This window comes from Xiphophorus couchianus, chromosome 23 (genome assembly GCF_001444195.1).
Source record: "Xiphophorus couchianus chromosome 23, X_couchianus-1.0, whole genome shotgun sequence".
NCBI classification, from domain to species: Eukaryota; Metazoa; Chordata; class Actinopteri; order Cyprinodontiformes; family Poeciliidae; genus Xiphophorus; species Xiphophorus couchianus.
The window spans coordinates 22123802-22412159 of record NC_040250.1 but is presented as its reverse complement, the minus strand read 5'-3'; the positions used below and the strand labels follow the sequence as shown (position 1 = coordinate 22412159).

Sequence of the window (288358 nt, the reverse complement as noted above, 5' to 3'; positions counted from 1 at the left end):
AATTCATTTATCCAAACTTAAAAACTGGTTTGCTTAATTACCACCAGTTTTCCCACTTTCCACCCAGTGGAATTTACAGACTGCATGTCATAGGCTAAACATTAAAGGGGCTAACAGTGAAGGCTGCTGCATCTGCCTCAAAGAACTACAAGAAGGATTTTATCAGGGAAAAGAAAGAAGCAATGTGATATTAAACGACGTACTGCAAAAACGGTTTCAAATTGGGTCTCAAAAAATGACAAAACCGCTTCAAGCCTTAACAGGCAATCTGTATGCAACTTGGAAGGTCAAAACCCAAATAAAATGCAATTCAGCCTATCATTTTACAGACAGCGTGCCCTGTGTCACATAAAAATGAGCTTTAAATTAATTTATTTGGCAGAAATAGAACCTCAAATCTGCTTCATAGCTTAATAAAGTTAGTGTTGGTATATCAAAGTAAACACAGCAATCAGGCCGTTCACGCCTCTTTTTATACAACATTTTTGCGAGTCGATTAATGAGTTACACATTTTTTTTGCATGCAAAATCAAAGGCTGTTTTTTTTCTCACAATGTTGTCTTTGTTTGTTTACTTCTCAAACAATTTAGAAGCTTATCTCGCATCTCACGTGTTCTCTGCCAAGTGTCAGCAGATGCTTGATGCTTCCACATACAAATAAACATATGGCTGATCCGGAAAAGTGCACTCTTATGAATAATAGCATAGCTTTACCACAGAACAAGGGCCTGTAAAAAGGTCTTGGCTAAGATGAGCAAGTGTTTGACATAAAGCATTGAAATTATTATTCCCCTTCACCCCCCTCCACAGCCTCAGATGTGAAAGGAGTGAAATGACAGATAAACATTGATACAGACTCATAATTAATTCATCCACTTTTAGGGGCAACACTCTGCAGAGCATTTTTTCTTGTCTATTCTATTGACTTTGTAATTAAGTTCTAAAACATAACTAAATATACCTTTAACTTTTCCACATTTTTCATGTTACATCCCTGAACTTAAACATATTTTATAGGGATTTTGTTCTTATAGAATGATTTAATGAAACTGTAACAAAAAAAAAGGTTCTTAATTAAAATAAATGCCACAGTTTTCAGATTACTCCTTCAGGAAACAAATGATATCCATAAACAACAACAACAACAAAAGATAAAATGCAAACAATGTGATATTCTTCAGGCGTCTATTTGTTAGAATGATTAAAGGAAGTTCTAATGTAAAATCGACATTGTTAAGCTTTATATCATGTGGTAATGTTATTTTCTCATCAAAATCATACCGAGAGTGTTGCTTTGATTTTCTCATGCATGTTTGAGAAAGCCTTGAATTTCCCCTGGCAGCCATTTGGGGGTAACCTGAACAATCTCTCATACAAAGCTCTGCTTATTTCCACAAACTCCTTCTTAGAGCTGCAATCTTCAGCCGAGCTGAAGAGGGTAGAAATGTAGATTTGGACCAAAACGGATCCCTTCCACACCTTGGCACAACCAAGACAAAACCAAAACAGCCTTGCTGTTCCTCCTGAATTGCTTATTTGTGCACTTTTTTTTTCAATACACATTTCCCTGTCACTCAGCTGTCCATTAATATGCTTTCAAGCTTCTTTAGCAGTTGCTTTTCATGGCTCGTCCTCATTGTGATGTCTCATGTCAGCAGACTTCTCTGTGACTTAACTAACATGACACTTCTGTAGTAAAATTCACTTTTTTTTATTGTTGCAATGCATGGGTTAAATTTTCCAAGAAACTGAATTTTGATGTTTTCATTAGCTCTAAGTCATTATCTTTCAAATGAACATTACTAAACACCTGCCATACATGGCTGTGTCTGCGGTGAATTTGAATAAGAAGCGAGTTTCACTTTTCGAATTGAAAGTGCATCCCAAAAATGAAATTCTGCTTGAGGCTTTCTACAGTCTTGATCTGGATTAGATAGTTATACAAAGGTACTGTATTTTCATCTGCAATCATTTCTGGTAACACATTTTTACTCACCTGGTCTAATTTTCTTGCAACTCTATATATTTTATAAAAAACAATTCTTTTATTCTTATTCTCAAACGCCAAGGCAGAATTTTAGCTTTGCTGAAAGCAAGTAGGTTTCTCTACAAATGAAATCTCACAAGTGGCCATTAATCAAATACTTTGGGAGAGGTGTCTGACATTGTTGCACTTATCATGTTGATCACATACACATGATGAATCTCTGTGGATAGCTTTGCAGTCATGGTGGCCAAGGATAGGATTCTCTCTTAGCTCCAGGCAACCCATCTGTGAGATCTACCAGAAACATGCATGGAGGTAGCCAAACTGAGCCCATGTTGCTGAAACTATCCACCCCGCACGTTCTCACATGCAACAATCAAGGCAAAGCAGAAAATCATTATTTAGCTTGCTCTGACATCAGCTTCTTTAGATCATTTAGTAACAATGTTTTTGCGTTTTCGTCGAATTAAACGTCAGATTTGAGGTATGAGGGCAGTGAGAACAAAACTGAGGCGGGGTCGGCTAAAAACTGGCGCAGCTCTAATTTTGCTGTGGAGAAACCTTAGAAAGTATGTGCCCTGGCAAAGGGACATCTGTTTTCACTGCACAAAGAGCATGACCTTTACTAACCTTTAAATGTGTGTGCAGCAAGGGATCAGAGCTGTGGGCTGGCCTGTGCAGAACTACCGATTTTATTACGTGGAGGACATCTACACTGCCATGCTTACCTTCTAATAAGAATCATTTGGGCTAGATTATAAAAAGAAGTTAATCATTACAGTGTTCTAAAAGTGTGTTTTAGTTTGCTGGCACTAAGACATCCAGGAAGAAAATCTTGTCAGAGGATGGAGAAGTGGGATTCTCCTACAGCAAGACAGAGACCAAACATACAGCCAGGGCTTCAAAGCAATGCAATGCAAGACAGCCTAATCAATACAGGTCTGAAACCTAATGACAATTGGATTTAGGTACATTTTGCACAGTATAGTTTTATCAGAGAAAAGATGCATTTTCCACAATGTTATGCTGGCCTGTTACAGCAATATTCCATTTAAATATATTCTGTGTAAATATAATATGACACAATGTGGGGGAAAAAGTTCAAAGGGTATGAATAATTTTGCAAGGCGCTGTGTACGCGTGGCCTTTGGGCATTTATTAACATCCCAGGGCCTGGTTGGCAGCTTGTGAGAAGGTCTGTACATGAAAGCAAAGGTCGAAGCTTCCCTCAAACCAAAAATCATGACCAGAGAATACTAAAAAAACCCACTCCAACATTCAATTATTCAACCGGATTTTCTAGCTTCTGTACATTTAGAGAGTCATGGTCAGATGAAAAGAAGAAAAAATGCTGAAGGATAAACGTGTTCTAGTTTTAAACAACACTGTGCCTCTGTTTCTTACTAACCATGCAGAAATATACCAAAAGTGAGAGAGACAGAGAAAGAGTGGGTTCGCTTGACGTAGCTGAGCTATAAATACAGTATTCCAAAGGCCATATTGACATTTAGGTGCTGATTTATCTGAGAGCCCCACTCTGGTTTATGAGTTCTTCACCACTATTCAAAAGGCAGACGCGATGCTATTGAACCCTCCTTCAGCTGGAGTTGTGAGAAAGTGCGCTTTAATTGGCACAGGCTGCTTTTGTCTTGTTATTTCGCTTTTGGGTAAGAAGAACTAAATGACGTCTCTTAAAAAGAGCACATTAGCAGTGATGCTAGCCAAAGGTGCTGTTTGAACTTCTGAGTCCTAAAACCTATTTTTGTGAGCTATTTTAAATGTTTTGAAAATGTGGGGAAAGTTAAAAATGAGTTTGTCCAACAGTTTTGCATATTTGTATTCTCAACAATGAAATTGCCAATCAGGTAAGCCTCCCGTTTTACATCCCTGCTCCTTTTTTAGAGAACTGTTTTGTTGTATGTAGGAACTGAAAATTAATAATTATGACATCTTAAACATTTACTTGTTATAAAAATTATGTTGTTTATCTGGTGACCTTGCTGTCAAAATGCTTTCGACTTGATTTTGACATATTGTCTTCCCTGCATGTCTGCACACCCCCACACACACGCCCACCCCCCCACACACACACCCACACAAAAAAAAACCCCAGACCGCTGAAGTCATTGTCAGCAAGGTCACGTATTTCTTTACAGAGAGAAGTTTGCATCTACAGCCTCCAGCCATAACCGCAGCGGCTGATTCAGTGTTTGCGCTCTTTCTTTCTTTCCTCTTCCGCTAGCTTGTCTTCATTATGCTGCCACGGAGCATATGGCTCTGTGGTGACATAGTAATTATACACACTTCCACCCCATCTTTTATTTTCTCTTGGAGCTTTTTTTTGTTTTTGCGTGTGTGTGTGTGTGTTGGCTTGTGTGTAATCCGACACGAAAAGTATTCATGTTTCAAGCCCGTGTCAAAAACAATCGGACTACACGAGAATAAAATGGCCTCAGGAGCAGCAGCATAAAAAAACTTGGCTTCTGGTTTTAACTGAGCAAAATGTTCTGGTTTCTTTTTTTAAACTATTTAAAGTAAATCACGAAGACAATAAATCACCAAACTTAGTGTACATGAAATAATGTTTTTTAAACCATTTAGCAGAATTCATATTCGTTATATAAAGTTACTGTTGTTACTTTTATACACAGTAACTGGGCTTACAGTTATGATTGATACCAGGTGAAATAAAAACTCATCATCGTATCCATTAGCGTTGATAATGACGTACGCACAGTTTCATATTTTCTTTTATAGTAATCAGTCTAGCAATTAAATTTTATTTCTAGAGCACTTTTGTACAGGGAAGTGTAACACAAAGTGCTTTATAGAGTATATAGACATAAAACCACCAGAAAAATGATGAAATGAAGTAAACAGGCAAAACAATTGATCAAAAGTTGAGATTTTCATTTGAAAGTGCTGAATCCTTTTTTCTTTCGTAAAACCGTTGCCTACAGTTTCCCAACAATGCCACATACACATCCCCTCCCAAGGATAAGAGACGTGTCGCTCTGATGCCTGAATAATGTGCCGACGTCTTCGTTGATGGCTGATGATGAGCATTAGTCCCATATCCGATATATGACGACATCATGTAAATGTTCACATCCGTCTCTGCCGTGATTTTTTATAACGTATAGTGTGTACAGACCCATTCACACACAAATTACATTTCTTACTTAATAGGAACACAGCAAATTCGAAAAAGTTTTCTTGACTTTGACAGAATATTGATAAAAGAAATGCGCACATTTGTGACAGTGCAGTTCATGTTGGGTTTAGGTTTTGCTCATATTAGCTCACAACACCAATAAAAAAATATCAGTAGTAAATTCAGAAATCAAGATTGGAAGGAAACTAATAGAATTTGGGGCAAGAGCATCTCTTCACAACGTTCTACTGTATATGGAAATACCACTCTGAAAAAGCGGAAACTCTAACAGTGGATCCGTCCAGAAGGTGGTGAATTATTCACTCTTGGGTTGGCAGGAGGCCTTGATGATGATGATGAAAGTCTTGGCTTCCACCCTGGGAGGGAAACAGCTTCAGGGATGCTGCTCTCCACCCCTCCATGCAGCAAAAAAAAAAAAAAAAACCTGAGTGGTTTGCGGTCAACAGCAGTTTGTTCATTAGCAGACCCTTGCTGGGCGATAACATCCAGTCAGTGTCAATTAGATGGTGGCTGTAGAGCAGGTGGGACTGTTACTGCTGGAACTAGATAAATCATTAGGTTGAGACACGACTGCCAGAAAGTACAGCAGTTCCTTCAGGAGCTAGATGCTGACAATAGGAGCAGCTACGGTCTTCAGCCAATGCTCGTTCCTGACATTTTGACTGGCAACTTTAGGGAGTGGCATAAGGTGTCGGTAATTGCAAAGGTAATTGTGAAAAACTAAGCAATTTCTTTTCTGGTTTGACGCTTGACTCTGTGAATTGAGATTCTCTTTATTGAATTTAGTTTTATTTTGTCCATGCCATCAGTCATGTCACAGAGTCGTTGACGTAGCATCGTTCTACGTTGACTACAAGTGAGCTTGAAACATGGAAATTTCAACATTTGCATTAATTTTGTGCAATGATTGAACAGAGTGGGGGTGAGATTCTGCATCCTTTTTTTCAATTCTGATGAATTTGAACAAAATACAAATAGTCATCCATGTCTTCAATATTTTGTAAAAGACCTATGTGGTGCAATTTGATCAAAGGTATTTGGCATCATTTTAGGAAAGCAAAAAATCGTTGACAGTTGATGGTTTTAGAAAAGTCCTTTATTTTAGATTTTTTTAAAAGTCATATTGCAGAAACATGTTGTGTTGTTACATATTTCATCCATTCTCTAGACCGGTATTGCAGACTTTAGCAGGTCAGCACAAACAGCGGTGGTGAGTTCAAGATCTCATACACACTCATAAACATAGAGTTATTTTTTTAATGTGCAGTTTGTTGTCTTCAGTGTGGATGTTACCTTCATGGACGAGGCTTTTGTTCGTTTTAACACTGCATCCTCCAACTTACTCAGTAGACTCTAGCCCTTCACTCACAATGTCTATAGACAAAACCTAAGTGAATTAATATTTAAACCTAAACTTGTGTGTATTTTTAGGGAATCTGCAACAGCTGGATGAACACACACTCCCTTGACACTGACAGCTGTTTCCTGCAAATTGGAGCATATCTTGCAGTTTAGTATCACACCACCTCTCTTGATGTATACACAGTGAATTTCACATCTGTGTTTGTGACTTTGCATAGAGATCCCTTGAAAGTGGAACTGGCTAAAAGGGAAAGTTGCTTTCAACTTGCAGGTAGAAGCATCTCCATAACTTTAGTTTCTGTTATTTTCTTCTTTTTGTTTACCTTATGTAAAAGAAATACAGTTTATTCTAATTTTTTGAATGTATCATTTAAGCCTCGGCAAATATTTTTGTTAGTCGAGGAGAAATGTTGTCTCTGTTAATTGTCTCAGTTTAGAGTAACTGCTTTTAATTTCTGCTCCAGTTCGGGCCAACATTGTTAGCCGGATGCATTCGTAATCTGATTTCTCTCAGCAGTATGCAGACTTTATCAAGACGTGCCACGGTTGTGTCATTAGTGGATGGAAGCAGCTAAAAGTCTTCATTTTCTACATTTAAGTGGCCATTAATTCGCAATGGTTCAACCGCGCTACATTAGCTTTAAAAATATTTTCTAGAGACTTATCCAAGTAACTTTGTGCTAACAAAACATGTAATGATTGGAAGGAAAGTCAAAATTGATTCAATATATTATTTTGCTTGAGTTCTTTTGATAAAAATAGTTAAATGCAGGTAATTATTGAAGTAACCTGCATGAAGAATGTTTGGAGAGACAGTGTGATGAATTACTTAATTTAAATGAATTGTAGATGTCAGCAAAAGCTTTGCACAACCAGAGGAAACAAAAACAGTGAAAGTCATAAAACAGCAGGTTTACATACCTGAAAAACGTCAGGTTCAACAAACACATGCAGTCATCTCAATGGTCTGGCTGCTGGATCTGGTACAGCACCTGTGGCATGAAATGCATTGTTTACTCCTCCACCAGTCCTGGGTTGGCTCTTTCCTGGAGGCTAAAACACCAATTGTCTGGTATTACTTCTCAATAATTCCCTATGATATTTGGGTCAAAAGAGAATGGGGTGAAAATGAGGTTTTGGTGGGTATGGAGAAATCCACAATCCTGACTTTCACAAATTAAGATGTTTCTTACTCTGAAATAGTATGTTGTTCTTCAGTTAAACATCATGTAGGCTTGAAAACCTAAATAGTATAATTGTTTTTTTTTTGATGAAGGCCTAAATTGTCAGTAGTATTTTAGCAGTAGTGTTTTAACTGTGTTGGACCAAAAGTGGTAAAATGGAGACAGTTTCCATCAACTACTGCAGCTTAATCCAATTGCACACTTCCTGTCCTTATGCTTGGTGTAAAATTCAAGGCTTTTGCTTGAATATGTTTAACTACACTACATCTGCGTCATGCTACTGCAATCCAAGAAGCTCTGAGGAATTTTGGCAAGTTTTTCGAACATACTGAGCATATGGACGGATAGGGGGAAGGAGATTAAGAGACAGAAGGCGTTTGAGAAGTTCTGACTTTCTTTTTGTTTCTGTAATGCTTGTCACCATGGATATTCATAGTGCAGGAGTACAACTTGCAGTTTACACCAGTACATATTCTTGTGCTACTCTATCTATAAACCTGCACAGAAAAACAAATGTTTCTTCCTAGACAGTATCATTCATTAAATTTATCCTAGATTGTATACTTGCCCACGTATTGATACGCACTGATCCACAAATATCGCTTAGGATGTAGTCATCACCAGACATGCAGTTCAGCGTGGCTGACGAAAGAGAAGACCGCCCTAAACAAGAACGCCCCCGTAATGAGATTTTTCTGATGGATCCTCATTGTTGGGCTCGACCTTGCTCGTCACCTTACCCTCATTTACACCACAAATCCATCTCCCCGGTCCGACTGGATGATTTTTAATTAAACGTGTGCGTGAAAAATTGGAATTCTTATCATGCTATTTTCATTTTTCTCATTTAGCCTGATTTCATTATCTTTGTTTCAGGGATGGCCTGTACATCAAGATCTCGCCTAATGCCACGGCGATTAACACCTTCCTGAAAGCAACTGGATGCTTCAAAAATGGGGAGGAATCGAAATGCTCAGAGCATCTTGCTGTAATCCCCAAAGTGTAGCCAGAGTTAAACAAACTGAGCCCTTTTGCCCTTGCGGGAGAACTTTTTTAAATCACCGAACCAGAAGAAAGTATGAGTATGACATTTTCTACATTGTTAACATACCATCGCCTTCAGCAAGATTTGTCCTTTGTTTCTACAAGGCCTCTGAACTGGACATCAGCTTCTGCTATGACCCTTAATTCAGAACTATACTGGAGAAATGTTACTGATGTTTGCATGAAACTTAATGTAATATTCAGATTATAAAGTCGGCGGTTTGTTTCTCTGTCCTAGCTACCGCTATTTCTGTATGACCTTTGTAAATGTATTTACAATTGTTTTGATATTCGCTAGCAGATTAACAATAATCAACACCACACTGCAGAGAGGTTAGGCAAATTACGCTCTTGTGGGAGTAATCTGACTGTTTTATTTTAGCAGGGGATAATCCAAGAGAGACAGTTTTAATTTCCAAATGCCCCGAGGCTGTGACCCAAATTTAATTGTTCCTTTCGTAACAAAGGGAGTCCCCTTGAGACAGAAACAGGAACACATGAAAAAAAATATAATAAAAATCGGGGTAATTAAACAAGTGTGCAGCCCTTCTCAATGGTTCGAGACTGTTTGCGGGGATAGATTATGTAAGTCTATTGGACAGGAGCGCTGACCAGAGGCTACGCACAAGAGAATTAGAGCGCTGATACACAGGAGTGCAGCTGATGCCAAGGATGCTTTTTCAAAACAGAGGAGATATCAACTCCAGAGAAGCAAATTTGTGCATTTCAGGAAACCTGCCCACTGTTCGGTATTGTGTGAAGTTATAGATTGATCAAGATAGATGCAAATCTAAGTGCGCGTAATTCAACAATGCGAAGAACAACAAGCGCTTGTAACATATTTATCTTTTGAGATAGCATTTGCTAGGAAAAGAAAAGAAAACTATTTTACAGACGACTGATTAGGCAAAGGACAGTAGGTTTAATCTAAAAACACAGTCATGTTAACTTCTACTGTCAGCCAAAACAAAAGCTTACCAGAGAAACTCCCCCGGGGACGTAGGAACCATATTTTGCACTTCATGAAAAAAAAAAAGAAGAAAGAAACAAAAACAGATTGCAGTTACTTTGAAGACAGGTGCTTTGAAATGTATCATCTCTCTCTCTCTTACTCTTCTCACCTCTCAGTGTGTCGCTTTTGGATTCACTAATTACATTCCCTCAACATCATACCGTAGCAGATAGTAAACAAAACCAAGTTTTGACTGCATTGTTGATTCGCTGCTCTGCTTTTTTATTTCAGTATGCCTAATTTCTGTCATTCCTAAGGTGGTGGAAAAACAAACAAGCAGTGACAAAAGTGACTTTTACTTCAAATCTTTTGGAAAAACCTTCAATTATCCTGTGCAAGAAAGGAAATGGATGTTCGGAGATCTAATTATCAGCAAACGGGGACCAGTAAAATAAAGTAGCAAGTCCTAAACTGTCACACAAGTCATCCAAACTACATCACAAATATCTTCATTTCATTTATCATGAAGAACTCATAAGATTCCAATTGCCTAATAAAAGATGGTCTGTCTGTCTGTCTGTCTTTTTTTCTTTTTTTTTGCCTTGCCTGGGCACTGAGGATTTTTGATACCCTCACAATAATAGCAGATGAACAGGATAATTTATAACAGAATGTGAAAGCTGTTGAGAGGACAAAAATAGCTGCATTCACTTGCAATTTGTTTATTTAATTCAAGCACACAAGGTGAGTGTATTTGTCCTGGACTCAGATGTGAAATTAAACCTTCATGTCTCACTCCACAGCCCACTCGACTGCGAATGGTCTGTGAAGTCAATTCTGTGATTTTTACCTGCTGCATGGTCGTCCTCAGCTATTGCCAGACATCTGCTTACAGCCCAGTTTTTGTAATATTTTAAATGTGCATACAGTAAAACTCTACGTCAAGGGTTAGAAAAAAATCCCATAGCACTTGGTGTCTGAAGTTAGTTTCCATCCCCAAATAGTGTTGACCAAAAATGTCTGGTTTTGTCTCGTCTGACCCAAACGTCTTCAGTGGTTTTTGCCGTTTCTCCCACACGCAAGTGACAAACTTTAAAATGGGCCAGACCTTGTGGAGTGTATTAATAACGGTTGTCCTGTCTACAGGTTTTCTGTATTGAGCTGAAATCCTCCAGATTTACCAAGCGTGGCTGCTTCTCTGATTAATGCTTTTCTTGCCTGAGGTTAACGGCCATGCCTTAGTAGGTCTGCAGTCGTGCCATGCTGTTTCCATTCTTCAGATCATTAATTCAACAGTGCTGTGTGAGATAATCAGAACTCCAGCTATTGTTTCAAAACTCAGCCTTGGTTTAAACATCTCTCCAACTTTGTCTGCTCTCTCTTTAGGTCTTCTAGCAAACCTCAGAGGCCTTCACAAAACATCTGATTTAGATTAAACAGTGGACTCCATTTTCTAATTAGGTTGTTTCTGAAAGTGATGGACGAGTTGAATTTTTGTTTAAGGGCAGAATATTAAATGGGGATGAATAAAAAATATGCAACCCCATTTCTTCCACTTCATAAGTACTGCTACTGTCTGTCTTTGACAAACCAAGCCAATAAAATACACTGAGCTGAGGTTCAGGCTTGAGTAGCCCCTTGAGAAAAATAATTCAAGGAATATGAATATTTCCAAGGTACTATACATCAAAGGGGAAAAAACCCCTTTCTACCTCAAGAGTTATGGAAAAGAGAGGAGCCATGACACAATTTACATCACCAGGTACAATCTGTTTCAGCCAGAGCTTTGAGTAGAACAAAATAAGTGCAGGTCCTCCCCTTGATGTCATACGAATGTGGGGCAGAAACGTGTGATGTTTTTATAAATAATAAGTAGACATTATGAGCTCAACAACAAATGCATTTATTGATTTTAATCGGTTATTCAAGTCATTCAACCATCGGATTGGTGCAAAGTGAAATTATACCTATTCAGTGTTCAGGAACCTCTGATCATCCATGTAACTTCTTTAAACAAAAAAAAAGTATTTCTCTGGAAATGTGGATGCTGGCGTTAGAATTGGGGACATCTGTGCTCATGCCGCTACGTGAGATGGTATTTCAAGCCAACTTCCATTCGCATCCATTGTACACAACAATAATTGTTCCCAGCGTCCCATTAGATCATTGTTTTGTAGCAAAAAGGAATCCCCCATGGAGCAAGAGTAGCAATTTTGTTGTCCATCGTCAATGTTAGCGGATGTCACTTGTGCATCAGATTATCGGGTTTACATGAATTACTCGAATACAAAGTTTTGGCCAAAATATATGCAAAAAAAAGTGACAATTTTATTTTTGGTTAAAATCTATTCTTTTTTCATCACAATTAACACCTGTAAGCTGATCTATAAATCAATAATTTATCACACAGAAATGACAAAGGACGAAAGAACTAAGCCAGTTCTAAATCAAATCCACATTAAACTAATTCAATGTGTCATGGAGCTAAAATTATAACTATAAAACTATAAAAAGAAGTGATTCCAATAAGCTTATTACTGCTGAAGTTTTCTTCTGGAAAACACTTTTTTTTTCTCTTACTGTTATGCCTGGCCTCATCAACCAATGCCACTTAAGCAATATAACCATACCTTTCATTTGAAAATCTATATATCGCTCTATAGACATATATAAGCTGATAACTTAAGGACAACAGCAGCGGATTAACTTTGCTGAAACAGGATGTTTGAGCTTTCACAACTTCTGTAGTCCCAATGTGTGCGAGCAAATCACGCCGTTATGGGCCAGAAGCGAGCTTGCAATGAGCCGGTTCTGTGCCACCTGGTGATGCAGAGCTTGGGGGGGAAAAAAGCACATATTGATGGGGAAGCACACACGGACAAAACACCTAAAAAAGTCCTAGTACATGCAGTACACTCAACAGGGGGATTAATAAGTGCTGGTGTTTGCAAAATGTAGGATGTGAAAGAACAACTAAAATATTTAAACCGTCTGCATATTGAATTCAATTCGGTTTAAAAACACTTTATTTATCCCAGAGAAAAATTAACGCATTTCATCCAAACTTCCTCATTTCGTCCTTTTTCCTATACGGTTTGGCCCTGAAGCCTCCTTTTTCAATTTCTCTTGTGTTAGGTATTATTTGAGCTTTTGAAATGCCAATCAACTGCTACCAGTTGTATCAAACAAAAACAAAACAAGAAAAGACAAGCATGTCTGAAAGTAAAAGCAACATTCAACATCCAAATCCAGAGGGAATAATTTTCCAAAAAGGCAATGCCTCAGCCAAAAAAAAAGAAAAAATAACACAAACCAATGTGTTACTTTGGCAGCACATTGTTTTGTTACCAAAGTAACAAAACAATGTGCTGCCACTATGGGCTGTGCATTTCTAGAACAATCTTAGAAACATAACAAAGCTTAACAATGAAACAAACTAAAGAAAAAAAAGCATGCATACACACACTCTGCTTTCTTTATGTTTGCCATAATCAGTTCACATGTTGCTTTTCTTTCACTCAAGAAAAAAAAATCTACAAAGACATCCAGTTCAATAAAAAGATGCTCTTGCTATAAACTGGCTTAACGAAAGCAGAGAAGATTAGTACAAACATACTGTTGAATTATTCAATGACAAAAAGCCACGAAAATGTTAATCATAATTGTCAGATATAGAAAAACAATTTCATGGGGGAAAAAAAGTCAAAAGCAATCAGAGTGTAGCTAAATCAGCCAGTGTTTTTTGTTAAGAAAATAAAGTGATTGAGGTTGTGTGGCTAAAACAGGCAGCTTATCCAATCAGCTTTCTGCAGCACACAACAACACACAGCGACACTGGCTACACATGGTCTGAGATGTAATAATAATTTTAATCATCAGCTGTCTGAATGGAAATCAGGGAGCTTTTGCTGTTGTTTCAAACACAGCCCTGTTGTTTCCTCTCATTTCTCTGAAAGGAGCTTTCTAGAAACTAACCTACTACATCTCAGTAGTCATATCCTCCCCTTCGTATTGCTCCTGTAATAACATTTTACCATTGTTGAGAAAACAAATCTCCCCTATTCCACACATGCACACCCACACACACACACCCCGGCGCACCCCCACTCACACACACATACGTTTCATCAGATTTACCACACCAGTAGTTTCCACATGACAACTACAGTGGGGCAATTTTCCGCCTTGTGTGCTTGTGTGAGTGCCGAGGGACTCTTATTGCCTCTGCATATTGCTCCTTTTTAGGATCTCTCATGGAGGCTGTAATGCACTATTGATTTGTTTAGCTAATACATTTCTTTGACCTCAATCTTCATTCTTATCCAAAAATGCTGCAGCAGGCTATCACATCTTGCATTGAAGCCACACCTCGGCGGTCCAAAAACCTCTCTGACGCAGCAGGTGAAAATGAAACTGCTTGAAGAGATTTACCGGAAATAAAATAAAATTTAAAAAAATGCTTTTTGGTTTTGATGTTTGCTGTAAAAGAAATCATTTTTAAAGTTGTCAGCTTGCACAATCGTTTTACGTGTTTGCTTAAAAAGATGTAAAATACTAAGGAGCGTCTCTTATTATCACGGCTTGTGCAGCTGGGGATAGTTTGAAAAAATCCTGTAATAACAATACGGAGCAATATTCAGACATACCTTCAACCCTCTAAAGCTGAACTGCTGTCATTTAAAAAGTCAAACACACATTAAGAGGACAATCATCTTTTCCTCAAACCTCTAGTGAAACTGTTTGGGGGAAATCGTTGTAAATGTGCCAGGATTTCCTTTATGATCTTCTATTGCTTTACAAAGTCGGTAAAGAGAAACAATGTGGACAACCCTGGCTTAAACTATAATCTTCAGATAATGACTAGTGATAGTGACACACACTTAATCACTTGAAAACTCATTACTACTCATATCTTCATATACATCTGAATTATAACAATTAGGAGAACAAAGGAAATCTAGACCATTCAAAGCCCTACGAATTAATTAACATGGTCTGATTACAATGAGGCAGATGAAACCTTTATATATATATATATATATATATTTATTGTCAAGGCCAAAACAAAACACCTTTGTTATACTAATATTTTCATTATGAACCTTATGAACTGCATTCCTGATTTTTCTGATTATTGATTTGTGTACAATTTACAGTTTAATGTTATATTTTATTGAATATAACAGGTTGCCCTACCCTGAAACAAAATAGTTTGAGAGTACATTAAAAATCATATTACTTTAAGGGGATGTATGATGTATTTTCCACACATAGTACTATTTTATAGCACAGTAAAGTAGCTTTTTCCTTCAGTTGGTGTAAAAATGATGTATGTAGCAAGCATGACTTAAATGAAAACTGACTTTGTTAATCACCTTAAAATCGGACCTATGTCTCTTTAAGAAGCCCATGCTGTGTTCGATGCTCTGCCGATGCGTCATCACAACAATGCTTCTTATTATGCCATCAACAACCGTTCTTAGCACCGTTGGACTGAGAAATAGTTCGTACGATGAGCTCAGTAGACTTGCAGTTTCACCAGTGAGCTAATTGCTAACTGCTGCCACTAGTCTGGTGGGTTAAATGGGGGAGATGTGTGGGAAGGGAGGAAGCTCGACTTGAGGATTGCAGCTCCAAGGAAGAATTTGTGGAAATGGGCAGCGCTTTGTGAGAGCAAATGTTCAGGCACCTCTTAATGGTTGCCAGTAACTTCACTGGTGTACCGAAGCCATTCTGATTTACACAACATTAATGTTTTTCCATCCATCGCTCCCTTACTTTGTGTGTCTTGACCAACATAGTGGGACCCTCTTTAATGCTTTTAAAGCCAAGTGTTGCTGGTCAGTCTGACAACCAGTGAACTAGTTTTGAGCAAAATACAGTTGAGGCCCAAATTATTTATCCCCCTGGTTGATTTATGGTAGGTTTAGGGCAATATTTTAACTTCACCAGAGTGCTGACTCAAATTTGACAGAAAATCCATGGGGGAAAGGTAAAGATTAGGGTGACGGCATCCATCCATTATCCAACATGCTTATTCCTCTTGGGGTTATGAGGGATGGTGGTGCGTATCTCCAGCGGCTAATGGGCGAGAGGCGGGGTGAACCCCGGACAGTCACAGAGATGGAGAGGACAAATAACCATGCTTGCATACACCTACGCCTAAGGAGAATTTAGATAGACCAATTAACCTGGCAGTCATGTTTTAGTACTGTGGGAAGAAGTACCCAGAGGACCCACACATAAACAAGGAGGACATAGAAACTCCATGTAGAAAGACCTGCAGCCGGGAATTGAACCCAATCAAACCTTCATACTGCAAGGCAACAGTTCCACCAACTGCATCACTGTGCAGGCCTAGGGTTACGGTAAAAAAGACGAATTGTCACAGTACAACTGAAGACATGAAGAAATACTGGTCAGCTATTACATGTATATAATGACAATGAATAGTTTTTTTCTGAATTGTTGTGGAGGAGTAGAAACCATTCAAATCATGAAATTGACTAAAAATTATGTAAAATAACAGGTAAATAATTTATTTTCTCCAAAAGTGATACTCATTTTACATTGGCTCATTATCTTTCGGGAGATGCTTAACTATACATGTCACTCAAGTTTACACACAGGGCTCGTAATAGCAGCTTACACTTAGTTCACCAGACAAAGTCACACACTGACAGCAACTGCATAGTGATTGATGAGACACTTTGATGAGAAATACCAAGGCGCCTTATTATTACGAGATCTCGTGACATGAGATCTTGCAACACCCCTTCAATAAACTTCATATGCCATTGTCTGGTCTGACGAAGGGGACCGTAGTACCTGACAAAAACTTTTATTTGCATGGACATGCAAACAAGGCCCATGGTGTAACGAAACGGCAATAACCTTCATATCAGCTCTGTGAAAAGAGTGACCATTGAGAAGAAATGAGGCGGTAATAAGCTCAGAAATCTACTGCAGGTATTCAGCCGGGTTAAAGTCTGGGTCAATTTCACATCAATTCAAGTCGGTTTTAAAATCAAGAATCAATTCAGTCACACAAATTGATCTCTTGGAATGAAGCGTTCGTACTAGAACGAATAATATAATGAACTGAATGATATCTGGAATTAGATTTAACTTGAAAGCACAGTGTAGATTTGAAACAAAAACATACTCAGTTTAAACATAAGGTTTTCTTCATATCTGACATTTTAGATTCATTTAGTTTCAGCCTAACTCTAAAGCAGCTTTCAGACTTTTAATGCTATTGGAAGTTATGTTGAAAAATGCGTCCAAATGTCAGGAAATAATGTGTATTTTGTGAAACAACATGATTGTTCCTAATTTTATGTATTGGTATAAAGGAGGAACAAATCATAATCTTGTGGTGTCAAAAAAGGGAAACGCTGAACCATGAACCTTGACTTTGGTCAGTTCCAAGGATAACTCTCTTTATGAAAAATCAATAAATCCATTCTGTACTCTATAACTTTAACTTTCTTATGGCTTTGCCAGTTGTATAGAGGAGGCTGTATCAATTCAACCACCTATTTATTTCCCATCCATCCGTTATCTTCACTTATCCGGGGTCGGGTCGCGGGGGTCAGCAGGCTAAGCAGAGAGGCTCAGACTTTCCTCTGCTCCAGCTAGCTGAGCCAGTCACCACCCAAAGCATTGGGATCTATTTACTTTAACAAATGCATTTATTTTCCATAGTATAAAATTGGAAAAAAAATGTTCAAATGAAACTTTAACAACTGTTAAAGTGCCAGTTTGGGAACTCGGTTAAATTCTGCTGCTCCTGCTGCTTATATTGACATTATCTGATTGGATAATAAAGTAAACAAGGACCTTCAAGGAGGCCTATGTGACGGTTGAGGAGCACTGAAGAGACTAACAGGTGAGTGCAGGGATGCACTGAGTGGCCCGCTGACCTTTATTAGCGAGCCTTTGTGAGTCATGAAAGTGGGACGTCGTGTTAAGGCTCCTCCACGGCGTGAAGTGAGGGAGCTGGGAAGACTGGGCAGAGGACAAAGGGGATAAGGTTGGGTAGATCGCCTTTATCGAGGCTGATGTGCACAAGTGGCTTTAATGAAAAATAAGAGTCTTCATTAACTTGGCTTTGACAGAAGGCTGTGATTAACAAAAACGGGTGCACGTGTGAATGTGTTGATCCTTCAGTATAAATCCAAGAAAGTTAATCGATTTAGCATTAATTCCTGGTATGTGCCAAACATACCAGGACATGCCAAACATGATCAACAAGTTTTTGTTTTTCTCTAAATGTCTGCCTTAATAAGGCTGCAAGGCACATTTTTATCTAAAGGACTGGATTGGAGTTTAAAGTGAGTTGTTTTAATTTTCTAATTGGTGACAGTTTCATTAGCACTGGCAGAAAAATATATCACCATGAAATTGTTGAAACTGTAGATCAATTATTAGTCATTCAGTTGTTTTCATTGGTTTAAAACATGTTTAAACCAATGCATGGGACAATCTTTAAGTCAATATTAGCACAATATTTAGCACTTAATTTCATTTTTAATTCTTTTAGATTGTTTCATGTTGTCAGACAACTTCCGAAGCAGTGATTTCTAAAATTAACGGGACTGGCAGTTATTAGTTTATAAGTGACTGGTGAAATTGAACCAGTATATTGTGATTCATGGTAATTCATGATCTATCTTTTGGGGCCAAATTGATTTCAAGAGCTTTTGTCCTCTAATAAATGAATTCTTGATTTTAGAAATAACTTTGTCTGATGTCACAAAATGTTTAATAATCTGAAAATTGGGTGTGAAAAAGAAAATGTGTTGGGGGGCAATACTTTTTCACAGTGTTGAAAAACAACCCTTTGCTTCATTCACTTTTAAATACGTGGCACATGTAGGGCAACATCTGCGAAACAGCTGAATAAAACCCCACCAACATATGATACATGTTTGAAAAGAAAAACAAACCTCAGAATCCAAAGTATAAACGTCTGGTTCAAGAACACCAAAAGCCTGAAACTATCTTAACATCATACGTAAGAGAATGTTCCTGACTTCAGAGAGGATAAAAAAGAAATACTAGTTTTCTGGGCATGCATGTCCCTGTAAAAATATTACACACACACACACGCACCCCCCCACCCACCCTCACACACGGCACTGCTGAAAAAAAAAATCAAAGAAACCCCACATCAAACTGTGCCAAAGCACCCGCTGTCGCTGGATATCTGATGGAGGCCGGCCCACAGCCTTGGCTTCCCCACAGCCTCTTTGCCAACTGACAGAACCCTGATCAGAGCCTTTGAGCCGAGAAACAAAGAGATGTCTTCCACTGATTATGGGTACTACATTTTTTAAAGCCAATTTTCATCAAGCACATTGCGATTCCTTTGGGTATCAACCCCGACAAAGCAATGAGGTTTTTTTTTTCGTTTAAAAAAAAAAAAAAAAAAAAACTCTCTTTACTGTGAAAGAAACTCTAAATTAAATGCTTTAGAAACAATTAAAAATATACATTTAAATAAAGAACAACTAAATGATTGGGATCTTGACAAACAGTCCTAATCGGAAAACAATACGCACATGCAGAGCGATGCATGACTTTCACCTTCTGCCCGACTGTCAAACCACAACCCGTCTCATGCTTATAGTCTTAATTTCCATTAAGAAATCATGAACCATCTGCCTGCTAGGCTGAAACTGCGCATGATGTGAGGAATGCCTCCAATGTTATGTTTAATTAATGAAGCACTGTATTCCAGCCAAGGAATCCCACAAACACAAACCTATGGCATGATGCAAATGTTCCCTGTTTCTGTGAAACGGGATGCTTGGGACTGTAACTAAGTGTTAATTTTTCATGGACGGAGAGCCTGGTTTGTTTTCAATCTGAGTTTTTGAATTTGCAGAGGAGCTGAGATGTTCCACGGCTGTGAATGTTTTATTTAGACATTTCCCATGAAAGGCTTTTTGACTGATGACATCGTGGTATACAACAGTGAGTGACACGACAATTTCAACAATACAAATGTTGTGAAAGGAGGAGATTGACTCGATCGCTGCACCACAAATTTAACTTTTCAAAACAGAAACTGGCCACGTAGGGTCGAGTTAGTTTGGGTAGGTTTTTAAAAGCTTTCGTTTGCGTTAACTCTGGTTTCCATCTGATTAATTTTACAATTTCTTGCTATTAAAGAAATAATTACTTTAAATCTGTTATACAAAATTTACGTAAGAGCCACATACTAGCATGCAAATTATTATTTTTTAACATATTAGCAGTAGACATGCAGCAGCCAAATGTAGATTGTATCGGTCATATAAATCTAACACACAGAGCCCTGATTGATCAGGAAAAGTCAAATGAGTAGAAATTGTATGGTTTGCAGAGATGAAGTAATTTAAAAACACATTTCTGGAAAAGAAAAGAGGGAGGTTGCCTCAGAATTAACAAAATACTGGAGAATAAAAAAGGACACTTTAATGACATCTGAATTATCATCTCAATACAAGAGTATGTTTTGTATTATTCATTTCATTTGTCGATTTTTTTTTGTTGCATAATTGCAGCTAATTATAATAAGGTTTCAGTCTGAAGGATTATGTATTTTTTTCTTGTCATTGTACTATTAGGTAATGATTGTGTGATGCTGACATTCTTTTTCCAGCCTGACTGAGCTCCTACCATTTTGCAAAGAATGAACAAAAGGTTTTTTTTGTTTTTTTTAAATGAGTTGCTGCTGTAATTGGGTCAAAGAATGGTCCTACAAGTTAGCGGCTTAGTGGTCTGAGTGAAACAGAATGCCACACTTTGATTTGTGAAAGAAATAGAAATAAAAACCATATATCCTTGTCCTTCCACTTCACAATTTTGTTCCATTTTTGTGCTGGTCCAAAACATAACATCCAAGTTGTTGCCTTACATCTTGTGAGGCAACAAGATGCAAAATGGTTCAAGGTGTTTATGAATATTTTTACAAGGTACTGTAAAATATTTAAGAATATGATAAATAATTTCTATGATTATATAAACTGAATCTATCTTTAATAATCCTAGTACCCTGGTAAACAACAGACCAGCAGGCTCTTTGGCAGTCTAAGCTGTGTGACATCATACCTGTCAGTGTACCTGTACTGGACTGACAGAGGATGGGATACCTCAAGGAGGTAAACATCGAAATTTCTTCCTTCAAAATGTCATAATGGCTTTATTTAAAAAGCGTATGGAATTTGGCTCAGAGAAAAGAGAGAAAAATAGCTCAAAGGCTGACTGTTTCCGATAAGTCGACGAAGTTGCTTATTAAAATGTGAAAGGAATACATTTTGGCGGCATTTGTAATAAACCCGTTTGAGGAGACATCTTCCGTCTCCTTTGTGCCCTCAGTGTAAAAACCGAACACTCTCGGAGACAATCAGATTTCCTCCCACACACCGTACACACACATCCGTGGAAACATACATCGAGTTACCCCCTTTCTGCAATGAGCCTCTCAGGAAAGAAATAGTCAGTTTGGCGAAAAGCGATTAGAGCTCCCTTTGGTCGCCGTAGAGTTACTGATGATTGATGTGATTAATAAAGTTGTTGTCATGGCGCCCTCTATGCCTCCGACTGCCGGCCGAAACACAGGGAGGAAGAGAGGAAGAGGAATCATCAGATAGGGAGAGACAGTGACTATGACATTTATTCTGGTTTATTCTTTTAAAGCTTTTATCCCTTATAATATGACTGAAATGTTGCTTTTTTCTTACAACTATCTCCATTGGTTTTTGATGTTGTGCAGCCTGAGTTATTTTTGCAGATACTTTACTTTTGAACAGTTGTTTTGACACAGCCACAGCAACAATATCGTTTTGTACAACAACAAGCAGCTCATTAATGTCTCAAAAGCTAAAATAACACTTGCGCTACAGTTTCAAAGAACACATAGGTTGGAAAGGAGGCATTGTGGATGCTGAGCAACAACAAAAGCCACAATTCAAGTTGCATTAAATGGAAACTATGCTACAATAGAAGTTATGTGACAATGGATGTTTTGCTTACACAATAATGGTGCCAAACACCACAGTAAAGGCTCTAAATCTGAAATTCTTCCTGGTTTCTGAACGATATCACTTCCTGTTAGTGCGTGTAAAGAAGAAACTTCAAGAGCAGTGGAAAGAAGAGAGGAGGATGTGAAGAAGTGAAATGTTTAGTAATTGTGGTAATTCCATTAAAATATGAGCAATGATTTCACAATGCTGAAGTTTGGGGATCCCACAGGGATAATACTGGACTTTTATTTTTTAGCTCATTTTTACACCACTTTAGTTTTATATTCAGCATTTACTCTGCCAGGAAACTCATTATGTGTTTTGTTCTCTTTAGGTGCTTCACAAACTGCAATGGTATTTTTTTTGTTGTTTTTTTTAAACCACCATTGCACGTTCGTTTTTGCCCCTCTGGGTCCAGCTTTTAGCTTCACCCTTTTATAAACAGCAAATCCAAAATGTCCCTTTAAAAGAATAGTTTTGATTATGTTAAGTGAGGTTCTGACAGGCTTTTTTTTTTTGGTTTTAATTAATTCAAGTGTACTAGAAAGATGTCATATTGTTATGAATTTGCATAAAACTGAATAAATTCTCCAAGCCGCTGAAACTGCTGATCTGGTGGATTAATGCAACAAGCAGTTTTGGCAAGTGCAAAGTTAGCATAACACACATGTTGCTTGGCAAACACAACAATAGTCTCCTGTGACATTATAGCTATCCACTTATGTGGCATTATCTCACATGAATATAAAAAGTTTTAGTTTGAATAACTAAAAAGAGCCAAAACTTTGTCAGTCTAAATAAATTTTCTGATTAAATTTGTGCCTTTTTTTCAAGCTTTCAATTCAAAACATCCAATTTATCCCAGTATTTTGCCTTGCTTTTTTTTCTTCTTGCTTTTTGCTGGATTCATTTGAAGGTGTTATGAATCCACTGAGAAATAACTTACATTTTATTCTGATTTTATCTTGTGACTTGTTGGCCAGCAAATTAACAAAGGTGTACATTTTGTAGACTGTGGGTGCATGTAACACCCCTTAAAATGACAATTAGCACACCGTCTGCGCTAAAGTGACAAAATGCAAGGATGTAGAAATAAAACCAAAGACTTTGTTCAACTGCAACCCGAAAAAAATAAAAATAAATCCTCACATGTTCCATTTGAGCTCAGATGGCTTTGATGATAGCTTTTCTGTGACTGCATTTGATACCAGAGGCTTTTTTTAGTATTACCATGGTAACAATAACTCTGCGGAGCTCAAGGAGAAGAAAAGATTCATAGCAAATGTGACACAAACCAAATAAGACGTGGCCCTCGGGGTGGGATTGCGAGGCCAGAGGTCCACCTGTCTGTGAATGTAGGCCACTGGGTGAGAAATAGGGATGCTCTCTAAGCACCCTCATCTCCCCCATGCTCGGAAGTAGTCCTAACCGTCGGCGGTTATTGCATGATAGGCTCTGCTCCTCTGCTCTGGCATGTTAATATTACATGAAACTGTTAGGGATGACAATGAGCCTGAGGCTAAAGCCAGACATTCAGGTTTTCTTTTCTCTCTCTCTCTCTGCTAGATTATTTTTTGCGTTGCCTCACCCCCCGAATCCCTCCCAGTGACTTTAAATAACTCATGGCCTCATTATCCAAATGGGCAGCGGGAAGCACACAGTAGCATTTAATTAATTTGGTCAGTTTGGTTCATATTCTGTTTACACAGATTTCTACCTCTTTCCAATGTTTTTAGGAAAATGTGTAGTTCTCTGTTAGAGTTTATGTGCAGGTGTGTGTGGATTAGATTATGGAACGTACACAGACCTGTAGAGAACCCTCGGACACAAAAGCTTTCTGCATTATTCTCCAACAACATTAAACATGCCAAAGATCGGGGCTAGACTTAAGGCTCCACTCTAGTGGAGCTTACTTTACACCGGTTCCCTAAAGCTTCAGAGAGTAGAACTGCTGTTGTTGTATCAGCCTTCTAGACCTCTCAGGTCTTCTGGTTCTGGTTCTGCTCTGCATCCTCAGAACCAGAACCAAACGTGGCGCATTCAGCTTCTATGCACCACAAATCTGGAACAAACTTCCAGAAAATGTCAAAACAGCTAAAACAGAGTGCCTTTAAATCTAGGCTAAAAACCCACCTGTTTAAAGCTGATTTTGAAACATAATCAATGAAACATTGATCAACAATCTGATGTGTAATGACAAAATTTAATGCTTTAATTGTTGACTGTGTGTTGTATGGCTTTGTATTTTTATAATGTAAAGCACTTTGAAATGCCTTGGCGCTGAAACGTATACAAATAAAATTTGATAGCTTGATCGATTGATATTCAATCGTACTTCACTCCTTTGAAGAGGACTCCATGTGGACATCCTCCACACACATTCGTCCAGTGTACATTTTTATGACCATGTACACATACTCGGTGTTTAAACTGCTGGGAAGGAAACAAGTGTTCATGTTTAACTGTTTTGGTTGAGAGTCGGCGCAACCAGTTACAAGAACGTGCAGAGTGACTTTCACTCCTCTCTGTGCCGCACGGACATTTACACTCTATTCCCCTTTTAGAGGATACATCTGATTCATTAACCAGGGTGTTCTTGGACCTTTGACTACGAATGGTTTTTAACACGTTGGTATTTGTCGTAACATCATCTTACCTTCAACGTCTTATTTTCTTGCTGTCAATTTGACATTAGTAAAAAGTCACTATCAGCTATTTGAAATAAAAGTGTTTTCCTGAGCCACTTATTTAAAAACACAGTTGGATAATTCACTGCATTTTGTGCATCACTCTTTAACTTTACAATTTACTGAGAACCTTGGAAAATTGTCAGTTTCTGTTTAATGGCGACAACAAAGCTTGTAAGTTAGTAGATGGGATCCTGGGATCAATGTCAGGAGAAGGGAAGTCTCTGAACACTGTGTAATGCATACTGAAGTAAAGAAATAAAAAAGTTGAACTGAAAGATCAACAGATTGTAACCTCATCCCTTCAGAGACGTAAACAAATCCTCCAAAATAAATGCACTTCCTGTATGAAATTATACATTACAGAAATTGAAATTGGCTCTAAAAACTTGCGACTAGACTGAATGACATAAATTACCTGTTAATGTTTTTGCGAATTTTTGATTACTCACTATCGAGGCTTGTATTGGTTTTTAAGAAGTTTGCACACAAATTAAAATTTGGCTTGTCTTTTTCAGATATCGACAATCTTTTTCTTTAACATGTTAGATCTCGTAATCGGAATCTATATGCTCCCCCGCTTCCTACAACAATCAGCGTGTCACACTTTCAAAGCACTTTTATTTCCTCCTGCTGCTTTATGTGCTGTATATTCTGCATAATCTCCCCCATTTCTTCCCCCTCCTCCCCACCTTTCCTCTTTTTCTCTTGAAATCTCTTCATTCCTCCAAGGACACATTCACCGAGTCATTATCTTCTTCCTGCTGGCATAAATTTGGACCATGTATAAACAGAAGACTTTACGACGCAAATGCGCAAAGGCGATTATATTTGGCCAAGGGCAACTGTTGTGGTGAAGTCAAGTGAAGATTAACTGATGGTCATTTTTGTGTGTGTGTGTGTCTTATAAAAGAAGCAGGCCTGTTTAATGGAAATGGGACGATAATTCAAATGTGCCGTTTCCACCACTCTGTCCACCTGATGCGCCCTGTAAAGAGGCGTCTGGAAAGGGGCGGGGGAGCTGAGCACAGTGGGTTAGAGTGGGGGCCTGTGACAGTGACACAGATACACTGCACACCAGTGGAGAGGGCTGTATCGCACGTTAGGCTGCTGCTGCTGCTGCTGCATTGGCTCGCTGCTGAGCGGAGGTTGCCATGGCAACAGGCTGCTGGGAGACAGAGGAGTGAAAGTCAGGAGGACGGAGTTGGTAGGCCTTCAGCTTTTGATCGGCACGAGAGATTAGCTCGGCGCTAAAACCCCTACAAATCCTGTAGAGATGCGTTTGGTTAAAGAAAGCAAAGTGTAAAAGCTGGCATAGCTAAACTAAGTTTTTCATGCGATCATTGGCATCTCGACTCAAAAGCAAGAAGCTGATGCTTTTAACCTTCCTGTTATGTTGCGGGTCAAATTGACCCGTTTTAAAGTAAAAAAAAAAATTTAAATAGTTGGAATCATTTTTTTTTTGCATGAAACTTTTTCTATTTGTCTTAATAGGTGCACTCTACATATAAATTGAAAATTTATCCATTTAACACATTTGGAACCCCCCCTGCATCTACATATTATATAGATACTGTTCGAGTCAAAGGGTAAAAAAGATTTAAAAAAAATTCTAATTCTATATGTTTCCTTGCAGCTATGAACCATATTTCACCCCACAGACACACACACACGCGCACGCCCTCACACACACGCAAGCCCACTTTCTCACTATTCTCTTTACTTGACTAGGAAACTGCGAGAAAGCAGGTGTTCATACAACTTTTGACGGGAATCTTTTTTGCATGTTCTTTAAATGCTCCACATATTTGACAAGAAATCTCTGCTTCCTGCTCTCCATAGCGACCGCAGACATTTTTGAGTGCCAGTTTGCTCCTCCTTTCCAAACGTGCTAAATTTAGACACAAAACCAGAATTCGCAATCTGGTTCGGGTTTGATAAATCGAATCGTGGGTGGTAAGTCATTACATTTGCATATCCTCCCCCCAGTATTTTGCACTTTCTGATGATCCCCATATGTTTTGCATATTTATGATGGCAGACAAGCTAGATGTATTGATCCTGCTTTTCCCCACACTTTGCTGATGCAATCCTGGTTGCCTGCTGATTGTAGCTCAGTTTGGCACGTGCTATCAAGTTTGCGTCTGTTTTTATACACGCTAACCTTTTGAAGATCAGGCCCTAGTGGAGGGCATGCATTGTGCACCCATTAATATAAAAGATATGAATGGTTATCAGTTGTGGTAGATTTAATCAACTTTTCGTAGCCAACTGAACTGCAGTTAATTTAATAGTTAAAAGATCAGAAGATTGTTGCTAGGATGTTAGCATCTGATAAATGATATGGTGGAAAAAAAAAATAAAATAAACGAACAAAGGGATAAAAGAAGCAATGTGTCGCTTACGCAACAAGGGCGAGATGAGAGCAGGCTCAGAGAGCTGCAGGAAGAACAGGCACCAGAGTGAGAAATAAGTAGAAATAAATCAATAAAGGGAAATCTAGACAAGAGGTGGGAAAAAGAGAGATGAAGACTGATATAGGAAATATACTGTGCAAAAAACAAGCTGGGGACCATTAGTTATCTAATCTTTCAGAGTGCTTTTAGCCTAATTTCAGGGGTGAATAGCAGTAAAATATGAGATCACCATGAGAAAAAAAACAAAACAACTGAACTCTACATGGACAGAGTGTTCTGGTAAATACCAAAGGGGGAATTAATCACTTACTCAGCGTTGTGAAACGGACATGAGGACTCATAAGAGGGATTGTTTCAACTCCCTCTTAATCCACCTACTCCAGTAGGACATGACACTGTCTGCCTGTCTCCCAGATCCATCTCCATCTTTATGCAATCTCTACAGGGACCAGACCAAGGCCACACAAATGAGCCTTATACTTATGTTTATGCCGTCCATATTAAACATATACCAGGATGACAGGCTGTGTTACATCTGTAAGTCAGAGGGCTTTTGTCAGTCCCCAAGTACGCAAGACGATTCTTGCGCACTTGGCAAGTTTGTACTTAGCAAATCAAATTGAAAGTATGTTCTTGCAGAGAATGCAAGGATGCTGCATTGTAGTTGATAATGCCACAAGTTAGGTAAGATCTTTCTCTGGTTTTTAATAAATGGTCCAGTTTTACTCAGGAATGGGGTTAATTTTCACATTTAAAAAAGGATAGTAAAATAAGAAAACAATTTAATCAGTTATGCATAAATGATTAGAAAGAACTGTCAATCCTCGGTAGAAAACATTCAAAAAAATGGCCTAAAGCTTTTATTATTGATTATAAAAAGCTTTACTAAGTAAATATTGGTGGTTTACCGTCTTGTATTTCTTTTTCAGATTTTGGTTACCTATGAAGCATGAAGTGTAACCCACGGTAATATGAAAACATTTGCTCCCATCATAAGACTTTTTGCTTATAAATTAATAAATGATCTCAACTGACAAACAGTGATCCCGTTACAAGATTGCATCTGATTGAAGTATTTTTTTTTACCTTAAGTGCTGCTGACAAATAATACAATTCTGCACCTCTAGCGACATTCGGCATCACTCTCTGTCCATGCGACTCTTACCTTTAAACAAGTCAGCGTGGGAACATTTATTAATCCGGTATGAAACCTTGTCCCACATGTGCTTTCCTGAGTTAACACTTCAAACGCTCCGCGAGCTCCAGGTGATTGGATCTCTTGCTAGATGTTGAGGTAACAGATGCAACGCAGCATGAGCACACTTCTTAAAGTGGTCTAAGCTTTTATCAACACGGACTAGAAATTCTCAGAGAAATAAGCTTATTTTCAGTTTGACCAGCTCTGATTGCCGATCAGCTGACAAGAGCGGAAGAAATTGTGACCTTTCTGCAATCAAAGAAAGCGCCAAGCCTAAAATGCAGCTCTAGTAGTTGTTAAGGAAATGTATGCAAATTTCTGAAGTAGAAGAAAGTAAAAAATATATGCAACTATTTAATTAGTCTGGCATTTAGTAAACAGAAACAAATTAGACAAACCCTAACAACACACATGTAAATTATGGGCCTCATCCAAAATCTCACTTCAGGTTGGGTAGAATTTCCACATTTCTAAAGCGTCTGTGTTTGTGTGTTTATACAGTTACATGCAAGTATCACAAATATACCATTCAGGCTCGGGTTTCCAGATGTGAAGCAGTTTGGGAACAAAATATTAAACCCAGAACAAAACCCAACAAACCTTATGCAGAGTTTGACTGGAACTAGTAAAGAAGTGTCAATATCCAGAGTGAAATGAGTCTTTTAGCTTTGTGAGTTAAAAGGCCATAACTTCACTAACAAAATAAAAGTGAGATTTCAGTTTGTAAATGCACTGACAAAGGACTTTTTTTTGAGACATGCCCTGTGGTATAATAAAATTAAGTGTATGTGTTTCACAATGTTGACCATTGTTGCATTTGTAGAAAAAGGTTTAAGCTTGGAATTCACTTGGATTTTATTAGATATACATGAGGTAATCCTAACTGAGCAAACACAGGAAATGTTTACTGCAATCTCAGAAAGTTCTTTTAATCTTATTTAAACTTTAAATATCCTTGATCTTTGGCATAGCGAAGAATAAAGTATTATGCTAACATAACAAGACATATAAAGTCTTTCTTCCACAGCAGCACAAAATCATCTGAGATTTTACTTGAGCGATGATGATGATGGTGGTGTGGCATTTTAACAAAGAGAAAAAAAAGAGACAACGAGATGCTTTGTTGTGGTTAACCTGATGTGCAATCACTCAGCATATGAACAATGGCTATGATTGCATGTGCTGTGTGAGCCCGTACACACGCACATACCCGCCAACTACACCTTTGAACATTTCTCCACTGGGGATGCCAGAGGCCCTACCTACAGGCAGGAGAACTAAAGCAGGTCTCTGGCTCTGTAGCCTGGAGGTAGAACTGTTTCCAGCATTTCAAAACACGGATTTCACTTACCCTACCTGGAAACTTCAAGCAAACGCTGTATGTAAAGACGTTTTATGTAAAATGCGGCAAAAATCCCCGAGCAGAAAAACAAGAGCGATCCGGCTGAGACCAAGCGAACAACTAGTACTATTTTTTACCATTCAACAATTAGCAACATGTTACACAAACACATAAAGCAATGCGTAAATATCTGTCAACCCCTGTAATTACTTATGCTAATTTCTAAATGCTTTCCTAAGCATTGATTTGGTAATTTAAAACTGCCTTCACTAATGGCTCCACTTCTTCTTCTCCTTCCCCTTTCTCTGTTTCAAATCTAGCAGAGACATTTTTTAATTGCCAGGTTTTCTGCTAACTCCAGAGCCGTCCAGCCCCTGAGGAGCTGCACTTTCTTTTCTCCAAATATCAATCACTAGAATAAGATTGTCCCATTAAAAGAGCTTTAATAAGCCTAATCACTGAGGCGGGAGATGAATAGCGAATCAATTAAACAGATTTGTGTAAGACGAGACGCTGATGTAACCTCACAGTCCATTCAGGAAGATTTCTAAAAATGATTGACAGTCCTTTGTTCTTCCTAAAGGTTTGCTGTTATAATTCCCCACAGGCTAATGAAAATTCCTTGCTATTAAAAAAAAAAAAAAGGAAAAAAGTGGCCATGTTGTAAGTCCATAATGCTGCCTGGAAGCTTTACTGACAGAACAAGAGTTAACCATCTGTTTCAAAACATATCTCTGTATTTATATTTCAGTGGAGGCACAAAACGGTTAATGAAAATTATCACAAAACAACCAATAAAACAGAAGAAAAAGAAGAATATAAGCATGACGACAAGCAGCACAGGAAGAACGTAAGAAGTTTGTAAGGAGAGTTTGAACACTGAAGAACAACGTGGGTACAAAATAGATTTGACAGATGGATAAATTTGATTTACTGTCATTGTGAAGTGAACTGTACAACGAAATTAGTAGTTTGCCCTAAGAGGTAATGAGTTCTTAGGGCATTTATGAACAAACAGTCAAAACAGATAAAACTGGTGTAATCTGGGAGAAAATCAAAAATAAAAATGAGTTGACATTTATGAAGATAAATCGCTTGCTTACAATATTATGCGAAAATGATCAGAACTTCTGATTTTTTTTTTCACCTTTTGTAACTTTACAACCACAAACATAATTGTATTTTGGAGGAAATTGAAGTAACTCGCCAAATAAAATAAGGAAGGGTTTGAGCAGCATGTACATAAGGTGATTTACAATGCTAAGACCCTCCCCTTGGTTCTGATTGGTTGTTTCTGACCAAGAGGTGTATTTCTGCAGATGGCTGATGACTTTTTCCACAAATGATCTCTCTCATACTGCAACAACATGACTACCTTGGAAGTGCCACGGGTTTCAGACTAAGAGCACATGAACGTGGCTTATTCTAAAATGGAAAACAAAGCCTGTTGTGCTGGGTAAACAAACTCTGTTAGGGATAGCACTCGTGGCATGACAACAGCCAAAACAGTATTGGATTCTGAATCTTGTTGCTCAGTGGGGTTCTACAATTGCCTGTTAGCAAAACTGACTTTACGAACCCATTCGACTCACAACATGCTGCTGGTTGAACCAGAAATGACTCAGGAGGAGATATACTTTGTTATGATCGGAGGACTAGTTTATGTTAAACAGATTCTGGCCAGCACTGCACTCTGACCAGGCCCGCTCCTCAGAGAAAACTCCGCCCCCTTTTCGGTATGTGAAAACATGAAATTAAAAGAGCCTGAAGTGGCGTTACAAAATAAGTATCACTACATAAGACACCATTGGGAGGAAAAAAGATAATGAAATAAATACATCCTAATGTTACATAACAACTTTAGATCATATAAAGTTTTCAAATTGCAAATTTTCCGATTCACTCAGGACAGAGCTTAGACACCGTCATGCCTTTTTTTCTTTTTTAGTTCTATTTCCAAAATAATGGAAAGTCAGGCCTTTGTGTGGTCAGAAATCCCTGCTGAACATTGCACAGCTACCTGTCTCAGCTGACAACTTCACCTGCCTGGCTTTGGTATAGTTTTCTGCTTAGCCATGAGTGGAAGGGGGAGGACAGAAAAGCAGGGAGCAGAGGCAGCTGATGCATATTTCATCAAGGCATTGTGGACACTGCAGATAGCCTGTGGAGCAATCCGAGGTGAAGGGGGGTGGACAGCACTCACAACCACATGTGGGTGCTCCCCCAGCCATCTCTTATTTGGGGGGTAACTAAAATGTATTTTTCCTTTTTCTAGTTTCGGTACACGTTTATCATGGATGCAGTAATTGAAAAGGAATTTGCTGTCGGGTCCAACCATCATTTTGCCACGACTGTGCAGAGATTGTTTGTAAATGTCAAAAACCTCCCTCCAAAACATGACTTGGACATCAGTTATCGAGTTGCCAGAGGAGGAGAGAGTTTACAGGGGTGTTTTTTTTTTCTACATACAAACATAACACAGTAGCATAAGTGTTAGGCATAATTATTATTTTTTTCTTCAGCAACATAAAAAAGAACCTTTTTTAAAAAAAGAACCTCATGAGAACACTTCAAAGATGTCAATATGGTGGGGTTGTTTGGATTTACGCGTCCAACAGAATTTGTACAAGTCCAGGTTATTTCTTTATGTTTGCTCGTTGTCTAAAATCCTCTGAAACTCATCATCAACAAGAAACAAATCGGCATACCTAAATCTGCTCAAGGTTGTTGCTTTCCAAGTAAACCTGCCTCTTTAAAGAAAAAACATTTACACAATTTTCATCCAAAAAGATTCCAGAGACGTAGACCTTCCCTAACGTACACCAGGAAGGCATCACACTCCATTCTCGACCTGATATTTAAAGTTATACATAATAACGTCAAATATCATTTTACCTACTGATACCTGTGCATGCTAGCCTGGCTTAATGGACACACTGCTACTGTCTTATTTTAAAGCTTTGCCCCCAAACCACAGCTTTGGGGAAAGAACCACCATTATACTTTATGATCGGGTCCTCAGAGGCTTCACATGTTGTCCTGTCCACCACATATAAACTCAGTCAAGTTGAGACTAGTGCAGGCAGCCACAGCTCAAATGGCTGAATGATAGCGCCAAGATATTCAAACACACAGTCAAGCCTTAAAGCATCCCTAAGAAACTTCCTTAAGTGCTCCTGATACAGCATTTCTGTTTCCCTCAGTGGACAAAGTGGTCACAATGTGTTTTTATTTACTGCTTGCATGCCTCTTTGTACGTGCTGTTCAAAGCTCTCTATCTGTATGTGAACCTCTGGCATTTCTCAGCGCAGGATAAGGGCAGCTGCATCTCTGTGCCACCGAGCGGCCGAGAGCCTGTGTGCCGGTCCGCAGACTCTGTCCACTGCTCCCCGGTGGGATTAGGATCGCTTTGTGAGATGTCGACAGGAGTTAATGAATATCTTCTTTCACAAAGCCCGGGTAATCCTCCCTACAAAATGCTCCCCTCATTGATAAGATCTACCGTCATACAAGGAGGAAGACCACTGGCGTCCAGCTCTCAACTAAAGTGGGGATTTTTCACGCCTTGAAGCCTGAGCTGCTCTTTTATTTTTCTTCTTTTGAAACACTGATGAAATTGGGTGCACTTATTATTGGGGGATTTGTTACTGGTGGTGGCAATGAAACTGTCTACCTCCTGTCTAATCTACCCTCCAGCCTGTTTGCCCTGCTTTTGTCTTTTTATCACTGTTGCTCTCTCACAAGGTCTCCTTTGTTATCCCGCTGTACATTTTTGCTCTCCTCCTTTCTTCTCCGCTGCTCATCTCTGCCAAAGGATTGAACAAGTAATTTTCTATCAAATAATCTCTTTGTGGCATGAAAATTAGATTTTATTTTATGAAATTATATATATATATATATATATATATATATATATATATATATATATATATATATATATATATATATATAGACTTTCATTTGCATTTTAAAACACTTTGCATGTTTTGATTTTTGTTCAGATTTGTACACAATTACTAAACAGCTTGTTTCTCAAAGATTTGGACCCCAACTCTGTTGGACAGCAGCCGTGCACAGCGTCGGCCCCCACCTGGAGACTAATTATAGATGTTCAAACAGAAACAATGTTGGGTGTCGAAGGGATTCAAAAGAAGTGACATGCCTGCAGGATTGTGATCAGAGTTGCTGGACACAAAGCTGTTTTTAGACGATGAAAGCCGATAATTGGGCACATTGTGTGGAAACTGCATGTTTGAGAAGATGAACAGCAGCAGACAAAAAAAAAAAGAGAGAAATGCACATATGTTGGAGATAAGAGTTGAATTGGCAATTAAAACATAAAAGAAAACATAGAACAACACTATTATTAATAATAAACACATTATGTTGCGTATCCATAGTAGTGGTAAAAAAAAAAAAAAGAGAAAAAGGTTCAATGATTTAAATGTATAAATGACCCGATCATTACTAGGTTTTAGAATGGTAACAAAGATAAACAACACTTATTCCACCATATTAAACAAAGATGAAGCAAACATGAAACAATGTAGCCAATAAGGATCACATATTTCATCTTAGTACTTAAGGAGTTGATTATTATTTAAATTGTGACTGTGTCACTGTTATCTTCATCTCTTGTGCTCTATTTATTGTTCATTTCAGCTGTATGCTATGTTTAAGATTTGTATACCGGATTATATATGTGTTGTATCATTGTTTTGATAAATGTAGCCTTTTTTGTTTTTGAATACAATTTTTCTTTCCATTTTGCACTTACACATGGCTTTGTATTGGTGTGGTACCAAAAATCCCAATTAATATACTCAAATATTTATGGTTTATTAAGTGGCAACATGTAAAAAGCTTTTACCTAGCAGTAAATTATTTTGCTAACATCTTTATATGATTGAACAATGTCAAAAATCCACTTTGTCTATTCCTGCTCAGATCAGCCATTAGCTCAGTCTTCAGGACATCTCATTTACATTTTTACCAAACGTTCAAGAGTTACCTACTGCTTGTAAGATGCTAGCTGCTGCTAGTACCTTAACAGAACATAAAAAATCACAAACCGTTCCTTTAACCTTGTGAACTCAAGACACAATTTGGCATCAAAGTAGACCGGAGATGTTGATGGAATAGGAACCTGTGTTCGTATGATCTTCAACAGATTGTATGTGTGTGTGAGAGCACACACCTGGAGGTGGAGAGCTGGTATCGCTGTAAGAAGGGTAGATGTGTGGAAAACTCGGAGCTCAAGAATAGCAAAAGTCACGTAACCTTGGTTCCCGAAGGCTGCAGCAGCCGAAGATAGACGGACGGACACCAGACACCTTCTCAGAGAAGCCATAGGTCCGTTCACTAAAGACATTTCATTTTGAATTTTAAACTCATCGCCTAGACCTTTTTATGTTCCACGTGAAATTATATACATATAAATATATATATTTACATAATTCAATAATGCTTCCACAATAAATGTAATAAATGCAAAGTATGCTATTTTCTACCAATTCCTATTTTCTACAAATTACCAGAAAAGTAAAATTGTGATGTCCTTGCATGTAAATTTACTTTGTGCTTACTGTTTCTTCATAAACACTCAACACAACAAAGTTGGGTGGTGACAAACTCTATTTATAGGTGCATCTTTACAATTGTCATGTCTTACCAAAACCTTGGGCATGTTTTTTTTTTTTGTTTTTATATATATATATATATATATATATATATATATATATATATATATATATATATATATATATATATATATATATATATATGTATTAGTTTTTCAGAATATAACATACATAAATCATACATGAGAGTATGAAGCATATATATATACATATACACATATTCACGGAGACTTACATACACACGCATGTATGCAACAAAATCCTGTATGAAAGCAGTACACTCTTATCAATCCAGTAATAAAAATAAAGACGTACAATAACCAAAAGAAAGAAAGAAAGAAAAATGTATAATAACAAGTCAGAAAAATTATACAAAGAGTTGATTACACTGCATTGAGTACAATTTCTGCTTAAGGATGGTATTATCTGTCCGTAAGGGCATAGGTGGCATACTATGAAACTGGGCGAGTGTCGGGATCGACCTTGGATCGAGAAAGATAGTCCAAAACCAGCTGCCAGATACTACAGAACTTATTAGAGAGACCCACAACATCATATCGTAGCTTCTCCAAATGGAGAATCTCAGTAAAGTCGCTCAACCACATTTTACACTGAGGAACCTTGTCAGTTTTCCAAAGTCTCAATATTACTTTTTTGGCTATTACCATTCCATACACCACCGTCGTAACCTTGGGCATGTTTTAAAAGAGCATCCTGTCAGATTCAGGGTGAGCTCCAGTAGATCGTTAAGCCCTGCCCATCTTTCATTTCACTTTATGGCTAATGTAAGAAGCAGACAATCAGCACTCCAGCACATTGATCCCAGGACTACACTCTGTCTTCTAAGCTTCATTTTGTCTGGGAATTTGCAGGCCTAGCAGATATGAATGATCATAGCATCGACTAAATTGTAGTCATTGAGATTCTGTATCCTAAGTCTTTAGATAATGCAATTGGGCACCTTTTGGACTCCTTAAAGTCAATATAATGTTTCGTAGACATTCAGACTTGTCGGGTTAAACTCATCTAAAAGGTTGTGCAGGATGTGATTTTTTTTATGCTCTAATCAAGAGGGCAAACATCTTTTTTTCCACAGTAGTAGCAGGCATTTGGATTGTTTTTGTCCATAATTCCCCTGATGTATAATTTGATAGTGTCTCCAGATTGAATAATGTGTTTTATTGAACATAAATTCAGTTCCATTGTTTTGACAAAGAAAGATGCATGACCACTCACCGTTTTTTAGCACATAATCAGTAATGTGTAATTAGCGTAATCAATATTAGTGAAATAAATCCTCCCTGCGCGGGGCCCGTGGGCTCCCCAAGCAATAACAAGGTTAGGAAAACAACACAGCACTTAGCGGTTTCCCCACTGACACAGATAGGGAAAAAAACCAAAAAAACATTTTCATCTGTGCTGAACTTCAAAAGACTCCAGCATTAATCCTGCTTTAGTTTTCTGTGAGAAAAAGCGCTGTCTTTCTCAATAATTTCTGCACTATTTACACTGCGCTGCAGTGAACGCTTTCATCTCATCCGAAGTAGGACAAAACCTACTGGTTTTGTCATATTTAAAACCAGTTGTCATCACTGTGTGCTTCCTGTCATTGCTGAAAACAGTGGGAGTGATCTGACTTGAGGATTGTCTGATCTGGCGTGGGCTGGTTTCCATCTGTCAGCGACTGCGAGTCAGAAAAAAAATAATAAATTCAGACCTCTCGCCTGTTGCATCCAGCGACAATTCATTGGCAATTTGATTCCAAACACCTCGGCTCAAATTGTCTGCTGGCTTGTCGTTTCTCCTTCTGAATTCTGGCTTTTGCGACAGACTGGCGACCTGTCCAGGGTGTACCCCGCCTCTCGCCCGGAACGTAGCTGGAGATGGGCACCAGCAACCCTCCCGACCCCATTAGGGACAAGGGTGAACAGAAAATGGATGGATGGATGGAATTCTGGCTTTTAAGATCCTGCAGGAATCTGCTTGGTTATAAAAGTAATTAGTTCCAATCCTTCTTGTTTCACTCTTGCTTGTCTTGTTCACTCTGTTTGCTTCTAACGCAGAATACTTAGACAAAAGAACGCTGAAAAAGTTAAGGCAGCAACTTTGGGAATTTATCTGTCGAATCCGTAGCAAGCGCTGGAAATATCCTGTTGAATTCACGTACGAAACCTAAGAGGAAAGACAAAACTCTGCATGCAGTTGACAGAACAGGATTAAGGAATGAGTTGCTCATACTTACACTGTCTGTCTTAGGAATGCCATATGTCTATAAAATTATGTTTTTGTTATGCTACAGTCTAATTTAATAGCATCTACATTACTTGTGGAAAAAATCGTTTTCAACTTGGAACCATAAGGTATCCCATCCACCGTTAAAAAATTAAGTTCATTTATGAAAAATGTAAGATTACTCGCGTCGCTCACTTGGCATCTTTCAGTTTAAGTTAAAGTGTAGTTTTCATACCTGCAAGGTTTTCATACCTCATGTCTTCAGTTTTACTTAAATCACTAAAAAGTAGTAAATATAGTGCACTACATATTTACCATTACATTAACAATTGGACGAGTGTAAAATTGCAGCAGTAAGCCACGCCAAAACTGTTCCCAAAGTAATGTACGACTTTCCCGCATTGGCGCTGGATCACATTGGTACTTAGCACTCTGACGAAGACTTGCAAATTTGTCTCATTTATACATGTCTTATGTAACAAAAAGTGTTGCTGTTCTTGGAGTAGTCTCAGCCAAGAGCTGCTAAGGCATTCCGGAAAAAGACGTGTTATACCTTTATCTGGCAGCATGAGCCATAGACAGGTCACACTTCCTTCACACAAAACTGAGTGTAAAACATAAAAAAAAACTCTATCAGGCACCAAACGTACCATTTAGACTTAAAAATATCTGCTCAGCAGCCTGAGGAGAAAGTAGGAATATTTCTTTCAGGCATTGTTAAGAAAGGGATAAAGTTTAAGAAATGTAGGCAAAAAATTTATGCACCTTCAAGATTTTTTGAGAAATCGTTTAGCCAGTTTAAAAATATTTGGAGTGGAGCATGTTAAATCTTCACCAAGGGATTACAAACTCCTAATGTGCTTTGAATGTAAACCTGAATATCACTGTATGACTTGATTAAATACAAAGAAAATTCCAATCCAAGATGGAAAAATGTCTTCTTGTTTCTAATTATATGTTATTTAGTATTTCATTTCAAAGCATTTCAACCGTCTTACTACATCCGAAACTTGCAAACCCCTTTCAATATGTGGTTCAGCAAGGTGCTTTACTGTAATTATTGTTTATAATGGAATTACACATGAAGTAAAACATCTTTATCGCAGAAGAGACTATCAGGTCTGATCCCAGCTGAGTTGCTGCCTGTGTGCTTGTTGGAGCTGAAGTAATAACACAAATACTATTTCAGTGCCCACCTACACATAATGCACAAATTCAATTAGAAACACAGTAGAAAGCTCCTTCGGCCCCACATGAAAAGAGATTAGTTTTATTAATTTTAGTTATGCTTTTGTTTTTGTAACAAGCCCAAAAATGGCTTTTGTCTGAAACAAAATTCAATTTTGGGAAGACATGTGTAATATTAAATGAACAAGATAGGTATTTAGTTCAAATTAAAAGTACATTTTAATGGTTGAAAATGTGTGCAGAAATTTATGAATGCTGCTTCTAAAATTGGTTTTGAATTTAAAGCTTATTTGCTGTTGTAATAAATTAAAGAGGAAGTCGAATTAGTTTTTCCTTTGATATAATTTAGCGCCACAGTCTGCATTGGCTCCTGAAGGCAAATAATTATATTCAGATACTTAGCATCTGACACAGACAAGAACACAAACACACACAATATAGAGAACAATCAATATCAAACGAAAAGGTCAAAACTGAGGGGGAGAGTATGCTAATTTAGTGTGCTTTTTTGGGGGGGGATGTGTGTGTGGACAGAATTTGTTTTCCTTGCTAAAAATGAGAAGCGTCGACTCACCAACAAAATCTTTGGACACTTTTTCACCCAATTTCATTAGTAGCTGCTTGTGTTTGTATAACCCTCTAGCTAAATTTAACTATAGGAGTCCAAAGTGAAAACAAAACTAACACCGCACAGATGGCCGAGACCGAAAGAAGAGAAATAGCTTTCAGCAGGTTGTCGACAGAGCCGTCATGATTCATTAACACGAACACAACCGAATGTACATATTCTCCAGCCATTTTCAATTTGTGAGTTGCTCTGGCCGGGGTGCAGTAGCAAAGGAGAAACACGGTTTTCTGCATTAAGGTCAGTCAGTTTAAACGATGCAGCACACAGGAGAACAGACTGCTGCAGTGACAGCTTAAAATCACGCTTGGCTTTTGTCTGTAAGTCAATGAAAAATGGGACATTTTGCAAAAATAAAATTACACACCACAATAAAATATAGGTAGGATGACTTGGGGAAGTTTAAATGAAGCTCTAATCCAGCGGCAGCCAGCAAGACGTCTTTCAGTGAACTAAGCAATGAAGATGCAAAGATACTCCAACTACTTAAAAGTCTTTCTTCTGGGAGTATTTTTGGTACCTGGTAGGAGGAAAAAACACTATACCATATTGATGGAAAAGATATAAACAACTTAGAAGCATCGCATTACACTGCTGTACAGACTGACTTGATGATGCTGCTTGTATTTGGCAAGATAATGAGTGCTGCTCACACACTAGACATTAAATTTTAAAACAAAGTGCTAAGTTTATGGAGGAGGATAACATATTTCTTTTTGTAATTTAGCACGCATGCGGCAGGAGTCACAAAGACAACATGATACGAGCCAAATTATTATCAAGTCATATAAAAAAAGACCCGAAGCTAGCCTCCCAACTCCTGAACATGAAAATATTGTCAGCAGGAGTAAGATGTGAGTTTTTTATAGCCGGTAGCTGCATGTGTGAAGACAATTTTTTTTTAACATTAAGGTGATATATTGTGGATGGATGCCATGGCAACGCTTTCTAAAACTCAAAAGGGAGAAAAAGCATGGGAATGAATAAATATGCTCACATTCTAGACATGTGATGGATGGATGGATGGATGGATGGATGGATGGATGGATGGATGGATGGATGGATGGATCTCCTCAGAAATTGTTGAAAATTATTTTCAATGATAGAGTATACATATTGAGCCGAAACACCAATTCTAATCTATACATAGATTTCTTTTTTATATATTCTAGGGTTATGACAATAATGGCTTTCATGCCAAAAAACTATTCTTTTGAATAAGTTTATCTGGACTCTTTTAATTTGTTTTATCTCACATGTGGCATAAATAAATCCTTGGAAGACCAGAGGGAATGCTGGTTAATTTGGTTATTCTGCCACAAATACTAAACTAAACTTTCTTAACTTTGCACTTTCCGCAGTCACGCACACTGCACTATTTTATATTCCCCAATCACTAATTTATTATTCAAGAAACTGAGCTTTTCTTACTACACAAAAGCTTGCCTTCACACTACTAAGTCTATCCTTTCGGCTGCGCCACCAAAACCATCCTCTGTTCCACCTCTGCTCTCCAACTCTTTCACTTTTCCATCACTCCATCTCACTCCCCACCTCTATCTGTATGAAGCTGTTCCAGCGCGTGATCAAAGGCACAGTGTGCTTGAGTTCTTTCCTCCCTCTGTCAGAAGCACAGAGATGAGGGAAACAAAGGCCCCACAGTAGTCTGCCACAAATAACCTCTTCACAGCACAACGTTCACTCGCAGACACACAAAGCGTGCACGTACCGACAGAGCCCCTGGCGCTGGTAGGGAAAGTGAGGGTGACAGATCTGTCTGACGGCGCTGAGTCTATCCTGCCACTTGTTGGGTCTCTATAGTGATCCCCGGCATAAAAGGATGCAGCTTCTAATTATCTCCCATTCACAACCAACTGACACGACACTCGGAGAATGACTTGACTGAGAGGGGAGTTGACTGCCTGCTTTGTGGTGCAGAACGGCAGTTTAAAAATGTTTTGCAGCGCTAAATGACAGCACGCACTGCTGAGAATATATGGCTGCGTTCAGACCGGGAAGCAGTCCTGTCCTGTCTCCTGTCCTGACAGCAGCTATTGTCGTCTGCTCACTACTTCCGTGTTATCAAGTGACCATTAAAGGTCACCGTGAATCACATTTTACTCTCCTGTCAGACAGGTTCTGCAGACGCCTTTTGTGTGAGGCGTTTAAAGCAGACGCACTTTGCTGAGTAAATGCAAAACAGGCAGGACGTTCTTCTGCACGTATTGGTCGTCGAGCAATTTTCTGTCTGTCTCTAACGCAAACACCCACCTGCGCTCCACTTGCTCTTGACAAAATTGCCTAAAGTCCACTTTCTACTACAAATGGCCAATGCTCTGCACTATGCAGTAGTTTTGCATTCATCTGCAGCCAAATTCAAGCTTTCAGATCAGAGACCTGTATCCAGCTGAAACCTCTGAAAAGGGAATGTGTGTTGGAAAGTGGGTTGGTATAACTTGTTCCAATTTGACTTCCCTCGCAAAGGAGCTAATAAGACCTCTGGGTCTGTGCATGAGGTGAACTCTAATGAGTCCTAGAATATTCTGGTTGTAGCTTGTAAGAAAATGATGAAGGCTGTAGACTCTTTATGTCAAATAACCATCTTTTTATTTTTTGTTAATGAAAGGCATGTGAAATAAGAGTGGCTCAAATTCTAAACATCAGTCAAATCAAGAAGCAGCCAATTTACCACAGTTCTGGTCAGCCTATGGAAGTGTCACCAGAGGGGAGATTGTCAGAAATTGTGGCACTGCCACTCTATGCTCAATGTCTGTTGGGCACTGGGTAAACTTTGTGGCTTATTACCCTTTATTAGGGTGTTTTTTTTGGTGGATTCAGAGTGGAAGCAGCTTCTGGCTGTATAACGAGCTCGCCTGAAATCACAGCAACCAGCCTCATGGATCGGGTGCTGCTCGAACACGAACCATAGTATTCTCAGCATCACTGCCAGACACACTCCGTGCAGAGTTATGCAGATCGACAGCATACTGGCGGCTGCAAGTGACTTAACAGCCACAGAAAAAGGAGGCAAAAATAGCAGAAGATCTGTGCTGAAACTGTTCAGGAATAATAATAATAATAATAATAATAATAATAATAATAATAATAATAATAATAATAATAATAATAAAAGCTCTACAGCATAAATGTGTTTTTTGCTGTAGAGCTTTTGACATTTGACACTCTTGTAGGTCTGGTTTCAATCACCTTGATTTTTTTCTTTAAAAAACAGAAACATCATATCCCGGCTAAAGCACTTTGTACAGTCATTTATACACTTTGAGTGTTTTCAGGTTTTACCTTATTGCAAATAAAACCTTCTATGCACTTTATTGAGCTTTTATACAATCAACCAACATAATTTAATTGCACATTTCATAAGAGGGTACTAAATAATGTCACAAACAGGAAAATAGATCACCTCTGGGACAGGCCTACACACTACCTTCTTATGTCTGTTTTCTCAAAAATTTAAAGAGTGTGGCCCAAATAGCTGTGATTGTCCAACTTACATTGACATACTGGAGAAGCAGTAGAGTGGCAAAAACTAGCCTTTCGTTTTACGCTTTACTTCTTAGAAAGTTTGGATCTGATTTAACCCAGTTGCTAACATTTGACCTCAATGTATGCAATGCACCAGCTCCATCGCGAAGGAAGCTACGCTGTGAAGGGTATTGGGAATTGCCTGCAGTGTAAGCAACCCTGTGGAGTGGGGTCATGACATCTTTGTTCTGACAAAACACTATTTGTGATGAAAAAAGAAAAACCTCTGCACATCATCCTGAATGCCCATCCGCACCATGAAACACGGTAGTGGCAGCATCAACTGGGACAAGAAAGCAGGTTATAGTCCTGAAAGAAAACCTTTTATAGGCTGCAAAGGACTTGAGAAAGTTATTCTAACAAGACATTGACCCAAACCATGTAGCCAAACCAGTGGTTTAGATCAAAGCATGAGTGGTTCAGTCTACTTCCAGATATAAATTCAAATATAAATGTGTGGCACAACTTGGAAATTGGTGCTCTCTGTCCAGTCTGACTGAACAACCAAATACTGGCAGTCTTGTATGTCCAGTTAAAGGTGGTATAAAACAATTTAGATTCTAGTGTGATGAATGTAAATGAATATCAAACCTTTCAAATTTTATTCTTACATAAAATGCATAAAAACTATGAATAACTAAGCTTGACAATGATGTACCAAAATAATCTTTCATATAAAATACCAATAAAACGTATTAGAATCTGTGGCAGTGACATAAAAGAATATGAAAAAGCTATGAATAAATGTTCAAGGTATTGTAAAATATCCCTTATGTGATATTTTATTCTCTTTCTGTAAATCAGTACATCTGACTAACTTCCTCTACAGCAAAAGAAACTTTGAAATAATTACTTATGCACAACCAGAGGTGGTTGACCGTTCTTTAGAGATAGAGACATTTTATGACTCTAGTTTCTACTTTATGCCTGCAGTGAACTTTGTAAATGGACAGAAAGCAGATTTTTTATGCCCCCCTCACTCTTCTTGTTTCACTTTTCTGACATCAACAGATGGGCCACCTTTTGTTTTAGCTCCAAATCTGCTTTTTGTCAAACTGTAAGCTGCTAGGAGCTACATTACCCAACACCACAAATTGTAGATTTAGCTCCATTAACCTTCTGAGATTTTTAAATGTTGTGAGTAAATTGTTTACACGCTGCGGACTGATCTCCTGTTTTGTTCATAAATGTTGTCATCTCGACCGTATCTATTTGAGCAGCTATTTGGAATCGTTTATAGATCTGGTTTGAACAGAGATTGTTTGCTTGGGTAGAAAGCAGCGGCAGATAATGTTTAAAACTGAGTTAACTCAAATTAGACATCATTACACTTGTTCTTCTCATGGATTTTTATAAGCCCTGATGTTCATACGACCCTTGTGACCTTCCTAATGTTGTCGTAAAGTATGAGTTAATAACTAATAGCAGCAATCCTTGCAGCAGCTATTGAGAATTTGCAAAAGCGAAGAAGAATTTTGCCAATGATTGACTTGAAGATAACCAATGGAGCAGCCTGCAAGAGTGAGGAGATATGATGACTTCCAGTCAATGTAGATGGTTTAATGTCATTTATTCTAGAATAGGATCATTATAGGATTGCCCTTTTGACCGGGATTTGCTTTGCTGAATAGGAAAAAGATGACATACTATGATACAGGAAATTATTTCTTGATTTGATTTGAAAAAGTAAAGAACTAATTTGAGTTTCAAAGGACAGTGAACTATTGAGGTAGATAAAAAAAAAAAAATAAATACTTGTTAGAGCTGATAATGCTGTGCCATCCAGGGAGGAGACATCAAAGAAAGGACAAATATGTACTGCAACATAATTATTCTAATACATTAACTCCTCTGTTTTAAAGTGAAGGGTTGTGTTGCAAATAGTCATTACAAGACTCAAAAACGTTATGACTAGCAATTACACAAACATAATTAACAGCTATTAATCTAAACCTAAACAAACATGCGTGCCCACCAGCTGATATAATTTTAACTCTATCAAATGCTCTTTTTCTCTGCAAAGGCACCTATCAGTTGGGATTTTGTGAATAACTAACTCAGCTTTTGGAAAGATTTGGAAAAGACGAATGTCTGGATTGTATGCATTTTGACACACTATCTTGCAGAAGGACTAGCAAAGACCAGCAAATAAAAACAATACAAAATAATTTATTTTTTTGGTAACTACTGGGTGACTAAGTAAGAATTTATTTTTTACTAAATGTTTTAGACATTCTATTATAACAAAAAAAAAAATCAATCTCAGTTATATCAAGAGCACAGTCTGTGAAACAGAAGATTGGTATTTAGATGTTTCATCAATCTTGGTCAGGACAGTAAAGTGTTTACGTCTATGTTTGAATAGGTATATTCAAGGCCATTTTTTTCTGCATTTCTCAATGCTACAGCTGAAATGTAAGACTAATTGCCAACCATTATTTCTATGTTGGTTCTCACATCATGCTTCACTTGCTATACAATTTCATATCACCTGAAAGAAAAATTCTTAGAATCAATTGAGAAAAAGTGTTTTAAGTTTGGACAATAATATATACAGTAGATTCTTTAGCTGTTCAAGTGCATTTCTTTCAGCTTTAGAGATCAAGTTCCTTCTATTTAGAGCCTATTGCTGACATCATTTGGACAGTTCTTTGAAAGATTTTCAGACAATAGTAAAATCCAGTTTGTTTCAGTAATGAAAACTTCTAATTTTTAAAATAGAAAAAAAAATAGTGTGATTTTACTTTCTTTGAATACATTTGTATTTCTTATGGAGAAATATGTCGTTTCCATGTAAACCCAGTAAAAGCTTGAGAAATATCTAGAAAGTCATAGAAGAAAATAAAGTAAAACAGTGTTTCCAGAAGTGTAATCTTTTTTCTACTCTCATACTGAAATGAATGAATCTGTAAGTTATTAGTATAACTTCAGAAATGTCCTAAATTGCCAAAGAGAAGAGCTTCAGAAGGAATGAATTAGCAAATGAGACAATGAACTGTCCTTAGTGAATTCATTTTTTCATCACTAGTTACTATTTTGAATGAGGTTAGGATTGTGAGTGTAAACAACATATTTTGCTGTTTTTCTTGACTTCTCATAAATACTTTTTATACACCACGCTTATCTATTGCTAGAGAGCTTACGCAAAATACATTTCAGCTCATAATTAATTAGACTGTTTGAATGGACCTTGTTGTTGTCATAAACTAATTAGTACCAGAGTATTAAGGAGGCATTTAAACCAGTATTTTCCCACTCCACTTTAGAGGAACAGTAGCTAAAGTATTCCCCAACCACACACGTAAATTCATGTACATCAAAAAACATATGAGTATGCTGTATTGAACGTATTGTTTTTTTTATTTTAAAGCTCCTCCAGACTAGCAGCAGCATTTAACAAACATCTGGTAGAACTGTGTGTCTGCTGAGTTTAGCATGCACACTACTTCCTAGTGCAACACCCCAAGAAACTTTGTTGAGAGGCTAAATGGAGAAATGTTGTGATAACACGCTGAAGGCGGAGTGTCAGAAAGAGCAGGAGCTTCTTAAAGAGACAGAGGCCAGTGTCAAGTTGTTAAATAGCAAAGTCAAACTTCATCCATCCATCCATTTTCTGTTCACCCTTGTCCCTAATGGGGTCGGGAGGGTTGCTGGTGCCTATCTCCAGCTACGTTCCAGGCGGGAGGCGGGGTACACCCTGGACAGGTCGCCAGTCTGTCGCAGGGCACAAAGTCAAACTTCTCTTCAGTATATCTTTAACAACTCTTTTAAGCATAGTTACTTGATTGTGCTACAAAATGGCAGTATGTGCTTGGAAAAGCCTCCCAAAGAGCCACTTTTTTCGTTACCTACAGGTCCGAAGTTATGTTAAGGAAAAAACTTCTCTCTTTCCCTCTAAACCTCCTGTTAATGATTTGGATAATCTTCTGTCACCTTCCCCACCGAAAAAGGGTCCTATTTCATGTTTGTATGAGAGATTGTGCTGTCTTCGTGAGTCCCCAATTCTCTCAATCAAAGCGGCATGGGAAGAGGACTTGGGTTTTCTGTTTCCAGATGACTTGTGGGATAGAATTCTTTACCGTGTTCATGGTTCGTCACTGTGTGCCAGACACGGACTAATTCAGTGTAAGGTCCTGCATCGCACTCACTGGACTAAGGCCAGGCTTTCTAAAATATACCCAAACGTTAGTCCGGAATGCGATCGTTGCCATCAAACACCTGCCTCACTGATCCATATGTTTTGGTCATGCCCATCACTAAAGCAATATTGGACAAACATTTTTGCAGCCTTGTCTGAAGTAGCTCATATGTCCATCCAGCCTGATCCACTAACTGCATTGTTTGGTGTACTTTCTGAGACGGTTTCTTTGTCAAGACTTGAGGCTGATCTGGTTTCATTTCTCACTTTGTTGGCGAGGCGTAGAATATTGCTGTGCTGGAAATCAGCTTTACCTCCCTCATTTGAAATCTGGATTAAAGATGCTTTACACTTTAGTAAACTTGGTAAGATTAAATTTACCCTACGAGGTTCCACAACTAAATTTTTAAAGATTTGGCAGCCGTTTTTTGATTTTGTTCAGACATTGCCGTCCCGTATGGTGCCCAACTAAATTTTGCTTTTGCCTGACCTTTTTATTTACATTATCATATTATTTATCAAATTATTTATTTTGTCATTAATACCCATTGATGTACCTTTTTCTTAAATCCTTCCCCCCACCCCTTTTTTTTTTTTTTTGTTTTGTTTTTCTTTCTTTCACTATTAAGACATATATTTATATCATTGTACTTTGCACACAAGACTAATGTCTTTTTTATTTCTTCTTCTAACATATCTACTTTTTGTTTTTTCTTGTTTTCTTTTCTTATTCCTCTGGATTTTATTTGGGAAGGCTTATCCATGTGTTCTGTACGACTTATGTTCGGTTCTGTTATAGAAAAAAAGTTTACATATCTTGTTCATATATTTTTGTACATTTTGTATTTTGATGTTAAAACCTAATAAAAAAATTAAAAAAAAGTCCAAAACAGCCGTTCAGCAGTCCACAAGAACTATTGGGATAAGACATGGATTGTGTTAGTTTCTAAACCGTTGTTCTGCTTGGGAAGTGCAGTTTCGCCAAAGTTTGTTGACAGGATTTTTATTCAGCAGATGGCAAGCTGTTGTGTTTAAAATGACCAAGAATTACCAGCAGTAAACCTGCCACAGTTATCATTTTAAAACTGTCTGTTGTGAGAAAGGAAAGCTCGAAAGGCATAATAACAGTAATTAAGTGGGGGTTGGCCAAGCGAAGCTGTCAACTGGTAACGTCATTCATAAAGAAACCGTATGGCTGAAATGATGCTCAGAGTATTGCATTACACTCCGTCTTCTGGCGACGTGTAGCCAACAGAGCTCACTTCTTTATGGCTTTTGTCGCTGTGATGGAACCCCGATGCATTCTGGGCCGCGTTAACTGTAGGCTTCGACACGTAGAGCACTGCAGCTCAGCGTAGGGCTAAGATGCGTTCAGCAGCTCAGCGCTACAAATGACCCGCAATATGCCAGAGTGCCCACGCGGGAAATAAAGCTTCCAGACATGAGACTCCATCATCACTGCGTTCGAGTGAGGGAAGTAGTGGGGCAGAGAGCATTTAACCATGCCTCCTTCGCTGGCCTCCCGTGTCTTGTTAAAAGCCAATGGCCACTTATGACAGAAAGGATAACTGAGATGATGAAATGTAATGGGCAAAGGAGGGAAGGGGGCTTGGCTGCAGAAGGCTGGGGAAGTGGGAAGGAGGAAGACACCGGAGCAGATGTGAGATCTGAATGGTCTTGAAATAAGAGGAAGTTTGTCTCTGCTTAACAATCAGGTAGTTTTTATTTTTTAGATTTCTACCTGGGATCTCTAAATTACTGGTTTATGGAAGTGCAAATGCCAGCTCTGTTAAAAAAAGGTGGTTGAGGGTGCAGGGTTGGATATAAAATTAGGAGTTTGACATTCATTTCAGATGGTTAGGTTACAGCTATTATCTCAATGAAGATAAACAAGAGTAAGCACCAACAAGTGCTTCACAAAACATTAAAATATCATCCCAAAAGTTCATTTATTTCAGTAATTTGAGTCAAAAAGTACCGCTACATATGAAATAGATTTATTACACACGGAAAATCAATTCTTCACATTTGAATAATTATCACTTACAGTGAATGGAGGCTCTAAATTAAATTTTGAAGAAAATTATCTTATGGCCTGCACAATCATGTCAGGACTGCAGAAGCTGTTGAACTGACAGCTGTCCAGCAGACAGTCATTGTCAACATCCACATAATGGGAAAACCATAAAATGCTACTGCCAAATAAACTGGCTGTTCACATAGTGCATAAGAGCGTATTTATAGAAAGTTAAATGGAAGGAAAATGTTAGGAAGAAATACACTGGGATATTAGAGATCTTAAATTGTAAAGCTAAGCCCATTCAAGAGTTTGGGGCAAATTCAAATGAAAATGAGTCAATTCAAGAGCCGCCACACACAGATGTGTCAGCATATAGACTCATATTGTCACATTATTTGGGTTAAACTGGGTTTAAAGAACTTTACTGTTGTTCAGCATTCCAAAGTGTCCTATTTGAAGTTAGAAATAAAATTTGGATTTCATTGAGAGATCAGAGTCCCAGACTGTAGAAGAGGGGAAAGGAAATATGTAAAATAACAATTCTTTGAGGTCTAATGTGAAACTGCTATAGTCAATGATGACTCCAATATAAATACAACCACTTGAAATACTATTGCTTTCTGCTCTAGACAAGTGTCAGAAAGGTGATGATTCTTCTTTTTTTTCATCTGGTGTGTTACCTGTTCACACTGCCACAAGTACAATTCCAGTTTTAAAGACCACTTAGCTCGATTGGTAACCAAACTCACCTCAGCCCAGACCAAGAAATACAAATGAAGGTAAGGAAACTATTTTAAGACTCCTTCACACCATGAAGGAGTCTTCATTAATTTCTGCACTGATGCAGAAATTAATGCAAAAGGAGCCCAGACTAAGTATGAGTGTATGTACTTCACTATGCATGGGCATGCTTTATAGTACACTGTTTCTATTAAAAACAACTTTAATTATTAATTTAATAAAAAATACTGTTTTATTCATCTTGTACAATTTTCCAGTTTTCTGAGAAACAAAATTGTCATTAGCTGTAAGCCACAATCATCTAAATTAAATCAAATACATATGTGTCCCTCTGCCTTGAATGAATCTAAATAATAAACGAGTCACACTTTTGAGTTGATTTACTAAAATAAATCAACTTCTCTATCATATTGCAATGTGTTGAAATTCACCTGTTTGTGTGTAAATAACTTCAGTGTGAAACCAAATGGAAGTAGTTGTTGTTTGCAATAACTTTAACATGACTTGTGTAACCAATGAAGTTTGGAAAATACTTACCTACTGTATGTTATTTGTGTTTTAAGCATCTGATCAGTCTCAGTAATATAAGACAATAACAATAGTTTCTTTAGTTATCTATGTATTTAACCCATTTTATTCCTGATAAAAGTATGCAGCGTTTAGTTGTTCTAAATGAAGCTCTATGCCAGTAAATGTCAAAGTTGGAACAGAATAAAGTAAAAAAAGTTTATAACCTCTCTGATTCTCTGTCTCCCGCTTCATCGGCCGTCCTCTGAACCTCATCTGAGCACAGTCCCCACCACATGCTAAAACAAATCTGCCTGTCTCCAGACTGATGTGACCACCTCATACATCATGTTAAGGGTGAAAGCCCGCTTTAGACAGAACCGGTTCCCATCGAGCTCCAGATGGTTCCCTGCAGTCAGATTGTCAGCGTACACATGTTGGCAGCACCTTGTCTCTCACCCTGCTGCTAAAAGGTCAACTCCCTCGCTGTTGCATAGACCTGCACAGTCTAGTCTGGAAACAGTGCTGCACTTCATAATGTCCTTCAATGCACCCATTTGGACAGAATAAATTGTCGGGTGAAAAGTGTTGACTATGCAGAGAAAAACAACCCCTGAGCCTCTAGTTGCAACAAACACAATGCATCCAGTAATGTATAGTCCTGTATTATCGTTTTTCCTTGAGTTTTACTATTGTTATGGCTTCAGGAGAAAAATTGTAAGAAATGTTTTTCAGAGTTCCATCTTTGCCCTTAGCTGACAGCTATATCATTGCTTTTCTTTTATCTAATGCTTTCCGGAAATGTTCGGGATAGAGATGACTGAAGAATAAAAATTGTCTGTTTCCTATGTGGTTCACGGCAAATAGGATCCTTGAGAGAATCAAAATACAACCAGAGTGAGTATACGTTTGTTTCAGTTCGGCAGTCTGTGAGGCCTGCTTCAAATTATCATAAAAATCTGAGCTACATGCATGAAATAGTTGGCACAGCAAACTGTATGGTTTTATTGGTATTTTGTTATATATAGTTTTTCTTAAACTATGAAATTGTAGTATTTCAAAGTTATCGTACCTTGATAATCTCATAGATGCCTCGGCAGGGTGTAAAGTTATATCTATCTAGCTCTTAGCCTTCACACTATAAGAGTTTTGGAAATAATTCTGTTTTACATTTATTCTACACTTATTTTCAAAAATGTTAACTGCTTAATAACTGCCTTATCAAAGTAGCAAGCATTTCTTTGCTATCTGAAATAATAATCGCCAAAACCTTTACTTTGTATGTTTTCTGAGATGTAACTAAAAATGTAAACAATTTCATCATTTATTGACAAATGCATTAAGTGTTGAAGATTTGTGATGGTTTGGCTATTGTGTGGTTTCAGTAAACAAAGCAGGCTAGCTTTTAGCCTCCAGCTCTGCTGCTTTTCACCGTGTCACATCTTACTCTTAACTCCCATGAAAATTTCTGCCATTTTTCTGTTGAAGCAGAGTGCTGGGGGGCTCATAATCTGTGTTCAGCTGTCAAAATGATTTATCCAGGCAGCTACAAAAAAAAAAACAACAACAACAACAAAAAAACATGTGGACATGGGTGTGCGTGCGTGCGTGTGTGTGTGAGAGAGAGAGGGTCGGTTTGTGCCTTCCTCGCTCTGCCTTTCCACGTTGTGTACTTGTGAAGTGTAAGCCAATGCAAAGGAGCCTGGTGCCAGTGGTGTCTCTCACCCAAAATATTTTCCCTTCACAGTGAAATTTCAAGCCTCTCAGAGAGATGTCGTGTGGTGCATTTACTGGGCAGAGATAACAGGCCGAGGCGAGCGCACGAATCCCGGTCCCATTCAGTCTTCCCGCCGCTCCCCTTCGTGTGTGTTTGTCGTGCGTTTAAAAAACGGCAAAACAGAGACTCGCATGAAAAGAAGAGCTTATGACTGTGAATGTTTTATGCACTGGAAATAATGACATACCTCACCCCACTAGCGGATACTTGCTCTCACGTTTTTTGCGGGTGTGCGCAGAAACCTGCCATACCTGCAGCAAAGGAAGCTAAGCCTGGTGCCCTTGCTCCCAAAGATAAACCCCTAAAGCTTGACTGACACATTGAGCACTCACAGACCACACACACACACACACACACACACACACACACACCTAAATGTGCCCACACTCACTTTCTGTGTTTTATCTCCATTATGATTTTGTTGTCTCTCTGTGTTCAGAAGGGTCAACTTTGCTTCTCATAATGCAGCTAAAACCCAGATGTGTCACTTTTTTGTTTTTGTTTATACCTCTTAGTCGGTGTGATTCCTTATAAATGTTAGCTTTTTGAGCATCCTGAAACACAGAGCGGCATGAATACTAATAAGAGCATCAAAGAGTCTTCAAGCTTCTCCAGCGTCTCACCAAGGACTCAAGATTGATATGAATGGTGAAATGGGAAGATGCAGTGGTCAGAGCTGAGAAAAATTACATTTGATAGGCTGAGAAGCAACCAAAAAATAGGAAAAACAAGGACTTGAATTTGCAGATAATTTTAAAAAATACAATACTTTATTGAAGGCATTGACAATAAGAAGCTAGCGAAAATTTATTATGCTGTTTTTGTTTTGATTAACTTTTTTATAATCTTAGGATATGTTTTCAGCACACATGTGTGCCTTTAGATTTCAAAGAGCTACTGCAGTTAATAATTAGGACATTCAGTGATGTTATTCATATATATTTTATGTTTTTTTTTCTGCTTTACATTTGTGAAACAAATGCTGTGTTGACAAAACTGGTACTTGTTTAATCAGATTTTCTTGCCAGGTGCGAACAAATGCTGTTTATGCTTTTAACATCAGTATCATCAGTTCTGCATATAAACCCCGTTGGTGTTAACTGTATGAAAAATTTATTAATCTCTTTTTAGATGAGTATTTTAGAATGGTATTGCATTTGGGAATGTTGAGCAAATTATGAACTCACTGTACGTCTTTATAATCTGGATTTATTGGACTATGTGTTTTTGTTCTGAATCTTAATTTGCATTAACTTAATTGACTCAAACTGAATGCGGACTAGCCTGATAAAAACCAGACCTTTACTCTATGCTTTGCTTCGTGCAGAATGAGGCGGCTGTTAATGTTAATTCGATATTTGAAAGCGTGGCCAACATGGACTGAACAGCTTCATTCATTGCCGCCACTGTTAAAACTACAGGCAAACTGCAACTCTAAAACAGCGTCAACAACTTACCCTTCTGTTCATTGATTGCTCCAGTTAATATTCAATCAGCAAAATCAAGCTCAATGAGAGAAATTCCTAACTGATTACTGAAGGAAGACGAGAACTGCATAGGAAACCAAGGGCCAGACTAAATATAACCCTGATATTATACCTATTTGTCCTTTTCTTCTCTTATCTGAACATGGAAATGCACAAGTGAGTAGCCTATTGTTTCTGGTATGTGAATATGTTTCCGAAAGATCTAAGAAGTGATACAAACTAGAATAACAATACATTTTCTAGCAAACAGGGTTTTTGCCAAACTCCTTGCAGAAAAATGACCTATATTTTAAGCTGAAAAGTTGAAAAATGAGATTTGGAGAAAGTGAGAATAAAGAGGTTGAATCACCCAGAAATACAAACAAAAGAACATGAATCCTGCAGATCCAGACATCTATAGGACATTTCAGTGGTTTAGTCAACAACTTTTCATGTATGGAAAAAGTGAATGAGCTGGAGCATGGGAACATTAAAGACATTTGTTTATTTCTATGCTACACAGCAATGATGAATGCCCCAAAAGCACATTTTTGCTGAAGAAATAACACATAACATAAAACCACAACATCCTGTCACAAGAATACGTGTGATGCAAACCATTTATCACACGTGCAAACCATTTTAATTTATTTGCAAGGGGAAATAAATTAAAAGTCAAAAAGTGTGAAGAAGAGTTCTTTTGACAGATGAATCCAAAGCTATATTTATTATCTAACAGTAAAGATGTTAATGAGAAAGTGCAGATGATTCATGTAATAATTTGGAATCCGTGTTTTCCCACAAATACAGCTTAAAAATTCAAGGATCCTACTGGGTTTTGGTTCGTCTTGTCTCCTTCCTCTACTTGAAGGAGAAAAAAGAAATTATTGAAAGGATTGTACAGAAATTGTGGAAGGTGGCTTGACTTTTGTTAATACATATAGCAAATGTGTTTGACTGTATACTCGAAAATGAAAAGACCAAAGCAGAAAACTACTTTCACTTAAGAATATATCTGAATGAAGCAGCTACCAGCACACCGACTCCCACAATGTGCACCAGAGGTTACGCTGCTACAAGCTCATAGCAAATGCTGAGGACATTTGTATGCTCACATAACTTCTATTCAGAACATCTGCAGAATATTTTAGAAGTACAGTATGCATGTAAGAAAAAGCTTAAGATGTTCCAGAAAAACAGTAAAAATATGATACTGTTCACACTTCAAAAAAAAGCAAACGTTTTTTAAAAGGTTTGTCGGCCTCCATCTAAAGGGAAACACGGCAATCAGAGAGGGGGAAGACATGCAGCAAACGTCGCCAGGCCGGGAATCGAACCTACGACCATCACCACGAGGATTAAGGACTCAATACGTGGGTTGTGCCCTGCCCCTGCACCACCACAGCACCCCCAAAAAGCAAACAACTTTATGCTCACTTATAACATGGGTAAAATGGTATAGTATAGAAAGTATCTGCCAATGACCAAGTAGTTTTGTCTTATTTCAAGTGTACTGAGAAATTTGCCCAAGAAACAAGACCAAAAATACAACATTTTGTACTTTTGCCTTGTATTTCGACAGAAAATCCCAAATATGAACTTTGCATTTTCTTATCATATCTGTATTCATGTTACAAAGCTTGATCTACGACGATATTGTCACTTGTGTAATATCTTTACTCTGTTTATATCCACATAAGCACATTGACATTTTTCAAATGTCAATGAAATCATAACATGATTGCATGTGGGGTTGATGCAGTGGAATAAAAAAAAATGCTTAAAAAGAAGCAAATTGAACCAAAATGTTCAATTTGTAATATCTCCTTCTGTTTTATGTATGTATCTTGTTTATTGTTTCTTCCTAATTTGATTTTACTTCCCTCAAGTTAACATCTGCACATTAGGCTTATATCAGCCACGTAACGTCCAGGAAACTGCTGAAATAAAAATACATCTGTCCAGTTCTTGGCCTGCCGCTCAATCATTCTGGGGCCCACCCCTGCAAGTTCCGGTAAAAGTGCGTTTTTCCTAAATGGCACCCATGTTTCACTATAGCAACAGCACGCCTGATCCAATAGGAACTGAGGCAGAAAATAAACATGCACTCATAGACAGCCGAAGCAAACAGCGGTGGGTTGATGAGATCGAAACAAAACTCCATAGGAGTCACTCAACACTCCAAACAAGGGAAACGCTCCACTTGCAAGAGTGTGACAAAACTCTTCAAGTCATGACTCCACTTGATCTACTTAGATCGCTGGTTAATCAGTAACTATGGGTGTAATTGAGTGGACGTTTAAATGAACTCAAACGGGGCACATCAAAAGATGAGTAGCGCGATTGGATGCTAAAAAGCTGCACCTCTCACATATTCACCCTGGTGATTTTAGGAGACCCCACACTTTCCCGCTAACATCAACAAGAATCTAATGGCTATGATGCAACATTTCCCGTGGTGTTCAGTAAAGTTGATAAGATACTGAGCAGCAAACTACTTACACAGCTGAACATGGTAAAAATCAACCTGTTGATGGAACATCAGTATTATTGCCATTTATGTGTGAAAACTGTGCAGAGTGGCAGAGCTAAAACGCATCTGGAAATGCTTGATGTTTTTTCTTTTTTTTTTTTTGAGCAAACAGCTATTTGGGGGGAAACCGGTTTTCACCAGTGTTGTATAAAGTACTGAAATCTCAGAGTCAAGTAAAAGTACAAGTACCTCTCCAAAATATGACTTTGGTAAAAGTCGAAGTCACTGACTGAAATGTTACTTGAGTTAAAGTCTTAAAGTATCTGAAACTTCTTGTACTTAAGTATGGAAATTACTGTAAAAATGGATGTACTCAAGTAATGTAATGAAAAGTACAAGTAAAAAGTAAAACAAAGCAAATGCAGTTTGAATGACATTTTTTATATTTTGGTAAACTTGTCAAATACACTTAAAATAATGTACACAACCAAGTGCAGGCAAAATTAAACCTGCTAATAGATATACCTGCAGGCATCATTTGGTTAAGAACATTAGGTGCTTTACCTATAGCACAAGGTTAACTTAACCTGCTTTACAACTGAACCAGCTTCTTAGTATACCCTCCAGGACAGAAAATACTAAGTTTTTGTAAGCCTTAGGTTTTCCCTTCAAGTAAGGTCAGTGCTGAAAATGAGAAAAATAAATAGTACAGAAAATGCAGCCAACATGAAGAAAAAGAGCTGTTACGATTACTCTACTTCACAAATCAGTGAATCAGTCAATGCTACAGTCAGTAGGTGGTGCACACAACTGGTCATTATGCAAAAGAAAAAAAGAATTGGGAGGGAAATGCAGCTTATTGGCATCTGTAAACCTGGTTTTGAACTTGCATGCCTTTCCTATATTCGTTAAATTGAGTCTAAATTGCTATCGCTATGGTTTCTGTCCCCCTTGAACAGAGGAGTCTAGGTAGCCTGCTACAGTCAACATTAAGCCTAAGCTAAATACACCACGTGTGGAACTGAAACAATGCCAAACAAAGTTCATTTATGGTCAACGTTTCACAATACAGTAGTGTCTAGTGACCAAGCTATAGTTACTGAAACAGGAGGATTATAACCATTTCATAAGACGTTACCTCGATGTGTTTCTTCAAGTTGGACGGGGAGTTTTTGTAAGATAGAATTTCCACATCTTCGGGCAGGAATAACATACACTGCATGCGGTACGACAAATCTTTAACACCCACGAAAGAGTATATTGTGTTTAAATAAGGCCATGGGCTCTCATCACCAGCTGGTGGTTCCCCTGGAGCCGTGTCCGACGTAGTTGCAGTCGTTGTGGTCTCCGTCTCCTCCTCCATATGGCTGCTGCTGATTGCGAGACTTGCTTTGTGTTTAATGGGAGAAGCGAAACAGGTGTATCCTATTGGTGGTGATGAACAAGCCCAGGCATGTAGGCTACGGACTTTGTTCGGTAGCCTACTTGCTACTTGCTAATCAGTAGGTGGGGTCAAAACACTTTGTTTCTCTCTCTCGCTTTTTTGTAACGAGTAACTAAACCACACATTGAAAATGTATCGGAGTAAAAGTACGCAATTAAGTTCGGAAATATAGTGAAGTAAAAGTGAAAGTCATCAAAAATTTTCATACTCCAGGAAAGTATGAAGTACTCCAAAATATACTTAAGTAAAGTAGTGAAGTATTTTTACTTCGTTACTATACAACACTGGTTTTCACATAGAGCTAGTTTGATTTGAATAACTGTCATTAACAACTCAAACCACATTTGGAGACTGAATTTTATATTTTCTGGTTGTCTTTATTAGAATTTGTCTGACAAAAACACTCCAAAAACAGAACAAATCTAAGAGGGGGCAAGCAGTTTTTCATGGCAATGTATATTTAGCATTTGCCTTATGTGTACAAAGACCAGCATAATTATGATGACATGAAAGAGAACTTAATAAATAAGCATCATATCATATCGTGTTTTCAGATTTGAGTTCTTGGGAGAGAGCCAGCGAGGCCTTTGAGACAGAGCAGATGGGAAACCTATGAAGAGGGAGTGGTGACCCATGTTATCGTGAGGCTCACATTTGCACCCTCTAGCATTTTCTTGAGAAAACACCACTAATCCAACCAGAGTAGGTCATGTCAAGTATATGCGTTCACATTCAGGCAGGCCACAAGGACCTACATACACACACACACACGCACACGCCCACCCCTACACTACACAAGCCCACACACAGCTTACTCATGGTTTTGGCAAAGGTGCACAGGCTTCTCAAGATTTGGCTAAATGACATGCACAGGCATGAAAAGATGGGGGAGAAGAGTTGCAGAGAGTGGGAGGAGAATTTATCAAAGGATCATTTTTGGAACATCTGGGCCCACAATCAGCATCCTCCTCTCTTCTAATTAACTTCCTTACATCCTCATTTACACCCTCCATCCTGTCCTTTTCCATCTTGCGCCTTTCTTTCCAGTAGATTCCCCTCTTTCTGAGCACCGTTTCTTCACAGAATCCTCTTCTATGTACGCACGGCAGCGAGAGGCACGTCTCCCCCCAACTCCCTCTCCCCCAATTTGTGTTTAATGGAAGCAAATGCAAAAATTCACACACCCCACACACCCCCGCCAACACTTCAAGAAGACGCAGATATGCATGCACACATGGCTTGATGCAAGGTTGGATTCTAATGCCATCGTCATGGTAACACTCCCTCGCTTCTTTGTTTGCACAAACGAACGGCGCACACATCCCAGGAATCTGTGAGGATTCTTATGTAACTACACAACCCCACGCACAAATAAGAGAGACACACAGAAAGACGGAGAGGCAGATAGACAGACGGGAATGAGTCAGTGCTACAGCACATATTGAGAGCATCTGTCATCAATGTTACCTTTCACTATGACAAGAACAGTATGTACCGCTGTGTTACTTCAGGCTCATTATAACCCACATTCTAGCTAACACACACACACACACACACACACACACACACACACACACACACACACACCCCACACACATACAACAAAGGTATCTTCAGCGCAAAGGAAGATGTTGGGAATAGCTGTTCGACTAGTTACGGCAACACCACTCATGCATCAGCATACTAATTACTTTGTTGCCTCCGTGAGGGCGCCTGTGGCTTTTAGGTGAGAAGGGAGTCGGGGTCAGCAGGCGTATCGCTATGGATGTAATGAAAGGAGCTGTAATTCGTTCATGGTGGCAGAAAATTGTGTTGGAAACAGAAGGGAGAGATAACGCCTTGCGCTGGCCTTTTTCTTCGTTCTTTTCATCGGGGTGTATTGATTGGAGTGTGGTGGAATGGGCAAAGGGCAAATGTGAAAGCATATGCCATTCAGGAGGAGAAGGAGCATTTCAGGATGTCATGTCATACCTACTCTGCTATTTATCTTAGTACGCGCATGAATGGATAAAATATTCCATCTGTGTGAGCTGAACTTCAATAGACGCCTTAGAAGCACAGAGGAGTCCGGCTTCATTGGTGCAGGACTGAACAAAGTCTCCTTTTACTTTTTCTACTTTTTTTTACTTTTTCTTACTTTTCTTCCAGTTGAGGCACAGGTCATGTTATGTTTCTTAAAAGGAAAAACCATCAAACCTTTTCAAAATTTGCAACACCAAGAGGGGCATTAATCCGAGAAGAGTCTAGATATTTACGATAACTCTAGAGAAGCTGTAAATAATCAGGTGGAAGAATCTGTCAAAGACGTGCGATTTAAACGTGATCTTCCACATATGCGACAAAATTTGTATAGTTAAAAACTGCGCAGTGGTTTATGTTGTAATTCTGCTCTTAGTGTGCCACTATTCTTAATTCTGTTTGAATATATATTTGTATTTTTAGATTTCTTTGTGAATCTACATGCTGTTCCACTGGAATTTCCCAACTGGATATTTCAATTCTATTCTACTCTAAATAATGCAAGTTTCCTTCATCATGTTACATCCTAAAGCTTGCTTCTGTCAGCCCCTCCAGCAACCCAGTACTCACCTCAGGCTCTGAGGCCAGAGACTTCCTCCCCAGTCGTTTGAAACAATGAATCATTCTTCTTCCAATGAACAATTACGCTCTTGTCTTTGGTGATCTATTGCATAAAATCTCCACAAAAAATTTCTAAGTTTGAGAAAAAAAAAAAGTTCAAGAATGAATACATATGCAGCTGATGGAACTATGAAATGTGAGAATGATAAAAAAAAAAAAAAGTGTTTGGACAGCAAAACATACAGATTTCTACAACCTGTAGAGATAAATCATTGCAAAAACTGTGCACCAGCAAAGCCTCTTTGTTTTTCTTTTTGGAAACAGAGAGAAAATCCTTTTTTCTCTGCAGAGAAAGGAAAAATAAATATTGTGGCGGAAAAAAAACAAGCCAGAGCAATGAAACAAGAAAGATGTATCCACTTGTCTTGAAGTCACAGAAAAAAAAAAAAAAAAACCCCAAACATTATGTGTGACATCGTATATTTAATAACAGCTTGTTGCAGTCTGTCACAATATTTAGCAAAGTTAGATATCTTGGGACCTACATTGATAGTATTCAGCCAATATGGATGACCTTTTACGGTTTACCCGTGTTGTGGAGCACAGGCATCGATTCTGTAGGTGCTTCAGGGTTGGAACACCCAAGGAGAATCCCTGCAAGCATGGTGAGCACCATCAGTATATTTTACAGGTCCAGATAGGACTATTATTAGCCTATTATTTGCTATGGCTAATGTACCGCACCTTCAGGCACCATTACTATCCCTTAATTTATATCCACAAAACCATACCGTTTCAGAGCAGGAATCAGTCACAAAGTTGTTCGTAGCGACCTTATTTCTTATCCAATCTCCATCAACTGCCTTAAATTAAAGCAGAAAAAAATGCTTATGTTTATCAGAATATGTACACTGATTTATATTAAACAATTCAATTTATTGTTTAACATTATGCACTTCTTTCTGTCCCATTTTATTACACTTACGTTTGAGGTTGCACTGTGACAAAGATGCAAAAAGTGGCATGAATATCGCAAATCACTGTCTAAAGTACAGCTACAGTATATCTTCTTTGATCCATTAAATGAATGCAGATTCTGTCGACACCGTCCCCTCGATTAATGGGTTAATTGTTGACCAGTCCACCTCCAACCAGCAAACTCGGTTTAAAATGAAGAAGCAAGAGAAACAAGCTCAAATAACTGACCTACGACAAAGTTCAGAAAAAATAAATAATTTGTTGCTTCCTATTCTGTAACATGAACTAAGAATAACAGTCAAATCGACAAGCTTGCAGAGCCTACAGCAAGAATATCCGGTTCTAGTTTATGTTACTGACGAGCCGTTCCATCCTTTATTACCACCTGGTTCAAGGTGATCAGGTGAGGAGGGATGGTAACTGTTGGCCAGCGGCTCACACACAATTGGCTTGTAAAGATTGCTGCATCTGAAAAAAGTCTCCTGAAGGAACCGGGGGCCAATCATCTCCAAAACAGAGCATGTGTGTGTTTATGGCACTGCCCGTGGTGCATGAAATCTGACAGCCAGGGTCTGCTGAAGCACCTGCCTGCAGACACGCACCGACGCATTCATGCACACGGACAAACACATGCCGAAGCTCGTAATTGGGCTCCTAAAGCCAAAGGAAAGGAAAGGAAGAAGAGGGAGGAAGAAAACACTTTTTGTGTTGTATGTGTGTGCACGTGTGCGTGTGTGTGCAAGTGCTTTTTTGTGTTTCAGTTTGAATGCCCTGGCACACCGTCGACTTTGTAAAACCAGGCAATTTCCTGTGAAGCCGTCCAAGTGTGACAGCTGTAGTTGCCTAATGGGCAAGGCTTAGGAAACGAGGCATTACCAAAATCCAGCAAACTCAATTGTATTAATCCTTAAGATTAGCAGCTTTAATTCTCAACATGTTTCCTGCGTGAAAAGTCTAATTTCCTCACCTAAAATGAGAGTAGGACGTGAGGCGAACATCCACATAACTCTGGTGATTGGCTGAAGTATTCCTACCGTAAAACATTTCAGACGTTTTGTAATTTCACCACGAAATTTTGTATTTTGTTGGGATTTTATGTGGCGGAGCAAAACAAAGTTGTCAAAATGAAAAGGATACACGGTTTCAACTCGTATTTAACAAAAAAAAAAAAGAAAATCTGAAACTTGTGGTGCACATATTTAGTCAGCTCCTCTGAGAGAAATTTCTGTACAGAATTGCTGAACCACTTTTCATTGCAATGTCAGCTTCAGGATTGTCAGGGTGTGTTTATTTCAGCCATTTTCAAGCATTGCCACAGATTCTCAATTAGATTTTTCATCTAGGTGACATTAATTAAACCATGTCACTCAGGCTGCATGGTTCACATTCACTTGGAACATCTTCCACATTGTGGTGGAAAATTACTACACGTTAACATCTGCTGATCATGTTACATTAAATGCTTGTGAACTCTCACCAAAAGAACTATTTGGGTTACATGTACAAGGTTGGAAGTTGTTTTCTACAGCTGCATCAGAACCAGACTCTCTTGACCCTCGCTTTAAATTCCTTATCCTTGGTATAAAACTCATGTGTTGCCTCTGCCAGGCAGAGCTTTTCACCCAGAAACCATCCAACAAGCTCTCTGTATTGTGCACAATATATGAATAAACCTGATTGAGTGATTTCACCTGACAGTGCTTGGTAAGATAGTTTTTTCCACAACACATATCTATGCTTAAGAGAATCATGGCATGACGGAGACGATAAGTTCTGGATGATGTGAAATGTTAGTTTTCTTCCACACATAATCCCTGCAGGTCACAACGACTACGTTCAGGCACAACTAGCCAGTGAACCTTGTTGTTGTGTCCCCAACAAACTAACAAATTTTATATTTCATCTGTGGCTTTCTGTTTGCCACTCTTCCATGAAGAACAGCTGTATAATGATAAGATTCACTCTATGTACTAAGTAGGTGACTTCTGAAGTCAGCTTGTTACACTGGATTTTCGGATTAAAGCTGGTTGATCACAAATGCGCACTAAAGTGTTTTGATTTTTAAAAAAATAAAGTATGGTTTTTGTTTTATCACATAAACTCTCATTAAGATATACAAAAAATGTGGTTAGAGCGTATTAAATGGCTTTGTAAAGGTTGAAGGTTAACGGTAACAAAGGTTAACTTTTGAAATTGAACATTTTACCTAAAATGTTCTACAGAAGATGCACATTTTAAAGACGTGTGTTTATCCATCACAGGTTTGTTGGGCTTTATTTTTGTTAATTAATGTCATAAATCCTTCGCTGACACCTACTGTCTTAACCTCCCTCTGCTCCTTTCCCCCAAGAGACGACTGAACACTGTCAGTTTTAATCTCTCTCCTAAGCACTGTCCTCTCGCTTCACACACATACACACACGCACACATGCAAAGCTTTCAAATAAGGGATTTAGATTACAGGGAACACTGCTATAGTCCCACGATGATGGAGTGTGTGTACTCTGAGAGTGAGCCTTACTAGAATTCATATGATGTTTGTTGACTCCCTTCACATAAACAGGTGGCTGTGTGGAGATAACGTTCTGCATTTTGTGCCGACGATGACGCTGCGGAGCGTTCGCGCCCGCCCGCCCCAGACGTACGCAGTCATCCAACGTTGTGTCAGGAGTTTGGGTGTTTTTTTGTTTGTTTTTCTTCTCTTTAATCCTAATGCATTCAGAGGAACATTTATTAATCTCTCTGTTTCAAAAGGAGAGCGACAAAGCCTTCCAGGTGAATAAGCGAGGGATTCCTCCAAGGGCATCTCCACGCACCCGCTCGACAATTAGCCGAGAAAAACTGGCGGTTTTGTTGGCAACGCGGCAGAAGGTTGCACAAAGACGAGGCCCTGTTTCCCATCACTCACTCCCAACCTCCTCCGCTTCCATGTTGTTTTCAGTTTGTTATCATGTATCGGTTTTGCCTACAGACGGCATATGAGAAGCTACATTAGTCATTTTTGGAAAGGAAGGAGGAAGTTTTGTTTTTCTTCTTAGAGGCGCGTGCCATCATCCACCCAAATGGCCTTTATTGTGTTCAGCATAACACGATGGTGAGCCACCGCCTCATTGGTCCATAGTTCCTTTCTTCATAAACTATCAAAATAAAAAACTGAAGCACCCGGCGTGTGTGTTTGTGTGTTTGCCACTTGGTTAAAAGTGTGTGCACGTTGAGAGTGTTTTCTGACTTTGATCCTAATGACAGATTTATTCTCTCCTCCGCCGATGTCTTGGCTGGCTTTACTAAACCAGCATCTCTAAATGCCGACCTTGTCACTTCAGCATGTTGGCAGGCCAACCTCTTTTTTTGATCTCTTGTTTCAAAGGCCCTGAAACACGAGCTGACACAGCTGAAGGAGGCGAGGCGATTCATTAAGAGTATATCCAACAGAGCTAGGTCTGCAGCGAAATGCTTGGGCTGATTGTTGTAGATGATTTATATCTTTTTAGGTTTTTTTTTTTGCTTGTTTGTCTAATCTGTAAATATACTCGGATTACTCAGAAATGTATTTACTCATGTAAGTCAGTCTTACAAAATCTTCACTTCACAGAATATGCATCCCATAGAGCCATACGGAAAATATACATAAAAATGTGAATGAAATGCATTTTCATCATGTCTTTTAAAAACCCTTAGAGATTGATCAGAAGTAAGTTTTAATGCTCCTCTGAGAATGCTTGATCTTTTTGCCCATTTAAATTCAGTAAATGCAATTTACCCATTTTAAGCTTCTTTTTTTAACATTCAAATAAGTACTGCTTGAATCACTTCTAGGTTCGGGTTTGCAGTTATTTTGCTTCTTTTATTAAAATTGCAGACGCCTGACTGTGTCTGTTTACATTCAGCACAATCCCTCCCCACTCTCTCCTGCCTAGTGAAACAAATTATTGTTTGCCGAAAATGAAAAGAGCAAGTTTGTTCGCTTTGAGACATTGCGCACAAGGCATAACAACACTAAGGAGAAAAAAGAACTTTGCTCCATCTGTAAATGATCACGACTATTTGTAAAATATTAAAAAACCTATCTCATAATTTCCTGAACACCTAAATTATTGAATATGGAATTATTATGTCATTGTAATTAAGCCATCAATCAATCAGTCTTTATTTATGATGCACATTTCATATAAAGCAAGAGCTACACAATGTTTAAGATAAAGTAAGTAGGAAAATAATAATAATGGAGAATAACTAAACAAAGAAAAGACAAACACGGAGAAATGAAATCTAAAAAGATTCGAAGAAATGTGAGGTTTAAAGCTGTTAGTAAAGATGTCACTGCACATGAGACGGATAAGTCACTTCTACAAAGCGCAGACTCTAATCTCTTTATAAGTCTATTAAAAAAAGATTAAAAATAATTTGAAAATGTGAAATCTATACTTATTCCAAACTACTGATAAAATTGTTTGTTTAGCACGGCAATAAAACAAATGTTTAAGTATAGGCAAGAAGATAATTTTAGATAAAACTTAAGGAAAAACAAAGGTGTAATGAAACCAGAGGAATATTTATTTTATAAGGCTTCATTTTGACATTTTGTCCTACTTGCTTAGCCACGCACTTGTCTAAGGTGGGCAATAGGGGGCAGCACAGTGATCAGAACAGAACTCCAATTGTACATAGGGCAGCATAATTGGAAGATATAAAGACGTGTCTCAGCAGTAATTTGTTAATAAAAATGAAGATTATTAAAGAGTTTTGACAGGTTGAAATGATGAGAATGTTGACACTGTAGTGACGTGTCCAGTTCTCAGGCGGAGATTTGATTTGCAGTCATGTATAAAATACACCAACTTAGCAACAACTGGCCTCATAATTTTGTAAAATTTTAGACAGATATTTACGTTTTCTGTGGTGACTTTATGTATTGATGGACCAGATTATAATTCTGTTTGATCGTTTACATGTACCAACATATTTATGTAAGCAAATATAATGGAGTGACTGTCAAAACAGTGCAGGAGATAGAGGATTCTTGCCCTTGAAAGTTTATTTGTCAAATTTTAGGAGCGAATGAAGGGATTTTAAACAAATGTACTTGACAACATAGCTTGTTTGCCAGATGGAGCTTAATGCCAACAACTACTTTGTGTCTTTTGGGTGAAATTTTTCATTCTTCTCAAAAACTCAAGAATAGCTTTTTGATGTATTTCAGGAATTCAAAACCAAGATTTTAGATGGTTACAAAAACCTAGAACACCTTCACACATTGCCATGAGCTCAGAAAGAAGGATTCATTATTTGTTGTCTAAACCTAATTAAACTAAGGTTCAATTAGGGAAAAAAAAAAAAAATCCTACGTTTTCTGTAGATCACTGAACTTCTGTGAGTTGTGTAAAAAAAAAAAGATGGCATTTCAGTTTCTTGATTATCAACATATACAGTATTTTCTATATATTTATAGAAACAACCTATAAATAACCTGGGCAGCATTTAACAAATAATTCCCTGAAAGCCACTCTGACTCACTCATCCCACACAGCAGCCATCTGAACAACACAGTGAGCACTAAAAGCTCTCTTACTGTAAAGGGTCACAAAGGACAACATCATCATCATCATCTGGCTCCTGGGAGAAGACGGCTCTCTAACATGGCAATGGTGCACGCATAACCGCTCCCATTTGGTAAAAAGATTTACCCTGAATTCTTTTCACACTTTCATGGTTGTAATAGAAGTGGGACTTAACCAACAGAATTTGACAACTCATTTCTATAAAACATTTGCCTTTTCAAGTTATTTCTTTGGTACTGACTTTCTTAAGCCTCCGGCACAAATTTCAAACTCTTGACCAGGCAGTAAATTACTTTGTAAGTCAGCCGCAGATCTCAGAAGGAATCTGACCGAACAGGAAAAGCGATCGATGCTGTTTGCACGCATCGTGTCTTTTGGAGAATTCTTTTTCAAGCCCAGAATTAGTTTTGTTGTCAGAAAGTTGACCCTCAGAGACACCATCTAATGTTCTGCTTCAAAGAGTGTAGCACAACCCGAGCTGAATAATGCAAAGATTCAATACACGAGAACCACGAGTTTACTTGTATCAATACTGGCAGCCAGCATAGACGATTTTCACATTTTCCGTCTTCAGAATTTGATCTATAATGCAGGGCCTTATAAAACAACTTTTGTCAATTTGCTTTACAAATAAAAGTCTGAAACTTGTTGTGAGCATCTGGCCCCCTTTACTCTGATACCATGAAATAAAATTCAGAGCTACCTTTTGCCACAACTAGATAAGTACTATGCTTAACAGTTTACATTTTAAAAAATCCATATTAAAGTAGTGTGACATTAAAAGTATTGAGGTGATAACAATACAAAAGGCTTTGTTGATTATTGCTCTAACATGAATTTAAAATAAATTAAAGCAACAAAGTACAAATGTTGATGTCCATAAAAGTGATCCTCAAAAAAAAAAACCTAAATATGCATATTTTAATATGTATTCCTCTCTTTTATTATGGATTTATTTACACCTCTGATTCTAAAAACACACGACTGAACAACCATGGATACTGGCACAGAGTATTTGATTCACTATCATTGTTCTCCCATTTGACTCGCATCCTCCATTTTTATTTTTTCTGTTTAAAGACTGGCATGAATTCTGATCATTTCCACTAATGTGTACATAAATAATATGCAATGAGTTTCCAGCTGGAGGTGCATATGATGTCATTTTAGCTCCCTCTTCTGTTCATTTGCATGCTAACAGTTTGTTATTTGTGAATGCAGTAAATGCCAGAAATACTTCCTCTCTGAGCACTCTACCTTGGATTTGTGTTCTGTTTTGGATATATGACAAAAATGGTGAAAAAGTACATTACATATAAACTAAATACAGACTCAATAAATCATATAGGTTTAAGATGGTATCTGGGAAAATTTAAATATAAAAGTATACATGCGACCCAAATTGAAGCATTCATTTTCAGAAACATGTGGAGTATGAAGTCCATATGGGAAAACAAACTGAAGACTGAATGTAAAATCCTTCACCACTTTCAAGTGTATTGATCCATTTTGTGGGAATTGTATAATTTGACTTGCCTGATAATCTTACTCAAAACACTTCATTTATCTTGACATGGTTTTGTCCTTTTTCAGTCTTAGCATAAATTCATCTTCTAACAAAAAATTTTAACTTTATTTTTAGTAAATTTGTTTCAGTTTGGGAAAAATCCTCATTCCGCAGGACCACAAATAATTCAATATTTTGTACAACCACCTGTTGCACATTGGCCAGTACTTACTCTCAAAAGAAAGGTCTTTGACCACTCCACTTTCCATGTACTCAAACTTTATTAACACACTAACACATAAATATGGAAGTTACAGAAACAACTTTTAACTCCAAATATTCACAATTGGGCTTTCCTCTGAAATGAACATAGCGCAAAATCACTACACATTTTATCTAGTAAATAATTCCTTGAATGTAAGCAAGTAAACACATCAATTTTCAAAAATTGAAAATCTTTGAAAATTTAAATCCATTCACGTGACTGGATGATATTCATCCAGTCACATGAATGGAAAGTCACATCCATTCATGTGACTTTCCTACATTGGAGGATGCATGAAGAACTTTCAGCCCTGTCTGACATCAGAAGTAGGACGTAAATATCCAAGCTTGCATACTGTCTTATTTGAGAAGTGCAGGATACACATACAGAGTCAGGAGGGTCAAATAAATACAACTGAGATTTAAACAATTTTCTTTAAGGTTTATAACAGGTCATATTTTCCATCAGAAAATGTATTCATCTGCCTCCCTAGAGTCCCTTGAAACAAATGCTATTGCCCCCTAATTAGAGGGCTCTAGAGATGAACGAGTCATTCGTTTAATCTACTCAAGTCATGTTTAGTGCATAAATAAGCTGAGGAGTGGGGCGTGGGGGTATATTGACAGAGATGATGTTTTCTTTGTTGCATTCGCAAACAACCCCTAAACTGCTATCACTTAATTTTACAGGAGTACTAATGTAATACAAGCTCAAATACAACCAGGAAAACAAATATGGCCTTTGAAAAAAAAAAAATCAACAAATTGACACTTCTCACCCCACCATTACTTGACAGGATGTATCCAAAACATGTTGTCTGTATCAGTGCTCTAACATGCAGAAGATTCAATCTCTATTTCTCTTCTCCTCCTCCCTCATCTCTTTATCTTCTGTCCTCACTTTTCTTTTTTTTTCCCCCCATCTCTGTCACTGTCCTCAAGCTGGCTAGGTGAGATAACTCCTCCACACGGAGATACTCATAGCTCATTGGCTGGGTGATGGAACAGAGTTCTCCAATCAGACTCTGCATCATCAGTTGTGAAGATCATGGGCCTGGGTAGAGGCTGCTTATCTGGTTTCACCTGCATTGTGCTCATGCATCAAATTCCCTTGGAAAACCTTGGAGCAGTGGATTTTCTGGTCAAAACTTACCATCTTTGCTTGGATTAATCAAGCATAAGACAGCTCAGCGCTCCTATGAAGTTACGAAAAGCACATTTTTCAAGGCCTTATTTACGTGCACGTAGTTGGTAATTACACGTCATTCAGGCTTCTCATTAACAGCCATGCCAGCTTTTTCCATTAGTGGTTAAAAATGGCAGAAAATTGCCCACTCTGTTTTGAACACTTAACATCACTTCCCATCTGCTCAGATGGTGACACACCTCCTCTGTTTCTTAAGAGTGCCAGTAGCTTTTCTTTGCCTACCCGACCACAGAGGAGAAATGAGAAGTGCACCAAAAGTGTCTTCAAGGGCAAAAGCCTTTTTCTACTTCTTTTTCTTTGCAATTTCAGACAAAGATTGCAAGATTTGACTTCACACTCAAGCTCAAACACTCACTCCACTTCACTTCCAGTGAATACATATTCAGCTGGATAGCATAGGGTTTGTGAAAGCCAACAACATCCAAATAAGAGAAAAAATGAGCACTAAGTTGTTATTTTGTTTGCTTGTTTTTGTTTTGTTTTTATTAAGAGGAAAGGATTTCAGTCTGGAAAGATGGTTCTTCCTGGCTCTGCCTCCTTCTCAGAGCTTAGGTTATTCTGAGGTATCTAGGTAGTTATGCTGCTATAAGCTCAGACTACTAGGGAACAAGATAGACAGGGAACAACACAACTTATCCTCAATCTGATACTTTCTTCTCCTACTGTTCTCTAATTTGCAATTTTTTCTGTTATTTCAACTGCCAACTTTTTGTTTCCTCTTAGTTTTTATTTTTCTGCGACAGACTGGCGACCTGTCCAGGGTGTACCCCGCCTCCCGCCTGGAACGTAGCTGGAGATAGGCACCAGCAACCCTCCCGACCCCATTAGGGACAAGGGTGAACAGAAATTGGATGGATGGATGGATAGTTTTTATTTTTAGTTTTTGTGTTTTGTTCTGTTTTCCAGAGAAGCCTGGCATTCTGCTTGTCTATGATAAACTTCCTGGAGGAGGGATTTTGGTATCGGCTATGAAAACGACACCAACTAAATGTTTTCCCTCTCCTGTTATACATTTTTTACTTTTCATTAAAAAGTGTGTGTATCTGCTCTGTCTATCCACTGTATCCTGGCAGATGGCCGCTTGTACTGCTGGAAGTTTCTTCCCGTTAAAGAGAAGGTTTTCCTCTCCACTGTCACTTCATACATGCTCAGTATGTGTGATTGCTGTGAAGCAAACAACAAACATCTACTGCTTAATTCAACTCAATTAAAAATGCGTCATTGGCCCCAAAGGGAAATTAAATGCTGCTGTATCTCATATTAATTCAAGATTCTTCAAATTGATAACTAGGATTAATTGGAATGTACAGTAAAGTGCTTCAAGACAATATTTGTTGGGAATTAGCTCTTTAAAAATTGAACGAAATTTAACTCAAGTTAAGTAAAATGTCTATTGATCTATTTTGTTGTAATAATAATAATAATAATAATAATTTAAGGCATTTTAGAAATTTTTTCACAGGAGAACCAATAAAGGGGATAATCACAGCATCTATTTACTTACACATTGAAAACAAGAAGTTGCTTTCAAAATTTTAAATTAAATATAATCTCAACACATTTGGTGTTTTTTTAAACAGCTGGGCTTCATTCTTTTCAGAACATTTGCAAGAATAAGTCAACAGTATCTGATCAGAAAAGAAAGGAGGCTTTTGATAAAATATGGGACAACCACCCTTGAAGCAATTACCTTGCAACAGTACGATGCATACAACAGTGAATATGTCATACTGCACTGTCCCAGTCAAAGTTCAGAGCAAAATCCAAACCTAAATTCACATAAGAATGTGTGACAAGACCTAGAAAAACAATGTTCAGAGATAGTCTGCCCCCAATTTAACTGCGTTTCGGAAAAAAGTTCAGCCTAGCGTTGAGAAGCTCAACGCTGAAAGACATAACCCCAAAAACATACAGCTTTAACTTCAGCAAGAGTTTTTATACAAACTTTTGGCTCGGGCTGACTGAACACAAATATACACAATACTTTTCAGACTTCCATTTGTAAAAGCTAGAAAATGTATTTTCTACCTTCCACTTCAGAATGATGCTCTACTTTGTGTTAGTCGACCACGTAGAATCCTTATGAAATCCACTGAAGTTTGTGGTTGAAAATTGTGACTGTGTTAAAAGGTTCAGAGAGTGTCCTTTGAAAGCCACAGCAGGACACAAAAGAAAACAGTGACGACATCCATATTACATATCATTCATGCTGTGTCAGATTTAGGCTTGTGACTCACCAGAGAATCACTGAACGTTGCTTTAGTGCAGGGGTGTCCAAACCTTTTGCAAAGAGGGCCAGATTTGATCAAGTGAAGATGCCCGGGGGCCAATAGTTTGTTCGGACATTTTTTGATTTTTTTTTTTTTACCCCTCCAGGGGGTCTTTTGTGGGCTCTAGTGTCCCTTATGTGACAGCAGGCTGACAGGAAACAGGGAAGGAGAGGGGGGAAGACATGCGGCAAATGTCATCGGGTCCGGGAATCGAACCTGCGACGGCTGCGTCGAGGACTCAAGGCCTCCAAATACGGGTCACCCTACGCCACCACGGCACGCCCTGGACATTTTTTAACTACAAAAGTTTCATGCAAATACACAATTTTCATTGTCACAATTATCTTTATTTTTCAAATGACAAAAAAGACAAATATAAGCCACTCAGGCAAATGAGAACAACTCTAAAAACCCAAATTCTGCCTTTCTTTCATATCTGGAGAGTCAGATAACATTGAACAAACTGTATGAAATACCTTAAATTTACATGAGTTTAAAAATATCTTTGCCTCAAGAACATTTTAAACAGGAGTTGTAAGTAATGCAAAGTTGTCTGTTATTATTAAATCTTAAAACAAGTGAATTTTGCTCGTCATTTACTATATCTACAGGTTCATAACCAAATCTTACTCAAGAGTTTAATAAAAATAAGTGCCATAAATCCAGGTGCATAAATGTTCTTTTGGCTCTTCACTGCTGATAGTGACAGACGTTGCCGTTCAAAACACTCAGTTTCATGTCCTCAACTCTCAGTGCCACACTGTTACTGCCAGGCAAACATTTTTCTCAAATTCTTGCTTCTTCTCAGGGCAAAATGTTCTCCACCATTTTCATAACACAGTCTTTGATAAATGTACCTTCAGTAAAAGGTTTGCCATGTTTAGCTATTAACATTAACATCGTAGCTTGCTTTGGTGGTATTTTCTTTTGACTCACAGGCCCGCGTGAAGAATCGCTGTTGTGATGCCAGTGCAGCTTGGAGCTGCTTCACTTTTTCAGCACGGTCACTTCCTGTTAGCTTGTTGTATGTGTTAGCATGTTTAGTCTGGTAGTGTCTCTTTACGTTGAAATCCTTAAACAAGGCAACAATCTCACAAATTAGACAAGCACAATTGCCTTGATTTTCAGAAAAGAAGTATTGTAATTCCCATCTCTCTTGAAAGCGGCGGCCCTCACTGTCAACTTTCCTCGTTTTCTTTGCAGTGGCCATGGCAGAAATGAGTGGAGAGCGGTTCGCTGCATGGAGGCAGAGACTGATAGTATTAAAGTGGTGCTGCCACCATTTGGTGAAAGGAGGAATTACAGTTTCAAGTTTTATGATTTATTTATTCTGTTTCACAGTGCAGGCGGGCCATAAATAATACATTATAAAACCGAAGCTGCGGGCCGTATGAAATCTGACCGCGGGCCGTGATTGGCCCCCGGCCCGGACTTTGGACATGCCTGCTTTAGTGCGTACGAATTTATTGCTGATCTGACATTCTTGAAGACTCTTAATTTCTTGTCTCCTTGTGTCTCTTAGATTTGTGCTAAAATGACTACTTTCACAGGATTCAAAGTATCCTTAGTTCAAAGAGACAAGCTCAAACTTGTCTCTTCGAACTAGAGACAAGTTTGAAGTGCAGTTGATAAAGTGTCGGTACGCTTTTTCAAGTCAGATCAGTTACAATAGGATTTATCTAGTTAGAATTACATAGGCGTTTACTCTGGTGGACCCTCAGTAGCTCGGAGCTTAAATAGTATTGTGCTGCCCTCCTGTGATGAGTTCACAGCAGAACATGACTTTGACTCTTCTTTTTAAATATGCAGAGCTGTTTTCCCCCAGCTGCTGCATTCTCACTGAACTTCAATATGTTGATCTTAGCCAATGTCACTCATCTAGACAAAGTCAAACAGCACATAGTTCAGTTTGACACATGAAAAGGTTCACTCGCCTATCGTCCACCAGCCAACACGCAGCGCTCTGTCAGATTTTTCTGACAGGTCATTTGGCTCTGAGTCTGACCTTTGTCATGGAGCATCTCATCTCTGAGCTTCAAATGTGATAACATTTCAAACACAAAGGTTACTAGGAGGGTCTAGCCAAGTCAGAGAAGGTCAAGGATGTTTTCCTCTCCACCATATCTCAAAGCAACAAACAGCTCACTGGAAGCATGAGCTGTTTGTAACATGAAAAGCACTGAAAAGCAAGGGACACCAAAGGCCAGTCACATTAGAAATAATAATCTAAGTGCTGCAAGTAACATTTCCCTAAAATGTAACAAGGCTGAAGTCTATTCTTACCATCATCATTACTGCTCCCCAGTTTGCTTAAAAATTAGTGAGCTTCAAATTCAGACTCCTTTATGAAGCTGTTATGCTGTTTTGCCAGTAGGTGGTGCTGCAGTATTCCTTAAAGAGGGGTCCCCAAAGTCGGTCCTCGAGGGCCGGCATCCTGCACGTTTTAGTTCTCTCCCTGGTGGTAGTAACGCTGCTTCTCAGCATGTCAATGTTCTTCTTAGGCCTTCTAATGAACCATCATTGGATCCAGGCGCGTTAAACCAGGGAGAGAACTAAAACATGCAGGATGCCGGCCCTCCAGGACCGACTTTGGGGACCCTGTGCTCTTCACTTACCACAGGTGTCAAACTCCAGTCCTGTAGGGCCGCTGTCCTGCAACTATTAGATGTGCCTCTGCTGCACCACACCTGAACAGAATAATTAGGTCATTAAGGCTCTGGAGAACTGATTTACACAAGGAGGTAATTAAGCCATTTCATTTCAGTGTTTTGAAGCTGTGGCACATCTAAAAACTGCGAGACAGGAGTTTGCCATCATGTTGACGTAGCCCCCCTCCCCCGCCAAAAAAGCAAAAAAGCAAAGTCATTGGGTGATATGAAATCACACAGAGAGCAAAACTCTCTGTGTGATTTGTGTCTGTGTCTTTTGTTGCTTGTAACAAAAAGGAATTAATGTAACCAATGTAACCAACATATAGTATAATTTCAAAGAAGTTTTTGTTCTGTTTTAAAAGAACAAAAGCTTTGTTCAAAACGACACCTTAACTACCTTTTATATTGTTTTAATAAGTAAAAAACCTTCCTATGTAACACTGAAAAGCTGTTTCTGATAATACTTTAAATGGATAAAACTCTTTAGTAGTCAGTGTTGATGCTGGGGACGTGTGGGTGGAGCAGGAGGTGAAAGGAGGGAGTTTCATATTAACTGATCGTTTCTGAGTGCCTGAGGTCATGTTGACTCATACTGTTGTGAGATGAGCAGTCTTTTCTAAGCCACATTTTCTCAGCATCTGTGGTCAGCATGCTGTAACCAGACCTCGGGGAAGATTAAAGGCTAAAGAGCAGCAGGTTCAGTGATGTAAGCAGAGCACAGTGGGATCCTCACATCAGGGTTTTATTAGTGTATGATGTGATCAAGAAACGCTTCAAAAACCCCACAAAACTAATAAAATGAGGCAGATGAACTGACAAATATTAATCTGATGAATTCATTTATAAGTGTATGTTTTTTTTTAAACTATTTGAATTTTACAAAACACACACCTACAAGAACTTAAAAGTTAATATATAGATAAAAATGTATAAACACAATCCTCAGACATTTGGATTAACTGATTCCTAGAGACTGCTATTATATATTGATTTAGGTATTTTAATGTCTTGTCCTTTTGTTATTCCTACAACCAAAGTCAGCTTAAGGGATTAGCTGTCCAAGCTAAAGAAATAGCTTATTCTTTGCAGCCAAATCTCTCTAAAACAAAAAAAAGGTTAATTATTTCAAGTGCTATAAGTACAAAAATCATGTAGAGAGACTAAATTAACTCAAGTAATATACATATCAAATTAGTCAGTCTCATAACTATAACAAACTGAAAGATGAATTACTTTCCCATCCCATCGAGTGACTTTTATTACAACTTTAAAAAAAAAACGTATTCAAGGAGAGTTTGGTATATTTATAAAGAACTCTTATTTCTCAGAATCAACACAACGGTATATACTTAGACTGATCACTATAATAAAAAACAGGTGCAGGTAGTCAGCATAGTCAGAATTAAATGTTATTATTAATTCCACTAAGATAAACTACTAATGATTTCTTTCAACTAAAGCAAAAGACAAGGCAGTCGAATAGACTAAAAGGGGGTATTTTGTTTAAGATTATGGAATTAAATGTAAAAAAATATATATATTACATTTATGAAGAGTATCTCAGTTTCTCTGAAGTTTTAATTTTGAGAGGAAGGAGAAAAAGAAGAGGTGAAAATCTTGGAACGACCTGAACCCACAAATATTTAGCTCCAGAACTGACCCAACAGAGCCAGAAAGAGCGCCTCGCTGAAGTTTCCCTGTGCTATTACACACAGCTAGATTGATGTACCGAAGCAAATGATGTCAACAAAAACATGTATGGCAACCGGATCTCAGGGCCGATCTGTTCTGATGTGGTGAAGCTTATCAATGGGTTCTTTCTTAGTAAACCCCTGTGCTCTAGTCTCCTCTTGGCAGCATCATGTTGTTGAGGGAGAGAAGCTGACACATGAGACCGGAGCTGATCAATGAGTCAGAGGAAGAGGTGTGGCTCTATGATCATTCCTACAATAGAAAATTTGACAATTATTTCAAGTTCTCTGAGAATAGCAATCGTTTGAGATCAAATCAAAAATATTTATTTTAACTTGATCATTAGTTAAAATATCATATTATCTGAGCTCTGGTGAGTGATATTTATTGGAACCATATGTAATTCTGTTTAGGGCCTCCTATTGTCTTTGTCATACAGAGTTTGTAGTAAATGTTAATTTGTAATCATGAAATAACTAAAATATAAATCAAGAGTTAAAATAATCATTATATTGAGCATTTACTAACATAATATGTCTACAGAATTATAGTTGCAACACAATGATTCACAAAAAGAGGTAAATAAAACCCCTTCAGAACATTTAATATTCAGCGGGAACTGTATCAAACCTATGATATGGATTATGGATTACTGTATATGCGGAATAGCTAATCTCAGAAAATCTCCATTTAGTAGCTGTCTTCTGTCAGTGGTTTCTTTCTCATGTCTTTCCCATGTCTTTCCCCTTAAGAGCATTAATATTAATGACAGAAGAAGGCTGACCAAGTTCAGTCACTCTCTCCTCCCCCTTCCCTCCTTCTTATACCCAGACCCTGGATGCAGCGAGGCGCGCACACACCGGCAGCTTGTCTCAGCTTCCGTACCGCTCTCACTTCTGCATCTCTGACCCTCCCCGCAGCCTTCAGCCTAGGATTTTAGCCCACCTGCTGTGTGGATCATCGGTAAGAAAGACTCATCTCTGCTTCTTCTCTCCTCCGTTTGGCTTTGTTTCTGGGACTCACGGTGGATCTGGTCTGCCAGGAGTCAGACAAAGGACTGGGGTGTGGCTGGATGGGTAGAAGATGGTTGCTAACGGCAGCGGGGAAATAATGTGAAAGATGAGGTTGATGAGAATTGTGGTGGTGACAAAGCAATATTGCTGGTATGTTGAGGTATATAACAGTCGTAAAATAGGGTCAAATTTGACTGATATGTGACGCAAGTTGATACAGATTCTTAAGTGTTCAAGTGAGAGATTGAAAGTTGCTTTGATCATAAAAATTGTGTTTTTAAAAATGTTGCATTTTGCTCAGGAAGCCTAACACCGCATCAAGCAGAACCTTTTAGGCCCTATTGAAATCCACAATGGTAAGAATCACCTTACAGAAGCTTATTCTACTTTTGAAGATCCCCAAACATATAGGCTTAAAAATATATATATTTGACAGTTCAGTCAGACATATTAGGATCAGGACAGTGAAAAGACCAGATCAGTTAGACTTGAGGCTGAAGATTTCTACTGCAGTGGAGTCTGTGGGCTGATTATGAGCTGCATCCATGAGGCTACAAGAGCAGAATCAGAAGAAAAAAAGACACAAACAAATTGAGGGAGAATGCAATGAGAACAAAGAGGGAAGCCTTGGAGAGGGAAGAAAAGCAGACACAAAAGAGAGAAGAGACAGCTGGGTAAGAGAGGCACATGTTAGCCACAAAGGCATCTGAGAGAAGCAGACATGTATGTAGACTGAGCATGTGTGGGAGGCAACCACTTGTCTGAGCAGCACATGTTGTAGCCACTCCCTTTATGTGCATGCACTGACCGAAACAGCTGATAGGCCTCATTATGGATTTTCATTTGTCTTAAATGGTATACATCGAGCTACGATGCACAGTCAATACAATGCCTGACATGAAAGGTCAAAACGGCGCACTGAGTTTCACGTCTCGTCTTTCACAGCCAAAATGTCGGACAAGCCAGACATGACCGAGATCGCTCGCTTCGACAAGACAAAGCTGAAGAAGACGGAGACAAAAGAGAAGAACCCTCTTCCCACCAAAGAGAGTGAGTGCACGAGTCCTTCATCCTCTGCGGCAATTTTTTTTTTCGCCCTCCCTGCCAGAATCTCCCATTATCACCTTCACACGTACTCAGCAAAGAGAGCAGCGAAGCAAACGGCTGCAGTATCAGCTGCACCCGCTCACAGGTTCACTGCAATGCAAGCCTAAACCAGCAGCATGTTTCTGTTTTCTCTTCTTTTGCAGCCATTGAGCAGGAGAGGAAAGGCGATGCCACACCTTGACGTGAGCACATGAAGAAAAGGAGCTGAGATGCCACAGAAAAAAAAGCACTTTCTTTTGATTATCCCAGTATTTGAATCACCTACATTGTCTTCAGAAAGGGTGCTCTCTGAGCTCCCTGGGGTGCTAACAGGATATTTTGGCATCCTAACATGGGGGCTCTCTTACAAATCACACACACACAAAAAAAATGTCAGCCTGGGTGCCTGTCTTGTGCTGTTAGCTTGTAGGTAACATGTCTCCAGTATTGCCAAACTAGGGTGGGGGTGAAGTGATGTAGCACAGGGAGAGAGACAGGCATTCAGGCTGGAAAGTTGCATTGGGGGTGGGGTTTGTCTGTGGACACAGGGGCAACTGAAGTCAACTCATGTGGGCTTTTTTCTTAAACTTTTTACTTTTCTTTATGTAATAAACATGAAGACATGGACACAGTGTGTTTTGTGCTTTTTCATCTCTAAGTTGTCTCAGTGTGCAGGTTGTTGGTCTATATTTGTACTGTACGATTGTGGTGATTGTGTATTCTACTTTACAGAATATCCATTTACATAAATCACAATTGATTTTACAATCTATCAAATATCAGTCCTGCGAGATAAATGTGTTCCTCCCTGGTGGAAAATCTTTATTGTACATTTAAAAAAGCAAACAATATTTTTGTTTATATTTCAGAATTAAGACTTATTCCATCAACCAAATTAAAATTTATCAAGAATCATGTTATTAATGACAATAAGCCCTATTCTCTAATGATTTCTTTCAGTAACAGAAACACAAAACATAAAAAGAAAACCAAAGATGCTAATGCTAATTGTATACTGCTGCTACATTGGAAAAGGAGAATATTTTCTAAATAAGAAACAAAAGTCTGATGCACTATTTAAGTAAAAGTCAAACATTTATCACAAGTTCACTGCTCTCTCAGGAGTTAAGAGAATTATAGTGTATAATTCTTTTGCCGCTAAGGGTTTGGGGGAGTTTGGGTGTGAACTCCACATACTTCAAAGTTTCTAACCTTTTGGACATATCAGTTTTTCACCTATTCCTATTTTGTGGGTCCAGGATAGGATTTACTCAATCGACAGAACAATTTAAACTTTAGTTTCTGCAACTCCCTAATGTTATCTCATCACAAGCTTTAATCACAACCCAAAAGCAGTTCTTTTGGCTAGAGAAGTTCCTTCCAGTTGGAGGTTCTTGCTTAAACCTTAGTACATTGGATGTTTATTGCACAGTACTATTGGCAGTGAATTAATGTTGGATTACTTAAAGGAAAACTGTTCTTAATTGGTAAATTTGTGAAAAACATAATCATTAATTTAAGTGATGCTTTGACACATTTTGACAGACATTCAGACAAAATTCTGAGCATTACATGGACACAACAAGCATTTAATCACCGAAGATACAGAACAACACTGAGATAAGAGGTTGCTTTGGCTAATTTAAAAAGTTCTGCAAAATGTTTTTTTGTAATACTTTAAAAAGTAGTTGTGTGTGAGAAATCTGATGGGGTCACTTTGTGAATATTACACAGTAATTTTGGACAAAACGCTCAACATGAGTTTACCCCAAAGGTCCCTCTGCCATAAAAAATGAGAGTTTAATTTAAAAAAAAATTATGATTTCATTAGATTTTTATTTTTTTTTAATGCAAATATTTCATTGGCATTTTTTTAAAATGCTATTTTTTAAATGCAAATATTTCACATGAAGCATTCATGTGAAATATTAATGCTTCATATTCCACATAAAGATATATAAATCAAGTGGGTAATATTAATTACGACCTTAAAAAACTATTGAAATACTGAAGAAATGCGATAGTTTTAAACTAATATATAGCTAGATTGGTCAAATTTCAATTCACATTGACATTTTTTAACACTCTGGTTTATATTATGAAAGTTATGGTGAGCAGAATTGACAAAGTCGAAGCTGGCTGAAGATCTCTGAAATGAACCGGCATTAGTGTGTCATTCAAAATCTCGTGAGTCACGATCTCGTAAAATATCGAGTTGAATCTCTTTTGGTGTTGTCTTACTGAATTAAGCAAGAGCTTTCTCAAGCCCCTATCTATTGTAGATCTACCTGTTACGTTTGCAGGGTGCAAGTTCATCCAATACTACTACAAAGTATCTATACATGCTGGTAAGACATCAAGCTTTCTTTCTGCTCCTTTACACAATGCATCTGGTTCTCAAAAAATACTGATCATATATGTGCTTTCACTAAACAGATTGCTTTTATATATTTTTCTCAGTTGAGCCTAAGCAGACTACAACCTACAAAGAGAAGGTGTGAATCATTTCTAAAAAATAAAGGTGCAATGACAAATTGTTTCCAGTAACAATGGTTTTTAAAAATGCTCCTGAGTCATTGCAGAGCGGTGTGTTTACAGATTTAAAAGTGGAACTGTGGAACTGCTCAAAAAGTTCAACTTTTCAAGTCTTTATGAATAATGTACACTGACATGAAAAAAAAGTTAAATTCAATTCTGTTCTATTTATATAATACCACATTACAACAAATGTCACCAAGATGCAAGACAAACTGTAAAATATTTTTCCGAGTTTTCTGATTATTTTCCATATTGCCTTACGGCTCTACAAAGTTACAAACATTCTCATGACATGTCTTCTGACATATTAACATCAGAAAAAGTACTTGTATGGATGTTATTCAAAAATGGATGTGAGGGAAAATTAAGTCATTAAAATTATTGATGTTCTTTTATATGACAATAAAATATTACCACTGGTGGACAATAATAATAATAATCCCATGGAAAGCAATTGAGGATGAGAACAGCGAACTGAAAAGCCTTGATAGCTAGAAGATAAGAAGCATCGGGATTACACTGATTGAAGTAGATCAAGATTGATAAAATCACCAGTAAATCTATAATCCAAACATTATCTTATGATGAGACGCAAACAGCCTACTACAGAATTCAGTTATAGCAAATCTAGCCATTACATTGGGTCATTTAGTTAAAGATCACCTGCCATGACCAACCACCACCCCCACATCTCCGGGATGGCGTCTCCACTCCTGTCACCTAAACTCGGCCTGTCAGAACTGTCACCTCCTGGGCCTTTATTGCTCCAGTTCTCTCACCTCACTCTCCAAAGCATAAATCAACGCTGCCCGAATGGTCTAATGTGTGCGAGATGTGTTAAAATATCACATCTTCAACGTGTATTCAAGAAACAATGCCAAACCTTTAAAACCCATAATAGCTCTATTCTCTATTAATTAAGTTATGCATGTTGATGTTAACAATGTCGTGGCTGGTCTCCTCGAGAACAACCCGATAAAAGGCTAAAAACAGGTAATAATATTTGACGGCCACTTCATTTCTTGTTGATAGTTTCGATGTTTCTGAGCCACTCAGCACTAAAAAAACAACTATTGTCTGTTATTATTGACTCATTTAAATTCTTAAACGCTCTTCGTTAAGCGCAAATCACGGAGGGCTCCTGGTTTCAGTCATCCACGAAAATGAATGTGGGTGATATCTAATTAGAAAGGATTATCTTCGCCCTCGGCCGTCCCAATCGCCTCCCCTATTGTCCAGCGCGATGAGTGGATTGTTGTATTAAGGGATTTTGAGTGTTTTAGAAGAGATTTAATGGGAGACGTGTAACGTTAATCACTGGCTTAGACGTCGCTCGCATTAAGTAAAAGTTTGTGGAATGGCAGAAACTGTCGGGATGAGTGCTGAAGAGGAGAATGATCGTGCGTAATTAGGACAATTAGACGTAGGACTAAATGGATTATCCATCCATTCATATTGAAAATGCTAATTTGTTATTGTTGCATTTTTTTTTTGTAAAGAAAAGAAAAGGTCGAATTAGATCAAGTCCAATAAAATAACCACACTGGAGCATTTCAACGTTAAAAACAAATGTTTATGCTCCTGTAAATTCCAGACTTTTTTCACACCGAGTTGTTTCCTAGGGAATCATCTATTATCCCATTATCACGACCATGTCAATTTCGCCAACGTGTCAGGCGGTATTTACATGACTACATGGCGTCCAGTCTGAAAAGCTTTACGGCTTTGCAATACCAGGGTGTCCGCCCATGGGACACCGGTCCCATTTCCCAAACATTTCATGAACACAGCACTGTCCCTCAGTAATATGAACAGATATAATTATTGTAGGCAGTTTCTTTTTTTCTTCTTCTTTTTTTGGGATGAAGGTGCTCAACATGGTATGTTTTTATTTAATGTTATGCTACGCTCCAGTTTCAGAATTCTGCGGCCCTGAAATAACATTGTCATGCTTGCATTTATAGTTGTATTTAGCGATTCATGAGAACTTGTGCTCCGGCTTAATTATACATTCATAAGCTTGTATTCGTGGGAAAAGCATATAGGGATCGGAGCCTGGGAGCGTCAGGTGAATGAGGGGCTGTTTAACAGTCTGCGCAACTTCTTTGAAGTGCAACTCATGCGCCGACGGCTCCTGTTTGTCAATGGGACGCGGCAATTCAGCTCGTCATTGACGCATTTTCACAGCGAGACGTTACCTGCAGGACAAATCTTTCAATCAGCCGCGTAGGAGCATATAAGTATAGTCAGAGCAGGGAAGCAGCACCATTAGCCGTCTTATTTCCTCCCGGTACATACATTTGGAACACAAGCAAAAGATCTGCCATGGCGCAACTGGATATCCTCTCAGCCATGGCCTTGTCCACACTCTGTCTCTTTCAGCTTGCTTCCACTTGGTAAGTCCGTTACTTTTGGTTCATTTTACATTATGTTCTATTGGCTTTTCGAATCTCATGCATTAACGTATATATATATATTTGTTTTCTCCCCACAGGACAGTGAATAATTTTCTTATGACTGGTCCAAAGGTAATTACACGGCTGTCTCTTGTACAAAATACTGTAATTTTAGGAATGTTTAACATTTTTTGTTGGTAGTGATTATAAAAGAAAAAAAAAACACTCATCTCTCTCTCTCAAGGCGTTTCTTACCTACGCCAGCAGTGTACAGATGGGCGCACAGAGAGGAATACGAGAGTGCAAACACCAATTCGCTTGGGAGAAGTGGAACTGTCCAGAAAGCACACTTAAGCTATCCACACTTAACAGCCTCCGAATTGGTACGTCTCATAATATCCACCCGCACTTATAACTAATTAAAATGTATATATCGGAATGAAATCATATATTTGAATTTCATGGGTGTGCGCTCACGCCACCTTGTGCGAAATGAGCTTTTACGCATTTATGAAACCAAATTACGTATCCAAGTAAAGTCTCTTAACTGATCTGTGTCTATCACATATTGCAGCCACAAGAGAGACCTCGTTTGTGCACGCCATCAGCGCAGCTGGAGTGATGTACACGCTCACCAAGAATTGTAGTTTGGGGGACTTTGAGAGCTGCGGCTGCGATGACTCAAGGATTGGCCAGACAGGTCCGAATATATATCTATTTATCATTAAGCAAAAGTAATTAAAAAAAACATGTACTTGACATGGTATGATAATCTGTTTGTTTATGTTTGTGGCTTTAGGAGGCAGAGGATGGATTTGGGGAGGTTGTAGTGACAACATAGAGTTCGGAGAAAAGATCTCCCGACAGTTTGTGGATGCCCTGGAAGATGGGCATGATGCACGCGCAGCAGTCAACCTCCATAACAACGAGGCGGGAAGACTGGTAAGATTTGCTGAGATAGTTTGAAATTTGGCGTTTATGCATATACAAAGATTTTAGATTGTGCGTAATCCACGTCAATACTCTGTTTCTGTTGACAGGCGGTCATAGCAACCATGAGGAGAGCCTGCAAATGTCATGGGGTGTCTGGAAGTTGCAGCATCCAAACCTGCTGGATGCAGCTGGCCGACTTCAGGGAGGTGGGGAGCTACCTGAGGATGAAGCACCAGCACGCCAGGAAGCTGGAGATGGACAAGAAGCCAATGAGAGCGGGCAATAGCGCGGACAGCAGGAGAGCCATAGCGCACGCCTTTAGGAGCATCTCCAAAGCGGAGCTCGTATATCTGGAGGATTCCCCAAATTACTGTATCAAGAACCTGAGTCTGGGACTGCAAGGCACAGAGGGGCGGGAGTGCCTGAAGGGCATCAGGAACGTGTCCCAGAGGGAGAGGAGGAGCTGCCGCCGGCTGTGCTACGAATGCGGCCTCAGAGTGGTGAAGAGACGCACCGAGGTGGTCAGCAGCTGCAACTGCAAATTTCACTGGTGCTGCACAGTCAAGTGTGAAAAATGCACGCAGGTTGTCACTAAATATTACTGCGCGGGTAAAGACGGCTCAGGGAAACGCCACAATAAAACCAAGCGCAAACCTGTGACGCGCCGACAGTGACTGCCATTTACCCATGAACATGTGATTACTTAAGCATTATGGATTTATCAGCGACTTTTTTGCATAGTGGATATATTATTTGGATTCGGAAATGAGACATAAGCAGACGCCTGTTATTGCACTTTCTCCATTTTTGATTGGAATTTATATATAAAACATTTTATTAAAAACCAGAATCTGCAAAAGCTTCACGCAGAATTTGGGAACCCACGTTTGGTTTTTAAGTTTTTGTAAGAAATTATACATTTTTGTATAATAAATATTTTGTGCAACCTGCAAGACTCAGTTCACTTCTGTCAGATGTTACATTTTGATTCCACAGTTTGTATATTGGTGTCCTGCAGCCTCGGGCAAGAGTGGGTCACCCTTTTGAAGTGCGCATAAAGGCGTTTCCTGATCCAAGACACCCAATCAGCTTCCCCGGGACCAGAGGAACAAAGAAGAAGTCTTCCATGTGTGCCTTGTTGGAATAAAGTGAAAATTTGCGGCACGCGGATCCAAATTTCAAAGCTCTCCTATAGGATTGTGCTGCAAATGAAAATGGCCCATTTAATTTTTTGGATTCTGTTTCTCCATCTAAAAATGGACATGGGTCACGCCTGGTAAGACATCAATCATAATGTGTGATTCTTATTTAGAACAGGGATAACGGAAAAAGGGGGGGCAAAGTAATGTCTTTATTTTCTCTCTCAGGGTGGCCAGTAACTTCCTAATGACAGGACCAAAGGTAAACAAAAATGTACAGCTTTAATTGTTATTTCAGGAACACCTCATGAACAAAATGGTCTTTTTGACAGGCCTACCTCACCTATGCAAAAAGCGTGCAGGTGGGCACGCACAATGGAATTGAGGAGTGCAAACACCAGTTTGCGTGGGACAGATGGAACTGCCCCGACAGCGAAACCCATCCCAAAGCTCTGAGAAGAGGTAGGCTGTAGTTATTTCCCAGATGCTTTCAAAATTCTTGACGATAAAGGATGCAAAAGTGCAACTGTACAGTGCCTGTTCTCACCGTACAATTTCTGGCTAATTTCGGCATTCATTTAAGGAAGAGTTGCTGGCATTGTAACCATGTCTATTTATTTAGCCACCAGAGAAACATCTTTCGTCCATGCCATCAGTGCTGCTGGAGTCATGTACACTCTGAGCAGGAACTGCAGCCTGGGAGACCTTGAAAACTGTGGCTGCGATGTCTCCAATAATGGGAAAACTGGTGAGGTCCACGAAATGTGATCTAAAATAGCGGTAAAATCAGTGCGTTTCACTTGATTTCTCTGCAAGCAGGTGGCCGCGGTTGGTTATGGGGTGGCTGCAGTGACAACTTGGATTTTGGTGAAAAGATTTCCAAACAGTACGTGGATGCACAGGAGACAGGCCAGGACTCAAGAGCCGCAGTAAATTTGCACAACAACGCGGCAGGACGGCAAGTACGTCCTGTTTAAGCGGATATTTCCAATTTAAGGTAAATGCGCCGATCAACTCTATTTTCCCACAGGCCGTGAAGGCAACGACGAAACGCATCTGCAGGTGCCACGGCATGTCAGAGAGCTGCAGCCTGCAAACGTGCTGGACGCAGTTGTCCGATTTTAGAGAAATCGGCAATTACTTGAAGATCAAATACACCCAGGCGCAAAAGCTGGACACGGACAAGAGGCGCGTGAGAGCCGGAAACAGCGCCGACAGCCGGGGTGCCATCGTGGACGCGTTTGGCGGTGTTGCCCAGACAGAGCTCATCTACCTGGAGGACTCGCCCGACTACTGTAGGAGGAACGCCAGCGTGGGGCTCCACGGCACGGAGGGCAGGGAGTGTCTGCAACACGGAGCCGGGCTGACCCAGTGGGAGCGCCGGAGCTGCCGCCGGCTGTGCCACGAGTGCGGCCTGAGAGTGGAAGAGAGGCGCGCGGAGGTGGTGAGCAGCTGCAACTGCAAGTTCCACTGGTGCTGCAGGGTGAATTGCGAGGATTGCTCTCAGGTCATAGTCAAGCATGTGTGTGCAAAGAGGGAAGCCGGGGACGGGTATGTTGTCTGGCGGAGGTACCGTGGACCCAAATGAAAAATATGAGTTTGTAAATATTTGTATTTTTGTCTGTATAGCTGCACTTTCTATTAATCAATGTCCGTGTTTCCTTTGCGCATACATTTTGTTGTTTTGTTTTCTTTCTTTAATAAAAATCTCTTAAAAAGTCCAGTTGATTTCATAAATAAATACATTACTTAATACATTCCTTCGCTACTGCATCGAACTAACATATTACAATAAGAATGGACTGAATCCACTTAAAGAGAGGATTACACAGTCAACACGCAGCAGATCAACACCTAGCCAAGGTGTTGATCCAGCGCTGATCCACTATCACTTTGATGTCAATGTGTATTGACTACATTCAAAGACAAATTAGGGAATGCTTTCCAGCAAGAAGTAGAAGGAATTCTACCACTTCTGCCTCTCAGAACTGGCTTCTTTGAGGGATATCCCACAGGCAACACCTAGTCTGTCAAATACATTGTGGGTTAAACAAAAATGTTTTTACACAGGCTGCATTAGTTGGCATTAATTTATTGCATTGTAGATATTTGCAACACTTGCTTTCTAATCAAAAAAAAGAATTTCAAATATTTCTAATGTTTTAATTTGAAGATAATTAGGTCTAAGGGGGTTGTTTTCTCTGCCCACTGGCCTGAATGAGCCTTTCATTTGTTTCCTTTTCTTGACCCCCTGGAACTCTAAAAATCTTCCTCACAGCTGGGTGTGTCATAAATCTGCCAGGTTCTTATTCAAAGGAGAGATGGCAAGGATATTGCAGTCTTCAGGGGACTGTGCCTAGAGGGCATTAGAGGGTTGTGGAACTTTACCAGAAATTAGGCTGGTTAAAGGGCTTCTATACTCTTTACAGGCTAAAATCTAAATAGACTGTGGGTACAGATATTAGGTTTCAATGTTAATAAGGTAATACAAGATAAGAAAGCAAAGAAACTGTTTTAATTTAATCAAAATATATCTTTTTTTATTTGGCAAAATGTGTTCAAACAGCACCGTCACCATCTGTATCTTAATCAACATCAAACTCTTGAATGTGCCTTATATATTCCATGCTGCCCTGTTGAGTAATAATGACGATACAGACCAGTGCACCTAAACCCAGCACTCCACCAAGTATTTTATGGCTCTGATAAAAATAAAAAAAACAAGATGCTAATGAATCTTTTTATTTTCACAAAAAGTTTAATTTCTGGAGAGTTGACCAATGACTCCCCATTGCAAAGCCACTTCTCAAGCAATTTGGACTTTCTAAATTAATTTCACAAACACTTTACTTTAAGTGGTGCCTTGTTTGCTTTTTAATTGCTGTATTCCCTGCCTCATCCAGAGTACCCAGCTTTTGTGGGGGTGTGTGTTTCCTAATCTGGACAGAAGAGGAAAACAGGGAGGGAGGTTGCTGGGGATCTCCCACTGGGACCCCCCTGGGCTACTCATGTATTCATCCAGGCAAGCCTGGGGGTCTGTGACAATCTAAGAGTGATTGATCACCCCTTCTTCCAGCTGCCCTCCCCTGTCACCTGGGTGTGAGATACCAGGGGGGCTGACGCAGGGCGGAGTTGCTGCTGCGAGACAACGTTGAACACAATGTGTTACAATTTAGAAAGAAAAAACCTAATTGACTATTTAAGCTTGAAGGTTTTGTAAGTCTCTGTGTAAGGCAAAAATGTATTTAGATCTTTACCAGGTCAAAGAATAAATATAAATCCTCAAACTGACAACATATGTCATTTTAAGGCCCTTATTTAACACAGGCATGCCTACTGAAAGTTTAAAAGGAAATTTAATGTATGAAAAGTGAGTTACATCAATTTGACGCAATGCGATGAAAGAATCTGAACAATGGTCTTAGGAAATGACATTTATTTTATTTCCCATGTCAGTTTGCACATGGGTATTCCAGACAACTTGCAGTTAATCCTTCCTTATAAACACGTATTTGTGAAAAGCTAATTAAAAGCACGCTGAACTGGGCTTTGAACATGCTCCTAACACAAACAAGCTCTTAACAGTTCTGAAGCATAACTGAACATGCTTGTCCACTCCTGTGAGCAAGCATGTTCAGTTCTGCTTCAGATTGTAACATTTGTAGGTTATGCATTCCAGCTTTTCGCATGTAGAGACTGAACTTTTGTCCGTTCATCTTTGCAAAATAGTTCAAACTCAGTTAGATTGGATGTAGTCAATCTGCAAACATCAGTGTTCAAACACTGCCACAAATATCCAACTGAATTTAGTTCTAGATCTAATCCTAACGCATAAATCTGCCTTAAATCATCTTTCTATTCCATTGTGGTTCTGGTTCTATATTTAGAGTTGCTGTATTACCGGGAAAAAAACCCTATGTGTTCCCTAAAGACGTCTCCGTATTTAACTTTATTCTTCCTCCCATCAACTAAGTAGCTACCTTGGCCTGTTTAAGACAGCATGACGCTGCTACCACCATGTTGCATTGTGTTAGTTTTCCTACACAGAGCACTTGTATATAGGCAAAAAAGTTCAAACATGAAGAGCCCTTGCAATGTGCCATACTCTTTCATAGTCCAGGTTATGGACAAAGCAGTGCTCTGTGAGATGTTCACATATTCTGATGTTATAAAACCTTATGCCTGGCTTTAACGTCTCTGCATTTCCTGTCCTTTCTGGTGTGTTTCTTGGTGTTTGTGATGCTGTTTGTTCACGAATGTTCTCTATGGCACTTCTGAGGCATTTACTTGAACAGCTGGATATACACTGAGATTAAATTACACAGAAGTGCACTCTGTTTACAAATTTGTTACTTCGGATGGTAACTGGTTGCACTGAATGTTTATGGGTTTCACAATAAAAGTGACAAAGCAAGATAAAGGTGATTCATAGAACTGCTCAGTGACAGGATGTCATTTGTTGGTAACTTGGCAGTGTTTTTTAAAGAATATATGTTGTAAGAAGTTATAGGGTTGCATCGACAAAACAATAAGACATGGTAAGGATTTCATTAGCATGTTTTGACACATAGAACCCTAGAACAGAAAGAATGCATGCTACTTTAAGTGGTGCCTTGTTTGCTTTTTAATTACTGTATTATAAAAAGTCATAAATACTTTTTATGACTGACTCCATAAAAAGTATTAAAAGGTGTATATTTTAATATAAAATGCCTATATCTGAAAATCGTCCATGTTGAGATATTCTATTTTAGCAAAATAGATTTGTAGTAAAGGTTATTACCCTTAAATTAAACTTAAAATTATACTTTGCTCTGGTAATATAAAATGACAGGATGCTATTTTAAATGTCTGAGCAAAGTGTGTAGGAAACGCACTCCTTCCTACACAAAGTGTAGAAAAGAGTTTCTTTCTTTCAAAGAAGGGAAACGCTTGCTCTGTTTCCTACACAGAACAAGTGTGTAGGAAACACACTTTGCTCTGTGTAGGAAAAGCATAATCAAAGAGCTTGACGATTCACAGTTTATTTAAACCTGACCAGTTCTATACTTGTTTAAAAAATTTGTAGATTAAATGCCTGTTGTTAAAGTGCTTGCAGAACTAGCAAACTTATTACAGGGTATACTAGCATGCAAGAGGAAATCAGCAGGCTTTGTGTTTAGAGGCATCACACTTTGCAATAACTAACTGTCCTAAAGATAGGCCTTTATGACCACTGAAACATTCTTTAATTAGACCAGAGGTAAGAACAGGATGTCAAAAGTCTCTTTGGCAGAGAAGGTACTTCTGAAGTATTAGTCTTTATGGTTAGGTCTTTTGTAATGTGGAGACAACCCAGCAACCTTCATTTGTTGCTAATCTGCTAATAAGAAACAAAGATGAGTTTAACCGAAGGTCCCATTAAAGACGACGTGATGGCGTGGGAGCCAAAAAAGTTAGCAGACTACATGAGACAGGTGAGTTGATTCAAGCGTAAGAAAGTAAACCTTTGCACTTCATTCAGCAGTTATGCTCTAATGTTTTACAATATTTTTACAGTCTATTACTTGAAATACCTACTGAAGCTAGGTGAATTTAGCATATCAACTAGTGTGTCACAAAGTGTTGAATTTGTTTATACATCACAATAAATGAGTTAACTGATCTCTGGAATGTTTCAAACAAGCTACATATGAGGTGGGTGTTTATTTAGAAGTCACACAAAGCCAAAATGGGTGTTTATAAAAGATACAGCAAATTTTAAAGGCTTGTGAAACTATCTTTAACAGAAATAATCTGAATTTTCTTGTAAATAGTAATCATTCTTACATCTTGCACCTTTACCTCATTTAGATTGTTCCACCCCAATGATAAATGCTTATTTTGATTCACTACAACTTACCTGCGACCTTTGAGGTTCTGTAACTTAAATATGGGATGGTGTGACTTCAGCAAATAGTAGTTAGCATTTTTCCACCAGAGAAGACAGGCAACTACATAGGCCACTTTATTGGGGACATTTTTCTAGCATCAAGTTTAATCCCCTTTACCTGTAATACCACCCTTATTGTTGATGGCACAGATTGACGAAGAAGTCAGAAACATTCCTTCACAGTTTTTGGTTTGTTTTGAAGTCAAATCATCATTAGCTGATTAGTTGGCTATACATCCAAGACACAAACCTGCAAATCCCAAAGGTGGGAACAAGATGGCCATAAAGGGATGGTCTTGGTCACCAACAATATTCAGATGGGATGTGACAAACAATGCTCAGTGGTTACAACTGCACCCACGGTTTGTCCAGAAACAATTTTCATCTCTATTATACTACCACCACAATCCTAAACTACTGATACAAGGCAGGATGGTTCTGCTGCTTGTGACATCTAAAATATTGACACATCAACCCAGAGGTGTTTTTCCAAACAGTTTTAATCCAATCTTAGTGAGTTTACGCAAACTGTACCTTCAGTTTGTTTTTCTTTGGTGTGGTATCTGTAGTGCTCTTCTGCTGTGATAGCGAATGATTGATGTGCAGTGAGTTATTTGACAAAATGTTACCGTTCTCTCATCTACGTATGTTCAAGGTCACTTAAAGTTACTTTTAGTCCCTATTTTGATGCTTGGTTTTAACTTCAGCAAATTGTCTTTACCAAAATCGAGATAAAAGTAACGAGTTGCTCCTATGCGATTGGCTAATTTTCTGTGTGTTTTAACAAGCAACATATTTTGCAGTTGAATGTCTCATTTATTCCTTTTACTTTAAAACAATACATTTGATGTTATTTTAGAAATAACTTTAGCAGTAACATGGGCAGAAACAGTTGTGTGTTCAGTGAGTCTTCTCTCCATGGTATTAAGACATGCTTGAGCATGACTGGCTTGGCAAATGCTACACCACTGCTTTAATAAAAGTGCTCATACTTCATGATGTTCAATTTGACTGAATGCTGTAAAGGTTTCGATTCTTTTATAAGGTGCAATGACATATCGTATTGTGTCGTATGTTGTTTTTAACGTTGCATTTATGCAATTCTAAGATATTAAAGACAATTCATTTTCTGGAAATGATGGCAAACCTTACAATGCAAAAAGCAGAAGTCGTTTCGTCATTGCATTGCATTGCAGTTTATTGAAGAATGCCCCATATGAGAAAGGTAGTTTTATTTTCAGTCCAAAATTAGCATAGAAACATATGTTAAAACCTTTACTTAGTGCTTCATCAAACATACGTTTTTGTTTTCTCAGCTCAAGTTATTCGGCTGTGACAATGTAGTGTTGAAGAGGGGCATTACTGGAGCACAATTTCTGGTGAGTTAGTTTTCAGCTCTCATGGTCTTCAACATTCTGAGTAATTATCTTAATGAGTAACAGACTTTCTTATTTCAAAAATATGCAACTCCTTTAGCATATGATCCAGTGTGATCTTCATGTGTTCCCAATCACCTACGTTCCGTGAGTTTGGCATAAATGTTATTTAACTAGAATCAGAACAGGCTGTAGTGTAACAAGTTTAAACTGTTGATATTATACTGTTTGTTTGGCTCTCATGGTTTGCAGAATACTGGCAAAAGTTCAAAGAGATCTCAATAGGCAAGAAAGGAGGAAGTATTTTGGTTCCAAGTAAGTAAAGAGATGTTATTTATGTAATCTGAAATCGAATCTAACAACAACAAAAAGAACTCACCTTTATTTAATGTGCAGATCTAAGAAAAGCAATCATTTGACAGAAGGTAAAAACCCATTCCTTAAACTTTGCAAATAAAATCAATCAACCGTATTTTCTGGAATTTGATAACAATCAAATAAATGTTCATTTTTACAGTGCGTGGTGAAAAAGTCTGTGATGAGCTTGTAAGTGAAACAGTATGTAGTTTTGTTTTGTTTGTTTTAGTTACAAAAAAACAAATATTACATTTAAGCATTTAATACAATTTCGGCAACACTTTCTTTGATGGGGCGTGCATAACATGACATAACATGAACATGACATAAAACCTGTCATGAACACGATGGAGTCTTTATGAATGTCTATCACTGTTGTCATGAAGTGTCATTCGGTAAATAATGACACATTTATTGTAAGCTGCTTTAAAAGATGAATTGAAAGTCCATTAAAAGTCCCAACTTTGCATTATTTTGTAAATAATGACACTTTAATGCAACACTGGCACTTTTAATGGACTTTCAATGCAGCTTTGCATTAAAAATGTCATTATTTACCGAATGACACTTCATGACAACATTCATAAAGACTCCTTCATGTTCATGACAGGTGTTAAATCACATTTATGGCAGTGTCATGTCACTCTTATGCACACCCCGTCAAATAAAGTGTTACCAAATTTTCCATGTGACACAAAGAGGTGAAATATAATTAGCATGATCAAACTTTAAATGCATATAGATCTCTTTCCTCTGACTAGGACAGTGAAAGTGACTATGAGGAGTTTAACGAGGACGCAGGAGATGGAAACTACGTCGTTCCTCTTACTAATCCACTCACAGCAGATAATCTGCATAAAGCCAAAGAAAGAGAAGCTCACAGGCTTCATCCAGTCTTTTCACTGCCTGAACCCCAGAGGGTGTCTAAAGTTCCCTGCCTTCCCACAGGTAATGAAAAGCTTCTATGAGGAGAAATGTGATGAGAGCACAGAAACTTTGATTGCGTTTACTTCAAAGCCAAATAATGTTTGTCATTCCTCATTTCAGCTCACTCATCTAATTTTCAACTGGCCGCAAATAAGAAGCCGGAAAAAGCTCCGGTTCCCCAGAGAGCCTTTTCACGCTTAAGTATGTACAGTTCATAAAAGAAAGTTTCCATGTTGCTAAAGCATTTCATTATATTTCACATTACCTATAATTATCCAGCAGAGGGCAGTGTTGCTTTGGATGCTGGCTCACTGTCCAGGAGGCGCCCACTACCAACAGTCCCGCAGCTCCGTGTGTCTAACAGGTAAAATAACCTAAAAAGAATTATTGGGGTTTCTTTGTTAAAGTTAATTATCTGTCCTCATCTTTTTTTCTGTTCATTTGTTTTTACTTCTTCTTTTAAAGGGCAAATAATATAACTCCACATGTTCCTGTACCAATATCAGACGTTCTGTCAAACCAATCAATAAGAACAACAGGACATGTCAATAAGCAACATGTACAGGTAAAACAGCAGTGATTTATATTGAAGTTAGTTACACAACAAGTGCATTTTCAGTGTCAAAACAGCAGATGGCACAGCAGATGTTGTACAATACAACACCAAAAACCTTTTCCGAGTCTGATACAGAACTTAAAAACACCTTTGCATTAACAAGTCAGGTTGCTGTCATTATACATGCTACATATTCTGTCTCTACTACTGCAAAAATATCAAGCAGAAATCTAAAAAAAATGTTTGTGTTTTACTGTGGCTTTTCTCTCACTGTGAATCCAGAGTTTGGATCCCAGCTGGTACAAGGGAAAGATAACTCGAGAACAGGCTGAAGTTTCTCTCAGGGAGGTGAACAAGGTTTGATGCTGCATCATTTTCTCTGTTGATAAAATATTCAGACACACAGAGAGATGCACACATTTCAGCGAGACATGAAAAACAAGCAATTTCATGACTGTGTGGTTTCATCTATTGAAGGATGGAGCATTCTTAGTGAGGGACAGCTCACAAGGCTCAGCACATCCCTACACTCTGATGCTGCTAAATCAAGGCAAGATTTTCAACATTAAGATCCAGAGACAAAATGACTTCCATTTTCTCGGAAATGGCACAAACAACTCGAAGGTGAGCTAAGATGCACTGTGAACCTACATAAAAATAAAAAATAAAAAAAAGAAGTGCTTTCTTTCATTTCACTGAAAAGTTCACATATCGTGGCACAGCTCAGGGAATGTGTGATGCCGACTTGTGCCCCGCTGCGTCATTAGGTCCCCGTCATTTTCAGTGTGTGCTGTTGTGCTTTAGAGTTTCCTCAGGGTGAAGGAGATGATTATCCATCACATGAACACCCCGCTGCTGCTCAGAGACGCCACAGACCAGTGCTCTCAGGAGCAGCCGCAGTGCTGTCTGCTGCACCCTGCGGGACTCTGACCACGCCAGCAGCAGACTTAATGTGAGTGCTCGCATATGTTTCTGTCTTCCATGCATGCAAATTTTTGAATGCGTGTTGCTTTTCTTAGATGTTTTAATAACCTCTGAAACAAATGTCACAATATTCAAAATCTCAAAAGGTCATTGTTATGTAATTCTCATATTACATACTCACTTCTGTTTCTCTTAAGAAACAGAAGTGAGTACCCTTCATTTGACTTATGTGTTGAAGTTTGTTTTTTTTCCAATTATGCACTTTTTTCCACCCAGATTACCTCTGCTCCTCACGCCTCAGGTTAGGCTCAAAGTCCGGTCTGCTGCTGCTTCACCGCCTCTGGGATTTTCTTTGGAGAAATGCCTTTTTGTCAGGGTGGCTAACAGAGATGATCAGATCGCATTGCTTCAGATGGGTTCGCACTGCAGAGAGAAACCCAGTATCATTTGTCACTGTAGCCTCGGGTCAATGGCAACTGCTATTGCAGCTAAAACAATCCGCGTAGGGAAAAATGTAATTGTATACACAGTGTATCTTTTTATTCCCTCCTTCAATTACAAACTGCATCAGGCTGTCATGTCTGCATGACTCAGATTTGCTGGACTTCATTTGCTCGCTGACATCTTTCTGATCACTTGTTACTTCCTTGTCAGTGTGACTTACAGTGGATGATGCTTTTGTATACAGACGGGTACAAACAAATGAGCTTGCACAGAAAAAGCAACACATGCACATATAATCATGTCTAAGAAGGTCTAAGGAATTTAAGATTTGACTTGACAAAAAAAAAAGTTTTAAAAGTATAGTGTCATGCTAAACCATTTACTCACCCTGCATTTTTTATTGATCTTTTGTCGCAGCCTTACCAGTAACTATGGAACTTTATGTGATAGATCAACACAAGGTAGCACATCTATATTCTGTTAAATAAAATTTTGCATAGCTTATCTGCAGAGTTACACAACTCAAGTGGGAGAATCTGCTAACAGATGTCGCAATTATTTGTCTTAAGTTTTATTTAAGAGTGGGGATAAGAAAGTCATTGCTGAAAGAAAGGCATAAGACTTAGAGTTGGACACAAGCCATGCAGCGAACACAGAAAAACATGTGAAAGATGGTGTTCTGGTTGGATGGACTTTTGACCTATATGCAAAACCTTGTGTGGCAAAAAACTGCACAGTGCACATAGTTATAAACACACCATTCCCACTAGGAAACATGGTACTGGCAGCAAGGATAGGGAAACTGATCATACTTGATGGAAAGATGGATGGACCTTAATAAAAAGCAGTTATGGAAGAAACCATATTAGAGACTGAAAAACAATTTGGTTTACTTTCCAAGCTGGCTCAAAATATAAAGCCAGAGGGTCCAGATCAAAGCATTTCCATCTGTTAGTACATCTTAGTTGAGATCCAGACCTGAAACTAGATTTAAAAAAAATCTGTGGGAAAGCCTAAAACTTGCTGCTAACAGATGTTCTCCATCCAATACAAAGAAAAAGAATTAGATATGTCAGCCTCGGTATGTGCAACGCTGGTAATAACACTCACTGAAAACTTGCTGCCGTGATTTCAGCAGGATGGAATTCTACAAAGTATTCACCCAGGGAGGCTGAATACAAATGCACAGCACTATTATTAATCTATGTCACTATTATTAATAAAAAAAATAAATGCAATAGGTTTAATGTGGTGTAAGGTGACAAAATGTAGAACAACACAAGAGATATTAGAACTTCTGCAGGGCAATGTATATGACAAAATAATTAATTAGCAAGTATTAGAAAATCCAAAAACAATTATTTGTCATAAAGAGACAAAACCAAACACACCATCACAAGTCCAAGCATCCAAGCATAGTTAGAAAATTCCACTTTGAATCTGTGACGCTTAAAGGAGCTGATGGCTATAAGTGAGCGTGATAAAAAAAGAGCATGCTGCTGTGACTGCCAACTTAACCACAACCATCACCTGAGGCAGAATTTAAGTTGCAACAACGTCAGAGCGACTGACAAGACAGCCATCTGCGTGAAAATCCTTCAGTTACCCCTATCTACACATCAGCAACTCATGTTCTGACAGACAGTGCTGTCAAATTAATGCCAATTTGGACTGCCGACATCTATATCTACAAGAAAATCTAAAAACCGCTGTATTATTCCAAGTGTATCACATTCTCAGACCTGGAAGAGCAGATGTCTTTAGACTTTTTGGGGAAAATGTAAACTGAGGGGATAAAAAGTTAAAACATACATGCCAATTGATCCATGTTGTTCGACAGCAAGTCTAAACCTCTCAGGATGTTTTCCAGAGCAGTGCTGACAGGGGTAGTAGCTTGTTCTTCTTCCTTCTCTGCGTTTTCCATCTGAAAAAAGCTACAAGAGAACATTTGATGCAAACTAAGTGCACACACCAGTCTGGCATAAGAGATTAACCACTGCCAATGTTAAAAGTAATGTTACTGTGCTGCGATTGTTGTACAAATGTAAAAAAAAAAAAAAAAAACTTTGACCAAATTGAAACTTAATTGTAAATGTATTATAAGTATCAGAATATACATTTTGATTTAATTTTGTAAAAAAAAAAAAAATTCAAGTCAGTGATTAAAAAATGACAGATCACCTTGTAATATATATTAGCTTCTTTATTTAAAGTATGCATACAAACAGAATAGAACAGTTTAAAACTTGATAAACTCATGAAAATTAAGTCACAGATATCAATATTAACATAAAGCAAGCAAACAAAACTGCACTTTAACATGGAAGCAATAAATCAGGGTATAATTTAATACGACTTAATCTACAGTTTGACTTTGTGATGAGTCAGCTTTCTCAGCACCAGCTTCCATCTGCGGCTGCGGTTCAGCTTCCCCAAAGACAGCCGCCCTGCATCTGCTGTGCGCCTCCTCCAGCTCCCGCATACACGCTTCCCCCTCGAAACCCGTTCGCAGCGTCACCATGTCATAAGCCATCCAGGTCAGCTGCACTGCGGGCGGACACAGATGTATAAACACACGCCGTTAAATTAATGGAACTTTTTTCTCCCCCCCATTATGGCGCAACCAGCTGTAACAATATGAGTGGCAGAGCAATGCGATTAAATACAACGGCTACACACCTGATATGTTCTCAACATCCTCAATCACTCTCTCCAAATCCTTATTCAGTTCATACATGTAGGTGCTGCTCCGTGAAGGCACCATGGGACATGACGAATCCTCCATCTATATTATGTACGGGCAGCACTGGTTTACAGACATAACTTATGTCGTTACTTTTAAATAAACCACAGAAAGACGTCGCAGTAAAGTTATAGTCATTAGTGTAATTAATGAGTCGCGCTTTTTTTTAATATCGCGCTCCGAGAGATAACCGTTAAGACCGTTGGGTTAGCAACTTTTAAGCTAGCACGGCAGCAGCTGCGGGTAAAACGGGGAAGTTTAAAGGCATGACAAAACACGAGAATTTCGGACTGAAGCTTATTTTTGGGGGGTTATTCCATTACTTAAGATTTAATACTGTTTATTAGTTTATCCAGAATTTAAAACTCACCGTCGAAAACCGGTTCGGAGCTCAGAGAGAACGTTCTCGGCTAGTTAATAATGAGCGTGCGCACTTCCAGCTTCTTTGTTTTTCGGCCCAACACGTTGCCAGCCTTAAAAGGGAATTAAATGTCAAGCTATTAAATGCTAAAATATGCGTTGATGAAACGTCAATTAAAGTCCCGCTTTAGAAATTCTAAAATTTTTATTTACAAATTGATTCATGTATAAAGCAAGTGTTTGTTACCTCTGACCTCTTGGGAAAAGGAAAATCACATTACAAACATGTTAAACAATTTACTTTTTCATGCTTTTCTTATTTTGATGAAAAATTGAGTTGGGGTCCAACACAAAATTTGATTTAGGGAGCTTCCAACTAGCACAAAGCCAAAGCCTTCAGCTTAACTGATATTACCTGCCTTCCCTGTTTCTTTTTATTTTATTTTGCATTATATGTCTATGTTAACCATTAGTCTGTGCATGTTTTGTAAATCTGATCATTTAGATTAAAGTGCTGAAAAAACATCATATACATAAAAAACATGGGAATATACCGTATTTGTATGGAAAAAACCCCCCAATAAAAATACAGAAGTTTTATTATAAACACCTTTTTTTTAAATAAACTGTTGTTTTCAACTTGTAAATTTCTTAGTGTATTATAGCCTACTGTGTGCACAAAAGAAAAAAAATCTGACATGAGTTTATGCCAGACCATCAAATTGAGTGGAAAATTATTTAAGTGAGAGTGAACAAAACCCCCTCAGGGGATTGAATTAGCTGACAACAGAAAAAAAGAAGAGTGAAACCCATAGGCTTCTCACCTTAGAAAAAGCACCAATCAAGACACACTGGGGCGGGCCAAATGAGAAGATATAGACCTTGTGACAGGTGACACCTTGACATAGAGCAAGGACAAGCAGACAAGGAAGGATCGGAGAAGAACAGTCCTCAACTTTAAAACTAAGAAAAGCCTATTTTGATGACTAGTCAATACTTCAGTGAGAACTGAAAAAGAAAGTCTTTCAGGAACTGGCACAACTGTCAGTAATTTTAGGCGAAGAGGAAGGACAACAACAAACAGATCAGAAGAGGGTAAGAGGTGGAAAGAAACTTGATGATGTCTTCATTTGAGACCCAGAACCAGTCACCTCCTCGTTGTGGTCCACAGTTTCCAAGTTTAGGCCAGGAACCTCCAGAGCTCAGCATGTACGGTGAATGCTACTACCCTCCTCCATCCCTACCGAGTCCTCAGCGAACAGCTCCTTCTTCCTATGAACTGAGTGACTACACCACCTCATCTCCAAACCCGTACCTTTGGTTCAACAGCCCCGGGATCAACTCCTCTTCGTACCTGTCCAACAATGGCCCACCAGGAAATCCAGGCCCACCGTTTGTACCTCAGCACTATGGCATGCAGAGACCCTACCTGGGACCAGCTGGACCCGGTGGTCCAGGGGGGGAACTAAGCTGGTTCTCACTTCCCTCACAAGAAGATCTGATGAAGCTGGTCAGACCACCTTATTCCTACTCTGCTCTGATTGCAATGGCTATCCATGGAGCACCAGACAAGAGACTGACACTGAGTCAGATTTACCAGTACGTTGCTGATAACTTTCCTTTTTATAACAAGAGTAAAGCTGGCTGGCAGAATTCCATCAGACACAACCTGTCACTCAACGACTGCTTCAAAAAAGTGCCAAGAGATGAGGACGATCCAGGTAACACACTCAGATCAAATTGTGTCTTTATTGTTGTACTCGAATAGAGTTCGTTAAACCGCAAGTGTTTGACTGAGTCTTGCATTTTGAGTCATGCAAATCTAAACTGCATCTTGTCCAATAGGTAAAGGCAACTACTGGACACTTGACCCGAACTGTGAGAAGATGTTTGACAATGGAAACTTTCGCCGTAAAAGGAAGAGAAAGTCTGACTCCCTCAACAGTGGTGACGGCGCTTCAGGGCCTCCAGAGTCAGGAGACAGTGAAAGGGGAAGCCCCAAACACCCTGCCCTTACCATGTCCCCGACACCGGAGAGAATCCCCTCCCCTTCACTGTCGGGTCCCACGCCATGCCTGAGCAGCTTCTTGTCTGAAATGTCTACAGTTTCTACTGGAGCAACAAACGAGGTTGGGGGAGATGGGTTGACCAGGCCGCTGCAGATTAACCTTCCCCTAGATGGACCGCATAGACATACCCAGCCAGGAAACTTTAGTAACTATTCCCCCAACTCAGGTGTCTCAGAGTGGGTACCACAGGTACAAGCTCCCTCTGTGCTCACATCCTCACCGTCCCACTCTTCTTTAGGTTACTCTAGCCCCATTCTGAGCCAGTACACTGGGTCCAGTGGGCACTTCTATCCTACTCTGAGCTCCACTGGAATCATGTATCATCGAGACGGCACAGAGGTCTAAGGAGACGTAAGGGGAGGGAATGATGTCTTAGGAAAGACTGTTGAAGGATCTTTCAAATGTCTGGTATTCGTTTTGGCAAAACATAATGTTTTTTTGCTGACTTAGACAGGTGAGAGTGCTATAACACATGAGCATACTAAACGGCGCTCTATTCCCACAAAAAAAGCTGATTCAGGCATACTGGCCTTTCATTGTCCAACCATAAAAAAAGGGACTTGCCTTGCTATCAGATCCTGTCAGCTTTTATTTCAGATATATCTCTGCAAGAGCTGTGTCAACTTTAGCTGACGAAGCTCTAATCTGCTGACACTATGCCATTCAACGCTGACAGACAGCTTATTCAGAGGGGTAGTTGAATTACAGCGATGTCAAGATTGTGTTGTTCCCGCGCAAAATAATAAACAAGTAATAATGAGACTGTCATTCTTTTTAGTACTGCAACAATCGGATTCATTTACAGTCTGGGAGTGTAATATAATGGTGGTAGTTGTACTTTGTAAGTATGTTCACTTGTTCTAGTTTGTTACCTAATTGTTGGTTTGTTTGTAAAAGTTTTGTTAAACAGAAGGAGTTCATAGGGTGTGGCTTCATGCTGTGTATTGTGTTTTTACCATTAATAAAATCTTTTTGACATACATCTTTCTTTTCATATTTTTTAAAAATAACCCTAGGGGGATTAAGCAATTATGGAGAAATAAATATATCTATTAATCTATCAAGAAAGTGAGACCATAAACACTGACAGAACGACAAAAAAAAATGCCCCGTCAGTGAAAGCAATGACCAGTAGTGTGGAACCAACTTGTCAGTGTAACCTGATCTTTGTTGATGGATAGTTAACTGATTCTCTTAAACGGTGAAAAGCTACATTCCCATGCTTTTTTCCCTCCTCAGCACAACACAGTGAAATCTGTGGGTGTCCCATACAGAGATACTGCTGACTGAATGAAAACTTTAAAATGGAGATAAGCAATAAAGGCGATGTTTGAAATTAAGGAGATTAAACAAAATACAAATATAAAAGAAAAATAGGAAATGTGTTCATAAAATGATCTTACACAAGTTTTATACATATATAACATATATAACAAATAATTGTATTACTGTATATACACAATACATAGAACATTCTGAATAAGATCATTAAGACCATTTGCCCTCCTGTTCTCTGTGTGTACATTTTAGTGACAAGGACAGACAACTTATGTACCGGGTGTTTTAACACGGATTTAGACAGCAAAGTTCAGACACCAACTTTGCATTTGCCTGTATTATGCAATATCCTCTTTATTATCTTGATATACTTCAATTTTGTTTATTTATGTTGTTTCCAGGCACTTTGCAAAAAAAGAGAGAAAAAATCCAAATTATATACAGGAATATGCTGTCAATTATAGGCACCTACTGTATATAGTCAATTACATCCATTGCATTTCATCCTGTCTTTTGAACAATGTAGTCAAGTTCAGTTTATTATTCAAAGTGGTAAAAAGTCTTAAAAAATGTCTAAACTCAGCCAAGTGCAAGAATTCCCTGACCTTGCAGCAAACCTTTCTAGTGAAGAATACAGCAACAGTTGACAGTCAATTGCATTGAGTCATTAATGTCACAGCAATGCTGAGCTTTCATAGGCCAGATCTATTCAGGTATGGAAAAATGGCCTCAACTTTCTATTCTATTCTATTCTATTCTATTCTATTCTATTTTATGTTGTCTGAATCTTTGAGTGCATAAAAATAATTGGCAAATAATTTATTGAAAACAGTCATACACTGTAATTTGTTTTCTACTATAACATGGTTAACAGCGGCTGGCTGCTGCTTTCTCTCGTGATTCTAATGGAAGCAGCAAGGGCGGACTGTTGTCTTTCACAGTTTTACGATTTTCTGTTTTATATGCTAATATGTCAAACCCAAGGCTTGAAAGACAGTGCTTTTTCTTACCATGACTGCATTTATCTGTATAATTTTTAATGAACAGGACCCCAACATGTGAGTTTTATGAGAAAAACATTTCTCATAAAACTAATTTAAATTGATCAAATTGTAAAGAATTGTAAGAAGAAAGGCAGAGTGCCTTCATTATTAATTAGGCCTATTTATGAATTATGAAAACCTTGACTAAGCCTCCAATCTGAGTGACATCCTATGGCTCCTTTGTAGACTTCAGAAACAGAAAACATAATTCATCCAGATAAAATATCTAGGATCACATTATGATGCTTAAAATTATGTCATGAATAGCACTGTCGGTCACAGCCAGCTGTAATAGTAATTACACTGAGCTGAAGATGAGGAAAAAACAAAATCAGATAATCTTATCTGGTTTTATTTTGGTCAGAGCCTCGTCTCTATGTGTGGTACATAAATAAGAACAAAAGTCCTTTTACTGATGTCTCCCTTAGGCCTTTATTTACCCTGAAACAAAGGCAGCAAGACCGACATTTACATTAAACACAAGGAAGGAAGAGACAATGAAGGAAAGCCAGAGCAGAAGAAAGGCAGAAAGATAGACAGAAGGAAAAAAGAAGAAAAGAAAGAAGGAGAAAGAAAAAAAAAAATTTGTCTTTCAGGTGAAGCAAGTGGAATTTACCATCTTGGAACCAATGACAAAATGTCTCAGGGGAAGGAGGTCAGCCTGTTAAAATTTGCATAACCGATTTCAAAACAATAACAAAAACGGAGACAAGGTTTCGCTTGCATGGATCACAGATTCCTGCTTTCTCCTGGTGTTGGGTTTTTGCCCACATCAGATTTAACTGTGTGAAATGTACTGAGTCAAACTGTGCCATGGAAAAAAAAAAAGAAAACCATTTAAAATCAATCAATTTCTCGACAACACCCACATTTCCAGCAAAAACAGAAAGAGATGTTCCAGCACAGTTGCCGTCAAACAGATAACACAATCCATATGAAATTTAAAAACATGAATTCATGTAGCTCATTCTAATGAGTCAAGCCTTTTTACTTGATGTACCACTAATATAAAAGTGTGGGACTTAAAATAAAAAAACTTGTACCAGCAGCCTAAGAGAATTTTTGGCTTTATCCAAGTTTTTACAAAATGGAAATATTTGATTCTGTATGTTTTTTTTCCCTTTGCAACCAGATTTACATTCCGTTTAGAGAGAAGAGAAAGTCTTTTGTTTTTGTTCCAGTGTTTATAACTAAATGTAGTCTGCAGGGCCAGTGGGGGTTGTGATAAGACTTGTCCTGGGTTTTTACAGTTGTTTTTACTGAGCAATAACTGAAGGTAGGTGGTATACCCCCTCAGCTACGCCTCAGGGATCAACAGGTATAAAAGCTAATAGATAGATGGATGGGTAGGGGTCTTTGTTTAAGGACCATTTTTCTCTCAAGTCTAAACTTATAAGGAAGCCAGCCTAGTTGAGTTGTTCATGCCCAAATGATAGAAAGGAGGGATATAAGAAATATCTGAATGTTGAAATACAACATCCCCTAGAGCAAATGCAATAAAGAAAAAAGAAAGAAAGAGAAAAAAATCTTAAAATAAACATATCATCTTTTATTGGAGGAGTTTTTAAGGAAATATTCCAACACCAAAAATTTTGAAAATATGAATCATATATTTTAGATCCTGCTAAAAGACCTAAGGGTGACCCAATGACAGTTTACTAATAGAGCCCAGCAGAAATGTCCTGATATCTCTAGGGATGGTTTTCTTTTCTTTTTGGAAGAGGTGGGTTTTTGAGGGGTTTTTTTCTCAAATTACAAATACAAACAGATCTGCAAGGGGGCTTAGTCAAGAGCTGATATAACGCAAATCTGACCCCTAGCAGAATTAGATTAAAATTATTTTTTTATTATTATTTTACCAGTCTCATAGAGAATCTGTTGAGGGAAGTGAACAGACCTTCCAATCTCAAAACCATGGAGTTCATCGCTAAAAAAAGAAAGAAAAAAAAACACAAAGTAATTACCAGTGGGAACACAGAAAAGCTTGTCAGCAATCAAAACGTTTTCATTGTGTAATTCCAATGAAGATTTTTTTCTGTGATTAGTGTTAGGGGCAAAATAATCACTATGGAAAAGAAAATTTCTGCTCAGAAAAAAAAATCCCTCTCTCTCCCTCTTTCTTGCTCTCTCTCATATATATTGTGTCTTAGAATGAACATACACCACCTTCTGTTATGTTTTGTTGTTTCTCCTCATATCACGTTCAGACTTTGTGCTGACAAATACCAATAGGTGCATGAAGAACAGCTGGGCTCCCCTCCATCCCCAGCCATCCACTTATCCAGCGGGATCTCTCTCCTTGTGCAAACATTTTAAGAGCTTTAGTCTCAGTGACTTGATTAAGAGCAGAAATCCCTCGGAGCCGTCTTATTCAGGCAGTTTAAAACTGATGCAAATTTTCCAACTGCTAATCACACCTTGGAAGAGGATGAAAAGCTTAGAGACGGGCTGATGTCGTAGATGAGGGTTTGTAGGTAAACAATAAAACAGAAGAGACTTGACTCCCCGAAGCCAAAGTCACTTAGATTTTTACTCAAACCCACATGTCGGTTTACCTCCGTACCTTGGGACTTCCCTTATTGTTTTACCTGTTGTTCAGTTTGCACTGAATGATCCCACCTCTCCCATTTTTTTTGGACTGAAAAGTAACGTTTGACACGTTTATGTTTTTACCTCCTGGAATTTTCCCCCACCTCCTTTTTTGGGCCTTTTCCCTCAGCCGAGCAGCACTTTCACTTCTTTACAACTGCCATCACCTGTGAGAGTTTACATAGGTTTTACTTAAGTGGCAGAAAATTATAGTGCTTACGGCACAAATCATAAAATGTGTCAGTTGTGGTTGAGGTTAATCCACAGGAGGGATGAACCGACCTCTCAGTGTTTGAGGGTTACCCTAGCTCATCGTCCATCACTCCCGTGTTACTTTAGCTCCTTGCCTAAGGCAGGAGAATGATTGCTAAACACAGTGATACGATTAAATCTATTAAAATCCTCCTCCTCTCCACCTGCTGCTTGGCTCGTGGCAGTCTTTCCCACACCTGTCGAAGTAACGGAACGCACACGCACACGCATTTCTGTACCATTCTCCGTGTGAAGTGCATGCAACAGTGTGGTGTTTATAATACAAACTCAAGCAAAGAATAGATGGGTGGATTACCTACAACTACAACAGGTCTTACTCATATCAGATTTGAGGAAGACCTGTCCTGATTCTGAATTTGCACAAAAGGATTGTACTTCTCCGCGTGCAAGTTCTTTCTGCCCTCAGTTAGAAGACGTCCACAGTGTCACCTTCAGTAACTGTTTCCTGGTCAGAAGGTCAATATTCTTGGTACCGACTTAACCCAAAACACACGAGGACACGCTTGCACGTATGCCCTGTGTTTCTACTAAAACACTGGAGCCCTATCAAGGATGTTTAGTAAACGGTAGGGGAGAACGTCAAGCCTCGGAAGACGTGTAATCATGCCTGCCCCCCTCCTCGCCACAGCAAGGCATCACCAGCTCGGTGTTATGTGTAAACACCCACACACACTCCTGACACACGAACGCAGGTGATGAAAGGAGCAAAAGAGGTTTTCTACCAGTTTGGAAGTCACTCAACAACCTTTCAGTTTGCCTCCTCCTGCAGAGGTCAGAGGAAACTGCCAGACTCTGGGCTGTCTCTATGTGAGAAACGTTCAAGTAAGAGATTAGCAAGCACTGAACACCATATCGGACAAATATTTCTTACTAATATTACTAATATTTACTAACATTTACTCACTAATATTTCTACACTTCTGGTCATTGTGATACTGCTTGAAATACAAATTTGCACAAGATCTAGAATACTTAGAAGCACAGCGTCCGACAGCATTAAACCAATGATAAATTCCCAGTTTGATAGTAGTCCATAAAAATGCAACAGCTCCTTCTCTGTGGACCTGTGCAGTCTTGTCCCAGTGTGTTGGAGTCCAAAGAATAAGGCAGTATGAGATCTTCCCTTACTAAACATGGTTTATATACACGATTTGGGAAAAAGAGAAGTTTGAAGACAAACACAGCGCACTGTGAGACACTGTGTATATTTGAATCATTGCTATTTCACCCTAAAATATTTTCCATGTCAACATGCAGTAAACATGGAGTTATGGCGAGGGCTTTTCAGCGAGGGAGGGAGAGAACCCGGGGACGAATCAAGTGTATGTGAGTGACATCTCACATGTCTGGAAGTGAGTATGTTTCGCAGGAAACGTTCGTTTTGGAAAGTCCGATCTCATAAGTTGCAGTTGCCTCGCTCTGTAACATAGCTGTAAGTGAGGTCATACTGTCCTCTCAGCGATGTAGCTGTTCCTTCCTCATGTCTTTTCCAGCCTCTCAACAAGCAGTCTTACAATCAAATTTGACTAGCTTATATTTTTCCACTGAAGAAAGGCACCTAAGAGCATAATGCTGCCACCCCCGTGTTTCAGACTGGTATGTTCATGGTAACGCTCAAAGCTAGACCGCATAGGATTTTGAATATACGGCATATATTTTTAGTTTTTTGTCAGTAGTATCTACATCATAGTAATGCACAAGTGATGCACATTTCACAGGTTTGTTAAATGTAAACACTGATTAATTCTATTTTTTTTAATTCAAATAATTTCTTTTGGAGACTACATCCTTTACATTCTCTTTGTCACTGCTGTTCTGACACATATACAATGAACATTTAATGGTGCAATCTAGGACTTAAGCACAGATCATGAGGAATCAAAAAATTAACAGTAATAATAAATTAGCCTGATTTAACTAACAAATATACAAATACATGTACACACACAGTGAGTCACTGTTTCAGCACTTGGACTCATACCACAAAGCTTATTAGAGTAAAGCTCAGTCACAATATTTGTGAATTACCATCGTAAAGCTTTAAATGTGAAAGCATTTTGTCATTGTCATTGCCAGTGATGGATGACACGTCACCTCTTACAGTGTGAAACGCAGGAAACATCTCCAAATTGCTCGTGTGCCCAGCAGATGTTAACATTTTTCAAACCCTCATAATAATTGTAATATGATTTACTGCTCAATTACTTCAGAGAAAAAGCAACAAGGTGTGTGTTAGACTGTTGTTAGGGGCTTTCCTAGAGGAGCTTATTTCTGACGCAGTTGGAAACATGACATTTAAAATAGTTTCACAGCTTTCTAACCCTTTCCTCGCTAAAGTTACATGCTAAATACGAGTCTGTCTGTAAATAAGCAGGGGATCGGCACACTTTATTTTTTGCTGCTTGACAGTATTTTAGGGGACCACATGAGAACTGGCAGGTGAAAGTGATGAATATTTTAAAAAGAGACGGTTTTTCATGAAGTATTTGTGAGGGAACGACTTTCTCTTAAAGTTCAGAACTAAAGCAAAAATGAACCAAACAAAACCACGAGTTTCAAGGAGTCTCCTGTGTGACATTGACAGCTCTTAACTATTTGAATGACAGGAAAGCACTTTGTACTGTTTGGGTGCTGTCAAAAATGCAAGGGAAAAAAAAAAAAGCTAAACATCTGAAACCATTGTTTCAGACAGAACCAGACAGAGCTGTTGAGGTGGTGCCAGCAGGGTTAAAAAAAAATTCCCAATGAGTATTTGGAACTGTTGTTTCTCAGAACGCATGGCTCATTTATAAGAAGGAAATATTACACCTTCCTAATACAGTGACCCTGTTTTTAAACAGACAACCCACATGAGGGTGAAGCAATAAGAACAGGTGTGAAAACAGGCATCTAGTATGGAGAGATACCCTCTAGTGGTCAGTTTTTTCACAGGTCTTTATATTAAACACTAAAAAACAGTAGTTTGTTTTTATGCATTTTACTGCAGCACAGAATCCTGTAATACAATTAGTCAGTTGTAAGGCAAGGCAACTGTAAAAAGACATTATTGCATGAAGTAATTTAAATTGGAAAATAAACAAACAAATGAACACAGGAACAATAAAATGCTAATTGTAAACAAAAAATAAATAAATGTAATAATAATTATTTTAATAACAATTTTTTGAATTCCCAACTGCTGTAAATTTAGTCCTGGGAAGATCAACAAAACACATCTCCGATGACCTGCTGAGTCCCAAAGATGAGTCCCTGAAACTCATATATATATATATATATATATATATATACTGTATATAGTTACACATATATATACAGTACAGACCAAAAGTTTGGACACACCTTTTAATTCAATGAGTTTCCTTTATTTTCATGACTATTGACATTGTAGATTCACACTGAAGGCATCAAAACTATGAATAACACATGTGGAAATATGCACTAAACAAAAAAGTCTAGTTTCTTCAAAGTAGCAACCTTTTGCTGTGATTACTGCTTTGCACACACTCTGCATTTTCTTGATGAGCTTCAAGAGAAAGTCACCTGAAATGGTTTTCACTTCATAGATGTGCCCTGTCAGGTTAATAAGTGGGATTTCCTGCCTTATAAATAGTCATGAAAATAAAGAAAACCCATTGAATTAGAAAGGTGTGTCCAAACGTTTGGTCTGTACTATATATATATATATATATATATATATATATATATATATATATATATATATATATATATGGAAGTATCTATAGCTGCCTTATTCAGAAATAATTAAAAGAAGGTTTTTCTTGACTGGTTGTTTGTCGGTGGTGGAGAAAGAAAACAGAACAACGAATGAGAAACAAACCTAAGCATTGAAGATGAACAAATTTGAACCTGAGGTAGAAGGCTTATAATGAGATGCAAAGGAGAAAGTAAATCTGGAGCAGGACATAAAGAAGAAAAGGGTTCATTTAAATTCACCGACAAAACTCATTAAAGTGTTATCAGGGGAAAACACCAGGTAAAACATGTAGTTCCTAAATGTTGAATAAATGAATTTACTTACCTAGAAGTTTTGTTAAAATAGAATACATTTTCTCAGGACACTAATCCAGTAAGGACTCAAAAGAACAATGTGCTGTTTAAACAGGATGCTGACATGCAACAGAAGTGATCCCCAAAGTGATCATTAATTATTTTTTTCAGGAATATTTTATAAACTGTGATCAAAAGGAAATCTTTAGTTCAAACCAGCCATAATAAGATGAAGTGAACTTTTTCAATTCATTTTGTGTTCTTAGTAACACGTTGTGGGTATTATGTATATGTGACATGTTGAATTGACTGGTTGCATTTTGCTGCACGTCTCATTCAGGTCCATTCAGATTCCCCGATGTTTTGGTTTTATGTGCTATAATGCAGAGGTTTTGTAGCTAAAGATGTTTGATAAAACTTGGCGAATTGCTGGCTGAGGAGAGAACACTGCATGGCAGACGTGGCGCCCAGTACGATGAAGTGGTTGAGTGGAGTGGGGAAGCCCACCATTGGCAGAACACAGCTTGAAGCTGACTTGCATATAACAACTATATTTCTCTGTTCTCTGCCCAATTATTATCACTTATGTAACTGAAAGGTTGCTAATACAAGCATGCTAAAATTAAGTCAAAATTTTTATTTCTAATTTAAAAGGTTAACAGTCTAAATATAAAGTATGTTTCCCAAAACAACAAAGAGAAGTCCATTATCAGAAAAAAATAAATACATAAAAGCATATCATTAATATCAGATATATTTTCTTGCAAGTTATTGTTATCTCTGAATGCTTTTGGATAACTCTATAGCCATGCAGTCCAAGCAAAAGTAGCCGACCTTTGTCTAATTTTGGTCATAGAAGAGTTAAGTTGCAGCAACCAGTATGTTTTTGCAAGCAGGTGGTTGAATATGAAAACAAAATTGATAATTATTGCAAAATGTTTCATAGACTTTATAAGGTATGAAACTCTTAAGAGAAGAAAAGAAAACTCTGTAGTTATTGGAGGTGTGTTGGGAATACACTGTCTGTGTTCACGCTTCTTCTACAACCTGTTATTGGATGCAGGCAGAGTTTATCTACTGCGCCATCTGATGTTTGAAATAAGAACTGCAGTACTTTAACTGTGCTTCGACAAAATGGTCAAAGACAGCTGCTAAGAGAAGGTCTAAGTATGTTTTAACAGCCACTGCAAGTTACCATGAAGGGCAAACACTGGGTGGATAAGACGCATTGCAGACCTGAAAGGTCCTGCTCACCAAGTCCTGTTTGATCGCCGGATAGTTGAAGGAACAAACTTCTTTATCAATTTCTTCCTAGAGAACAGAAGTGCAATTTTGTTCCACTGAACATTCGACATACACGAAATTCCATATAAATTGCAGATATATTTTTTTCAGTATCTAAACTTTACAATATTTGCATATGTTAACACTGAGCAGTGAGTAGTGCAGTAAATATTCATCTTATGGTTTTGCATTCGGATCCCATGTTTTCTAAAACAAAACCAGCATAAAAAGTCAAGGAGATTATAATTGCTGCTTAGACCCTTGAATTGTTCTCAGGTTTCTAATTAAAGAACTTTAGAAATGCTGGTTAGACCTCTGAGAACTCCATTCAACAACTTTAATTAGCACTTAATAAGAAGCTGCAATTGCCTATGGTCTCCTGGTTCCTGAAAACTCGTATTTTCACCACAGAATAGAGAAACTGTACGACCAGGACCCACATAACACAGAAGGTGAATAATTTGTATTAAAATCATAAAGTTAGAAAATGACATATATTGGTTAAAAGAAAGAAACAACAACAGTAACTCTAGTTTTAATGTCTATTATGCCGTATTTGGCTGTTTAGCTAATATTTCCTTTGAGTGCATCTGAGGAAAGTACTGCATTGCCTAATTATTCTTGTTGCACACAGGCGACTCTCGCCTTATGAACCTTTATTTCCCCACTGGGCTTCTCGGCTGGTCTGGAGTAAATCAACTGGTGCATGCAAATTTGTGTGTCTCAATCCCCGTGGCAAGAGGGGAAGGTGTGCGCGTCCACGTACGTGTGCATGCGAGCGTGAGTGTACGTGTGTGGGCGGAGGAGCCAACTGGACCATGCAGACGAGTTGGATCCCGCTGCTGCTGGGTAAATCCTCCCTGGGACACCTCATGTCAGCGCGGTAGATCTATTTGGACACTGTTTCCTGATCTGTGCCGAGACACACACAGAAACTCTCCATGAAGGTGAATACATTTCAATACATTTTCCATAATTAAGTAGCTTTTTGGACAACCCAGGATATTTTGCATGGACACTTTAAAAAGTGTTTTGCTCAGAATCGCCACAAATGTAGAGTTTAATTGGTTAGTTACACATATGAAGCAAAAAGAAATCGCATAAAAATATGTACAATAAAAAGTATTTATTCTTGTGAGAAAAATCTGTAATGTAGACTTTTTTTGTAATACAAATAGATCTCATTAACTTCAAGTCCAAACCCCGAGCCCTGCGAAACTACAGTGCGACGCTTGTCTCATTGCTTTTGGCGGACATAATACAGAAAATTACACCAAGATTTTAGGGCAACCTGAAGTCCCTCGGAGGTGACATCTTTTTGGGCCACATCCATGCAGTTTCCAGCAATTTAATACAAAGCCACATCATGCAGTCAGAAAAGGCATTGGTGCTGAAAAAAATACAGGCCTACCTACAGTCCTGCCTTTTCGAAATAAAGAATGTCTAAACTACAAACGTATGGAAAGTCAAGCCCAAAAACTGGTTGCCCCGGTGCCGGGCACCCATAAAAGCACCTCAAAGCGCAATGGCCCACATGCTAGCTGACAAGACCGCCGTAGGGAGGTCAAGGGAGTCGGACCCCCATAGCCAGCCGAAAACTACCTTGCTGCAACCTGGTCAGAGCTCCCGCTCAAACAATTCCACATCAGGGGGTGATCCCCCACCGTTCTTCCTCCCTGACTGCAGTGTGCAGGAACAAAAGCTGGGAATCCAACCCTCCCTGGAGTTATATATGTGGGTGTACAAATGCAAAGTCTATTAAAATTGGAGCTGAAGGAGGCGTTTCAGAACTTCCCCTCCCCCAACCACACACAGTGGAGGGACCCTCAATGAGAGCAGCAACTCCCCAAAGTTTGCATGCAGTTCTAGAAAGTTAAGGTTGCTTTGGCTGTGATGTTTTTTTTGTGAGGTTATGTGAACTGAGCTCTCAGCAGCATCCCTCCCAATGAATTTAAAACTGGAAGCCTTCTACAACAACCGTAATCAACTTAAGTGTAGCCTTTTAATGGTGGTGCACAACGTTCATTGAGCTCAATTAAGCAGTTTGTAGCTATGAGGACAGCTGCAGAGCAGAAAATGCTGAAACTCAGAAAAAGAGGTTAAAGGGAAACATCAGTGGGAAGGGAGTTTTATAAGAGCAACTCGCTGTTCTAGTTGACTGAGTTAGATCATTTGCTGGCTCTCATGTAACCCCACGAGAAGAAGGCCAGCACCAATTATTCCTGTGGAGAAACAAGACAGCATGTCTTTTGTCCTGTTATGAATTTTTATCATTAAAAGAACATTTAGTTCTCACCCACCGTGCCCCAAGGGCCCGCCACAAAATAACTCAAAGAGGAAGTCCTAGAATAATGCACAACTGTCACAGTTCATTCGACAAATGATCAGGTAAATCAAGTTTGGTCTAAAAGGTTTGCCAGATGTACTTTTTAACTCTTTACGTTAATGTTGCACGTTGAGTTTTGCAACAAACAACTGACAAGTCTAAAGCGGATTGAAGGAGAAAGTGTCTCAAAACTGCAATTGGACGAAGGTGATGGAAGTGAAATGAATCACTCATTCTCCCTCCATGGGAATTCAATAAGCTGCCGCTCTGGTCCAGATGGTAACCGCTTCTGACATTTTACTCATCTGAATTTCAAGTAGAACCACAGGGAAGATGGGGTTTGCTCTGAAAGGACCGGGGAGGGCTTGATGACGCTGGATGGAAGTGAACATGTGTCAGTAGACTGATTCCAATACTGCCACACTGGTGAGATGCTGCACAGCAGGTCTTTAAAGACAGGAAAACCTACGAATGCGTACGGCCTGTTCAAAACATGAAGAAATCAACAGAGGCGGCATTATAGTGACTGGGAATGGCTGTCATGATAATGCTTTATTGCGCAAATGAAAAGTATTTAATATCTTTTGTATGTCTGTTTGTGTTTTCCTGCATTTTGATGCAAGAAATGGCACAAATCCACAAGATCTCCCCAGAGATCTACCAGGCAACTTGATGGGTTCACACTTCACTTAGTTGCGAGTGAAGTGAGAGTTCTCAGAGTGAAGTGGCAGAAGCCAAAGTGTTTCACTCGAATGGCCGGAGATGAAATGAAAGGTACTACAGATTGCGAGATATAGATGGATTTAAACCGTACATGGTTGGCCTTTGCTTCAGTGGACATGCTCGATTTTTTCAGAGTTTGGCTGGAAAAGCCTCTGGTTATTTGTTGAAAACGAGGTTTTGCTCTCTCATTTCTGTGTGCCCACCTGGTAATTCTCTGTTTAAAATACTAACCAGAAAATTGCTCAATCTTGTGAGAACATATAGGAAATTTGCTGTTGCTGTTGGGGACTGAAAGGAGAAAGAAGCATGAAGCATGGCTAATTGAAGAGGATGGAAGAGAACAATATGCTGCTCATTCTTTTCCAGAAGGAAAACAAATGAGTATTTTTTTCCCAGAACATCAATAGTCTAAATATAAGTAGATAGACCACTACACTGCACAGGAGTGTTGCTCAAATAAACAGGAAAATGATGGTTTCTAAGCCATGATGGCAAAGACGATAAGAAAAATGACAGAAAAAGTAGAAAACAGGGTGTAGATCAATACATTTTTAAACGACACTTATCAACCCCTTTATTAAGTACATCCCACCAGTTGCTTGCCAATCAAAATTGTAATCTGCAGTCACATGATTGCGTCTAAGTGCATTTAGTAGACATGGTTAAGACTACTTGCTGAAGTGCAAACAGCATTTAGACAGAAGAAGAAAAAATATTTGAGAGTTTATTGTATATGTCCTACTGGCTTATGATCCACTGGGATTTTCCACGCCAACATCTCTCAGCTTTACAGTTTGTGTAGTTAAAATACTTTATTAATGTACCAGGTCAGAAAAAAATGAAACTGCTCAACATAAAAGCAACAATAGTTGAAATGTCCGCTTGTTTCAATCAACGTTTGAGGAATACGTTCTAAGCAACATGAAGCACAGATGCATCCTGCCTTCTATCAACAGTTTAGGACTGTGGTCGTGGAAGTGTGTGGGGATACTTTCTTGCAACACTTCGAACCCTTTACAACCAATTTAGCATGTTAGCATGTCCACCCCATTACTGTCACAGTGTACTCGTCTTCTGATGGCTACTTCCAGCAAGCTAATGCGCCATCGCACGATGCTCGGGTCATGTCGTTTTCTTCAGCATGACAGTGAGTTCACCGGTAGCCTCCATGGTCACTAGATTTCACCTGTGATTTTTGTGCAAATCTGCAGCAATTGAACGATGCAGACATTTTAGACTGTAGGAAGGCCAGAAATGCTGGGGAATTTTTCTCACACTTTGTTGAATTTGTGCCACGTAGAAATTAAGTAGCTTGAAAACAAAGCGAGTTCGATTTCAAGCCACCGGCGGTATTATTAGATTTTGGACGGAATTAGATTTCCTTCCATAATTGTCCAATTTGTTAAATCCTTTAGTTTAACCTACCAAACCCAGTCAATTTTCCATTCTCTGCTGAAAAAATTCATTCCAAGTGCATGATGCTGCCACTACTGTTATTTACAGTGGGGGTAGTTTTGTGAGGCTGATGTACATGGATAGTTTTTGAAAACTATCTATACATTTGTTTCCAATTCACATAAAATGTCCAATTGCATAAAATCCCCATCAAATGCTATGGTGCCCATGATTCTTACAAAATATATGAACGTCTCGCACTGTACTTTGTCCTCAAGTATCACAATTCAGATTTGTTCTTTAGAGTGTTTTTATTTACAATGAAATTACAATGGACTTGCACAGCAACAAAAAAGATTGATTTGAAGACTAGAGCTGTAGACTCCCAGGTGGATGGCTTGTTTGATGACTTAGGGAAAACAGTCAAGTCCCGCAGCTGTGTGTGGGAAGGATAAACTTTGACTTACTCCTATGATAGGAAGACTTCTAACCCCAGTGGATCCATCCTGCCCATAAAGATGAGCTTTGGGGTTTTTCCTCCCACTGACCGGTTTAATAACTGCCCCAGTGTGACCTTTTGGCAGAGCAGGATGGAGCTCTGGGGCAGCAGAGAAGGAGTTGTGGGTTTTCATCAAACAAACACTCACTGACTCAGATAGTAAATTCTATATTATTACTGTATCAACACACCGTTCCCATCTCTGTCAAAGCTTGAATTCAATTTGAGGAAGATCCAGAAGGGCAGCAATGCTCGTCAGGCACAATGAGGATCAAAGCACCTATAAACTCAGTTTTGAAAAAAAAGAAAATTGTGTTTACAACAGATTGCCAGGTTAGTTAACCTATCCCAGAAATAATATCACTTTCACTGGCTGTAATAGTATACGATAATTCAGTAATTGCAATATTACCATTTTGACCCCAACCGTCTCAGAGATTTAACATCTACATCTCTGATGTTTATGTAACCACTACTTAATTTAATTAGCAATAAATTGAGTAGGAAAGTTACTTTTGTTGTAGGGTCACACAGGAGGATGATAAGCATAAATGTTTTAACAACTCAAGTTTATTTTTCTTTCCCCACAAACAAAATAATAATCCACGTAACACTAATTACCTTAATAAAATTAAGGTATAAAACTTAAATTGTCCACCCTTATATAAAAATATCAATTAATATATAGAAAATTGAGGGTAGTTTTTTAAACAGTAGCTTTAAAGCTTATTTCAACAAAAGAAATTACATATTCTTTATATTGAAGTTAGTCCTTCAATATAACAGTTCAGTCGGTCAGTTCAGTCAATGTGCACATAAGTTGTCAGTTTTGAAAATGTTCATGAACAAATAGTTTGTGGAATAAAAAAAGGATTAGAGGCCCACTTTTTGTTCAATAAGCTTATCTGTTGTCCACGCAAAACATCCAGCTCCAGCAGCACCAGGCCCTCCGTCTTTCCAGGCTTCAGTCCGAGTCACAAAGATGGCGGCGGGACCCTCCTGCTTCTGGAACCACTGGCTCGTTCAGGTATCGGTCGTCAAAAAAAAAAAAAAAACCTGCATGCAGAGCGTTAACCGATCATGCAGGTATACGGAAATCATAGAAATCTTTCAATTACTTCTCAGTGAAAATCAAATGAGCGCTTAAAATAAACCAAAAACGCTCAGTAATAAAGAAATGACTTAATAAACATCACTTCATCATAAACTGTCTCATTTCACAGAGCTATGCTGCTTACAGAGCGACACTTTAAACTCCGGTTGGTTTTTTTCCAGTTCGAATAAAACTGAGCAACGTTTAGCTCCAGCTAGGTAGCCATTCTGCGTAAGTAAGCAGCTGAAAATAAAACAACAGACTCACCGGAGAAATCTCAGAACAGAATGTACATTATCCAGTTCAAAATAAACAGATTTCTCTCATATCACAGCAGCACTTATGCGCAGTAACTTCTCTACTTCTGCTGAAATGTGCTTAGTCTGCATAGTCTGCCATTTCTTTCTTCTTCTTCCCTCTTCTTTACTCTTCTTCTCGTACCGACACAGGAGAAATGTGGGTCTAGTGCCCTCTACAGGACATTCTAAGAACTAACAAACAAACACATTAAACATACAGACAGATCAACATAGTTTATGGGGGTTACATTTACATAAACTTTCAACTATTCAAGATGCAAAAAACTGAAGAAGCAGAAGAATAAAGTCATAAAGCCATCTCATTTCACACTAAAATAGTTTTTATCTCAAATCTGGACATAATTCCAGTTCCCAAAAGCCTCAAACAATGCCCACACCAAGTCACTAGTTTTACTGCTCTCTGTTTTGATATGACTTGTTAATAATACAGCTTGAAATGGGGTTTCCCCTCAATCATGAGCTGCTGTTTTAGTTTCACTTGATGGGTTTGCAGTTAATTCATAAGAGGTGTGTACACACACATGTGCAAAACCTTTTTTTAACAATTTGGAATTGCACACGGGCTGCACAGTGGCGCAGTTGGTAGCACTGTTGCCTTGCAGCAAGAAGGTCCTGGTTTCGATTCCCGGCCGGGGTCTTTCTGCATGGAGTTTGCATGTTCTCCCTGTGCATGCGTGGGTTCTCTCCGGGTACTCCGGCTTCCTCCCACAGTCCAAAAACATGACTGTCAGGTCAATTGGTTTCTCTAAATTCTCCCTGGGTGTGAGTGTGTGTGTGCATGGTTGTTTGTCCTGTATGTCTCTGTGTTGCCCTGCGACAGACTGGCGACCTGTCCAGGGTGTACCCCGCCTCTCGCCCGGAACGTAGCTGGAGTTGGGCACCAGCAACCCTCCCGACCCCATTAGGGACAAGGGTGAACAGAAAATGGATGGATGGATGGATGGAATTGCACACAGTTGTGTATCTGAAACAAAATTATACAAGGTAGACCAGAGAGTAGAATAGAGTTTCCTCTGAAGAGAAACCTGAAGAAATATTACAAAGTTTGCAATATATTTAAAAAACAATCAAGCAAAACTTTATAACAATTAAAGATGAACCATATGAACTTAAATGAGTCAGCAATGCTTTTGGGGCTGTTTGAGTCAGTGTTCCCTTTTGATTTTCCATTGTGGTTTTATTTAAAATTTTAGCAAGAATGTTTGCATCCCTGATGCACCAATGTCATGGTTAGTTTATCTTAAAGTCAGTTGCCGCTCTGGTCCCAAACAGAATGTTGTTTCATGCTCTATGAGATGGATTTTAATTAGACTTTAGTGAATTTATTGTTCTTTGGAGACTCAAAATCTGTCCTAACACAAGTAGTCCTGCGGCTGACAAACATCTTCAAAAAGCTTCAACAGGTAGGTAAAGCTACATATTTCTGAGGGATGTGTTTAAAATCAGCTTATGCTTTTTAAGAAAACTGTACACTGAGAATATTGAAAATTAATGTATTTTACTAAATCGATTCACAAAGATAATCTATAATAGAGATTAAGCACAAACTGATGTTTGTTAATTACTTACAGCCAACGCACAAAACGTAAGGTAATATTATTACATCACAACAACAACGAAAGAAAAACAATACAGAAATGTTAAATATATTATAAGTGCTTTCTTAAAGGTACTGATTTTACAAAAGTACTTCTAAGCAGAGCACATATATCCAATTTACTGGGCTCTGCCTCTAACCAATACCTTACTCCTGAATATAGTTGATACTCTGATATTAACCAGTATCATAAATGCACAGTGCCATTTTCTTAATGTCCAAACCTAAAATCATTACAGTAACCAAAGTGACTATCAAAATATCTCAAGAGTTTCACGTCAAAGTGCTTCCCCGTTAGGATCTGACGAGAGACAACAGAAAACACTTTACCTGCCCCACAAGAAGACAGAGCGGTCACAGGGAGGGACGGTAGACGGCTCAGGAGAGGAAGCATCTTTCGCCGTATTAATTCATATGTTCCTTCTAGACATGGCAGCCATCACAGTCAGTTAAGGGAGATGCATTCCTGCCCCTCTCATGGGCATCCCTGTGACATTTTCATTCGTCACATGAAAGCAGTTGCTTTCCTCAGTGAAAGGGCGTTACCTTCACTTAGGAAAAGTGAAGCTACTGAAGAGGCAGTGGTTTAGTGGGAAGAGCAGGGGCCTTTAGAGCAGGGGACGTGTTCCGTTTGTCAAATGTGACTAGAAGACAAGATAAATTCAACCCATTTATCTAAAGCCTGGCATCAGAAAATTATGGGGATGATATTTAAAAAAATATACATGAACATGAACAAAAAGTGCATCCAAGAAAGATGCAGTTTTTTGGTAGCCGATATGAATCCACAAGATTTAAAATTGTACCAATTTACTGTACCACAGCTATTTATTTGACAATAAAGAGCCCAGAGTTAAAAAATTTGTATGAATCGACACATTGCTTAATTGTTCCTGAATGTGCATTTTTAATGAATAAAGTCATGAATAATTGATCAAATGCATAGTTAATTCAGTGGTTTATAAAACCAGAACTGTTCATTTTTCCCAGAGCAAACGTATTCTGCTCATGGTCCTGTGCTGCATTTCTCCATGGATTTATTTTGTCTGCCACTGATTGTTCATCACAGAGTGGGAACTACCTTTGATTTGTTTCATATCATTTTTTTTATCCTCTTCTTGCAGAAAAACATGAGCTTCCCATTTTATTGGAGGAAAATAAAAGATTAGATTGGTTGGACCAGACAGAGGTAAAAGATGAATGCCAGTGTATTAAACATCAAATTAATGAAACACACACATGCCATTATTTAATTCATTTTCAAATTATGTTTAATTCTGCATGTTCTTATACTAATGTATCCTAATTCACGTGAATTCATAAAACAGAAGAGGACGGATAAATTCCAAAAAACAGCAGCAACTATAATCATGGTCATTGTGCAACAAGCAGTTTATGTCTGAAATACATTATTTATTTTTGGTGCACAAAATGACACTGCAGAAGATTAAAATGTGCATTAATAGCATTGTCAAAAGAAGGAGTTAACATTTGCCACAAGCTATTCCTGTTGCATTAAACCACATTTAAAATTTAGCAAAAACAAAATTGCTAGAATAAAATGCAACGTAAAAGATTTTTAACATTTATTGTTTATTTTGATATAGTTCCAACAAAGAATGTGAAACTGGTATTCTGTACACATGCCTAAAAAAGGTAACAGTTAAAAACAATACTTTTTTTTTATTTTTATTTTTTTCAAAAATAAAACTGCCCATCATCTACACACAATCTCCACCCTAAAAAGATGATGACAGGACTTTAGGAAGGAAAGGGAGCCTTGTCAAAGTAGATAAAATATTAATGGAGCTGAAACCAAGATAATAGTGAATGAAGATGAATTAGACGCTGCAAAAATCTTTAGATTTTGCTGATTTTCACTTTCAAGCCAGATGACGACTGTAATCAAACAGCCAGAGGTACAACATGCCTATTTGGACATTTGGTTAGTTTGAGAGATCTAGTCCGAGTCTGAAGCTAAATGGACCTGAGAAGCCACAACAAAACAAAAAACTAAAGCAATCTCAAATGCATAAACATCCACAGAAGATTGACGTTTGGTAACAGGCAAAAATCAAACTGAACCCACAAACAATAAAGCATGTAAATTGATCCGGCGAAGAACGAACTCAGGGGAACCGTCAGGCAGGGAAACAGCTGCAAACAGCAATTTCAAACAAATGAAATAAATGAAATGGAATGAATGCAAGCCCGGCAGCGGACAGACGTAGGTAGAGATTGAGATGCAGATAGTCCCCGGAACGCTGACTGAGTGAGTCTCTTTGTTATTCTGACATCATCACCAAGGCTGTAATTGTGCACGAGACCCCTAACTCACATAAAACATTCATTTTAATCCCCTTCAGGTGCTTCACGAACGTCTCCATCTGTTGCTTTGTCTTCCGGAAGCCATGTCGTGAACTCTGGAGAATGCAAATCAGGCTTTGTTCGGTACACTGTGCTTTGTCATCAGGTGTAAAAAAAAAAATATGAGAAGACAGCTTTGTAATGCAAATGTTGTTAAGGATAGATAAAAGAACTAGCACATGTCTTGTTGGTATCCATATATCAACTCAGACAGAAACAGTGGGACAGCGGTAGGTGCAAGCACCCGCGGTCAGATCACATTACCCATGAAGTATCTACAAAAACCAAGCAGTTGGGATTCTTTGCATATGCTGTGGCTTCTGCTGGTTACATCCCAAAAGGTCAGGCTGTTATTACAGATGATGCTAAGCTATGGGAGGGAAAGGAATTCATAAAGATTAATGACACAATTTCAGGTGTGCTGGAGATAAATTACCGCTATGTGTGGAATAAATCCCAATCATCAACATAAAGAATTTCAGAAAGTGTGCAATCTTCTTAGAAAATATCTGGGCAATGACATAAATGTGCACTCAGCTGGAGAACAGCAGACGTCTTACAAGAGGAAAAAAGAAAAAAAAAACAACTAGCAGAACTCCCTTCTCAAGCTACATGGGTACTTTCTAGAAGTGAGGACAAAGAGGGGAAAAAAGAGAGAGACTCTAATTCAGATAATGACACTGATGCAAGGGAACATAAATCGGAGGTGAGGACGGCGAGGGCATGAGGGAATGAGACAGCGGAGGGCTCTGGAGCCTCTGAGGAGTGGTGGTGTCAGGGGAGATAGAAGGAGGTGGCTAGCGATTCGCTGCCAGAGGGGGGAAGCAGGGAAGAGGGGGAAAAACAGAGGAGAAAAGAGAAAAATAAAGACTGTTTGTTGGAATAAACCATTTCCGGTGGCAGCAAATGTTCAAATTGATTCAAATTAAAAAGGTCAAAACAATATCACAACAAAAGCGAAAAAAATATACAACTTACATATATCCTTTTGTTTGGCATCATAACTGATACATCAGGTATTTATGGTTATTTTTTTTTATCATAGCGCATACTTTAGGTATTTGTGATCATGTCTGATTACTCATCTTTTTACCATAACGATTTAACCAGGAGACATTCATGATTACCTCAATCATTTTTATGTGATTTCTCTGGGTGGGGGGGGAACTGGGTCACAATTTATGCATTAGATAATTGATTATGTGTAATTTCTTTCATCGTTGATGAAACATTTGTGATGCAAGAAAAGTTTCATCAGCCATTTGCGTATAATGGCTTCCCAATTAGTAGATCATTAATTGTGTGTCTGAAAGTAACATATGGCAGAAATTCATATTAATAACCCATAAATTAAGCTTCTGTAAAGTGTCACGAACAACGATTTTTGTTTAAACATTTAAGGATGTTTTCCGTTATCTTTCTTTTTTAGTGTAGTTCTAAAAAACAATCCATATTTTACTTTTTTTTCTTGCAACTTTTGTCTTCAACCTCCATGAATTTAGTCTTCTTTAACTTGGATCTACCACCAAAGGTCAGAGGACCAGTGAAACACAGAATGTGATTTTGAGAATAGTACTAAGGTAGAGGTCTAAAAACGAACTCATATTTTATTCAACGTTTTGCTTTTTTTTTTATTTTAATTTTAGGTTGTTATATGCTTAGGAATGCCCTCAGAGGGAATTTCTATGCAAAGGACTGAGTGTGTAGGGGGAGAGACGGTAGGAGCAGCTGCAGCTCAGATGTGATGCTGAGGAGAGTAAAGTGGAAGAGGGATGAAGACTGGAAGATAGAGGGAGGGGTGTGCGCACACAGGGCTCAGTGGGGAGATGGATACGGCTGTGCAGAGAGGTGGTGGGAGTTGCACAAACAGTAAAACAACCAGCCGCGGCTCGTGCATCGGGGCGTAGGATGCAGCTGTGGTCTGCCGAAGAAACGCGGGGATTTATTCAGAACTAACTGAGAGGAGAGGACGACTTGACACGTGGGACACAAAGAGGGGCGGGAGACTACGGCGGGAACAAAGGATAAGGCTGCAGAGGGGATAGAGTGAAAGAAGAAAAGCCACAAGATAGGTGGGCAAACGTCAAAGCAGGTAAGGGCAACTTTTAAATGAGGAATAAAGCTGTGCTGACATGCTGTAAGGGATAACATCTAAAGATGCCAAATAATTTGGGGGTTTATGAACAGCAAATTATGGGAAAAATAAGCAATAAAAATTTAATGTTTAGGGAAAGACTCAAATAAAGCTATAATGAATGAGGACATTTGCCATAATTCCTACTAATTTCCACCCTTTAACTTTCAATTTGGCCAAGAGCAGGGACAATCATTTGTGCTCATGTGTCCATGGTCAATTAGTGAATGTGCCACAATGCAACTCATCTGCAAGATGTTTTTGCTTTGGTAGCCGAAACATGGATTTGCATAATTTTGAACAACAGCAAGACATCAGAGCGCTGCTTCCTATTAGTGCCAGTAAGATTAATCTGCAGGGGGTTGGAGAGGAAGGGGGGCGTTGCAACCGGTGACAACAAGGACTCCACAGTGAGTTAGTGCTGTGATTAGTTGTCGGTAATGCAGTGTGAATAAACCATGAGGCCGTGACAACACAAATCGACAAACCAAGGCGCACTCTTTCACGTGGAAACTTCAGCTAAAACACGTAAATGTACAGGTGGACACATATCTGCTCAGTGGTCTTTGCGTCATTAAGTGTGCAAAATGGAGCAGCTGCAGACGCAACGGTGTTGACCAGGATCAATACCACATTCCTGTGCATTTGTTGGTGGAGACAAAGCACTTCAAGGCACTGGAATGACTCTTGAGCTGCAGATTTCCCCTGAGGTGCGTAACCACGTTCCTGTCAGATGCTGCCGTCCAATGGTGAAGCTGTGCCATCCTGTGCTGTGGTGCGAAGGAGAATGGCTTGTGAAGTCTTTGCACGACTTGAACTTTTTCATATTTGTCACGGTATACCGCAAGCTTGAATGTTCAAAAGAAATTTTTGAAAAGAAAGGCTTGTATTTACAGTAGCTCCCTGCACTGGAATACCCCTAAAAGGATAAGCAACCAATAATGTAATGTTTGGACTGTAAAAGGAAATCCCCAGTTTTGGATTCGTCACACAATCGTACATCTGCAAATCCTAGAGAGATCGGTGGATAAGGTGGAGGAATTTGTCAACAGAATGACTTCACTGTAAAACCTTTGTAGGTGGTTTAAGGTGAAAATAAAAGTGCCTTTAAGATTCTAACAAAAGTCAACTAGAAAACTAAAAAGTTAAAGAAATTAATATAAAACCATTTACTGCTGTAAGTTTATCTTTGACAAACTGACACACCGAAGTTGAAAATCTAAAACTTGCCAGATTTATCTAAAGAATAGAAGTTAGTAGACATAAAAGAATGGTACTGTAATGTTTTACTTTTAAGTAATTCACTCAACAAATCAAACAAATAAGGAAGTGAAGCATTAACTACTAAGAGGTAATGCATGAAGTTGGTGAGTCGCCATGTGGAAAACACAACCAACATGTAGAGGAAGGTACTATGAGCAGATGAAACCAGAATGTAACATTTTGGCGTACATAGTTCGGTGTAAAACTAACTGCACATCATTCCCATCATGAGATATGGTGATGACTTCATCATGCTGTGGGAATGTTTCAGAAGGGAAAAAAATCCTTCAGCTGAAATTGCAGCAAAAGCCATTCTACAGATATTTGATGCGAAGGGGCTGAAACAAAACACACAGCTCACTTTTCAGATTTAAAGTTGTTTTTTTTCTTCCACTTCCCACTTGATCTATCACCTAAAATCCTACTTGGAGATTCTGATTGTAACATGACAAAACATGAAAATGTTCAAGGAGCACAAAACTTTTATAGAAAGAGAATTATGTGTATTTTCTCACATTATCCGAACAGTGCTGTCGACCTCCGTCTGTTGATCCGCAATGACTGTCCAGCTGAATGAGCTTCTCCTCATCTGCCTTACCGTCACACAGGGGTGAGCGAACTGGTGTTGAAACGGAATCACTTTCATTGTCCATTTCTCATTGACTGGCCTTTTCTCTTCCCCCTCAGTGGTTGCATGTTCCCTAACAACCACTGGGGTGAATGGAATGGCTCTCAGCTTCAGCCCACCATTCAGAGACTCATGAAGGGATACAACCGCTACCTAAGGCCTAATTTCAACGGTAATCAAAAGACTGAGAATACTTTTTTTTTTTTTTTCATTTTTTGTGTTTGCTGATTGGATTTTGACCACATTTCTTGGCTTTATTTACAACAGAAGGTCCTGTGGAGATTGGAATGAGTCTGGATATCGCCAGCATTGATGCCATCTCTGAAATAAATATGGTACACCAAACTCCGTTTTGTTCTTCTTTAGCAACTGGGCTTAATAAATAAATTCTTCTTGATGCCATCCTGTCAGGACTACACAGCCACCATCTTTCTCCGTCAGCGGTGGCGCGACTCCAGGCTGGTGTTTCCCGGGAACGAGAGCGTGAGCGTGGATGGGCGGCTGGTGTCGTTGCTCTGGATCCCGGACACCTTCATCCCGGACTCAAAGCGCTCCTTCCTTCACGACGTGACGGTGGAGAACCGCCTCATCCGCATCTTCAGCAACGGCACTGTTCTTTACGCACTCCGGTACGTTGCACCTTTCCTGCAATCAGCCGTGCTCTGGCCTCAGGTCCTACTCAAAACAGGAAGGAATCACTGATGCATCACCATCCAGTCATGAACCTTAAGGGAGTGACACTTCATTTCTGGATGCCTAATGTCCCTGAAATTGCTGTGATTTGTCATGTCCTTGACATCTATGAAAATGTGCCTTGACATTTAATCTGTTTCGTCACCCGGCTTTGTTTTGACTCCAAAGCTTAATAGAAGAAGAAGAAGAAGAAGAAAAAAAGAGCAGGTTTGCATTATGTTTAGATTCATCCTTCTTCTGGCTGAATTAAGACAGACAGTGATTCATGAATGTCAACATGGACAGTGGCAACTCGCTTTGAACATGAGTCAGGAAGCTGCCCTCGAATGTGCAGAATACTTCGACTGAATGTTTACTGTGTTGCTAAGGGATTTTTAGGAAGATAGATTATCAAGACTTAGAGTTAAACATGAATTAGGCATCAGATAGCAAACTTTCATGCCGAGACATCAGCTATACATTTACGAGTCTTACAGGATAAGAGTCCTTTGCTTTGGATTTTAATTATGGGTATAAGAGTCAAGGGTGTTGAATATATGTACATGCCACACTTTTCAGACAAACATATTCTATGTGTATCTTTATTCATAATTTTTGTGACTGGGTGATGAATAGGGGTAAATAAATGGAAGAAAACCTGCTGGAGGAAGCAGCAGACTTGAAATTGTGGTGAAGCTTCATATCCCAGCTGAATAACAGCCCTAATAAGAAAGTCAGATCAAAAGCGGGATGATTTCAATGCAAACCAAATTGTTTTGTGGGGCGGGGGGGGATCTGTATCTTTTTATATAAATGAGAATCTTTGATAGGACTTCATAGTTGATATTCATAGAACTTTCACATTCATTTCTGCTAACATTGAGCTGTTTTCTCAAAAGGAAAGGGCAGAATTTCAATGTCTAGATGTGCAAAGCTGGTAGAGACATATGTCTAAACACTTGCAGCTGTAATTGGAGAAAGGTTGCCTTAAAAAGTATTGATTCGCGGAGGGTGAGTGGCAATGCACAACACACTTTTCTTACTTATAAATGGAAAGTTATTGCTTTGTTACAAATAGTGATGCAATATGTGATATTACTGTGGAACTTCAAGTCCCATTCATCTCTTTAAAAAAAAAAAAATTTTTTTAAAAGACAGCGAAGACACAGTTAAGCACATTGAATCTCCCATGTTTATTCCAGAAGTAAACACTATTTACGGAAAACTGTGACCATCTGCATGTTTGCATTCAGTCAACATATCCAAAGTGGCATCGCAAAGATCGTGGCCTTTCATTTAGCAACGGTCATCAACTTTATAGCGTCGCCCGAGTGTCAGGGTGCAGTAAACTCAAAAATAACTCCACACAACATAAACTCCTCCCTTCTCATCCCTGATGTCATCACCTGATTTTACTCACCTGTCGATAATGATTGCACATCCTAATATGACGATATAAAACCAGTGATTAAGACAAAACAAACCATGAAAAATCCAAATAACGATATAAGTGTGGCAGTACTTCCTTTAAGCACGGACATTACACGCCGTGGGGAAGAAAGTTCACCCTCCACAGTTAAAGTGAGAGAGTTAAACATCAATAAAACATCAAACGGTGAAAATATTTGCTGACTTATCACATCGGGGCCTTTGTTTGTTTTGTTTTTTTTAACTGTCAGTCAGAAGAAAAATAGTTCTTAGCTTTCGCTGATCTGTTGCCGTCTTGTGCTCAACAAAAGAAGGAAAGACTTTTATTGGGAAGAGGGGGGAAAAAATCTCTTTTTTCATATATATATATATATATATATATATATACTTTTGCTTTGAAAACTCGACAGCATCACGGCTACAATTGCCTGCAACATGGACCTGACCAAATACCCCATGGACAAACAGGTGTGCACCCTGCAGCTGGAGAGCTGTGAGTACTTTCTTTCCGCCCACCCTCCGTCAAGTGTGTGTTCGTCTTCTTTCCATTACCTCTGCAGCTTTACATCTCCATCATCAGCGTAGAGACTTTAAGCTCTTTGTTGCTGTGCAGATTTGATGCTATAACCATGTACTAATAGCACGTGTGCTGCATTGTCAGGGGGCTACAACATACAGGACGTGGTGTTCTACTGGACAAGAGGGAACGATTCTGTGAAGGGTTTGGACACCTTGCGGCTGGCTCAGTACAGCGTGGAGAGCTACTACACCTCGGTGACGGAGGCTGTGTACGAAACAGGTGCAGAGTGGAGTAATGTGCAGCCAAGATGTTGTCCAACGTGAACGCAATCCATCGCTTTTATGCGTTTAGAGAGCTGTGCTGTTTTATGTCTCTAAACAGGTCATTACCCCAAGCTGGTGCTGCATTTTTCCCTGCGCAGAAATGTCTTGTTCTTTATCTTGGAGACGTATGTCCCCTCCATTCTGCTTGTGGTTCTCTCCTGGGTCTCTTTCTGGATCAGCCAATCATCTGTGCCAGCCCGAACGTGCATCGGTCAGTATTTTTTTGTTCTTAAGGATTCTGGTACACCATGTACACCATGTACCAGTCAAGCCTCGGAAGACACCGGCTTGTTGTTTTGTTTTTTTATTTAATTATGGTCAAATTAAAATGGAAACTTCTGCTACATTGCATGACAGGAGAGGTGCACAACTGGAAACATATTGTTAGTGCAACGCAAAAGTATCTTTTGATTTCTTTCTTTTCTTCTTTAACTATGATAAGCTTGAGCAGGTATTTACCCACTAAATCAAATCTGAATATTGTCAGGTTTGCAGTAATTGTGTCTTTTTTTAAGTCTTCTTCTGTTCTGGCTTGATTACAGTCAACTGGTTCTGCTGGACAAAATTACCATCAGAGTCTTTTAAACAACTCAAACTGAAGCAGCACATATGCTTCAGTTTGCACTATGACTATGACCATGTTATACAATAACATGGTCATAGTTATTAAAAAATTTACATTGTTTCAGATGACTATTATTATTGTCCCTGTTTTCTTTGCCAAACACCATCCGTGCCGCAATGCAAAATGTTTTCGGAGGCATTTCAAGTGTCAGTCTGCTGGATTGTTGGCGAACAAGGACAGGAACATGCATGTTGAATGAAACTGCACAACAGCCCGATGTTAAATTTGAATGTTTACGCCACTCCTGGTGGATTAAGAGAGAACCCGTATAGTTTCATCTGATGAGGTTCATCCACACCACCTGCAGCTTTACCCGTTGTAGTTTTGCACGCAATAAACTTAAGTTTCATGTGAAAGTACAGATTTGTACACTTATAGCAGACATAGGGTTGTATGCCTATTATATGAACAAATTACGTTGTTACTCACTGGTCTGAGGATTTCATCACTTGCTTACCTGACGGTACTATGAGATCTATCTACGACAGGTCAGAAAAGTATTACAGAATCCAACATACGGTTGAGATAATTTAATGCTTTCCCCACATTTTCTTAAGTTTCCACAAACAGTAGGAATCATGCTGATTGGTAAACTGCTTTACCTTTATTCTTGCTTTTACAAGTGATTGTTCAAATCTCTGTAATCTGGACGCTACCAGTGAAAAGCAGGTTGCTGCTTCATTGCGATGCGTCACTGTGGGAAATAATGTTTTTGCTCTTTTTTGAAATGTTGGGACTTTTGTTTACTTCCAGAACATTTGGGTAGGTCTTATCTGTCAACTAAAAACTAAAATCTAAAAGGCTGTTTAAATATTCTGAAAAAAAAAAAGAAATTTTGCTTATAACCAACCCAATACTTTAGAAATCACTCATCAGCTGCTATAAATTTCCAGTAACCTCACTGGCTGTAGTGTTGCATTTGCCGTTGAATCTAAGAGCAGTGGAAAAGCAGAAGTGTAAGCTGCACCAAGGCACCATAACCAGCCATGTGTGGTTTGTTAAAATACTCTTCAAAAGTGCAGAGAAACAACAGAATTGCCATAAATATTGTGTGTTGAGTCCAAACAAGCCAGTTGTGATTGTATTAAACGCAGCACCGGTGGCTGAGGGGATCCTGTTAGCTGAATCAGAGGTACCGGACGTGGAACTGCTCATTAAATGTATGTAGGCAGACCTCGCTGGATGCAGCAGCAAAGCAGAAGTGGATCGAATATTTGCCAGTTTCACTTCTAAAGAGCTGAGGGTGTTCACTGAGGCATTTTTATGTCAGAACGTGGCTACAGGCTTTGTTAATTTATCTCTTTTTACTTGTGATGTTCAAAGCAAAAGTCCAAAACTTCTGCAGTTTATGGACTTTTAAAGATTAGGTTCCAACCCACCATAATGTGTACTTCTAGCTTTATTTAAAAAATAATAAAAAAAGAAACGTTTTGCTCACGCTGCTTGCCTGATGGTGTTGGTAGACTTTTGGCTCCCATTGCAGGCATGTAATTTAAAACACGTCTGATTAGTAAAATGTTTGATTGGCTGAAATGAACAATTTTGTCAATTTTAACATTTTTAGTTTCAAATGTCACTTCTTTAATATTTAGTTTTATGTCATAGCTGAACATAAATTATGAATCAATCTTCAGTTGTGATGGATAGTCTTACAAACCAAACCACATTGCATAAGACTCAACACAGTTCTCTTGCCCAGGTTAAATTCCATCACATTCACTTCATTAGAAGTATAAAAAACAAAAAAAAACAAACATTGATTCAGATATATATGTTTTTCATGCGTTGTATTGTAGTTCAGGCACTTTATATTACTTTTTTTTCAAAGGATGAGAAAAAGATTTGGATGGAGCTTAACACGTTTGAGGGAAAAAAACTCAGTTTTGATAAAAAGCAAAACAATAACTACATACGAGCAAGTTTTTAGGTTCAGATTGAGAGAGAACACCTTTGCTCTTAAAAAGGGGATTTTCTGATTATTTAAAGTGCAGTGCTAGTTAAAGGTTATAGGCTGCATAATTCTTACTAGCAGTAGATGACCCTCTTAGCATCTTCACTGAGCAGAAATCCAGATTTATTGGTCCTGGCAGCTGAAAACTAATAACTGCTCAGAGATGTCTGCTTATTTTAATAACTTCAATCTTACAAATACATCGATCCACTTTTAAACTCGTCACATTTGCAGTGAGGGGTTATTTACATGGAAGCCGGTGATTATTTTTATGGTTGTCCATCAGTGATCTCTTTGTAAAACATACTGAAATTGGATTATTAAAAAAGAAAGGTTGTGGGATTAATCTGTTAAAAAGTGTTCCTTAAACTACAGTAAAAAAATTTTTAACATCTTGTAAAGCAAAGCAAAGGTTTTACATGTTCTGCTCCCAGTCCTTGAGATTTAGTGTCAATAATCCACTAGTCTGGATTTGATCTAAATACAGATGCAGAGACAGATATGTGCTGCAGGAAATCCTTAAAATAATTACAAAAATAAAAGAAATTGACAAGTCTTGAGCCAAATGAGTTATTATAACTTGGACAAACATCACGGTTAAAGAGAGCATTGGAACCGCATTAAGCACCTGGGAACAGAAAACTTTCTTCTTAAAGTAAACTGACTGTAAATCGATTGAAATATTGTTCTGCTCAAAATCACACTTTGATTTGCCCCTGCAGGAGTGACCACCGTCCTGACCATGACCACTCTCATGATGGGGGCCCGCACATCCCTGCCAAATGCTAACTGCTTCATAAAGGCCATAGATGTTTACTTGGGCATCTGCTTCACCTTCATCTTCGGTGCCCTGTTGGAATATGCCTGTGCTCATTTTTACACAATGCAGCATCAAACCATCGAGGATCTACACAGAGTAAGAAACGTGAACCAGGCCATAAAATGCAGTCATAGATATTGACTATGACTGCATTAAAGCATCCGTCTGTGTTTGCGTGTGTGTGTGTGTGTGTGTGTGTGTGTGTGTGTGTGTGTGTGTGTGTCCTTCAAGGAGCTTTTGAGGGAGTTTGCCGAGTCCAATGGAAACGGCCTGGTGCCAATCGTCAACTCCAGCCAACCGAACCGGTCCGCAGAGGTGGGCACCACTGCAGAGGAGCCGGCTGAGGAGCCAGCGAAGAGCGACACCAAGAACCCCGCGGCTTCCACGGAAAAAGCGCAGAGTCAGGGCTGCGGCTTGTCGTCTGTGAAAGACGCCTCACGCAGAGCAGCCGCTGTCTTCATTGTGGAAAATCCACACAACATCGATCGCCACGCCCGTACCGCTTTCCCCACAGCGTTCCTCTTTGTCAATATCCTGTATTGGCTCTATTATCTCTTTCTCTGAGTGCTGATTAGCAGCAGGCTGCAGCATAGATCGCGCCACTGCCCTGAAGCCGTCCTACCTCCTCGTTAGCCAGCGGCTGGACCTGGACATGTCTGATGAAACTTTTTTTTTTTTTTTTTTTGTAGCACCCAGATAAAACCTGTTTTAGGGGCTGCAAATAATAAGAAGCGGTTAGTCAGGACTGTGCTTTCTGCTAAAAAAAAAAAAGTTGGTGTTAATTGCAAGTAAATGAACGGCTCTGCACATTTTAAGCATGAGGGCTCGATGATTAAAAACCATGAGTGTCACAGTGCTTTCAAAAGTATTCATACTGACTAAACCTTTCAAAGTCTTAGGCTACAACCACAAACTTCACTGTTTTGTTGGGATTTCGTGTGACATACCAGTCAAATGAGCTGCACAGCTGAGGGAAATAAAAACCCTGATTGATGGTGAATATTTTACCAAATGCTTTGCATCTGTGTGTATTCAGCCCCTCTTGATCGATACTTTGTGGAACCACTTTTGAGCACAATTATTACTGCAAGTATTTATCTCTCTATTGGATTTGCACATCGAGGGACTGACTTTTTTTTTGCCCAGCTTTTATTGGCAAACCAGCATAAGTGTTAAAAGAGTGACGTGGAACATAATTTTTCAGGTCTGTCACGAGACTCAGAGTTGGATTTATAAAGGCCGAACCACTTCATTATAATTTTGGCTGTCTGTTTGGAATCCTGCTGTCCCGGTCGTTAGTGTTTCACAACCTCTAACAGCTTTTTTTTTTTCCTCCAGGGCTTCCCTCTTCTGGTTAGGATTCCTTCCACCTACTGAAGAAACGCACACTCACAGCAAGATGCTGCCACCACAGTTGTTTCACCACTGGGGAGACTTTTTCAGGGTGATGTGCAGCATTTGGCACTTTCCTGTCTTCACTGGGTCTCTTAGATTGGTTGTGGCAAGCTGCGTGTTAGAGTTCTTTTAGCGATGGCTTTCCTCTTGCTTGTCCTCTGTGATAGTCGAACTTGACGACACATGTAGGCTTGCTCAGCGAGTCACTGCCTCATACATGATCTGTCTTACACTCTGCCCAAATCCTTAGGGTATGCTTCATATATTCTGCAGTGTATTTCACCTGCAAAACATCTGCTGCACTCTGCATTTCATGTGCTACTGCCAGCTGCTGGTTGGTTCTTTCTTGTCCCCGCACCAACCCAGCACCCCCGTGAGACTCCGTGCTCACTTCCTGGCATACAGCAGACATGTCCAGATGATGTAGAGATGCATCACTCCATGACATACTAGGCAGCACGGCCATGGAGCGAGGAGACCAGACTCCACCTTACTCTCATCTTTGTGTGGCTCACAAAGTAGTTAAACATTTACGTGCAAGTTTTCCGACTAAGCTTGTGGTCGTTTGGTTCTTTCAACAATGTTGTCGCCCCATCAGTACATTCTTCCACCAAAGCGGTGGACCACTGTGGCTTCTCTAGAGTTACTTCTGGTTTCTCGGCTGCTTCTCTGGTTAATTCAGCCCAGTTTCCTGTCGGTTTAGGTGGACAGCCATGTTAGGACTGCAGTTGTGCCACACTTTTCCCATTTTCAGATGAAATATGAAACAGAGCTTTGTGAGATCTTCAAAGCTTGAAACAGTGCTTTGTAATCTGACCTAAAATCCTCCACTTCATCATACTTCCCCCCCCCACTAGTGGTCGTTAGCAAACCTGGTGATTTCTCTTTGAACGCAGATTTTTGCATTGGGCTTCGTTATTAGGCATCAGATGCAACTACGTACTCCAATTTTCAGATTTGAATTTGTAAAAAAATAAAAAAATTTAAACGTGGGAAACCACCTACATTTTTCCACTTCACAAAAATGCATTGCTTTGTGTTGGTCTATCGCATCCAATCCGAAATCAATACATTGGCGTTTGTAAATGCAATGTGACAAAATGTGGAAAGGACCGAGTGGTATGAATACTTTTGAAAAAGGGACTGCTGAATCACCAACTCCATCTGCTGCGCAACATTGAAATGCGATTATTAAATCATATAGATGTGCTTTTTTTCCCCTGCTTTGGCTGTATCAGGCTACATAACTGGCCATGTGCAATTAAACTGAAAACGACAGTAACTATGACTTGTTGGTGGAGTTTAATGAAGCCCTTTCATGTCATGGTGTTTTACGACAGTTAAAAAAAAAAATCAACTGCTTGTACAGTGAAAAGCAAATTTATTAGTCCCTCATCCAGGTTTACATAAAGTGCAAAAGTTGACAGAAAGTATTTAAATGACAACAAAAAGGATAGATCACAGAGTAGCACCGCTATGTTAGTCATTCAGTTACCTACAAAAAAGATTCAAGTAAATGTAGGACGCTGCTGGAGCCAAATCAGTGTGGCCAGGGACTTTAGTAGAATAATAAAAAAGTCTAATGACCAACTCTTAGTGTCTAAAACCTTTGCACAATGCTGTTTGTTGCACGATGATGAAAGTCTGACGCAGAATGAAACAGAAACAGTAGTTGTAGTTCGCTATGTACATGAAGAAAACAAATAAAAACATGTCACTGCGTGAAAGGCACCTCATAGTAAAACTCTTTCCAAAATATCACATTAGTCAGGTTAGGCTTGCACACCATTTCACTTTTATCATTTGTGACGCTGCAACCATCTGTGCCTTCCAGCTCCACATTTTATGCACTTCCCTCTGCTTTCAGTACACGTCTCGTGTGCCTTTGTCGCATAGATTCTCCCTTTCTTTATTTTCCTTGACCCATTCAGTGCCATCAAGACAATGAAAATACCTGGATGCAGTGAGTGAAGAGTCCAAATAGTGTATACCAAGCAGACCGTTTCAGGGCTCCAAAGAGCAAATATCCAGTGGGAATGTACCTCCACCTGCTGGCTGATTTATGTATTGCTTTCAACACAAGTCCTAAATGTCGGAATGGAAAACCTCTTGGCTTTCTTGATCAGTTTGGCAGATGAACCTGATAAAGAAAGAAGGTGGGAAAAAGTCACACCCTGTGATGTCCGTTTACTTCAGTCTTTTCCATCAAAGTTTCTCCTAGATTATTTTCTTTAACTCCCATTCCTGCAGGGAAAGAACATAAAGAGGAACAAGTTAATTTTATTTACCTTACTGGGTGTCATGAGATACTTAACATCACAAATTACAAAAATCGAAACAGATTACAAAATCTGACAGATTATCAAATTATAAATATGGAAATGTGTGATGCTATTGATTCAGCCCTAATTTTAATAGTGTGTGTGTGTGTGTGTGTGTATTAGGATGAAGGTATACATTACATAATATTTTACAATGTACTGAATCAAGACTGGTTTGATTTTTTCCACATATGTAATTATCTATTGCATTCAATATTCTATACACAGTCTGAAGTGATCTCAATTGGTCAAATATATATTACCTGAATTATCCTGAGAGTAGGTCAACCTGCTATCAGGTAGAGTTGCTCTAAAGGTTCAATCAGATAAGTGAATTGTTGTACATTTTCATCTCAGAATCGCAATGCTCATGAGAGATGTTTTTTTCTACATGAGCCTGTTCCAGTCACTGATAAGTATCAGATCCGAGGCGACGGGGAGCTGAAGCTCTACAGTACTGACAAGAGCTTGTCCCCTTTTACATATTTATTCTGTTCTTGAGTTCTTGTCACTTCAAATCAAACTATTTGTTATTATCAGTGAAAGATAGATTAAAGACGATTTTAGTTAGAAAGGGTAGTCCAACTTGGCCCTAATTGAAAAAGTAATCACCCCCTAATCCAAATAACTGGCTGTGCTGATTTTAGTGGAAACAGCAATCATCTAGTGTTCGCAATAATTCAAATGGAGTGACTATTAAGATTTTTTTCCAGACTTTTCTTAACAGAAGTAAGCCACACCGGAAAGTTTTTGACCATGACCAGCCTGTTTAATGTTAATCTACAACAACCGAATCAGATTTAAGTCTAGCCTCTGACCAGGCCACTGAAAAATGGATTTTGTTTGTTTTCTAGCAAAGAAAGACGTAAATTGACAGACTTTACTGTCACTTTACTGCTCCTGTAAGCATGAGCTGCTCCTGTAAGCATGAGCGTAACATATTTTTAATCAACATCCTCACCTTTGCTTTCTGCATGACGGTTCCAGCAGAGGACGCACAAATCGACGGCGGCCTCTTTCGCATCTCTGCGGCGCAGTTCACTGGTAAAGAATCACTGTAGGAATTCTGGATTTTTTTGCCGAACTCCTGAGGAAAGTTGAGAAGTAAATAAATAAATTTTAAAAAGACTGCAAGGTGAAAGAGCTTTGTCTTTCCACACAGATTGACAGATATACCTTGGCAGGTGGCCTGGCCTCCACAGGTGCGCCCAGCGCTCCGCCTGCCAGACTCTTCTTCAGGTTTTCTTTGACCTGTGTCAGTTTGAGTTCCAGGTCCACCCTCTCTGCCTCTTTGGCCTTGCAAGCCTCCTCCAGCTGGGACACGCGCTTCTCCAGCAAGGCTTTTCTCCTCTCTGCTCCACAAAAAAACCCACATACTTTTACATTTAAGTTATCTTTCCAATTGTAACTGTCTCACTGAAGAAACTATTTTCATATCTTTTAAGATACTGAATTAGTACCAAGATGAGATGGTACTTGTTGTTATTGTATTTCCTGCATTTGGAGAGTAATGCACTGTTCCAGTGAGCAAGTCTGAATGCTCCCTCTGTCAGCGATAGCAGCATACCGCAGGAATCACAGGAAATTGATTAATTAGACATGGGAGACATTTTCATAACCATGTTGTTTTTAATACGAGTAATGGTTGCATTCGTCTCACTGGGGGGCATTTTCCTTTCACATGACCCTTATATAGTAGTGGTCAGAAACCAGGATCAAAAACACAGAAGAGCTGGAAAGAACCCTTCACAATTATTGAAAGACGCCTTGCATAAATTTATTTTTTATTGCAGTAGTATAATCTCAAACTGATGATTTCTAAAAATATATATAATAATTTCATCCAATTCCCATTCCATTTATTTATTGAAAAAAATTCAATGCGTTTCACCAAAGCTCCTGATTCCACAATTACTGGTACCCTTAAAAAGTACTTCTGAAATAAATGTAGCTGAATTACTTCATAATGTGTGGTTTCATTGAATTGATCAAACTGTCAGGATTTTTTATTTTTTTTATTTTCCACAAGTCAGATGTGTCTTCTTGAGTCTGAATATGCCGACAAGTGAGCAACTACTCGTCCAAACTTGCTGTAATATCAATCAAAACAAGAATTTAAAAAAATGAAGTCAGCTGGAATTCACAGCGAGCCCAATGAGAACGGAGGTTAAAAAAAAACACAAAAAAACCCCTCAAAACTGTCAGAGGACTGCAGTAAAAAGCGGCATGTCCGGTCATCGAATCTCTAGAACCACCATATCTAAATGACCACTGGTTGCTTGTGGCGAACCAGAAGTGCTTTCTGTGCTTCAATTACAAAGATGAGGAGTTTACAAAATCCCACATGGACTTTAAAACGTAGACCTGGAGTTCAGCATAAGGTCACATCGATACAGAATGGTCCACAAGAATCTAAGTCAAGGTTATTTCATAGCCATCTCTGTGGTCAAACTGAAATCCTGGAGAACACCAGAAGGTGAGCTGAATATGAGAGCACTAGCTAGACCCAGGACTGTGGATGACAAAGAGAAATTGTGTCAAAGATCACGCTCTGTAGGCTGTGAAACATTACAAGAGAAAATGAAGAGCTGTCTCGTTCACAAAAGAGGGTCGTATCAAGAATAAATAGCAATATGTTGAAAGATGAACACCAAACAAGCACTGTTGACCGGTTTTTTTGCACTGCATAAATGCAATCAAATTGAGTTTTATCAAAAGACTCAATTTCAAATGTCCTGCAACAGTTGATTTAGTTACATAGCTTTTTACATATCTTAATCAAGGGTGCCAATAAAGGACACTGTATATTCATATCTAATAGTATTCTAACAAATCTTAGCTAATGAGTACTGGTGATCATTTAGAGACCACAGATGAAATTGAAAATGATTTATGTATCATTCTGTTTTCTTTCTGTTTATTTATCTCCTCACCTGAAGCCACCTTAAGCTCTTCCTTCAGTTCTCTCTTCTGCTGTCGGAGCGTCACCAGCGCATGCCGTATTCCGTCCCGCTCCGTTTCCAGCTCTTCTTTTTCTTTGAGGTAACGCTTGGCATCTTCCTCCGCTCGTGTTTTCCCATACCGTCCATATGGGTTGGTGTCTGGGCGGGGCCAAAAGGTGAGGGGGGTCAGACGTCAAGGGGTTGTGGGAAAAAGGAGAAAAAGCCCAGACAATAACGCATCTCCCTGTCTGATTAATACTGCGCCGGTTTTTTTTTTTGTGGTGATACGGACGAGGGTTGCACAGTTAAGTAAATATAATGCGCTGGTTTTGAATGGACTGAATTTCTAAGTTTTATCTTTCTTTGTGAACAAGACTAAATTTAGGGAGAGATTAAATGACGCGTGAAGAAGAAATAACACACCGACTCATACAGAGCGGGAGGTCAGGAGGTGAGACAGCACGTCTAATGCGAGTGCCCAATAAATCTCTGGTCACATCCTAAAGTTCTCAGTCATTAAAAGTGCAGAGCTCTTTTTATGTGTTGGAGAAGCAGCGATGCGAACCCTCTGCAAACCAGAAACACTAATATGCTCCACTTGTAAAGCTAATGACACAACAAGGCGTTTGGGAGAGGGCGAGAGAAAAGGGAGATCACCGGTGGAAAACAAGAAAGGGATCAACAAAGAAAGAAGAAATATTGAGGCAGATGGGGGCTTTAAATTACAGGGCTGTCAGCAAACTGGCTCAGCACTAGAAGGAGCGCACAGAGAGTGGTGAGCTCTCTAATGCACAAGAGAAACGGAATCTCTGACTCCACTGTGAAATGTAACTACAGTATGCTAACAGGAAACATCTGCATTATTTCTTTTTAATTCGTTTTCTGCTCTCTGGAGTGACACATGGACACCGTGGGTGGGTTTAAAGCTGAAAAAATACTGTGTCAAAATATTGTGGAATTGTGTATTCTGCAAAAAGTGCTGACACTGATGTCTGACTTTTATCTCAAAAGTCAAGATGAAAAAACAAGCCTGTGGTTTTATGGTGTGTGTTTTCGAGGGTATTCAGAGTTCTCAATTTATCCACAATTCGGGTCGAGATGAAAAAGATTTTATCTAACAACCTTGTTATTTATTTAACAATGCCGTAAACGGTTGAATAATTCCCAATTAAAACCAAAAACACCTGAAAAAACTAGAAATAATATATACAGAAGCCTTGGCTGAGTGATTTGATTAATTGCTGAGAACAATTGTGATTTATTATCTTTCGATATAAAGGACTCAAGATAGTTTTATCAACAATTGTGTTGTCAAAATTTCATAACGGCTTTATTTGAAGATGACATCTTATAAACTTTGTTGTTATGATAGCAATTTTACTGCTTTAGTTTGGAGACATTACATTTTTAGTTATTTGTTGCAATGATTTTATCAATCAGAATTAGCTTTACTTGCAAAGTTTGTGCACACAAATATAACATGTATGGTCCGGTTGTAATTGGTATGACCCAATACTCTAATCTTAAATGCTGAGTCTTAATTAGCTGTCAGCAGAAAATCATGACAATTAACAGAAATAAGAGGCTTGAAATTAATGACTGTGTTCATTTTAATTCAGAAATCAGTAATACTGGAGTCCAGTTCAAGATGAAAAAAATTACGGTAATCACTATTAAAAAAAATGCTTCAAAGTCATTGAGGTATGGCAGAGCATTAGGGCCAATGTAGGTAATGCTAAAAGAGAAATAACCACCATAAACTCAAGAAGTTTAAGATTGTGCTCATATATTTACAGTAATCTTTTGAGGTTTTATTTTTAATGTATTACTGTGCATTATCAGAGAATGTCTTAGTTTTTTTTTTTTTTGTCAGAAACGTACTCTTCTGTGGCCAGTTCTTTAATTGCATCTAAAACGTCTCTAATATCTCAAAAGTTATTTCTGTTCCTCCAAATCATAGTGAACTAATGCATCATTATCCAGGGCTAGAAAATCGGTAAAGCATGTTTTCAAGACTGTTTTGGACCCTTACCCTAATCTAATAAACAAATCTCTCTCCATTTTCCTTGAATATCTATGAAACAACAGACTAGATGCACCTACTTGAGTCCATTCGCTTCAGGGAGACTAACGACTTGTCTTGGCCGAGGTTGCTGTGGGAGCAACTCGAGTGTCGCTTCCCTTGATTACGTGATTTCTCCTTTAACTGGGTGGAGGAGAGAGGAGAAGGGATGGATGGCATGTAGAAGAATAAGAGGAGAGTGAGGAAAGAAAGTTTAGAACAGCAGACCTAGTAATAACATAAAAATCCAATAAAATAAAGAAAACGCTGAGATGTGTATGTAATTAGCTAGAGGTGGTGAAGGGTATGTCTCGCACTCAATGCCAGTGAAATCAAGAGAGGAGTTTATGTTCTACAAAATGGCCATGACCTTTTCCTTTCCAGTCATTTTTTCTACCCCTGAAATCTAAAAAGGCATGAAATAGACCACTGCCTATTTATTTAAGTGTCTTTCCTTCAAATAGAGATGGTCCACAACAGCTGCACACATATACAGACCCTGCAGTCTAATCGCATCAAAGTAAAACATTCAGCCATAAGTTTCTGTTTAACTCAGAAAGAATGCGTGTGCCCAACCTGCGTGTCCTCAGTAGGGACCTCATCGTACGTCCTGGAATCGGTGGAGGTGCTGCTGGAGGAGGTAGCCCACCTACGACCGGAGAAAAAGGGAGAGAAAATAGGCCTGAAGGAGGTCAAAACACTACCTCTCTCCTCTGAACTGTCTCAGATATCCCAAACCTGATCCCTGTCTCACTCACAGGAAGGAATTTCGAGCGGCGTCCCGAATGTGTGCGATGGTTTCTACGTCAACGTAGTCGTAATGCAGGGACTCGGGGTCCGTGGCAGAGCCCATTTCCGCAAGGATGACGCCGAGCCACTGGCCAAGCTCATCAGAGCTGCTCGCCTGACAAAACACAGGGTGTTTCTAAAGTTCTAGCAAGTTTAATCAATAAAACATTATTCACCAAGTTCTTTATTTCTTTAGGGAGGAGACAAGTTTTTATACAAATAAATGTGCAAAAATGTTATAATAAAAGGTTTGTCTATTAATCCTCGTGGTAGTCAAATATTTATTTATTTATTTATTTAAGTTTGATTTGGTCTCTCCACCCACTCCACCCAAACATGCTGCTCATAAGAACATAGTTTATTTGAGTTCATCAGGGCTTTTTAAGTGACAACATCTGTCTGGCGTTGGCCAACCTGATACTCGCGAGAAGAAATGCATGAATTGAAAGCTCAACTACTTTAAGAGGTTTTTAGGAAAAGGCCATGATTTTCCATGCAGTTGTCAGTGTGAACTGTTGTTAATAAGGCGTGCCTACTGCATCATCTGCTCATCCGTGCAGTTGTGTTAAGAGTTTTACCTCCAGAGCTACCATCTCCGTGCTGTCCTTCATGATGCGGAAGGCAAAGGGGTGTTTGGGTCCAAGCCCCGGGACCACCTCGCAGCCGTTCAGCGGCAGGGACGGCAGGGAGGTCCGCGGGTCTCCCCGGTCGTGATAGAAATGCAGGGAGCCTCTGCACACACAACACCAGTGCTCTCTCCATACCTGGTTCACCAGCACCAACAGGTAGCCTGAGTTTTTGGTAAAACAGGGGGAAGGAAAAATAAATTGTCTGGGAATTTGAGCGATCTCGAGAGTCTGAGAGTGGATCGAGACGCTACCTTGGCGAGGGTCACCGTAGGATGTCCGGGAGTCACCCGACCGCGATGACTTTTTCTTGGAAAAGCTGATGATGCGCGTGATCTTCCGTCCTGCAGCGAAAGCTCCCCGCTTCACCTTAACTAAATCAAAATTTTAGCTTGTAAAAAAAGGAAACATGCGCTAACATGCTTTTAAACAGAATCTTGCAAAATGAAAGAAAAAGGACATCTGATCTTGAAAAGATTTTATAAAAGAAAATCTGAAATCAAAGGTATGACATGCATTTTTATTCAACTTTGCTAGAGTCAAATTTCTGGACAATTTTGTGCTGCCTTAGAGGTACATCTCTCTGAGCTAGGTATGCATATGATATGCATACCACTTCCTTGTAATCTAGCTTAGTCAGTTTGAATGGAGTTTGTTACATTTTGGTCTCATCTGACTTCAGTACCATTTTCAAAATGTTTGCTGTGTTCTCTGTAGACATGCGCTAATTGGTAAATGTGACTTTACAACACATTTATATGTGTTTCTTGAAACAATTTGTTTCTTTATGCCTATTCTCCATAAAGGCTAGACTCTGAGTGTCTGACCAATAGCTGCCATATCAACAGACTCTCCCACTTAAGATATGGAACACTGCATCTCTTTCAGAGTTACCATGAGCCTCTTGACTCCTCTGATTACTGCGTTGACCATGTCTTAGTAGTTTCACACTGTCTTTCATATATTTTGATCTTGCACTTACTAGTGCTCAGTGAGCTTTATATTAGGGGTATCAATAAAAAAAAAATTACTAAACAGGCATGCTCCAGTTGTCATTCTTTAATTTGTGAAACATTGTGCGTTACCTAATGTTATCTTATCACATCGAGTCTCATAAGTATCCATTGGAGTTTGTAGTTCTGACATGACAAAACGTTCAAGGATTATGAAAACCTTTACAAGATGCAGTTTAAACTGAGCAACTCTGGAAGAAATTTCTCACCGTTCTCTTTGCTATTCTCTCCTGCTGAAACACCCACGCTGTCTGAATCAGACGTGTTTCTGTCTACGGACAACCTCTGTGGAGGAACAATACAATCACAGTTTTAGGCTTTCACCAACACCGTCTCAATCCCACCCCAGGTCACTCGGTGTGGTTCACAAGAGAGTGAAATCGGTCAACATGTGTTTAAAAAGACTTCAGATTTATTATGCTGAAAGCCAGCCAATGTATTTGCCTCTGGTTTCTTTCAGAATCAAAGTTATACCCATAGGTAAACTGACCTACCATCTTCATTTTTGTCCCTCCCTCTAATCACGTCTCATCAGTGTTTCTGTTAAAGGCTTTTGGAGTTTCTGTTTGGACAATTTTCTGTAAGCTTCAGAGAATGTTCGAAGGCTGACTCACTGCCACCTCTGTCATTGTTGCCTTAACACCTAATTATGTTATGCATCTCTTCTTCCTTTTGCGAGCCAAGTACGGGCATCATGACACACTGGGCTAAGCCAAACAACTGTTTAGAAAAATTGATGGTGACAGCACAATTGCTACTTAAATCAAACTTTTCCTCACCTCAGCTGTGTAATTATACCTTGGGGGGGGGAAAATGACAGGGAAGATGGAGAGTGAACATCCTCACCTTGTCAAGCTCGTGTTTCCTCTGAGCGATGGGAGACGTGGCTTCCTCGGGTACTCCGGTTTGACCGCTCGCCTGTCGGACAACCTATTGGGAGTTTTTACATCATAGTATAGCTTTCTCTCATCCTTCGGTGATGAGAGAAAGCTGGATTCTCAAACTAAACTTGCCACAAAAAGGTAACATTTACCTTCAGCCACTTGTGAGCCTGCTCCTTGCTTTGAACTGCCAGAACCAGTCCATCTCCATTAGGTAAGGTGAACCTCAGCTCATGGTGCTTCTTTTTGATGTCCTTAGGTACGTAGACAACAGAGCATTGGGGCAACAGGAGGTCCACATAGGGACATGTGTCTTTGGAGTTCTTATAGCACTGCAGGAAGAAGGACACAAGCAGTGCTTAGCAACATGTGTACATCTATAACATTACAACCACCAACTGTAATGTGTTTTAGTGGGATTTTATGAGATGCAACACAACATAGTACATAAATGTGAAGAAGAAAGAAAACTCTTTACTTTTTTTAAAATTACAAATCTAAAAGTCTTGTCAACCACCTCTCAGTGCAACCAGAGATGCAAGTCTCTTGAGGTATAACTCTACCAGCTTTGAATATAAAGACACTGAGTTGTTTTGTCACTCATGTAGCTCACAACTTTGTCGTCCGACTTGGAACCGCTCACCTGTAGTCTGTTTTCTCGGATAACGGTGAACTGTTTGGCCCACTGACCAAAGCGTTTCTTACGCAGCAGGAAAGCACATATGCGACAGTCTCTGACGGGAGGCATGTTGCTCTCGTCTGACGGCCACTGATGAGTGACGCCGGGGCTCCGCTCCTCTTCGTCCTCCTCGTACGATTCATAGGAACTGCTCAGAGCATCCGAGTCATTGTCTGAAGGAGCAGCGGAGACAATAAAGGATGCTTTAACTGAGTGAAATAGAAGTAAGAGAAACTGGGATATCTGATGGGTTTCTTGCTCACAGGAGTTTTTGCGTTGCAAATTAATGGATGCCGGGTAGTGGTTGTTGGTATCTTCATAGACGTCATCGATAGAGTTGGGAGGGCTGGGCCTGTCTGAAAATAGATGACACGACATCCAACTCACTCACTGCATCTTTATCCACTTAAATCTAACTTGTGCTTTGTAATTATGTTTGGGACAACGTGATATATGGGCATATGCAGATCGTTTTAAATCATCGGCACTGACTAGGAGGCTTTCTATATAAAACTGACACCAAAGGTCACCAAGTTCAGTCTTCAGCATGCTGACCTCGTGTGATTATGTACTCAGGAGTCATGCCAGGACTAAGGGGCACGGCCTCTTCGTAGTACTCTTCAGGAGGAGGCGTTGTGGGTAGCGGGGGAGGGGAGTCTGTACAGCTCTGCGAATGCAGACACATAAACATAAACAAAGTCATGTTTCTTTCATTGCCAAGTTTATGCTTTTTCAAAGCCAAAGGGTTGCAGGATATAAACCTCAGCAGTAAACGATTTCCATAAATTAGACACATGGGTGGACCTTTTAATCCTCAGTTTTCCAACATCATGTAAGACTGATGAGTCTGTGAACATGGGAAAATCCCACACAGACCCGGCAGAATCCACATATTTCACTCCTTTGAATTAATGAGTCATTAAGAGTACCTGCAAAGTTAGACCTAGAGACTAAGTTTTGAAAACCAAACTGACGAAACTCTTGCAGCACACTTATTCATTTTGCCTAAAAGCTGACACATCCGTTAACTGCAATGCCAGTGATTTTATTTTGGATGGGTTAGCTTGCCTGTTTTAAAATGTCATCTTGTTTGTTTTTGTCATCTTTCAGATAATCCGTGACTTCCTTAAGGTCGCCGAGCTCGCAGTCTGGAAAACAGCAGACCATTTACATTCAAACTCAAAAATTATACCAGACATGAGGAGCATCTCAAATACACAGACGTGTACAACTCACCAAATTTCTCAAACAAAGACTCCACAAAACTCGTCCCATTTTTGTACACAGAAGAGTTCACGTAGATGTAATCTGGTCCCGATTCTAGATGACAGAATCAACAAAAAACATTCTTTGTTGATTCACCAAACAATGAGAGCAGAGACGTCAATCTCTGATAAGATTAGCCAGGTGACTTGAACAAAAGAAAAGCAAATGGAAATAGAATCCCATAAAAGATTATCACATTTTTAAACATGTTTATCATTCAATAACGTTTGACATTTAATGAAAATCAGTTTTGCCTAGCTTACAACATACACCAAAAATACTTAAAATCTGTTTTGGATTTGACTAATATGCAAATGAAATACAAAATAACATTTCAACATTTCACACTTTCATTGACCCCATTTATCTGTGTCTTCTCCTCTCTGACCTGAAGTTTGGATCTGCTGTAAGAGGTTCCTCACTGAGGTTTTCTTCTCCTGGGTAGACATGCTGAGGTTCTCTTGGTCCAGCATCTTCAGCAGCACACCCAGCTCCTTAACCAGCACCTCCACTGCTGCACAAGGAGGGAGTGGAAGGTCATGTAAGGTCATGATGCAAGACATCAGTTCAGGAGCAGAGAGGGCAAAGATCAGATGGACAAGTCTAAACAAACCCACAGGATTTCGTTGGGGCTTTCTCTCCTCTTTGGTTTTATGTTACAATGCTTTACAGAGTGTCAATATACATCAGCGGTCTCAGCACAGACTCCCCCAGAGTCAGACCAGACTAAACAGATGGGGGGGGGCTTCAGACACAGGAAGCAATGCTAATTGGTAATTAACTCAGACAATGAGTGGATCTTAGGTTGTTTGACATTTTCCCTTAAACGGATAGTTTGGGATTTTTTAAGTGAAATTGATGGATTACATGCAGATAACATATTGTATTGAAAAATCTCACATTATATTCATGTTGTACACCCCATAGGCTATAACTAACAGCTCGTAGCAAGGACAGCCAATACTAGACTAGGCTTTTCCTCTCTTGAAGATCTCCAATCTCAAACTGTCGAAGTGATTTGTTTAGATACTGTTTTAGGAACCTAAAGAAAAAGTTTCTTTTGCATTGGATTGTTGTGGAAAACAGGAATTATTGAGACAGAAGACAGAAGTAAGAGGCAGTGGACCACCAATGATCTTCTAATGTTAGGCACCTGCTTAACAACATGAAAACCTTTTTCCTCCCAAGTATCTGTATAACACAAAGTCGAGGCTTTTCTTTCATATAAAATCCGAAATTTTGCAGGAATCCATACTTTGGAAATGCTCTGTTCTTCACCTTCCAACTTTTGCTTCCTTTATAAGTAATCATCTGCTTCTCTTCAAATAACCAATCCAAAGCAACTATTATGATGGTTAAGGTCCATGAAATAGCATTCCCATAGTGATGTTGATCGAAATTAGAGTTGTTAAAGACAGTGGAAGTCCATTTGTTTTGGTACAAAATGAAATGATAAAGAGGTTCAACAGTTTTCCAATCTGGACAAAAGAATCTGACATGCAGGTCAATAAAATGAGAGGCTGACATAACTCACAACGAAAGTATTGTCCTTTGTTTTATGAAAACCAATACTTCTTCACAGTAACCTGTCATACTTGTGGATTTTACAAGGCTTTCCTGGTTCTGTAACCTATGAAGACTCAGATTAAAGGGATATGTGACTCACATCATGTGTTGATCTGATAGCTGGGGCCGGTCCTCTCTCTGTTTTCAGACTAAAACTTAAATAAACTGCCCCGCTAACCTTCAGCTGCTGGATGTTCTGGGAAAAGGTTTTGCAACCTGCTGCATGTGGTTCACATTCTTCTTTATCTTATCCTAAACCACAAGGAAGCATCACCAAGAAGGGCCTACTGATTGTCTCCTCCTTCCATTTTGCTAGTCCTTGCATACCCATGCACATTTCTATGCTTCTTTAATCCTCAAACCATTGCAAGAAATGAGTCGTTGCTTGTCGCCTTTCACTGACTTCTCACTCCTTGCATATTATTCTCTCACTCACTACTCAAAATTGGCTAATTTTCACAGTCCAGTCGAGTTAGGCCCACTGAAGCGTGCATCTCGCTGGGGTCAGACACAGGACAGCCGCTGAGCCAGAAAACTCTTTGTTCACTGGGCGCTCATACGCCAAGAAGAAACGTTACATTGAACAACACAAATACACACCCAAACTAAGATACACACAGATAGAAAAAACACAGGCAGGCTTCAGTTGTGTATTTAATAAGGTGTGTCAGTGTGAACTCTGGTCTGCAACTTTAGGAAAGGCATTCCTGCCCCCATTATGTGTGTGTGTGTGTGTGTGTGTGTGTGTGTGTTTACACAAAGTATAGATACATTCTGGCAGAATTTTGGACTCTCATATGTTTAGCTCTGACAGAGTGACACTGCATGTAATCACTACTGACAAGCTGCCATTTTTTATTAGTTGGGAGATATATTTACTGTTTGGCAGCAATGCATGTCCTTCGTTTCAAAGTCCCACTCCCTAAAAACAGACATAGTTTCCTGAGGCGGGTCTTCCTATGGGCTTAACAATGCTCTGCCATGGCCACAGTCAACATCTATAGCCGGCATGTCTGTTGGTCTGTTTCTGTTTAAAGACACTGCTTTCCACCTTAGAGTGGTTTCCTTCCATTGTAATAAACTCTCCGAGAACTGGGCATGAAGAATTAATTCACGCAGCGACGAGGAATGTCTCCTCATTAAGATCCCATTCACCCAGGGGAAATAAGGAAGTGAAGTTCATGGAGGCAAAGGAAGCTTGCCTTGAGTGGGATGTCTTGGCCTGGTGAATATTGTCCCCCTGCCAGCTGCTACAGCTGTTTAGATCCTGGCTTCAGCACTGGACTTCCCCTACCCAGGCGAAAGACAAAACCTCTTCCACAGCATGACTCACTTGCTGCGCAGAGAAACTGAAATATACACCACTCAGCACTAAATCAAACAAAGCAGAAATCAAAGCAGTGCTTCTCAGAGAGTTGGCATAAAATTTGAGCTCGCAGTCATAAATCTACTTCACTATTTCATTTGGACCTGTGCTTTAGAAAGCTGATTATTCAATTTGAGGATTAGGGGGCCCATGCAATTGTGCCAAAATGAGCAAAGATTAATTATTTTGTAGTATCTGGCATGTGGGGTGCTGAAGACCACCTCTAAAATGCTGGTTATGTCATGAGAATCAAACCCAAACTCGTGGGTTCCAATTCATCTATAGCATAATACAATCCTTGAAATATTTGCAACAACTGTTCATTGGTTTGAAATGCATAATCCTGCTGCAGTTACTTTAACTTGAAAGTCAGAACTCAGATCTTAGTGTTTATCCTGTTCTAGATGGGAGTTGGAAAACCACTGACATGTTAACAACTGGATAAAATAAGTTTCCATTTAATATCGCAACAGTGAGTCATCAAAATTTGCACAAAATGTGAATACCCTAATTAATACACCTGCAGGCATGGCACTGGATGGGTTGAAAAAATTGCTAAAGATATTTCCAACTCAGGAGAGAAAACAATATGATAATGATTACACAAGGGGGACATGAAATTTTAGCAGGATTTGTAGGAATATTTTTGTCTGTTCCCCCCCCAAAAAAGACAAAAAAGCCAAAACCACTGGCGAATTGAGACAGACATAAAAACAATAACGTTGTGTTATTTCTGTTTAAAAATCTGCAAGTTTAGTCACCGGTTGACGCAACAAATCATTTTGGGGAAGTTTTCAGAAGAATCAAGATTTCAAACAAAACAACGTTCTGACCCCCTTCGATGTATCGAAGACGTATTTAATGTTTGTCGAAGATGACATCCATCAGTTGACAAGAAGCTCTGCAGTGCAGTATTATCTTAAAATGTTTCATAAATCTCAAGTTTTGTTTTTAAGAATCTATCGTCAGTGGGGACTATTCTCATCCAGGTTGGAGTAATCCATACTGTGGTATTTATCCTGGTCTGATTCTAAAGTGGTCCAATGCCAAAAAAAATACTCCCCTTCCCCTGCTTTTATAAATCGTTTAAATTTCTCATAAATCTTAAACTACTGTTTACATAATCTCCATTCAGTGTAGAACAAAACTAATGCAGATTCAGTCAGTCTTGGTTATTTAAATTTCACATTCATCAGGTTTAGTCCAATAGAAGGACCCTAAGCAGATGATAAAGCTTACAATTAATTTATATCATGCCTGTCAGTGTTTCTTTTTTCCACCACGTACTCAAACCAGCTAAACCATCGCTAAAAGGTGATGGGGCATCCTCAATATATCTGTTAAGCTTTAATCACCTGGGAAACTTGGTGCAGAGTTTGACGGAAGTTGGAATTTCGACATGGCGTCACCCATATTGTCTGCATTACCTCTTACAAACGTCATTTAAAACTTTACTTTCCATAAGAAAACCCTAATTTTAGTTTGTTGTGTTTACAGTTTTAAGCACTATAAGTAATATTGATTTTAAGACGCGTGTCTTGTAAAATAAGCACGTTTCCACCACAGCTGTTGATGCGAGAAGCAGCCATATTGAAACACAAACTCTACCTTACAAGTCATAACTGGGGGTAGTCGGAGCTGCCCCAGTTTACTTCCAGTTGATATTTCAGATGGGGAAGTCCACATTTCCCAGTTCCAAGTACAACTGGAAGCCAGCATAACGGTGCGTCACCTAGCTTGACGTTGACAGGAAGTCTTTTTTATCTGTCAGAAAAACCACTTCCTTTCTTGTGTCAAAATAAGAGTCTCAAGGTATCAAGCCTGCAGATTGCATCAGCAGACCCAGGACTCAAAACAATATCAGAAATTTGCACCATACAGACGGTAAGCAACTGGATACCGCATAGCAAGCCAGAATTCACTCTAGCAAGAAACATGTTTCTAATTAAATATAGTGCAGTTCTACCAGATCTTGCTGCTTCTTTGAACAACCATTAGCAAATACAACTGTATCCAAACATATTTCGCATATTTCATGTATCTAATAAAAGAATAAGATCAGAGATAGATTATGCACTACTAGGTGTGCTATTTATTTAATAAGCAAATAAACAACTTAACTTAATTCTGCAACTTAAAAAATGTGTTCATATATACAGCATCCATATGCAGTCTGAATTCAGGATTAGTTGTGGATCTCTGACTTTTGAAATTACAATTAAAACTTTTGGGGTTGTTTTATTATTGTTATTTATCATTGGAACGCTAAAATTCTTATTTGAGAGAACAAACTAAAAGTAGAAATATAAAATTTGAAAAAAACAAAAGTGATCTTAGCACTGTTAGTACAGTCCTAAGCTCTGCAGGAGATTGAAAAAGAGTTTTGTTGTTGGTCAAAGACACTTTGATTGTTTAAGCTTTGAGCAACTAGAGAAAAAAAAAGAAAATGCATAAATATTAAAAATTTTTACAAAGCTCTGTACACATTCAGACATATAGCCCTTTTCACTTGCCTTATAACTGCTGTAAAACACCAACAACATTCCTCTGCTTGTTAAGAGTACATGGCATTTGTGTGAGCGAGTACACATTTGTAAGTCAGAGAGAATGGTTTGTTTAACACTACAGAGCAGGCCTTTAAAAGGAGCTTCCAATTGGAGTTTTTTCTTTTTCTTTTTTTTTGTTTAAACTCTGCAGGGGAAGGAGGTTGAGTGGGGGTGTGGGGTGGCAACGGGAGTTCAGCACCTGTGCTAACATGTCCGACAAACTCTGATGAAACGAATAATGTGACCTCAACTGGGTGCACGTAGATATATATATATATTTCTTCTTGCTACTCCCCCGTTATGCTAAAAGATCTTCCTCATGCTGAGACAATGTTCCGTGGCATGCAATGCAAACACAAACATCGTCACAGTGAGTCAAAAGTCACAGATTTCAGTGATTTAGCATCAGCTCAGTTTCACAACATCGCTGCCTGCATCCCAACCAGCAGATCAGTCCACACCCACACAGAGGCTTTAGTGGATTATAACAGCAACATTTCACCACCTGGTTTTACTGGCATGCGGCTTCCCCAGTACGTTTAAGCCAGTTAGTCTATGAGTTTTCAAGCAAAGTGACGTAAGTTTTTTTTTTGTTTTGTTATGTTTTTCAAGGTATGCACAATGGAATTTGGGGAGCAAAATAAAGTGGAACATCTTTAAAAATCTTTTCTATTCTAACTGTAATCCTGACATTTTACTGTATACACCTGGAATGGAAACTATGAGCCAAATAGAACATGTAACAAAACTTACCCTCAACAGCAATGGATGAGAGACCCACCATTCTGCAAGATTAAGAAGGAAGCAAACCAGCTCCCTTATACACAAAATAGATGCAGGAATAAAACAAGATATTCCACCGTCCTGTAAAAGATTTCTAGCTTCACTCAGTCCTGTGAATCCTTTGTATTTGTAGGTTAGCTCGAGTAGGCTGAATTCGCACTCCCTTTACCTCTCCCTTCCTCCATCTGATCTGTTATCTCTCTCCACCTCCCTCTGTCTACCCTCCTCTTTTTTTCCTTTTGGGGGGTAGGGAGATTGTGGTGCAGCGTGTGTGTTGTGTGTGTGTAAGCTTTCTGGATTGCCCTCCACTGTAATCCTGGGGATTGTATAGCACCTGGGAAAGGCTTGCTGTGTAAACACACATGCCGACTAATAGCACATTCTTTATTCTTCCACATTCTTTCACCTGAAACCAAAGCATGGCTGTCCAACCATCCAAGCAAAATGCCAACCACTCAAGAAAGTTCGAAAGAGCCCACAAATATCCTGGTTACTGCCACTCTGAATTCAAATAACTCCAACAGCACTAACTTTGACACTTTGATGTGCTACATCTGAAAACATGAATGTTGGTTGCTTTAAGAAATATCAACTTAAACATGACAGGGTTTAGCTGTTTCTGTGTAGCGTAGGTAGACCTTTGAGAGTTCCACGTGGATGACTTGTTGCCCTGAGGCAGATTCAAGTGCCCCGAACATGACGTAGCATGCTGCACTCAATCGCTCACTCAGCCACTAAAATTACACAAACAGCCCTCAACATAGTTAAATCTGTCTCTTAGAACTATAGGCTCTTTTGTTTTTGTCCTACGACTGGTGTAGGAACGGTTTCAAAACTGAGAGATACATCAAACATGAACAGGATCCTCGTATAAGTCATCTTATAAGTTATTTTTGATCCTCTTTAATGAAGTTTTATTCAAGCAATAAAACTTGAGAAATAGAGAAAGGGCACAGTGATAAAACTAAAGCCAAGCTAAACCATGGCTAGACAGAGTAACCTCTAATAAAATTGGACTGATTTGAAGTGAAACCTCTTCAGGTGGACGAAAGAAAACCTTAGCAGTGGTACATTTGAAATTTGTTAAATCTTAAAACTAAATAAAATTTCCTACAACACCTAAGAATTACACATTGAAACTGATGTTTAGAGTTACTAATGCTAACCATGCTAACTGTACAACTGCTAAGTCATGCTAAAGAAAAATGTAAGAGTAAATTACTTCTGCTTTAGTTAATTAATGCTGTTAAGAACCTTGACCAGAAACTAGGGTCTCTGTTAAGTACATTTGTTAGTATTATTTGTCTCCATGTAGCTATGTTGTTGAAAGTCTACATGGATGCAAACAAAAATAAACAACTAAAAAAAGACAGAGAAATTTAATAAAGGGCTCGTCTTGGATCTGTTTTTTTAGATCAATGTGGGAGTTGTGTACTTTGAGTGATGCTGGACCATTTCCAAAAATTAAATTGTACAAAAGCCAGAACTTCCCAGAGGCATATAGTGTTTCCCAATTTATTTATTTATTTATTTTTAATAAATCGGCCCTGGCTGTGACAAATCCAACAGAGTCACCCTGCAATTCTCGGTCAAGGCCTGACAAACCACTGCTTTCTGTGACTAAATGTGAACTCTGACCTCCAGAGTGAAACTGTGATCACACGTCAGCCAACGGGACAGCAGGAGAACTGCAGTTTTCACTCAGCTGTAAAATTCACAGCCTTTCATCTCACAAGAGGTTTGGAGTGACCTCAAATGTTTCTTTTTTTATTTTATTCAGTAGTAAAGATGAATAGTGTATGGATTTTAAGTACCACATGTATAACATAAAATATAAAAGCAGAACTACAGGTTCTCTAAGGCAAGCTGCTGTGGGAACATTTAAAGACAGTACCATCTGTGTTAAACAAGAGGTCAGTAGGTAAGGAAAATTACCAGGTCTTTCTTAACACCTCTTTTGTTCCTATTGTCTTTGGAAACAGACTCTTCCAAATCTTACCAGGCATGAAAGAACTCAGCATGTTGACAATCCTGTGGTGTCCAGAAATAATGTGTGGGAGTCTCTTTGTCAGCTGAAAAACATTACTCTGCAACTTTTTTTTTTTTCTAGAGCAAGCATAATATTATCTCAAGTTAAGTGAGAAATGTGGGAGGATTTTTTTCTGTATGAGGGACAGAAAACAGCTTGAAAATTACACGAGGTTTTACTAAATACTACCGTGCAGCTGGAGTATGTCCAGAGCCTTGCAACATTGTTTCTAACCCTTGAACTTTTTCATATTTTCTCACATAGGAACCAATAACTTCTATTTTACTGGGATATTTTTTGTGAAAGACTGAAATTAAGTATTATAAAATGGAAAAGTTTAAGGAAAATTATTAGAATTTCTTTTACAAAAAATAATCTGAAGAGTGTGGTCTGGACATGTAGTCAGACCCCAAATTTAAGGTGGTATGTCTCTTCTAGGTTTGTCATTGTCCCCACCCCCCAGTCCTTTCTGCAAATTAGCACAAGCTCAATCAGAATGGATGACAAACGTCTGTCAATATCAATTTTAAAGTTTGCCAAGAGTACTCTTAGTTTTTGATCCCGGTTCTTCTAACTAGAATTGCGACAGATTGGTTCTATTGATTATTTTAAATCTTCATAAACAGCATAAATTTGCTGTTTATGAAGATTTAGTTCTCAGAAATTCTGGATTTCTTCACACCACATGAAAATGCTTTAATATCAACTATATCACTGTAACTCCAGCTGTGTGCTTTGGGGAATTGTCCTCCTGGAAGATAAGTTTTTCATCCCACTCTGTGGTCTTTTGCTGCATCAAACAGGTTTTCTTTCAGGAAAGTATTTTGTTCCATTCAGGAACAATCAGGGTTCCTTTCAACCCTGATTGGCTTCCCTGTCCCTGCTGTAGAAAACCATCCCGACATAATGATGCTACCACAGCATAAGGATGTAATTTTTGCACCACACAGCAATAAATGCAAAAAAATGTCAATTTTAGTATCATCTAACTGGAGCATGCTTTCTCATATTTCCTTTCTCTTTTCAGATAACAGCTTTGACAGTGCTCTGTGGGATGTTCCTAACTTGGGAAGTAATCCAACTCTGCTTTAAACTTCTCCACAACTTTATTCCGGACCTGTCTGCAGTGTTTATTGGTCTTCATGATGCTTCATCATCTTTGTTAATTCTCTAACAATCCTCAGATGCACAAAAGTAGAAGGTATTTGCTCATTAAGCGATTTTATTTTTTTTACATGCCATGTTTTTTATTATTTTTATTTCTTAAAAAAAATCTGAGGACGGTGCAGCTTAACGCTTTGCTGTTATCCACTAACTTTTTTAAATCTATCACATAAAATCTTGATTATGTTAAAGTTTTTTTTGTTTGTTTTTAATTCAACAAAATGATGGAAAGTATACTTTTGCAAGGCATTGTGTGGCTGTAGACAATGCCTGCAAGATAGCAAAAATATTGAAGGAAATCCTAACTCTTAGCTTATAAACCACAACCTTATCACACTCCTTCATCATATACAGATTAGTGAGGTGAAGGCAGACACCTTGCAAAGAAAAGTGAGGTAAACCATACATACTACAAGTTTTTAATTGCATCAAGACATGTGCCAACCATGTCTCCTCTTAATAACCGTTGCTCTATCTTGATGAAATGAACTTCTAGTGTACTCAGGATTCCAGACATTTCCCGAGGGTGACGTTTTCTCCTCTCCTCTGCCGGTTGTCAACATGTCCGGGCATTTACAGGTCTGATAACTCTGGAGTCCACAACAAGTAAACACAGACGGTGAAGCTTCATTGGAAAGATAAAGCTTATCAATATAATGACTGCAACTATGACTTGACTGACTTTTTTTTTTGGCAATTTACGTCATCGCTGGAGAAGAAGCAGATCTACAGATATGGTGTTTTCATTTGTTATGATTTTAAATATGCAACTGTACACAATTCATACATATAATGTGTTATTCGATCTGAGTCTATGATCTTCATATGAACGCTGCAAAACAAATTACACTCATGTATAATATCTCTGGGGAATATATCACCCAAACATTGCTGTGAAAGGTTCTATTCCCAGCATTGGTCTTTTTCAAAACTAAGCTCAGTGTCTCTGTAGACTAGCAGCAATAGAAATTGAAGGAAAACATTGACTGTCTTATTTTTGTAGGGAAAACTAAATAAAGGAATCCAATACTACAAGAAAATAACACCACATTCCGAGAGCGATCTCAAATTCCAATCCCCTGCTTATGCCATAATCCATCCCTCTCATTTCCAGTGTTGTGCAAGTTCAGTCACAAATTTCAGTTCACCCAGCCAAAAGCTGAATTATTCCGTGTTAATATTTCAACACTGAGAAAATCCCAACCACAACCAAACACCCAGAATGAACCATTTCACACTCATATATAATTTTTCATGACATAATGTCTTCCAAAACTGGCTGATAATTACTAGCACATAACGCCTTGTGGTAATGAGCACATTCATTTCTTCACTGCATAGTAAACACCTTCTGTTTTCGATTCTTTAAATGTTGTACATCTGTTTGCCCCTTTTTGTTTCCTACATTTTTGTGCTGCATCCTAAAAAGTTAAAAATAATAACAACAAAGAAAATGATTATAGTAAAACATCTCGATAGGAAGACATTTCTTAATATGATCACTTTGAAAGTGCGACCACAACAAGGTCACACTGTGAGGTCAAAGTTCTGCTGTAAGAAAGCATTTATAAAAGAACAAAACTGCCAAAGCAATAGTCACAAGACTAAGAAGTTTTCATGGAGATGACAAATATTTGATATTTCCATAACAATAATCAGCAATAGTATGACATGTTCTAGCTGAAAATGACCAATTAGTTTTGCAACCAGGTGAAAGTTGTAGTGGACTGGTGCAGTATTGTTATTCTGAACTGAATTAAACACATTTTAACTGCATTTAATAAAACACCATAATCTTAACATGATGTTTTAAATTCAATGATTACAGCACTTGAATGTTGTATTTATGACTGGTTTCGTTTATCTTTTTTCAAAAGCTGTAAAGGAAAGTTTCAGTGAACCCTTTATTATTTTTGCTATTGCTGGGATGTTTTCAACTGTTAATGCTGAGAAAGCTCAATTTCTTAATTTGATCTCTGAAAGTGAAGCTTAAAATCTTTAAAAAAAAAACAAACATGATGTGGATAAACATTGGGAAACAATCCTGCGAGAGGAACCAAAGACAAAAATAATCACAATGTAAGTTTTTTTTTCTGATCTATGGAAGCCAATGAAAATCACCTGACAGTGCTGTAATGTTGAGCCCATTGTTGCTCCGAGTTCTTGAAGATGACTCCGATTCTGTTCGATGCCAAGAAAATAATTTCCCTCTCCTACATCAGCCAACCTTATGGCGTTGCCCCATGTGCCCCCTATAGAGATGCACTTCCTCCTTCTACCAATGACATCGCCTATCAACCCGGGCCTTCTGTTTCCTCTTCCTGTCAGCTGACCCAATGCCACTTTAACTTTACCGTCTCTGGTGACCCCATTCTCATTGCGCTCCTTAGATCCTGACATTAGATAGCATTGACTGAGTTATGCTTAGAGCTGTATTTCAAAGAGAGGACATTGTAATGAAGCTCAGTTTTCACAGCGCAAGCACAGGTTGACCCTCTCGAGGGTGAAAACTACTTTCTCATAGTTTGGCAGCTGCGTTCATCATATGGCCAGGAATCTTAGACAAACATTAGGATCAACATAGTACACCGAATGCAGACTACAAATCTGGCACAGGGACAGAGGAGACCATGTGGAAAAGCTTATTTTGTCTGGAAGAGTTGTAGAGGAAAAAAACAACCTCTCTTTCCCTGCTGTTTTTATTGAACTCCGAAAGATGCTTCAGGATATCATAAAAATACAGAAAAGACCCCATACAAGTGAACAAACACACAAAATGCTGTCATGCTGGAAGATGGCCAAGAATGCAGTCTGAGTTACTCCAGTCTGGATGTGTTTTTTGTTGTGTTTTTTTGTAAACCAGCAGCCAGATGCTTTGCTCAACCCTACAAAATGACAATTCAGCAGATTTCTTACCCTGAAATGCCTTTTCATTTATCAAGATCCTGCATGCAAACGGCCTGCATTCCACCGCACAATTACTTACCCTAATCACAGTTTTAATCTGTTTGAGGTTCGAACAATGGATATAGTCGCGTTGAATTGTCATTGCTAATAATTGGTCAAATGTGATATTCAGCTAACTTGCAGTCACTTTGTTGGACAACCTTTTGGCTTAATACACTTCTCTCTGTTTTCAATTGGAAAACTCCATTGCGCATCATACCAGAGACAAAAAAAACAACTTTATAAAGTCTCATAGCTAACAGGAGATTCAGATTCGGTCAGTTTGAGGCTTTCTGTAGCCAGTTTTATGCCTTTCAAATGGTTCTTGGCAAAACAACGGGAATCATCTGTTAGCAGGTTCACTTGCAAAGGCATCTGCACAGCTGAAAGATCCAAAGGGCACGTACTTATCGCAAGTGTCTCATAAACTTCAAAAATTAATTGAAAGCACATGAAGCGAAACAGGGTAGTTTTTGAAATGTTCTTCCTTCCCAACTCTTCTTTTGTCATCATCCATTCATAATTGCCCTGTGAGGAGCAATGTCCACTCTTTAGGAGGAAAACAAATGCTGAGTGTAGCATGTCGTGTTAGCCACTAGAAAGTGCTGCTCCAACACCATATGTTGCAAATCACCTGCACCAGGAACAATTATTAAATATAACTTAAGTATAACCGCACCTGTGCAGTCGGTTTTAAGAGTTAAACAACTAAATAGGGACATTGGGAAAATTCTACAAGCTAAATCAGACCTGCTTTTACTTCTAGCTTGTTACTTTGCATTACCACACAATTTCTTCAAGTTGGGAGACACAACCAAGACTAAGCAGCAGGAAAGGTTATTGTTGTCCATTTATGTGAAAAGTGTAATTTGCAAGAAACTCTGGATACAACTTTACTCTTTATCTGACACACCAAGTCTGAAACATCTGACGAAATGACAGAAATCAACAGTTGGTTATTAAACATGTCTATCTTTGCGTTACTATGGTGACCCGCTGGTAATCCATCCAGGGAAATTCCCTCGTTTCCGTCCCCCAACATTGAGAAAAAGAAGAGAGAACAGACAGATGGTTCAAAGTAGTCTGATTGCGGAATAGTTCACACTGAACAGGTGGCGATAATTGCATCTGGGCATTTTCTCAATATGGCCAAAGGCTAAAAGGTCAAAAAGTTGATCAATATGAGGCGACGTCTGTCTGCTACGGCCCCATTTTTCTTTTTCTTTTTTCACTCTGATTTATTCAAGTCTGGGGTGGCATAGGGGGCTTGAGTCAGACCGCTGCCAGACAAAGGCCCAACAGAGGAGTCAGTATAATTCAGATCCCATATCTGCTCTGAGTGCTATGACATCACCACAATACTATGTCTCCAAGACAGAAAAGTATTCACATACTGAGAAAGATGCTATTTTGCAAGTGGAAGCGTAGCTTCACTGATGCTGAACAGACACACAGAACACACACACACACACACACACCCCAATATACACACAGAAAAACTCCCAACACCGGAGAAAGGGCAACTTTGTCTTCTTTTTGGATTTGCAGGGTTAGCTTAAAAGTGGGACTATCCACTGTCCTCGTTCTGATCTTTGAAAATATCGATCATTTTAGAAGTAAATAGTCATTGTGAGTCGCTGGGAAAAATAATATACTCAGGAAAAAGTAAAGAAAAATAAGACGACAAGGTGTTCTTCATCAGCCTAAAGTGTGATTTTATAGAGGAAAAGCCTTGGTTATGTATAGAAAACTTGTCATTTAGTCTTTAAAAGTAATTATTTCATAGTGTTGAAGTCTTTTTAAAACTGCTGTACCCAGTGTTTTGTCGATGCAAATTCTGTTTTATTATGATAAAATGAAGTGAAAAGTCGACAGTCTCTTAGTCACTAAGAGTTGCCATTCTGTTTTATGAGAACTGCCTTACTGTTGAAATTTCAGTGTCAGTTTCCAACCGTTAAACCTGCAGGCATACCTGGAATGGTAAGAGGAGGCACTTGAGATAATTCCAATGTTGCATCATATGGTTAAAAGGAAAAAACAAGACCCTTTAACAGTCATGTCAACGTTGAGAGTTCAGAATTTCATCAGAAACCAATAAAGCAAACAATAAAACAAACAAAAAAGTGTTAAAAAAAAGGGTTTAAAATCTCCAACTGTCTCACACAGAACCATATAATCAGCTTTTTATCAACTCTAAAGACGTAAACCGAAGTGCATTTAACCTCCCCACCCCCTGCAAAATTCAAAACATCAGAGCTTTTTATGTCTTTTGCAGCTTATATACTTTCCATACAAACATTTAACAAGAACAGAGACTCATTTTAGAGATCCTCCTCCGTACTGCATGGATGTGATGAGGATTGTCTCGGGTAAAATTTTTAAACCTAATCAAAGAGCACATATGACTAAAGAAAAGCATAATTACAAAAGAAGTATGTTTAAAGTTTTTGTGTGCCGGCTTTCCTCCAGAGCGTTTTACGCCATAGGCTTTTTTTTTTTTTTTTCCCCCACAAAGAGCGCTGAGGATTTACTGCCCCCACCGACGCATTACCATGAATCTTAATAAACTGAGGCTGGTGTCAAGTAACATTTATGAACCCCCAACTGATAACAGGTTGGGTAGGTCCTACTCTGCCAAGTCCCTTCAATAAATCGGAACATTTTCCTGAATTGTTTGTATGAGTGTGCACGCACACCCCAGGCAGAGTCACCTCACCCTCTGGAACAGAGCAGCTTGAAATACACTCTGCAGCAGCGCTGTGTGCAGCAGCACATCTCCATAGAAACCCTATGTAAACAGCCATGCAGACATTGACCACTGCCTTTTACACAATGTACATGTGCACTCCCACATGGCCTACATCACAGAGGTACCCCTCCACACATCCCAGCCACATGAATTATAGTGATCTCCTACTCATGTTGAGGAGGGGAATTCCACTTCGTATGGGCCTGCTCTACAATAATCCATGATATACAGCTTTAACATGACGGGGCATGCACGTATAAAGCACTGAATGTGTTATTTTATTCCCCATCAAGTCACAAAAAGAGTTTGCACGTCTTTTCGTGTTAAAGAGCATGTTGACAATGTCTGATAAACCTCAGAAACCAAAGAACTTTATCAGCTTTATGAGTTACATGGGAGGGAAATTCCATTTTCTATACAGACTGGATTCCTGTAGACAATGTTAAAGTTAGTCAAGCTGAAATATGGAGGGAGACGTATCACATGAGAGTGCGGGAAGCTGCTTTAATGAAGTCAGAAGAGTCATTACAGATATGTAAGCATTTATTTTATTCAGTTGCCTTTGGCAGTCGCGGGCCCAGCGGTGTTAATAAAACACTCGAAACAGAACGGTCAACCAGAGCAAAAGGCTGAAACAAAAATATACCCAGGGATGTTATTTTGTTATTGTGAAAACTCTTTGGCCCACAATCAGCAAACTCTAAGGCAGGGCACTGAGCAATAGTTTAGCTAGCACTGAATGCAATACTCACTGTGTTAAAATGCTGATGTGGACTATTTCTTTTATTTGGGAGAAAAGGTTACAATGTTTGACTAAATATTAGCTTTTAATGAGTGGGAATACAGATTACAGAATATGCATGGAAGTAATTAAACAAATATATAGATATATAAGTATAATAAGTGACAACACTGTGAGGTCACGCGCCTCTGGCGGGATGACGACAGAAGACTGCATTTAAATGGTGCTCTTTTGCCCTGCTAACTGGAGTCACCAAAGCTGAAATGTGGTTAGCTGCAACCAGTTCCTTTGTCTTTTGTCTATAAAGATAAAGACTCAGCTATAAGTTACAAAAAAAAAAAAAAAATCTAGAACTTGATTGCGAGCTCACAGGTTCTCTATTCATGTATTTGAGCCACACTCAATTCGCCATGTGAGCAGTAAGGCATGGCTGGAATGGGGATTTTATATGTATGCAGCAGACTTGTGCTTGGAGTGACAATACATGGTTTTTTAGTTGTTTTTTTTTTACATGCAATAGCAAATACTTAGCCTGAAAGTTCCTTCATGTCACATTCTCTGAAACATATTATGTGACAATAGCTACAGTTGACCACATCAGCTGGACGAAATCACAGACAATCCCATTACTGATATGCATCTCTGAGGAGACAGCCTCTCCCCTGTTACACCCACTTGAAACTCTGGTCATTTTTTTTTAGAGTGGACCATGAGACAAGAAGTAAAATCAAGTCTATTCTGCAGCAAAAAAAAAAGTAGAATACCACTGCTTAGCCTTTATTCATGATATTTTAGAGAAGAGTACCAAAAAAGTCCATCTAAAACTAATTAAAACAAAGTGAAAAGAGATCACTGCAGAGACTACCTGGTGAAAAACAGACATAAAAAGCTTAACATGTAAGATTTATCAACAAAGTGAGACCAAAGCTCTAGTTTTAGTTAGGGGTTTTAATCTGATTAAGCGATGTCTTTTAAAACAAACAGCCTTGCTTGTCTTTGCCTAAGGAGGCTTTCAAAAGCTTGATGCATAGCCGCAAAGAAGGCGTTAAGAAATACAGCTGTCATGGTAAGACAATCTGTGATTGGGGAAACAAACAATGACAATTATCTCTGTTTCCATTAATAGAGCAACTGTTTCCCAGATTGATTTTCAGCAATCTGAAATCATGTACGTCTATGACTAGTCAATGCATTGTAGTTTTCATACCGAACTGAAAATAAGCTCTAAGTACAGTTGTTGCAAATTCTGTTTTCTATTTCCTGCTCAATGTAGAATTATCCATTTCAGATTTGATTAGTGTCATATTTTGGACAAGTGATATTTTTTTTATTTTACCAGGTATCAAAAATGCTTCCAAACCATAATTTCCTAATTTTGTTGAATTATGAAAGACTTTTATCATCTACTATTATCATGCCAGTCATAGACAATAGCCTTTTTACGTCAAACTGCACTGAAGTCACATGCTCCTCACAATGCCTTTCCAGGGTTTCCTGCCATCATATTGGCCTTCACGGAAGAAAAAAAAAAAGGCTGTTCAGCAGGTCTGAGAAGTAAAAAAAAATGGTTTCTGATAATCAGGACAGATGTAACGAAGGACAAGGAAGTGGTGCAAAGCTGGTGCACACACAAAATATCACTTAATCAGGGCAACTGAGGGAAAAGCCCACATTTAAGACAACTTCCACCAGGGGTCAAAAACTTCTGTCTCCTGCAACTTCTAGATGTGCCACTGCTTCAACACACCTCAGAATTTGACTCAGGTGTGTCGATTCACACATCTAAAAGCTGCACAAAAGCCATCCCTGGAGAACTGGAGTTGTTAAACATACAATTTCCATGACATTCAGAAAGATTCCAAAACATCACATCTAGATCAGCTTCTTAAATTAGTAGTATGTGGTTAAGATATCCTATCTAAGATCTTATCTTATGGTGGATAGTAGATTTTATGAAGTATGTATAGATACAGTCTATGTGATGGGAACCTGAATCACAGCCTTCACTCACTTTGCCAGCCATAGTAAGCAACATGACATTGCGAGAAGATGCATATTATATTAGGATGAATAGAAGGAAACATGGTGAATAAACGTTAACTGCAGCAAAACTGAGGTTGGTCAAGAAAACAAATGAACTCAATGAAAAGGTTTGGTCTTTTAAACATTTCTGTGCTCAGGTTAAGTTCAGAGAAGTTGGTATGACTATCAAAAACGACACGCAAGAGATCTAACCCACGCACGTTTTAGAAGAATGTTTTAGACAGAAGATTAGCAGCACTGATGTCCTCCAAAGGTCGATATTATCCGTGACGGGAGACAACCGTTTCATTTCAGATAAATCTGTGAGGATCTGCTTTTCATTTACCTGCTTCTGATCAATGCTATCTCAGTGGATCCCCTGCTCTTTAAAAAGCAGCCAAGAAAAAAAAAAGGTTTTCTTCCCATTAATCTCTTTAATAAAGATGCAGCTCTATGTTTTGTTACTGGTCATGTACATTTTTTTTTTTAAGTATTAGCTGAATCCAGCCAAAGTGCAAAAGCTTAAAAAAAACTGAAGTGTTTTGTTGGTACAGGATTTAAAACTTCTAACTACGACAAGCCGCTACAAATGAAAATAAAAATCTATTATTTGTTATACCAACACTTACACAAAGGAAGCAATTTCAGAGCTACGCTTTGGGCAATTTGACAACTCACCGTTCTGCTGTTTAGAGCAAATCAAGTAAAAGTAATCTACCCATCACCAGAGGCCAATCAGGCGACGTAAAGACAACATAAACAGTTGGCTGATCCCCCGGGACCACAGTGCGTAAGGTTTTGTGGTGTTTCCTGAACCACACGACTCGGCTAAGTTGCATTCTTGTGCGTGCTTGTGTGTCAAGACAGATAGGAATGACAGATGGGGATTGTACACACCCTGGAGAAGACCTAAAGACTTCCTTCCTCCGATACACACCGAACACATTAGCAACAATAACATCACTGAAATCCTTGTGCGCTGGTGATTTTAGGGAGGATACAACAGAGCTAAATATGAGGAGGACATGTAGAGTAGTGATGAATGTCCCTGCAAGATTTACTTTCTGCACAAAAAAAAATCCTGAAAATAAGCCAAATGAGCACGTATGCGATTTGTCCCACTTCCTCTTAGATACAGTCAGTTGAGGAAAAAATAAAAACTTCATTAGATGGAATATAATCACCTCCACATGTCGGCTTCCAGCGAGACTCTTTGCCGCGTTACAAGTATTAAGAAAGATCAGCTGGAGGGCCAAAACAAACATAAACAAAACCCATGTAAAATCATGGAAGCAAATTCAACAGAGACAACATCAGCTTGCACCTTGCCTTATCAATGCATCATCTAAACCTCAGACAGGGAGGAAGTGGATTTGTTTTTTTCTATGTGCAAGGGGTAAATATGTTCCTCCTTAAAAAAAAAGAAGAAAAAAAACCCCTCAGTGCTGAAACACATTTAACACTTCCAGCTATTTCAACACAAAAACACTAGAAATCTGCAAAAAGATTTCACTGCTGGTGGAGTTCAAGATTGAATGGTTCTGAGCAAGCCCACCCAATCTTTGTTGCATCTCCTCTTCCAGATTTATGACTTGACTTGGATGTGCAAGACATTCTTTTTTCTAGAACAAGAAACTTTAGACCAAAAGCTTGTTTTGTTTTTTCATCCTGGCCCCACATTGCACCATTAACAGAACAAACATTAGGAAAACATCTGAAAATCTAACATTGAGAAGAAAAAAAAGAGAGAGAAATTAAAGTCAATAAGAGCCAGGCTGTAAACACAGTAGGCCAGAGAAGATTGATAAGTTTCAATGAGAACTGAAAACTGGATATAGATAGAAAGGTTTTGGATTAAGCAGTAATCTTCCAGTTTAAGTAACTGTCAAAAGTTGTAAGAGGAGGAAAACACAAACATCCCAAAGAAGGGTTCAGCATCAGAGTTTAGGGTGAGAAAATAAGTTCCAGGTACTTACATGAGGGGTCGTTTGGGTCCATCGTCCAGCTGATGCTCTCCCGGTGCGAACTGTAGAAATTAATAAGGGCCCATAGTTGAGTGTGTGAGGGCGTGTGTGTGGAAGAAGAGCTCAAACCACTGACAGATACAAGCGACACAACGCAGATCAGCGGGCCTGGAACCTCCCCGCTGGGTCCTAAAGCCCGCCTGGTGACACTCTTTTCAAAACAGCCTGCCCTGACTTCTGAGATCTTTCAATGTGATGGTTCTCCACTGAACTGCCTAAAAGTATAGTGTAGCAATTTTTGCATTTCTGTCTGCTATCTGGCAACCAGTAATGGCATAGGTACTTTGAAAAAGTAACTTCAATCGGTTGATTACTCCTCGAAAAAGTAACTTAGTTAGATTGCTGATTACTTGATTTGGAAAGTAACTAAGTTACATTAAAAGTAACGTTTTTAGTTACTTTCAGCAGCTGTTGACAATAATATTCCACTACCGTGAGGGATAAATTTGTTTTCATATTTTCAGAGCTCAACACCAAACAATGAGATTGAGAGACTCTTATGGAGAGTGAAGAGTGTCAAATGACAATAACTTATGTAATAATTATTTAAGTGTGCCATTAATTTATTAAAACTCGTCACTGTCCATAGATCTGTCTTTTGATCTGTCTTTAAATAATATAAGTTTATTCATAAATTGCTTATTTAAAAATGTACAATAGTTTTGTAAAATACATTATCTTTATTTTTTGTTGTAAATATAAGTCAACAGAACTTAATAAAATGTTCAGCTTGGATTTAATTTAACGTGAATCATGAACTTCTTGTCGTTTGGATGTTTCTGAACTAAATAAACTTTATTTAATGGTCAGAATCCAGAGCTGTGCAGATCATTACCAACATCAGCTGTGATCTCCACAGAAACAGAGACGCTCAGCCTCCAGCGAAACCACCAGTCAGATCCACTTTACTGTCTGAAAATCCTCTAGTTTCCACCTTATTTAATATCTTTCAAGTCCCTTACTTAACTATGAATCATTTACTTTTAAAAAGTTGTAAAATTACAAAATAAAAACAATTTTCTTCCACTTTTGAATTTTCTCTAATGTGTTTTGACAAAAAATAAATAAATAAAATTTTTTAAATAGCTGTAAAGCTGAACTGATAATATGCAGTGGTTGCATAAAACAACACAGTGATCAAATTGTTTGTAGTCTCATATTTTTGAGATCCCAATAAAAACTTTACACGAGCTAGAATATGGTTAGAAATCACATTTACAGCAACCTGAGGTGTTTTGTGAACTGAATAGCAACACCATTCTATGCGTTTTAGTCCAGTGCATATCAGTTAATTTGATGATCTGACCAAATGACTGAATTAATTCTCAACTTTGTAGAATCAAAGTATCGTAACATGCATCACAAAACGGCATACGCTAATAATGAAAGAAAGGAGACTTGTTCTGAGTTGCAGTTTAATTTTAGTGTCAAAATCACAAAAATAACAGTATTGAAAAGAAGTCTTCAACAACCCTGGGTCTTTGTGTGGGAAAATACCTTGCTGAGTGTCTCCTGGCATGGGGATATAATTTCTGGAGCTACAAAATTATTGGATTATCGTTCTAAAAGAATATAAATAGTAGTGAATGTAGGTTTATAAACAATGCACAACCTAAACTATCATCATCATTCTATTGGAAAGAAGAAAGAACATGACGACGTTATATCTTGTAAACTCAAACCTCAATTCCAGAAAACTTTATTTTATAAAACCTAAAAAAAAAAAAAAAAAACATATACCGGTATGTTTTGTTTGAGACATTAATTTGGCACAAGTGCAAAGTTAACTATCTGTAGTATGCCTTGACTTATAAATTTGAGAAAATGTGAACAGTGATGCCATCAAGAAGCTATTGTCCACTATGGTGGACAATAGCCTCCCCTACTGGCGGCTCCTGGCCTGACAGTTTTACATTAATGGTTTAGTGTACATTTTAGAAGCGAGGACAGGCTTTTATGAGGTGCCACATTTATTTACGCCTATGTCACTATTCCATTCTTCATAGCATTGAATACATCTTTAGCATTTTTATTTAAATAACTGCATCGCTTAATATTTATCTGCAAAACAAGGGAAAAAAGCTTAATTGTGGCCTTCAAAAATGAAGATGTCAAGAAACATTCCCTTTGTACTTGTGTCTCAAATTATAGTTTAAAAGAACAGTGAAAAGATTTCCATTTCTATTAGAAGTGTGAAAACTGCACACTTTTCTGGAAATGAAGTTTTGCATTGTTCCTACTGAACTGCACATTCTTCGGTTCCAGTACAGCTGCACTACTGCTGACCTTTAATTATTCGGCCAGCATCTTCTAAGCTGTAGATTTTCATTCTCGCGCTAATTGAAGCAGCTCACTAAAAGACATAAAAACAAAAAAGTTTGGCCCACTGCAGATGTTCTCTGTCAACTGAAGATGCTCCGTTTCGTGAGAGACAACAAAAATAGGTAACATGTCAAAAAAATGCACCCTGCACCAAAGGCGTATGCTCACACTTACTCACTCACTCACTCACTCACCCTTAGTATCATTCACACAGATAAAGTGTCAGAAATGATATACTGTATCTACATTCTACTCCTTTGGATTGCTGGTGCTGCACAGTCGTAACTAAAAGAGCATAACAAGTAAGGCAAAGCCAAATTTCTCCACATCGTGTTTCGGTCCTGCAGCTCTGGTCACAGATGCGGTCCTGTGTAAGGGAGCACAGTCTCAACTTGGAAAAAAACAAACAAACTGCACTACAGCATGAACGTCTCTATTGCTTACATTTCAATCTAATACACAGCTATGGCTGCACTGGCAAACATGTTCCAGTCCGTCTCTGCGCGGCGCCCCTCCACCACTGTCACCAAAAGTCCACTCCGGCTTTTGTTTGTCATGTGGCAGACAACATTTGTCAGACGTGGCAGTGGAACTGAGAAGACGCGTCTCCGTCTCATGGTCCCGTGCGACTCAACGTGTGGCAGTATTTAACACACACCTGGGTGTGACTAGAACAGCCGAGCCTGCTTCTTCAGCTCATTCCGTTTCCACAGAGCCAACCGGTCAAAATCCTCCACGGTCATTCCGAACACCTGGATGAACTCTTCTGGGGACAGGTGGCGCTAAGACGACAGAGACACAAAAACTGTATTATTTTATCCTTTTTACACCTGGAATTCCTGCATATTTACTCTGCTACTATTTAAAGCTATGTGCATTCAACAAGTAATCACACCTCTTTGAACTTTTTGAGATTTTGTCGTGTAGCAGCAACAGATTTTAATGGATTTTTAGACCAACACAAAGTGGAGCCTACTTTGAAGTGGAAGCAAAATGGTATATTAGTCTAGAAACGTTTTATCAATAAAAATCTGAGAAGGGTGGTGTGCATATGTATTCATTTAATCTGATATCCCTAAAGTAAAATCTTGGGCAAAATTGCCTTCTGAAGCCACCTGACAGGGTCCACATTTATGGAATTTAATTGTAGTAAAAACACAAGTATTCTGAGAAGCCCTCAAAAGATTTATTTAAATTGCTCACAACAAAGCATATCTAAGTGCTACAATGACCCAGTAAAAGTTCAATCTGGGAGGTATTCATAGATACTCATCTGATCCGAATGAGCTTAAGCTCATAAAAACATTACAATCAATGCTGAAAGCTGGTAGACGGATGCACCAAAAGCTTCAGCTGCATTTCTAGCTGGCTAAGCTGTTCTACAAAAAAAAAGAGAAAAAAAACCAAAAAACTTTGAGAAACTAAAAAACTTTTCAAGCACATGTATACTATTTTGTCCACAACTGTGGATTACTTTGGGTTTCCAATCCTATAAAATCCAAAAAATTTGGTGTGTCTGAAATGAGACAAAATGTGACAAGATTTAAATGTGCGACCACTTTGTGCTTTTTCTTTTTGTAAAGGTACAAGAGGGGTGTACTTTTACTAATTTAGAGTACAAATGACAAAATCAAATAAAAAAAATAAAGCATTAATCTGTTAATTTTACTGCACCCTTTAAAATCTTAGACTATACCTTTAATTTTGCAGGCCAGTTCAATTTTACGTTTCCCAGCATTACTTACTTCCAGTCTCGCTCTGTCGACGTCTTTAGGCAGCTTATTCCGCCCTCTGGTGGTGACAATGAGTGATTCATATGGATAAACCTGCCGAGAAGGAAAGTTCTTTTAATCATTTCAGGAATCTGGACCAAATAACTTTTTCATTATGTTTATGAAAGAAAATGAAAACAATTTTCTAACCGTACCTTATACTCAGCTGCAAGAAAAGATGAACAGATTAAAGAGATTAAAGGTTTGGGTTAATTGCTTCAATCTGACAAAGGTTTGGTGTTATAAAGTCCAATTAAAATTACCTCTACTTCCCCAGTTGACCTCGCTGCCGTCGTCATACTGATACTGGTAGCAATCTGCGCTCTGAGGCTGCAGGTGCAAGGAAGGAAATTGCGATTAACAAAAATAATTGCTTTTGGGAATTCCCATGAAAAACACCTCATTAATGTAAAAATAGGTGAAAATAGATTATTAAAATTAGCTTTGGAGTGCAATCTGATCTCACCCGCTGAATACCATTGCGCCTATATCCTGGTAGTGATGCTGATTTGCAACCAAAATCTAAAGAATGGTCAGAAAACACACAATTAATAAATTAAAGCATTGTACATATATTAAATGTTGGATTTGGCCAGGAGATGGTGATCACCACCAATAATAAAAAAAAGATCAAATTCCAGATGTGGGAACTGAGGCTTGGATGATTCAGTAGAAATTATTTATGAACCAACATGAGCTGAACAGCTACTAAACAAACAAAGTATCAACAACAATAAAGAGAAAGCTAGCACCTTAAAGTATGTCACAGTAGTGTTTGGCAGAGACTGAACACATTTTGACACAATGAAGACAAACTCACCACTATCAGCGCTGTACTGAGATCTTGGTGCTGTGGGACAAAGATCACACAATTATATTCTATCTTAGCTATTCCAAGACAGAAAGGACAAGTATCTGATTAGTCAGAGGCTCAGAAAAGACCATGAAATGTAGCTCTTTAGAGGCTCAGTGAGTAATGGAAACAAAACACACACAGATACTGAATATGTTTGGGGGATTTCTGCTTCTTTCCACCATGCTCTGTTCAGTGGTTTTCCCTCCCATGTGGAAAGCAGCTTTAATGAGAGATCTTAGTGCCCATAAATAAAACAGGACAAGGAGTTGGCAGCTGTGAATACAAGACAGTGTGATAAATACAAAGATAGAGATTTTAAAATAGTAGTATATGGAGAGCAAACTTGTTTATGTGAAATGGTGTAAAAGAGGGAAGAAAGTATTTCAGTCATACAGAAGGCAAACTGGTATCAGAAAGATAAGTAGGAGTGTGCAGGATCCCCGAAGCTTAGATTAAAATTTAAAAAGAAATTGCTTCAGATCTCCCATTTGAAAATATCTTAAAGGGTATATCTCACAATCTTTACAAATGTATTAACACGAGCATTGATGCAAAACACAGTGAAGGGAATGAACCACTTACAAAGATGAAAGTAGTGACGGCAAAGTTTGCAGGTTGAATTTCAGTTTTCAAAGTGAATATTATTTTGTGTAATTTGTGCAGTAATGAAAAGGAAGTCAATAGAAATGCTGTATGAGTGGAGCGGCGGAGAGACCCAACAAACCAGTACTCCATGGAAGGATTTAAAAGGCCTCCATGGTGAGCGCAGCCTGCTTAGAATTCGCCATGACAGGAAAAGTACACTTGTGACAAAAACGTGTGGATTAAAACATTAAAGTTTTGGTACCATTCAGATAGATGTTGCTAATCTCTTCTACTTGTGACCCCTACAGTTACGCTCATGCCCAGGGTCATAAGCACTTTGATTCCTTTCAACAACTTTCACTAGAACTCAAGCAAGCACTGCAGTGATTACGAAGCTCTCACTGTACTCCACTAAAACAGACTAAATTTTACTTGGCACAGCTCCTCTACAGTCTTTAGACTTGAGTTCCTCAACATCGTCTGTAGTCTGTTCCCTCCCAAAATGTCTTTTAAGACATTTCAAGCTAAGAATACAACACAGAGATTAGAAAGGAAGTTAAAGGCCACCCAGCAACCTCTGTGGTCTGGCTGTTTATTCCTGCTGAAGGAATCTAGAACCAGAGGAATGGACTCCGCTGTGTCCATGTTCCTCAGGTGTATGTCGTTACCTTCCAGACAATCCAAGACTCCAGTTGTTTCATAATACAGAGCCAAAAGGTGTTCGCAGCAGAGGCACTGGTTCTGGTGGGCGACAAGCAATCCATAACTGTGTTTGTGGATTGATTTCCTGCACTGATGATCTTTGTAGTGTGGCCACACAAATTAACATATCGGTGTCCTTTTTGTCAAGGAAGGAAGATCATCATATAAGGTCATATCCTTCTATTTTAGGTGTGACACATCTGTTTTAAGTGGGGTTTTTTCTGCTTTTGTAAAACTAATTGAAAGGCAGGCTTTTATTTATTTATGCATCACACTGTCAAGATTTTTTTTGCTTTCTTCTTAATACTATAATAGTACATGCATTTTAACATACGCTGTACTCAGACAATCAAGCTATTCTTACTTTACTACTCTTCTATCTCCCCCCCTCACCGCCTACACCAGCGATGACCCCGTGTCACAACCTCGCTGCCCTCCGCCTACAGCCCACTGAAAACAGATTTATTTTGAAGCTCATAAAACGCTGTTGTTCAAATGTTTTTGTGCATGGGCCGGGGCGAGGCGGTACAGAAGCGCGCCCAGAGATCATGAACTTTAAGGCAGAAAGTGGAAGGAGAGCCAGAGTGCAGGGGGAGAAGGGCGGGGTTGTCCTCACAGCCATTGACGGTGTTGTTGTATGCCGTTGTGCCGTAGCCTGTTGTGTTCAGCGTTTCCTTGCTCCCGCAACGAGAATTCCTCGCGCTGCCCCAGGGGTCGTTGTCATAGGAACCAGATCTTGCTTTCATCTCCTCCTTGAGAATCATCCGTCCGATGCCACTCCCAATCTTTAAAGGAAAGAGAGCGGAGGATGGGAAAACGGGGGCAGGAGAAAATGAGAAGACAAGGAAGACTTTTAACTCCATAAATACAAGAAGTGACTTTTGGCGTCATAAAAAAAAATGCTTCTTTTTTTTTTTTTTTTGCAGAGAACTGTCACTTTAATCACTTTCTGAAGAAAGGGAGAGAGAAAACAGCGGAGCTCTCACTCTTTGAAGACCCTGACTCCAACTCTCTTCATCGCCTCCTGTCGAGAAGCGTCGCCGTGGCACCCGGTAGGCTGAGAAAGAGAAATGACATAAAAGAGATTGCCCGTATATGAAAATGTAGCTCAGAGTAAAGAAAACAGCAACAACAAAGTGAGCGAGTGAAGAAAATAATGAAATAAAGAACGAATACGAAGCAGCTTGACAGTTTGTTACCTCTCGGGGAGCTAGTGTACGGGTAATAGTCTGACTCCGACTGTGTGTATGGCTCTGGAGAGTAGGTGGACAGGCTGGAGGACCGGAGGATATCCTCACTTGTTCTGCTTTTAGTGGCTGATTCCACATGATTGTCTGGAACAAAGAGAGAAAAAAAAAACATACAGTTAAAAGTCATTCATATATGTAACTATCACTTAACATTAAATACCATTTAACAGCATGATTCTTAATACCTTGTCAGATTATGACGACAAACCTACAAATCACGCACTCTGAAGAGCTTTAAAACTGATCGATTTTTACTGCAGTTCGACAATGTCTTACTGCAATTTAGAGAAAAATCTAACCTGTCATTCAAGTAAATTTAATCAGTACAAGGAAAACAAGCCTACAGGGTAAGAGATGCTCTGTTGTAGTTAACAATTTCTATGACGTCCTCTTCCATATTCATCCTTTGTTTTGTGCCACACGCAAAGGGAGTGTTTGAAATTTGAAACAGAAAGACTAAATCTTAGTCTAGTTAAAGTGCTAATAGTGTTTGTCAAACTCTGCACATTACATTTGTGTTGACAATACAGAAAAGGCTTTTCTTGTCCAGGCTAGTGCGGTGTTCGAGAGAAACGGTCACAAATGACTGAATAAAAGTTGTGGACATTAAAAATATATATAAACAGAAAAATTACTATTTTATTCCATAGCAATCTTTAGACAAGCTAATCTGTGTGGCTCTGAGCATTTTGCAAATAAAAATGTGTCAATACCAAATGGAGCTACTCGAGTTAACGATTGAGTTTGCTCATACACTCTGTGATTATACTGAACAGATAATCATAAATGAATTAAAGAAAAATATTGCTTTATTAAACTTGTTCTCAGTCTGGAAAGCTTTTCCAGCATTTTAGCATAAATCACTTTCAAACAGATGGCTTTACTGGAAAAACGAAAACAAAACAGCCAGCTAGTGTAATTTTACACCACATTTTCCCAGTTGTCATATGTGGCGTTTTCACTGTCAGCGGAGATCAATATTTTCAGCCAATGGCAGGACAACAATTCGGATTAAAGTGGGTTCAGTTACAGCTTAGCCCGAAGCACACGGTCGTTTTACAAGCATCACAATGCCATGACACCGATGCCGCTCTGCACTCGAGCGCAGTCGATGGATGTAAATGGGCGATAACACGTGCACTGTAACGCCACGTAGATCACTCTTCATTCTGCCAGCCATTAACCACACCAGCCCCCGATCTATAACCCATTGAATACCTGTGTGCATGACAAATGATGCCACGCTCGTCTTTACGACACATTCAGTACTTTCGGCTCAACTGAACGCCAACGGACACGCAGACACACACACACACACACACAAATCATCTATCCACTGAGACTTGAGTTAAACAGCGAGAGGAGGGGGATACTTACAGAGGCAAGGTCACCGCGCAAAGTGGAGCAGAGGGTGGAGGGAAGTGAATAAAAATGATTGGATGCAATAAAAAAAGAAGGCAAAAAGAAAAGGGAAACATTATTGGAGCATCCCTGAGGGAGGTGTGAGAATGTGACAGCTTTGCACGGATGAGCACAAAGCCGGGAAGGCTTTCCACATGGCCTTTTTTCATTGTGTGTTGCAAGCTGGCTATGTGATTCATTCATTACTGGCCTTGATGTAAAAAAACCCCCCCCAAAAAATAGAAAAATCAGATTTAAGGTCTAAATCTGAGAAGATCTGAATTTAAAGAATTAAATAATGAACGTCATTTAAGCAGGCATAAAGGACACTTAGGATTCATGATACGAGGTACAGGGTTAAAAATTTCTGAAAAATCCTGACTTCCAAGGAAAACATTTTGACCAGTGATGAAATAATCTTTCAAGCTGAGAAGCACAGGGGGTAGACGACGTCTATTCACGGGTCGACACGCTCACAGCACAGACGAGCATGCAGGACAAGGGTGGAGATAAACCATCGCCAGTCTGCAGATCCTGTAACTCTGAGCTGAAGAAGCCTTTTGGAGTGCAGTGTGACGAGAGGACAGCAAATCTTTTAATTATGCACTGAAGCATGCTATACAGACGGCGGAATAGCATTTGAGTTTAATGATTTGTGAAAAATGAATAAAAAGCATCTTGTGTTAACTATGCCAGTGTGCCAGCTGGATAAACGACAGCACAAATGCACAGCTAGGATCGCCAACATGTCTGTCGGCTGGGAAATACAGTAAACGGACTCGTGAGCCAAAAAGAGGTTGCTTTTCTAATTCGGTTTTACATCGTTTTCTGTTTGGCTCCATTCTGTTCTCGGAGGACTAACTGGTTATCATGCCTGAGCAAAAACCTTCCTTCATTCCTATCCCTCTCCAACTTACTTTCCTATCGAGAACTTGTCATGGACTGCGTGCAGAAGTAGGATCTTAATGTTTCTGGCATGCACATGAAACACAGCTCTTCCACATTTAGCTACTGCCACAAATGCAAATGACATCACAGATCCTTTTCCCCCGGCTCTGAGAACAAACTCAGCAAGTGCGTTTCTGAATTCTTGCTGCAAAGCGGGGTTATACGCTACGACGATGCCGAGGAGGAGCATCGGGGGAAGCTGAAGAGCACGACCACGGCACAACTAAACTGACAGGACGGGAGGGTAGGCCGAGGCGGGACCGAACTAAACTGTACCCGTTCTCTTATAGATGGGTGGCTTCCTGTAGATGTTGGGATCCCCTGTGGCTGAGGAGAGAAACAGGAGACGGAGAGGTGAAACGTGGAGGAGCGTCAAAGGGAGAGGCTGTGAATTTCTACTGGGTTTGCGGGGTGGAAGATAGAAAGGAAGGAAATTAACGAACAAAAATTTGTTGCAAAGAGACACGACTTGGTCATATGTCGCCATCCGCACAACAACAATAGTCAGAATGCTTTGGCATTAGCAAACCGCGACTGATGGCATCCACTGAAAAGAAAGGAAAAGAAAATTTGAGAGTGGTGGAGGCTGCAGTGGGGGGAGATATGAAGGCCTACCTGGAACATGAAAATGTTTAGGGGGCTGGTTTGTGGTGGGTGTGCTTGATCGCCCCTCTTGGCCATAACAGGGTGAACTCCTGCCACTCTCAGAGCCTGTAGCCAGCCACAGCCAGTCAGAGTAAAGGAGACATGAACATGAGGAAAAGGTGCTGACACATGCGAATGAAATGTGCTCAGATATTTGTTAACATTTGCAAATGAGCAAGAATAACTTTTCCACTTGTGTAATGTAAAGTACTATTGAGCTTGTTTACAGAATAGCTTTCCAATTGCAGGATCAACAGTGCCACTGCACAAGTGTAAGAGTAACATGAAATGTCAGCAAAGGAGCAAATCCAGCAAATGAAGCAGCCAAACAAGTATAGCAACATTCTGTTATCAGGAGGTAAGCTATACTGTCCCCATTAGCATTTTTTTAGAGCTTTTGTAACTAGTGAAAAGGCATGTTGATGGTAAAATCATGAAAATAGGGAGTACATGGGCATATTCTGTAATTCCGCAGTATTAGAACTACACAGTTCCTATAAAACATTCATACCCTTGAACTGTTTTTGTTTCATCAGTTTCCAACCACAAACATCACTGCATTTATAGGGATTTTATGTGACAGGCCGACATGACTGACTAATTTGACCATTTTTCTTTGCCCAAGCTCAGTCAGGCTGAAAGAGGAGCATCTGTAAGTCCTGTTACAAATTTTTAATTATATTTAGGTCGGTACTTTGGACCATAAATGAATGTGCGCCGATTTAAACAACTCTATAGTACCTCTGACTGTCCGTTTGGAGTTATTCTCATGCAGGAATGCAAAACTCTGATGTCTTTTGCAGCCTCTAAAAGCTTTTCTTCGACTGGCATCCAGTGGTTAGCTCTTTCCGTCCTCCTGTTTAATTGGACCAGCTTCCCTGTCCTTTGCTGTAGAAAAGCATCCCCAGAGAATGGTGTTGCCGTCATAATACCTGGTGCTCTGTCACATAAATTCCCAATAAAATTAATTTAAGTTTGTGGTTAAGACCTAAAAAAAATAGTTTTGATAGGTATTGTAAAGAAAAACAAGAAAACAATTTGAGTTACACACTATTTTTCTTACCAGGGTAGCCAAAGTGCTGTGGAGAGCGAGGCATGATGGGTGACATGCCTTGACGACTGTATGTCGGGGAATCAATATAACCTGGAATGGGGCATCGGAGCTGCTTTGCATCCGGATGGTCATAATCCTACAGTGACAAATAAATTAAGTTATGTATCAGCTCATAGGGGTGTAAGAATAAAGAGCAACAAACCACAGAAACTCTGACAACAGTTTACTTATTGGAACCCGCTCTTCCACTTGGATTCAAACCAAAAACGCTTACCTGAGAATACGGAGAGAGATTTCCAAGGGACTGCGGAACCAATGGAGACAGACAGTAACATTTTAGACTCAAATGTAAATTAAATGAACATTGTGCTGTATGTCTCATGTATTAATACCTGAGACACAGGTATTAAATAAAAATCTACAGTTTTTTATAAACCCAAGTGTTTGCTGCTGCAAACCAAAGATCACAAAACCGAGAAAAAGTTTGGTTAAAATACTATCTGGACAGACACCAGATACTTTTGGGTCAAGTCTCCATGATTAATGGAAAGGTTCATGATTTCAAGTGGAAATCAAATTACAAAATCCATGTTATAGTAACTATTACCATATTTTGCAACCAGTGTGGTATCCTTTTTAAGTCAATCACATCGTTTGAAAGTGAAATGTAATTTTGCCAGATCGTAAGGCAATTCTCCCAAAAACCTTAAGCATATTTTAGCCAGACCAGAATATTTTTATTGAAACAAAATGCTTCTGCTCTATAGTTTGTCCCTTAACCTGGACAAAAATATACAAGAGACTGTTGTGACATGTAGAAATAATTTGTACAGCTCCCTCCCGATTTGTTTCTTGATTTCCTCCCAGAAATGTTTCGGTCTTGTGTTTTCATCACTTTTGGAGAAACATCCAATCTTTGTAAAGTTACGATTGTCTCCTTGTCCTGATAAATACCTTTGGACAATGATATCCTATTAATCATTTCAAGTTCTTTTAAACCCTGGGTTTAGCTAGAGGATGCAAATGAGCAAATGTCATGATAATCCTTTTTAGGAAGCTGAAGTTTACTTCGGGTTAATTCAAGTGGTCATAATTGTGTAGTGTGTGTACCCAAAAAGACCAAATGATGAAACTGAAGCAAAAGGTGCAGAAAAAAAATCAAACAAACAAAAACTAAAACATTTGTCAAATATGCAACCAGGTTTTCCAGATTATTTACTCAAACACATTTTATTTGTTTTTCAGTCAAATGTTGCAGGATATGTGTCCAATAACACAATTTGTTATGGTCTTGAATCCACTGTGTTTCCTATTTATAAAGGATAAAGCTAATCATGTTTCAGGTGGTACATCAGTGACTGACAGGAAAAAAAACTGCAGCATTTGGAACATCACTAATGAGCAAACCAGGTTCGACACCATCACAGTGCTAATGTAGACAATGTATTGCTGATGAAATAAAATCCCTTTTTCTTTCTGCAACTTGAAGTTGCCCAGTTTTTAAACAGATTTTAACAAAGTGTCAGTCTGGGATATGGTACCAAAGGCTGAACTTACATGACCTGAATTTGCATCGAAGGAAGTCATATAAATTCATGAACATTTTGTGGTCACTCATTTACCAATAAATATAGTCGTATTATTAAAATATCATGATTTGCCAAACAAAAAAAACTGATCTAAACCAGAAATCTTAAAAAATCTTAAAAAGGAAAATAGATGGGAACAGCACAATGGTTCATTAGACAAGTGTGTGGCAGCAGTACCTCCCCATAGGTGAAAGTGTCTAGCCTTTCATCAGAGGTGTATCTGTGGTATGGCTGGTATGAGGAGGATATGAGATCTGGCTGCTGGACCTCATATATGGCCTTGACCTTTGGCAGGGCAGCAAGGTCCTTATAATCAAAGATCTCATTCTCCACTCTGGCCTGGAGAGAGGACACACACCCACCGACCACAGACAGAGACAGCAGCAACAAGACAAGACGGTCAACCACATGGACAACGAATGGTCACACGTTACGATGCGAGCTCCAGTGGCAGCGAGGAGCAACGGAAGCTAATCAAGCATGCACAAGCCAAAAAAAGAAAAAGAATAAACAGACAAACAAACACATTGCACACAGCAGAGCTTGGCAGAGCTGCGAGCTGTTGACCACAGGGAGCTGGGCTTTTGTCGGAAATAAAGATGGAGAAGCACAGACAGTCACAAGCAGGAGGAAGGAGGGGAGAAGGAGAGGAGAGGAGACAGTACGCACGACACGCTTGCTTACACTGCGATTCTCCATCATCCATCACCTTAAACAGAAAGGTCATTGATTATGTGAGAGGAGCAGAGTAAGGAAGGGCAGGGAGCAGCGAGCCCTGCACACATGCAGGCGTGTGCTGACATGCAAATGTAGCTGTCATATAGAGCAACACTCAGCAGAGTGCCAAGTAGCAGGCTGATGGCTGTTAAAACGATGGACCTGATCCAACTCTGAGCTCTGCGCAGTGACAACTGTTACATTTATTGTTTTCTGCACCTCTGCATATCCGCTCAGCTCTTATTAAATGTCGAAAATTGCTTTCACACTATGTTACATAGATGACTAAATATACATCTTCAGTGACTGGGGAAGTTCTAACTGTATTTCACTTGTTAACCCCACTTAACTCCACACTAGAGATCGTTTATCTATACGCTCAGGGGAGTTTTATATTGCCTTTCCAAAGTTTTCACACCCATTTGAGTCATTTGCTTATATTACAACCTTAAATTCCAGCTCTTTGTATTAGGGTTTAATGTGACACACCAACAGAAAGTAGCACATAATTGTGAAGTGGCAAAACAAAAACGTTTTTCAAACTCTTTACATAGAAAGACCTAAAAAAAAAAGGAATCACGTAGTAAGGCTGTGCAAGTTTGTGGTCCAGTCACATGAGACTTAAGTATAACTTCCTGACTCACAAAAACATTATTATAGATGACAACTTTTATGTCATCTCCACTGTTAAGTATGATGGTGAAAACATCAAGTTGTGGGGAGGCTTTTCTGTACAATGAATCAGGAAGATGACCAGAGGTGCTGCAAAAGCCAGATAATCCCAAATACAGAGTAATCAAGTATTTTACAGAGACTGCAAAATACTTGAGTTGGTTGGCAGAAGTTCATTTTCCAGTTGGAAAATGAACTCAGAACTCAGTACTCAGTCCTCCTCAGCTAAAATGTACTGAGGAGGACTGAGTACAAGCTTTAAAATAGAATTTATTTCACCTGCAAATGCTGCATGACTTTAGGTTGGTTGATGACAAAAAAATATACAAAAATGTATTGAAATTTGTTAATATAATGTGAAAGATAAAGAAAAATTTTTAAGGGCATGAAAACTTCTACAAGGCATTGGGAATCTCTGAAATTCAGTCAAGAAGGGATAAACTTCCCTATACTGTCTAACAGAGTTACACTCAACTCAAATTCCCTTTCTTCTCACAATGGAGAAGAAAGGGAATTTCTTCCCTCTCCAGGATTTAGTCCAGGACTTTCTGGACTAAATGTAACACTAAAACACTGTACTGTTTCGGCAACTCCCTGATCTTCAATCAAACTTTGGCACAGCTGAAAAAAAAAAAAAGCTCACGATGCTAAAGACTTTCAAGAACACTTTGACAAAGTGTAAGACTTGGATGCCGGATGAGAAAACAAGCAAAGTGATCAAAAGTGTTGTGTTTCCCACTCTAACACCAAGCAGCTTCACAAGACACTTAAACCATAATCAGATGAGGTAAGACACAGACAGATGAACAGGCCAAGGGAGTAAGGGGCCTTGTGCTTCAGTGCTCAAAAAGCCATCTTTCATAGCTGAATGCCGTTTCTGGGGTAGCAAATGAACTTAAATATGGCTTATATGTGGAACAGTGACTGTAGATTCATTGGTTACTTACGCATATAACTCTGCTGGGAGAACCTATGGAGGATCCTGGCGGTGAGATGGAGGTCTCCGACAGGCGTCTGTGCTGTGAGGAAAACACCAATCGAAGAAAGATGAAGACGCAAAGTCAAGTCACATTTTTATCTATCCGAAGCTTTTTGGTGAAAGCCCCAGCTCACCCTGAGTCTTCGCTCTGCCCTTGCAGCCTGCTTGCATAGCGGGTGCCACACCTCACAACCTGACGACAAGGAGGAAAGCATGCCGTGCGGTCATCTACACTGGTTATTTCTGAGTGAGCATGCCGGCTGCTTGTGCTGATGCAGTTGGAGACTCACCTGCCAGGTACATCTCTTCCCCTTCTTTGAACATCGTGTTGCAGCGGGCACATCGAGCGCATGTCGGATGGTAATGCTTCCCTCCTGCCTGAGAGAAAGAGGAGTGACTGAGCATAAATTATCATAATGAAGTACCTCACAGACTAAGGGGTTAATCTACAAGATGCTGAACCGTCTCGTGCAGGACATTGTATCCATATGTTTTCCCAAAGTGTGTCACCTGACCTCCGGCGACCTCATTGTGTTGAGACATTACTGGAAAGCCTTTTGCTGTTTCATGCTGCAGTCACACCCAAGGAGCAAATTCAACTCTCTCCAAGTTCTTCACAAAAGAAATAAAATAATGTTTAATCGAAATGCCTTGAGAAAGCACATCGTCTCCTTTAGCTTTTGTACATTTTAGCGCAATACATCAAATTTTAATGGGTTTTATTGGGATTTTATGTGACAGACCAATACAACGTAGCGCCTAAGGTTTGGCACATGCACAAGTAGTATTTCATAAAACAACCTTTCCCTGCAGTTAAAGTTGCATTTTTTTTAAAACTGTAAATGAGTTGCATATGCAAATATTATATATATATATATATATATATATATATATATATATATATATATATATATATTTTTTTTTTTAACAGTAGCTTCCCTTCAGTCATTCTTCCATTAAGGGTAAACTTGTGGAGTCAAAGCTAATCTGAGGATCTCTGCAATCTTTCCAAAGTTATGATGGACCTCTTGGCTGTTTACATTAGATCACTGCTTACCTTGCCCAACCTCACAGTTCAGATGACTGCCATGTCTTAGTAAACATGCACTTAAGACCATGTGCATGGTTTTCCATTTTTGGTTGAAGAATTGAATGGTCCTCTGTGAGATGCCCAAACCTTGGGATATTGATTTTATAACCAGACCTGTCTACTTATATTATCTGGTCTTCATGAAGCTTTGCTTTGACTAATGTTCTGCAAGAAACTACTGAGGTAATTACAGAAAAAAGTTGAATTTATATTGAGTCTAAGTTGGACTCAAGCAGTTTGACTTGTTAGGTCAGTTGGATGAATTTGATTTTATCATATCATATTACCTTAAAAGGCGGTGAATAAAATAGGACCACTACAGTTTGATTTATATTTGTGAAAAACTTATGAACTACTTTGTGTTGATCTGTGATAAAAAAAATACTAATAGACACTGAATTATTGGTTGTATTAGGACCAAATGTGAAAAGGTTTAAGCTTGTGATGAATATTTTTGCAGGACACATCATCTAATTTGATTAAGTACTCAATAATGTGAAGCACCTTGATAAGGGGACCAATATACATACACATGTAGGAGGTGAAGGTGACTTCATGGACCAGATGTGCTTCTGCAGTGCCAATGACTGAGGTGTGGCCACGTCCTCTCACCTCAGTCTTCTCTCACACACTGTTCCAGAATTTATTTATAGGAGCATGGCTTAGTGTGTGTGTTGGCGAGTGTGTGAACCAGGTTTTTACATCCTTGTGGGGACCTATTTCTGTCTACATTGTAGGGTTGTGGAGACAAATCCTGGTCCCTCTGAGGGGAAATACCATTTTTGTGTTAGGGGTTAGGTATCTAATGGTTTGGGGTAGGGTTAGAGCAGTGGTTCCCAAAGTGTGGGGCGCTGCAGAGGGGGCGCGGGAAGCGGTACGGATGAATGAAAAAAAAAAAAGAAACAGTTACAAACGTGTTTCACTGTAAAGATGGTTTGTAGTGTGTTTTGTTGCAACCTGGAGTGTGAAATAAACTTCACACTTCAGGAGTGGAGCTTGAAAACAAAATATGTGTATAGGTTTATTTCTGGTTGAACCAGTTGATTTTTTCTTCTTTTATTGGGGGGTGATTTTATTGTAATCCATAGGGGGGCCCAGAAAATCTTTGGGAACCACTGGGTTAGGGTAAGGCTGCAGAAAATGAATGGATGTCAATGTAAAGCCCCACAAGACACGAAAAAACACAACTGTGCGCGTGTGTGTGCTGGGAATATAGCTTTTATGTAATTTCATACCACACAGATTTTTTCTGCTTCTAATAGAGGAGATAGCTTTATGTGATCTGCAGGAACAGGAATAGGAACAGGAATAGGAACAGGAACAGCGTAAAGCTGGATTCCCAATTGTCTACAAGTTACCAGGGCTAAAGCTGTTTAGGCACTTGGGTTGCTATGAAAGGACAGGCTAGTGGAACACATGTATTACATCCATGTCCTGTTTTCAGAGTGTTTACAGTCATCGGCGAAACTGTGTCAGTTCAACCAGTTTCTAATGATGCACCTATTCTCATTAGGGGCATTTATAGCCTCCTGAATTTATTGAGAGGCAACGATGTAATGATCCCCTGTCTGCTTCTTACTCTCTCCCTCTCTCTCTCTAAGCCTCCACTTTAAAAAAAGAAAACACTGCTCATTAAATACATGGAATCTGGTTTTGAAAAGTTGAACTCAATATCAGGTCAATATTTTGCGGATGAAGCACAATCATTAACATACACCAATTAGTCTGGGTCTATGGCGTGCAGGAGGGAAAAAGACAAATGTTTAATTACAAGAGTCAAGAAAATTTGAGAACATTAGGATAAATTTAGTAGACTTAACGATGTAGCTTTAACTTTTAGACTCAATTGTCTTTTGTATGGTTAGTCTGGTTTCATTTTTCACAAATTTATTACTACAAAAACACAACTGACCAGGAGCAATTCCTCAAAGTTCTCCAGCTTTAACATGCAGCTTCAAAGGAAAGAGGGCAAAAACTTGCAATACTTTGCAGAAGTTCTCATAACCTTTAACATTTTTTTCTCCCCATTTTGTTACATTACTTGATTGCATTTTATTGGGATTTTAAGTGATAAAGTCACAATGAAGGGAAAGGTTGCATTTCTAGTCTGAAGTGCTTTACGGTTTCTAACAGCTCCACACACGTCCTATCAACTCTGACAGCTTCTACATCAATTCTAAAGAAAAACAGCACGATGCAGCCGCCACAATTTTTCACCATATGAGATGCAGTGCTCAGGGTGAACAGCAGTGCTAGTTTTCCATTACGCTCAATATTTTGAACGTAGCCCAAAAGTTCAATTTTGTTCTTATCTGACCCTGGACACTTTCTTCCCCATGCCCCAGATGGATTGTGTCAAGCTGCCAAAAAGGGGCTTCCTTCCACCAATCGCTTTTTTTCTGCCCTTTCATTTAAAGACCACTTTTGTGGAGCAAATGATGAACAGCTGTCCTTTTGACACATTCTCCCTGCAGCTCCTCCACAGTTACCATGTTCATATCTGAATGCTAACAAGCCCCTGAGATACACAGGACAGCAGAATTCATGCTGAATTTAATTCAAGTTTGTTGAGTTCTCTTATTTATGATCATCAATAAGAGGCAACGCCAAACTTTACACATTTGTAGTTGTGAAACAAAACAGATTTGAATGTACTTTTTTTTTTAAATAGGCATCACGATAAAAAAGGGAAACACCAGCCTTGCCAGATTTTATTTGCAAAAATGTTTTGCTAGAAAGTCGTATTCCATCTACCTTAGAAGGTTACACAACATTGTGTCTGTTTATCACATAAAAATCACAATTAAAGATTTTGTGTAAAGTGACCAAAAAAAAATATTTAAAAAAGGTTAAGGGGTGTCTGTACTTTTGCAGAGCATTGTAGGGGGGAAAAAAACAACAACAAAAAAGAGAGACTTGCGGATAAAAGCAGACATGTCCTCATGTCTATAAATAGCCCAGAGAGGCTGGCAGTCAGGAACAAAGCACTTCACACCAGCAGTTCTGACAAGCAAGGGACCACAGAGACGACGAGGTGCAGTGTGTTTGTATGTTTTCCTTTTGTCTGACAATTCTGTTAAACCACACATTTTCATGAAAGTTAAAAAATAACCTCTAGAGATTCCTCCAAAACAATTAATTAGCACCCGTGAATAATGACTTTAATAATTTTTGCCTCTACTATTGTAATAGTTTCTCCCTTACCTTCTTTTTTTATTTTTTCCCAGAGCCCATTAGTTACCGTTCACCCTGTGCTCATTTTCCACTGCAGCCCTCCTTTCAAATGCTGACTACTTTGCCATAAAAGCACAAATGGGGATTTTTATCACAGCAGAAATTGCTCTCAACGTCTGTCTCTCCTTCAGCCATCTTTTCCCCTCCCTTTTTCCCCTCTCAAATCTTTTTATAGCTTCCAATTTTCCTCTTCACTTCTTGCAGAATTCGGTGCAACTTTTTACTCCCTCCTGTTTATGCAGGTAGACCTGTCATCTCCTCCAAAAATGTTGGGAGTAGAAATACTGACAGATGAAATGAATTTGATTTATTTTAAGCTATTTATCATCCCTTGATCTTTAACCACCCGCTCGCTAAAGCTCAGCGGAACTTAGTCCAAGCTGAGAATGAAATGCTGCTGTTTAACTCTGTGCTGATTGAACCAAGTTCATACCTTTAATCTCTCTGTTTGGATTTCAATTCTTTCTTTCTTTCTTTTGCATCAGTTTATGCTCCAATCTCACCTCCAGAACCCGTCCGCTGATGTATCTGTAACACGTTTCACATTTCACTCCGTACTGGGCGTGGTAATCCGCTTCACAGTACGGCGCTCCATCCCTGCAACACAGAAAACATAAAAGGCGCTTCTTCATTTTCTGAGCCGAAATGCACAACCCATCTTGCTCTGGCCCTAAGAGGGAAACTGGATATGGAGGAAGCGGCTGAAAATGCCGCGTCGCCCTGTCTCTACGCACTCACTTGCTGATGTATTCCCCCGTGAGAACCATGTTGCACGTCCGACATCTGAAGCAGCTGACGTGCCACTGTTTCTCCAGTGCCAGGAGAGACTGACCCTGTTTGATTTCTGCTCCACACCCAGCACAGTCTGGAAAAAGAGGAAGACGAGACAAAACAGAAGAATAGGGACAAAAAAATGAGGAACGAGGTGAGCGAGCTTTAGCTGTGAAAACAACTTTCTTTTAACACTTCCTGTGTCTTGTTTTTCATTTCAACATTCTCCCACATTAAAGCATATTGGCCATTTAGTTGCCCTGGGGCGTTTGTCCCAGCAGGTGTGACCACTGCAGACTGGGTAAGGAAAGGAGACGGGACAGCTCAGAGCTTGCAAATGATGCATGGCTGCACAGCTAAAAAAATGAAATGAGGTCAGTGCTTCCCATTTGTTTCCATTTGGAAGACACTTTGCTCGGCTTAACCTTTTCTGACCCAGCCTACTGCCTCAAAGAGAAGTCCCCGCATCACCAAGAACTGCATGACTCTGCCTTTTTAGCCTACAAACAATCAGCCAAACTTTGAATTTTACTCACTCAGGCTTTTATATCCACAAAAATCTTCGCGGTGTTGTCACTAAAGTATAAAGAGCTAATTCAATGTCCTTCTGGAAGTGCGGGCGCAACATTTCATATTTAGGAACTGTACACATTCTGCATTACCAAGTAAATTAAATCCTGCAACAATTATGGATGGTTGAATCAAGGAATTTTGATGATTTTCAGCCTGACTGGCCCTGACCAGTGACCGTGTTGACAGCAACATTTTCTGCTCTAAAAGATACAAATTTAGAGGAAAAACACTCAATGCAACAACAAACAGAGTTGCATGGTTTTAAGTGCTCATTTCTACAGACTTTTTTGCACATGTACACTTTCTTTCCGATTAAAGTAAAATGCAGAAAACAAGGCAGTTTCACCATATGACTTACAAACTGCACAGGTAAAAACAGGAACAAATCATATTCTGGCCAACAGCTGAAGCTTTCCATAAATAAGTACAGCAACACCTCATCTGTCAATCATGGAGACTCTTCTACTATCACGCTGGGACGAATACCCATATGCTGCACAGGGCTGCCCTGGCATTTATTGCTGATTTACTGCAGTTGCTAAATTAGCGCGGAAGCAAACCTCCATAAAAAAAAAAAAAAAAAAGATAAATTTATAGGACGGGTCAGGAAAGAAATTACAGAGTGAATAAGGAGGATATAAAACAAAGTTCCCCAACAGGCCGGTGACAATGAAGGACTTTAACTATGTGGGTATCATAAACCATCATGCAGTAAAACTAAACTGTATTTTTAACTTTTATACAAATAAAATATATATATGTATTATAGTATCTCATGATTTGGTCGAGCTACAGGAACCTTCATGTACCTGTTCCTAGGAATGAAAAGAAGGTGCATCTGGCTTGGTAATTCTCTATCCTGAAAGAAATGAACTTAGCTATTGATGCTAAGTTCTTTTTCCCCTAATTTAGCTAATCGAGTGCCTGTCAAATCACTCATTAGGCCTCTCCTGCTGATCTGGCAGGGAAGACTCCATGTTCTTATAGTGATTACTTTAAGTTCTTTATGTTCTTGCCATGTTTTCTTTTCTTTCCAGAGAGGATATACTTCCACATGACCTTCAAAAACAGGATTTGTTCCTCTCCACCCTCACTTCTATCAAGTTAACAACTCGATGCTAGATTAAGACTGAAAAGCAACAACAGAAATCTGTTTGCAATGTCTTCTATTTGCTTTTTTGTCTCTTAATAAAGCTAATTCTGTTCATGTGTAATTATTTGATGTGATGACTGAACAAACATTTAACATTTAACAGGACAAACTGTTTCTTCATATCCCCATGGAGCAATGTTTTCTTCTATTCATTCTTTCGATAGATAATTTTACGCAACTTGTCATTAAACAATGGTCTAAATTGGACTGTACAGTGTTGTAGGTAAAAATGGACTTGACTGTCTGAACTTGGACATTTTAGTGGTTTGTGCTGACAAGCTGAAGTGATGCAAATTTATTTGGGGAGAAAAAAAAAAGTTAAACCTGTTTGTTAAACCTCACTGTAAATGAGTGTAAATTATATTTTTTCAGAATATAATTATTCTGAAAAAAGTATATTTTTTTTATTGAATATGATTCTCCCAAATCAGCTAAATTTGCAATACTAATTACATGAAAACTTTTCTTTTTTTATTATATTGTTGCTATCTTGTTTTGTGTTGTGATGAAACAAGGAGGAGGATTTATTTCATGTGTAGCAAAGCTCATATCCACACAGTAATTTTTCAAGGGAATGCTTCCTAAAACAACCGCTTTGCATTTTATAAGTGTAGTTGAACGACTGTGGTGCAAAGCAAGTTATATTATCTTTTTTCATAAAATTCAAGCCATTTAAAAAAAAAAAAAAAAAAAGTGGTTCATTTTTATTTTTTGCACTTCTCACTCACAGTGTTCCCTCATAAGGCAGAGCGATAAACACTGTACCTGGGGAGCTGTTTGCCTTTTGTTTGTCTAAATGGAGCCATCTGGGAGACACTGTATCCATTCCTACTTCACCATCTGCTTAAACTGCGCAAACTGCGCGAGGTAGTGTGCCGTCCGCCTGCCACATTTAAACAATTCATCATCAGTGACTGTCACGCTATTGCGTGTTCTTAAATATTCCCTTTCTTGCCTTTTGCCTAACAAGGCAAACTGCGAGCCTTTCCTAATTCGAAGGGACAGGAAAGAGCAAGTCCAAGTGCTGCAGAGCACGAGTGTGGAACAAAGATCTAAGCTTCTCCGCTCGCCAAGTGTCGGCAATACAAAATAAATGTTGCATTTGTTGAGTGACTGTAAGCTGCCAGATCAACAGGAGAGGCCCGATGAGTGATTTGACAGGAACTTGATTAGCTAAGTTAGAAAAAAAAGGGATCTTTCAAACCCGGGGTGCTTGGATGGAGCAGACTGCAGCGCCTGGTGGGCCTAAACGGAACAGACAGAGCAAGGCGGATGCTCAACTCACGGCTCGGCCCGTGGATCTTGATGGGCTCATTTGACTTGACAAGTGTGTGGGAGCACTGCTGGCACACACAGTCCTTTCCGCTGAACGTCACCCTGTCTCCGATTGGGAAGGGTTTGCTGAGGGGAATGAGAGGGAAAAAAAGAAGAAGTGAAGATTAGAGGTTAAATAATAGCAGATTATTAAATAGTTAAATTAAATAGATTACATAAGCATAATATGCTTAGAGGTATTAAACATTTACAGCACTGAGTACAGCATACATGGTCACAAATGATTGCCGGCCGCTGACGGGAAGACCATAACCCAGCTGACACCATGCTGAACACAGCCTGGCGTCTTTAGCAGAGCTGAAAATGCGTTTGCAAACAGTTGTGACGACGGGTTAATAGGAGGTTGATTGTGACGGGAGCACCTGGCTTCTCTGTGATTAAAGAGGCGATAATGTGACGCTGCCACGGGCTTCAGGAAAAAAGGGAAAGCTGGTTCTGTCGCCGAGAACAAAACTTATTAGGGAGGACTGCGTGGAGCGCATGCTAATCCTAAATACCCATTTCTCGCACAGTCTACAGTAGCTGTCTGGATTACCCCGCTTTACTCACTCCCCACACATCTGTTACCACTACGTCTCTGTTTATGGCTCTAAGCTATGCCGTAATAAATCAGCGTAAAGACACACACGTGTACGGGGCCTAACAACATGACAGCGAGACAAGGTCCATAAAATCCTTTTTCTATTGCATGTTTGAACTCCCTTTCTTCTCCCTCACAAGGAGACACTTTTCTTTGATTTCTTTATGACTGGATGGGATGAAAGAATGAATGGGGAGCTAAAAGGCTTAAGGAAGGCTGTTTAAAATACACAGACGACAGTAATCGTTTTACTTCCCTGCCGAGTCCTAGAGCCGAAGCCAAGGCCCCGAAGGGAGGCTTAAGTCTTCTGCAGGGCTTGCGGAGATGTTCACAGGCAAGCCTGGCAAAAACCTACCACCTATTGTACACAATAGTGGAGTTTTTCTTTTTGGAACATTGTGGCATTCACCTCCATTTTTTTTTCTTCTGTTCTTTTTACATCTACTCTAAAATGGAAAACTTTCATGCATAAAACAGAAAGGAACAAACAAGCAAAGAGACCAGTTGAACCAGCAGGGATATTCCAGAACACAAATTATTCAACAAAGATCTCGGTAAACAGGAAAAAAAAAACAACAAGAAAAACGACCGTACACAAACTTTAGCTGTTCGTATCTCAAGGTTAACCAGCAGTTACAAAACTTTAAATAACATTTGGTCATCTTTTTAAAATGTAGTTTAAGATCAGTCCAGCCGGATGAAATGTGAGTACAACTGTGTAAGCCCTGAAAAGGTTTGGCCTAATCGATTACATTGTTGCTTTTGCTGTATTTAAGCGTCATTTCACCTGCTGCAACCTGATATACCTCCCATGTCTCACGTCTCAAATCTAACAAGCTTCCTTGCCGATGCTGGAGAAAAACGTCCCCACGCTGCCAACATTGTTAGTCAATCTGCTGATGGTGTGTTCAGGGTGACGTACAGTGTTTTCTGCTACACGTGCGTTTTTTTGTGCGTGGGTCAAAAAGTTCAATTACTCCACTTCGCTCCACATTCGTGTCCATGTTATTACAACTACGTCCAATCCTTCCAGACATAAACCAACAAGCTAACGTAAAACTACAACCATCTGATTTTGATCCCCACAGCCTCTTTCTTGGGTATTTATTTTTATCTGCTCTATCACTGTAGTCCAGACATGGCTCATGTCTGAGCATTTCACCGAAAACTTCTCAGTATCTACTCCAGCTTAAGAACTAACTCTGCTGCGATGGTGCAGAAAAGTCCGTCTATGACCTTGTCTTTACCTGCGTTACTTTTGCTCCCTCAAGACTCTCCTGCCTTGTCAGCCTTTCTCAGCACTTTAAAAATTTACCTTATTACATATTTAATGGAGAGCACTTTTTTTTTTCCATTTTTTCCCTTAACCACAAAGAGCAAAGTTATTTCTGGTATTTTAAGACGATCCCAGTAGCTTTGATCACTGGGGCTTTTGAAGAACGTTAACACTGAAAAGTAGCAGTGGCACAATAGTGAAGTTGGACAGAAGCAGTTTTTGGTGCAGTGGAGTGTAGCGGGTGAGAACACAATGATAGTAATACTGGGGATAATCACAGGGAGCGGAGGAGGGTGAGAGTAGAGTTGGTGAGCACAGTAACAGCGGGAAAAAAATGTCGACCCGGCGGCTTCAATGTCGTCTCTTCCAGTTCGCTGTTCTCGTTTGCGACACAAACACGCCCTGTCACCACCAGAGCTGCTCCACTGACTGTCGCTGGTCGCTTCGTGGCGGTTGTCCTCCCCCCCTCCTTTGACCACAGCTGGCGGGCTCGAGCGGCAATGTCAAACAGATCTCTGACAAGAGGAAAACACCAGTCGCCTGGAGGGAGGAAACTGAAGACCACCTAACGCAAAACCTATCGCGCTTCAAAACAGACTTGAGTGGTTTTATGTGAGTAGGCAGAAAGACAGATAGCTACAAATCTGAGATGCAAGCTGAGCTTTTAATTGACTTCTATGTGGTATGACACGAGGACCCAAGCCTGATGATGACTGTTTGTTTTGGAGAGGAAAGAGACATCCTATTTTTGGTTTATCTAACTGCATGGCACGAATGATTCAATCTGAATCACGTAACAGCTAAAAAAATAAAAATAAATAAAAATACATTTCAAGCTCTCCAGTCATTTGGTTGCTTGAAATTTGCTTTAATGATTAAAGCCTCTAAAACTAGTCACCCTTCTTCTACTGCCTGACTTACAAAAGGAAGGACTGTTTGGTCATGAGATGCAAACCCCTGACTCATGGCAAAAGAGAAGAAAATAAACTTTTTAATGCCTCAACAATACATCCCCTGTTCTTCTATTATATCTCAGGCAGCTGATTAATTCCTCCAGATCAGACACAGAATACTAAAGCAGGAAAATGATGAGCACATGGCAAATGTTTTCCTCACATAATTAGAAAAAATCTAAAAAAAAAAAGTATTCATACCGATTTACTTTTTTCACATATTTTCAAGTTACAACCACAAATTTCCATGTATTTTATTTGAATTTGATGTGACTCAGTGGAATTCAAAAGGGCTTTATTTAACCCAAAGAGAAAGTTATTTCTGTAAGAAATGTCATCCAAGTATCTTCACGAAGTCAGTGTGGATGGTGATGCTGGTGGCAGGAAGGACTGAAGACTGCTGCAGTATGGCAGTCTTATGATCCTCGTGACATGCCAACAGCTAAATTCTTGGGCAGCAAAGATGATATTTCACAGCAACTTGACCTGGATGACACCATGAGTTATTGCCAAGCACTGCTAATCCACTTTGTTTGCTTTTGCAGCTTCTCTTTAAATCTCTGCCTTGCTGTATGGTTAGAAAGCTGGGCAGAAACGTCAGTGTCAGAGATCTAATCCTTGACAATTATGACTGACGATGAAAAGATGGTTTGAACTTCCATATTCTCTCTCTGCTCTTCGGTCCTGCTCTTCATCCATGAGGTCTCTTCCAAATCTCACCTTCTTTGAGATTTGGGGCAGAATTCAGGTATTATTTGAACTTTTTTAAATGCTAATCAGCTGCTCCCAGTTGTGAAAACAACACCTTGTTGCCAAGTATCTAAAAGTAAAAAGGTAAGAGCAAAATTTCTTCCAGCTGCACAGCATCCAAAGCCAAATGGAATACCATGCAATGCCTCAATCTGAAAAAATAAAAATAAAAAAATAGCAAAAGTTTACAAAAAGAACAAAATCAGAAGTAAGTAAGAGGACAGAGCTACTCCCACAAGCTAGAATTAATAAATAGACCATCAAAGAGAACTGTTTGGAAGAAAAACAGTATTTTACAAAAAAAAAAAAATATGGTGTGCATTTTTTCTCCATGCTCAAATAATAAAAATATATCAAAATCTCTGAACATAAAGTGGAGTACTTTCACAAATTTGTGCAATTCACAAAGCTGGTCTTTATGGAAGAAAAACAATTAAAATTGTTTTTTCTTAATGCAAAATATTTTCTGAAGTGTAGAAAATATCCATACACTTGACCCACCTTGTTTCAAACTCTTCCCCAGTTTGAAACAAGGTGGTGTCAGAATCATGCTGGGGGCTTGATTTTCATTTAGCGGAGAAGCTGGACAGATTTGATGGGAAGATGGATGGAGCTAAATAATATGACAAAGTAAGTAACATATTTTGTACCTCAGATATTTTGATGCTTTCAAATTTTCCGGGACCAAGTTATCATTAGAACTGGGTGTACATATGGTGTTTCTGGCTTGCTAATTCTGGGCATCACTTTTTTTTTATTTTAAACCCAAGTTATCTTAAAATTAATGAAATAATTATGCAAGATTTAAAAAAGTTCTAATGTTTCATCAAAGAAGCTCCAGTTATGAATGAGTACACATTATTTATTTGAGAGACAAGGCAGCATAAGAGAATGTGTCTTTACTACCTTAAGTACTTTACTGAATGTTAGCCCAACACATAAAAAAAGACCCTCAGTGGGAAATTTAAGCAAAAACACAGCCACGTTCCAAAGCATAGCTCCAGCATTTAAGAAATAAAGTTTCCCTTAACGAGCAAAGACAGTTGGTATTCTAAGGGGAAGCACATCCGGTATGGCTGTGAAGTGAAACGGTCACTGCATACCTGCACATACTGCAGACGAAGCACTTGGGGTGGTACGTGCGTCCCAGAGCGGACACCACCTCTCCTGTGATGAAGTTGCCGCAGCGGTCGCAGCGTGTGCCGTATAAACGCTGGTAGTCTGCCGTGCAAATGTACTCGCCCTTCTTCTGGAAGAAGCCAGATCGTGCCAGGTCACAGTTACACACTGAGGGAGATAAGAATCGGCAGAAAGTCAGACACCTAAATCGGCAAAGCAAATGGAGGACAAAAACAGAACAAAAAAAAGGAAATTGAGCAATTCTATTTTTAGGATTTCACTGGTTGTCTGTCGTCTTCTGTCCTGTGCATATTGCATGTCTTTACACATGGCTGATAAGGAAGTTATTCCATTCCAGAGACCAGCGAGCCAATTTGTTCTGATGGGATTATAATGATATAATCAGTGGGAAACTTATTTGGTTCGGAACAATGAAAGGAGTCAAAACAGTAAACATGGACCAAAATTGCACTAAATACTGCTGAGAAAGACAAAGAAAACACAGGGGACACAAAGGGTGAACGCTCAGCTCCTGTATGCATATATTACACTGTATATTCAGAGCAGAACGAGTTCGATTCCTTTTCTTTGAAACTGAGAGAGACTTCCAAGTGGGTGTGACTCACTGTACAGCTTGGAGGCATATTCACAGATTAGTGTTTGCTGGTATCATTTTCACCACACTTGTGGTTTACCACCCATAAGCAGCACTGATGTGGATACGGTTGGATATATCTGTTTAAGAAAAAAAAAATCATTTTGTGCAAGTGATTTTTTAAATTTTTGCCTTGTACTTAGGAATTATAGGTTTGACCTTGCAGCAGCTCTGTAATTATCCCACAGCTACTATTATCGTGCAACTTTGAACTCTGTCATAATGGACGAATAAATACGTTCAATAAAAATGTAAAAAATTTGATTTTTTGGGATCTTTTAAAAAGAAAAAAAGATGCCAATCAAAATAGTCCAACAACTCGTTAGTTTAGTGCGATTCAGGATTAAAATGTTAGAAAAAGAAACTCAAACAGGAGCTCAATTTTTTCAGATTATCCATCTCCTGTTAGACTGGTGACAGTTAAAACATTTTTTTAAATCATATTGTTTATAAAAGGTACATACTGCAGCTTTAAGTACATGTAGACTAACATAAATTCATCCTCCTAACTGATAGCACCCAGATGTTGTGAAGAATGTATTGGCTGCCAGAGTCGACTTTTTTTAGTGGTTGCGAGCAGGCAGAGTTCACACACACACACACACACACACACACACACCCCTACACCCCCCTACATATAAAATCCTCCAAAGAGGTTACATTTAATCTTAAGCTGTTCATGAGAGGATCGTATTGACTTAATGGTGTAATAAAAGATCAGTGGGGGGCTTGCTTAAAAACAAAAATAATCTCATCTCGCTCAAGAGAAAAGAAACACATAAATCCACCCAGTGATTAGACGGCGCTGCTCACATGCAGAGTTGGGATGATGAAAAGGGACACAAGCTAAAGAGCAGTGACAGCGGCTCGTTCTCTTTTTTTTTCTCCTAACAGTTCTATAGATTCAGACACAGTAGGTACAGAAATGCTAAAAACTTTGATTGGGGAGAGGCATATGGAAGAACAGAGCTGAATCACTCCATAAAAATTCGCGTGTGCTAGCACCGACCACATTTCCGAAACCGCTGAACAATGGCGCAGAGATTCAAAAAGTGCCCGTGCTGCATTTTCAGCCAGACCCATTCACGGTCTCACCAAGAACCAAAATCATAGGCTACTTAATCCCTTTCCAGGAAATGGTATGAGCGGGTAAATATTTCCTCATCTATAAAGCCCTTTTCAAAACTGATGTGTCCTAGAAAGACAGTCAGTTTGCAGAAACAGTGTTGTTTTTTATTCTCTGTTCCTTCTCATCCTCTTTTTTACTTGCCCTCTCTCCCACACCTCTCACAACAATATGATTTTCAGTTTCTCCTTAAATTGGCTTGGAAATGAGTGGCATACGGTCAATTAGCATAATATATTGACGGCATTAGCATATGGACGCCAGGCCAAATCACATCTGGCTGCCTCAATCTGTTCAATCTGGATTGGAGGAGCTGAAAAGAGGGTCCACCTGTTGTCTAATCACCGTGTTTTCCTCTAACTGGGTGATTGGCTGGATGTATTGTAAGGGACATCCCCTTTGCTCGGTTGCCAGGAGGATGTAAACCTTCCACGGTTACCCTAGAGACAGCAGGGTCCCAGTCTGACTGATGTGGCGGTGGTAGTGTGGGTGGCACATTTAAAGGGGGTGGGGTGGAATAGAAGGCATTGAAGGCCTAAGTTTTGTCTTTAGCTGTAAGGAGATGCAAAAATACGCAGATGTACATATGTATAAAACACATATACAAATTGTTTAAATTTGAACTTGACTTTTGAGCATTAATTTGATCTTTTAAAATCGTCTTTTCAGTTGTTGAACTCTTCTTGCCATTTTACAAAGCATTTATTTATTTATTTATTTATTTTTTTTACACACAGATTGATAAATAAATAAATACCTAAACTTTCAGGGTACTCCCTGATTTTGCATTTCAAAGACTCACATTTCCAAATATGTGTGTTAATGTCCAGACCATTTTTAAAAACAATGTTTTATTATTCACGCTCAATTTGCTTTTAAGTATTATGCAAAACGCTCAAAAAAATGTCTGAACAAAATCCAATTCGTCAGCTAAACCACAGTTGCATATAAACCTACACATTATTACTTGAACAATGGAGTAAGTGAGATGTGATGCAAGCTTATATTTCTGCTCCCTGACTGTTTAATATAAAAAAAAAAAGTTCACACTGTGCTGCTAGACAATTTTACAAAGTTTCTGCAAACATAGGTAATTGTACTTTTTATGAACTACAATGCAAACAAAAGATATTTTAATAAATTTCCAACTTTCACTCACACCTTCCTTCCCACCAGACTAGGTTCAATTCAGACCACAGAATAAAAATTGCTGTGTCTCAAAGTTATCTACTCAGTTGTAGAGTTTGCAGTTTTTAGCTTGGATCAGCGCCTCAGTCAGCTATGTCAGTGTTATAAGTGTTGTGTTATTTCAAAAATCTGGAAAAAAAAAAATAGCAGCTTGGATCAGTGACCAGTTTGCAGGAAAGCAGTTGGCAGCAGCAACATGAAAAAAAAACCTCACTTTTCCTAACTAAATCTATATGTAAACTCCAGATCTATGGCACAAAAGGAGAGTGCCTACACATGAATGTCATTGGCCCCACAAAAGCCACGTCTAACATGGCCTGTATCCTGTATCAATAGTTCTCCATTAGGTTTAATGAGCTGTGAAATAAGTGCTTCATGAAAATGTGGTTTAAGCTGGCTAATGTATTTTAAATGGACTGAATTTTACAAAGTGCTTTCCTAGTCCTGTTGACCACTCACAGCGCTTTACATTATAGACCCACTTTTATCCGTTTACAATTCCAGATGCATTCAGACACACAATTCATAAAGTCACCATGCTAACGCATCACTTATCTTTAACCTTACTTTATTTTCACTGACTCTACTCTTGTGTTTTTTGTCTTCTCTATACTTATTGATTTCCAGTTATGTATTGATTTGTGATGCTGTTTCTACTTTTTAATTTCTGATACATACTTCAAGCACATTGTGTATATCAATTGACATGAAATGTGTCTAGTACATAAAATATACTTGATCTAAATTTAATTAGATCCTATTGCACTACCAACTGTGTCCTCTTTATATTGATATTTTAAAATCTAAAGGTCATTTTCATAGTAACAATTTTAATTTATTGACTCAGTATAACATGATTTTCAGCTCATTTGTTCACCTTACACGCTCTGTGAAAATAAACTTGTTCTTGTTGCAAAAACAGTTTATCTCATAAACTTCAAATATTGGCATTTTATCTTACACCTCAAGCTTGCTTTAGCAAAAAAACAATTTCATAATCAGATTGTATAGCATTGGATCCTAAGCTAATATTTTTCAAAGCTATTAGTTCATATTTTCATTTAATTACTGATTCAAGATTAAGTCTTGAGCTCAACCTTGCCTTTATATCGTCACTGAAATCACAAGTGTTTTTTTGTTGTAACATTTTCAGTACAGTTATCTCTAGTCAATGCCATCTTTTAAGTATCTCAATCATTTCCTTTTAGGAGAACTACAACACATTTATTTTTACACGAGTACCTGGAAGCTTGACTCTTAAATAAGAGCGATTCAAAGCATAGAGGAGTCTGACTTTCCGCTTTCTTGCTATGAAGTAACTGAGGTGTAATTCTAAGCTACACTAATGTAAAATTGATTTTTAACAGTTAAATAGAACAAATTTTAGCTTAGCCTCCCAGATGGGGAAAGTACTTCACACAATAGCTAAAGATTGGTAAAAACTTTTATCCTTCATTAAATTAATTCATTTTCTTTTAAGACCTAGAATAAACACACATGCTGAAAGACAAACAAATATGTGAAAGTAGAGAATTTCTTCTTGCTGAGGTTCATGAGGCATATTTGGTGCGAGCCAGTTGTGTTGAACAAGCAACTTTTACATCTTTTGAAACGTATCAAACCTCCATAAAAACTTTCTAGAGGGGGCCACCCATTTTGAAATGTGCTTTCTTTGGAAGTACTCTGAGTTCAGTCATGACCATCAAGCAGAGGCTTTAAAATGTATCCCTCCACATGTTGGTTGCCAGCACTGTGGGTGGAACAGGGACAAGGTTGGATGCTCTTTGCTGCTGCAAGTTTGCTTTGCTCCTTAGAGAAAGAGGTTTGCTACAACCACACAACCAGCACCGCATGCTGTGGACAACTACCCATAAAAATAGCAGCTCATATTAGAGTGAGTCTGATCTGATTTATTGTTCCATGAATATGATTTACCATGTCTCTACTTGAGAATATCTGCTGTCAAAAGCTTTCTAATGTAGATGTCCTCCATAGATGTTTACTCTTAAGAAGAGCAAGATTGTGTCTTCTGGATTTGTAGCAGAATCAGCTTTGCAGGATTGAACTACATCAAAGAGCTAATTCAATCTAAATTACTCTTTTTTTGGCAGTGCAGGAAGTTACAATCTAGAGATCATAAATCTACTGATTAGACGTCAGCACGTAGACTGCTGTGGTCATTAGGATTGTGCTGATTAGGCATCCACAGGGGGTCTGCCTGATTGAGTATTTATCTCCAGCCAACAGACGCAATTAAAATTCTCCTCTCCACGTCGGCCCAGGCCGGGACCCTAAATTAGTCCTGACACCTCCGGTCACTCCTCCTCTTCCCTTTCTGTCTTTTCCGTTTCAAGACAGCTTCCAAACCTTTGAGGCCCTGAACAAGGTCTCTACTTTATCTCCCTATTTGCACCAATGCAGGGCTGCACCTCAAAGCAGCCTTCTTTCCTCAAACATCCTCAACTCTCTGTATGTGTGACACTTAATGGACATGCTTTGTACAGCTCATAAAAGGAACCCTTCCCTCTGTTCTCATTGAGGCAAAGCTCTCAGCAACATGCCGATTTCCAAAGCTTTTTATCTGCATAAGACAGACAACCTGAGACAATTCATTAAAGGGTTATGTAGCCTACGTAGTGGGGGCAAGTTGCACAGAGGAAAGCACTCACCTATTAACCTTCTCATTTGTGCTACAAAGGCTGTGTGCTCACGCAGCCGCGTTCTGTGCCCCAGATCTTAGCCTTGGTGACAGGAGGAAACACTTCGAGAGTAAATAATGTGTTTGCTCAAGTTATGCCAAGTCGCAGGGTGAAGAAGTGGTCACAAGAGGAAAAAAAAAAAAGTTTATAGCCCAACTGAAGTTGCTTAATGAGGCCAAAATATGTGCAAACTTTCCGATCTTTGGAACTTGTTCGCCATTTGGTTAAAGGGGTTAGCATGTTAATGAGGTTGAACTAAACCTGGCCAATTTTACTTCCTATGAATTTTATAAATATCCAAAGGAAAATATAGAGCTACATTATATAACCCCCCACCCCCCATTAATTTGTGAATGTTTTACTGAATATGTTGCTACCGTGGTGATGTTGTTTAGCACACATTTTCCTCACTCTTTTCTTAATTTTCCCATTACTATATCCACATCAATCCTCTTAAGCATTAAGATTGTGCTCACATAGAGGCTTGGCATATTAAACACAATATTTTAGGCAATACTTTCTCAACATAATACATCAAAGTTTGTGGTTTTACCATGACAAAATGTGGACATATTCAAGAGATTTGCATTAAGTAAAAGGTTTGCATTAAGTAAAGCATCTCAATCAATTTGTTATCTTTGTTATATATATGTTTTTAAAAAAGGACACAATGAAAAAAAAATCTGGCAGGCATCCCAAGCAGCTACCATGACTACACAAAAACAGAAACAGCATGGTTGCTATACAGGAATTTGAAGTGAAATGTAGCTAGCAACATAAACGAAAAATATGGACAACAGACAGGTTCTCCCATGTATTTGGCTGCTATTAATGCCAGAGACAGATGGTTGCCCAGAAGAGTCCCCTCATATGAGGAAACCACACTTGCTGTTGAGGCCTTCAGCTTCTAACCTTCATAAGACTGATAAGAGAGTCAGCTGAGGGGAAAAGTGAGAATGAGATCATAGACGTACAGAGATACCTCTGTGGAGCTATAGCTCTTTTAAAAAGGCAATGATGATGTTTTACTTTGATGCACACAAGCGATTCCGAGAGGGACTGTATTTGTTTGTCTAACACAGCGGGGGACTGTCGCATTATAATTGCCCCTGTTCGTTCTCACTCCAGCTCAACCCTGCGTACGCACACTGACACATTTCCAGGCAATTTGTAGGACTTCAGCATGTAAAAGCCTTTAAGGAAGGTGATGCTCGGGAGCCACAAGCAGAGAAATAATCCCTGTCATCTCAGCTGAAGCCATGGGAGTCACTAGGGAAAAGAGCTGCTTCCAGTCGCGCTCCCTTTTCCCTCTGCCGGAATCTCTCCCTAGCAACCACACTTTGGTGTGGTGATTGGACCAGTGTACCAGCGGTTGCTATAGCTACAGGAAGCTCCCCTTCCCAGTAACCCCCCGCCCCCATGTTTTCTTCTCTCCTGTGCCTCTCTGTCTGTTTCTCCTTCTTTATTTTTGCTTTTTTCTACTCTAGTTTTGTTACTGCTATCTGTTTGTTTTTTTTTCACAAGAGCACAATCATAGCAGGTTAATGTCAGCAAAACAAACAGACCAAAAGGTGTAAGCTAAAGCATCCAAATAGAGACATGACTGACTAAAAAAAGTCTGCAGAGAAAGAGTTAAAAAATGTGTTTTATCCCCACCCTTGTGAGAATACTTGCGAGAAATGGAGCATTATCCAACCTGTATGTAAATTTACAATTCTCTACAGCACTGCTGTTTCATAAAATAAATCTATTTTGATTTTGCCTTTAACAACAAACAGCTAAAGGGAGCAGCTTCCTAGTTTATGTGCAAATTTGTTTTCTTCTATTTTCTCCATTTGTGTTTCCAGCGAGTAGACCACAGCGGAAACGTACACCTATTTTACTCTCTGCAGTGAGATTTATGTGTGACTAAGCTTTGTGCTCATGGCCAAAAACAGAACCCGCTGTGTTTGCTGGAATCCAAAAGTGCCAATTATGCTTTGAAGGCTGGGTAAAATGTGGTCACTATGTCATTGGAGCACCATGCACGAGCCAGCCAATACACTTGTAATACAACACCACACTATCCATACTCCAGAGCCTGCTGCTACACTCAGTAGAGTTATGGGATCTACATTATCCACATCTACACCCCCACCGCCTTCCCTTTGTCTGGAGCTGATGCATCAGTCTGTGAGTTGGCTTCTGTCCTGCCAGACTTACTTTCTCGAGCTGATTGCCTTGTCGACCACCTTCCTGTACAATAATAAGCTAAAGAATAATGAGTTTGAATGAGAGGTTAAACACACATGATTGGTGAGATGCTACTGCAATGACTAATGCATGACAGAGGAATTATGATAAATTGGCTGACAGACAGTAAAATAGCTTCATAGATTCAGGATAAAGTGATCAATGGCATGGTTGTTTGTGTGTTTACATATCGAGAATGTGGGTTGAAAATATCCTTAGAGAGTATTTGTCAGTTTAATAATAGCAAAAGCTTTTTTTTTCTTCAGTAACGCAGTGGAAATTGTTTTCTGGAAAATGTGTAAAGAATGAAATGTGTAAAGAATGGGACATAATATTTTATGACATCTGGTTTTAAATGATTTGCTCAAGATGGTTTAAAATGCAAACTCCAAAATAATTTTGTCTTTGTTTTAAAATAATAGTAAAACCCTGATTTTTTAGTGACTGCTCTCCCTCTCATACACACAGTGTAACATCCCCTCTCCTCTGAACAGAAATATTTAATGAACACTATGGCAGAATAAATAGAAAAAATAATAATGTGAATACTGTTTTTCTATCTCATATTCTATGCAGTTCTTAAAGGAAAATCACAATTGAACATAATTGGTAACAGCAGGTCAGTGCTATACAAAACCACAGATCAATAATTAACCACATAAGTTTGATATATTTAAAATCAAATCTCTAGCAACAGCAAAGTAGAAAAACAAAAAAATAAAACAAGGAAACAAGGAAACTGTTGCTGTTTAAAAAACAGCAACAGAGAAACTGAATTAAAAAATAAAGCACCTCTCATTCACCTAAAAACCTGGAAAGCACCAATTAAAAGTAAACAAAGCCATATTAGGGAAGATACAGAGTTTTCTAAGTTCAAAGAAACATGCAACATGTTTGCATGTGACCAGGTTTCCCATGCTTCACAATGAAAGCTATAGAAATGTGCTGTCTGAGCAGAAGCCCATGCCAGAGGGCACATTATGGAAAAGGATGTGGGACATCAGCAGCACCCAATCACTGCCTCTGGAACATGAGCAGGGCTCTGACTATATGTAGACTCAAAATGTCCAGTCATAGTTTTCAGTGTCAGTACAGCTACTATAAAAAATGTTGTATTGCAGTACACCGGTGACGTAATGTCTAAGCGACAAAAACAACGGCCCCCCCCCACACGATTCTTCTTTTTTCCTGCTCACTCTTGGCGTACCCCCTTTTTTTCTGGGACACAAATTGTCCCGATTGGTTAATAGCACCTTAGAGATGCTGAAAATATCCACCAATCAGGGCCAGGTGCCCCTTCACATGGTTACCACAGCAACCTCTCACAACCACAGAGAGCATGCCCACATGTACATGAACATGGACACTTACATACATGAGTTCAAATGTGTGTGTTGGCACTGGGAGCTTAACTTTGTGTGTGTGTGTGTGTGTGTGTGTGTGTGTGTGTGTGTGCGTGTGCGTGTAAGTGTTGTGAAACAGACAACAAGCTTTGAGTGAATAGCCCTTTGTGAATTCATGAACCTCAGAACATGTGAGGGCTAGACAATGCTGTTACTGTATCTCTGACGAAATAAACATTCTTACTCTCATGCTTTAAAAGGCTGATGGGGAAACGCTCCACTGTGAAATGTCCCCATCAATATTTATTTACAAAAACTAAGAGCTGCTAAGAGATAAAGACGAAATGGGAAACTCCAGGCATTGATAATTTATTTTTTCTACCCACAAATGTCAGTGAAACTGCTTAGTTAGCTTATTTCCACCATAGGAAGGACTACCTAGTCATATGCTGCCAATTTGTTTCACATTATAGCCTTTTTGAAATACAATACATACTTTGATTCATGTGTGCTGTTACTTACAAAATCTATAAAAGACATTTCTCTTCAGCTACATAGCTGATTAATTGCAAATGCATTTATAGTTACAATGCTTTAGCTGTTCACATAAGCCTTTAACACTGCTGATAATTTGAGCAAATTCAAATTCTCACTGACAGCATAATGCATGCAGATTTGAAAACAGTATTCAAAATATACATTTCTTTCCAACTTGTCAGTCATGGGTGATTAATAAATTGCTTATATGGAGAGTAGAGGAAGTATCACACCACTGTGTGAGAGAATTGTCACTGAGTTAGGGCTGGGCGATGTATGGAGTATACTCGATGTATCGCGATATTTTCAATTCACGATAGTTAAAATTGCTACATCGCAACCATCGAGTATAAATTGTCGTTCAAATAATAAACTTTCGCCGTCAAATTCACTGCGAGTATGGTTTATCCGACACCCTGTGAATGCATCACTAGTCCCTTCCCCGTCCCAACCTGAACATTTTCTACCAATCACGGTGCACAGAGGAAACAAACAACATGGTGACAGAGAGAGTTTGAGGCGAGCCGTGAATGAGACGGTAACTGAAGAGGAATCAGATGAACTAGTCTAGTTCTGAAAAGAAACGCCGCATCAATAATTTGGCACTGGTTTGAATTTTATATGGAGGATGTTGAACAAAATGAGGTAATTTGGGAAACATGTTATAAAACTATTGCGACAAAAGCTTGCAACACAAATTTATTTTACCGCCTAATCAGAATATTCTTACATGCTGTTCATGGCCGCGCTGCCGCGGTAGAACTATTTAATTAAAGTGAAACCTGGAGATGGAGGTATGATTTGTTTAGTGATATGCAATGGGTCAGTGGAGAGCACCGGAGTTGAGCCTTTTTTCATTCAGTGTCATCAACAGAAAGAGAAAAAGGCCAGAAGAGACGATAAAACCGATAATTAAAATGAGGTTGATAGTTTTAATCGTGCAATTAATTGATTTATTGTTTATCGTGACAGGCCTAAGAAGAAGGCTGCTGTCAGTGCAAACTAGCAGGTTGTGTGTTTACAGATGGGGGTAAAAGGTTTACAGTTTACATACAGTTAATATAAGAGTCACAAACTAATTTCTCAGTCTATTTTTTTGAATAAATTCTACTAAATTTGTATTAATAATCAGCAATATGAAACTGTTTTGCCTGCAATATTATCAGTTTAGTTTTTTTTCTTATTATGTTAAATAAAAACAAATGCACCGTTTTGTAGATAATTTTTTTGTTAACTTTTTAAAACTATGAAACTGTGGTATTTTCATCTCATACGGATTCTTATCCAGTAAATATTTCCGAAGACAGTAAAGTTACATCTAAGTGATTTTCCTAAACTCTAAATATAGATGCGAAGTGGCGACTAAATAAGCTTCATATTACAGTGGACAGGAGTTGTCTTACTGTAACAGGATCTTTGGTTATGTCACTACTGTATACACTCTAGATCACCTGCACCTTCTTATACAGCAGCACTGAAAAGCCAATTACATCAGTGGCATTAAGCAAGCGTGTACAAGCAAAGGTAAATCCTCTCTCGGTTGCCAGGACAACAACAAGCTACCTTACCAGGATCCCATGTGAGCTGCTAGATCCCTCTGATACATTTCAGTCCCTACTGAGGGCTAATAGCAGCACTCAGCATGTGCACCAAGAGAGGGAGGGCTTATCATGTGTGCATTTGATGTGGCTAAGAAAAACATGTCATCTCTGACCATAAAAAGAAAATGGCATTCTAACAAAAGGTAAGGAAATACTTATGGCCATTACCATCTAAGCAAGGGCATGCTATGACATATTTTGTTACCATAAACACTACAGATGTTTTTTCTGCTTTCACAATCACTGTGTGGCGTTTTTAAGGAATCCAATTTCTTACCGGTGCAGGTGAAGCACTTGACATGAAAGTGAGTGTCTTGGACGCGAACCACTTCCCCTTTGCATACTTCTCGACACCGCTGACACCGGATTGGCTCAGAGCTCCGCTCGCTGCGTGTTGAGACTTGCTGATGAGCTGCGGAACATAAAAACATCCTAAATGTACCATCTGAAAGATCAAACGTAGACTGTTTGATACACTGCATTGAAAGTTGTTTGTTTTACAAGCTTTGGAAAAGCGTGATCGGTCAACTGCATGAAACCCAGGCCAGCTGTCGAGTGAAAGATAGTGCAGCAAATTATCATTTAGAAATCATGTAATGAATAGAATCCAACAGTAAGCAATTAATATATAAACAGCTACTCTGTGAAAACCTTATAGTTTGTGAGAACTTCACGAATAAAGGTAAACTAACTCTGCACACAACGTCCTAAAGTTAAAACATGGTGGTGACAGATTCATGGTGTGGGGATAATTTTCTTCTACTGGGACATGGAAATTGCTCAGAGTTTTGGGGAAAATTAACTGGAAAACATAACTTGTTAGAGGCAGCAAAAACTTTTGACTGGGGCTGAAGTTCATCTTCCAGCAGGAAAACAACCCTAATGGTGTGTTCAAACGTTACGCATGTCAAAAACGCGTGTGACGCTCCAAGGCGTGCACTATTGCTGCGTTCACATCAAATGAGTTTTGAGCGTCAGGCGCGTCTGTTTTACATTCAAAGTCTAGACGGTGCGTCGGCGCATAAAATGCTTCAAACGTTTCAAATCGCGCACGCTAGACGCTCAAAACGCGGTGGTCCTCGACGTGCCTCCAAATAGACTTTGAATGTAAACCGGAAGCACCTGACGCTCAACATGTGTTTGGTGTGAACGAACCATAAATCAGAACTACAAGAGTTTACATGAAAGCACATTAGTGTGTTTGGAATGGCAAGTGAGTCTGGTTCTACATTGTATTCCAACTTCCCGGGATTTGTTTTTCTCAAAACATTTCAAACTCAGACCTTCCACCTCCATATCTCAATCAGGTGCAATTTTTTTAATGTTGGCCTGACATATGGAGTACCAGTAAAACAAATAAAACTCAGTGGTTTTAATAGGTCAAACTACAAAAAGGTTCAAATAGTTTGAAAATGTTAGGATCAGTACCTTCATGTCTGTGTCCCGGCTGTGGCGCTGCGTGGAGCTTCCACAATAAGCTCCGTCTGCAGCCCTGTCAACACTTGTTTGAAAACTGTGAGGTCTGACAACTATACGCTGGGCTACTTCCAGGCTCTCACTCTCTCCCTACCTCTATTTTTCACACACTCATGCTTCACCACCACTTGACTGACCGCATCGATCTCCTCACCTCATTCTGCTTCAGCTTACATGTGTGACTCCTTCGAGCCCGATAGCTACTTCATATTGAGCCACACAAAAAAAAAGATTTCCACAAAGCAAAATTCCCTCATAATACAAATATCAAACCCCTTTTATATTAGTCTCAACAAATGTTCATAATGATGTTTGGCATTTCTTGGTTATTAGATTAGGTCGGCCCGGAGATCTGAGCTATTAACATATTTCACGGCATCCGAAAAGATTACAATATTGACAATGTGTCAAAACGCCTGCCTCTTCTTTATCGTTCTTCTATACTGAGATTAATGAAAAGGAGGGATGCCAGAGTAACAGGCTGGGATGGTCATCTAGGCGAAGGACTTTTCTTTTTCCGCTAGAGAGGGACGAGGATGTGGGCTGACACAACAGAGTAGCTGATTGCTTGTCGAGACTTAATCCTAAAGGGCTTGCACCACTTAGAAGGTCAAAACTGATGCACTACTTGCATTGGTTGAGTCGTATAGAAGTATCTGTGCTTAAATTTGTTTTCTACCCAGACTGCCAAATTCTGTGGTTTTGATAAAGGTTGTTTCTCAATGTTGTTCAACACAGTTTATAGCAACAACAATTGCAAAACATACCACATCTCCCACAGTTGAGTCTTTGTAAGTATATATAAAAAAAACTTTAAAAAAAAAACCTCTTGGAAAGTTTGACTTTTTTCTCTGGCACCAGAAAGCAATAAAAAAAATCTTCTCAAAGTAACTTTGGAGCTATGTAAATGATTTAAATTTCCTGTACTTTTGATGGTTTACAGATAATAAAAACACATAATTCAATGTCTCAAATTTTTTTTTTATATTATAAAAGGTCAAGTGAAAGTATATTTTAAATATAAATGTCAGAATGCAATATGTATGTTGATTTGTAAGCACCCAATACTTTTTTAGGTCTCGTTTTGCATGATTTACTGTGTCGGTGCAGCAATGCTGAGGTTGAATGGAAGCTCGTGTTGCTTTGATAGTGGCCTTCAGGTGATTTGCGTTGTTGCAAACCTAACGGTGTCTCTCGACTTCCTGTTGGATATATCCTGGTAAGCTGAACTGCTGAGAAGACTTAAGGTGAAGCTTCAAATTTCTCACATAAAAAGGCAGGCTATCATATTTGGTGTCTTTATATTGCATTTAATAATCTCAACTCCGTACTTGGCACAAAAGTTGTTGGATTTTTTTCTGTGTGGAAGAACGTAAGCACCATGGGTTTTTTGGTGTGTAGGCTTTTAGCAAGACCAAGCAGGTGACGATTAGAAAGAGAACTGACTTTGCCTTGAAACATTAAAATACACATAAAACAGATTTTTTTTGTTTGTTTGTTTGTTTGTTTTTTTTTTACAAGCATTTATGTTGTTTTATAGAACCAGTAAGTCTGAAAAAAACAGATGCACATTATGCTTTTGAAAAAAAAAAGCAATATATATTTTCACAGACTATGCATAAAGGCATAAATCGATATAATAGCCATGGTTGTTTATTTTCCCAAACAGGAGAAGAGCGTGACTGCGAGAAATAAGTAACAACAATTGCAACCCATACCACATCTCCCACAGCTGACTCTCTGTAAGTTCATTGTTTCTCTGACAATGCTGCCGGGACCTCTGGGAAAAACAAACTGGCCTGATCAGTGCCAAGCCGCCAGTTCGAGTGAAAGTTTCAAGGAAGTGTTTTCTTTTGTTTTGTGAAACCAAAAGCACAACAGTGATTTCATCAGGTGTGAATGTGAGATAATGTGGGCTAATGGAAGAACAAGCCGGCCTGATATCATCCCATGAAAAAACACGATGGCAATTATTTACCCTGATGACCTTCTGAAATGTGGCCAAAACAAACCCCTAGCACACAGTAACATCCTATGCTTCCTATACCAGCGTATAACGTTGCCTGGTTCGATGATTCTTGATTTCAACTGTGACATTCAGATGGTAAGGTTACAATTTGGCCTGAATCATGTTAAAACATGCCTCCATCTGGCTTTGTTCTAATGATTCTGACTAGTCGTGTGAAGGACTTCTGGGCACATTTTCAGCCCCTTAAAACGAATGAGCATTGTTTAAATTTCAAAGCCTACTTAATTATTTTTGAACATATTAACAAGGTGCAGCTAATAAAGCGACTGTTCTTGATGTTTTTTTATTTTTTACTTAAATACGTAGGTGTCGGCTAAAGTTACACACTACACAAATGCTAAATTTACTCAGAGCAATAACTTATCCTGATTGGTTGAGATATTAACTCAGGTAGTTCCCTTTCAAGTTTATTTTTCATTAACAGGGGAGTTCAAAGTGCTTTTCGTGGTAACCCAATAGCCAATTATGAAACAAGGAGCAAACATTACATTTTGTAAGCAGTCAGCCACTGTATAGATATGTCACCTATAACTTGCACTTTTAAGACCGTTTTACTCCAGTAAAGGTAATAGAGGTCTGTGACGAAGTGGTTCAGATTGTGTTCGCCACTTGTCCCTTATTTTTATTTCTGAGTCATTTAATCTTTCATAATGGTCATAATGCTTTAATTCAAACGTTGCTTTTGCAACTTTGCTTCACTCATTATCCCGAGTTTGTTGGTGGTATCATTACGTTGCAATTTACATTTATATATATGTTTTAGTCAAAGCTAACACTTCTGGGCCATTGGATGAATATGTTTCTTCTCTTTCAAGGCATATTTTTGGTAAATTTGTTTTTTTCTTTTTTTACTCACCATTGCTTCTTCCTTTTAGATGCAACAGCTTGAGCAGGTGTATGGGAGGGGCCAAGTCCCGCACTTCCTGCTTAAATGATGATGTCACTGATTGCATCACTGAGTTCTACTAAATGGGAGGGTTTTCTTTTTTTCATTGCATTGTTTGTTTATCTCTAAAGTAAGCTTTTGTTTTGCCCTGTAGTACACGTTTTATTTTGAAAACCATTTAGTTATGTAGATGAGTTTGTAAATTAGATTAACAATCTTATTCCTGTTTCTCTGTTTAGGTTTTTGTTGCTTGGTTTGACCTGTTGCATTATGGTTTGGTCTAATGAAGTGTAGGCGCGTTGCCACTTTGCTTTAAGTCCAGAAAGACTTCAGATGCTCGGGATGGATGACAAAGCCCCAAAAAATGCTATATAATAAAATTTAGCAGTGCATAGAAAGAAATGGGAAAGTGGCAGCTCAGTGTCCACTTAAAAGGACTTCAAAACAGAGGAAAGTTAAACCAGAACCTTTTTTGCAGTATTTTTTATCAGCCATGCCTACTTCCAACCAGGAAGCTATGGTGTGATTATAAAGTCAAGTATAGGTTATAATATAAAGAAGTTCATTAAGATGTTTTCTGACTTACCATGTGTTCAAGAGAAGCTAAGAACAAAGACTCTAAGTACACAATCAGCTCAGGAGCTGAGATGTTGCATAACTAACCATGACGGTGTGTCCATTTTCATTCACTGAGACAGATCTCTCTCATGTCAAAACCAATTAAAGAGTTCTATAAAAAAAATTTAAAAATCCCTCCATCCTATGTCGACCAGTTGAGTCATGCTTCTAATGATAACCAGCTCAACTACAGGTGTAATCCACTGACTCCACATCAGCACAGGGTGTCCCAGGAGATTACAGCCTCCAGGATCCACAGGACGACAGCGCTGTGTACGGAGAGGCCGGCTGCGTCCCTGGGGACTGAGAGGTTGCTGTGATTTCTTCCTCTGACCTGTAATTGTTGTTCAGTCACAATGGATGCCGAGTGAATGGTGGGGATGAGTTAGACGTGAGTTACAACAGAGTGGAAAAATACATTGTTGTACTTTTAAAGAAGTATTATGTATTTTCTACGCACACAGTGCAATTTTGTAGCACACTCAAGTAACTATGTCACCTTCAGTTAGTATAAAAATGCTGTATATATCAAATAAGAAATTTGACTTCGCAATTTGATGCTTTGAAATTGGCCTCTGCCTCTTTTTAAGAAGCTCCTCCTCATTCCAACACTAAGCACTTCATCACAATGCATAATAAACATAAATTATATCTTCTCAGTTATACTAGCTAACAGACATGCAAGATGTTTTAATAGTACCAATCAGTTGTTATGGTATGGAGTCACAAAACTCCATTGTGAAGTGCAGTGCTGCAATATGCAGTCAGTTGTTCAACTCAAGGCCAAAGAAATAACTTTAAAACTGTTCTGTAAAAATATTAAATTCCTCTACAAGTTTGATTAAAAATGGGATTGTAGTGTGGTTAGCATAAAACACCCTATTATGGAGAGTTATTTCAGCCAAAATAAAATAAGGAAATAAATGAGTAATTGGCATCTTTGTTCCCTTTATATATCAACTCTCTCAAACTATGGTCCCTATACCCACTGCACTGCTCGTCAGCTGGCTAAAAGTAGGTTTATTTGATTCTATTTCCATTACAAAAAGAATCAATTTATGCATTTCCACTTGAAAACATATTGTTATTGTGAGGAATTGGAAGGCTGTCCTACTATTGCTCTTAATTTAACACTGTATTGAAATAAAAGCCAGCCAGCTGTGAGTAACATGACGGCAGGCTGGTCTCTTAAGCAAATAGCCCAACTAATTCTCAGTGTAATACCTGCACTTTTGTTTTTTACTTTATCAAAAGCAGAACAGCTAAAAGGCTTCAGTGTTTTAAATGAGAGAATTAAAAGCACTGAAAGACATCACAGCTTTTATGTGTTTTAGATTTGTATATAAAAGACCTTAAAGTTCTCGTTTTGTCACATAAATTCACTAAACAAAATCCATAAAATACTAGTTAAAAATAACCACAATCAATGTCTGACAAACAGAATACTTATTTTTCTGTCAATGGCGCAATAATTTCCTCTGAAATCGCTGCCGCTCTTCATAAAACATCCGAGCAGTACGCCCATCCATCTTCCCTGTCAGTAATTTAATGTAGTCATTGATCAGGGCCCCTCTGTCTCCCTCTCCAGCCCTTCCCTCTCCTCATCTGTCTTCATCTCCATCAGGACCTTGTGTTGAAGCAGCCATCAAAGCGACGCTGGTGTCCAGTGGTAACACAAACATGCCAGTACTCCACAGAGCAAAGGAATAAAGGTCGGACTGCTACCCACAGTCTTAATGATTTCTTGGTCCAGAAGTCAAGGTCAGAGGAAGCAGGACACAGCTGTGGTTGAACATTGAACTGAATTTAGTGCACCATCAAATCTGTTCTATTACTTTAAGAACAAATTGATTATGCTGAACCCTTTTGTTTATGTCTGATATTTTCCTTTTCTTGGTGACTTTTACCCGTGCACAAAAGTAAAACCCCTTTGACAGTAGCTGTTAACAATCCACAAAACCCATCTGCCTGATTTTGTATCGGTTGCGTGCAACTGTAAATGAATATTCAGCGGTTGCCTCCCAGCATCTGCGGTTTTCATCTGTGCAGTCGAAGCTCCCGCCTTTGTTCTCTGTGTTATTGAACTAAGGCACCTGGAATCGTGCAGTGATGAATGGTATTTGGCTCTGGTTTGGACTGTGCACCAGATGAGGAAGCAGCTCAGCAATCATAGACGGTATAGCTCTCGCTTCCATCTACCCCCAGTTTCCAGATGATTCCCCACCGCTCAGAAACAATCCATCATTTAATATCGCAGGTCTTATGTAGGTTTACATTTGTACACCCCGTCTGTCAGTGTGCTACTTATGTACGTCCTTGAACGACAAATATGCTACTCAGATGTGCTTGGCCCACATCGTATGTGCTACACTTACAGTAATGTATGTACAGTAGCATCTGCCTCAGCTTGGAACATTCTCCTTGTGCATGTGTGAGTTCTCTCTGGGTACTTAGTTCAGAAACATATGTGTTGGTTTCATTTGCCTCTCTAAATAGCCCTTAGTCTGTGCATGCAGAGTTGTTTTGTAGCGCTGACTCATTGGTTTTATTGATATGAATCCATGAATCCAAACACAAAAGTGTTTTTGAAATTATAATGCCTAAAACATAACCCTGAAGTTATTTGTCGTTCTCGACTCAGCATCACATTGTGAAGGCCCATTAGTGTTATAAGTCACACTACCATCTCACCCCTCTCCTGCAACTTTAAGAAGACTCATTTGTCATTTGGCATGAGAGAAATGTGAAATTTTGCACTGTGGAAACATTCAGATAAGTTCTACTTGAGTCACAGAGTGCTGCACATGAGAATTTTCCAGATGTACAACACTGTTGCGCCCTTTAAAAAATTATTTTTGAAGACTATTAATATTGGATGGCGGCAAGGTCTAGTTTGTGGATGATTAGATGCTTAAGTCATACTGAGCACCACACAAAGCACACCCAGCATTACAATATCTAATGTTTTTACAACTGGTGGTGAGTAAATAGACATGGTATTTACTAATGAATGAATTTCCTCAAAATCAAACATGATTGATCCTTCAAATGGTTAGTTGGGAAGATTTAGTTATTATGCAACAAATCCCTCTACGGCAAAAAGCAAATGCCTGTAAAGCATTTCTGCCACGACTAATGCAAGCTGCAACTGAAGCAGCTCACCTCACCAAACCAGAAAAGAACATGATAAAATGTTTCCTTTGGCTGTTCTGGTTGTGCAGCTTCTGTTCTATTGTCATGCTCTGGCAGCTACTGGATGCTTCTCCACACCCGCCCTAACCTATGCTGTTACTTCCCTGTGGCCTGATGTGCACACCACAAGAAATGCAACTAAATTTAACTCTCATACTGGCTATAAGAAAAGTGATTGGTCCATTACCGCCTTGCTTAAATGTTACTCTAGCATAGAAAACAAATGAGAAATATGATTTGTTAATCATGCTAGCACATCAGCCTGGTCTACTCTTCCTTGTGACTATTTCACATATTAAAAGCACTGCCAGCATGCAACACCTTCTAAAGTCTTATTTTATCTTTTTGTACTGCACTTATTTCAAATATACCTACCGTAATTACAGAGAACCTGGACATCAACACAACACATGTAGGTTTTTATAACTTCTGAGTTCTCTGTCTAACTGCTCCAGATGTGCTTGGTGCAGAAATTATAAAACCAAAATGTTCCAGTCATCTTGAAATAACTTGCATGTATTATTACAGTTACAATTATTATGCCATGACTATAGTAATACAGTTATATTAAAACATAACATTTTATATAATCTAATACAAATTTCCTTTTGTCATTTGAGGTTTCGCTTTTTCCATTCTGTTTTCAAGATCCACGTGATTTTTTTGATTTATTTTACTGCCACAGGTGTCAAAGTAGAGATGCATCAATCCAGGTGAATATCAGTTTCTTCTTCTAAGGGCTGAAAATTAATTTATTGTTTTGATAGATAACTTATTTTTTCCAACATACACAGGATTTTGAGTAGATGTATATTAAGAACAAAACATAAGGAATGGCAAGACTATCTAGACATCAAAGTGAAGTTCACCAAAACGTTTACCTTTTACAAACCCATAAAGGCTGAGTTTTGTAAGACATCATCCTGTAAGCTGGTGCATTTGGTGTATTTGACATGCCCTCCATGGTTACAACAGATCAAGGGATGATGTTTTTTTATGCATCTTTTTTTTTTTTATATTAAGGCAATCATTTGTGATGGCAAAGTGGCATGATGTGCAACTTTGCGGTGATACAGAGCATGGGGATGTGTAGAAGTCTCAACATAATACACTAAAAATCTCAATTGCTTCTAGATATGTTTTGTCTTACATTGAAAAATTTTGCTCTGGACATCAAACTGAGGGAGGGAGAGAAGTGTCAGTGCTGCCTGTGATAAATGGCGCCGCAAAAAGCCCCTGGCTCCCTGAACTCAATGATCTGTATATTGATCTACTTGTGCTTTATCACTCCCTAGTGTAGAAACTGAGTGTGCCAAAAAGAAAGATCTTAACCTGTTGCACGGATTAATACTTTTTTCCACACCTAACCATGTGTAGATCCTGCAGAATGACGTAAATACACCCAAATTCAGCAAACTAGGTTGTGGTGATGTGCAACTGCTCCGAGTGCGTCGATGGCCATTGGCTGATTGCACCCAGTGGAACAGAAAACAGTGCACCCCAACAGGCCCTGTCATGTCCAAACCTTAAAAGCACTGGAGGCAGAGAGCAACATATGTTTGACTGACACCAAAAGGGGAACAGTGAAAAAAAAATGTTTTTCTACAGGTCAGAAGCTTTAAGCCGGGGAACAGACACATGTTCCACCAACTCTCTGCCAGCTGTGACAATGCATGCTGGGCAATCTTGTGTGCAAAACACAAGGACTCGTGTGACAGCGGACAGCTCCCCACATGTTGCCTGGAGGTGCTGCTCCCCCTCCATGTGTCATGTGAGGAAGAGAAACAAAAAACACTCAGAGATCTTAACAAAAGATTTATTCTCATTTTCTCAAGAGAGTGGGAAGAAGCAACACCCTTTCTGGGAATCAAGGCAACATTCCCTGCAAATCAGGCAAGGCTCAGCTGAGTTTAGAGCGCCAGATAAATAATGTAGTGCCACAGAATGACAAGCTAGATTATGAATGCTGCAGCGAGACCAGGGACTGGACAGGAAGCTCCTGCCACCATCCTGCCCCATGTGCTCCTCTGAGCACCTGGGGCACATTCACCTCTCCCAGCCCGCACAATGAAACACTCGCCCACCTCACCTGTGCATCAACTCACAGTGAATTCTGTGCAGACCAAAAATGGAAGCATGCAGAAAACGTGTGCACACGCTCACCACAAGCTATACAGGGAAAGCCCTGATTCAGCGGACAGAGGATCAGGGTCAGAGTCAGCTAATCCAAGGTCAGCGCAGCATCAGAGCTGTCCCTGGGGCCATTCTAGGGTAAGGATGTCAGTGGCCCCTGAGGTTGTAAGGGTTATTTGTCACATGCTGCCGTACACATAGATATTCAGGGAGGTCGGGTCAGCGAATCCCCCACAAGTTACAAGGTGTGCTGCTCCGGCAGGGACAGTGTGGTTTCAAGAGCTGAAAGTGGTCTCCCAGAAGGAGGTGAAAGAGAGGTGGCAGACACTGAGTGTGTCCAAGTTTCTGTTATGTGAGTGAAGAATCGAAGAAATGCTTCTGGGTGAACTCTGACCCCTGAATGTATTTAAAGTCCCATGTTTAACCTTTTCTGAGTTTGCTTTAAAGATGCATAAGAATACTTTTTTTTTTCTGTGTAAATGTTTGTAAAAGAAACTATTTTATATAATCTGTAAATAATAGAAATGCTAAATTTTGTGATATACAAAAAATAAAACAAACATGCGGATTATCTATATCATCCACTAACAACAAAATAACATACATGGTTCCTATAGGATATTTTTGTTTTATCGTTGTTTACATTGTCCTTGCACTCCAAGCGGAGAGATAAGGCGCGCAAGAATGGACTTACCACTGGAACTCATGATGCCCAATGCGTCCTTATCCAAAACAAAGCTGCTTCGGCCAAAAATAATCCCATAAAGCACGAGGAGATATTCACATTGTGCAGTTAATAAAACAATATCTTCCAATCGCGGGTTGCGATCCTCACTCTCGGCACCGCTCCTTCCAGTCAATTACATGTGAAGGTGTAGACACTGGCAGAAAGAGGGACACACAAATATAAACAAAGAATTCTTAGCGAGGATTATTCCCGTAAGCAGCTGTAGGATAAAAATAAAGCTCCCGCTCCTGCTGTGCCAAGGTCTCCTGTGTGTGTGTGTGTGTGTGTGTGTGCTTTTAAAATAGTTATTATTTTCCCTCCAGTCAGACAGATTCTACAGACCAGAAAACGACGCTGCTCACTTGGATTCCACCTTCACATTTTTACTCTCGCCCGATACAGCCCCCTCCCTCCTCTTCCTCCAGCTCCGCCGCGCTCCTCCGGCGTGTCCCAGTGCGTGCGCCTCTCAAGCGCCGTCAATACTGGGTCCGGATACTGTGTGCGCACTGACCTTTCAAAATAAGGGAGCAGTCGCTTACAATTGGGTGTGATTGACAAAGAGACGGAGAGAGAGAGAGAGGGACAGGAGGGGGTGAAAGAGAGCGTCAGACAGATGAAATATCTATCTATCTATCTATCTATCTATCTATCTATCTATCTATCTATCTATCTATCTATCTATCTATCTATCTATCTATCTATCTATCTAAAGTGGTGAAACTTTTAGTATTCGTTCACAATTCAGTAACAAAAAATGAAAATAAAGTAAACAGTGATTTTATTGTGAAAAGAACCGCACTCTTCGCAGTTTTTACTCCGGTTCTCACGATAGATTTTCTATTCTCACTTTCATCCTCGCTCGTAGCGACGCCACTCTTTGCTTTCAAAAAGGAAAACGAAAATATTGTCCTAAAAGTCACGATAGGAAGTGTTAGATTATCAATCGTCTGACTTGGACTGATGATGGCAGAGTTGCTATAAGTGTCAGCAGAAATGTCAGGCCTCATCAGTTATTCAGTGTAATACAAATCACTTTTCAAAGATCAAAATTACGACAATGATCTGTGAGGAAAATAACAAATGGATAGAGGAAGTGATATATATATATTTTTTTCTATAAACGCCTTCATGTTTCCATTGTGTCCGACAGAGTTTCCTGTTAAAACTGGTATGACACCGCCCTCTTCTGGAAGACAGACGTAAGCAAATTGGTTAATTGGATTGTTTACGGATGAAGTCCTGCTGAAGAAAGGTTAGATGGCTGAAACCGTTCTCTGAAGTTACATCACAACAATATACAGTAAGTCTGACTTAAAGCTGTTTTATTTATTTATTTATTTATTTATTTATTTATTTATTTATTCCATTTTAAATCTGAAAAGGTGCAACTCAGTTTTTGTAAAATACTTTATTTAATGCCAGAAAGATAATAATTAGCATTTTACTGGCATTGGAAAGCTAAAGCAAAACTCTGGAGAGAATGTGCTCTTGAAGTTTCCTATTCTTTTTTTAGTCTATAGCATTTGATGACTAAGAGCAGAAATGCTTTGCACTTGTAGCTTTGCCTTCTGTTTACTTAAATGGGTTCATGGGTATTGTTGCGTAAAGATCTTCATCTAACAGTGCAACACCCATCCGCTGTTGGCACCTCGGCCTTCAAACTGGAAGCCTGTTTAATGCAACATCAACTCTGAGAAATTAAACAGCCCTGAGATAGATTGACAAAGGGAAATGCAGATGACTAAACATGAAGTTAACAGCTAATTCTTCTTTTTTATATGTATATAAAGAACAGTGCCTCTCAGAAGTATTTATTTTATTTAAAAGTGTTCAGATCTTATCTCTTTACTACCACAAACATGTTGGTAATAATACACAGTTTTAATCAGGATTAAATGTGACAGACAAGCACTAAGTAGTGACTAATAGAGGAGAAGAAAGATATTATGTAGCTTCAAAGTTACCTTGTGGAAATCTGTCAATAAATAAACCACTAATCAGACATTTAACAAATCTGCCCTTTATAAAAATTGCACTTGTAAAGTCACAAAGAAAAGTTTATCTCAGACCATTTAGGGGACATAGGAAACAATTGGAATAATGTCATATTATGCAACAAAAAATGTAAATTTGTGGCCTGCATGCAACAAACGCTAAACATCAACCTGAACACATCGTTCCTACTGACGTACGGAGGTGGTAGCATCATGCCGTGTAATGAGTTGCTTCAGCAGCGACAAATAGTCAGAGTTCGTTGAAGGATGACTGGAATTACAGGGCAATGTTTGAAGAGAACCAGTTAGAGGAAGCAAAATCAGAAGTTCACCTTCCAGAAGGATGTCAATCGTGAACCTCAGTTACAATTTAATGGTTAATAACCAAGTGTTTTCCTTTTTAAAGAGAGACCAAGTCAAAGTTTAAAAACAATTGCAACTGACAGTGTGTGGCATAACAATTTTGGCAAATTGCTTGTCACAATGCCATCTTACCTGATCTCCCAGCCTGTGCTATGAAACCTTTGCAGATTGTTAAGAATGACGCAGTACCTTTGTTTTTCTATATGCCTGAAAGAGCAAACGTCACCCCTCTGCTCATTGAACTCCATTGGACATCCTCAGTGGTCTGCATCAAATCAACTCAATGACATTAGTCAACAAAGTGCTTAACATCTTCCCTTTACTCCCCTCTCTGTTGCTTATATCAGGACTCGCTCACTCCGGTCATCAATGGATCATCAGCTAGCAGTGTCTACATCATGCTAACTGCAGTGCAGACTCTTTACATGTGTAGAATGACCTACCAAAACAAGAAACTTGTGAAGACCCTGCTCGTCAGAGAGCCTCTCTACCCAAGCTCCTACACTGTGCTTCCCTACCCTGAATCTCTTAATGTACTTTCCTCTACGCCTGGACTCTATTTCTGCACTGTCAGCCCCTGTGGCCTCTGACAGAACTTGACGAGTAGTCTTCCTTGTAAGTTGTAGTAGCTTTGATGTTGACTGCATTATTATACCCTCAGCTGTAATTCACCTTTATATCCTTCTGGCACATGTAAAAAGATGAACGCGTGCTAAATGACAAACTTATTCCAGATTTTTTTCCGTTTTACCTAATCTAAATTAAGCCAGTGTAGTTTTTTTTATAAAACAGCCAAGTTGCTCTCTCTCCATGTCCTGAGGAAGCCCTCGTTCCGAGGCTTTTCGGAAGATGGACAATGGCGGGATATGAGAGGCGCAGCATTCTCCCTCAGCTGCAGTCTTACTTTTTCAGGATCTGGATTTAGAAGTTTCATAAGTTCCATTTCTATCCTCTTAACCCTTTTTTAAAAATTCTAATGCAAAGTTTGTTGGCTAGTTTCTCAAGTGTAATGTTGCACAGCCACGCTCCTCATACTTGTTTTTGAAGGTAACCTTGATTGTTTGCTGGTTTGGCATTGGTCATGGCTTGTAATGCTTGTTATTGGAAATGAATAACTCAAATGAGGTTTAGCTGAATGTGTGCATGAGTGATACTCATTGTTTGGCGGTACCTTAAATAGTTAGTTTGTAATTGTTGCTATTAATGAGGGACTGTGTCAGTCCCTCATTGTGCTTTTGTCCACCAAACTGATGCGGCAGCAAAACAGGAAGGTAGCCTTCCTGTTCACGGGAGGCAGAAGGGCAAGAGGCCATCATGTCAACACAACGTTGTCACTGTCTGCAAAGGCGCCAGTTGTCCATAGCTGACAAAAAAAACAAAACATTTTGGGATGCTGTCTTGCTGCTAGTCCACGAGTTTGCCAAGTGATATAAAACAGGCACAATCAGCAGAAACGGTGCTACCGATCACATGACAGAGCTACGATCATGTTTCTGTGGCACTCCTCCTAATCTATTGCTCCATTGTTTCAACCCAGTCACTCGCCCGTTGTTTTTCTTTTGGAGGTAATGTTCTTTTTGTTTGTGAGTCACACCGAGGACATGTGTCCACTATCAGTGGGCCTGATCAGCAACATTCTTCATCAGGTCTCACAATCCCTAAGCTTTGTTCATCCACAGAGGAATGTAAATGCAACCTTGCACACACACAAATACAATTCCCAGTGTAATGCTACACTACAATCTCCACCCATTTCTATTTCTCATCTGTTGCTATTAAATACTTGTATATCTGTCTTTCTCACCACACATACTATGTCTTTCAATCTTCACAAGGACTTTGCATTGACTTCAAACTTAACTTAATTACCAGTGCATTCCTAACCCCAAACCTAAAATCAATTCATACCTTAGTACTAAACCTAGCCCATAGCCTAAAAACAGCTTTTCTTCTCATGGGGTCTGGGCTTTGGGCCCCATAAGGACCAGTCAGTCCCCACAATGTAGTATTTGTTTGGAAAAGGGTCCTTATACTGTATCAAAAACAAGGCCACACACACACACACACACACACACACACACACACACACCCACACACACACACACACACACACACACACACACACACACACACACACACACACACACACACACAGAGAGAGAGAGAGAAAAGGAGAGAAAATAAATGATCCATGTCCTGCAGCCTTGCATAGCCAATTGCATGATCACATGGGGAGTTCATTGCTGATGTATTCAGAGTGACTTTGTTTTAACATGCTGGATTCTGGAGGGACATGCACTGGAAAAAGGAATATATATTGAAATATGATACAGGGTCGAGAAGAGGGCGGTCACCGGGCCAGGGACAGGATCCACCATGGACAGGTTGCTATTACTTGACACTGATATGAAGGATGAAGACACTTTAAGCACACAAATTTATACTTAGGAGTAGATTAGCAGGAAGACTGTAGGAATAATTGGGAGTACACTGGGAGGACACGCACCTTCATCCCGATAACATGCAAACTCCCTGCACAGAGGCTACTGGCTCAGATGTGAAGTTGTTTTGCTGCGAAGGAGCCATGCTATCAGCTGTTCCACTGTGCAGTCCAACGTTGATTCAGTCAACCCTTATTCTCATTCATACATCACAATGTCCAGCAGAGAGCAGCAAGGCTGATGTGTTTGCATGGGTTGTATTTTGAATTAATTTATATAAACTGTAAAAGTCAAGAATGGTCATTAGACTGTTGGTTAGTATTAAAGTTTTTGTCTTGAAGCAAAAATTCAGCTTCAACTAGTTTAGGAGCTAATGATAAAAAAAAAATAAAATATAAAAAAAAACTATATGGGCAAGCTACAGTAGGTTTCCCCTGAGGCAGCTAATGAACTCCATGTCTTTGCTGTTGCTGTCACTGAAGTTTATTCAGGTTCTGCCTAGAAACATTCATTTAAATCTTTGATAACATGTGCACATATTCTTCAACAGTTTATTTTATGAGTACAGTCAGTTCCAGAGTTTATACTTAACAAAGCATCTTAAATGAAAAAGAAAAAACCCAAAGCAAATCCAGCCTGGGGATAATTACCCTGCCTCGTGGAGAATGATAATTATTATACGAAGTCGGTAACAGGAGGTAGCTGCTGTTTTATTCCCTCAGCATTTTTTCTACAGCCATGCATGCTAATTATAGCACATTTCTTGGCATCAAAGTACAATTAGTGGAATGCCACCTGTAGGTGTGTTTGTGTGTGTAGCCTGACAGACAGGTAAGTGCAAAGGCATGACATTCTTGGAACTTAGACAGGTGGTTTTTCAACAATGGTGCATACCAACTGACTGGTCGTTGCTGTAATCTACTGTCATCGCATGGGGAGCGTCAAACCAAGCTGGTACCACTGGTGAGCGCAGAATGAGGAAAAAGGCTGCAGGTTGTTAAGCGTTTGGTCTTTCATTGTATAACGGCTGCATGAAAGTTCAGCTGCTTTGTTATCTTACTTATTTTTTCAGTGACTCGTGGCTCACATGTTTGCTGTGTGTGTGTGTGCTGGGTGGGTGGCTGGAGGGGAGCCTGTTCATATGTGTGTGCGTGTTGGTGTGTGTGTGTCTGCAAAGGGAATGAGGGCAAGGAAGAAAATCTGGGCTGTTCCGGCGTCCCAAAGAAATGTGTGGGTGGAGTTACAGCCTAAAACTTCCTCACTCACTGGCATGCTCTCTTTGAAAGGAGCAGAAACACACATGCAGGACTGCAGCTCACCCTTACCGATTTACACATTGTTTCTCTTTCTGTGCTTTTGACAGTGGGGAATGACAGCACAGTCAGCAGCTGTAATGGCGGCTGTATAGAGAAGCGAGATTTACAGAAATCCTGCAAAGTATGAGAGGAATGAACTGAGTTGGGGAGAGCTGGCAGTAACACAGAGGTAAGACAGCTTTCTTTTTTTTGTATTCAACTCCAAATTCACTCTGTGTCCAAAACTTGATCCTTTTGAGTAAACACAGCTGCACTTTGTACTTTACTACATGACCATAAAGCTGTTAGTTTACAGGCTACCAGCTGTAAACTTTTTTTTTCAAGAAAAGAATGCAGAGTAGTGATTTTACCTGAATATTCAGTTTACTGTTGGCTTGATAATATCTGTAAAGAAGATCGAAGAGAAGATTAGCTTCTTTTGTAGTTATCATTTCTATTCTGATTTTGCAAGATAATAAAAGAATGAGGAAGAAAACTCTACAAAGCCTCAGAAATTCACAGTTTTGCTTTGAGAGTTTATTTTAACACTGTGTAGCATTATGGGAATCTCCCTTCAGAGTTGCTCTGTCTTAGCCACACACAGGCATGCGAGTGGGGGTCTAGTCTAAACTTAGAGACCCGGGCTCCTCTCTCATATTACCCTCTGCTTTCTCTGTTTGCACATATTCCACCGCCACAAACTCCACATGTTGCACGCACATTCAGAGACAGCGACCTCAGAAAGAAACATCGGAACACAGCCGTATGTTCGCCATATGTTCCTCATTAGGTTACAATGAGGAATGAGGATTGTTGTGTCACAATTGCAGTGCAGGCTTTCAGCGTGTGAAGACTGGATGGTTGTTTAAAGTAGGTAGGCATTAGGGTTGATAACCCCTTTCACTAAAAGAGGTGTCGTGTGTTAGTGACCCTGACAGATCTGCAAGATGAGCAGACAATTGTGACTTTGCAGCTGGTTCCACTGTTTTTTTGTTTATTTTTCAAAAAGAGGATATTGTGACTTTTACAATATCAGAAGGGAACAGGTTATATTGTTTTAAAAGCATGTTTTAGAGAGGTTATCAGTAACCCTTGTGCAGCCATTGGCTCCTGCCCATAAAGGTCCTGTGCATGTGACTTGCCCATATCAACCTTGAGAAGTCTGTGTTTATTAGATTATCCATCCGCTTCCCCAAGAGAAAACAAGCAGGCCAGTCAGAAGAGTGTCAGGATATGCCTTGGCACGCCTTGCGGCTGTTTACAGCGTTCTGCCTCGCTGGATACCCATGCACAGATTCGGCCGTGACCATTCAGCCCGCCGCACAAACAAGATAACAACACCGATCCCAGGCGAGGATATCAACCCCTTGTGCTCGGGGTGAACAGAGATCTGAGGCTCGAAAAGAGGAACAAACCGTCTGCATTTCATTTCAGTTGCTGGAAATCACATTCAGAGAAGTGGATCCCTTCAGTTTTCATAGATACAGCAACCTGCACAGTTTTTTTTTTTCAAACTTTGTCATAACATAAATACATTCTCATACCATTTCTATGTGATAACTTATATAGCGTCATGCCGACCACTCAAAGCGCTTTACACCGGAGCAACCGTATCCTTGCAAACAAAACAGCATCCTCACATCATGATGCTACAACTACCATGTTCCACCATGGTTTTTGTTCAGAGTGTTTGTAGGGTTAGTTGTTTTGCTCCATATCACATTTTCGATGTAGGTCACAAAGTTACATTTTGATCTTATCAGATGTTTGCTGTGTCACCTACTGTATATAGCTTGTGTCTCACTACAAACTTCTTTTGACTTTCTCTCAACAAGGGATTTCTTTTCACTATTTTACAGTATTTGACAATTTTACAATCAACTGATTTGTTGATTGCACAACTATTAGTTATCCTTTTGACAGATTTTTCCGGTGGACCTACGGCATTCTGCAGATACTTCAGAGTTACCAGGGGCCTCTTGGCTTCTGCAGATCCATTTAGATCTATTTGGAATTCTGTTTTATACCCTAGCTCAACTTTAAGTTTCTCTGTGACATTATCCCTGTCTGCTGTGACCCTTGATATTCATGGTACTGTTTGTTCATTATGTTCTTTTAAAAAAACCCACTGAGGCCTTCACTCAGCAGCTGTATTCAGACTGAGACTAAATTACTAGCAGATGGACTCCGTTTACTAATGAGGTTACTTCTGAGGACAATTGATCGTCCTGGATGTTATTTACAAGTATCATAGTAACTTATTTGTGACTGAAGAAAGAAAAAAAAAACAGGCTATTTTATTCTGTTTTAAGTGTATGCTCTATTTAGTCTAGGCCCATCAAGTAAAATCCACACACTCATCTTCTAATAAAATTCAAAACGATCAGGTTATTCAATTCACTGGGGTTCCAAAAAAGCACAGAAAAAGAGAATTAGAACTTTTCGATAAGTACCCATTTAGAAATCTACTGTACTTTCCACTTGTGAGAAGGCACCAAAGATAGCGGGAAAGAAAAGCAAACAATGACAAGAGAGTTTCTGCTCTAATCTCAGCTGGAGTCTGCTCTTTCCCCCACAGCTGTGTGAGTTTTATCCCTGCTTCCTCCAACAGTCCAAATACGTGCATTTCAGAATAACTAGCAAAGTTAAGTGGACCAGTGGTGTAGGTCTAATTACAAGTGTGGAACAGTCATGTGACACATACAGTAAGTGCTGCCTTTGCAAAAAGCTGTAACGGAGAATTACCAGCTAACCTTGCAGTTAAATGTTGACTCAATTATTAACTATTTAGTTTTTATGTTTTATTATGTCTCTTGATCTCACCATGCTCCCTAAAGTTTGTGTTTGTCGTCAAAGGCAATTGGAATTACAGGCAGAAGTAGTTGAATGTGAATTAATCTTGTCATAATGTTTTGCTTTTCTTTAAAACACTTGATTCTGCCTTTTGCTTCATCACTCAATCAATGAACTTATGGAGATGTTTCTTAGAAATGGTCTTGTTTAGGAAAGCAATTGGATGCTAAAACTGTAAAAATAATCTTAATTTTCTTGAAGTATAACACCACAGTTCTTCAATGGGTGCACAATTAAAACTGACAGTGGTACTCAAAAGAAATGTTGACATATTTGGAAGGTAACTGTAAGCACATTATCTGTAAAGTTATAGAATGAGTTACTGAAGCTCCTTTATTCTCACCCTCTTCACTTTTGGCTTTGTCAGAAATTTCTTCAGTGGATAAAATTGTCATATCTCCCAATACAATCTGAAGCAAATGACAATGGACAACAATTTTTTTCCCCCTTTTTGTTGTTAACGTGGTATAACACAACAAAGGAAAACTGTTAACTAAATCCCTTTTTAAACATGGGTCCACGTGATGTTCCTTAGAAAATCTCATATTTTCTAAGTAAGTATGGTTGTCATAAAAAGATCAAAGAGAACTCATCTCTAATTTATTGTGTATTAAGTTATAATATCCTAATTTATTTCTAGGAGACCCTATTGAACACAGAGATAGATTTCATCAGTAGAGTTCCATATCTAAGTTTAGAGAGGTCACACTGTTACTTTCAGAGCATAGAACAGCTTGTTTTTCCAATGTGGAATCTCTTTTGATAGAGTTGTAAACCACTGGTTGTATGTGCTAGAACTGCCCGTATCGTCAGTGTTATCTGAATGAAGGAGGGTCTCTACTTCTACTCTAAATGCATGAAAATGTTTAGCTATTAGGTATTTTGCTGACTCGTACGAATGGCGTGACTTTGGCTATAATCGCGTTTTCCAAGCTTTTCTTGACAAACTCCTCATATTTCAGCTCTTCATCCAATTTCCAAACAATTTCTCTAACTTGTATTTTGTAAGGCTCATCAAATGGTGTTTATTTACTAAAGGGATTTAGACCTCGTTTCAGAACTAGGATTAAACTAGCAGACAGTGGGATTTTGTTCTTTACTCTACATATAGTACACTGGTCGACCATTTCTGTTGCTCTACACCCTAGAGAATCTATGAAATATTGTCAATAGGGAGAGCAATATAGCATTGAGTGCATATACAGTACCTCATATTACATGGAGAAACAACTCAAGTATTTCTGTATTAAAAAGTCATCCTTTTGTTACTCTTGTAAAATTCAAGTTTCCTGAGATATTGAATTTAGGGGTTTCTTAATCTGTAGTTCATCAAAATTAACAAATAAAATAGATCCCCCTGAGTGGAGCGAAGTAATTTGTGAGTTTTTCTTGTTGAACTGAAGTACTGAACTATATAAACCTTACATTGGTATTCTAATTTACTCAGATGCGCCTGTGCAGCAGCCGACATAACTTTCATGATGTTCCTTTGTGTGGAATATCCAATTGTCTGTCTGTGCCACCAGGCGACTCTCACCTCCACTTTCACTTGACCTTGCAGCCCGTTCCTCTCGGGCATTGCCTTTCAGCGGGTCAGCAGTACATCACCTCAGAAACAAACACGCCGTTGTTATGACACACACTTTCAGTGCATTCCCTCACTCTCGCACACGGGCGAATCATAAGGAAACTTTCTCTAAGGCCTACCCCCACATACAATACCATTTGCAAAGAGTGCTTTGTGGATCGACTGACTCTCTGGGCAGCTACTGAGAGAGACAGAGAAAGAGAGAGAGAGAGAGAGATTGGTGGGTGGGGGCAGATGGAGGCTGCAAGAGAGAGAAATATTACAAGGAGGAGCAGTCCCAGACAGATAGAGGAGAAAAAGAAGAAGAAGAAGAGAGGGGGACTGTAGAGACAGGTTCTGCTTACACTTACCGGTAGTGTGAGCAGAGCAGGAAAAGGGATTACAGAAATAGGAAGGGAAGCTAGGCTTGGGCAATTGAAAGGAAGAGAGGGGGAGAGAGATAGAGTTGTTATTAAAGTGGCTGAGGGAAGCTGATGGGATGGCATTGATCTCTGGGAGCTGCCGGCTCCTGGGCCAGATGGCGTCTTGTTGCTGCAGACCGTTCCTCAACTCGTCCTGTTGTCGCCCGCTCATCAAAGTCTGCCTCTCCTCCTTCACAGGTCGGTCCCCGGCCCGCTCTCTGTGCTCTGCTGTCATGACACGGACCGCTGCGTTCAGATAGGCAGGGACATAGGTCAATGTGCAGCATGGGTAACACACTTAGCCAAGAAGGTAAAAGGAGAGGGCATGGTGTGATCCTGCACTGCATCAGCATAACTTTGCGTGCGTTTGTGCTAACTCCGTTCCGATGGAAAGAATAGACTGTTGTTCTCTTTGGCATAATGTCATGTTGCATATTGTGTTTGCTCCCCCATTGTCTTGTGAATGCTTTGCATCTGGATGATAAAGTTCTATTGTTCACCTTTTTCTCTTTTTAATTTCCACTGACAAAGCATGTTGAAAGAGAGAAATGAAATTAATAATAGACGTTTTTGTATCATGTATTTGGTGAAACATTACTCTGACACGAAAGTGTCTGAGCAGTCAAGCACAGGGACATCTGAAGGGTTTCCTATCAGTGTAAGTATGCGAGCCAGGCCCCTGTGTGCTCTGTATCCTACTGACAAATCTCCAAACTAACTGTGGCTGAAACCCCCCCAACCCCAGTGATGTTTAACACATTCCCCAATCCTGAAACCCTTTTTATTTTTTATTTTCCAGGAACGTTTGTGAGAAATACTCAGATTTTATCCATGTTCAGATTCGGTGTCTGTTCAGTGAAGCTATATCCAGGAGCTGGCCATAATTTCAAAAATAATCCCCTGATTTAACCTTAATATCCCATTTAATGTATACACAACCTTATTGTAAATCCCTATTATAAAGGGCATAACATGATTCTAAAATTCCTAAAGGTCATGTTAAATCTGCTTTTTGCCAGAAACTATTCTAACTCCTAGGCTAAAACTACTATTCAGTGTGTTAATGAGCTTTGGAAGTGCTGCAAGGCAGATTTTACTTAATTTGGCTTAAAGCATGGTAGCTCTTTCCTTTTCACATTAAGGCAAACTGACCTAAGTGACTGCTGGCTGTGGCTTCATATTTACTGTACACATGTAGGTGGGGGTGGGGGGCAGAAACCCTAATCCCTACATGCTCAAACTAGTACCTAAAGAGGGATTGGTAAGATATTAAAAACCTTCAGAAATATTTCAAGAGTACTTCACCTAAAATGAACAATAGAAGGGACTGACTTTTATTCCATTATGTTTTTCTTTGCTTGTTTTATTTGGTTTTGCAGACGTCTCCCCTGCTGAGCTGGATGCTCTTTGGAGGGAACCGCCATACAGTCTCGGAGGGACAAATGAACACTTCTCAGACAATAACATCATGACTCAAGGTACGGCAGTGATGCAACAAAGACAGAAAAGCTTGGTTGATTAGAGTGAAGTCCTTTATTAGCTCGGCGGAGAAACACGCTTATGAGGTTCATGTGAGCAGGAGCAGCGTTGCTTTACCTCCGGTCACAAACTGAGGAAGTCTTTGGGATATCCTCTCTGCTGCACAATGGAGCGAGCCATGGGAAGCTCGTCACCGCTTTAATGCAAAAATTATACGCTTCAGCAACCCATGACGTGTACATCCGTCCGGCAGACAGTGACAGTGCCTCGCAAAATTATCTACACCACTTTTTAGCTTGCCAGAAACAATGAAGGACGGTGTTGTGGTCAAACGAGGCTAACACTGCACATCAGCTTGCTAGCGGTATTCACACCATAACACATGGTGGTGGCAGCGTCATGCTACGCGGATTGTTCTCTTTAGCAGAATTAGAGTTGGTGAGAACTTGGTTGGAATTAAACTGAGGGTATTGCTGGAGGAAAATGTGTTAGAGGCTGCAAACGACGTCAGATTGGGCCAGCCTGCATTTGATCTGTCTTGTAAAGTATTGAACTATAGCTGAACTATTTTGTAAAAATGGATGTAGATGGAAAGTTTTTTCATATGGAGGTTCAAAATAAATACATGCCACGTTGTTAAGAGTTTTCCAAAGCACTAAATGTTTGAAACATGCAAAACCACATGTATGCACTGAGGTGCATAAATAAAAGTAAAAAGTATTGGATGAATAGATTACAGATTAAGCCAAGGTTGTTGGAATATGTAAAAATATTGGATGAAGTGAGAAAATGGCAAGACATTAGGTGTCCTATATCTGTTATAACACCAACCAGAGATACTGTTTTTAGTATCAAGCAGTGATTACTGTCCTGTGTCATTTGGAAATGTTTTGAGTTTAATATCCAAACTTCAGTCAGACACGTGAATTGTGATTAAAACTGACTTGGAGCCGTCCTCGCAAGTGGAGAAAAGGAGTTAGCTGTTTTCACATACAACAAAGATTTCTATCCTACACAAAATCTAAGGATGTTGTTTAAGAAACAGTGAACGTTTCCTTCCATGTGTTATCCATGTCATCTTGAGCCAGAAAGAGAAAAAAATAAATAAAAACAAGGTTTATATTTTAGCCTTTTGCATGAACAGGTGAGGAAGAGGATGGTCCTACTGGCGACTCAGGAGAAGGAGCAGAACATGACAGCTACTGGAAGAAGAAAGAGGCCTTCCTTCGAGGAAGTAAAATTTCAGTCGGGGAGAAATTCTCTTCAGGTAGAGTTACTCTCCACTTCACCAGAAGTCCCACACTTCATCTGTTGGGAAAAAAACAGCTAGTAATCATGGCGCGTCTATGAAGCTGCTTCCCATGGATTTAATTTTCATGAATGAAATGAATTCTGATGAGTCATATTTGTGTGTCTGCTAATGTTTACTCAGTCAGCAATTCAGCTTCATCCATCACATCCCCCCAGGTTTGTCAAGAGAAATGGGTTTAAATGGAGTCCAGTAAGAGGCCTAATGGTTTCGTTATTACTCCTGGGACTGCTGTTTCGCACACAAAGCAAATAACATAAAACTTTCACAAAGCACCTATAATGTAGTCTTGAAAAGTGTAATCTCTTTCCAATGTAGAAAATTTTATTGTTTCCATAGATTTATTTTATTTTATTTTTATCTCTAGTGACAAAGTCTGAAAAAAAACCCAAACTCTCCCATCAATGCTTTTGATCATGCTTTACGCATCTTTCACACAGAAATCGTGCTCCGGTTTACTGGGCGGAGGCGTTCCGGTGTTAATCCAGACCAGTACCTGCAGGAGGCGCTGCGCACACGACTCCGAGTGGTGGAGAGCAACAGCAAAGACATCACTCAGCTCTTTAAAGTGAGACCAAATGGTGTTTCCTATGTTTTACTGCACTTTCCCTTCATTCTGTGAAGATCGTTGGAAATAATCCTCCCTCTCACATGCTAAAGGATGTACTGTATACACATAAGGCAAATGGAGACATATCACCTTATGAATTATTCAAATTTATAATCGACACATGGATGAATGATTGGAAGCTGAAACCTGAACGCTTCTTTCCTCAGGACCTGTCGGCTCGTCTGGTCTCTGTTCATGCTGAGAAGGACATCTTTGTGCTCACATTTAAGACGGTGGAGGAGATCTGGAAGTTTTCAACTTACCTGTCATTAGGTAGGACTCAGACCTCCTTCTGATAGATATTTAGTTTTAGTTTTATTTATATGCTTTTTACTGAATTTTGTTTATTTATATTTCCAATACTAAATAATGGTTAACCAAGTCCAGTTGACAGTAAGATTTTAGTTTATGTCACTGCACTACAGTTGTTTTTTTTTTGTTTTTTTTTGTGGTTCAGGTTTTGTTGCCCGATGCTTGGAGAACTTCTTGTGTGACCAGTCTTTCTGGCTGGACGCGGAGCTGCTTCGTGAGTTAGAGATCAATGTCACTGTGGACGAGGAGCATCTCGCCACCCTCTACTTAGAGCTTCTGCTTCAAGAAGGTGAGCAGTGCTGATTTCTTTCTTGTATTTATTTATTTATTTTTTGGACTGTACTGAATGTATGAAAATACTGCCAATAACATGAAACAAAAATGTCAATAGAAAAGGTAAATGTGTGGGTTTTTTTCTTATTGAGACTTGAAGACATAATAAAATGACATTAATTTTAACATGGTTGCCGAACTGAAGTCACCGATTCTCAAAGTGTGTTGAAAATGCCAATGGTGGTACTTGGTCTGCCTTTTGTGGTCTTCAAAATATTTTTTGGAAACCACACTTGTCTGTAAATGCATTTGTTGTGATCATTTTACCTCCTGAGTCAGAACTTGGATTTGGTGATTGTATGAAATTAAAAACAGTCGCGTTTCTGTTTCAAGCCTGAAAACTTGTGGGATTTTCTCAGGGAGCAGATTAACTACTGTTAGCAATATAAACGAGTAGTAATATGTTTATCTGTATCTTATCAAAATGCCTTAGGAACAAGCTAAGTGACATATTTTCTGTTGTCAAATGCGGGTAAATGATTTGATGACATATGATTCAGCAGAAGTGCAAACACTTTTTTTTTACTTGGGCGAGTATTTCATTCAAGGGAGCCATGTTGAACATTAAAAGTGTGGTTGGTAAGAAACCTTCAGATTTCAGACTTAAAGTGCTTGCTCAGAGTACAAACAGATGGCACAATAAAACCGCATTTCTTAATAACCAGTTATGTGGTCTAAATAAGTGTTTTTCTTCCTATTATTTTTCTTCTTTTGGAAATAACACAACAAACTGAAAAAGTTCCGGGCTTGGTGTATTACTTCTCTACAATGTCAGCAATGGTGGTGCTTGAAAACTTTGACCTTAGTAGAGACTTACTAATTTGACCCAATCTCTCTCTTAGTGACCTTTTTAGCATTCACACAGTCTTGAAAATGAAATATTTTTTATTCCTTTAGAGGTGAAACTGTGTTATGATTATCAGAGCCAGAATGATCCTAGTGCTAGACTCTGCTGGGCCATTCCTGTGTGCTGCTTTTCAAGCTTTGAATTATAAAAACTCTCTCTGGAAGTGTGGATTTCTTTTCTGATCCAAAAATGTAGCTTTTTAAGTAAACAGTCAAAATGATCCATTGGCCAGTGTAAGCCGACACATAGTTATGCTATTTTTTCTTTGCATCTCATTGGTATGTTGCTTTCCTTGGTAGCTGACCTTTGGTGTTTTAATGACCCTCCAGACTCAGGATATTTTTCTTTTTTTGATTGTTTCATTTTGGTTTTTTTACATTTATACAAACTTATATCCATGTGCATGGAGACCAGTTTACTGAGAAGATATTACTGTCCTGACAAAAAGCTACACGGACCGTATGAAAATACTGCAGTGCTGGCAAATAGCGATAAAAATTACATTAGCTTAATAGGAGGGTATATACACCATCCATCATTTGTGACTGAATGAGGGCAGAGTTGCTGTTACAGAAAAGCTAATCCATAGCCACAATGATTTTTATCCAAACCGAGATGTCTGAAAACCTCTGCATCTGGATTCACGCAGACGTATGCTTCGCACGTTTGCACAAGCTCTCATCTCTCCTTTGCAGGATCTTTTTTTGCCAAGGCGCTGTTCACCAGAAGTGAGGAGGATGAAGACAGTGAGGAGCAGCTGGCATTTAAAAAGAATGACCTGCTGATAGTGAGGGATACGGGGAAGGACGACATTTGGGAGGGCACTATGCTCGCCACGGGGAACCACGGCCAGGTGCCAGTCCACGCCATGCAGCCACTGCCCTACCCCTTCTACCAGTAAGTTCCACGGATAAGCCATCTCGGTCATGGGTTAATAAATGACACACTTTACAGTATCTCAATATAACATGCTCTTTATTAAACTTTAGTTAAAGGCCAACAAGAAGTAGGAACATTCATGCAGGAGTTAGCTTGACTTCAATATTTTCTACTTCCTGTTTGGTCAGGTGGTTCCTCAGGAAGTATCCGGGCCAAGCTGGATACTCACCAGTAGAAAAGGAACTGTTTGAAAGTGCAATTGGTAAAGCTTTTCTGCGTATTCTGTGATGGTTCCGATATTCAGTGTTAACCTACATGAATTGACCATTCGATTTAGATTTATAATCCGATTGTTTTTGCAAGCTCCAGCAATCTCATCTGTTTTTCTCCTTGGCCTTATCATCTGATTCCTCAGTGACCGGTTCGTGTGAAGCCATCGTTGACTACAGTCCCGCTGGGCCTGATGAGCTCCAGCTGAGTCAAGGGGACACGGTGGAGATCCAGGGTCTGCTGATACGGGGCATTTCCATCTTCATAGGAAGACACACATCCACAGGACACGCTGGATTTGTTCACAGGGCCCACGTCAAGCCTCTAAACACCAAACCCCTGTAAGAAATTACATTTTAATGTCATAAGATAGCTCTCTTTTCACACAGTTTATCTCATTCTTATTATGAGATGAGATGTGGCTTTTTTATGGTTTGGGTTTTGTTTTTTAATCATTTGTGGAAGGCATCGCAAGGTTCATACAGCTTAAAAGTTTGCATTTTGTTTGTGTTTGCATGCTTTATAGATATTTCATTTAACATATTAACACAAACTTGCACATATCTGTGAAACTGTAAGAATACACGGTTTTCAAATTTGGTTTGAAAATAAAAATCAGAAAGTGGGTCTTCTGTTTGCATAAATATGGAACAAATACTTTGTACAATCTAGTCTAGATAAAAATCTTGATTGAAAATCTTCTACAAACTTAAAAATAGCTTTGCAAAGATGAGATACTCTCCTTTCAGTCTGACTAAGATTAACCATCCAATTGTAGCTTTGGCCATTTTTTATGATCATTATAATTTTGGAAAGTGAGCCTCTTCGCCAGCCTCACATGTTTTGCAACCTCTAACAGGTTTTCTTTCACTGGTTCCTGCTGATTTAGCTTCAGCCCTCCATCAAGTCTCACCAGCTTTTTTGTCCCTGCTTACAGCAGAGCATCCTGACAGCACGTTTTCTGTTTACCATGTTGGGCTGTAGATGTTTGGGTGGCTTGCAGTGTTTTTGTGACCAGACCACCAACACAATAAATAATAGTTTGTGGTCGCCATGAGGCTCACGGGGTATGCATACATTTTCAAGGCATTACAGTGGGTTTGCTGGCTTGTCAGTCATAGAGTGGGTGATGATGCTGGGAAGATGCATGCAATCATAATGCCTCCTTTGTTTGCTTCTCACAGAGACAGACAATTGGTCTTTCTCACAGAGGAGGAGAAGGCCAGCCTGGCTCAGGTTAACCCGTATAGCTCAGAGCCAAGCGAAAGCTGCCTTCTGGAAAGACTCTTCTCATCAGACATCAGCTCTGTGTACAGACTAGGTAAAGGAACCACTGGATCAGTTAAGGGATTTTACCATTTTTATCACTGATAGAACCCAAAGATAGTTGTGCCACAGCACTTTTTTTTTTTTTTTTTTCACTCCTGTTTTGTTTGATGCATGGTTTGAGCATGTTTCCAGAACAGTTGTTGTTTCAGTGTTTGTTTTTTCATTAGAAACTGGTCTCCATTGTTTTTTTTCTTCATCTGTTAAGAGAAAGCTTAAGCTGATTTACCTTATGTGTTTCCAGACAGGCTGAACGAGGCCGACTTCATGTACATACGGAATCGGCCAAAGCATGGTAATATTATAAAGCAATTATAATATGCAATACAAACCTTTTTAGCAGCTGATGCACTCGTCTTACTTCTTCGCAGATTTCAAGGGTTTTTCCAGCGCCCGTCAGAGCCTTATGTCCGAAAGAAGCGAAGGAAGGCAGAACCAATCCTCCCCCCGCGCCTCTGTCTCTGTCGCCTCACCACGCATGTCCCTCTATCATTCCCTCAATCCTCTGCCACGAGAGGGAGAGCGGCTCTCTTTCAATCTGGAGGACACATTTAAAGAACTAGATGAGTTTCAGGAGGATCCCCCTCTCTTCATGGAAGAGAATAGCTGGGAGGGGGAGAAGACGGAGCTCAGTGACCCAACACTGACTCTGTTAAACCACGAACACTTCCAGGTGAGCTAAGTCACTGTTCATTCAATGCTTCTCCAACCTGGTTAGAAACACGGGTGGATTTGGCTTGCGCAAGTACAGTCATATACAAAACTCTAGAACAAAAGCTCTGAATCATTAGGATATACAGACTAGACAGACTATTAGTGTACTTATCCACAAACTCATGAGCTCAGCTTCCTGAATTACCTTAAAGGCTTTCTTAAAATGTGTTGTTACACAACACATCAGCAAGAATGTGGATGACACCACATCTGGGCCCAAATACTGAAATTTATACAAAACAAACAATGTCTTGTTACACTTCCAGGAGTTCTTAAAGAACATTTTGAACAACATTTCATGAAACTGAAACAGCATATCTTTATGAGACAGTAGAAAATGAAAATACAATTAGTTTCATGCCCTTTTTTGTGCGTCTTCCAGGATGAATTTCTGCCCTTGTACGACCTACACTGTTCCTTCCTGTGGATGACTTTCGGTGAGAAGACTGAGGATGAACTGTCCGGACATCTTGAGAGTGTCAGGGAGTGCGCCAAGAGACTGGGCATGCACTGGGCACATCGGCGTGCGTGCTTTGTCCTTGGCAGACTTTGCGCCAGAAAACTAAAGTTCTCCCAGGTATCTGGTACATCAAGCAAATAAGAATCTACATATTTTTTTCAAAATAAAAAGACCTTTCTCCAGTAACTCTGTCTTATACTATACTGAGAGTGTCTTAAAAAAGTGTTGATACACTTGGAACTTTATAATGTTTTGTTAAGTAACAAACAAAAATTTGCTTTTTTTAATTGCTTCATTGCAATTTTTGTGCATACAGTATAGTGCATAACTGTGAAATGGGAAAAAAAATTACACACTATTCTTTAGTGAAAGTCTGAATTGAGAATGTTTTTTATTTTGTCGACAGGTTTCAATCTAAATGGAATTAATTGCAATAAATCAACTACAGACACTTATATTAACTCAATTAAAAACATCTAATGGTGTCCCACCACTAAAACAAATTTGTTTACAAGTTTGAAGCTGTGTTAGATTATTAGACAAATCAATATCCCATACTAGAAACATTTCACAGAGCATTGTTCAATCCATCAATCAGTCATCCAAAATTGGAAAGAGTATGGCACAAATGCAAACTTTTCAAGTTTTAAGTCGCTACCTTCAGATGGAAAGCCATCTTAACCTGGCTTTAGCATGAGGTCTGCTATCGCCTCGCTAGCATCAAGCAGAAAAGTAGCCAAGAGGACCATAGTAACTCTGGTGTAGCAGCAGAGATCAAAGGTCAGGTTGGAGCCTATTGGAGACTATTAGCTGTGCAGCCCAAAATCCTGGCCATTTATGAAAGAGAGGCAAAAAGCAAAAGTAAAGCCATATGCAGTTCTTACTGTATACTTTCCAGTTTTACACAAATTGTCAGGGAAACAGAGTGTGGAAGAAGTTCCTCTAATCAGATGAGACTGAAATTAGATTTTTTTTTTGTCCTTGGACTAACTGAAATGTATTGTCTTCAGCATGGACAATATTGATGTTAAGAGTTGATAGTAAGACGAATGAAGCTACATATATTCATCCAGCCCGACAAACCTTGAACTATTCTTCAAAAAAGAAAAGGACAAAACTTTCAGTTTACCCGTCTCTAAAGCTTCTAGAGACATTCCACAAATATTTGTTTCCTCTTCTTAGATTAACTCAGGAAACTAAATGGAAAATCCAAATCTTTAAACTTTGTGGATACAATGTCGAAACATTGTATCCAGAATGAAAGGTTTAAGAATTATGAATACTTTGCGAGGCACTGTAGCAATAGTCTTGGACAATTTATTACAGTAAACACTTATCATGACTATTTTTCCTCAGGCACGAGTATACTACGAGGAAGCTCTGAGTGTCAGCGTCAACAGCTTCTCTGATGTACCGCTTCTCGTGGCTCTCTCCACAAATCTCACTGCCATCTACCTGAAGCAGCGTATGACTGATAAACTGCCCCAGATCCTGGAGAAGGCCAGTGCCTTAATACTCTGTCTTCCCTGCCATGCTTTCATGTCCTCAGATGAAGTTGAACTGCTGAAGCTCCTCCTGAGAAGATCCGTCGTGTTGGGGGACAAACATTTGGAGGCTCGCGTCTGCTACCTCATCTCTAGCCTCTACTTAGTTCTTAAGAAGACAGAAGACACGCTACCTTTCTTTGAGCGACTTCAGTTTCTTTCAGCAACACTATCGACCACCGAAGGCGGACCTATCGAACCTTTGGACCTCAACTGGCTCTTGAGCTGGCTCTATCATCGTAAATACATGCCTTACTTAGCACTGGCCTCCCTAAGCCTGGACTCAAGAGAAGACCATTCACTTTGTGATGCTTTCCAGAGGATTGAGTTGTTTATCAGGAACTCTGTCCGTCTGAATCCGTGCTGGAAGGAAGGAACCTCACTACTCCCCGCTCAGATAGTGGTTTACCTGCAGCAGGCTCTTGCCGTAGCTGAGCAGGGTGATGACATAAAGATGCAGCGGGACCTTTGTTTGGGTTTGGCTTTGACCTACCAGCAGTACGGTGCGCTGGATAAAGCAGTACGCTGCGCACAACAAGCTGTGGAGACAGGAAGCCATATCAATGAGGAGGATGGCTTTGAGGCTTCAGTGCTACTTGGTTGGCTGCTGGTGTTGACGGGTCAGGCTGAGAGGGCTCAGAGTATTTTAGAGCCACTGCTCACATCACTACAGGTGAGGAATCCAGTCAACAATAAGAAACAGAGAAGGCAAAAAATATATATATTTAGAAGCTGTTTATTTTCCCAAAGCAATGTCTGATTTGATTCTTTTTGTGGAAACAGAGCACGGACAGTCCCACTCAGCAAGGAGTCATCCATAACCTTTTAGCATTGTGTCTGAGGCATCGGGGTCGGGTCCGAGAGGCAGGTTGGCATCTTCACTCTGCCTTGGAAATCTCCAGAGAGAGTGGCAACCAAAGGAATCAGGCGCTGGCACTAGCTAACCTGGGCTGCCTGGCGCTGGATGCTGGGGCAAACCTCCTTGCGGAGCGCTTTCTAGTTAGGTCAGTGTTTCAACTCTCCAGGGTCACACAGTGATGAGGTTTGATTGGAGGGTGGAGGGTTCAGAAGCCATGGGGTGAAAAGCAGATCACACCTTGAATATCGCACCAATACAGGGACAAATACATTTTTGCTTACCATGCTTTTTCCACATTTTAGGTCTCTGTGTCTTTTTCTGGATCTCTGGGAGAGCCCAACCGATGAGGAACACGTTCAGGTGTATCTTTGGCTTGGGCAGAGTTACAAGGACAGAGGGAAGAGTCAGGACATCAGGGCATGCTATGAAATGGGGCTGCTAATTGCACTGCATGCCAGAAATTTGCACAGTAAGCATCAGCACAACCACTATGTGGGAGCGGTTTTGTGATTAACTGCTTTCTATTGGTTACAATAGAAAACTGAATAAATCTTTATATTTTATGATAGTTATAAAATATTGCAAATCAGATGCGTGCTTGAAATACATTAAGGAAAATAAACACTGTCAGTAACACAATTAAAAATATATTTACTGAGAAAATCTATGTGGTCGATACATATGTTCCCTGCTGTATCGTTTTCTGAAAATGTTGCCATTTTGCTAATATCCCAATTGTTTTGTATTTATTGCAGGTCAGATGGTGGTCGCCAAGCTTCTGAGTGTGCTGTACGCCGAAATGCTGCTCTACCGTCAGAGCATTGTTTACTATGAGCATTGTGTCTCAGTGTCCAGAGAGCTAAAGGACAAGAGACGGGAAGGAGAGTATCTGGAAAAACTCAGCAGCCTCTACCTCTCACTCAACACAGAAAAGTAATTTCCTTTTGTGTCTTTTGCACCAAGTGGTTTCTCTTTCTTCAAGCTTGTATGTTTTATTCTGTTTTATTTTTCTTTTTTGGGAAAATTTTCAGATCGTCTCGTAAGTCTCTTGATTACACCAAGCAGAGTCTGAGGATTTCTATCGATCTGGGCAAGAGAGAGGAAGAGTCAGAGACCTGGCTGCAGGTGGGACGAATCTATTACCTCATCCAGGAGGACGAGCTGGCTGACATGTACCTGCAGGTAAGAAGGAAATTAAGTATTAAAGTGTAGACTGACTGTTTTTTCAGTTACTTGATTTTTCCTGGTCCAGCCCTTTGTTCTGTCATAGCACTGGCAAGTAGTGAATGTGGACGCTCAACATTCCTGAGCAATCCTTGCCCTGGTGGTGCATATGTGCAAGTTCTCATAGTCTTTTGCGTATTTGATAGTCACTTTTGATTCTGTTTTTCTTTTTAATTTCAATCAAATGTAGCAAATACGCCAAGAAATTCACCTATTAACAACTGAAATGATATCTTAAATTGAGGAATAACAAAAGTATTTGACAGGCAGCAGTGAAGACAGCCCTGAAGATGAACGACCCTCATTTTGCTTTGAGCATCTACGAGGAGGCGGGAGATGTTTACTTTAAAGGCCACAGGAACCGAATGGCTTCAGAGATTTTCTACAGAGTAAGTAGAGACATTAAGCTTTGTTTGTCTCAAGGCAACGTTATTATGAGCAAGCAATTTCTACAATACCAGTGGTAAGAATGGACATTCTCTTCTTTTTCCTCTCTCCACGCTGTTTTTAACAAAACAATTCGTTTTGGCCCTCAGGACGGTAGTCTACCATTTGCACGGAGCATCAAAGACGTCCATTCAGAGTTCCGCTTGTTAAGTAAATTAACAGAGCTACTAATGAATCAAGGAGAGCAGGAGGAAGCTCTGCAGTATGCAACACTGGCTGTTCAAATAGCGAACCAAACAGGTAAGCATTGCTTTTTTTGCCTCATTGCCGCTCCATGTAGTACAGATATAGATTCAACCGCACAATTATTCCTCTCGTGCAGGAGTTCGTGAAAATGAGAGGACTGCGTATCATCGATTGGCCACAATTTACTACAATCTTCAGCAGTACGAGATGGCAGAATACAATTACTTGAAGTCCCTTTCCCTCTGTCCACCTATACTGCAGCACCCCACAGAGGCGCGCTATTACACTAAAGTCTACTGCAGGCTAGGAAACATTACACTACATGATTTCAAGGTACTGCAGTCGCCGTGACAGCGTCAAACATCGAAACTGTGGTTATGTTCTTATTCGATTCCCCATGTCAGAATTTAGTGACACCTAATGGGCCAAACAGGGAATTTGAAAGTTTCACTTCCAAGGTGTCTTTAGGTAGATCTGCACAGCTAGTTTTTCATGTTTGGACTAAAAGGCAACATCAGTTTTGGTCTCATTTGATGACAGCATCTTCCTTCACATTTCCCTTTTCTATTGGTTTCAATTGCTATTTCTATTGCTTGTAAATAATTGCAGTAGGACTTCTTAAGGTAATATTTAAACAGTGACTTAATTTTTGCCACTTTTCCAAAAAGGTCAGACTCATAGTGTTCACATCTAATGTCAACACTATTGGATTTTAGTCAGGGGAATTTTAGTTAAGGCTGCTTTCTTTTTCTGTTTCCTTTAGTTTGTGTTGATCACATCACATACAGTTCCAATAAGATACATTGAACTTATAACAGCTGTGTAGGTTAAATTATGTTCATTGACCTTTCCTTTCTGCACCTTTGCAGGATGCTTTTGATGCAGTGGGGTACTTCTATTTAGCACTGGCAGCCGCTCTTGAGGACAAAGCTAACCCTGAAGCTCTGTATGTGGTGTACATGAAGCTGGCGGAGATCCATGGAAGCCACATGCCTGATGCTCAGTTGTGCCAGCTGTACATAGACAGAGCTCAGAGTCTGAAGAGAGTCCTGGCCGGAGTTGAAAGCATCCCAGACAGTGATTCCAACCTAAAAAGGGAGAATTTATCGAATGTCTATACTGGATATAGAAAAAGTGCGAATGACACGCACTCTTCCTTTGATTTTGTACCTGGAGACGAAAGGTTTGTAGATAGTACAGCGGCAAGAGCTCATTCGGTCAAGACTGACTCTGGGGAAATATTGACGGACATGAATCTTGAGGGAGATTATGGTCAGAAGGATCACAGTCACTGTCCTGGTGACACAGACAGTCGCTATTTAGATGTTTCAGGCTCTGAGACAGACACCATTGCGAGTCAGTCATATAGCGACAGCGTCATAACAGGATCCTTTGACACGGCTAAGGAGCACATTTCAGACTCCAGCAGCACCACTGACACTTACCAGAATCCGACTGAAGGGAAGGATTCAGAATTGGATTCTGACCACAGCATGCCTAGTCAAATACCTGCAAATCCTACAGGTGATCTCACCAGACACACAGACGCCAGAGACACGGATTCAGATGTTCCAGATGAACAAAGCACCCCGAGTAAAGAAACGGATGCTCTCAGCGATCCGACTCAGACAGACTGTGACGCTGGATGGAAGGGTACTGCCACCATGAACAATGGTAAAGCTGCAAGTAAGGATAATGCTTGGAGACACGGAGGAATATAAATTTTGTGACGCACACAGTGAGCACACAGATGGTGACACATAGCATTCCAGAGACTCTTCCCTTTCTCTGGCCGCAGATTTTATAGCCAGAAAACCGATCAAAACGTTCCAGCCGATTGGCTATCTTTATTTTTAGTATGTGATGTCTATACTGCAAATCAATCAAAGCATAGCCTGTTTCCCTGATGTAGTTATTACAGCGCACTGTAAATGTAACTTGTTTTCTACATTGCAGTATAATGCACACATTAAAAACAGTCTTATTTTGTTTGCTGAGTGTTTATTTTATGCACTTTCAAGTAGCGTGAGGACATTGTTCGCTCCTAGGATCAAAGAAACACAACACATAACCATGAGATCCATTATAAATTCAGGCAAAAACTGCCCAATATCAGAAACGGGAATGTTTTATGTTGTCAGTTTTTTTTCTAAAATGTAACACTATCGTGTAAAACTGATTTGTTTTTAAATCTGAATATTACATTAGAGGAGCACTGATTGCATATTAATGTGTACCCAGTTGATTCTAAATATGAAATTATGTATGAATCCATATATATGTACTGTACATATACTGTACAAAAGACACATTACCAATTTTTTTCACTTTTCCATATTAAATTAAATTACATGGAAAAGAAAAGCTTGTCTTTCCACAGTATATGTAAATTTTTGGTTTAAAAGTTACAGAAAATTCTGTTTATAGTGTATAAACTATAAGAATGGATGACAGATTGTCCAGCAAATTTTTAAAGTAAAATCGGTAAAAGCTCCTCTAGAGGGCAGCATTGGACTGGCCCGCTCAATTTAACCAAACGTCAGTGAAGAATCACCTGACTGTAGCCTGTGAAATTCAATTACGTGACTTTCTACTTTTAGCAAATTATAGGACGAAATAAAAACAGTCCCATAATATCTCTGGATGCATTTTATTGAGGGGCCAAAAGTATTTAGGATCTTGGCCATGTAACCATCTTAGAGTCATATAGGTAAAAAAAAAAAAAAAGCTTGATCAGCAGTAGTTGTTGCAGCCTCTCTGCTCTCTTTGCAGCCTGCACATAATAATACATGATATTACAGGTGTAGTTTGTAACTTACAAGGTTGTTATTTGCGAAGGGAACCATGTCGTACTTTTCCAAACTAGTTAAATTTTTTTTTAATGTTGTGCCATTTTGTTGAACAACCAGTGAACCAAATATACATTCAGAAAAGCAATGGTGCAACTCTTGTGCTAAAGTAGTGTACAACATATCACAATGAGTTGAGTGAGTTTATCTCATTAGCTGATGTGATGACCACAGTTTTGATGATTTTATAATTACAGCAGCGAGATATTAACTGCACTAGCGTTTGCTTGCAGTGAGACAGTGGAAAACAATGGTGCAAGATTAAGAGGCAAACAAAGATCCTGTTAATGACTGTGATGCTACTGAGCCCAAGGAAAGAAATGTTCGCATACACGATCTCCATGCTGAATTGTGTTGCAAGGCTTCTTCCTCCCCCGCTGGACATGAGTTTAACCGCAAGTTCAAAACAACTCCAAGAGAGCCAAGACAAGCACTGAATTGTTCTTCCTTTTAAAGTATTCCCAGCGTTACTTTCAAATAATTGCCAGACAAATTCGAATAATTTGCTTAACAAGTTCACTCTAAGCTCAAGTGAATGCAATGCGGAAATATGCAATGAGTCTCATTTACATGAAGGTCAGAGGAAAACAAGGCAAGATAATCTGACACAACCCAAAGTGTTCCAGGACAAATAGCGTGAAAAGGCAAGAGTGCAAAATGTAGAGTTTTAAATTGGCAGGAAGGTTAAAAAAATATGAGAAAATGAGATGAACTATAGAGACTCCACAGGAGTCGTTGGATTGTGGACAGGTTGCCAGTTCGTCACAAGGCAAGACAAAGCCACCAGATAAAATTTGGAGATCAATGAACCTAATAGCTATGCTTTTTTTTTTTTATTAGAAGAACTCACATCTGAGTAGAGAGAACACTTAGATCACATGCAGAACCACGCCAGGTCCAGGAAATGTGTGTAGATCCAAACAGAGTGACATCATCTTAAAGAACTGGGAGCAGATCAAAACCTACTGTGATCCACCATGATGTAATGATGATTGATTATAATCCCTGCTACCTTCTCACAGGAAGATTGCAGGATTATTTCTCCTTCGATTTCACAAACAAGACGTACTTACTTTGGGCGTTGTGAAAAGCCTTTAAATGACATCATTAACTGAGGACCGTTATTGTTACTATTATCATCATAACTGCCTTTTCTGTAAAAGATTTGCAGCAACAGTAGCCTTTGGTTTCCATAGAGACAGTTGTGTTTTTGTGCTTAAGCCTGGCATATACTGTATGTTACTACTGTCTCCATTTGCTAATAATTGTGCAAAGACCATAAAATGTGCAGAAGAGAAGAAAATTTAACCAAAGAGTTATATGCACAGAAAAGAACATACTCTTTTTTTTTCCTCTTTTCGATAACACTTAATCCTAGAAGGTCTACAACAGACTGGTTCTGGGAGGTTAACAAAATAAAAAAATAACATAACTTAAAATCATTTCATGAAAAGTTTGGGACAACACGCTTTATCTGAAGCATATTTTTTCCATAACCTGCCCGACTTCAATAGAAATCTTCAGTTGGAGGTTTTAATCCGCTTTCCTCAGAATATCAACATGTGTTTATGCTTGCAGAAACTATTTCATGCACATTTAATAATACCACAATTATACATCAATAATCATAACCCAGCTAAATTTATAAATGTAAATCAAACACTATAACTAGTTTACATTTATTTCACCACCTCCAGTCAGAAGAACGAATTTAAGAAGTAGGAAGTTGCCTCTACTGTTGACTTGATTATTTAGTTGCCCTCTATTTGCCTGTATGTGTGGAGGAAAAACTTTACCTTGTAATTATAGATGGTTCTATTCAATTGCTCTTTTGGGAACAGTGACATTTTAATTATGCACTCTTTGTAACTGTAGTCAGCATTTTCAAGAGTTAATTACATTTGTTTTAAAGTTTTAAGGTACATTTATATGGTCCTTAGATCAAGCTGGTATTTTTTTAAGACACAGCTAAACGTTTAATACATTTGATGTTTAAACGTTTGCCACAGGAAACCCCAAAATGGCCTTGGAGGCTTTCGAGGCCTTATCCTTCCTAAACAGTACACACTGCAATAGCAAGCAAACATCCATCTGATGTTTGAATAACAAGACTTATTAATCCAGAAGCAGTGTCTAAAATATTATTGCAGGATTTATCAAGAAGTAAACTTCAATTACTTAAAGAAGAAAATGTAATATTTCTACCTTCATTTATCCAAGCAAACCTTCACTAGCAATTGGTAACACCTAGATACATTTTGTTCAGTTCCTGGAATATGAATGTCACATATGCCTTGTTAGCACAGGCTAGGAACCGATTTTGACTTCAGAACCACCATCATTCTAAATGGCAAAAGGGTAATAATTTGTCAGACATGCTATCGCCATCATAACAACATTCAGTTGTTGTAAATTTGATGACTTAATGATGCAAATCTACTGTTCCACCACATCCCAAGGAGGATCTTTTGGATTGAGCTATGGTGGATACTGCAAAATTTGAGATTATTTATGTATTGTAACAACACATACATACACTATATATCCTTTTTTATATAAAACAATCTTGAAGAGATGGAGGTGGCTGATCTGTCTGATTTTAGACTGTATATCCAAATACATATTTTCATGCTTACTATGTGCAATCCAGAGTTGAATTAGATAATTAAACTGCAGATCTTACTGCTCATAAGGCTAACTGAAGCACAGATAAGGATTTAATTATCTTACTTGTCAAAGCTGAAATTTAACCACATAATCTTGGCCGGAACCCCTCCTCCCCCGTTTTGTCCTTGTTGGAACATACTTGATTTGTCACAGTTCAGCCTCAAGATGTAAGCAGGATTCGTTTCTTGCACACAAACATCGTCCTCAAACGTCTCCATCCTGCCACGTCCCCTTCCTGTCACGCCATTCACCTTCTGAACGATAACTTGTGTCTTCCACAACATCCCACTTCACTTTTTGCACAGATGAACGAGCTGATCCCATCTAGCACATCTAATACACACCTGAATACACACACACACACACACAAATCCCACACATGCGTAACATGATAATTTTTTACTTTGTCCCATCCCAGGTTATTGAAAGGTGTAAATGAACGTGTGCTGTCTATGATATTCAGAAACGTTACTGTCAGGGCCGGCCCAAGCCTCCATGGGGAGCTAAGCGAAATTTGATTTTGGGGCCCTCTAGTTCTGCTAACAATATGGACAGGCTGCAATCAGCAGTTCGATCATTAGATAATTCACACACCTGCTATAAACCTATTGCATTTCTGGCAGTGCTGTTTACATTATATAGATGTATAATAGGATACATTTATTGGCCAACTGATTTATCGACCAGTTGATTTCTAGGCGCCAATTTCCTTAATTTTGGGGGATCATGATCGGCCAATACGTACATGTGAAGCTGATCTTATCCCCTAATCTTATCTTTGGCAGCAAAGGTTTAAAAATCAGACTCTGTCCTCTTCTGCTCTACAGTGAGAGGTTTGACTGACTGACCAGCCCAACAGGTCAGAGCTGCACGTTTACAGTTTACAATATTCACCCCACTGTTGCCCACTCAGAGACTTTCTTGCTACATTTAGCAACATTTCAGACAAAAAAAAATCATAACAGCCAAAATCAAAATTGGCAGGTCAGGCTTTTTAAAGATCGGTAACCGGGGATCGGCCAGAAAACTGCAATCGGTGCAGATCTACACACATATTCATGACATCTTTGATTAGATAAATTTGTGTTAAGCATAACTCCAATAGCTAAAAATGTAATTTATACCAGGTGAGTCCGTCTCGCCTGAGAATGTGAATCGATACTGGGCTGATTCTGTGCCTTCAAATGATTTTTAACAGAAGTTTCACATAACTTAAAAGTTGATGTAAAAATAATGTCTGTTTTAGCCACAAAATGATTTTGCTCAGCAGCAAACAACAAATCCCCAACTACAGCATAGAGCAGCTCATCGATGTAGCAGCCATGTAGCCTGATGTAAAAACATTTTGCTAGACAATGTCAAACATTGAGAAGTTTTAATTATTGTTATCAAATGTTATCAAACACGCCGTTTTGAAGCCAAAAATACCTCAGTGATATACAGAGCCAAGCATGAGAATCAACTCATTTAAAGTTTAAACTCAGTTTCACACAAACACAAAGACCCGAGCATAAATGTTTGGCTGTTCAAGCTAATTTACTATTAGCAGCTTTAGAACTCTTTTACATTACATTACATTACCAAGACACATTAAAACAAACTTTATCTTGGCTTTTTTTTCCTATTCTTTCTCTTTCTTTTCTCCCTCCCTGAAGGATAAGTCGTTTTTTTGGGACATTATTTTGCTAACTTAACTTCTGACCGGAGCTTTGGACATTTGGATGCTCTGCACGTTGCAGCTCATGACACCGGAGAAGTGTGTGGTACCTACCGCGGCCACCAGGGGCCCCCGAGAGCAATAATTTATTTTCTTTTTATCAATAAAATAATAATTTCTACATGCATTATGAAATATATGTTATTGTTAAAACAAATCACTTCATAGTGAAATTGTGTGTTTTTGATATTATAATGACATAGAAATTAGTTTACTCTTGCAGTAACTCTTCTGCACAGAGGACATCAACATGTTGACAGCAGACATTTACTTTGCCTCCAATATTTTTGTTTCAACTATTTGATTAATTAACTTTTTAAACTATCCATTTCATTTCTGTATTAAATTGGGTTTTCTTAGAAACCTCTCTCACTAGTTTTGGACATTATGTTTTCCATTTTGTTCTTTTTTTCAGTTCTCTAGTATTTCATAATTTTATCATACCAAACACTTAGTAACTTTTCTTTCTGAAAAGAACAATATTAACAAGTTTCATTGTTAATACAATTATCATAAAGCTTGTTAACCTTACCTAAATGTATTAGTTTCACTATTTTAAAGGGTTTTTTGGAACAGTGTGTCCCTTTCACTTGACATTTAATAGTTAATACTTATTGCATAAGTATTAACTATACTTATATAATAAGTATTATTATGCAATAATAATACTTATTATTGCATAATAAGTATTAACTTATTATGCAATAAGTTAATACTTATTGCATAAGTATTAACTCCACAACTTCTTATCTTGCCATGTATGGTTTCACATATAAACACTTCTATACGAAGAAATGAGACATATTTTATGAAAAAAGTTAAATGATTAATGTAAAATATTTCTATTGCTTATGACCTGTTACGTTCCTTTGTTACATTTTATGTAACGAGTGAAAAGCATATAATTTGCTACAGTGCAAAGAATAAGTTACCTATTGCAATTGTTTCGCCATCAACTCAAGAGAAAATGCTTCAGTTCTTCTTCAATCTCTTTATCTCGCTTTTTTTCTGTTTGTGCTTTTTTTAAATGAAGTATGGGGTAATCATATTTCCATTTTATCCAATACCAAACTACTGGAAACAGTACATATGTGGCAGATAACATTCTTTTAAAGTGTTTGAGTGTCATAAGAAAAGAGGAACAGGAAATACCACTACACAGAGCATGTGAAGTCCCATGATCCGATAATAGCTGCCATAATGAATTTAATAAGATTATCTTACAATGTGGGAAGTAAAAGTACATCCTAGTGAAGTGTGACATGTGTTTTGATGATGCTTGCTTGTCATCTATCAAAATTTTCTCATTATGCTCATATTTCTGAATTAAAAATGTTTGTTCTTTTACAGCTCTGATGCAATTTTCTATTTATAAAGTCATGTTTTCATTATCTGTAAGCAAAATATCATCATAATTAACAGAAACAAAGAGTTGAAACCTTCCATGTGTGTGTGCAATTAATAAATATAGCGTGTTCCACTTAGTGAATTGAGTTACAGAACAAAACTTTTCAATTACATTCTGATTTATTGAATAGGAACTCGTCATTTGCCTCTCAGAAATTAAATCTACTGGCTGCAATTTCACACACTTATCTGTTGACCGGTGGCCTGCAGTTGAATGCATCATCGCGTCTGGACATCTGGGACCACACACATCGCACACACTGCTGCACAGCAGGCTCAAACAACATCCATATCTGCAGAGCCATATTAGGCATCCAGCTGACAAGCATCTTTGTCTCACTCCAACATGTCAGGCAATTCTTTACGGGAGACGACTGTGGGTGTCAAAAGGGTTAGGACCAATGACACGGAGTTCAGTGCTGATGGAGCCCGACAAGTCTGGCTGCGACAGTTCAGGATTCTGCAAAAAAAAAAAGAAAAAAAAGTCATGTTTGTACATTTTTGCTGTTTTTGTGTGACTTGAAAGCAAGTATGTTTTCCAGTTACTTCATAAACTTCAATAAGCGACTGTGTGATTTTTGCCAGGCTATTCTCTTATGTATGTAAATCTCAGCAGATCTATGAGTTAGAATAATAGAGAGTCTATGGTTAATGCAAGAGGTTCAATTCACCAGCTCTGCTGATGACTGTGCTGTACAACAGCAAGGCTGCTGCCTAATAAGCGCATTCCTCAGTCGATTCCTGATGCTTGGATCATTACACCGCCTCTTGGATTTTTGCTTTGTTTTTTTCCCAGAACTTGCGAGAGCCTTGTGTAAAGCCCCAGCTTGACTTCTTAAACCCAATGAAAATGATGCTTTACAAAAGCTATCACCTATTACAATTGCTAACCATTAAGAATACAATACAGTGGAGCTGGCTGGAAGTCACATTGATTGCTTGGAGGCAAATAATGGTGGTTATTTAGAAGATTGAGGCATTAGCAATAGGAAGGAAAAGAAAGGAGCGAACAGTTAAAGTGGTATCATTACACTGTGACAACGTGCCAGTCATTATCAGCAGCCACAAAAAGTAAGAAGCTGGCCTTTGAAACAAACTACAGGAACACTTCCTCCTCTCTGTGAGCACTTACCTTATTACTTGTGACCACTAGCAGGACTAATTTCAAGAAAAAACTTTCTTGACCTCTCATAATCACTGTAAAAACACATTTTTCATTTTAAGCAACCAGCAGATGTGCGCACATGTTTTTTGCGGCGCTGCCTGCACTCTGAGACAATGCAGCAGCTGAGCTTTTCTCTTTTTATTTTCTTCTTCCACTGAGGGGAAAGTACCAGGAGTCACCAGAGACATTAACAACTCGCTCCGCAGTGAAGAAAAATATTAGAGTAGCTACTTAATCTGTGCTAAACAGCTGTGCTGTGTAGGTTTGATAGAGAACATTAGTGAGGAAACAAGGAAAGCAGCTCAGGGATGAAGACTTGGAAAACTTTAAAGCAGGGTGAAGTCATAAAACATTACCCCCAGTAACGTATCAAAGAGCAGAGCTTAATTCATGGTCAAAAATGAAAAATACATGGAACAAATTGCAGCCATCCCAGACATGACCTACCACCAGCCAGGAAAAAAGAGAGAATTCATAAAGAACAAAGCCGAGAACATCATTATTCAGGTGGGCAAGGACAATCTCTCCACAATTTTGACTTTTAGGGAAAAGTGGCAAGGAGAGAGACTTTGTTGAAAGGAGGCCAGAAAAAAGCTCAGACAGCCAGGGAACACAATAAAAAGGTGTAAGAAGGTCAGACTAGACCAAAAATTGTCTTTTCTGGTCAAAATGCAGAACAATATGTGTGAACCAAGATATAAGCAAACTAAGCAGCTCTCTGGGGTCTCTAATCTCTTCTATCAATGTTTCACTTTAAACACAGACCATTAATCCATATATTTAGAGATTCGTATAAAATTTGATTTAACGGTTTCAGTCCACATTTTGTGTTTTCTTCCTGGCTGCCTCTCTCCACAGTAAGGGCGCTCAAACAGAGTCACAGCAGCGGACGGATAGTGTTCACCAGCTGTTGATTTAATTGTCCGTGTCTGCCTCGTGAATTTTTGCCAGGGAATTTGACCGTCGCATTTGCTTGCACCTTTATATCTCCGGCAATCAGTGGGCTGTCTCTTGGATAGCTCACCAATTCTCTTCAGAGACGTGAAGGACAAACAACAGCGCGAATAAACACGTGTGGTTCATGTGTGCTGAAAGGAAATTTTTATGCGTGTCTTTGCACAGCGAGAGGAAGTCGGAGTAACATGTGAAAACCCACACATGCAAAAAGGAGAACATGTGAACTCCACATGAAAAAGCTAGATGATATTCTCCAGAACTGTTGAATCAATTACTAGTTTTAAGGGATGCAGATGTTCCAACAAATGAGCGGCTAATTGTGCAAAAATGATTTTCTCATGTAGAGTAACAGTGACATGCTTTAGAGCACATGTGTCAAACTCAAGGCCCGCGGGCCACATGTGGCCCGCTACGTCATTTTATGTGGCCCTCTCCCCCCCACCACCACCGTTTTACAGCCCCATTGATTGACTTCAAATAAGTTTTGAGCACGAATTGACTACAAACTACATCTCCCATAATGCCTTCCGATTCTTACCAGCCAACATTATGGCTTCTCGCCACTAGAGTGCAGCAGAGTCACCTCAAGCTGATTATTAATTTTCCCAGCGAATAAAACTGAAACATGGACAAGCTAACAAGCTAAAGAGCGAAGTTCCTTCAATCCAAGACTTTTACCGTCTCCTGCCCCCTGGTTTGATGCCACAGCTCCGACTCCACGCAGCTCGTGTTTTGTCCATGTTTGGAAGCACCTATCTGTGCGAACAGATGTTTTCAATAAGGAATTTAAACAAGACCAAGACCAGATCACGCATTACTGACGAAAACCTACACGCCGTTTTGCGGATTTCCTCAGCACAAAAACTAAAACCAGACATGGACGAACTGACCAGGGGAAAACATTAGTAAGCACGAACAAACTAAATTAAAATAGAATGAATGTAAAACCAAAACTCAGTATACTGGAATATGTATATAGTTTATTGATTTTGCTTGTTTCGTGTTTATTTACACAACACAATGAGGATGTGTGTGAGTTGGTGACAGGGTGAAGAGGGATCAGCTTTGTGTTCAAGGACAGGAAACATCACCTGATTGTTTTGTTCTTATGTGAAATAAATGTTCGTTGTGTAATAAATAACGAACAAGTTTTGTGAATGAAGTTGAGAGTTAATATCAAAACTTGTTTTTATTCTTTGTCTGCTTATCTTTAAAGCAGACAAAGAATAATTTTCCCAGCGAATAAAACTGAAACATCGACAAGCTAAAGAGCGAAGTTTAGCTGAGCAGTTTCAAAATATTGTAATTTTTAAACTGAGCAGTAATTTTACATCCATGCAAACTCAAATGTAATATTTAAAACTTGAATACATAGAATCAGTTATTTAACAATATGAGGTGTTGTTTAATTAATTTTTAACATTGTATTTTCATACATTTATGCAAGGGTTGCCCAAGTCTAGTTTTCCAGACCTTTCACTCTGCAACTTTAGATCCATTCTTTCTCTAACACATCTGGTCATTGACTCATTCATAGGCCTCTACAGAACTGAGTTGCTGCTAATGAGGGAAGTCAACCTTTTGTCTGGGGTATGTTTTAGCAGGGACGCATCTAAAAGTTGCAGTCTGGAGGGCTGCACTTGGGCATTCCTGATTTATACCGTCAATGTGGCCCGTTGAGGGTGGCCAATATGCTGAAGTTTCCCTTGGTGAAACTGAGTTTGACACCCCTGGTCTAGAGTGTAAAGAGATTCACTGCAAGGGAAAATTGCGCCTGCTATATTTTGCCACCACACCAACATGCAGCGGCTAAAATATGTCGCAATTTCCTCTACAGGAACTGAAAGTACTTTGCTGTTGTCAGTAATGAAGACATGCAAGTTTAGTGAAAAACTACTAAAACATTAAAAACATTTTAAAAATGTAAGAAACAGACAGAATTTGTAAAAAAAACAACAAAAAAAAACATTTTATTGTAATCACACATGATCTGAAATTTGATTAAATAATTGTTTTTTTTCTTTGCTTTCATAACATTGGGTCTTTTAAAAAAACAATAATAAGGGGAATATCTTCTTTAAAATGTGCTCATGTTTACACAGATCAGTGGACATGCACATGGTGGTGCCTATGGGAGGAAAACAGCTGCAAACTGCGGGGTGCCTTGGAGCTCTTTAATGCCAAGGGACATATTGATCCTTCAAAGAATGTTTTTACTCACACACACTATGTATGCAGCATGTACTCAAACGAATCCCTATACATTTTTTTTTTCATTTTTCAGAGAATTTTTCTACATGTACACATTGGTAGACATCCCATTTATTGACTAACCTGTAAATGTAGGCCCTTGAAGCAACACGATAGATATCACCATGCATGTGCTCGTATGAAGGGCTGCACGAAATCTTGGCAGAAGAAGTTTCTGCTCGAAGTTTCTCTCTGGGCACAAAGCGCTGCCTGTCAGGCTCCAGGGAGCAGATGTTTGATCTCACAGCCTTCCATTTGCACACATGTCAGGGGATCGGCCTCAGCGCTCGTCTAAACCCATGGAAGACACGGAACATTTGATGTGACTTTAAATGAAATTGCGATGTCAAGCTGCACGGGAGGATTTAAGGTTGGATTTCAAGGTAAAGTGAGGAGGGGCTTACGGGTGGATCCGTTTACAGAAGAAGAAGATGCCATGGAAACAGAAGTATGAGATTCTTACTCATACTTAATCTCTGTGTGTGTCAGAGATTAACATATTTTTGGTGAAAGATGTGTCGATAAACATCAGAACAAAAGCAAAGCGACGTGTGAAGAAGCTGGCTGAAGCCTGAATGAGTCCAGCACCAACATGGACTGAAAGGCCACTAGGAGAGAAGAAGACATCATTCTTCCTCTCCTACTACAAAAAGTCAGATTGTAGTTTGCTAGTGCTTTGTTAATAAAGAAAATTAAATTGTACCATGCAGAAGGAGCATGATGTGGAAAATTTAAAGCTTTTTTTTTTTTTTTTTTGACCTCTCCAAAAGTAATTTCTCCTATTATTCTGGAATACTGGCAGTACTAGCCAAATGTTAAACAGAAAATCTCAATTCTGTGGTTTTGTTTTAACATCATCTTTGATGATTTAGCCAGATGGCTCCATTCAGTGACTGGAAATAAATCTTGCTTATTATTTTATTCTCTCAGGGTGGTTGATTTTAAAATTTCAGTTGAAATTTTGAGCATGAGATGTTTCTTGATTTTTTTTTCTTCAATTATTTTGTAATTTTCCTGGTTGCATGCACCTTTATATACAGGTACGAAATCTTTTAAATAGAGGTTTTGTTAAATATTTTTCTCAGTTGTTCCTTGGCTCAGCCATATTTCGTGTGTCGCTGCTTTATTAGTGTCCCTGTAGTTTCATGCTGTTGTCTTTAGATGTCCTCAGTTACACTTACATATTTAGCTGCTCCACCTGTTCTCTGCTTCCAATTAGTTCACCTGCATTTATTTTCCTAAACACTTCCCCCCAGTCTAAATTTCTTTAGTTACCTTAGTTTATGACTGGAATCTGATTATGTTTCACAGCACAAGCATGCCTCTTCTCTTTTGTTTTTACCCACATGTAAACATTCCTTGTTTTTAATTAGCATCTGGCATTGTGATTACCTGCCCTTAAGCAGCTTTTGTTTGTTCTTTTGTTTGCTAAAGGCTCCTGATCCTGTTTTTTTTTTTTTCTACCATCCACAAATGTCCGCGTTTCATTCCTCTGTCCACATTCAACTACCCGGACATATTTGTTGTAAAGGCAAAACCCAGTTATTTGTGACTGTAAGATTAGGCTTTCTTTTGATTTCCTGAGGCCTTTTTTGGCCCAGTGACTACCAGACTGGGCTATTTTTCAATATCTCACCAAATGTTTTTGAGCAAAAGGAGAGAGATAAGCTCAGACTTTAAAGTAAATATTACCAAACAATATTTGAATGCCTTTCAAATATTATTCTGGAATGTGCTTTTAATTACATTTATGTTCTTAATATTTTGCTCTTACTCTATTTCTAAGAACGTATGTATGTCTTAAAAGTAAAGCAGCTATTCTGTTCCATAACAAAAAATGATCATTATTAAATATTGATTTTTTTCGGGAAGAAATGTAAAATATCAACACAGACATTTAGCAACTCCGTGAAGATTTTGTAAAGCTAATCTAAGAGCCACTTTTACTTTGGTTTTAACTCTTGTTGTAAAGTGAATATTTTGCTTTTGATTCAGTCGACTGATTAGTGGCTTGATTTCTTTTTCCTCAATGGTGCAGTGTGTTCCTAGGCAGGACTTTGAACTCAACATTCCTCCCCAGCGTGTGTGTGAATAAGAAACATATTGCAAATATGCTTTGAAGAAAGCATCAACATATATTAAGTGCTGATTTATGACTTTAAACAGATTTTTATCATTTGCAGAACATTAAACAGCACTGATGGAATTCCTTGTGCTCTAAATCCACTTTGACCCTTTGTACCGCTGAGAATATTTGTGTATAAACCATCAGACGAGACAGACGGGAATGAGTTGCAGTGAAACAGACTGTGCTGTACAGTAGGTGATTTGATAAGGCAGTTTTTTTTTTATCACTTTGAATGTTGTTACAAGCTCATTCATGTAAAGTAGGGATGACTATCAGTGTGTTCTGTTGACCAAATACATAAAAACATCTCTTAGTCATAAATTATATGGTGTTTAGTCCTCAACTCCACAGGGTTCCATTTAGTGTACAGCCTTTCATCAAACGTCATTTGGAGTCATGTCAACCACTTAGGAATCCCGTTTTTTATGCTCACTCACAATTACTCATAGAAGAAAACTAAAACACATTTTCAACAATAACTTTGTGCCAAATTCTGAGACTTCTTTGGTTCCACTTATATCTAAGAAGCTACTAGTTTAACTGTGCAGCTCAATTGGATTAGATCCAGGACTTCTGTACAATCTTTGATCGCTTAGAGCAAAGGGCAGTCATATACTCTTGCTTTAACTTTATCTTCTCTGTATCATTTGGAACAAATTACTGGCTTAGTAAAATGGGTAACACTTTATTTGACGGTGTGTAAATAAGACTGACATGAGACTATCATAACCATGATATATAACACTTGTTATGAACATGAAGGAGTCTTTATGAATGTTTACAACTGTTGTAATGAAGAGTCATTCGGTAAATAATGACACTTTTATTGCAAAGTTGCTTTAAAAGTGGCATTGAAAGTCCATCAAATGTGCCAGTTTTGCATTAAAGTGTGATTATTTGCAAAATAAAGTGTTGCCGTAAAATGTGGCTGCTGACATTGTCTTGCTAAAGTAATTAACCTAAACCGCCTAAGATTTGGTCAGACAGCAATCATAAACATCAAAGGACTTTTGCTGTTTTTATGAGGTAGATCAGCACAAATTACAGGATAATTCTGGAGAGGAAGAAAAACAATACATGATTCAATTTTTCTATTTTTTTTTTACAAACAAAAGTCTGAAAAGAGAGGCATGCATTTATCTTCAGACCACTTTATTCTGATATTCCTAAATAAAGTCCAGTGCAACTATTTGCTCTTAACAGCTAACTAATGAAATAAATTGTGCTCCTGTGCTCCGTGACACACAGGAGCTTACTGATGTTTTTAAGAGAACATCAGTAAAGAAGCAATAAGATGAGCAGTAAAAAGAGTGGTTGGTGGAGCCAACTCTTCAAAGCTACAAAAATAGAGCTGAACCTAAACCGCAAACTTAAATTTACAACCACAGCTACAAAAACAGTTGATTAGACTAAAGCATATCCATGAGAGTTAGAATTGCAAAGTAAAAGTTCAGAAACAAACCCAACTGAGACTCTGTGGCAAAACTCAAGACCTCGCCCAGAGGACCTGCAATCTCTGAGGCCTTAACAGAAGAGCTGCATTAATACTGAAATTAAATTAGATGCAAACAAACAAAGTGACTCTCAAATGCATTTAGTTGCACTGGATATTACTGCTACATGGCACATATTTTAGATATTTACTTCATTTACTTCTTTACTGCATTTTTGTCCCACTTCAGGATTATATGTGTAGGTCTGTCATTGAAACGTTAACATTTATGGACGTAGCATGATAGAGTGACAAGGTTCAATGGGATTTGAAGACATTTTACAAGGTACTGTAAGTGCTGTACGAAACCCAAAGAGCAAATTAAAAAAAGAGGAATATAATCTTTAGCGGTCAGAAAAAAAAACCACATCACAGAACATCACATGAAACATGTACATAATTTATTTTGATAAAAATGTTACATTACAAACGTGTCTTCTCTTTTTAAATAAATACCACAGGGAACCACATCATGTAACAAGCTCCAAGACCTGAACAAACAATGACAAGAAAATTGTGCGAAAATAGCTTGCAAACATTTAGTAAACATTCCACTGAGTGATTATATTCTCACTCTGACCACTTTTTTTTAAAAAAAGAAAAAAGTTCACATATAACAGGTTTGCTCTTTTATAGAAGTTTTTTTTTTTTTATAGAAAATTCACAATTCTATAATTACTCTAGTGACTTTTTAAAAAAACATATTTAAAAGTAGAAACATTATCGTACATGCCAATGGGAATACTTGTTTTTTTTTGTGACCTGAAATATGTTTTAACATATTTAAAAGTGCTATACAGTGCCGCCTTAGACTGGGAAATTACTTTTCTTAAATCATAATTGGAGTTCTTGTTGAACAAAGGGACTTATTCATTGAAAATAAACCTGATTCCTTGAGGATAACACTTGAGTTACCCCACCAACACTTGGACCACATTGACATGTCAATCTATCATACACACTGTAGTCTATTAAATTGAAATATGCTGGATATTAACTCTCGAGGCCAAATGGTAATACAAACTGTAAGACTGGTCTGACCTGTAACCTGCAATCCTTTCAAAACAAAATCTTTTTGTCTTAGCCGACCCGATGTAGGTGCATCGGTGGGTAATCGGAGACAGGTCCCTGGCAGGGGGAACTGAATGTGTGTCGTTACCATGATATAAAACAGCAGCTGTGCTTGGAATGTTGTAGTGTCAGCTCATTATTCAAGACTCATTGCACATAACAGTGTTGCATCCTCAAGCACCGAGGATGTGAAGGCATGAATTACATTCCTTATTATACGGGAGTATCGATAAAACAGTAACCATTTATAATTGAGAAACGGCTGAGGTGCAAAGATAGGCCACTGCCAGGAGGGAGCAGTGTGGAATTTTAGCTGAAAAGCCCACAGAGCTCGGGCTGAAACAGGTTCGCTTGCAAAGCGAGCTAGCAGGAATCCACAAATAAGACACCACGAATATATAACAGACATGCAAACAATCACTTGCACAGTGCTTCCAAAAATTTCATGTCTAAGACAATAAGAAAGCAGGACACTCTAATAGCTTAGTGCCAGCCCATGATCAAACTATCAAGACTTTAAAAACAACAACAACAACAACAAAAAGAATCGTCTTTAAGACTTGGTCTAATACTTTGAGCAGATTTGTGATTTCAGGATGCCTTACAGTGAAATGTTCAGAAAGTTTTCCTCAAGAATCTCTGTTCTGACATTCAACCCCTGCATTTATTTAGCTGTAAATCTGCACAGAAAAAAATAATAAAAGAAGACCAAGAAAAGGATCCACGTTCTGGAAAGCTTCTTTTCACATGGCACACGCTGACGTACAACGACTGCGTATTTTGACCAGGGATCGTGATAAGAGCGCTGACCGAACCTTGCAATACAGTACATAAAGATTTCCTCTGAAGGAACAAAGTTCAATGCATTTGACAGTGTCAGCTGATCCAACTCCACACAGAGGCTGGACTACATGCACTAAAATATCGGTCGCTAGCACTGATTTAGACTGGCTGAGAATCCCGGCTCCTCTTCCCCATCTTCAGAAGCTAACTTTAGCCTAACTGACCTGGGAAAAGATTTAAGATAGACCTCTGCTATCTCTATCTAGCCTAATGATCTGTGAAGCGATTTAATCTGAAGGAAAGAAGATGAATTCCTAAGTTAAGATCCTTTTTTCTAAGTGCTTAATGTCCATTAAACCTAACATAAGTCAAGAGAAAACACATAAGAAAGCAGTCTTAAGACATGTATTATTTGAGGATGGCATTTTGGATATAATCCTAACCTGCAAACTAGAATCCCCAACAGTTTTTTTTTATCTAGGTGTGTGGGCAGGGGTGGGGGCACAGAATCATCTAATTGTCAAACTAAGCAACAAAGACAATGTGTTTATTCATGTTTACTGGTGCCGGACTCAGCTGGATTGAGGCATTTCCTGGGGACTGCACATCTAGAGTCTTTGGGAGAAGACGGACAGAAACTGACCAAAACAACTGGAGCAGCTGAGACGGTTTCTCTGTGGAGCCCTGAATGCCTTTTCCAACTGTTCCATTGATTTCAGACGTAAACACACATCCTTACACACCGAGAACAACCTGGGAAATGTCACAAGGCTGAGGCAAAGCTGCGCTATTTAGGAGCAAGAGCTGTTTTTTTTTAATCCTATGTTTATTTGAATACAGTGACTAGCACTGTGTCTGGGCCCTGGAACTGTTGTCACCCTGTTTATTATTATCATCATGTGTGGTTTGTACCCTTGCACGATGAGGAAATGGCCTCTCTGGTTGGAATAAACACTGCATATATTGAAACACAGCAACCACTAATTTATAAGAAAAATGACAAGGGCTTATTTCAACAAAGGAACAGAGCTTCTGTTTCACAGAGAGGATAGAAAGTGCTAATAGTTTTTATGACTTTCATGCTGTACATTGAAGCCAGCTGAGAGAATGAACAATTTCATTTCCGACTGTCCAGAAGGAAACTTTGAAATCAGTTATAAAAAATAAATAAAATATCTATATATTTTTAAAAATTGCTGAATTTTAAAAATCTATATGCATTTGAGGGCAGCCCAAAGTATTGCGATAATACCAACTACTCTCCGCCTAAAAGATATCAGATATCTTTAGGATTTCAAAACCTACACGCACGTTTTCAAGTTTTATCACAGCATTCGCAGAGCGTAACTACAGGCATTGTTCTTCTAAACAGGAAGATCTCAATCTCCGAGCGTTAGAGTATATCTCTGAAGCGTTCTGCTGACAGCAGACTCTAATGCAACAGTACGTCAAATGCAAGAACAGGAGACGTGTCTCTACGGTTTCACACGGTGCTGATCTCTAACGCTACCACAATCAGACGCAAATAAAGACAGAAATATGGCAGATTGCGATCTCAGCAAATCGGAATGTACTTGTAACACCAACGCGTTGCAACCCAATAGCCTGCAAACTGTTGACAGAAATATGTTCCTTGTTTTTTTTTTTTTTCTGCCATGCAGGCATGTTCATATGAAACTGACTTAATTTAGAAAGAAAGTCATCTTTCCTTAGAAGCTTAAAGCAGAAAATGCAAAGACGACGATCTGTAATTATGCCTTTCACAAAGCATGTTACATGGTTAAAAAAAACAAAAAAAAAAACATCTGAGATACCACCATAGTTTAACTAAAGCGGGTGCAATGTCAAAGACAGTTAACACAAAAATATTGTAAAGCAGGTCTGAGGTAGCTGAAAGAAATCTTGTACGTAAAAAAATAAAAATAAAATCCTCCTACAGTATTAAATGTGGAAATGATGGGAAAATAAATATGTTCCTCAGCTCAAAGGGATCATTGCAGTCAGCCGGCCGCCGTGGCTGGCCTTACCTTCAACAGACCATTGAGGAAAAAAGTTCATGAAGGCAGTGACAATCATCTGGGTGAAGTCTCACAGTTCCAAGTCTACAGGCTTGTTGTCACAGTCGGCAGGCTTTTGTTGCAGTTTCCATTAGAGTCCGTGGTTTTGTCCTCTCCTCCACAGACCTCCGACACCTTCCCCAGACACCTTTCATTGGCATCGCTATCATCTGAACTGCCCTTACTGCGTCCCTGTCGTTCACTCTGCCAGCTGTTGCGGCTCTGGACGTATCCATTGACTGGTCCCGGGTTGCTGAGGTGGTTCCTCTTCAGGCAGAGGATAGCCTTGAAAGCGTACCTGAACTCAGGACTCCTGCAGTAAATTATTGGATTGAAGGCAGAGTTTGAGTAACCTATCCAGTTGAGTAGTATAAAGGGGATTTGGAGGTCATAATTTGTTACGGTCACCACCACATTGAGCAAAAAGAATGGCAGCCAACAAAGGGTGAACACCCCCATGATTATACCCAGAGTCTTTAAGGCTTTATGTTCTCGAAGGCAAAACTTTGCCTTTTTTAGTCCCCAGCCGTTGTTGGATTCTAGAGACTTCGAGTCACTGTTGTTGGTGTTATGAAAGCGTCCAACACTTTGGTCAATCTTTTTCAGTTGTCGCCTGGCTTCCTGGAAAACACGGCTGTACACAAAAATCATGATGACCAAAGGAATGTAGAACGAGATGATAGAGGAGGTGATGGCATATACCAGTGAGACATTAAACTCACAAGCATTAACTTTGCTTTTCTCATGTGAATCTGTTTTGTTTACATATGCAAGCTCCGTGTGGATGGGAAAGTAGGATATCAACGCAGCAATCGCCCACACAAGAACAATCAAAACTCGAGCTCTGCACTTTGTCAACATTGACTGGTAACGAAAGGGTGAAGTAATGGCCAAATACCGGTCTAGGGCTATGACACACAGTGTCTCGATGCTGGCGGTCACACACAGGATATCAGTAGCAGTCCAGAATCTACACCAAAATACACCAAAGTGCCATTTGTTAAAAATGACGTTACAGGCACCAAAAGGAACAACAATAAGACCCATAACCAGGTCAGCACAGGCCAAGGACGTGATGAAGCAGTTGGTCACGTTCTGCAGTCGTTGGAAGCGGGCGATGGCAGTGATGACAAGGATGTTTCCAAAGACAATTAGCAAAACAAGTAGAGACATGATTATTCCCAGGAAGATCTTCACTGTTTCACTGGTTTCCTTATTCTCGTTTGGTGAGATTGCTGTCGTGGAGGTGTTTACTTGGCTAGAGAGCGTCGTATTTTCCATCTGAAGAGACCATAGGTGGACAGGCACACACACACACACACACACCACCACAAAGACAGACATACACACAAGAAAAAGAATAAATTACTTGAATTGAAAAGAAACCAAAAATGTCTGCACTAAGATTTTGAATGTGTAATTTTACAACTACTACTAACAAAAAAAGAAAAGAATATTTCAGTGGCTAAGCTGCACACTTATAGAACACAAATATCAACATCTGTGCCAAGAAGCTTCAAAGACATGTTGCAAGAAAACATACAAAAATAAAACACACTACAAACCTCAACAGGTAGTTGTTGTTGAGTCCTGCTTGCCTTGCACTGTAAAGATGCCAGAGCGCGGATAACTCCTGCAGAGTATCACATGCCCATTCCACTTTTTAATCTGAGCTCGACTCACTCCTGACTCCGTCAGTTGAGCAGTGTTTCCTCTAGTGTGTCTCCCAGGCTATTTGTCAGCGCCCTTATAGCATGCTGTGATGACATCATGGTCAGAGCTCAGCCAATCAGGCAGCCAGGCTGCAGCTCTCAGGAGCTTGAACACGCTGTCCCTGCAGTTGCATTTGCAGGGCTGCAAAAGATAGAAAGAGAGAGAGAGAAAGAAATAAAGCAGCAACACGGTCAAAGGGTAAAAAATTTACATATTTAAAGAGGTTGCAAATATGTTCCAGAATGAAATCTATGTTTACAGTGGTGTCAAAATATTCAGTTGTGTGGTACATTCCAGGACCGAGGAGAGATTTTATACGTCTTTGTTTGTTAGGTTGGATCCCACTAAAAACAGGTGACCCTCTTTATAGGACTGTTTGTACTATCATGGTAGATGTACAGCAGATTTACCTGGAAGATCAAATTAGAAATGACTGGATCTACATTACAGTATTTATGATTTATCGACCGTTGAGTTTTCTCAGACTTCTTGTCGCGACAACACCTGGGAATGTTGTTGAGTGAGTGTGTGTTTGGCACAGCGTTCAACTTTTTCAATTTAGAAATACTTCTGAAAAGGTCTCAGCCACAACCAATGAAATGACACCTGGTATTATTAATATGACTCCATAGTCAGAGTGTAGTTACCTCCATACTAACTCTCATGCAATGCTTTCCCAGTAAAAAAACATTTTGGAGTCACCAGAAATTTGCATTCCATGCTGACAAGTCTATAAAAAGACCATGCAAAGACTCACAGGCAGGTATTCAAATACCGATCAATTATGAATTGTTCCTTTGTATTAAACAAGCAAGCACAGAGTTTTTGTGCTTGCTTGTTTGTTTCAAACAAACAAACAAAAAACTAACAAAAAAAGTATCTAAATGTAGTATAAGTGAAAGAAAACTGTGACTGAATGCATAAGAAAAGCCTGAGCCATATTGAGGTTTAATTGCTTTTTGAAGTTTTTATATTTATTATTATTATTATTATTATTATTATTATTATAGATGGGAATAGTGTTGCAATTTGTAGCACTCTTGATAATGCAACAGGAAGGTACAAGGTTCAAATCCCAGCCTGGGGTGCTTCTGACTGGAGTTTGCATAATTCAAACTCCAGTCAGAGTGTCTGGGTTCTTTCCAGGTACCATGGCTTCCTGTTTGGTAAATTAATCTCTCTAAATTGTTCTTAGGTATGACTGTGTCTCTGTGCTGTCCTGAGGTTGGCTGGTAACCTGTCCAGGTGCGACCTCACCTAATAATTGTCGTTGATGGTCAAAGACAGATGAATTTTAGTGGGTCCATTTTCTTTTGTACATTGCTCACATTGAAAATACTAAGTATAAGGCAAATAGTTGAGAGCAGGCATGACCAAGAGCAGACCTCCAAAGCTACTGTCCTGCAACTGTTAGATGCATCCTTCAGACTAGCCAGCAGCAATTAGCAAACACCTGCAATTAGCAAGCAGATGTAACCGTGCATCTGCTTCTCTGCATAACCCTGGTGAAAATGTTGTTAAAGGGTTAACAGAGGAGCGATGTTGTGAGGACTTCCTGAAGGAGGAGTTTCTTAGAGAGACAGAGGCCCAATATCTAGGTATTAAATCACAAAGTTCTTTCCAGTCATATTTGACATGTGCAGCTTTTTTATGACAACTGAAAGTAACATTTTTACTTGATTGTGCTATAAAATGACACCATGTGCCTGTAAAAAATACATAACACTGCCTCTTGAAAAGGCATTCACTAAAGTTCACAAGTTTAGAGACCATATCAGGTACTATCTTAGACACTCAACAAGCATAGGCACATATATTCATGTATCTTCTGTTATCTAACACGTGCTGCAGTGTTGATTTACCCCCAAAAAAATGTGGTAAGTCAGCTGAAATGCTGCAGAGTGTGAGGTTGAAAATGTTTTTTGGTTGGTTTTTTTTTTCCCGTTGCACAACCATCATGCAGGAACATGAATTACAAACAGGTATTCAGGCTTAGTGTTCTCCATGCTTGCTTGACATTGTGTTTGTCGGAGCAGAATTTTGCTGATCTCAGAAAGGGACGGATAGATGATTTCCAGATTTCTGATCTCTGATGAATGCAGACACCACAGGCTCTGGCCCTCATCTCTGTGCTCAACAATGAGCTCTCTCAAAACTCCATACGACTGATGACGCAAGAGCAAATTGTATCATCAAATTCAAATGTTTGAATCCTATGCTCATCACTCAGACAGATGCAACAAATTACATTCTGGGACTTTGCTTAAACAGAAAAATATCAGATGGCCGTGCTTGGCCTCCCCGTTGTGCTTTTTATTACTGCCTTTAACCGTTGGGTCTTTTGTCGTGTTGCACTTGCACTGGCAATTTTCCAGGAACATCATTACACATGTACCCAGAATGTTTGGATGACCTGACCCGCAGTATTCACTCACTCTGCCATTTTGTAGAAATTTCCACTTGCATCAAAGAAAAATCCCAGATTTATGCGCATACTGCTCTGAGGCTTCCACTGAACTCTTTTGATTTTCCATCTCGAGTAAAAGAGGTAAAATTGAGATTCAAGTTAAATGCTGAGCACATTAGTCGTCGCAGTTTCTCTCTGGGTTTCGGTTACCTCTTTGAGCTTATCTTGTACACAACATGCATGGCAAGCCCCTCACGCTAAGCCTCACTGCTGATAAGTCAGAGTTTAATGACCAACTCCCACATGTAACCAGCAGTAAGAGTTTTTTGTTGTTTTTTTTTTTTTACATTTCAGTCTAACTGAAGATACATTTCATTGTTTATACTTTTAAATCTATTACTATCAACTCTGTACAGCTACATACTAAATATTATGCAGATATACTAGTTTGACTCTTATATCTGCAAAATATATATTATATAGTGTGTATATGTTGTAGGTGAATGTAGTTGTTTCAGATTTGGCTTAGTTACAACCACAAGCCTCCATCTACAAATTTAAATGTACAGAATTTAGATAGAAAGGGTATTTTTTATGTACACCACTCCAAATACCTAAGAGCATACCAAGAGAAGCTTAAAGCAATAAAGCCGAGTTTCAAACATCTTTAACGTCTCGCAGAGCCAAGAGGCCTGTGGTAACTCTGGAAGATGACGAACCAGGTGACCAGAAAAATTGTGCATCACAATACGGCTTCTATGCAGAAGTGACAAAAAGGGCTCCATTACTGTAAAAAAGGTTTGGTACATGCCATGTATAGTAGAACATCGCTTATTTGCAGATTCACCTATTCAGTTTTCTGTGGAACATAACTCCAAATTATTTTCAGAAAACTTGCCTATTCACAGATTCTTTCACATCTCAAATATTTGAGAGAAAACGCAGCTTGGGGTTCTGAAATCTCTGATGTTTGGATTACCCTTTAGCTGTCTTTCAGAACTCTTTTTAGTCAAACACAATCACCACTGATTTCTTGGAGCGACTGGTCTCCATCATGAAAGGACGAACTACAGACCTTGTGACCTGACATGCCGGAACCCTTTATTTATTTATTTTTTCCTTTAGTTTCAGAAGAACGATACCTTGAAGGTTTATTTTTACTTAGGGGTCGTTGTCCTTGATGACGGCAAATAATACATCAGAAGATTCTGATAAAAACAGAACAAAATTAATAATTACAAAATAAAAAGCTGTAAGTAAGCACAGGAATAAGGAGAAAAATAAAGCGATCATATTCTTTGAAGTCAAATAAGAAACCGTTTGAAGACTTGAGAAATATTACTTCAAAAAAAATCTGTGCGTTTACAAATGTTTGAGGTTCATACAAAGTGCTAAGCATGAGGATTGGTGTGAGTAAAAAAAAAAAGAATTTCATTTCTGCTGACCAACCAGGGTTTTTTTTCTTTTTTCTTATCCATCCAATCCTGCTCTGATTTCAGGAATTGCTACCCATGTAAGTCAGGCTCTTATCTAATACAGTGGGACGAAGGCGTGGAAATTGATCCAGCGTACAGACCACTAATTGGTCCTGAGCTAAACCCCCTTTGGGAACTGCGGGCGTGCTCCAGCCAACAACACATGGGCATATGTCCATAAAAGCAAGACATTTCAAATATGTTTGCACTTCCAAGTAAATATAGTAGCAAAGTGTATTTTGTTGGTGCTGGAAGGAATCCAAGAGAGCTCCGAAAAACAAAGGCAGAAGGACGAAAACTGCTTTGAATGTCTTTGAGTGGAGCAGACCATATAAAGGCTTGGGAGCCACTGCCTCGGTTTACAAGTCATTGTTTAGTAATCTTTGCACTGATAAAGTATATAGAGAGGAAAAGGCTGGAAAAAACACATTACTGCATCATTCAACAAATGTTGACCAGTGACGTAAAGATAGAGCTCCAAGCATAAACAACAATATCCTTCTGGGAATCTGAATGTCGTGATACATATATCACAAGTTCCTGCCGGGCTTAGTTATGCGCATATCAAGCATTCAACTGTGTTTGATTGTATACATGTAAGTGGGCTGAGTTTGTTTCATCCACACAAGATGCTCCAGGTGACATTAATGAAAATTTCATTATCATAATATCCAAACTCCACAAGAAACTCTACTGCAGTCGATGCTGAAAGGAAAGTTGTGTTCCCCTTTTTTATGCCGGGTAGAAAAAAAAAAAAAGACCAGTCTCATGGGAACCACTGTTTGTGACCGTCTTATTGATCTGGACACACAAAAGGAAATACTCACAATGCATATTTGACTCTTGTCAAAGAGGGTTAAGGTCTTAATGATGGGAAACACCTGGCGACCTGTTACTCTAAGTCTGTACTTCTGCAGTAAGGCTTAAATTTGGAGTTATTGAGCAGTAAATGCTTTCAGAGTCCTTATCTTATAGATTCTTTTAACAACAATTGATGAATAGTTTACATTATTTGAGATGGTTTACATGCAAACCAGCTCAAGAAAATACGAACCTGCAAACAGCAGCAAGAATTCACCTTTTGACCATTTCTGTACAAAAAAACAAAAGTTCTATTTGCACTCAGAAGTCCAAGTTGGGAAGAAAGAAGAACCCTAATGGAATCCCAGTGTTTGGGCTCCGTCATACAGGAACAAAAGAGATTGGTAAAAACTCTGAATCACAGAATGGAAAGTACTATTTCTCTGCACAGCTCCCAGGAAATCGGAGTCACAACTGGAGTCCATGAAGTCACAGAGCAGCAAAACTGTCCAGCTGCCTGCCCTGTCCCTTTTTTTCCAGGATGTGTTATGAGGGGGGTAGAAAGGTGGCCAGAGAAAGCTGGAATCAAACCCACAGTCGCATGGTGGTTAGTCCAGCCAACAGTTCCCCCCAAAGGCTCTGATGACCTCCTACTGTTCCTCATGATAGTCCATAAATATTGTTTATTGTGTTTGATAAAGAGCAACTTTATTTCCATACCATGAGTGAATTTTGTTTCTCTGTTGTCCCTCCATCTCATCTCACTAACCTGTATAAAATATGTCCTTATAGTCTCTATGCATGTGCTAAATTGTCTCTCCATTATCCCAGTTTCTAAGGCCCAAGCTCACAGGTACTGAATATACTCGCACAGCATTATTTTATCCTACTTATTTCCATTGTGAAGTGTGAAAAATTTATCGTTCCTAACTCACAGTGACAAACGGTGTTCAAATATTCTGCTGGAAGCATCTGATTATTTGCCACATTGAGAGCAAAATGTGCACATTATGTCCCGCATTGTTCAAACCCAAACAAGGGAGACAACTGACAATGGGCTGGATCCATGGAATACCAATCTTTTGTTCTTCCCATGTCGGGAATGATTAATGTGCTGATAAACAAGCTGCTGGTGAAGGATTTTTTTTTTTTTTTCTTCTTCCCCGAGAGGAAGCAGCTTGATCCTCCAATAACTCTTTGTGTTTTTGTGCCAACCTCAAAGCTTCACTTCAGCAAGGATGTGAGAATGGGGCAGGGAAATTATGGTTAAATGACAACGCTTCCTTTTTTTCACAGCAGACTCTAAACTGCAAATGGTCACATAGAAAAAGTCAATACAAGCTCTCTAATGTAGGACCTATTTGTTACCTCATTAGATTGTGCTTCAGATTCACCAGGCTTAAATTTTTTATTAGATTTTTGTGCATTACAGTACTTTGAGAAAACATTTTTGTGAATTGACGCTATATAAATAAATTTAATTAATTTATGTAGATTCAGTTGAATTCAGTTGATTTTTAATTCAACTTTATTTGGACCAGCAATATATATTTTTTCCAATGCTGGCTTTGGTAAGCACTAAGTTAAATAAAAACCTATGCCAGATTTTAGCCATGTGTGATGTGTTTTAAGTTTGAGGTAACTCTATAAATATTTATAATAAATGTTATAAAGCAAATATTTATAGAGTGCATACATTCTCTGTTTTCATATTCATAACAACAACTTCAGAAAAGTGGGAGCTCGATTTTTCCAAAAAGGTCCAAGTCTGAAAGTAGGAACGTGATTATTTGTTTGTATCAGCATTAAGGAATGAAGCAGGATGCTTATAGACTTAGTGGGCTAAAAATAAACTCTAACAGAGAGATTCCCCTTGGTTGCATATTTAAGGGAACTTTAAAATATGATTTTATGCAATTATATTTAAAAATGATCAGTGCCTATGATTTTTTTGGAGTTCATTTCAGTGAAGCATGAAATTGAGCAGAGACTGTAGGCTCCTCACTTTTCATTCAAATGAAGAATAATTCATGACTTTAATGGAAAAGTGTTGCACTAAAGAACATATAGTTATTTAGTTGTTGGTCAAATTATTTAATCCTTCTCTGACAGTTTTGTCTTTGAGATTGTTATGCTAGTGCTAAAGCTGCTTCATAAAGGAAACACTATCATAACAGAGGATCAGATAAGCGGGTAGCTTAATGTATTCTTAGCATTAAACATAACTGCATATCCCGAGGCGTTCGAGTTGCCAAAGTGGGTCTTAGAGACAGACAACCTTTCAACTTCATATTCGCACCCAAAGGCAAAACACTTAACCTAAAGCTTCGTGGCTTTGAAGTGCGAGAGGAATCTGCTGAGCCCAGTTACCGAATATTCAGCCTTCACTGAAAAATGTTCCAAGTGACAGGCAGGTTTAAATCAAAACAGTTTTACACTTTTACTTTGATATGCTAAGCACTGGTCACTGCACCGCTCTCTCGCTCAGTGGGTTCCTGGCTGGCGGACTGCGGTTCGCTGGGTTGTTTCGGGCCAACAGCTGCTGGGTTCTGGTGGGGATCCCTTCCTGTTGGCCTCCCTGGAACTATCCCATTAGGTGGGACACACATAGACACACCCCGACACACACAGCGATTAGCGATTGAAAAGTATTTTGGGTCTACTTAAAGTTGCTGCACCTCAATAGTTCACATTCCTGCCATCCCTACTCTTGTGCAACACTTCATTTCAAATTGTTTTTTCTTCATTTCATCCAGGAATACAGGACAACAGAGCAGCATAATTAAGAGTATCTGAGCCATAAAATATAGAATGTCAGAGAAGGGAAAACATCACTATAAGCTCTCATGTGCAAGATGGTAGATGAGGTAACTGAGTGGTGTCATTCAATTTAAGAACCGAAGTGAGGTACATTCTCTATTCTCTTATGAGTTATAGTGAATTATGTTACCTACTGAAAACCAAATAGCTGCAGTTATACAATGGCAAGTTTAACAATATTTCACTGTCTTGTTGTACTCAGTGACCTATATCTGTTTTAAGTCGTATAATGTTTTGAGCTCACATGTAGGCGCCAGCGTGATGCTGATGGAGGGTTTTCTTCACCAGGCGGCAGAACAATTGGACATAGTTGATGAAAAAAGTAGACGGAGCTACAGATAGTTCCCACACCTCCTACATCTTTTAGTTTTTTATTCACACAATGGAGAAAACAAAATACAAAAGGGCAACTCCAAAAGATTGAAGTCTGCCAATTTAACCGTTCTTCTGATAATGAATTAATTGCTAAATACTGAAAATATTGTACCTTGAATAAAAAAACAACGGAAAAAAAAAAACACATCAGCACTACTCAAATCATCTCTGGGTGTCAGTTTTGTTGAAAGATGAACCAACGTCATAAACCTTTACATGCAGGAAGTAACGTGAAAACTGAGTATGTTTTTATTTGATTCCAAGAAACTCAAAGGTTGGAGTTATAATAGACAAGGAACCTTTGAATTATCTAAGCAGAGGAAGAAGGAAAAAAAAAGAATCATGTATTCTGTTTAAAATCAGTAAGGAAGGCTGACAGAAAAAAAATCAAGAACCAGGGAACAGATATAGAAAACCAGACCAGAATAAAAAAAAGAGAAACATCAACATGATCCATAAAAAAACACACACATAAATACATCAATTTAAACAACAAAAGCAGAAATGATTATCATAAACATAACAGCACACATCAGTTGTAACGCAGAAAGCAAAGTTGGAGCGTAAAGTTAGCTGCTCAGTGACTATTTAAACAACATATTGAAAGATTTGGCTTACTGTCATGTGAAACAAAAGAGCTGTCATCAGAAATAATCTGCTCTGGTTTATATGGCTCAAGCTGTGTTTATTTTGCGATTTAACAGAGGATCACGTCTTGTTATTGTTGTTTTTTTTTTCCTTGTTGATTGCCTGTGCGGTTTGCTGACGGCATCCGTGTACGCTCATGCTCAAAGTACATTAGGCATGAGAATCAACAGAGCATGAGCGAGCGCCACGACCCTATCTCTGGAGGTCAGCAACCCCCCATTGGCTTTGAGGATATTGGTAAGCGGCCGATAAAAGTTGGAGGATCTGTCTTAGCAACTCTGTGGAGACAAATGCAAGTAATCTGCTCTGCCAGTGATGAGCCATTGTTATCTCGGCTTCAAGTAGGAAGAGATACGTCTAAGGGTTGATGCTAATTACAGGCAATTCTCACAATAATGACTTCACGGCACAATGAGAGAGCCTTGCAATTGCAATAAAAAAAAGAAGAGGGAAAAAAAAAGAAAAAGAAAAAACATGAGTGTGCTTAACTCTTCTGGTAAATTTATGTTAATGTCCCGTGTCTGACAAAGAAATCTATTTTATTTCCACATCATGACTATTCATTCAAAACATAGCAGCATGTTCTCTTCCGTGATCAATTCATCCTTGACCCATTCCCTCAAATCTGACAAATGCACATAACAAATTTGACACGTGCACTCGATTGCATGTTGAGCTGAAGTATCCGAGTACTGATGATAGGTATGCTTACCTTGGATAGCTTCACATATAGGAGTCAAATTATTACGTTGACCACACATTGGAACATCTCATAAACAAAGCTCATTATGGACGGATTACCTTTGATTACGGTTAATTTCATCGAGCCCAACCTGCTGCTGCTCCTCCACTGAAGAAGCTGTCCAGATTTCAGTACAAATAAACACACCTTTCAGTTTTGTTTTTTTTTTAAATCTTAGAAAACCATGTACCGTTATCTTTCTGCTTTGCGGTCATCTACCAGTTTATGTTGGCCTGTCATATAACATCCCAGTACAATGGATCCCTGCCTATTTACGATGCATACACACCTACTTACTGTGTGTTCGCTGTAAAAGCATTGCAGGTTGCAATAATAATATGGCAAAATATAAACACATAACCAGAGGCTATGAATACTATTGGTAGTCATTGTACGTTATGTACCAAAGCCTGTCCAGTATATTGATATTTATTTTCTTAAAATTGGAGATCTGATTTAAAAAAACAATAAAAAAATATATGTAGTTTTATTTGAGGCTTGAAAGCAATTAAAACACTGGTCGGTTCTTGTAGGTGTTGTTCTAATAGCTCCCATAGTCATTCTGATCCAATGGATACTATTGGTATTTTCTCTGTGGGCCACAGGATGGATTTGTTTACTGTAAGTGTAGCTGATGGCCATCAGTGAAAAAAAATAATAATTCTGTTAGGTTATATTCGGTCAGAGTTTGTATTACGGTGGAACCGATGAAAGTTTGATTTTTCTGTAAAGATGTCAAGCAAAAGACAACGGGAGTAAATCTTGTGGCTCGGCTCAATATAGGAGAAAGGCCAGAGATCGACATAAAAAAGCAAGGAATTTAAATAAAGTTGGAGAAAAGAGCGACGTAGTTACAACATCGGCATCAGAAATGGTGCAAGTAATGCTGACCAAAAAATGTTCAGTTGCTGCAGGTTGATTATGCTGACACACGGTAGCGTCTATAAATATTTTTATTTTACATGTTACTTTTAGTCAGCCGTATCTCACAGTGTGTCGGTCAGAGTGCAGGGGTGTATATGTGTGACACAACACATCATACCTTAGACGTATCTCTTCCTACTTGAAGCAGAGATGACAATGGCACACACACATAGCTGAGGGTTTGGTGATGGTGCAGCTTCAGTAGGAACACTGTGTTAGACTCTCTTGTTTTGCGTGTCTAGTAAGTTAGACAAAGTAGTGGAAAGAGGAAGTACTGGATGCTAATTTTAAGCCGCCAAATAATACAATTTGAAGGTTCTGCCTTGTCCTCACTTCTACTTCCCCTTTTCTTCTAGAATACACTGTGTACTTCTTCTTGTCATGCACGAGGTAAAAAAGCTCAGCTGGTGTCAGTAACCCTCGTTTATGTTTGTATTTTTTTTAAAGGTTTTTGTCATAGAAGCCCAGTATGATGCGGGTTCTCATGGGTCGCAGTTTTACACCTTTAAGATGTTCCACTGGCTCGACACAACTGAATCAAATGGCTGAATTAGCTCATCAGAATGTAGTCAAGTTCTCAAGAGACGTGATAAAGTAATAATTGTTTGATTGAAGTATGTTGAAGCAGGAAACTTTGACTATGCCAATTTAAAATGTTATTTTTTTTGTTTGTTTTTTGGGCATGTTTAGTCATGCAGAGGTAGCACAGGTAACATGCTTCAGACTATTGTCAGTGATTTAGTCATTTTGTCATTCTAAAGATCTGGCAGCAGTCAGTCAGGTCAAGGTACGGTGACAGAAACTGAATAAAAAATAGGGTAAATCATAGTTTTACTCAGGATTTCACAAGGTGGTGAATTTGAAAAGCTTTTTTCCATTAATAAATAAAATTATCCTTTTAAAACCTCTTTTTATATTTCTATGGGAAGAACAGATGGAGGTCGCAAGTGAGTGGAAAAGAGACCCATCAGCGGCGTGCTTTGCAAGTTGGATGGAGAGCCTTCACTTTCCCTGTGGAGGTTTGGTACGGAAGGGGTCACAGGTCATCTGTACATCGATTCCTCAAACCCCCTCTGAGTCTCGGGGCCCCCGACAGGAAGTGGGCTCTCTACTATCTTGCTGAGCAAGGGAGCTCCTGGCTCTGGTTAAGAGGGGAAAAAAGGGAGTGGAGAAAAGAAGGATCCCAGACATGGAGCTAGGATCCTTCATGGAGCGAAAGACATGGAGCGAAAGGCGACCTCTGTCTGATGACCTTGGAGTCCACACAGTGGCGCCGCCAAAGGTGCGTCAAGCAGAAATGCCAAGCAGGTACCACCACCTGTGGTTAGATCTCCATTAACGTCATTATTACAGCTACGTGTCATGAGATTACAATCCAGTAACCCCTCCATCCTGGACATTTCTAAGACACAAGTGTCCCTGCTTTTGGTTCACTCTACATAGAATGTTGTTCTGAAAGAGCCTGTTTATATCTATGATATTCTTATTGCTCCTAATGATTGAATGTGCAAATCTAAATGAAATTGTCTGAGTAAAAACTGAACAGCACTGAACCTTTAAGGAACTGATTTAAACTTTTATCACAATCAAACCTTGCAAATGGATTCTCACATTTAAAGGGCAATAGACGTTTAACTCGAATGCGTTCAGAACTAAACCGGCTTTCTTACTCCCTATTGTGAATAAGTTAATATAATTCACATTAGCTGGATATTCAAATCTAAAAATTAGAGAAAGAGGGACGAGTCCACTTAGCTGAAAATTCTCAATTAGATGAGTCAAACTGAATTATTTATGACATCCTACTCTTGATAAAAATCTCTGGCTGTCTCAAAGGAAGAAATTCACTACTGACATCCCAGCTCATCTAATTTGTCTGACTGCATCTAATTATTAAGCTCATACATGTTGTCTCCTCACTGTTTTTACAAACATATTTGGATGTTCGTTTTCCTTTAATAAGTCAGCCGGTCTCTGCAACAGACTGGCGACCTGTCCAGGGTGACCCCACTTCTCGCCCGGAACGTTCGCTGGAGATAAGCACCAGGACCCCTCCCGACCCACTAGGGACAAGAGTGTTAGAAAATTGATGGATGGATGAAGTCAACCGGTGAAACTAAAAATCTAATATCTGCCTAAAGGTTGAAATTCACGGAGGGCATGTATAGAAAAGCAAATGCTCAATAATTGCAAAAAAACAAACTTCTATAAATTCTTGGTTGTAACATGCAAATAATTTGGTCTGTAACAGCTCCAAAAGAGTTTAGCTTAACTAACCTCGAGTGCACCAAACCATGCACCTGATCCCGGAGTGCAAATACTGGTTTAATAAAAAAGAAAGCCACAGAAGAAAAGATTCAAAACATGTCCGATCTCAGTACGAAGACGGATGGACCTGGGTTTGTGTTTGCTCGTTTCTCCATTGGGAAAAGGATGAAATGCTAATGGCATGCTGGACATGGGAACTCTTTAAACTGTGTTTCTGCCTTCTGCTGTTAGCTTCTGCAATGAAATTCCCTTCTATTCCCATTGACTTCAACGTTAAGGGCATCACCTGCTTTAGATTGATGGAATGGTTCCAGAGGGACACGCTGATCTTAACGAGCTGTAATGCATTTTACTGCGACAAATCAACACAAAGTGTTGCATAAGCGTGAAATGTAAAAACTCATGGATGGCTTTCAACACAATAAATAAAGAGAAAAAAAAACATTGCCATTTATATGCATTTAGCGCCCTTTCTTGTTTGTCCCTAAATACAATCCAGGGAAACCAATTTTCTGCAAAAAAATCACATGCAAATAAGAGTCCCCTTGTTTGTAATTTGTTAGGGAACATTAGTCAACAAACAACACTATAGTGAAGAATGTAGTTAGGGTTAAATGAGGGTAAAACAATATTTCAAGCTTAGGCCATTTCAAAGAGCACAGCTCAGTCCTTCACAGAGCCATACGTACAGTGAGTATCATGACACAACCATAGATCAAAACTGAGAGATCAGAGAACAGCATTGTTCAAGGATACAACCAAGAGGCACATGATAACTCTAGGAGAATCTACTGACAGTGCAATTATTTGGCACTCCAGAAATATGGCCTGAACTGAATAATGAAGAGAAGAAGCCAAAATTAAAGAAAGAGCCTCAGAAGGCCCCGCTGCAGTTTGGTACAAGTCATATGGGGGACACGGCAAAGAAAGAGATCCAGTCAGAAGACTCAAAAATGCAGCTTTTTGTCCTGTATGAACATCCCAACTCCACTGCTAAGCTTTGTGGCCGTATCGTGCAGTGGTGAAATTTCATCAGCAGGAACAGGGAAGCATATGAGACTTGATGAGAAGACAGATGAACCTAAATATTGGGCAGATCTTGGAAGATCTTAGAGGGGTTGTGAAAGACTTAAGATTGGGGTGCGGTTTCACCTTCCAGGAGAACAACAAATGTCGGTGTACTTTGCAGCCAAAGATGTAATTGTTCAGATCACAGCAAATTTATTCAAATTTATAAGAAACAGCATGTAAGGAGTCCTGCTAAAATGTGTAATAAATAATGCTTACCAGACACAGGCACACTCAGTTGGTTCTACATGGTAAATATACTTTTGTAATAGTTGTATTGACATTGCTTGCCATGTAGCGTATCATGTCAATGACTTTAGAGGCTTTTCTTAATAGTGATTGTCAGTATTAAGTGTCAGCGCCATTCTTAAACTACAAGTTACAATGAGTTAAGAAAAATAAAAACACACTTTTAGCTCGCCTGATAAACTGTCACATCACTCTGTATCACAAGCAGACTTAAAATGTTTGTACAATTCATGTAGCATTTTGTTGCACACATTACTATTACGTGTCCATTTGAAAATAAAAAATAGATGACGCTTTATGCAGTAGAGTTAGTGTAATTAAACTGCAGAACTTTCTAATAAGCCATATTGCTGCGTTTGCTGGTTCTTTTTGAGCAATTCAGCAATACTCCATTTAAATAAGTGGGCCGTTAAGTTTAGATGTTTCTATTGGAAGGCCATATTCGTTTTCCTTTGAGCTGTTCTCCTCTGCACTCTCTAAATATCCTGCGGTGCCAGGAGACTACACTATGATATGTGGCTCCCCAATGATTTGGGATTACAAGAATCTAATTTGCACAAAGAGAAATCACTCTGCAGTCTCTGCAGACCAAGGCCAAACAAAGTGACGTCTAATTACACAGAACTTTGCTGCAACCTTCTATTTGCCGGACTTTTATTTTTTATTTTTGAGTCAAACTGAATTATGCAAAGACCTTGGTCTTTGCATGGTGAAACCATGTTGTTGCTCAGACAATCTCGCAAGGACCAGTGGAAGCCCTTTGGTTATGTGCTGAGATGATCAATACGGCTCCGTGAGAAAAAGGTTTAGCACAAATCCAGCTCGTGCATCAGATACTTTGGCCTTTTATCCCACCTATATCTATCACACAAATCATCTCTCCTCATTACAAGCAGCACAAGCATGAGTTGGGCCTTTTTAGCAATTGGCTAGATCATCGATCCTAATCATAACTGAACATCTTAGAAATTAGCTGCTTGTTAAGAGGTATGAAAAGTCTGGAAAGATAGCTTTGTGATTTTATGTGTTTATATGTTTAATGCAATTTGTTAGCGGTGTAAGGCTGATACAATGTCTGTGTGGGCAGTTTATAGCTACAGATCAGTTAAAAGGCCATAAAAAAGAACATTTGGAAAAATAAAATCCGTGTGGTTAAATACTTTAAAGGTTCCCACATACTTGGGTTCACTGGGCATATTCTGTGAGCCATGTGAACTCTGCATGCATCGTCTGCAGACTGTCATGATGTTTTCATAGTCAAGTTTACAGATTGCATACATTTTCCGCGACAGAATTCCTTCATTTCCCCTAATCCGGATGGATAGCGGCACGTTTCTCCACCAGCGCAGCCACAGCACTCCTGTCAGTGGCAGTCTGGCTGATGCGCGTCCTTGCTGCTGGTTGCACCAACTCTCAACCTTATCAGCTTGGTGTCACATACAAAAATAGTTCAATGTGAACACTGTTTCCCACAGTGCAGTTTATTGCACAACGCTAAGTCTGTCATTTTTACACGGCCGTAAAAATGTACCTTTGTGTGCACGTATCTGGGGAACGTCTGCTTTCAGTCTTCTTCAAGCACATGTGGAACTCCAGGGAGTCCCCGAGTATCTGGGGACCTTACAACCACCTCCAGTGAATAATACTGGTTTTGCTCTATTGTAATCTTTGCACTGATTAGTGCAAAGATTACAAATGCAGTACAAAGCAGCAAGTGAACATTGTGTCTTCAAAGTTGATGTACTGGACATTCAAAATGTTATAACTTGATGGGTGAGTCAGAACACCTCCAAAACACCAGGTTGGCCAGTATCAATCCAAAGTGCTTATTAGTCTTATTAAGGTTTCTTTATCCAAAATTAAGTCATTTAGGTTAAATCATTGCCAATGGAAGAACCAGTTCTTATCCAGTTCTATAAAACAAATTAGTGACAACTTGAAGAGATGTCATTGCATAGCTATAATGCCTCATCCAGTAAATGTTTGATTCTTCTCCTGTTTCATTTTGTGGAGGATCAGAGTGTCAAGAGATAGCTAAACTGCAGATGGAGTCCCATTATCTTAAAAATTATGATGGGACTCCCATCATCATTTTGGAGTCTTAAAAATGAAAGTGTTTCAGAATATTGTGCAATTCCAAAAAGCTGATTATTGTGCGATTGGTACAGTCAGTTTTGGAAAAGGGGAGTTAAACAGATTTAAAGCAGGATTTGTAAACACAAGCTGCTGATAATAGAGGAACTACACAAAGTTATGAGTTTCAGCAGTGAGTGCAGCTGTATGTAGTGCACTGACCTACTTAAACTGTGAGATGGATGATATAAAAAAACAGAAGGAAAGCAAAAAATAGTGACCTCATGTTATTACACTACTATTCACACTTGTGCAAAATCTTTCTTTTGAATGTTTTTTTTTTATATCCTATGTTTGACAGGTCAATAACGAAACCCAGGCCTGAGTTTTAGACATTGCTGTCATGATGTTTTGATTGGTTGTTGGCCTCCAGCAGCCCCATAATGAAAGCAGAGCTTTCTTCTGGCATGGGTCAGAGTTAGTACTGACAAAGATCCAGTTGATTGCTGTCGGAGCAACTAGTTCTTTGTGTGTGAATGGAAATCCTAAGGTTGCTACTGTTGCTTCTCTACGCATGCAGCACCACCAGTTTAGCATTAGAACCAATTTGTTGGAAAACCCCATTTGAATTATGCAAAAACTGGTTCAGACAGAAACGTTTCAAAATACAAATTATATCACAATAACCCTGTGTGGCCAATACCGTAACTTGTATCCATTAATGCCACGCAAAATGACAACGTCCGAATATGTTCGCCATTGTCTGTGTCATATGCTAATAGCGCTTACAGCTATCTTTACCATCCTGTGAAACTCCCAGTTTACTAATAATATTTCCCTGTTTCCTGTAGACTGGTAGCATGTTCCCTGACCCACCCTTTTCTCTTGTATTGTGACCTTTACCCTCTGCACACCCAAACCCGACAATTCCTGTCTGCTCAAACACAGACAGGATCTGCTATGATACGCATGGGAACTAAATGTTGCACTCACTCTGTCTACCACATGCAGCTGGGTCAAAACAGGAAATAGATGTTTTGTTGCACAAAGTGCATGACATATTTGTAATTTGAAAGGAAAGGACTAATTAGTTTTCCGAATGTTCTAAAATGAAATTAATAAAGGTTTTTGTCCTCGTATTTGTCTTCAGATCCAAACCTGACTGGCCAAGCAAAGCTTTAATCAGGAAGACAGGTGACAATTATCTGCATATGCTACACTTTTTTGCTCTATGTGGCATATGCAGATATCTATGGAAGAAAGCCATTGTAAGGCTAGTTTTCAGTTTGCGACATTTCTATTTTAATAGGAAACTGAAATTGAACATTTTGATCTACATGCAATGTATGTAATGGGAAATTGGCAAATTATTTAACTAGAAATAACTGGCCTTCATTGTAAAACACTAAACCTCTCCATGAAATTTGACACAATTGAGAAGTTTTAAAAAGAAGGGTGAACCAAAGGCATTGAGATGTTCAAAGCTTGTAGAGACATACCCCTAAGAGATTAACTAAGGGAGATGACCATAAGAGTATTTTTCAGATTTTTATTCAATTTAAACAACCGCATGTTATTTTTCTTCCACGTAGCTATTACACTTTATTTTGTATTTTCTACTCTACAAAATTGCACAAAAATACATTGAGGTTTTTAGTTTTACATATAGAAAAGCTGTTTAATATGTATTAACAGGTTTGCAAGGGAAGAGATGTAATAAATATAACAATGTTATATATGTTATAAATTTAATTTCCATCTGTGCATATGTAACCAGCTGAGTTAGACATATTTAGTCCAAATGAGACAGTGCTAACTCCTCTGGGATTTCACTGCTGCTTCAGGCTTCATACACTCTAATTGACTAATTAGGATCATTTTATGCCTCAACATGACCGAGAACAACCAAGCTTTCAGAAGTACAAACAAGCTGAAGGAATCAAATACCCATTGGCTGTAACATCTGTGCATAATATCTTCCCATCAGACATATTCATGAATCAAATTGGGCTTGTGCCGTCTCCAAAGCGGGGAAGATCACTCAAAGCCACAAGATTCATCCTTAGCAATTTGTATTTTGAAATGAGTGGTTTGGTGGTACTTAGGAGATAGTTTAAGCTTTTCTACACAGTAGAAAGCTTAAGCTGTGGGATTTCTAATGCCTTGGGGGGGGTTGCATCTTGAGCTGGAACAAATAACTCATCAGCTGATGTAATAAGGCCATGCTGGTGAACATAGCGAGTCTGTAATTCATTTTAAACTCAGTATTGACTGAGATTTTACTTGTCTCCTGTTTTGTGAAGCCCTAAAATAACCCTGAACAAATAAAATTTCATTTGTCACATGAGAAGAGCATATTAAATAATAAAAATCAGGGTTCATTGCAGATTCTGGAAAAACGTAGCTATTTTGAAGCGCGTGCTCAGTTTAGTTGTTAATTTATTTTGCTGCATGCAAACCAACTTGGAGCCTGGCAAATCCTTCTGGCTTGAGAGTGGTCTATATATGGGCTCATGATTACTAGCATACAAATATTTATCAATACCCTCTCTGTTGTCTATCAGTTGTAAAGACGTTCATCCATCCATCCATCCATCTTCTTCCGCTTATCCGAGGTCGGGTCGCGGGGGTAGCAGCTTCAGAAGGGAGGCCCAGACTTCCCTCTCCCCAGCCACTTCTTCCAGCTCCTCCGGGGGAATCCCGAGGCGTTCCCAGGCCAGCCGAGAGACATAGTCTCTCCAGCGTGTCCTGGGTCTTCCCCGGGGCCTCCTCCCGGTGGGACGTGCCCGGAACACCTCACCAGGGAGGCGTCCAGGAGGCATCCTGACCAGATGCCCAAGCCACCTCAACTGGCTCCTCTCGATGTGAAGGAGCAGCGGCTCTACTCTGAGTCCCTCCCGTAAAGACGTTCATTCGGAACCAATAACAGGTAGATGTTATTCTTTATCTGAAACATGTTCCAGGGAAGCTTCACAGTGACACAGTAGGCAGCACTGTTGCCTTACAGCAAGGAGTTCCTGAGTATGAATTGTCAAATTAGCATTAAAAAATAACTTTTTTCAAACAACAATCTCAATTTTAATGTTCTTTGCCATTCCCATATCTGCAGTGGACCTTAAATGGTTGCAAAGTTCTCTCATACCTTAGGCTGACTGTGTTAATTAGCTATTCAGTGTGTTGGTCCACTAGTCACATATAAAACCTTCTGTCTTAGAATATAATGCTCAGTTGGTGGCTTTTTATCGAAACTGGTGAATAAAGTTCCTCCTTTGGTGGTAAAGTAACACTGGTTCCTCGTGGAGCCTTACTGGTCACAGTTCCAGTTGTTTCTAAGTATTAAATGTCGCTCTTAGAGCAAGTTTAGGTGAGACATGAAGGCTGACATACATCGGTCTTTACCGAATGTCACCTTTCCTGTCTTTTTAGTCGACCTCAGTATCATATCATATCAATAAAACAAGGAAACAGAACATGTTGGATCCCTTTATAGAATATCTGAGACGCTGATCAACTAAAGGAGACCAGACCAAACGTAGCAGCAACTTTTATTTGTAGGAACCGTCAGGAATGTCTGATTGTGGCACCAGTGAGTTTGCAACGAAGATTTATTTCTTAGAGTGGGATGTTTATTCACTGGTTGATAAAACCACATAAATTAAGGTTAGGTTTATAGAATAAATATTTGTTGAGGCTTCCTGCTGCTGCAGTGGAGGATACATTTCTCACCAGAAGTACAAATAATTGTGTAGGGCTTTGTGTTTATTCATTATATAGAGTATCAAATTAATTGCTGTGCATGTTTAACGGCAGGGCATTCCTCAGGAGGGACAGCTTTACTAATGTACCATTAGCAACCACTCTGCAGTGTTACAGTTCTTGCTGTAGTCGGTGTCGAGCCAAGCAGGACGAAAACAGAAGTTTGCTTAAATTTTATGTTCTTTGATTTTTAAATTAAAATTAAGTTCTTTAATTGTTCTAAAAGCGACATAAGCAGGAGCGTTTCTTAGTCTCCATATTGAAATTGGACATCTAAAACTGAAGAAACTGCAAAGAGGCACTCATCATCAAAAGTCAGAATTTACCCACTGTACTCTGTACACCTTTGAATGCAATCAATGTATTTGCAGCCTCATGCAGGCAAAAAAAAAAAAAGAAAAAACATGAAAAGGGGATAGTTCAGTATGAGAAAACAATAAACCGTCAACAAACCAAAACTTAAAACTTGTGTTTTTAGTTAGGAAAAATTGGACGCCGCATCCCTTCCAGTAAGTAATTACCTCGGACAAAGTGTGTCTTATGTGTTAATTGAAAAATTGTTCGTCATATCCCGACTGCGACTTCACACATTTCTTGTATTTTAATGCTCATTCAAATCTCATGATCATCAACTCACCTTTCAGAATCCAGCCTACTAATTGCATTTGTCCATCAGAAAAACCAAAGATCACCCTCTCACCTCACTGAGAACAATACAATTTGTTTTATATATCATTAACCTTTTCAATAGTTACACAGCAAATGTCACTGCCTGAAGAAGATTCACAACAATAACAGAAACACAGTCAATACTGAACTCCCCCCCCCCCCATTAACTGCTGTAACAACTTGAAGTACTCAGTTAAATTATGGCACTATAAAAGTAATGCATGACTTTTGTTTTTGTAACACTGCCCAAAATCTACATCAAAATATTTGACATGAACACATTCAGTTGCATTTGAACTGTGCCCCAGTTATGCACAAGACGAACAAATGATTTTTTTCAGGGACTCATTTCCTTATTGTAGAACCAAGCAGGCACAGCTCCAATTGGAAGTATGCCCAAGCAATCAATGTTTGAAATGTCCAAATTTTGCTAAGCCCAAAATCATACAGACTCATGCTAAAATGTGCCCCGGGTAAACTCAGGGGTATTATGGTCTATCCTTTCTCAGTAATCTGCAATTGTTAACAAGCTTTTTTGTTTGACTCCGATGACATTTTCAGCCTCTCCTTTTCTGTGACAAACTTCTGTTTTTTTTTTCTTCTGTGAACCGTTTTGTGAGAACTTTGGTTGTGTGTTTCTGATAATTGTCCAGTTGGAAGAGCCAAGGCTCCCCAAGGCGAATAATTTCTGCTAACTGCCTGATGTTTTCCACCGAGATCTTAATGTACTCCAGATCTGATTCCCAAAGAGAATCTGTGGATGGAACTAAACACCAGTGATGCCAAGGAAGCTTTCTGACCGCAGAAAAAAAAAAGAAGTACGCAATTGAATCCCAAATGGGGGCAGATAAAAACCTCCCTTTTGGCAGCTATGAGAAATGTTTGATTGATATTGACGTGACTATTTCAGACAGTTTAATGTCTTTTAATGCCATAGATGTTAATTTGAAAACAGAACTCATTTGAAAAACATTCGATCAGGTGAGAAGAAACGTCAGTTAGGCATACTGTATAGTGTCGTGACATGGTTATTTCCTCACCCTATGCTGCACAGGGTTATCATCTGGGTTGTCTGAGTCCAACAGTAATTGTGAAGCTAGTAATTTAGCCTGGCTGAGCTATTTGCTGTGCAGAGCTGCAATCTGTCAGCTATTCATAGTTCTGGTCAGGGGATTCTTAATACTGCCATGTCGCAAGAATGGAAGAAAAACTATGTTATGAACATATGAAATAAAGATGAAACTGCTGCATACATTTAATCTATATCATACTGCAAAAGAGCTCCTGGGATGCTATGGATGCCCCAGTGAAACAATTTTTTCTTTATCTGACTTTGTTATGTTTTAACTATGTATTTATAAAACCTGTCCACTCTGTAACTTTCTGTCCCTGAACCATTTCTCGACGACAGCCAAAAGGAAGCCCACCCACATGTCTTTCAGCAGATGGAAATAACCTTTCCAGGTTGTCCCCCCTGCTGGATATACAATTACCAAAGCAGCCCTGGCTGTTAGTGGTAGTGTCCATCTGCCAGGTCCCTCTGTGACGTGGGTTTCTCATTGCAACAGCTACACAAACTTTGAACAGGAAGAGAATAAAAAAAAAACAAACAAACATGTGGCTCCCACTAATATCTGTACCGTGAGTGACCCAGACCTGGGATAATATTCATCCCACAATGCAGCGGCAAAAGTGTGAGCTCTGCTGCTGATCGGGGTGTGCTCAAGTTAGCAAATCATGCTGCTTTTAATATTCAGTTTTTTTATTGGATAGTTTTTATGCAAATATATTCTTTCTTTATTTTTTTTAATTGTCTTCAAGAAATGTGGGTTTCTGATCAAAGTTATTGTAATACATGTATCCTGTCAGCATGACACAATGCAACGCAGTTAAAGTTAAGTAGCCATGGCTTTTTCTTCTCATGCTCAGAGAAAGTGTATGGCCATAACAAAAGCGTCACAGAAGATTAGAAAGAGATTGTTTTGAATAATAGTTTGTCACCAAAAGCTTGAATTGTGTGTGGATGGTGGTGCAGTTGCACTAGGAAATCATGGAACTGTCAGGATCTGTTCCTTATCAGTGTTTATTTTGAGTTTCTGTATCTCTGAGTCTCCCTGTTGTCCTGTCTCTCCTTGATTGTTCCCAGGTGTTTCTTGTCTCCTTGATTACCCTCTGTGTATTTAACCCCACCTGTGTTCTTTGTTCCTCGTCGTGTTTGTCCAGTACCTGTTGTCACTGTTTGTGAGCTTCTGCATCCGCTCCTTTGTGCCGTCTAGACTTTGTGTTTTGGATTCCCTGGATTATTGTTTCTTTATTAAATTCACCATCATTCATCCTACCTGGGTCTCAGCGTCTGCCTCCAACCACCACTCCCGCAACTCATGATAGTAGGACCCGACCACAAGCAACTACGGTGAGGCAAGCGATAAAGAGTATCTTCAACATGGACCCAGCCCGATGGGATGATTTATTATTTAACATAAGAGACTTTGTGGAGATTGTGTCGGAGCCATATTTCGCCCCCAGATGCATTGGAGTAGCCATCAGGCTACTCCTGGTGCTGGAGGGATGGGCAGACCAACTCCAGTCCCTGGGGTTGGTGAGGCTAAAGCAGGAGGCAGAGTGGGAACGCCAGGCAGCTCTAGCCTTCTTGGCCGGTGACCCCCTGCCTCCGGAGCCGGATTTTCGTTCCACCAATGAAATGACACCAATGACATTTTTAACTGGAACTCTAAATACAGTGTTGAGAGTTTATGGATGACCTACGATCATGAATTGCTTCTGTTTTAATAAATAGGAATTGAACTAAAATAGTGAAGTATTAAGTCTGGAACAATAGTGATAACTATGTGTTTGTTACTGGTCTGATGCACATGAATAATGCAATAAATAATGCACATTCAGGTTGTTTGGCAGCTGATATTTTGATATTCGGTGGTTGGAACATGAATTTTGTTCTGCAAATTCATGAATTGTGAGATTTAATTGGACCTTGACTAATGTGAGAAAGCACTTTAGCACAGTAATAAAAAAACAGTTGAGCAAAAAAAAAAAGGAAATAGATTCAAGGACATTCATTTCCTGAAGGCAAACAGAAAAGGATATACTATCTGACTGTTCAGAAGGAAGCTTGTACATACGTGTTCCTCCACCTTTTTAAAAAACAGAACCTGCATGACTTGTTACTGGAGATATAAAGGAGTTCACTCAAATACATTTCTTTGTGTTCAGTAATAAAAGTGTCACAGATTTCAAACCGTGTTTGAGAAGTAGTCATCCTGAGTCAAAGAGGCTCCTTTTTGTCTTTTTGACATGTAGTTAAGGTTTAAAAAATCTGAACCCACTTTGTAACATGTAAACATGTACGATTTTATCCATTTCAGGTTTCATCAGACTATTTCAGATTATTTATTTTAGTATTTCAGATTCCAAACTAAAGACAGCCAAACAACATATTCCATAAAAGTCTGAAACTCTTTAAGTTTGTCCCCAATACGAAGGTACAAAATCGATGCTAACCTTAGCAGCTAAGTGTCAGTAATGGCATTCTTGATTTGTTTACAATCATGTTAGGTGGCTTCAGCATACAGCTGATCAACAATTCAAATGCAATTTCCAATCCCACCTCACAATGAGAATCTAAAAACTAGATACCATTGAGTATCTAACATCATATTCTATTATATCAGGCAAATTTATTTTGACAAGAAACATCACAGAGCTTTAATGCAGCAGGAGCTCATCACACACCTACTAGATATTCTTGTCCATATCCAAAAAGGCTTCTGAAGCAGAAAATTCGTAGTGCACCACCTAGATCACGTAAAGCTAACGTGAACATCCAAATTTAGCATAAAGCTCTAAACCATCAAACACAAGACACATTGCTCTTCACTGGGAGGTGATTATTAATTTCAACATGTACGAACGTATGCCTGCAAAACATTCCTCTTTCAAAGTCCCACCTGTGAGAGCTTTTCTGCCACCCTGACTAACAGAGCTTCATGCTTCTGAACTCTTCAGAGTGCTGCATAAAAAGAGAACGTGACTATTTGCCATCACATGGGGTTGCTTATTGGAGGCTTTGAAACATGCGGCAAGGCTGGAGGTGAGCGCTGCATCTGAATAACCGGCAGAAGTGGGTGTGCTTCTCATGTGCACTTACGAATCTACAGGTGTGCCATCGTGCACGTGGGAGGTGGTGATATGTTTCTGTCGCCTTGCGTTTGAGTGCTGGGTAGTGAGTTATCTCACTCTTCTCTCAGCACACGATAGTAGTTACTTCCAGGCAGACGCCATATGTGTTTCCACTGAATGAAACCTTGTAACACCGAGAGCCTATGATCGCTGGCAGCTCAGAGCGGGGACAGGACGGGGCCAACATTACTGTGAGACAGACACACTATTTATACCAAGGACTTTTCCTTATCACATGGCGCTACTTGAGAAAATACAGTCCCCGAGTTTAAAATCTGGACATAGCCTGGCAGAGGGGGGACCCTGTTTTACAGCTCAAGTAGTGACGCAGTAATATTTATGCAGAGGGAAATATGATTTTCTGAAATTACTTCAAAACTCACCTTGTGAAACGCAGCCACTCTTTTTAAGGTTAAGCCCACAAGGTGGAAATTTGCAACAAGACAGAAACTAAAGGTCAACCTTCTGTTACTAAATGTGGATTTTCTTTACTAAGAATTCAGAAACTTTTCACTCTTTCTAATTCAAAATGTGAATTGAAATTGAAAATAGACAGGCCCCAGGATGCAGAATCAAACAACATAAAAGTTCATCAGCAATCTGGCAAAGACATCACAGGCTCCATTTTAGTATGGGAACGATGTTTCCACATTGTTTCCAGTTCTTGAAAGTGAAATTCTGTGCCACATTTACACAGCTCCCTAAATGAAATGCTTTTCTCAGTCTTTAATCTTTGTTATGGAGACAAAAATATAACCGTCAGTCGCCACCTCCTTAAATATTTTTGACCAAGAACACTATGTGATTATCCAGCCGGCAAGAATAGAAAGATATGAAACAGGTCTGACGGGTCTGCTACGTTTCTGTGAAGTACCGCTACAAAAGCTTTCAGGTGCCTCTGAAACGCTCGAGTGTGAAAACATGCAGCTGATCTCATGTCGGGCACTGCATCCATCCACACTACTGCACATATTTAAAATCCATAACATGTGCAAAAAAACAAAACAAACAAATGGCAATCAACAAAAACAACACAACTGGAAACAGCTGCAGCTCCAATTTAAAGGAAATGTGAGCATAGGAAAAGCTGGCTTTAATGAAGCCTGCTAGGTACTTGTGCCTGAGCGAGGCTCCTAAATTGGAGAGGCTCTCCGGTAATTGCCTTGGAGAGATGTTCTTACTTCCTGCAGGTGTTGAGCAAGGTATCTGAAAAGTCCCCAAAATTCAACAATTTTTCTACCATAACAAGCATCACCAAGAAGCATGAGAAGAGGGAAATAATAGCATGCAGTATGACTTTGTCAATAAAAGATGTCTTGATGGATGTCATATTTACACATAGCATTTTTGTTTTTCATAAATGTGTGGATTACATATGAACTTTCATCCTAAGCAATGTTCCCTATGTTCACATGTGTGAACAT

The 288358-nt window shown here is 39.1% G+C and overlaps 11 protein-coding genes and 1 long non-coding RNA gene across 31 annotated transcripts; 8 read left to right on the top strand and 4 right to left on the bottom strand.

Annotated features, from left to right (window-relative positions):
- Positions 1–76669: 76669 nt before the first annotated feature.
- Positions 76670–78588, top strand: tmsb2 (thymosin beta 2). The gene is made up of 3 exons (XM_028009851.1): positions 76670–76825; positions 77821–77925; positions 78126–78588. The coding sequence occupies exons 2-3, from the start codon at positions 77826–77828 to the stop codon at positions 78161–78163; spliced, it is 138 nt and encodes a 45-aa protein (XP_027865652.1). The 5' UTR covers positions 76670–76825; positions 77821–77825; the 3' UTR covers positions 78164–78588.
- A 3790-nt stretch (positions 78589–82378) lies between these two features.
- Positions 82379–84763, top strand: LOC114138809 (protein Wnt-8a-like). Of its 2 annotated transcripts, XM_028008232.1 has the most exons (6): positions 82379–82895; positions 82994–83027; positions 83140–83278; positions 83470–83595; positions 83695–83837; positions 83936–84763. In XM_028008232.1, the coding sequence occupies exons 1-6, from the start codon at positions 82825–82827 to the stop codon at positions 84500–84502; spliced, it is 1080 nt and encodes a 359-aa protein (XP_027864033.1). In that variant the 5' UTR covers positions 82379–82824; the 3' UTR covers positions 84503–84763. The 2 variants fall into 2 exon arrangements, with proteins under 2 accessions (XP_027864033.1, XP_027864032.1); XM_028008231.1 differs by having other exon boundaries at positions 82379–83027.
- A 137-nt stretch (positions 84764–84900) lies between these two features.
- On the top strand, positions 84901–86707 carry LOC114138845 (protein Wnt-8a-like). Its single transcript, XM_028008279.1, has 6 exons — positions 84901–85104; positions 85196–85229; positions 85300–85429; positions 85590–85715; positions 85787–85929; positions 85998–86707. The coding sequence occupies exons 1-6, from the start codon at positions 85037–85039 to the stop codon at positions 86553–86555; spliced, it is 1059 nt and encodes a 352-aa protein (XP_027864080.1). The 5' UTR covers positions 84901–85036; the 3' UTR covers positions 86556–86707.
- A 3360-nt stretch (positions 86708–90067) lies between these two features.
- On the top strand, positions 90068–96665 carry lcp2b (lymphocyte cytosolic protein 2b). The gene is made up of 14 exons (XM_028008087.1): positions 90068–90423; positions 92195–92257; positions 92355–92401; positions 92507–92569; positions 92651–92679; positions 92772–92800; positions 93373–93559; positions 93659–93739; positions 93818–93902; positions 94004–94103; positions 94377–94451; positions 94572–94718; positions 94899–95046; positions 95295–96665. The coding sequence occupies exons 1-13, from the start codon at positions 90346–90348 to the stop codon at positions 95022–95024; spliced, it is 1110 nt and encodes a 369-aa protein (XP_027863888.1). The 5' UTR covers positions 90068–90345; the 3' UTR covers positions 95025–95046; positions 95295–96665.
- Positions 96666–97649: 984 nt separating this feature from the next.
- syce3 (synaptonemal complex central element protein 3) lies at positions 97650–98669 on the bottom strand. Its single transcript, XM_028008088.1, has 3 exons — positions 98576–98669; positions 98142–98247; positions 97650–98009 (listed from the first exon to the last, which is right to left on the bottom strand). The coding sequence occupies exons 2-3, from the start codon at positions 98245–98247 to the stop codon at positions 97819–97821; spliced, it is 297 nt and encodes a 98-aa protein (XP_027863889.1). The 5' UTR covers positions 98576–98669; the 3' UTR covers positions 97650–97818.
- A 186-nt stretch (positions 98670–98855) lies between these two features.
- On the top strand, positions 98856–101616 carry foxi3b (forkhead box I3b). Its single transcript, XM_028008086.1, has 2 exons — positions 98856–100286; positions 100411–101616. Exons 1-2 carry the CDS (start codon positions 99683–99685, stop codon positions 100977–100979), a joined length of 1173 nt encoding a protein of 390 aa, XP_027863887.1. The 5' UTR covers positions 98856–99682; the 3' UTR covers positions 100980–101616.
- Positions 101617–123096: 21480 nt separating this feature from the next.
- On the top strand, positions 123097–145919 carry gabrp (gamma-aminobutyric acid type A receptor subunit pi). 2 transcript variants are annotated; one of them, XR_003594397.1, is made up of 11 exons: positions 123097–123521; positions 125355–125436; positions 125514–125626; positions 125722–125789; positions 125866–126083; positions 127965–128047; positions 128216–128353; positions 128456–128608; positions 131696–131889; positions 132025–133390; positions 145909–145919. XR_003594397.1 is itself a non-coding variant. In XM_028009002.1 (10 exons), the coding sequence occupies exons 2-10, from the start codon at positions 125384–125386 to the stop codon at positions 132355–132357; spliced, it is 1353 nt and encodes a 450-aa protein (XP_027864803.1). In that variant the 5' UTR covers positions 123097–123521; positions 125355–125383; the 3' UTR covers positions 132358–134525. The 2 variants fall into 2 exon arrangements, 1 of the variants encoding a protein (XP_027864803.1); XM_028009002.1 differs by lacking the exon at positions 145909–145919 and having other exon boundaries at positions 132025–134525.
- On the bottom strand, positions 134553–165784 carry afap1l1a (actin filament associated protein 1-like 1a). 5 transcript variants are annotated; one of them, XM_028008999.1, is made up of 19 exons: positions 165657–165784; positions 146156–146281; positions 145738–145821; positions 145570–145649; positions 145057–145168; positions 144765–144857; positions 144466–144674; positions 143975–144154; positions 143788–143871; positions 143151–143226; positions 142183–142302; positions 141881–142092; positions 141272–141417; positions 141090–141162; positions 140555–140657; positions 138443–138610; positions 136686–136861; positions 136471–136596; positions 134553–135432 (listed from the first exon to the last, which is right to left on the bottom strand). In XM_028008999.1, the coding sequence occupies exons 1-19, from the start codon at positions 165676–165678 to the stop codon at positions 135406–135408; spliced, it is 2217 nt and encodes a 738-aa protein (XP_027864800.1). In that variant the 5' UTR covers positions 165679–165784; the 3' UTR covers positions 134553–135405. The 5 variants fall into 5 exon arrangements, with proteins under 5 accessions (XP_027864800.1, XP_027864801.1, XP_027864799.1 ...); XM_028009000.1 differs by having other exon boundaries at positions 146156–146278; positions 165657–165779; XM_028008998.1 differs by lacking the exon at positions 165657–165784 and adding an exon at positions 151999–152218 and having other exon boundaries at positions 146156–146278.
- LOC114139219 (uncharacterized) lies at positions 150470–155887 on the top strand. The gene is made up of 4 exons (XR_003594398.1): positions 150470–150583; positions 155085–155258; positions 155576–155616; positions 155718–155887. It is a non-coding gene; the product is annotated as an uncharacterized LOC114139219 (long non-coding RNA).
- A 1321-nt stretch (positions 165785–167105) lies between the features above and the next one.
- On the bottom strand, positions 167106–216947 carry ablim3 (actin binding LIM protein family, member 3). 11 transcript variants are annotated; one of them, XR_003594422.1, is made up of 24 exons: positions 216440–216902; positions 205689–205823; positions 194015–194198; positions 189303–189418; positions 186259–186385; positions 186024–186117; positions 181487–181574; positions 181331–181389; positions 181165–181236; positions 179006–179167; positions 177514–177543; positions 177249–177375; positions 176156–176251; positions 175817–175867; positions 173141–173275; positions 172928–172998; positions 172558–172726; positions 170619–170648; positions 170265–170320; positions 170062–170128; positions 169954–169964; positions 169772–169852; positions 168471–168808; positions 167106–168393 (listed from the first exon to the last, which is right to left on the bottom strand). XR_003594422.1 is itself a non-coding variant. In XM_028009174.1 (24 exons), the coding sequence occupies exons 2-24, from the start codon at positions 216450–216452 to the stop codon at positions 168695–168697; spliced, it is 2088 nt and encodes a 695-aa protein (XP_027864975.1). In that variant the 5' UTR covers positions 216453–216626; positions 216835–216947; the 3' UTR covers positions 167106–168694. The 11 variants fall into 11 exon arrangements, 10 of the variants coding, with proteins under 10 accessions (XP_027864975.1, XP_027864974.1, XP_027864976.1 ...); XM_028009174.1 differs by having other exon boundaries at positions 167106–168808; positions 216440–216626; positions 216835–216947; XM_028009173.1 differs by having other exon boundaries at positions 167106–168808; positions 216440–216626; positions 216815–216926.
- A 5581-nt stretch (positions 216948–222528) lies between these two features.
- Positions 222529–242388, top strand: sh3tc2 (SH3 domain and tetratricopeptide repeats 2). 4 transcript variants are annotated; one of them, XM_028008984.1, is made up of 23 exons: positions 222529–222755; positions 227606–227717; positions 228787–228885; positions 230031–230153; positions 230636–230763; positions 230973–231078; positions 231263–231406; positions 232993–233194; positions 233365–233438; positions 233592–233787; positions 234631–234767; positions 235017–235067; positions 235144–235445; positions 235869–236063; positions 237303–238163; positions 238274–238494; positions 238652–238818; positions 239105–239282; positions 239381–239531; positions 239840–239962; positions 240110–240260; positions 240343–240539; positions 241076–242388. In XM_028008984.1, exons 2-23 carry the CDS (start codon positions 227684–227686, stop codon positions 241925–241927), a joined length of 4692 nt encoding a protein of 1563 aa, XP_027864785.1. In that variant the 5' UTR covers positions 222529–222755; positions 227606–227683; the 3' UTR covers positions 241928–242388. The 4 variants fall into 4 exon arrangements, with proteins under 4 accessions (XP_027864785.1, XP_027864786.1, XP_027864784.1 ...); XM_028008985.1 differs by lacking the exon at positions 227606–227717; XM_028008983.1 differs by lacking the exons at positions 222529–222755; positions 227606–227717 and adding an exon at positions 226736–227605.
- A 14829-nt stretch (positions 242389–257217) lies between these two features.
- Positions 257218–262495, bottom strand: adrb2a (adrenoceptor beta 2, surface a). Its single transcript, XM_028009246.1, has 2 exons — positions 262315–262495; positions 257218–262030 (listed from the first exon to the last, which is right to left on the bottom strand). The coding sequence occupies exon 2, from the start codon at positions 262028–262030 to the stop codon at positions 260795–260797; it is 1236 nt and encodes a 411-aa protein (XP_027865047.1). The 5' UTR covers positions 262315–262495; the 3' UTR covers positions 257218–260794.
- Between the last annotated feature and the right edge of the window lie 25863 nt (positions 262496–288358).

Coding starts and splice junctions, on each gene's coding strand:
- foxi3b (XM_028008086.1), top strand. CDS start 99,683: ATGATGTCTTCATTTGAGACCCAGAACCAGTCACCTCCTCGTTGTGGT. Junction 100,287..100,410: donor AAGAGATGAGGACGATCCAG/GTAACACACTCA, acceptor CTTGTCCAATAG/GTAAAGGCAACTACTGGACA.
- lcp2b (XM_028008087.1), top strand. CDS start 90,346: ATGAGTTTAACCGAAGGTCCCATTAAAGACGACGTGATGGCGTGGGAG. Junction 92,258..92,354: donor TTACTGGAGCACAATTTCTG/GTGAGTTAGTTT, acceptor CAACTCCTTTAG/CATATGATCCAGTGTGATCT. Junction 94,104..94,376: donor TCAATAAGCAACATGTACAG/GTAAAACAGCAG, acceptor CTGTGAATCCAG/AGTTTGGATCCCAGCTGGTA.
- gabrp (XM_028009002.1), top strand. CDS start 125,384: ATGACTGTCCAGCTGAATGAGCTTCTCCTCATCTGCCTTACCGTCACA. Junction 126,084..127,964: donor ACTGTTCTTTACGCACTCCG/GTACGTTGCACC, acceptor AAAACTCGACAG/CATCACGGCTACAATTGCCT. Junction 128,609..131,695: donor GCCAGCCCGAACGTGCATCG/GTCAGTATTTTT, acceptor TTGCCCCTGCAG/GAGTGACCACCGTCCTGACC.
- LOC114138845 (XM_028008279.1), top strand. CDS start 85,037: ATGAAAATGGCCCATTTAATTTTTTGGATTCTGTTTCTCCATCTAAAA. Junction 85,105..85,195: donor ATGGACATGGGTCACGCCTG/GTAAGACATCAA, acceptor TTTCTCTCTCAG/GGTGGCCAGTAACTTCCTAA. Junction 85,930..85,997: donor ACAACGCGGCAGGACGGCAA/GTACGTCCTGTT, acceptor ATTTTCCCACAG/GCCGTGAAGGCAACGACGAA.
- syce3 (XM_028008088.1), bottom strand. CDS start 98,247: ATGGAGGATTCGTCATGTCCCATGGTGCCTTCACGGAGCAGCACCTAC. Junction 98,010..98,141: donor GGATGTTGAGAACATATCAG/GTGTGTAGCCGT, acceptor GTCCGCCCGCAG/TGCAGCTGACCTGGATGGCT.
- afap1l1a (XM_028008997.1), bottom strand. CDS start 152,029: ATGGTGGGTCTCTCATCCATTGCTGTTGAGG. Junction 143,227..143,787: donor GGAAACACGAGCTTGACAAG/GTGAGGATGTTC, acceptor GTTCCTCCACAG/AGGTTGTCCGTAGACAGAAA. Junction 141,418..141,880: donor CGGAGATGGTAGCTCTGGAG/GTAAAACTCTTA, acceptor GTGTTTTGTCAG/GCGAGCAGCTCTGATGAGCT.
- tmsb2 (XM_028009851.1), top strand. CDS start 77,826: ATGTCGGACAAGCCAGACATGACCGAGATCGCTCGCTTCGACAAGACA. Junction 77,926..78,125: donor CCCTCTTCCCACCAAAGAGA/GTGAGTGCACGA, acceptor CTTCTTTTGCAG/CCATTGAGCAGGAGAGGAAA.
- ablim3 (XM_028009174.1), bottom strand. Junction 186,118..186,258: donor ACGGGGGAATACATCAGCAA/GTGAGTGCGTAG, acceptor TCTGTGTTGCAG/GGATGGAGCGCCGTACTGTG. Junction 173,276..175,816: donor ACCCATCTATAAGAGAACGG/GTACAGTTTAGT, acceptor TCTTTGTTCCAG/ACAATCATGTGGAATCAGCC.
- sh3tc2 (XM_028008983.1), top strand. CDS start 227,485: ATGGCATTGATCTCTGGGAGCTGCCGGCTCCTGGGCCAGATGGCGTCT. Junction 234,768..235,016: donor CAGCTCTGTGTACAGACTAG/GTAAAGGAACCA, acceptor ATGTGTTTCCAG/ACAGGCTGAACGAGGCCGAC. Junction 235,068..235,143: donor ACGGAATCGGCCAAAGCATG/GTAATATTATAA, acceptor ACTTCTTCGCAG/ATTTCAAGGGTTTTTCCAGC.
- LOC114138809 (XM_028008232.1), top strand. CDS start 82,825: ATGGCGCAACTGGATATCCTCTCAGCCATGGCCTTGTCCACACTCTGT. Junction 82,896..82,993: donor TTTCAGCTTGCTTCCACTTG/GTAAGTCCGTTA, acceptor TTCTCCCCACAG/GACAGTGAATAATTTTCTTA. Junction 83,028..83,139: donor TTCTTATGACTGGTCCAAAG/GTAATTACACGG, acceptor CTCTCTCTCAAG/GCGTTTCTTACCTACGCCAG.
- adrb2a (XM_028009246.1), bottom strand. CDS start 262,030: ATGGAAAATACGACGCTCTCTAGCCAAGTAAACACCTCCACGACAGCA.